The sequence below is a fragment of the Tamandua tetradactyla genome, chromosome 4 (assembly GCF_023851605.1).
Source record: "Tamandua tetradactyla isolate mTamTet1 chromosome 4, mTamTet1.pri, whole genome shotgun sequence".
Classification (NCBI taxonomy): domain Eukaryota; kingdom Metazoa; phylum Chordata; class Mammalia; order Pilosa; family Myrmecophagidae; genus Tamandua; species Tamandua tetradactyla.
In genome coordinates, this window is record NC_135330.1 from 18,908,485 (window position 1) to 19,180,832 (window position 272,348).

Consider the following 272,348-nt stretch of genomic DNA (forward strand, 5'->3'; position numbering starts at 1 on the left):
GCCCATGACAAACTCTGGGATCTGTCCTCTACTTCTTAGAGTGCTTTGAAAACTATTGCTTTCTTTCTTTGTTTTGTATATTTATACAATTAAAACAAAGTTTTAAAAAAAGAAGGATATAAAACCTGGAGGCCATAAAGTAAAAATATGGTAAATATGAATTCACAAAATTTTTTCTTTATGGAATAAAAGTCTATTTTATTCAGACTAAATACTAGTCTGAAGACCAGTGTTAAATAGGGGAAAGATATTTACAACAAATATGGTAGCAAAGGACTGATTTCCTTAATTTAGAAAAAGCTTATATAAGCTGATAGGAAAAAAGACAATCCAAATATGAAAATGGGCAAAAAATTAAAAAAATTAAAAACTGGCAGTTTTCAAAGAAAAAAAAGTTACAACTCACTGAATACAAATAGAGTCAAACTTACTAATCATTAGATAAGTGCAAATAAAAACAAAATTGAGGTAACGATGAGACTGGCAAACATTTTAAAGTTAGATGATAGCCAGTGTTAAAGATATGAAGAAACAGGTGTTTGCATAGTTCTGTGGGAATATAAACTGATGGAATCTTGGGAGAAAAATTGGGTAGAGCTATTAAGATTTACAGACATTTGACTCGGCATTCCCACTAACCAGGAGAAATACTGTAGACTAATTTACAAAAGCTCACCAAGGAATGGGCAGTGGTGGCACAGTGACAGTTCTCACTTACCATGCCAGAGACCTTTGTTCGATTCTCGGTGCCTGCCCATACCAAAAAAATAAAATAAAATAAAATAAGAGGACTTCCTGGAAGATGGCGGCTTAGTAAGACACGCGGATCTTAGTTTCTTCTCCAGGACAGCTACTAGGGGAGTAGAAACGATACAGAAAGCGCCCAAAGCCACAACAGAGATAAAAAAGACAGCGTACCCCATCCTGGAACGGCTGGCTGGCTGAGAGAAGCAGCTCGGGTGAGATCACCGAGGCGCGCGGGCCTTACTGGGCGGGGCGGCAAGCAGCTGGAGTCACTCCCTTCCCCCTTCCCGGGCCGGCTGGGAGAATTGGAGAGGCGGTCCCCTGAAACCAAGGCGGCTGGAGCCCACACCACGCGCGGCCCCCCGGACCAACTGAGAGAATTGGATCGGAAATCCCCAGGCTGCGGAGAACGGTGACGGGTGGGGGAGGCCCCTTCCAAACCCGTGACTCCCGGGGAACGTGCACTCTCCCGGGTGGGCCGCTGCCGCTGGCGCCCTACCGCCATGCTTGTCGCCCAGGGCCGACTAGGAAATTCGGACGGGCTCTTTCCCGGGCTGCAGCGGCCAGCAACCCGCCCTGCGTTTGGACCCCGGGCCGGCTCAAGCCGCTTCGGCTAGCGAACCTCCCGGACGGCGAGAGTTTTCCAAAGTTTAAGGTCCCACAGCACCTTTTACTGGTGGGACCCGCAGACAAACGTGTGCCACAAGCGCCACCTACTGGGCAGGATAAGAAAAACAGAACCCAGAGATTTCACAGAAAAATCTTCCAAACTTTTGGATCCAATACCCAGGGAAATCTGTCTAAATGCGCAGACGCCAACAGAAGATAACGGATCACACTCAAATAATTGAAAATATGGCCCAGTCAAAGGAACAAACCAATAGTTCAAATGAGATACAGGAGCTGAAACAACTAATGCTGAATATACGAACAGAAATGGAAAACCTCTTCAAAAACGAAATCGATAAATTGAGGGAGGACATGAAGAAGACATGGGCTGAACATGAAGAAATAGAAAAACTGAAAAAACAAATCACAGAACTTATGGAAGTGAAGGACAAAGTAGAAAAGATAGAAAAAACAATGGATACCTACAATGATAGATTCAAAGAGACAGAAGATAGAATTAGTGATTTGGAGGATGGAACATCTGAATTCCAAAAACAAACAGAAACTATCGGGAAAAGAATGGAAAAATTTTCACAGGGTATCAGGGAACTCAAGGACAATATGAACCACACAAATATACGTGTTGTGGGTGTCCCAGAAGGAGAAGAGAAGGGAAAAGGAGGAGAAAAACTAATGGAAGAAATTATCACTGAAAATTTCCCAACTCTTATGAAAGACCTAAAATTACAGATCCAAGAAGTGCAGCGCACCCCAAAGAGATTAGACCCAAATAGGCGATCTCCAAGACACTTACTAGTTAGAATGTCAGAGGTCAAAGAGAAAGAGAGGATCTTGAAAGCAGCAAGAGAAAAACAATCCATCACATACAAGGGGAAACCCAATAAGACTACGTGTAGATTTCTCAGCAGAAACCATGGAAGCTAGAAGACAGTGGGATGATATATTTAAATTACTAAAAGAGAAAAACTGCCAACCAAGACTCCTATATCCAGCAAAACTGTCCTTCAAAAATGAGGGAGAAATTAAAACATTCTCAGACAAAAAGTCACTGAGAGAATTTGTGACCAAGAGACCAGCTCTGCAAGAAATACTAAAGGGAGCACTAGAGTCAGAACCGAAAAGACAGAAGAGAGCGGTATGGAGAAGAGTGTAGAAAGAAGGAAAGTCAGATATGATATATATAATACAAAAGGCAAAATGGCAGAGGAAAATATTATCCAAACAGTAATAACACTAAATGTTAATGGACTGAATTCCCCAATCAAAAGACATAGATTGGCAGAATGGATTAAAAAACAGGATCCTTCTATATGCTGTCTACAGGAAACACATCTTAGACCCAAAAATAAACATAGGTTGAAAGTGAAAGGTTGGGAAAAGATATTTCATGCAAATAACAACCAGAAAAGAGCAGGAGTGGCTATACTAATATCCAACAAATTAGACTTCAAATGTAAAACAGTTAAAAGAGACAAAGAAGGACACTATATACTAATAAAAGGAACAATTGAACAAGAAGACATAACAATCATAAATATTTATGCACCGAACCAGAATGCCCCAAAATACATGAGGAATACAATGTAAACAGTGAAAAGGGAAATAGACACATATACCATAATACTTGGAGACTTCAATTCCCCACTCTCATCAATGGACAGAACATCTAGACAGAGGATCAATAAAGAAATAGAGAATCTGAATATTACTATAAATGAGCTAGACTTAACAGACATTTATAGGACATTACATCCACAACAGCAGGATACACCTTTTTCTCAAGTGCTCATGGATCATTCTCAAAGATAGACCATATGCTGGGTCACAAAGCAAGTCTTAACAAATTTAAAAAGATTGAAATCATACACAACACTTTCTCGGATTATAAAGGAATGAAGTTGGAAATCAACAATAGGTGGAGTGCCAGAAAATTCACAAATATGTGGAGGCTCAACAACACACTCTTAAACAACGAGTGGGTCAAAGAAGAAATTGCAAGAGAAATTAGTAAATACCTCGAGGCAAATGAAAATGAAAACACAACATATCAAAACTTATGGGATGCAGCAAAGGCAGTGCTAAGAGGGAAATTTATTGCCCTAAATGCCTATATCAGAAAAGAAGAAAAGGCAAAAATGCAGGAATTAACTGTCCACTTGGAAGAACTGGAGAAAGAACAGCAAACTAATCCCAAAGCAAGCAAAAGGAAAGAAATAACAAAGATCAGAGCAGAAATAAATGAAATTGAAAATAGGAAAACAGTAGAGAAAATCAATAAGACCAGAAGTTGGTTCTATGAGAAAATCAATAAGATTGATGGGCCCTTAGCAAGATTGACAAAAAGAAGAAGAGAGAGGATGCAAATAAATAAGATCAGAAATGGAAGAGGAGACATAACTACTGACGTCACAGAAATAAAGGAGGCAATAACAGGATACTATGAACAACTTTACGCTAATAAATACAACAATTTAGATGAAATGGACGGGTTCCTGGAAAGACATGAACAACCAACTTTGACTCAAGAAGACATAGATGACCTCAACAAACCAATCACAAGTAAAGAAATTGAATTAGTCATTCAAAATCTTCCTAAAAAGAAAAGTCCAGGACCAGATGGCTCACATGTGAATTCTACCAAACGTTCCAGAAAGAATTAGTACCAATTCTCCTCAAACTCTTCAAAAAAATCGAAGTGGAGGGAAAACTGCCTAATTCATTCTATGAAGCCAACATCACCCTCATACCAAAACCAGGCAAAGATATTACAAAAAAAGAAAACTACAGGCCAATCTCTCTAATGAATATAGATGCAGAAATCCTCAATAAAATTCTAGCAAATCGTATCCAACAACACATTAAAAGAATTATACATCATGACCAAGTAGGATTCATCCCAGGTATGCAAGGATGGTTCAACATAAGAAAATCAATTAATGTAATACACCATATCAACAAATCAAAGCAGAAAAATCACATGATCATCTCAATTGATGCAGAGAAGGCATTTGACAAGATTCAACATCCTTTCCTGTTGAAAACAGTTCAAAAGATAGGAATACAAGGGAACTTCCTTAAAATGATAGAGGGAATATATGAAAAACCCACAGCTAATATCATCCTCAATGGGGAAAAATTGAAAACTTTCCCCCTAAGATCAGGAACAAGACAAGGATGTCCACTATCACCACTATTATTCAACATTGTGTTGGAGGTTCTAGCCAGAGCAATTAGACAAGAAAAAGAAATACAAGGCATCAAAATTGGAAAGGAAGAAGTAAAACTATCACTGTTTGCAGACGATATGATACTATACGTCGAAAACCCGGAAAAATCCACAACAAAACTACTAGAGCTAATAAATGAGTACAGCAAAGTAGCAGGTTACAAGATCAACATTCAAAAATCTGTAGCATTTCTATACACTAGTAATGAACAAGCTGAGGGGGAAATCAAGAAACGAATCCCATTTACAATTGCAACTAAAACAATAAAATACCTAGGAATAAATTTAACTAAAGAGACAAAAAACCTATATAAAGAAAACTACAAAAAACTGCTAAAAGAAATCACAGAAGACCTAAATAGATGGAAGGGCATACCGTGTTCATGGATTGGAAGACTAAATATAGTTAAGATGTCAATCCTACCTAAATTGATCTACAGATTCAATGCAATACCAATCAAAATCCCAACAACTTATTTTTCAGAATTAGAAAAACCAATAAGCAAATTTATCTGGAAGGGCAGGGTGCCCCGAATTGCTAAAAACATCTTGAGGAAAAAAAACGAAGCTGGAGGTCTCGCGCTGCCTGACTTTAAGGCATATTATGAAGCCACAGTGGTCAAAACAGCATGGTATTGGCATAAAGATAGATATATCGACCAATGGAATCGAATAGAGTGCTCAGATATAGACCCTCTCATCTATGGACTTTGATCTTTGATAAGGCAGTCAAGCCAACTCACCTGGGACAGAACAGTCTCTTCAATAAATGGTGCCTAGAGAACTGGATATCCATATGCAAAAGAATGAAAGAAGACCCATCTCTCACACCCTATACAAAAGTTAACTCAAAATGGATCAAAGATCTAAACATTAGGTCTAAGACCATAAAACAGTTAGAGGAAAATGTTGGGAGATATCTTATGGATCTTACAACTGGAGGCGGTTTTATGGACCTTAAACCTAAAGCAAGAGCACTGAAGAAGGAAATAAATAAATGGGAACTCCTCAAAATTAAACACTTTTGTCCATCAAAGAACTTCATCAAGAAAGTAGAAAGACAGCCTTCACAATGGGAGACAATATTTGGAAGTGATATATCAGATAAAGGTCTAGTATCCAGAATTTATAAAGAGATTGTTCATCTCAACAACAAAAAGACAGCCAACCCAATTACAAAATGGGAAAAAGACTTGAACAGACACCTATCAGAAGAGGAAATACAAATGGCCAAAAGGCACATGAAGAGATGCTCAATGTCTCTGGCCATTAGAGAAATGCAAATCAAAACCACAATGAGATATCATCTCACACCCACCAGAATGGCCATTATCAACAAAACAGAAAATGACAAGTGCTGGAGAGGATGTGGAGAAAGAGGCACACTTATCCACTGTTGGTGGGAATGTCAAAGGGTGCAACCACTGTGGAAGGCAGTTTGGCGGTTCCTCAAAAAGCTGAATATAGAATTGCCATACGACCCAGCAATACCATTGCTAGGTATCTACTCAAAGGACTTAAGGGCAAAGACACAAACGGACATTTGCACACCAATGTTTATAGCAGCATTATTTACAATTGCAAAGAGATGGAAACAGCCAAAATCTCCATCAACAGAAGAGTGGCTAAACAAACTGTGGTATATACATACGATGGAATACTATGCAGCTTTAAGACAGGATAAACTTATGAAGCATGTAATAACATGGATGGACCTAGAGAACATTATGCTGAGTGAGTCTAGCCAAAAACTAAAGGACAAATACTGTATGGTCCCACTGATGTGAACAGACATTCGAGAATAAATTTGGAATATGTCCTTGATAACAGAGTCCAGCAGGAGGTAGAAACAGGGTAAGATAATGGCCAATTGGAGTTGAAGGGATACAGACGGTGTAACAGGACTAGATACAAAAACTCAAAAATGGACAGCACAATAATACCTAATTGTAAAGTAATCATGTTAAAACACTGAATGAAGCTGCATCTGAGCTATAGGTTTTTGTTTTGTTTTGTTTTGATTTTACTATTATTACTTTTATTTTTTTCTCTATATTAACATTCTATATCTTTTTCAGTTATGTTGCTAGTTCTTCTAAACCAATGCAAATGTACTAAGAAATGATGATCATGCATCTATGTGATGATGTTAAGAATTAATGATTGCATATGTAGAATGGTATGATCTCTAAATGTTGGGTTAATTTCTTTTTTTCCGTTAATTAAAAAAAAAAAAAAAGAGAAGGGATAATTGGAGATGAAGGGATACAGACTGTACAACGGGACTGGATATAAAAACTCAGAAATGGACAGCACAATACTACCCAATTGTAATGCAATTATGTTAAAACACTGAATGAAGCTGCATGTGAGGTATAGGTTTTTTGTTTTTGTTTTTGTTTTTGTTTTTTCTATTATTGTTTTAATTCTTATTCTGTTGTCTTTTTATTTCTTTTTCTAAATCGATGCAAATGTACTAAGAAATTATGAATATGCAACTATGTGATGTTATTAGGAATTACTGATTGTACATGTAGATTGGAATGATTTCTAATTGTTTTGTTAATTCTTTTTTTAATTAATAAAAAAAAAATTTAAAAAAAGCTCACCAAGATAAATCTGTGATATTGGGCTAACTACAGTTTTTGTGATAGCAAATAAACTTTTAAAAAGGTGAGAGGGAGACAACAAAATTGACTATCAGCAGGAAATTGGTAAAAAATAATCTAGTAGGGCGGGCCGCGGTGGCTCAGCCGGCAAAGTGCTTGCCTGCTATGCCGGAGGACCTCGGTTCGATTCCCGGCCCCAGCCCATGTAACAAAAACGGAGAAACAGAATACAATAAAACAAGAAAATGTTTAAAAATGTTTCCCTTTCTTCCTTCCTTCCTTCCTTCTATCCTTCCTTCCTTCTCTCTGTCTTTCCTTTAAAAAAAAAAAAAAAAAAAAAAAAATAATCTAGTAGTCTAACAATACAAGTGTGGCCAAAGTTGCAGAGAAATATGGAAGTCTCTTTCACTGCCTGTGAGAGAGCCAACGTATACTGAGACTCAGAAACAGTTTGGTGCTACATAGTGAAATGGACATAGCTATGACCTAGAAATTCCAGTCCTGGGAATATACCTTTAAAAAGTGGTACATGGAAAGCTCTTACAACAGTCACAATTATTCAGGAGGTGTAATCATTAATTCTAAATTCTGAGATCCTGAGCTCTTTGTATATAACCTGGTCTTTCAAAACTTCGGATATTTACGTGAAACCTGAGACTCAGAGTCAGAGCTCTGAAGATACGAAAGTCAGCAGTACTCTATACAGGAACTGCTTAAAAAGTTGAAAAAGTGATCAGATATCGAGTAGACATATGAATGAAGCTTATCTGGATAGGGCTAAGGTATATCAGAAGACTGCGTAAACAATGATATGTCCATCTCTTAAAACTTCAATTTTTGTGTGAGACTAAAGGGAGAGATGTTCATTTGGAGCAAAATTTATATTTTGGATAGTGCATTTCCTAATTTAACTTGTATGGTCAGTTTATTTGAACACCATAAGTATAGGGAATCTTGAATAGGGCATGAGATTTTATGGTTTGTCCAGGTTAGTGTGATGCCCTGATAAATCCCAGAGTGATTTGGACAGTGAATAAAGAAGCATTGCAGAGTCCCCTTAGGGAAAGGTGAGAAAAGGGGAAAGATTCAATTTCCCCAATTGGAGAATTTCTGAAACTCTCACAAGCAGTGGGGACAACCAAATCAACAGGCCAAGCCCCCAGTCTTGGGATTTGCCCCTGTGAAACTTATTCCTGTAAAGGATAGACTAAGCCTACTTAAAATTAGGCCTAAAAGTTACCCCTAGAGAATCTCTTCTGTTGCTCAGATGTGGCCTCTCTTTCTAAGCCGACATGGCAAGTGAACCCATTGCCCTCCCCGGCTAGGTGGAACATGACTCCCAAGGGTGTGTCTCCCTGGCAATGTGGGACAAAAATCCCAGGATGAGCTGGGATCTGGCATCAAGGGATTGAGAAAACCTTCCTGACCAAAAGGGGTGTATTAGTTAGGGTTTTCTTGAGAAACAGAATCAGCAGAAAATATCTGTAGATATAAAATTTTTAAAAGTGTCTTACATAACCTTGAGGAATGTAAAGTTCAAAATCCATAGGGCAGGCTGTGAAGCCAATGACTCCGATGAAAGGTCTGGACAAACTCCACAGGAGAGGCTCACTGGCCAAAGCAGGAAGACTTATTTTCTGAATCCTCCTTAAAAGTCTTCTAGTGATTAGATTAAGCATAACTCATTTCAGCAGACACTCCCCTTGGCTGATTACAAATGCAATCAGGTGTGGATCACATCACATGATCCGATGTGAACATGATTTTTTTCTATGAAATGTTCTCATAGTAACAGACAGGCCAGCACTTGCCCAGTCAGACAAACAGGCACCAACACCTGGCCAAGTTGATGCATGAACTTGACTGTGACAGTAACCCCTTGTCAATTTGGCAGCTATACACATCACCTTTAGCCATACTTAATCTCTAAACAGAAAACAATAAAAGACACATTTTTTCCCTCAACTAACAATACTCAACTGTCCCACGTAGAACCAGAAATGTATTAAATCTCCCCAGAATAAGGTGCAAGACCTTGAGTAATAATTATTCTTAAACTAAACTTGATATTTTACAACTTAAATATTATAACATGAACAAAACAGCATTACAGTCCTTGTTTCTGTAACTGATCACATGGTCATAGTCCATATTTCTACTACCTTCTTCAATACCCATTCCATGTCCCCTTTACCCTCAGCAACACTTCGGTTGGCCATGGTTCTTTGCCTGGTGGGGTGGCCCAAACCTTCATTCCTGAAGTTTCAGACCCATTGGTAGTCCTGCCTGGATTGGGTTGCTGCAGTTTTCCACTGATTTTAATCACAGGGCATGGTAGTAACAAAAGATGCCCTAAGGGATCCCCTATATTTCAGGAACATCCTTCTTTATCTCCATTGTGTAGTTGCAGTCCTATTTCCCCTTGATAGTCAGGGTCAATCACCCCAGCCAGTAAAGTAATCCCCTTCTTGGCTTGTTGATCCAAGGGCATGTGTAGCCCAAAGTGACCAGGTGGCAGCCTTAGATTCCAGTTCAATGGAATCATTGTTGTGTCTCCTGGTGGAAGCACTCCCCCTTTTGGAATTAAAACTTGTAGACCAGCAAAGCTCACGGTTTCAGGGACAGGAAGTAAAAAATTTTCTAGTGGATCACTAGGGATAATAGCGTGTGGTGTCATTCCCATTTCCACCCCTTGGTTCCTGGACCTATGGATCCTAGCTACCGGAGAAACAGCATGATACAGTGGATGCTGATTCATAGCATTCATACCTTCCTGGAGAAACATTACCCCAGCCCTGCAAGGTATTGCCACCTAGTTGGCATCGTAATTGAGTTTTCAAAAGGCCATTCCACCGTTCTATCAATCCAGCTGCTTCTGGATGATGGGGAACATGGTAAGACCAGAGAATTCCATGAGCATGTGACTATTCCCACACTTCATTTGCTGTGAAGTGTGTTTCTTGACCTGAAGCAATGCTGTGTGTAGTATCTTGACAATGGATAAGGCAGCCTAAAGCGTTGGAAAGTACTAAAGAATCAGACTCAGAATTCTATCTTTTCCTATTGTCCCTGTGTGACGGCAAACAAGTAGTTAACCATATCCCTCGATAATGCAGACTTTTCCGTTTGCTTCCTTTCAGTGTTCAATAAAAACAACTCCTCCACACCCAACATGCCGGCAACCCCAAAATATAAGGCCTTCATTTACCTAAAAAGGGAAGGAGAAAACTATTTTACCCTAGTGAAGATGGTTGGAAATTGTTGAACAACTATAAGATTTTATGAGTGTTCAAAATACTCGCGAATGTGTGACTCTGTCAACCCAATAAAAGGAACAAACACGCAGCCTACAACCCTCTTAAGATCTAAACTCCAGCCTTTCGACACCTGCCTTGGAATCACTGGCTTCCAGGCACACGCTGTCATAGAACGGAAAGTTCCCTACAGAGAACGTGCTAGGGGAGGGCTTAATGTAGATGTGGTGGGATGTGCAGTGTCGAGAGGACAGCGGTGGAGGACGCACTTAAAACATGTAAAAACCCGCAACCACTGTGCCTTCCGCTGGATATAAAGCACGTGGCGAATTTTACTTCTTCGATCCCCAACTGCCTACAGGCCTCACTCAAGAGGTCACCTCCACAAACCCGACCTCGAAGCCGGCCACGAAGGGACAACTGGAGAATGTATTCATTATCAAAGTTCTGTGAGGCCCAGAGACGGTATCGCCCTGGGGCCGCTGGGCCACGCGAGCCGGCCAGGGGGCGTGAGCGAGGAAGGGCGCGCGGCCCACGACGCGGGTAGGATCTCAGCCAAACTAACGACAACATTTATTAAACAGAAAAGATTGCAGGCCCAAACATCCCTAGATAGCCTTTCAATTAGTGAGTGTGGTAAACAGAGACACTGAACGCCTCCCGCACCCAGACACGTGCTATGGGAGCTCACCACGGCCGACTGCGCAAGGAGAAGCCGCCAGAGACGCCCTACTTCCGCGCACGCGCGGTCCAAGCCCGCGGGGCGCCTGGAACCAAGCTACGGTGGCTGTGCTGGAGATAAATTATTAACGCGCTCTGCCACCGCTGTTCTGCAAACGCATTCCGAGAAGTATTAACTGATAGGGAGAGTTTGGAAAGGCAACCACAAAGGCTCCTGGGGAAGGGAATGGACAGATGGATTTGGGAGTGGGAGGCGTAAATCTATGCACGAGCACGAAGAGGAAGAAAACCCTTTCCGCGCCTCAGCGAAGCTAGCAAATTCGAAAGTAGAGCTGGTCTCCGAGCAGCCCCGCTCGGGGAGCTCCGCCCTGGGGGGGCGTGGCAAAGCAGAACTCCGCCCTGCCCTGCGCTGCCCCAAGCCCTGGGCGCCGCACCCACACTTCGCTGAGTCGCTGCGGTCTGCACCACGAAAGCCGAAGGTGATCCAGGTGAGTGCTGGCACCTGCGGACAGCAAACAGCTTCGACCCTCGGGGACCATTTGCTCACCACTCTTGCACTGGGCGTCAACTATACCCCTGTCGCCTAGAGCTCACTCTTTCTCTCCCTTATCTGTAGTTTTGCTTTCTGCCTTTTCCTCCCTTTTGTCCTCCACTTGTTCAGCATCCTCCCCCCATCCGATCAGAGTGGGTTTGGAGGGTCTAAGCGGAGCCCGGCCTCGCTGGCAGTGGCCCAGGGAGATCCTCAAGGTCAACCCTCCCTTAGTTCCTTTCTTTCTTCTCCTCCTCTCCCCGGGCTTTGCAGTCAGGGAACTCTTTTTCCTGCCTCCCGGAGCTCACCACACCTTGCCAACTGCAAGTCTGGTGCAGAGGCCAGAGGAACTTGGGACTGCAGGGGCAGTAGGCTGTGCAGGCCTAATCGATAACATTGGTTTGTACGTGGCCTTGGAGCGCTGCGCCTGCTGCGATCGTCTGCGTGTTGCTAGGAACCCTCGAGGACAGCCTCAGAGAAAATTGTGTTTGTTTTCCTCCCATGGGTCATTTCCTGCCGCCGTCTTAGAGCGTGAAACGCCAAAGGGGGTGGGGGAGTCTTTACTTAAGGTCTTGCCTTGGTTTTTAGAAAAGCATTCCGCATCTTATCTGGTGTCGCTGCTGGGAGGCCCAGGGCCACAGCAGAGGGGCAGCTGCAGGGCGGTGGTAAAGACTGGAGGCGCGTTGGTGAGTCATTCCCTGAAGTTGTGGCTTTTGTAAATACTTTCCTTGGGAATCCCGAGTTTACTAGCTATGCTGTAGATTAGGGGACAAACAAATGTGGGAAAGGAGAAAAGGGAAGCAGAGTTGGGAAGGCAGAAAAGGAGCGGCAGGGGCTGGTGCTTTAATCCCTTAGTTGGGGGAAAGAAGAGTCCTGGAGGGGAGGGACGCTTTCTGCTGTGCGAATGTGTGGTTCCTTGTAGGGCCTAGGTGTGGTCATGCGGACTTGCTGCAGATTGTGGATGCCTCTGAGTGTGGCAGCTGAAACAAAGGCTTGTCATTGGAGATCACCTGGAGTCTGCAGTTTGGGGAAGCACCCAAGTTATTGGTCAAAGTTACAGGCTGTGTTTTATTTGTGTTTTATTTATTTATCATGAATTTAGTAGTGAGAGCATATTATCTGAGACACAAGAATGTTTATTCTCAAAGGAGTTAAATTCCAAACTAAATAAGATCTGAAGTCCAAACAAATACTTTCACTCCTGGGAAGACAGTGTGGTAGGCTTTTTCCTCTTGACACAATGTTACAGAAATAGAATACTTTGTCAAGCAATGTGTTTTTTTTTTTTAACCAATGTTACTATATATAAAATGGTGCCATAATGTGGTCAGCCATAGAAATGGCTCTCCAGGGGCTTCCTTAGTTTAAGAAACAGAAGTGAGGAAGGGCAATCTTCCCCTTGATTTAGACTTCCTAGAGTTCTGAGGAGGCACCATCCTGAAAGGGGAACCTCCTAACCTGGAGGTTTACAGGTGAAAGGAACATGATGTGAAAGAAGGTATTTATATATTAACCCAGAGAAATGCAGAAAAAGCCCCTAGGAGTGGCTGGAATGAGGTGGATGACAAACAGTCTGTCGAATACCTTAGGGGAGGGGAGAATGCAGCATCTGCTAAGAATTAACTGCAGTCTGCCTGTGTATCCTGTGATGGAAAACCCAAGCGGTGTCGAAGTGACTCATTTGAGATTTTTTTTTTCCTCTCTTCTGAGAGTCGTAGCTTAGTTTTCCTGTAGCCCTGTAGCCTGTGTAATAGCAGTCTAGGCACATCAGAATAGTAATAGTAATGTAAACTGTAATGGCATGCCAGTTGCTGTATTGCTTTGGTCCTTGCAAAGCTATATGTTCTGAAAGGTTGGAACACGTAGCCTCTACTCTTTTATCATACTGCAGTGCAGAAACTCATTAAAAAGAAAATGTTCCTTTTGGACCTTTACCAAATTTTTTTCTTCCAATTAGAAACATGTGAGGCTTTAATCAGTCTCAAACTCGGAGTTAATTATTAGCTCTGTATTCTTGTTAATGTGGTTTATGCTCAGGAGAGGATCTAGGGTTGGAAGCGGAGGGTGGCAGTGCTTCAAAAGAGGTGGGGTGTGGCCAGACATGCTCTCCAAACTCATTGAGAGGCAGTATAGCCAAAGGTTGAAGGCATAGACTCGAAGGAGCCAGACTGCCTGGGTGTATATGAATCCAGACTTTGCACTCTGATAGCTTTGTGACCTTGGGCAAGGTGCTTAACCTCTCTGATGCTCAGTTTCCTCATCTGTAACATGAGGATACTGTGAGGATTTAAATCATTTAATACTAATACTGGTAAAATGCTTAAAACAATATTTGACATGTAGTAAATGATATACTTGCCAATAATAATAAGTATTAACAAAAATAATTACTATCTCCTACCACGCTGCTTTTAGTCTGTGTCCCTACCCTTCAGACACACTGGTCTCCTTTCCTTATAGAAGAAAGAGACCTTTGCACTTGCTGTTTTCTCTACATCTCTCTCTCTCACATATCACTGTTTGTGTCATCAGAGCACTTATCCCAATCTGTTACTTGCCTGTTTTACGGTCGTCTTTTGTTGTCCCTCCAATCTGACTATATATTCTGGGGGTTCCAGACCTTCCTTCTCAGCCTTGATCACCATTGTAGCCCAGCACCTAGCATGACACACAGCAACTAGCAGGGGATAAAGAAGTGAAGAATTATCCAAAAGAAATACTGAAAGAGGTGTAGGAGTGGATTCGGGGCAGTTTCACTTAGGTAAAATTGTTTGTCCTGAGTTTATCCAATGGAGTTCATTTAATTAGTTGTTATGAGATATTAAGTCATCTGCAGGCTGTCCCTTAGGACCACATCTCCTGGGAGGTTCAGCTCCAGACTGTCCAGCCTGGCCCCCTTTGCCCTGGGCTTCTAGTTTAGGCATCACCATGTCAAGGACCTCTCACCCCTGGAGCCTTAGGCAACTAGGATCTGTTTGGGAGAGTTTGTCATTGTCATCACCCTGGCAAGGGAACTTAGGATTTGCTCTGTCTGGTTACAAGTCTAGTATTCTTAGATTCCTGAAGCTCAGAATTACTGGGTGAATTTCCGGCATGGGTGTTCACTGACTTTTCACACAGACGTCAGACTCTAGAGAAAAAGAGAACAGGTTGTTTGCTTACTTAGGCCTCAGCAGAGTTTGTGTCAGTTCAAAGTTGTCCCATATAACCGAGCATCTTTCATCTGGACTTGAGCAACATGCTGAGTCATCCCTCCCCCCAGTCCCAGCTAGTGTAGTAATGTATTAAACTGTTGTTTTCTGTACTGACCATTCACCAGAGTCTTGGAATCAAAATGGCATCATGTGGCTGTTTAATTGTAAAGCTGAATGTATTTGGATTATAGCACATTTCTCTCTTAAAGGGACAGATCCTAACTTATAGTTAGTTTCAGCTTCCCAAAGATTCTGCCAGCAACATTGATGAGGAATTGAAGACGATGAGGTACTAGAATTAAGGAGCTGCCTGCTGCTGTTCACCTCACTTGAGTTAATAATAAAGCCCTGGATAAATAATGCTATTCCTGTTCAACTAAGGTTTCATTTTTAGCCTTTGAAGATATAGCTACTGAGTATGCAGTGCAATTACCTGTGGGAGAATAGTTACTTTTTGTGGCCTGGGTTTTGATTCCTTCTCTTGAATATCCACATATTCTGTTTTAAATCTAGCTATCATTTGAAATGCTGACACTCAAACAGATTTATCCATCTGTTTAATGTAGAAGTAGCCAGAACGGGCATTTTGAAAATGTAAGTGGACCCATAGAAATCTGTGACTCTCCTTGTCCTTTTTCCCATTATGGATACAAAGAATTGCTTTTCTGTTACTTCCCTCTCAGGCTCTTGTATTTCTCCATTGAGCTTTATATGGGCTCAGGACGCTCAGCTGCTCTGTCTGAAGATAATGTTGAGGTCTGCCCTTTGTGAAAATCTCTGAAGGCGAAAGTGAGGATGGACAGCTTTCCCAGGGGCACTTTAAGCTGGCAAAGTAGACCCCAGAGCCACCCCCGAGGTTTCTGAATACCCACCTGGTATTTGGCACTCAGGGAACTCCATCTGGTCTGACCGGATATTATCTTTACATTATCTCCCATGTATTACTCTCTTATTAAAATCTTGATTTTTTTCGCTATATGTAAGTGAGATTGGATTAAAAGAACACAGCAACCAATAAACTAGAGATTTTAATGAAACATTGGGTGATGGCTTACTCTGAGCGCTTTATCATTGCTCTGTTTCTGGATGCAGGAAAAAAAAGGCAAGAACAGAGAAACCGCAGTACAGTTTGCAGAGAGCAGTATTGCAAATGGAAGTGAGGATTACCACTGTCCAACCTGGTTTTTATTTATTTTGGGGGGTGGGCAAAGGGAGAGCAGAAAAGCAGATTCCTTTCTGCCCCTCAGTTTCAGAGGCTGAGAGAGATTTCAGATAGAGTCGAGGGGTCATTCTGGAGATTATTCTTTTTTATTTTTATTATTTTAATATTTTTATTTAAGAAAATAATACTTAGAACCACCAAAAATGGTGATTTTTGAAGATGATTGTATAACTATATAGCTTTTACAGTGTGTGATTGTGAAAATCTTGACACTCCCTTTAACCAGTGTGTGATTGTGAAAACCTTGACACTCCCTTTAACTTACTTATGGACAGATAAGTAAGGACAAAAAGTAAATAATAGGGGTGGGTAAGGGTACAGGAGGTTTTGGGTGTCCTTTTTTATTTTTATTTTTATTCTTTTTTTTTGGAGTTATGAAGTTGTTCAAAAATTGATTGTGCTGATATATGCACAACTGTATGATGACACTGTGAACCACTGATTGTACACTTTGGATGTTTATATGTGAACGTATTGGCTAGTATGTGAATGTATTGCAATAAAGTTGCATTTAAAAATGTCAAATGTTATGGATTAAAAATAAATAAATAATTGGGGGAACAAACGTTAAAATAAATTTAGTAGCTTGAAATGCTAGTGATCAGTGAAAGGGAGGGGTAAGAGGTATGGTATGTATTAATTTTTTTTCTGTTTTCTTTTTGTTTCTTTTTCTGAATTGATGCAAATGTTCTAAGAAATGATCATGATGATGAATATACAACTCTGTGATGAAAAAAAGAAGAATGTTCATATTGTATGGTGATTGGTTTTATTAATAAAAATTTTTTAAAAAATCAAATGTTAAAAAATATATATATTCCATTAGGATAGGACAGTAGAGTAGGAGTTTAAAGAGGAATGATGCCAATTTCTGGAAAATGAGATCTCCTCAAATAATTATCTACCACTTTATTGTTCATTAAAAAAATATTTGATTAATTTTCATTTAGTAAAAGATAAGTCCTAGCAGTGTGGCTCAGAATTGATCAGTTAATTCAGGCAGGTGTCCAAATCCATAAAGGCCACCTTGTACTCTGTGCGTTGCTGGTTGTGCCCTGGGGAATTTCTTTGGTACAGCCGAGAGTGTCTAGGTACATAATGCAAGAGAGCGTTGTAGTAGGAGTGTCCAGTTGAATGTAATTAAGGAAGTTTTCTGGTTCAGCCTTGTTGTAACTGAAGGAACTCCTGCCCCAGTGAGATAAGGCGAGTGGTGACAAGCAGGAATTGGAGGAAGCTTTGTTACAGAAGTAGCATGTTCTCGGGAGAATCTGTCTGTAAAATTCTTAGAGGAGAGTACTTTAGTCAAATATTATGATTAAACTCATTGCCAACCCAGGCACTAGCACGGAGGATATCTTCTCTGAGTCCAACACAGCCTCACCTTAAACCCAAGTTTGACCACTACTAAAGTGAGACTTTAAAATGGTGCCTGATAGCCTTCTTCAAATCCACTGGGTGTCTACTGACCCTGGCTGCTTGAAGAGTTATTACGCCGGGTGCTGTTCCACCCCCTAAATCATCCTGTTGACCTCAGGTGCCCTTGAGGGCACTGGTATTCTCCCAGTCTCCGTGTAGAAAGATACCACGGCCTGGGCCTTTTCTGCTGCCCCTAGCCCCATGCCCCCCACCTGCCTCAAATTGTTGTTCCCAGTTTTCTTCCCCCAACCTGATATGTCCTCAAATGAATCATTATTTGTATAGTCATAAAGCTACAAATGGATGTGCTGCTGTTTTTAAAAAATAGTATAGAAATAATGAAGTTTCTAGAGTACTCCCAAAAAAGGACATTTATGTAAAACTTACAGCTAACATACTTAACAGTAAAAGATGACGGCTATCCCACTAAAATTGGGAACGAGCAAGGATGTCCACTCTCATCACTTCTATTTAACATTGTACTGGAAGTTGTAGCCAAAGCAGTCAGGCAAGAAAAAGATATAAAAGGTATCCACGCTGGAAACGAAGCAGTAAAACAGTCTTTATTTGCAGATGACATGATCCTGTATGTAAAGTATTCCAGAGGTCCTTGATTTAGCTGTCCCCTCAGCTGGGCGCTCTTGTGCCCTGACTCTGTCCCTCCCCCTTTGCTCCTGGGATGGAGGCCATGGTGCAGCTTCTGTACTGCCCCTAAATGGGACCTTTGTGGAGATGTTTCTTCTCGTTGCTCCCCATGCCGGAGGAAGGAGGTCCTCTGACTCCAGGGTAAGGAGCAACCTCAGAGCATGCTCACTGGTGCCCATCTGTCTGTATTCCGGGACCCGGCTCTGTACCTACTAGCTGTGTGACCTTAGGCAAGTTCCATCATTCCCCTTTGACTCAGTTCCCTCATCTGCAAAATGGGAATGATAATCATAACTACCACATAGGATTGTTGTGAATATCGAGTGTTAATTTATGTCAACTCTCTTACAGTACCTGACATATAGGAAGCATTTTATATGTACGCAATAGTGACATTATTTCCCATTTTGCTATTTTTACCAGATGGCATAAAAAATTCCATGAGGAGGGTGCATGGGTGGTTCAGTGGTAGAATGCTTGCCTTCCATGTGGAAGACCTGGGTTCAATTCCCAGACCATACACCTAAATAAAATTAAATTAAATTAAAATAAAAAATATTCCATGAGGAGTTAGTTGGAGGTTCCATTGGATCCTTGAATGGGCCTTTCATTTGAAGTTCCTTTTGCTGGCCATTCAGAATTTGGGGTGTCTCTGGCTATGGTATTGGAAGTGCTAGTCACCACAGTTTGGCTGTAGCCTGTGATCATCACTTTGAAAGATGAGGAGCCTTAAACTCTTACTTGTTTGGCTAGTGGAGTCTGGTGAGTGACTGTGACCGTGAAAGAAGGTCTGGGAATCCGGTGGCTGTTAGAGGTTAGACTCATTCTCAGAAGATACTTCATTCTCTTATCTACCTATGTTTGAGGCCCCTGTTAAAGCTGCAAGAAGAAACCAGTCTTCTAGCATGCATAACCGCCTGCATATAATTTTGAGGACTCAGCCACAGCTTGTTCTGCAAAACCTGCCTTAGGTCTCATCAGTCCCCTGGTGTTCTCAGGATGCTGCAGGAGAAAGGGCTCATCAGCAGCCTTTCAGGATTTCGGCTGAACATGAATGGCCAAGACAAGACTATGCCTATGGTTTTTGAATCGGACAAAATCACCTTCTGCAAACTTTCTCTCTTTTTTTGCCTAGAACAGCAGTTTTTAAAGTAGGGTCCCTGACCAGCATCACCTATGAACTTGGTAGAAATGCAAATTCTCACCCCCACCTAATATCTATTGTACTTTTTTTGGGGGGGGGATTGGAGTGTGGTTTAACAAGCCCTGCAGGTGATTTTGATACTGCTGAAGTTTGAGAATCACTAACCTAGAGCATAATCAGCAGCATTCTATTGAGTTTCTGTCTTCAGTAGCAAGTTACTCTTAAATGTAATAAGTAGTGTTTGCTAGCTGCTGGAATGCAATATACCAGAAACAGTGGCTTTTAAAAAGGGGAATTTAATAAGTTGCTAATTTACAGTTCTAAGGCTGAGAAAATTTCCCAATTACACAAGTCTATAGAAATAGCCAATCAGAGGCATCCAGGGAAAGATACCTTGGTTCAAGAAGGCCGATGAAGTTCAGGGTCTCTCTCTCAAGTGGAAGTGCACTTGGTGATCACAGTCAGAGTTTCTCTCTCAACTGGAAAGGCACATGGTGAACACGGTCAGGGCTTCTCTCTCATCTGGAAGGGCATATGGCAAGCACGACGTCATCATCTGCTAGCTTCTTCTCCTGGCTTCCTGTTTCATGAAGCTCCCGGGGAGGCATGTTCCTTCTTCATCTCCAAAGGTCACTGGCTGGTGGACTCTGCTTCTTGTGGCTATGTTCTGCTCTGCTCTCTCTGAATCGCCTTCATTCTCCAAAATGTTTCCTCTTTTATAGGACTCCAGAAACTAATCAAGATCCATCCAAAGGGGTCAAGACATATCATCACCTAATCCAGTTTAACAACCACTCTTGATTAAATCACATCTCCAGAGAGATGATCTGATTACAGTTTCAAACATACAGTATTGAATAGGGATTATTCTGCCTTTATGAAAAGGGATTTAGATTAAAACATGGCTTTTCAAGGGTACATACATCCTTTCAAACCAGCACAAGTAGTTAAGGAGGTTTAAATTTCCTATTTGGTGAGGGTGTGTTTATTGGTTTTCTTTCTCTTGGAAAGAATGAAATTATCTAAAATTGAGAATGTTGATGGACTAGACTTTGGGCCCAATACATGATCCCCTATGAATGCAGGAGGGTGAAGGATGCACTGAAGGAGAAGTAGGTTGGCGAACAGTGGTGTATTCTTATGAACAAAGGTTGTGCTGCACAAAAAGGAACAAAGTTGTGAGGTGTGCAATGATGTGAATGAACATGGGGGACTTTTGGTGAGACAAAATAAGCCAGAAACAAAAGCACACAATGGTATGGTCACCTTTAGAAAATGCTTATAAGAAAACAGGGGCCTAGATTGTAAGCTTTTAGAGCAGACACATTAAGTCCGGAGTGATGATTATTATTTCTGGACTTTGAGAGGCTGTTTTATAGATGTATCACCTCATCTTTAGAGATAAGAATGAAGCTGAACAGGTTGGGGTTGAAGTGATTCAGAACATAGGGATAAGGAAGACAGTGTCTATATTTTAGAACCACACATACTCTTTGAGACCAAGGGAGAAAGGTTTATTTTGTCTGGAACTGAAATGTTCTGTAGTGCATAATCTAATTTAACCTGTCTGCATAGCTCATTTGAACAACTGAAACACAGAGCCCAGAATAAGAAAGAGGTCCTTTAATCCTGTATAGATTATTGTAATGTCTGGATACATCCTAGAGTATATTAAGCAGATAATCAAAAAGTATTGACAAAGTCCCTTGAGGGATGGGAGAAAGAATATAGAACTCTTAAACCTTGCCATCAGGGAATCCACTGATACTGTGTCAAACTTTAGGGACACCCAAATTAATAGGCCATGCCCTCAATCATGAGGCTTACTCTTTTGAAGCTTATGTAAGTAGCATAGAAGCTCAGACTACCTATAGGCATGCCTAAGAGTTACTTCTGGAGGACCTCTGTTGTTGCTCAGATGTGGCCTCAGTCTCTCTAAGCCAAACTTTGCAAGTGAAATCATTGCCCTCCCCACTATATGGGACATGACATCCAGGGGTAACCGTTTCCCTGGTAATGTGGGAGAAGATTCCCAGGGATGAATCCAGACCTGGCCCTGTGGGATCAACAATTCCATCCTGACCAAAAGGGGGAAAAGAAGTATAACTAACAAAGTATCAGTGACAGAGAGAGTTCAAATAGAGTCGAGAAGCTACTCTGGAGGTTGCTCTCATATGAGCTTCAGTTAGATCTTGCTACCTATCATAACCTGCCAATCCCCAACCAGGATCATTCCAGCCAATCCTAAAGAACACCTAGAGTAATATATAAGATTCCACAAGGGTTTCAGGCACTAGAGTAACCTAGAGAAACCTACAACCTCCAGATGGGTCCCTGGTCCAGATAAATCCTGAAACCTAGCCCAGCCTCTCCAGAATATCAGATAGTTCCATCTCGCTACCCCATATTAGTGACAGACCCTTCCAATAGCAAAAATTAAGAACTGCCATAGCCCAAACACCCCTAAAGAGAGGGATGGAAATATCAAAGGTGATGGTGGAGTTTTACAGAGAAGATAAGATTTAAGAAATGAATATGAATGCTGAATCATTAAATTGCTATCTCTTTTAGTCTCCAGTATTTTAGAGCAGCTAGAAGTAAAAACCTAAAATTGTGAAATTGTAATCCATGTCACACTCTGAAATATGTTTTACAACTAATTGTGATGCTGTGCTTTGAAATTTATAGCTTTTTTGTATATGTGTTATTTTTCACAAAAAAAAGAAGGCAAAAAAGTTGATTGTCATGATAAAAAAAGTATTTAAGTCCTCTAGCCTCCTATATTCTGGAGCAGCTAGAAGGAAAAATATGAGAGGATGGTATGGTAGCCCATGACAGACTCTGGGATCTGTCCTGTAACTACTTGTTGAAGAGTACTTTGAAAACCATTGCTTTTTTATTTCTTTGCTTTGTATGTATGTTATACTATACAATAAAAAAGTTAAAAATAAAATGTGATAAGTTGGAAACATTCTCTATTCTCACAGAGCACACAGCCATTTGGAGATGTATATTGTTTTCATTGATCAAGTGCATTCATTGTTCAAGTGGTCTGTAATAGCTAATTTTATGAAACAAGTCTTCAAAAATTCAAAAGGAGCCTGGGGCCCTCAAGGGACAGGAGTAAAAGCTTCTTAGAGGAGGAAGTAGGACTTGTACTGTGATGGCAGGATGGAATTTCCTTAAGGAAGGAAATAGAACAATTTGAGTAAGTTTAGGAGTTAGGACTGCTCTAGTGGTATTGCCTCACAGTCCCTTGTTTCTTAACCCCAGTACATGAGACTCTACCTTCTACCTTTCCCCTAAAGCCCGGCCATTTTTTCATCTGTCTGTGCATTTGGGCAGAGGACCACCTCTTCTATTTTGGAACTCTTTCTTTGTTACTTTTGGGGTCTGTACTACTGTGTGTCTCTTTGTACCTTGAAATTTAGAGAGGAAGGAGGAAATGCTAACTGTTACACAGCTTATAAAGCCCCTCTTACAAGCTGTCCTCTCTGACCTCATCTACTACCTGCCCCACCATTCGCTATGGTCCAGCCACTCTGGCTTTCTTTGTATTTCTTTAATATGCCGGGCTTTTCCTCACCTAGGGCCTTGGCACTTGCTGTTCTGTTTCTTTCTCATCAAGTGTTGGTGCAAATATTGCTCCTGCAAAGAAGCCTTCTGGGATGATCCTGATAGAGTCATAAACCAGCACCACCCCCATTCTCTCTACACCATTGTCCTTCTATTGTCCATAGCAGTTATCACTCTCTGAAGGTACTTTTTAATTGCACATCGGTTCCCAGTGTCCCGTCATTGAGATGTCAGCACCTCCATCTCATTCCTCACTACTTCATTCCCTGCCCCTCAGCAGGGCCTGACATACAATAAAAGCTTTATATACTGTGGTTGAATAAATGAAGTAAGCATTCTTAGGCTCATTATGCTGTCCATGCCATGAGACTAACAGCATCTAAGTAGAACAGCTTTTTGCTGAATTTTTGAATCCATTTAAGATAGTATCAGAGCTAATTTCCAAGTAAGAAGACATTGTTGATTTGTAGAAAAATTGTCTCCTAATTTAGAAAGTGTTACATATGTGGACAGATGTGTACATTGGCCAGCATTTACAGTGTCTTAATATTTGTATCCACCTTTATTAAGTGATCATACTAGGTACTTATATAGTTTATCTCATTTAATTCCCCAAACCACCCTGTGAAGGTAGTATTCTATATTTTTATATACCTTTTTGTGCTAAGTATTTGCTTATTTCAGAAGTTACAGAAAAGTGTAAAGGAAAATCATCTATATTTCAGCCATCTAGAAATAACTATGCTTAGGATTTTGAAAAGTTTTTCCTGTAATTTTTTTCTGTGAATGACAGAACTGAGATTATGCTGCATATGCATCTTTTTTCCTACTGTTTTCCCACCTAACATCTTTAACTTTTTGCACAACATTTTCCATTGCGTAATATTCTATTTATCAATATATTTAACTGGGCCTCTATTCTTGGACATCTGTAACTTTTCTGTTTTTGCTATTATAAATAGTGCTGACATGAGTGCCTATGAATCAGTCTGTTCACATTTCTGATTATTACCTCAGGATAGATTACTAGTAGAATTAAAGAACCAAAAAGTATGTACGTGTAAAGAATGTTACTTATTGCCAAGCTGTCCTCCAGAAGATTCTATTTTACTCTTCCCTCCATAGTATGTAATAGTGCAAACTCTAGGTATTTTTAAATATCCTTATCATGTGATAGAGGATATCAGCTCATCAATTTTAATTTATAAATGTAAAAATTAACCTGGAAAACTGATATAAATGCAATTATATATCCAGGTGAATTGTAAAGTCATCGATCTACACCGTATTGAAAGGCCAACTCAGAAAGGACTTTTGGACTGTGGGCATCTAGTACGTGTAGAAGACAAAGCATAGGGCAGAGTTCCCACCTACAAGGACCTTATCTTGTAGGGTTGATAAAAGGTTTGCCGGTGTGTCTTGGGAGCAGCCCAGTTGAGTTGTTCACGCCAGTGAGGTTTTGTGCCAGTAGTTATCAGCTTCTCAAGCCTGGCCCCATGAAGCTATCTGCCACTGTGGGGCAGGCACAATCTAGGGTGTGAGTATCGCTGCATGGGGTGTGGCCACTGAACTGACCCACCTCCCTTCTCCAGGTGCACTTACCACACACACAAAGGCCAGTTTCTAAAGGGATGGATGCCACCATCACTTTGCCCTGGAGTCCTCGGAGAATGAGGATTCAGCAACTGATGGAGTTTTTTAAAACCCTGAATGAATTAATCTGATTCTTTCCCCAGAGGCCAAGCCTTTATACCATTTTTTCAGTGCCTCTGGGATTTATGTTTTCAGCAGCTGTTGATAACAAAGCCTTTGTCTGGGTTCTAAACTCCTCTTTCTCAACTAATCCATACGTCCACGTGCTTCCATCATTTCAAAAGATACTTCTGAGGGAAGTAAAGGAAACTTAGGTTGGTTAAGTGTATACTGTAAGCCTGGCACTGTGCCAGCTGAGAAACATTATCTCAGGTAGAGGCTGGTTGTTCCTGAGAGCCACCTGGAGCTGCAGTTCACTTCATTTATTTCACAAGCATCTGCTGAGCACACCTCTGGGCTTGGTTAGGAGGGTGCCAGATAAACATGGTACCTCCCTCATGGCAGCTTGAGGCTCTTGTAATTGGGTGTTCTTTCTGTTTTAGCACTGATCACACCAGTTGCGGAAGTACAGGTTGCTGTGGGCTAATGAAGCAGGATTCCTCTCTTGGTGGGAGTGGGAGATATCAGGGAGGGCACTCCCTGTAAAAAAGACACTGAATTAGGTTAAGTTGTAAATTTTGCAGCTCTGGACCCTTAGATATCAATCCAGTGGGAGGCTATTTTCCAGTGGCAATTTTCCAGGCTTTGCTTCTCCACCAATGCAGGTGTATCCGGCTGCTCCTGTGGAAAGAGTCTCAGAGAGCGTCCTTTTGCTGTTCCAAAGCTTTCGCCACGGCTAATCATGCAGTCCTTTGCAAACCACCTGCTCTAGCCTCAGATTCTGGGGCCCCCTTACTGTAAATTCTATGGCCTTAAAATGACTTATTTTTCCTGGTTCTGCTTCCCCTGGCCCACATCCAAATTCCTTTTCCCTCAATACAGATTGCACAGTGTGAGGAGTGTAACTTTGACTAGGGTGTGAATGTAGACTTTTTATTAGAGAAGTTGTGGGTTTAGAGAAAAATCATACTTAAAATACAGGGTTCCCATATACCACCCTAGTATTAACACCTTGCATTGATGAGGTGCATTTGTTACAATTGATGAAAGTACATTTTTCTAACAGTACTACTAGCCATAGCCCCAGGTTTAACCTAGGATTCACTGTTTCTGTCTTGTACAGTTCTGTGGATTTTTTAAAAATTTATATTCTAGTAACATATACACAACCAAAATTTCCCCTTTTAACTGCATTCAGATATCTAATTCAGTGCCGTTAATTGCATTTCCAATGTTCTACCATTAACCCCATCCATTACCAAAACTTTTCCACCATCCCAAATAGAAACTCTACATTTTAAGCCTTAACTCCCTATTCCTTCCTCCTATCCCATCCCCTGGTAACCTATAGTCTAGAGTCTGACTCTGTGAGTTTGCTTATTCTAATTATTTCATATCAGTGTGATCAAACAATATGTGTCCTTTTGTGTCTGGCCTATTTCACTCACCATGATGTCTTCAAGGCTAATCCATGCTGTTGCATGAACCAGAACTTTATTCCTTTTTAATGCTGAATAATATTCCATTATTGTATATACCACATTTTGTTTATCCATTCTTCAGTTAATGGGCACTTGGGATGCTCCATCATTTTGACAATTGTGAATAACGCCTCTGTGAACATTGGTGTGCAATTATCTGTTCGAGTCCCTGCCTTCAGTACTTTCGGGCATATACCTGATAGTGGAATTGCCACATCATATGTTAATTCTGTACTTCACTTTCTGAGGAACTGCCAAATGGTCTTCCACAGCAGCTGTACCATTTTACATACCTCTCCCCACCCAGCAATGAATGAGTGTTCCTGTTTTGCCACATTCCTCTCCAATACTTGTAATTTTCCATTTTTTTAATAGTAGCCATTCTAGTGGGGATGTATAGTTGTCCATTTTTGAACAGTTACTTTCCTGAAGGTTCCTTGCCTACTATAGAGACACATTACTCAAGAGGCACTTTTCTGTCTTGCTATCTAATTTCCTCTACCCCAAGCCCATAAAAATCAGAAAAACAGAGGTCAATGACTGAGCCCCCAAATTCAAATGTTTTGCCAGTAGCAGCTGGAGTGTTGTTGTTAGTTTTAGAACCTGCTCTGGTTCTAGCAGTGTCTTCACTAAGCTGTAAACCTAGCTGAACCTCCATTTCCTTCTCTCTAAAATAGAACTGTTGGGATTTTGGTGAAGATTAAAAGTAAAATTTTAGGGGCGGGCCGCGGTGGCTCAGCGGGCAAAGTGCTTGCCTGCTATGCCGGAGGACCTCGGTTCGATTCCCGGCCCCAGCCCATGTAACAAAGGACGGAAAAACAAAATACAATAAAACAAGAAAATGTTTAAAAAGATGTTTCCCTTTCTTCCTTCCTTCCTTCCTTCTCTCTGTCTTTCCTTTAAAAAAAAAAAAAAAAAAAAAAAGTAAAATTTTAAATGCCGCACAAATACCAGGAAACCCCTCATTGCCAGGGAGCCTGGCCTCCTGTTCCTAGGTCAGGGCCTGGAAGCAGATTCTTGACTTGCAAACTGAGACCTAAACCAAACATGCTTATTATTTATTTATTTATTTATTTATTTATTTATTGCATGGGCAGGATCCAGGAATTGAACCTGGGTCTCTGGCATGGCAGGCGAGAATTCTGCCACTGAGCCACTGTTGCACTGCCCATGCTTAATTTTATTATCCTTAATCAGGAGGCTTCTGAGTTAGAGGCAGTTTCATTCTAGATGGGCTACTAGGCTGAAATGTGTTGAATTCCAAGGATATCTGATGGATTGGAAGCCTCAGTCATTTTTATTTACTTTCAAAGAGGAGGTGTTCAGTATTGACAGTATATGTTTGTTTTACCTTCACCCTATAGCTGATTTTCTAAAGTTTGGAAGGTACTAATTTAGAAGAGAGTGACGGCAGGGAAGCTTGGAGCCAGTTGGAGACTCCTTGCCCTCTGCGGTCATACAGGACAGGTCTCGGGTAAGTTGACCCGGTGGTGGTTCTTGTGCTGAATCATGGAATCAGCCCTTCCCATGTGGCCCACCTGCTACCCTCCTTCCTTCCCCTTGGAGGGGCAGGTGGACGTGCCTCCATGGAGCAGCTTATGGTGCAGAATTTAGGAGGGTAAAAGCGATGAGCTTTACTGTGAAAAAAAAACCTTGCTGAATTTCACAAACATTTGTCTGAGATATGGAGAAGAGGAGGCAGACTTTTAGGACTTCAGCCCCAAATGTTACTTCTTAGAAACTTATGTATAAAAATTAAGCTGCTTGCCTGCCCTAAATTCCATTTGGCAAAATATGCTTTGACCTCATAGTCAGTTCAGCTTTAAATTTTCAAGTAGAACTGAAAGGGGATTCTGAAACCAAATGAATCTGAATTTGAATCCCAGCTCTGGTACTTTTCTGTTTTACATCTTGGGAACATTAGCCTCTGGCTATCTCTTTGGAAAACAGGGATAGTGCCATCTTGTTGAGTTGGTTTTGAGATGGCCAGAAACACTGTAGAGCAGGGGTAACCTTCCCAAATGTACAGAAGAGATCAAAACCAGACAGAATCATCAGGGATGGAAATAAGGGCCTGAAGGCTGAACACTGGCAGGTCACCTGCCTTGTGTGTGATGGGCAGTCAATTGAAATCTGTTGAAATACTGTAGCTGTTTCTTTTGTGTCCTGCCATGCTCTGGCCCTTCTTCCACCTGGTTATCAAAGCTCAAATAGGCTGGAGGAGCAGTGACCTTGAGTTCATGAGGGATTCCTCCTGCCTGCCAGATTTGTTCTCCTGATGCCCAGTCTGTTTCTTTCCTTCACTCCTCTTTCCTCCTGGGGCAGGACAAGAGTTAAAATAGATCATTCACAGTGGCTGACCTCTGGAAAATGAGCTGGGATTAGCTCTTTCCCCCAAATATTTTATGATGAGAATTATCAAGCAAGCAGAAAAGTTGAAAAAATTGTGCAGTGAATATCCATAGAGCCACCACCTGAATTCTCCACTGAACCTTTTGCTATATTGGTTTATTTATTCATTTTTTGATGCATTTCAAAAGAATTTGCAGATATCAGAAAACTGACAGGGCTGGTTTTGAAGTGATGGCTTCATGGCAACATGGGATCCCCAGGAGCTGCCCTCACCTGCGTATCTTGGTGGCAGGAACCATATTCGGCTTTCAGAGCCCTCAAACTGGGCCTTTTGCTGCCTGTGGGCCATGTCACTGCTGGAGCAGCCCACCCCCAGGACAGAAGGGAGGGCCCACAGTTCTAGCCCTCAGTGTCCCCCAGGCCAGCAAACCAACACACAAATAAAACTGGGGATTATTCTGTTTATCCTTTCTCCTGTTCCTTTTCTCATCTGTTTTGTTGTTGTTGTAGTTGTTGTTTAATATATTCTTTAGCATTTTGTCACGCTAAATATTTTTTTTTCCAAAATGTGATTTTCATGGCTAAATCATCCTATAGCAATAGCTATTACAGTGATATAGGTGAATTTCATGTATGTAATGTTGATCAAAGGAACCCAGGGACAGAAGAGAACATATAGCATGATTGTACGCATATTCTACTTGAATCTCTTTTAACAAAGGGGCTTTTTTTTTAATTGAAGAAGTTGTAGGTTTACAGAAAAATCATATATGAAATACAGAGTTCCCATATACTCTCCCCACCTCCATTATTAATAACGTGCATTAGTATGGACATTTGCTACAATTGATGAAAGAATATTGCTATAATTGTGCTATTAACTATAGTCTGCGGTTTTAAATTAGGGGTCACTGTGTTGTACAGTCCTGTGTTTTTATTTTACTTTTTTCTAGTAACATTTTTACAACTTAAAATTTCCCCCTTTTAACCACATTCGATGGTAACATAATACTGTGAATGTAATTGACAGCTCTGAATTACGCTTGAATCAGTTTTCATTCTGTTGTCTGATAGATAGTAGTATCTCTGACTACCTCTGAGAAACAGCACATTTACTCCTATCTCCTTTCATCTCTTAGTATACATGTGCTGTCAATAAAGCATGGCGTTCTTTAAGACCGCATGGTGTTTGGGTGCTAAATCCACGTGGCATTCTTTCTTCCAGAGCCAAGATGGCCGTCCTCTCTAAGGAATATGGCTTCGTGGTTCTCACTGGTGCTGCCAGCTTCATGATGGTAGCTCATCTAGCCATCAACGTTGCCAAGGCCCGCAAGAAGTACAAGGTGGAGGTGAGTGGGAGCATAAGCTGGTGCTTGTGTAGGTTTGTCCAGGGACCAAAAGTTTATCCAAGAACTGGTTTTCAGCCCTGGAGGGAGAGGTGAGGAGCTGGTGGTCAGTGGTGACCATTTCAGGACTGGGTCTATTAGAAATTCTGCCCCTTTCTGGTGGGAAGGAGACAAGACATGTTGGACTCTCTTGGGAGCTAGTTTCCACCTTACTGTGTCTCTTCTGTGGGAAGGCAAGGGGTGCTGGAGTTAGAACAGTGTGCTTTGGGGCAGGAGCTATTCGCTAGGAAGAATGGTATTTTCTGAAGAGAGTTAGGTAGCTGTGTTGTTTCCTGGTATGCCACTTAAAAGGTGGTTTTGGAAGGTGGTTTTCCTGTATTCCAAGTAGAAAAGAAATATGTGGTGCTCAGGTTAGTCTGAGCTTGGACGTTGGACATAGGGAGGGAGTCTATTAATTCTTCTTTTAGTTTGCAGCTGCTCTGAAAGGGATAATTACTGAAGTTGTCCCTGGTGAACAATTTTAAAGTCTGTTTTTGTTTAGCAACTTATAATTAGACTGCCTAACTAAAGACTCTTAAAGTTTTCCTATCTAGTGTGCTTGTTTTTTAATAGACACTTATATTCTTACGCATTCAATTTCTGCTCTCCCCTTGAGGGAAATCTTTAAAAGATGTGGTATTTGATGACTCTTGGGATGGAGCCATTTCCCTATTGAGTCTCTGTAATACATCTGTAATCCATCATGGATGGCACAACATCAATGAAAATCCCTGGGTTTGGCACAAGGTGCCTATATCCGTTGTGTAACTATGGTAGAGACATAATCTAATTACTGCATATTGAATAGGAGCTGATTAAATCTGCCTCTGTGTCACTATAAATATTTAAATAGAAATTGAATGATCGCCTGTCAAGGATACACTAGAAGATACCGTGAAATAGATTATCTTTAAGGTTGACTCTGACTCTCCACACTGAATGCTGCTCTTCGCCCTCGGGACTAACATCCTGTACTTCCTTTTAACAGTATCCTACCATGTACAGCAGCGATCCAGAAAACGGGCACCTCTTCAACTGCATTCAGCGAGCCCACCAGAACACGTGAGTGCCGCCCCTCCTCCCCACCGGGGTGTTTTCTCTCCAACACCTCCATACTCGGTGCTCTGTATGTGCTGAGGAATAGCCAGGATAACAGTCATGGGCACCTCGTTAAAAGTGTCATAAAGGCGGAATTCTGCATAATCTTTTCAAAAGTCTCTTTAATGTTGCACTGCCCCTCTGCAGTATTTGCAGCACATCCTCTCTACAAATGATGGTGAATCTCCCAACCCAGGGAGAGGAGAGGCTTTGAGCTCTTTAAGGAAACACTAATTTACCAAGACTTTCCTCATCAGTTTGTTAGATCTGAGATCCCTTTTACTGTGTTCTGAGTTACCGCTAACCTCTTACAACACAATAGAGGGTAGACTTTAATCAATGTTAATTTTACTCTTGGGCTCTGTGCAAGCATACTTAATAAGGTTTTTATTTAAGTTTCTTCCTGTCTGTTCCAGGTTGGAAGTGTATCCTCCCTTCTTATTTTTTCTAGCTGTTGGAGGTGTTTACCACCCGGTAAGTTCTTCCACTGGGTTTTCATATATTTGACTTTAATTCACTGAGCTATACTCAAGGAGGGAAGAAGGAAATGAACATTTAATCAATGTCTTCAGTGTCTAGGCACCATGTATTCAACAGGATTTCATGCAGTTACTTCTTACAAAGTTCTTTAAAGTAGGTAGAATTTTACCCATTTTTTAACAAATGTAACTTTCACAGGATCAAAGAGCTAGAAAATAGGAAAATCAGAGTTTGAACTCAGGGCTCTCTGATTTCAAGAAGTTCATATCTATAAGAGTTTTCACTTGCCGTATTCATTCATTCACACAACAACATTTAGTAATTACTAGGGGTTACAACACTGGTCAAAACAGGCAAAAGGAACCTGATTTCATGGAGCTTACCATTTAATTGAGGGCCACTGACAAAGAGCAACATAAGTAAATTATGTAGTATGTTAGAGGGTGAGAGGTGCCACCAAGAGACTCTAAGAAGGGAAGGGGCTGGGGTATAGTGGGGCAGAGGTAATTTTGAATAGGGTGATCAAGGAGGGGCTTGCTGAGAAGACAATGGCCATTAAGCAAAACTCCAAAGGGAAGGAAGTAGGTACTGCAGATGTCTCCAGCATCTTCCAGACAGAAGAGCAAGTGCAAAGGCCCTGAGACAGGAGCCTGCCCGGCAGGTCTGTTGAGCACAGGGAAGGACACGTGGCTTCTCTGGAATGAGGGGACAGCAAAGAGCAGGAGACAAGGGCAGTGCAGGAATGGGGCAGACATCGGAGCCATGTAGGCCACTGTAGCCCTTCTAGGCTGTAGACGTGGTACGTACTTGAACCTGTCTAAATAAAGCAAGTTTAGCCAAGACTGCCTGGTTGCTATTGGGATCTTGCTTTGGACAGTGTTCCCTTTTCAGGAACCAGTTACCCCTTAATTGAGTTCTGACAAGAATGCTGACATATACTTCTGGTCCTTAGCCTTTTGTAACCTCCCTGCCTGTACTGGAATGGCCTTGAGTTTTTTTAAGCTGCCAGGATGGCACATGGGTAGTTCATGACCTTGAAGTCCTGTATTTTTTCAAGGAAACATCAGCTGTTCTCCTATTTCTTTCTAGTGCCTCTAAAGAACCCAATTTTCTAGCGAGTGACTGGTGCTTCAGCTGGTCTAAGTAACCTGGCTCTCTCTGCATTGGGCAGCGTTATCACCTGATGTGTACTGCAAACCCCATAGCTGTCCCACTTCCCTAGATCCCATTCCTAGCTCAGTTCTTAAAACTAATCCAGGAATTTTAACAAATGATTGTGACTACTGAATCATTAATTGATATTTCTTGTTAGTCTCTAAAATTGTGGAACTGTAACCCATACCATACTCTGAAATTTGCTCTGTCACTACTTGTTAAACTGTACTTTGAAATTTACCACCTTTCTACATGTTACATTTCACAATAAAAAATATTTAATAAAAGAAAAAAAATAATCCAAGAACTACTCAGAGAACAGGCCCTTAAATTTGTTCCTAGGCTGATAGTAATTAAGCAACATTATTGTAAAGAACAGCCTGGGTGGAGACTTACAGAGTTTGTACATAGTTACTTACGCGACTGGGGTTTTTCTTTTTGGTATTTCATGCTCCTGCTGATATTTAACCTTGCCCAAAGTCAACTAAACAAACAAATCCTTAAGTGGTAGTGATTTTACCACCATAAATATCACTACTAAATTGTAAATTCATTTGGGAAATGTTTCATGTCCTCACTCACTCTCTCCCTTTCTTTTTTCCCCTTCCTGCTTTTGACAAAACGGGTCACCCCAGGATGATAGCCAAATGGGCTTTTTTTTTTCATCTTGCATAAGCTTCTGCTCTCTCTTCTCACAGCTGTGAGAGACAGGGAGACTTCTCCTGTCAAGATTACTTATTCTTGGGTTCACAACCCAACTCACCTTCCCCATTTTTTTCTAGTGGAGTCCCATATCTACATGCAGACTGCCGCACAGTCTGCTTAGAGCCCCGTCCTGGTGAGTAACTTCCATGGAAATAAGGTCACATACAGGAGCTGGAGTTTGCAGTAAATATCATGTTTGGGCTCCCTTTGGGACAGCAGACTTTTCCTCTAGTCCTGCTTTTTATCGATGTCCTCTTCTGGATTACCCTTAGATCCCAGGACTTGCCTCTCCTTCTCTTGAGCTCTAGCACTTTGGGCTCTCCAGGACAAATAAGTTCCCTCCATCCCACCTGTGTAGAAAACCAGTACTACTTTCCAAGGTTCATTAGCAGTTAAAAGAATCACAGAGCTTTGTTGCCCCCCCCCCCCCCCCCCACAGAACAAATAACTTAGTTCTCCCCTAACTTTGGTAGGGAGTATTTTGCCATATCCATGAAACTAGTATGTTTTTGGTAAACCATTGCTTTATCAACATTAGGTGTTAATAAATGTGTACCTATTTCTTAAATACACACACTAACGTAGCCCTTCTATTTTAGCGTATAGCTTCTGGTTTGGGCTTGGCTTGGATTGTTGGACGAGTTCTCTATGCTTATGGCTATTATACAGGAGGTAAGTAGATATTGACATTTGCCAAATAAATTTAAAATCTTATACTACTATATTTTCCTTAGCAGGGTTTTAAGTAAGGGTGGAAATAAAGTAGCTTCATAATTAGGTGAACCTAAGTTCTAATATTTTCTTTCTTTTACCAACCTTCGAGTAGTAACAAAAATTATTTTTATTGAGTATTTCCTATCTGCCAATTGCTGTTCTAAGAACTTTACGTATGCTGTTTAACCTCACAACAGTTTTATGATATAAATAATATATCCCATAATATAGATGAGGAAACTGAAACTCAGAAAAATGAAGGCTGAAGATCACAGAGCTACTAAATATAAACCTGAGAGCTTGGCTCTGGAGTAAAACCCAGGCAGCCTCACTCCAGCCTGTGCTCCTTACCCCAATATAAGAGAGAGGAGATGAAACTTTCTTGCTGCACTTACTTCTTTGTGAAAGAGGGAAATACTTGCTTCCTAAGGGTCCTAGAGCAAAAGCTGCTCTAATTGCTACTCCATAATTTTGTAAGATCCAGTAGTACTCTTTGTGATAACTTGCAGAATGTGACATATTGACAGCTTTAGGCTAAAGAGTTGATTAACCTCTTAAGACCAGAAATCTAACGTACAACCCCAGGTGCCTTGATGTAAGACTTGTAGATGTGGAAAGGATCTTAATTCTGGAGTATCCACAGTAAACTCTACTCTTTCTTCTTTTTCAGAACCCAGCAAACGGAGTCGAGGAGCCCTGGGATCCATTGCACTCTTTGGCTTGATGGGCACAACGGTGTGCTCTGCTTTCCAGCATCTTGGCTGGGTGAAAACTGGCTTAAATAGTGGGCTCAAATGCTGCCATTGAAGAATTGCAGAGTTTAAAAAAAACCCATTCCTTTTGAATGATTTACCTTAACTCCCTCGCCCCCCCTTTTTTTTAATGTAATAAAACCTACCTGGCATCAGCCTCATATCTAAACCTTTTGACTCCATCACTTCTTTTGAGTCTCCATCTAAATAAAATAAGTAGCCTGTTCCAGTAAGATGAGAGAGTAGCCATAGGTATCTCCTCACTCTGCCAGTGGGTACTCAGTATGTGAAGCTGGGAAAAAGTATAATTATGCTAATATAGTCATGTCATGCCACAATGATGAAAAGTCGGGGCTCAAGGAAGAAAAGTCCTTCCATTCTAGTTAGGATATAAGATTTTCTTATCACTTGCTGCTAATACTTAGGATAACAGTAAGGATTTTTTTAATTTTCTATAGACTAAAGCAATAAGATGAAACATAATAGAAATGAATGTAACAACCTGCATTTGGATACAAAGATCTAATTTTGTAGGTACCAATGGGAAAGGATGTGCTTAGCAACAAATGTGGAAAACTTAGACTTGGAGAACAATGTGAGTTTGCACGATGAGATAGCTGTCTATGAGACAGCTGTCAAAATCCGTGGCCGTAAACTACGTTAATGGAAATGTAGTGTCTAGACCTATGCTGTCCAGTGTGCTAGCCACTAGATACATGTGGCTATTTAAATTTAATTAAGACCAAAATGTCAGGTTTTCAGTCACACTAGTCACATTTAAAGTGCTTAAAGCCTATAAGGATGAAAGCTAGGATTTGAACCCAGATCTGACTTTAAAAACATTCATGTATTTTTCCTATCAGAGACTGTTGCTCAAGGGAGATGAGGTATTTAATGACAGAATGCCGTGCTCTGCCACTGAAGATGGGCATCAGATGACCCTAAGGCACTCATCCCTCAGGCATGTGATGAGGAAACTGGACTACATCAGTGTACATGGCAGTGTTAGTCCATGAGAAATTTTACCAGTGTAGAGCAAAATGAGGAAACGAGGCCTGTTTTTCTTGAAGACTTCTCTTTTTTATATTAAAATAACCTTTTATGAAATGGTGAAGATGGATAGGTATTTTTTGGTCCTGATTTGAAAAAATATAATTAGGAGTTTGTAATAATCTCGTTTTCTCTTTGTTTTTGGTTATTTTTGATCTGTTACAGAACAGGCTCAGATGAAGTCTAATGAGGGACCCCAATACCCTCACAATGAGGTGCTGTGGTTGAAGTAGGGGTCGGGGGTCCAGAGCTCTGCCTTTGGAGTTCCCTGGCTCCCCGACTTCAGCACCTCAGGGAGCCTTAAGGCTTGAAAGAATGCATCTTGCAAATTGCTGCTATAGAGAATAACCCTGTTGAGCAAGCTAGGGTTTCTCTTAAATTCCCCCGTCTAGTGGAGAAAAACTTAGCACCATTAACCACATATTGACATTAAGCATTCTAAAGAGACAGTTTATTGGGCGGGCCACAGTGGCTCAGCAGGCAAGAATGCTTGCCTGACATGCCCGAGGACCCGGGTTTGATTCCCGGTGCCTGCCCATGCAAAAAAAAATATATATATATATATAAAGAGACAGTTTATTTCCATAGGGATACACATTCTGAATTTGATTATAGATGGGAACTAGAAAGGCCTACCTGCCTGTAATAGTCTAATTTATCCATATTTACACCTAAAGGATCCCACCTGCAGGTAACTATGTGCCCTTGGGCAAGTTTACTATTCCTTCAAACCTCAGCTTGGCCTGTTGTAAATTGGGGGTAATGATAATGGTTGCTGTATAAAGTTTCTGAGGATCAAATGAGATGATGCAAGTACAGTGCCTAGTGTGGTACTCCTGTGGCCAGAGGCTGGACTCGTGGTCCAGCACAAGGCATGGTAGGAGAATCTGGAGCCACCTGGTAGTGTAACTTCAGAAGCAAATCTTCATCAAAAATCCACAACCAAAAAAACAAACAAAAAATCCACAACCAGGTTTACCCTTTACGTTCTTAGGAACCCAAGCTTGCCCTGCTTCCCTTTCCAAAGATTCCCTCCTAACTCTATCAAAAACTAAGCAGTCTAGTTTCTTATCTTTTAAGTGGCACCATCCAATAGAACTTTCTGACACGATGGAAATGCTCTATATCTGCATTTTCCAATAGAGTAAGTACAACCCACGTTTGTGAACTTGAGGCTAGAGTGACAAATGACCTATTTTTAATTTAATTTTAATTAAATAGCTGTGTGTAACTAGTGACCTCTGTATTTGGAGAGCATAGCCCTAAAGCAATGGTTCTCAACCTTGGCTGCCCATTAAATTCATCTGGTTTCTCAGTATTTTTAAAACTCTGGGTAGTTCTAACACACAGCCAAAATTGAGAACCATTTGGTAGAGCAGTGCGTGGCAAACTGTTGAGCATGTCTGTGTAAAATGCAGATTCTGATTCCTAGGCTGGCGGGGAACCTGGGATTCTGCAATTCTCACAAGCTGATGCTGGGCCATGCTTTGAGTAGCAGGGCCCCAAGCTGGCCCTTTGAGTCTATTAATTTATTAGAACATTGCGTATTTACTATGAGCCAAGTGATATGAACTACAATTAAAATCCATGGTAGAGTTTAAAGCAAGAATATGACATAATCTTATCTACATTAAAAAGATCACTCCCTGCTTATCTGATTGGTTATTAGTTTTCACATCAGTGAGAAAGTTTAACTGTTAAAGCTTTGTGTCCTCTGTCCCCTTTGTTGACTTTTCCTCTTCATACTCTGAAAAGGAACACACAAAAAAATAGGTCTTCAGGTGTAAAAGGAAAGCCAAATTCAGATCCAGACATTTCAGAGGAGCTAGAGTGGAGAGGCTAGCATTGCAAAAAGCAGGCAAGGATTCAGGGATGCTCCCATTGCTACAGAAGTCTGACAGGTGATGTTGATGAATGGTCCTGGTAAACTTTAACCACCTACTATCTGCCAGATTTTTGCCTTAGCAGGGTTCCTTAGGCAGCAGTAGGATCTCTGGTGGCAAGAAATAAAGGAACAACAAAGAGGAAAGAAGGGGTTCAGTGACCACCTTTTCTTTTAAAAGACCTGCCCAAGTTAAGAATAGGATCTAAATGGGATCACTAAAAAGCCAAAGTCAGAGATCAGGATTATAAACAATTGCAAAAAAGTGAACCAAAATGAGACCCCATTTCTCTTCTTTCTTGTGTTAATGTGATTCAAAGAAAAATCTATTGTTAATACAGGAATCAATCAAAGAAGCCTTAAAATCACATGAAAGGGATGTGGACTCATTCTTTGTAAGCCTAGCTCTGCAAGTGAAACCATTACCCTCCCCCCTACGTGGGACATGACATCAGTGGGAGATGACTCCCAGGGATGAATCCAGCCCTGGCACCTTGGGATCAACAATTCCATTCTGACCAAAAGAGGGAAAAGAAGTTTAACTAATAAAATATCAGTGGCTGGGAGAATTCAAATAGAGTCAAGAGGCTACTCTGGAGGTCACTCTTACGCAAGCTTCAGTTAGACATTGCTATGTATCATAACAAGCCAAACCCCAACCAAAACCATTCCAGCCAATCCTAAAGAACACCTAGGGCAATATATAAGAAAGGTTCCATGCACAAGGGTAACTTTCCAGAAACCTACAACCTCCAGATGGGTCCCTAGTCCAGATAAGTCCTGAAACCTAGAGGGCCCAGCCTCTCCAGAACATCAGATAGTTCCATCTCCCTACCGCATATTATTAAAAGCCCCTTCTAACACGAAAAAGTTAGAATAGCCATAGCCCAAATACTCCTAAAGATTGTGATAGAAAGAGCAAAGGTGATGTCGTGGAGTTACACAAAGAAAGTAGGATTAACAAATGAATATGACTGCTGAATCATTAAATTGATATTTCTTTTAGTCACCAGTATCTTAGAGCAGCTTGAAATAAAAACCTAAAATTATGGAATTGTAAACCATACTAAACTCTGAAATCTGTTCTACAACTAATTGTTGTGTTGTGCTTTGAAATTTATTGCCTTTTTGTATATATGCTATTTTTCACACACAAAAAAAGTCAATTATGATAATAAAAAAATATATTTATTCCTACTAGCCTCCTATATTCTGGAGCAGCTAGAAGGAAAAATATGAGAGGATCATATGGTAGCCCATGACAAACTCTGGGATCTTTCCTGTAACTACTTGTTGAAGAGTGCTTTGAAAACTATTGCTTTAATATAACATATATACAAAGCAAAGAAAGGAAAAAGCAAGTTTTCAAAGCACTCTTAATTGCCCTAGGTGTTCTTAAGGATTGGCTAGAATGGTCCTGGATGGGGGGTGGCAAGTTATGAGAGGTAGCAAGGTCTACCTGAAGCTCACATAAGAGCCACCTCCAGAGTAGTACACGCTGTACTATACAATAAGAAAAAAAGTTAAAAAAGAAAAAAAAAGAAGAAGAAGAATGCAGATTACTAGTTCAATACTAACATAATGAAAATGACTAGTCTATACTATGGGTTACTTTTGAAATGAAACTTGCCCTTCTCCCCTCAAAAGGAAATAGCTGAAATGGTATTGTTGAATGTAGTGGCACTTTATTAGTAATAAATACATTTTATTTGTATTAGGTATAAAGGAACTCTTGCTTTTACTGCAGAGACTCATGTTTTAGCTAAAACTTTGAAGTCATAAGATATGTAGTGTGGGTATTATAATTGTGCGTTTTACATTTCAAAATAGTAAAATACAAATGTTCAGTGATTGGCGATACTAAAATTGTTGAAATCCTTTAAAATGTAAACCTAAACTCATCAATTACAGCTTTTTGTTACATTAAAATATTTAACTTTTTCAGTTATATTAAATAAAAATAATTTAACAGCTAAAAAAAAAATCACATGAAAGGATATGAGCTGGACCTTTAAATTGGGCAGGTAGAGATAAAAGAACTGCCTAGGCCTTTTTACTAAGCCCCAATAAGCACTATGCTGACATATATATGCAGCCTCACCAAGATCCAGAATTAGTAAGCAGTAATTCCCTTTAAGAAAATCCTGTGAAACATGCACCCAAATCTTAGTAATAGTAAATTACCTCTGGAAGATAAAATTAGATGGGGGAAGGAAGGAGAAGGGTGCCTTTTGCTTCTTAATTCTCAAAAGTAAATCAAAATAGCAGTGGAGAAAAAAGAAACTTCTTGGGGGCAGATAGCTATGATAGAACCTCTTCCAAATCAAAGGAAGTTCTTGCCCTCTTGATTGTCAGAGTTTCCCAAAATGTGTTTTGTAGATATCACTGGAGAAGATGTTCCAAAAGAAATTGGTTCTTTGATCAGGTACCTCTGTGAAATACCCTAGCTAATAACATCCTGGAACATACTTTGGACCCTGTTGGGTTAAGTTCCAGGAACCAGGAAAGGGTAACAGAAAGCACAGGCTTCTGTTCAGAGCCCTACACAGCCTGCACAACTTACTGACTTTGCCCAAGACCAAGACTTTTCTAAATGTTAGTTTCTTCACCTGAAAAAGCAGGGATCCATATACTTTCCCTAGGCTTCCTGTGAGGATGTAATAAGAAGGGATGCAGCAGTAGGAACACAATGAGCACTCAAATGTTGGTTCCCTTTCCCAGCTGTTTTCTCTCCAGAAACCATCATCTTCCAGACAGCTCCTACTGGTTAAGTTGCAGAAAGATGAGTAATACTTTTGGCCTTGCTCAATATCACATAAATGCCCTCTGTGCAAATAAATACCAAGAAAAACTTATAAAATTTTCTCCTATTCTAAAACTGTGTACTAGCCAATCAAATTAGATAAAAGCACAGCAACAACAAACATCCCTTATTTCTGATACTAAATTAACAAATATATATAAACTATTCCCCTGAAAGGAAGAGAAGGGTTCACTACAATTGTCACAATGACCAGACAGCTTCAAGGACAGGCATGGCTCATCAGGGTGGGAAGAGCACAGTCTAAAAGCTTACAGGGGCCAGAAATTAAGCCAATTATAGCTGATGAAACCTGCCTCTTTGCCAATGAGCCACTGTTGCACTGCCCCCTCTGCCTTATACTTTTTACTTCATCTCTATACTTCGACTGCAATCTTAAACTAGGTGCATTTTATCCCTGGAGTTGCACCCATTTGCTTACTGGCCACCCAAAATCTGTTGAAACTATTCATCAAAACATGAAACTGAAATGATTTACAGTGTGGTTTATTTACATTTTAGTGTACTGTGTTAACATACAAATAATCTGTATATTTAAAAAGTAACTCTTCTGTCATAAGAGCAAGTTCAAGGACAGGAGACAGATTTCCTCTATCACAGCACTGAATGAAAGCAAAGTGTTTAAAATGGCAAGTGAATAATCATACAGAATTGGAACCCATCTATTCCCTAGTCATGTATTCTGAATGTTGATTTTCCAAATGGAACGACAAGAGGAAACACCTTAAAAAATTTCAATAAGCAGAAATCATCTCTACTGATTCCCCAAGAATTTTCAAAGGAACAAGTTTTTAAAATGAACTGGAGAATTAATTCTGACGGTGGATCAAATCTGTCCTGAAGACGTATAATCCTGATCCCTCTCCTCTTTTCCCAGAAGTGTGTTACTGGCTCATAAAGATTTCACAGAAATTTGCTTTGAGGAAAGTCACAACACAACTTTCTTGATTAGTACAGAAAGGCACTTATGCACATTTTCAACTAGGAAGCTGACTGAGAGATGAAAAATAATATTAAGCCATTAACTTCTCACATGGAAGGACCAAAATTCTGGATTTAAAACTATTCAACTGGATTGCCTCTGTCAAGACAGCCGATTCTCATTATTCCACAGCATGGCCATGTTGCCAGTTTTCAATGCAGCTGATTTTCAGAAAGCAGATTCCACATCGCCCATCTCCACACACACAGTCTTTAATTGTGAATAATATTCAATTGTCACACGACCATTTTCTCTGCCAAATCCTGAAAGGAAAAGGTAGTGTAAGGCATTTCAATAGTCTGAACAGTCACAATGACTGATGAATCTTCAAGGACAGGCACTTCACATCAGGGTGGGAATAATAAGCAGCCTAAAAATATTAGGATAGAACACAGAATCTAAAAATTGGGGGGGGGGGGGGGTAAAGTCTACAATCCATATATTAACTGTGGAGCTAGGAATGGGGAAAATAACCCCCTGACCTTTGGGGATAAGGGTAGGGAAATATACAGGTCTCATTTCCTTTCTTATCAATATGGATCTTAACTTCAGGTATCTACTATTCCGTTCTGAAGTCTGAAAAACATTCAGTCTTTCTTAGCAAAAAAAAAGCAGTTTCTACACCAATCAACCTTATGTCCTTGAAAGTAAGGGCTGATGGAAAACTTAACTCTATATAATAGGTTTACTAACTTTTTCATATATTCAGTCTGTAAGATTACCTGTTTCTTTATACCCTGTCCATTCAGTAGGGAAAAGGACTCTTTAGGTTAACCCAAGATACTGCCCAGCTGCCACTGGGTGAAAAGAGAGCAAACCATGCATCGCCTTTCTTGTGTACCCTGCCTCAGACACAGGCAGGCTGTGCCTCCTGTGAGCAAGGCAAAAATGCCGATCTCCAAGGGTGCCATTCAAAAGATTACACAAAAACCTGACTCAGCATCCGTTCCTTTCCAAATCCTCTGAGCACCCAGCTGATTAGGCATGTTAGTCTTTCTGTCTCTCTCTCATCCACTGTGGACACACCTATGGGTGCTGGTTCGAAGGCTTAGATTTGGTGAAGGGACAGATGGCTTAGGAGTCCCCACTAAGGCCTTGAGCCTAAGCTGCTTATTCCAAACTAATTTTTCCCTGCACTAAGGGTTATAAAGGAGTAAAATGGTCCCCTGGTACCTAGTCTGCATTTGTGCCTTGTATGCACAGGGACAGGGGACATTATTGGAGTATGATCAGGGCATGCCAGGATAATACCAAATTAACACTGTCAGAGGATTAACACCCACAACCTCATCAATGTAAATCAGGATTTATATGTTTGCCAACACTGTGACTGGAATAAATATTTGCCAAAGAAACTAAGAGTCAAATTCTTAGGACAGTGCCTCTAGAAAGCCCAAAACAATTTTCAATATAAATGAAAAAGGGTATGGGGACTTGATATATAGTTATAGGCAACAAACTTCAAAGAACCTAGAATATTGACTATAATCCTGATGCCTCAACCCTCCTTTTGTTATACTGTGATAATACAGTTGCCATGTAATGGTAACACATATCTGATTACTGAATAAATTAAACAAATGAACAGAGGCTTAGAGAAAACACTTCTATATGCCATCAAGTATAGGATGAATAGAATTGATTGTAAAAGGTTATGTTAGAGGATTAATTAATACAAGCATTCTGAGGTATCACTTTTGAGATATTTCACCTAAACAATCTAAAAACTGCACAGTGAATTATGATGTACATCCCTAGTAAGGAACCTTTATGCTGACAGTGACTACAGTCTGTGAAGAAAAAGTAACGCTGCCATAAAATAAGCCTTTTTGAGATGTATAATGGAAATTCATAAGACAGACTACAGATAAGAACCTTTGGAGAGCTTTTGGGGTAAAAAAGAAAAAAGCACAATGATGCTGGCTTTCACTCCCAGGAGACTGATATGGTGGGTCTGCAGAGAACCAGGAATCTCTATTTATTCCCCAAATGATTCTGATACACAGACAGGATTAGGAACACTAGTTTAACGACTGAATTATGACCTATATCACTAGAGACCTGAGTTTGTTTTTACACTCCCCATATTCTCTGGATCCTCACCTGACATCTTATATCCACCAAAGGGTAACTCCACTGGGCTGACATTATAGTTGTTAATGAAGCACATTCCAGCCTGGAGCTCAGCCACCACCCTATGGGCCCGCTGGATGTCCCTGTGAAGAAAACAATATGTTCGTTATTCATAGTTTCCTATGCCCTAAAATGCATTCACAAGAAAAGTTAGGCTGCCAGTACCATGAGTTCCAAAATCTTGCCAGATTCTTGGTCGTCAAAATTTTTAAAAAATTTTTTACCACCTGGGGAAAACAGACATGAATTTGGGTTTTATAGTCTCACCCAAAATGCTAATATAAAACAGAAACAGCAACAGAGATGCCAAAACAATTCAAATGGGGAAAGAACAGTCTTTTACTGGGATACCGGTACTGGGATAACTGGTTATCCACACACAGATCAATAACAGTATACTCCTTTCATATGCCATACTACTGAAGAATTAAATAGATCACAGACCCAAATGTAAAAGCAAAACTATAAAACTCTTAGAAGAAAGTAAAAGAGTAAATCTTTACTGAGTTGGGCATTTCCTTCTCAGATAAAACAACAAAAACACAACAGACAAAAAAAAAAAAAAACACCAGAATAATTGGACTTCATCAAATTAAAACATTTGTATTACAAGCATAACCATTAAGAAAATGAACAGACATCCCACAGAAATGCAAATCAAAAGCAGAATGAGATACCACTTCACACATACTAGGATGGCAAAAATCAAAGAGAAAGATGATAACGTGTTGGTGAAGATATAGACAAACTGCAAAACTCATACTGCTAATGAAATATAAATGGTGTAGCCATTTTGGAAAACACTCTGGCAGTTCCTCAAAAGGTTATACATTGAGTTACCACATAATACAGCAACTACATTCCAACATATATACTGAAGAGAAATAAGAACATATCTGCATGCAATAGTAAATTCTACTGTAAATAATGGACTCTAGTTAATAGTGATAAAAATATTTCTCCATGAATTATAACAATGTACAACTAATGCAAGGTGTTAATAATAGGGTGATATATCGGAACTCTACATTTTATGATTTTTCTGCAAACCTAAGACAGCTAAAAAAAAAAAATTAAAGAAAAAAACATGACCTTATAAAAACTTTCCACAGCAGCATTATTCATAAAGCCAAAACGTGAAAGCAGCCCAAATGTCTATTAACTGACATATGCATAAACAAATGCGGTATATTCATACATTGGAGGATTATTCAGCCATAAAATGGAATAAAGAGGGATGCACAAAGAATTCAGCGTTAGAGTCCTCTCCTGCCATTATACCATCTCAGTCTTTATCCTCTATCCTACCTTCTTATTTAATAGATGCCCCCAGCCCTTCTCCCTCTACCATACTCACATTCACCTTCACTCAGTGTACTTCCATTATTGTGCTAGAATCAGGAAGTATTGTGCTATCCATATCTGAATTTTTACAATCAGTCTTGTTGCACAATCTGTATTCCTTCAGCACCAACTGCCCAATCTTTACCCTATTTTTATCTCCTGATAACCTGTGTTCTTAATTTAAATTCTCCAAGTTCACTCATTATTGTTAGTTCATATCCGTGAGACCATACGGTATTCGTCTTTTTGTTTCTGGATAATCTCACTCAGCATAATGACCTCAAGGTCCATCCATATTGTTACACGCTTCATGACTTTATTCTGTCTTACAGATGCATAATATTCCATTGTATGTATATACCACAGCTTGTTTAGCCACTCATCTGTTGATGGTCACGTGGGCTGTTTCCATCTTTTGGCAATAGTAAATAATGCTGCTATAAACACTGGTGTGCAAATATCCGTTTGCGTCCTTGCTCTCATGTTCTCTGAATAGATACCTAGTAATGGGATTGCTGGATCATATGTCAATTCTATATTTAGCTTCCCGAGGAACCACAAACTGCCTTCCACAGCAGCTGTACCATTTTACATTCCCACCAACAGTGCATAAGAGTGCTTCTGTCTCCATCCCATCTCCAGCACTTGTCGTTTAATGGCCATTCTAATGGATGTCAGATGATAAATTATTGTGGTTTTAATTGCATGATATCTTATTGTGGTTTTGATTGCATGTCCCTCATAGCCAGTGAAGCTGAGCATCTTCTCATGTGCCTTTTAGCCATTTGTAGTTCCTCTTCTGAGAAGTATCTGTTCGTGTCTTTTGTCCATTTTTTAATTGGGTTGTTTGTCTTTCTGTTGCTCAGTTGGGCAATCTCTTTATATCTCTTTATATATTCTGGATACTAGAAGCTTATCTGATATGTGGTTACCAAATATTGTCTCCCATTGCATAGGCTGCCTTTTTACCTTCTTGACAAAGTTCTTTGATGCACAGAAGTGTTTAATTTTGAGGAGTTCCCATTTATCTATTTCTTTCTTCGATGCTCATGCCTCGGGTGTAAGACTAGAAAACCACCACATACTACAAGTTTTGTAAGATATTTCCCTACATTTTCTTCTAAAAGTTCTATGTTCTTAACTCTTAAAATTAAGGTCTTTGATCAATTTTAAGTTAATTTTTGGATAGCATGTGAGATATGGATCCCCTTTCATTCTTTTGCATATGGATATCCAGTTCTCCAAGTACCATTTACTGAAGAGGCTGCTCTGTCCCAGGTGAGTTAGCCTGACTGCCTTATCAAAGAGCAGTTGTCCAAAGATGAGAGGGTCTATATTTGAACACCCTATTCAATTCCATTGGTCAGTATATCTATCTTTATGCCAAACATGCTGTTTTGACCACTGAAGCTTCATAATATGCTTTAAAGTTAGGTAGTGTGAGACCTCCCCCTTCATTTTTCTTTCCCAAGGTATTTTTAGTTATTTGGGGCACGCTTTCCTGCCAAATAAATTTGGCTATTGGTTTTCTATTTTTGCAAATGAAAAAGTTTTGGGGATTTCAATTGTTACTGCATTGAACCTATGTATCAATTTGGATAGAACTGACATCTTCACTACATTTAGTCTTCCAATCCATGGACACAGTAAGCATTTCCATTTATTTAGGTCTTCTATGATTTCTTTTAGCAATTTCTTGTAGCTTTCTGTGTATAGGCCTTCTGTATCTTTGTTTAAATTTATTTCTAGATATTTTATTCTTTTGGTTGCTATTGTAAATGGAATTTTTTTCTTGACTGCCTCCTCAAATTGCTCATTACTAGTGTATAAAAACACTACTGATTTTGGGGTGTTAATCTTGTACCCTGCCCCTTTCCTGTACTCATTTATTGGCTTTAGGAGCTCTGTTATAGATTTTTCAGGATTTTCAACATATAGTATCAAATCATTTGTAAGTAGTGAGAGCTTTACTTCTTCCTTTCCAATTTGGATGCCTTTTATTACTTTTCCTTGTCTAACTGTTCTGGCTAGAACTTCCAGCACAATGCTGAATAACAACAGTAACAGTGGACAACCTTGTCTTGTTCCTGATCTTAGGGGAAAAGCTAAATTCCCATTGAGGATGATGTTAGCTGTGGGTTTTTCTATTACCTTTATCATGTTGAAGAAGTTCCCTTCTATCCCCATCCTTTGAAGTGTTTTCATCAAGAAATGATGCTGAATTTTGTCAAATGCCTTTTCTGCATCAAGATGATCATGTAGTTTTACTGCTTTGATTTGTTGACATGGTGTATTAACAGATTTTCTTATATTGAACCATCCTTGCATACCTGGAATAAATCCCACTTGGTCATGGTATATAATTCTTTAAATGGGCTGCTAGATTCGATTTATAAGTATTTTGTTGAGGATTTTTGCATCCATATTCATTAGAGAGACTGGTCTGTAATTTTCTTTTCTTGTGGTATCTCTGTCTGGCTTTGGTATTAAGGTGACGTTGGCTTCATAAAATGAGTTAGGTAGCTTTCCCTTCTCTTCAATTTTTTTGAACAGTTTGAGCAGCCTTGGTACTCATTCTTTCTTCAGTGCTTGGTAGAATTCCCATGTGAAGCCATCTGGTCCTAATTCACTAAAGGCTATACTTTTTCCAAGAGAAAGGTGGGGCCCAGCTCAAGTGAAATCCTCCCTCAAGGAATTCAGGCCCCATGTACTGGAAAACTGAAGCAATTAATGCCAGCCTCCAACCTAATTTCTGTCTCCCAGCCCCTGGCTGGAAGAGTCTGCTGAAGTTAAAGGCACCACACCACTTTATGCTAATGGGAAGCTGCAGGCAGACAAGTGCCACATACTGGGCAGGACAGGAAAAACACAGAGTTTAGAGACTTCACAGGAAAGTCTGTCAACATGATGGGTCTCATCCTCAGGGAAAACTGAAGCTGGTGACTCTTTCCTCCTGAGAGGAGGCCAGTCCAGTCTGGGAAGATTTGACTGGAGTCTATACCTGAGCAGACCCTCCTTAGGAAACAAACAAAAAAAGGGGGGTGGGGGGGTGGGGGTGGCTCCAAATAGGCAGGGCCAGAAACAGAAAAACAAAAACTGAAAAATTCTGATCAGTTAAACAGAACCTAGTTAAAATTTAAAACACAAAAATATTAATCACAGTATTTTAAAATACTGATATGCATTCATAAAATGCACAGTATTACTTGCAACAATACCTTCCAATATGCAAAGCTACTTACTAAAGGTCATATTTTTAAAGAATACTGCCCCCCATGTTCATAGGTCTCTAAATTCCTTAACATGTTAAGTTTTCAACAGTTACTTAACCCAACTCTTTACGTAGTTGAGAACCTAACATGTTTATTCAATAAATGAATGAAAAAGGACAGGATTTTTATCAACAAAGTTTAGAGTCCAATTGCAACTCAACATAGCAAGGTTTCTTTGGCTGTGCAGGGCAAACTATAAAATGCTGCTTTGACACTTTCTGACTTAAAGCAAACAGAAAATGATGATGGCAGTACAAACTCCAGTGAGGGAATACAGAAACGGAGTAAGAGCAATTTCACATCTAAGCAGATTCCACAGTCCCACTCCTCCAAAGCTGCCTTGGGCGTCCTTCCCCACATACCTGGTGAAGACACCAGCTGCTAGTCCAAAGGTGGTATTATTAGCTCTTTCCAGAACCTCAGCTTCAGTGTCAAATGATAAAATGGACATAACTGGTCCAAAGATCTCTTCTTTCACACAGGTCATGTCATCTCTGCAATTAGCTGCAAACATTTTAGTAAACACAAACTTCAGTGAAGGAATTATCATTCCTGGCACATGAAAATGCATCTTCTATGGTTCACAGTAAGCCATGAAATGTGCAGCTTTAAGAAATTTCAGTATGACCTGCCAGTTTGAGTACAGTTTGGAACATCTTCTTCATGCCAATTTAACAATATGTATTAAAGAGCAACAGCCTCTGATTCTATAGTCCTAAATCTATTTTTGTAAATTAATCATAAGAACATAGCTAATGAAGATTACAAAGATTAATCACAACATTCCACATAGTGGAAACTAGAAATTAAACATCCAAAATAAGGAAATAATCCCATAACCTGTGTAACACATCCTAATGATGAATGTCTATGAAACTTCTAAAAGTCTGCTTTTGAAGAATATTTAATGAGTAAATGCTCATGATAAAATGTTCACTGAAAAGGCTATAAAACTATGTACATCATCATCCCAATTTTCTTTTAAAATATTATGTATAATTAACGTCTTTTAAATACTCCTACATTTTTCAAATTTTCTTAATATCTGTGTTATGATTAAAACTAGAAACTGTTATAAAAAAGACAATCCAATTTAAAAACATAAACTTAAAAATAAATATCTGAGGGAGACGTTCACTTTAAAGGAAACTGTACCTCAGTTCCTTTTTTTTTTTTGTTTTTTTGTTTTCTTTGCACAGGCAGGCACCAGAGGAATCCAACCCGGGTCTCCAGCCTGGCAGCCTAAGTTCTTTTTAAATGGTTAATTCCTTAAAATGATTTAATTCAAATAAAAAACACATTCTTTATTGACTTTCCTGAGAAATGAAATTCATGCTTAATTTCTTATCAAGCATGCACTTTCACTTTTTTGAACTTCCTGCCACTAGAACAGAAGTTTTAACTCCAAAAACTCCAGGTAAACCAACACATGATCATCCAAGAGTTACACAGGAGGCTTCAAAGGTAACAGAGCACTTCTACTTCTTAAATCTGTGTGGTAGGGACACAGGGATCCCCGGTATTCTTCTTTACACAAGGGGTTGGTAAACTCTTTCAGTAAAGGCACCAGACAATAACTACTTTAGGCTTTGTGAGCTATATAGTCTGCATCACAATTACTCAGCTCTGCTGTGGTAGCACAAAAGGAGCCAGAGATGATACATAAATGAACAAGCATGGCTTCATTCCAATAAAACCTTATCTACAATAAACAGGTAATAGGCCAGATTTGGCCTACAGGCCATAGTTCGCCAACTCCTGCTTTACACATTTATATGTTTTACAAATACCTTTTGTATCTAGTTAATATTTCATTCAAACAACTTAAAAGCAAGTAAGAAAATGACATACTTAATACACAAGGTCTCATGAAATACCCATTCTTTAATTTGGGATCTTCAGGTACATATAAGTCTCCACCACATAGCACTTCAGCACCCTACCAAAAAAATGAAAAAGAATGCATACTTTATGCTAAAGATATAACCCTGATACACATTTTTAAAACACTGATATGCATTCATAAAATGCCAAGTATATTCTCAACAAATGCACATTTAGTCACCCCTTTGCAAGAACAAAGCAGCACACTGCTTGGCACAATAACAGTCAGACAGAGACTAACATATAATAAGGGCCAAGAGCAAATGATTTAGGAACAATATACTCCTTTCCCCTATCACCCCACCCCCACCTGTTTCTCACCTGCTCCTTTGCCTGTTTAACAAACCCAAGGACTTTCTCCAGGTGTGGTCGATTAATAAGGGGCCCCATCCTTGTATCTTCCAGAAGAGGATCTCCAATTTTTATCTTTTTGGTTTGTTTCACCACTTCCTCTGTAAATTTATCAAGAATTTCCTTCTGCACAAATACTCTTGTGCCATTACAGCAAACCTAAAGGACAGACATAAGACATAAATTTATATATGCGCAGTAGAAAAAAGGGACAGAGAAAAATAAAATACAAAAGATTCAAACTTAAAAAAGGCATTTTTTAAAAAAGGGATATTTCCCATTCCTCAGAATTGTCCCTATGCAGAATAGTATTCACACATGTAATTGTGGATGTATTACCCCATGAGCATGAACTATCTGCTCTTTCAGATAAAAATTACATCTTTTTTTATTTAGATTTTTTTAAGTCATTAACAGATTCATACGACCCACAGGACGTCTCATACTTCCTCAAGTCAGCTGCTTACTCTGGCTGTATATATATATATTTTCAAAGCTTAGCAGATTTATTGAGGTGAGGAAGCATAAATGGGAGAGTGAAAGGGAGAAAGGAGGTGGGAGCCTGAAAATGGCCCCTGCCTGGAGAGCCAGCAAAGAGAAAGAGAAAAAGGCTCCCTGGCTGTATATTTTTAGAATGGGAAGTGAGATTGTGAGGGGACTGAGGAACAGAAATGGATTAGTAGAAAACTGTGCATGTCACAGTCAATGCTTGTCTCTACAATTGCAAATGACTATTTAGACTGTGCCAGTTTGAATCTATTATGTACCCCAGAAAAGCCACGTCCTTTAATTCTCATTCAGTATTGCTGGGTGGTATCTTCCTGACTGTTTCCATGGAACTATGACCCAAGCAATTGTGGGTGGTAACTTTCAATCAGATGGTTTCCATGGAATTGTGTCTCCACCCATTCAAGGTGGGGTTGCTTACTAGAGCCCTTTAAGGGGGAACCATTTTGGAAAAAGGTTGAGAGCCCCTAAAGCCACCAGAACCAACAGAGCCAACAGAATGGACAGAGCCCACAGAACAGACAGAGCTCCAGGGAAGCCGTTAAAGATTCCTGGAGAGAAGCTAGCACATGGTTCCATGTGCCTTTCCAGCTGAGAGAGAAACCCTGAACATTACTGGCCTTCTTGAACCAAGGTATCTTTCCCTGGATGTGCTCAACTTGGACATTTTCATAGCATTGCCTTAATTTGGACATATTCACAGCCTTAGAACTATAAACGTGCAACTTAATAAACTCCCCCCCTTTTTTTTTTTACAGCCATTCCATTTCTGGTACATCACATTCCAGCAGTCTACAAATCAGAACATTGATCTTCTCAGAGAAATTAACATAAGTACTGTTCAAACGCTATCAGAACAGTAAAACAGAAAACAAAGTCCAAATATAGATCCAAGTAGTTATAGAAAATTCATTTATGATAAAGGTGGAATCTCAACCCATTGGCTCAAAACAGACTATAATGATGCTAGAACAACTGGTTAGCTATTTGGAAAAGATAAAATTAGACATCTATCTCAAAAATACACAAGAATAACTCCAAACGTATCAAGAACCTATATATAAAATATGAAAGCTTATTAATACTAGAAGAAAATATAGCTGAATTTCTCTACAATCTGAGAGTTGGAAAAAGTTTTTCTAACTATTACTAAAAATCTAGATGCAAGCATAAAAAGATGGATAAATTTGGCTACCCAAAAATTAAAATCTTTTACAAGGAAAAAAAATCATTCTAAAAAAAGCTAAGATAATTGACAAACCATTAAGAATATATGTGCAATACACATCACAAATAACGGGTTAATATCACTAATATTTAAGGAACTCTTAAAAATTAAGGTAACTATGGACTACAGTTAACAGTAATATTTTAACATACTTTCATCAAAGGTAACAAATGTACCATAGCAAGACTAAGGGTCAATCATAAGGGGGTATGGGATGTTTTGGGTTTTTTTGTTTTGTTTTGTTTTGAATAATGAAAATGTTCTAAAATTGATTGTGATGATGAATGGACAACTATGTGATGATATTGTGAAACACTGTACACTTTGGATGGATTGTATGATATGTGACTATATCTCAATAAAACTACTTAAAACTTAAGGTAAAATCTTTATGCATGACTGTTCTATAAACCCACATCTCTAATAAAAAATTAATTAAATAAGGAAAAATCAAAACTCATAATACTGTATACTAAAAGTGAACTGTACTATATGTCAATTTTTTTATCTGTTAAAAAATGGGGGCGGGCAAAAGCCCAACAGAAAAAATGAACAAAAGTTATGAATAGACAACACACACACACACTATATATATATATATATATTCATTCCTTAAAGCTAAAAAAGATGTTCAATGTCACTATTTATAATTAGAGAACTGAAACTAAAACGACATTGAAATACTATTCTCATCTATCTGGTAAAAATTAAAAATTAAGAGAACACATTCTGTTGGAGAGACTACAAGGAAATAGTAAAAACGTTGGTGGGATTCAAATTAGGACAATCGTCTTAGAGGGGAATTTAGCAATATCCTGAAATACTGCACATGCATTTCCCTTTTGATCTTGCAATCCCGAAGGATTACCCTGACACTATTATCTCCAACAATATGAAAAAACATATGCATAAGGTTATTCACTGGAGCATTCATCTGTAATCATCAGTGAAAAACCTACAGGTCCATATAAGGTAAAAGCTATGGTATCTGCATAATGAAGTACTATGCAGCCATAAAAAAAAAGAATGGAAGATGGCGGCTTAGTAAGGTACGTGCGTCTTAGTTCCTCCTCCAGAGCAACTACTAGGTGACCAGAACAGTGCAGAACAGCTCCCGGGGCCACGGCAGGGAACGGACACACAGCGTACCCCAGTCTGGACTGGCTAGACCGTCTGCGAGACTCCGCTGTGGTGAGCTCCCCGAGTGGAACGCGCTTCCCCGGGCCGCGGTGGCTGGCGGCCGGCGTCCCTCCCTCCCTCCTTCCCGGATCGGCTGAGAGTCTCGGAGAAGCAAGTTTCCCAAGCTGCGGTGGCCGGCGCCCCTCTTTCGCGGGCAGCTTCCCAGACCGGCTACGAATCTCGGATCAGCGGGCTCCCCAAGCCACGATGACTAGCGCCCCTCCCCCACAGGCGGCTGCCCAGAGGGAGAGGAGGGAGTTTCCAACAGTGGCAGGGACTGGGTCCAAGCAAACACCAATAGTGGCATTAATAAAGGAGCCACAACATCTTTTGCTGGTGGGACCCACAGACAGACAAGCGCCACCTACTGCGCAGGATAAAAAAAACAGAGTCCAGAGACTTCACAAGAAAATCTTTCAACCTGCTGAGTCTCACACTCAGGGAAATCTGATTAAATGTCCAGACGCCAGCAAAAAATAACAAATCACACCAGGAAAATTGAAGATATGGCCCAGTCAAAGGAACAAACCAATAGTTCAAATGAAATACAGGAGCTGAGACAACTAATTTTGAATATACGAACAGAAATGGAAAACCTCTTCAAAAACCAAATCAATAAATTGAGGGAGGACATGAAGAAGGCAAGGGATGAACAAAAAGAAGAAATGGAAAGTCTGAAAAAACAAATCACAGAACTTATGGGAATGAAAGATACAGCAGAAGAGATGAAAAAAACAATGGAAACCTACAATGGTAGATTTCAAGAAACAGAGGTTAGAATTAGTGAACTGGAGGATGGAACATCTGAAATCCAAAAAGAAACAGAAACTATAGGGAAAAGAATGGAAAAATTTGAGCAGGGGCTCAGGGAATTGAATGATAATATGAAGTGCACAAATATACGTGTTGTGGGTGTCCCAGAAGGAGAAGAGAAGGGAAAAGGAGAAAAACTAATGGAAGAAATAATCACTGAAAATTTCCCAATTCTTATGAAAGACCTAAAATTACAGATCCAAGAAGTGTAGCGCACCCCAAAGAGAACAGATCCAAATAGGCGTTCTCCAAGACACTTACTAGTTAGAATGTCAGAGGTCAAAGAGAAAGAGAGGATCTTGAAAGCAGCAAGAGAAAAACAATCCATCACATACAAGGGAAACCCAAGAAGTCTAGGTGTAGATTTCTCAGCAGAAACCATGGAGGCAAGAAGACAGTGAGATGATATATTTAAATTACTAAAAGAGAAAAGCTGCCAACCAAGAATTCTATATCCAGCAAAATTGTCCTTCAAAAATGAGGGAGAAATTAAAACGTTTTCAGACAAAAAGTCACTGAGAGAATTTGTGACCAAGAAACCAGCTCTGCAAGAAATACTAAAGGGAGCACTAGAGTCAGACATGAAAAGACAGAAGAGAGAGGTGTGGAGAAGAGTGTAGAAAGAAGGAAAATCAGACATGATATATATAATACAAAACGCAAAATGGTAGAGGAAAGTATTACCCAAACAGTAACAACACTAAATGTTAATGGACTGAATTCCCCAATCAAAAGACATAGACTGGCAGAATGGATTAAAAAACAGGATCCTTCTATATGCTGTCTACAGGAAACACATCTTAGACGCAAAGATAAACATAGGTTGAAAGTGAAAGGTTGGGAAAAGATATTTCATGCAAATAACAACCAGAAAAGAGCAGGAGTAGCTATACTAATATCCAACAAATTAGACTTCAAATGTAAAACAGTTAAAAGAGACAAAGAAGGATACTATCTACTAATAAAAGGAACAATTCAACAAGAAAACATAACAATCATAAATATTTACACACCGAATCAGAATGCCCCCAAATACGTGAGGAATACACTACAAATACTAAAAAGGGAAATAGACACATCTACCATAATAGTTGGAGACTTCAATTCCCCACTCTCATCAATGGACAGAACATCTAGATAGAGGATCAATAAAGAAACAGAGAATTTGAATATTACAATAAATGAGCTAGACTTAACAGACATTTATAGGACATTACACCCCACAACACCAGGATACACCTTTTTCTCAAGTGCTCATGGATCATTCTCAAAGACAGACCATATGCTGGGTCACAAAGCAAGTCTCAACAAATTTAAAAAGATTGAAATCATACACAACACTTTCTCAGATCATAAAGGAATGAAGTTGGAAATCAATAATAGGCGGAGTGCCAGAATGTCCCTGGCCATTAGAGAAATGCAAATCAAAACCACAATGAGATATCATCTCACACCCACCAGAATGGCCATTATCAACAAAACAGAAAATGACAAGTGCTGGAGAGGATATGGAGAAAGAGGCACACTTATCCACTGTTGGTGGGAATGTCAAATGGTGCAACCACTGTGGAAGGCAGTTTGGCGGTTCCTCAAAAAGCTGAATATAGAATTGCCATATGACCCAGCAATACCATTGCTAGGTATCTACTCAGAGGACTTAAGGGCAAAGACACAAACGGACATTTGCACACCAATGTTTATAGCAGCATTATTTACAATTGCAAAGAGATGGAAACAGCCAAAATGTCCATCAACAGACGAATGGCTAAACAACCTGTGGTATATACATATGATGGAATATTATGCAGCTTTAAGACAGAATACACTTAGGAAGCATGTAATAACATGGATGGACCTAGAGAACATTATGCTGAGTGAGACTAGCCAAAAACTAAAGGACAAATACTGTATGGTCCCACTGATGTGAACCGACATTCGAGAATAAACTTGGAATATGTCATTGGTAACAGAGACCATCAGGAGATAGAAATAGGGTAAGATATTGGGTAATTGGAGCTGAAGGGATACAGACTGTGCAACAAGACTGGATACAAAAACTCAGAAATGGACAGCACAATACTACCTAATTGTAATGTAATTAGGTTAAAACACTGAATGAAGCTGCATCTGAGGTATAGTTTTTTTTTCTTCTTTTTTTCTTCTTTTATTTTTTATTTTTGTTTTTTTCTATTATCATTTTATTTCTTTTTCTGTTGTCTTTCTCTTTCTAAATCGATGCAAATGTACGAAGAAACGATGAATATGCATCTATGTGATGATATTAAGAATTACTGATTGTATATGTAGAATGGAATGACACGGGAAAGTGGCTCTAATGGTGGTGTAGAGGGGGTGAGGGTGGGATAGAGGTGATAGCAGCAATAGGTCAAGTGGTCAGGAATGAGGGCTTATGTCATCTTGCTTCAAGGATGCCGAGACTCTCTCTCAACATCCCCTTCCCCCCAAGAGCAGGCCTTCCCTGTTGCCCATTCCAGGGCCTGTGCTTGGGCAAAAGGTCATTCTAGTGTTCTCCAGAGCCATGCTCCGACCTCAGTGGGATACCCTATATCCACCCTCATTCAATCCACTTGAGTGAGGAATCTCTAGCCTTGGAAATAAGTCTTTAAATAATAGTAGCCTAAAAAAATAAAAACCATAACAGCCATCACATACTGCAGAGCAAGAGAAACATTTTACAAGAATTACACGGATTATCCCATTTAATCCTTCAGTAACCCTAGGAGGCAGATACTGTTCCCATGTCTATTTCACAGATGGGAAAACTAAGTCTGAGTCATTAATATTTATGGATTGAGCTATGTCACCTAAAAAGATATGTTAAAGTCCTAAGCCATGGTCCCATGAGTGTGCTCACATTTGGAAATAGGATCTTTGAAGATGTTATTAAAGATGAAGCCAAACTAGATTGAGCAGATCCTAATCTACTATGACTGGTGCCTATCAATATCCCTTTCCAATATGAAAACGTTAAAATGGGCATAGCCTAAATACCCCTAAAGAGTGGAAGGAAAACCAAAGGAGAAGGTGGAGTTATAACAGAGAAGATAGGATTTAACAAATGAATATGACTGCTGAATCATTATATTGATATTTCTTTTAGTCTCCAGTGTCTTGAAGCAGCTAGAAGGAAAAACCCTAAAATTGAGGAACTGTCGCCCATACCAAACTCTGAAATCTGTCCTGTAACTGATTGTTGTGTGCTTTAAAATTTATTGCTTTTTTGGATTTGTTATTTTTCACAATAAACATTTAAATAAATAAATACTTTAAAAACAAAAAAACAAACAAACAAACAAAAAAAGAATGAAGAGCCCTGTGAAATGAAATGTAGTTATTTCCAGGATATAGTAAGTTCAAAACGCAAAGTGCAAAAGAGTATCTATAGTGTGCTAACTTTTCATGTAAAAAAAGAAGGGGAGGGGTGCACAGGTGGTTTAGTGGTAAAATTGTCGCCTGTCATATTGGAGACTCAGGTTTGATACCAGGTCCATGCACTTACCAAAAGACAAACAAACAAGCAAAACAAACAGAATACAAACAAAAATTTAACAAATGCTGCTGCAATAACAGGATACTCACATAGAAAAATAATGAGAAGTAACCCCACCATACAGCACACACACACACAAAAAAAGAAGGGGAAATAAGAAATATACAATGCCTATATGTAAATATAAAAATACATGAGTGGGACTTCTCTGAACGCATCTTTTTAAATAAAATTCTGACATTTAGAACCATATTAGTGCTTCATCTAGTCAAAATAAATAAATTTTTAAAATCAACAAGGATGGAGGAATAGAAACTGCATCTGAAATATAAACAGAAATGAATGAACCTATTATTAAAAATGAATAAGATAAGCATACTTAAGAGGAAAAAAAGAAAAGACTCACGTAACTTTTGAACAAAATATTCTGACTCTACCCTTAGAATTGTAAAAAATTTGTACTCTAGTTAGAAGGCTTATTGTTCATAGTGGTATGGAATCACAAACCTCAAGCTACTTTAAGTGTAATAAGGACTTAGCAATTAAATACATATATTGTAGATAATGTAAGCCAAATTTTTCACTGTTAAAAAAAGACACCAGAAATGGGATGGACATCATGTGCCACTGAGGACCCAATCTCACCCTTTTGATATTTTTTGCCAAAAATACATAACCTGAATCTAATCACCAGGAAACATCAGACAGATCAAAAATGAGGGAAATGTTAAAAAATAAATGGCCTCTTCAAAATGCCATGTTCCTACAAACGGACATTTGCACACCAATGTTTACAGCAGCATCATTTACAATTGCCAAGAGATGGAAACAGCCCAAATGTCCACCAACAGAGGAGTGGCTAAACAAGCTGCAGTATATACATAGGATGGAATATCATGCAGCTATAAGACAATAAAGTTATGAAGCATGTAACAACATGGATGGACCTTAAGGACATTATGCTGATTGACATTAGCCAGAAATAAAAGGACAAATACTGTATGGTCTCACTGCTATGAACTAACATTAATGAATGAACTTGGATAATTTCACTTAAGAACCGAGGTCATTAGGAGATAGAATAGGGTAGATATTGGATAACTGGAGCTGAAGGGATACAGACTGTGCAACAGGACTGATTGTAAAAATTCAGAAGTGGATAGCACAGTAATACCTGATTGTAGCACAACAATGTTTAAGTACAATGAATGAAGCTGATGAGAATGATAGAGGGAGGAGGGCTGGAGGCACATATGAAACCAGAAGGAAAGACAGACAATAAAGATTGTGCTGGTATAATCTAGGAATGCCTAGAGTATACAATGATAGTGACTAAATGCACAAATTAAAAAATATTTTTGCATGACAAAGAACAAAGGAATGTCAATATTGCAGGGTGTTGAAAATATAATATTCATTCATACTTTAAAACTTCAACTTCAGTTTGAGACTAAAGCAAAAAAAGTTTATTTGGTACAAAATTTGTATTTTGACTAGTGCATTTCCTAATATAACTTAATATGGACAGGTTAACTGAACATCATAAGTACACGGAACCTTGAACAAGGCATGAGATTTTGTAGGTTTGTCCAGTGTGATGCACTGATAAATTCCAGAGTGATTTGAACAGTGAATAAAGAAGTATTTGCAAAGTTCCCTTGGGGAGAAGGGCAAGAAAGGGGGAAAATTCAACTTCCCCATGGAGAATTCCTGATATTCTTGCAAGCAGTGGAGACAACCAAATCAATAGGTCGAGCCCTCGATCTTGGGGTTTGTTCATATGAAACTTATCCCCACAAAGGATAGGCTAAGCCTATTAAAAACTGGGCCTACTCTCTCTCTCAGCCAACACGAAAAGCAAACTCACTGCCCTCCCCCTCTCTACGTGGGACATGACTCCCAGGGGTATAAACCTTCCTAGCAACGTGGGACAGAAATCCTAGAATGAGCTGGGACTCAGTATCAAAGGATTGAGAAAACCTTCTCGACCAAAAGGGGGAAGAGAGAAATGAGACAAAATAAAGTGTCGGTGGCTGAGAGATTTCAAACAGAGTCAAGAGGTTATCCTGGAGGTTATTCTTACGCATTATATAGATATCCCCTTTTTAGTTTAAGGTATATTATATAAGAGGCTAGAGGGAAGTGCCTGAAACTGTAGAGCTGTGCTCCAGTAGCCATGTTTCTTGAAAATGTTTGTATAATGACACAGCTTTAGCAATGGGACTGTATGATTGTGAAAACCTTGTGTCTGATGCTCCTTTTATCTATGGAATGGGCAGGTGAGTAAAAAAATATGGATTAAAAATAAATAAATAATTGGGGGAACAAATGTTAAAATAAATCGAGTAGATTAAAATCTAGTGATCAATGAAAGGGAGTGAGTGGTAAGGGGTATAGAAAAAAATAGAGGGAACAAAGGTTAAAATACACTGTGTAGTGTAGATGGAAATACTAGAGGTCAATGAGAGGGAGGAGTAAAGGGTATGGTATGTATGAGCTTTTTCTTATTATTTCTTTTTCTGGAGTGAAGCAAATGCTCTAAAAAATGATCATGGTGATGAATATACAACTATGTGATGATACTGTGAGCCATTAATTATACACCAAGTATGGAATGTTCATATATTGAAAATATTTGTGTTTATATGTCGTTTTGTCAATTTAAAAAAAAGCCACAGTCCTGAAAAACAAGAATAATTTAAGAACTGCTACAGATTAAAGATTAAAGAGATATGACAACTGAATATGAATAAACGCATCATCTTGGACTGATTCCTGGACCAGAAAAAAGGATTGCTTTCTTTTGCTAAAAGGACATTAGTTGAACAAATGGTGAAATAAGGGCTGTAGATTGAACAACAGTATTATATCAATGTTAATAAATTGATTATACTAAATGTAGTGTGCTTAAGAGAATGCACTTGTTTCTAGGAAATGCAGCGTAGTACTCAGAGGTTAGGGGCCTTACATCTACAACTTACTCTCAAAACAGCTCAGAAAAAAATTAATAATATGCTTACATATGTATAGATAAACAGAGAATAAGTTAAATGTGGTGAAATGTTAACAATTGGGGAATCTGGTCAAGGGTACATGGCATTTCTTTGAACTATCTGTACAACTTTTCTCTAAATTTGGTATCATTTCAAAATAAGTTTTAAAGCATGGTGTTAGGTGGAAGGCATGGAGGTGCCTTTTCCAGACCCAGGTACTTACCTCGCCTTGGGTGAGGAAGTTGGCCATCAGTGCTCCTTTCACTGCATTCTCCATAACACAATCTGAGAAGATAATGAGTGGAGATTTGCCTCCAAGCTCCAGGGTAACAGGTTTAATTCTTTTAGCTGACATCTCCATGATCTTAGAAAACAAGAACAAAGGAATTCAAAAGTAATTTAATCTGAATTAGATCACAGGTTAGGTTAACTAGACCCTAAAGCTACAAAGTCATCTTGAAGTGTGTATGACCTGCAGCCTGAATGTTGTCCATAGAATCTGCTCTTCAAATTATCCTGTTACAGATAACTGAAGAAAACATGGAGAACTACACTGGCGTTCTAAAGTGGAAATTCAATCAAAAAATACTGTCGATCTATATGACTATCATCGAAACAAACTTTTTTGTATTGTACTTACTGTGCTTAAGGCTGAAAGAGCTCAAAGCACAAATTAAGGTCAAAATAATGAAACTGAAATAAACAGAGAAAATATCTTTCTTCTGAGGTAGCTGCTATACATGATTTAAATCACCAAATGATAAAGTGACAGTTCAGGCCCCTTGCCCTCTCAGACTCATAGGCAGGAGATGATGACTTCCATCTACTTTCATTTGGCCTAACACAAATCTACTGTTTTATTCACCTCCACTGTGCTCCCTTACCCCCTTTGTACTTTGAAAGTAAACTTTAGACCTTTGCCCAATAATACCTACTGCCCTCTTCCCAATATAAGCAAGTTAAAATCAGATGATAAGCCTCTCAAATATAATTCAGGAAGGACTGACTTAGCCATATTTAGATAGCTATCTGTATTAACCAATATTGGTTTTATCCTCACCTTTGTGCCAGTGGGCACACTTCCAGTGAAAGAGACTTTGGCCACATCACGATGCTGACACAGAAGCTGGCCTGTGGCAGCCCCTCCTTGCACCACATTGAAGAGCCCAGGTGGCACACCAGCCTCAGTGTAGATTTCAGCCAGCAGCAATGCAGAGACAGGCGTGAAGGGAGAAGGTTTAAAGACCATGGCGTTACCTGCATAAATCCAAGACACAAACATAAAAGACATTCTAAGACTCTCTGAGGACCAAACTAGAGGATAATTCACAAACAACTCCAACTCTTTCCTGCTCCACCATCAAATCCAAATCCTTGACCCAAACTGTTTAAGTAAGCATACCTTGTTCTTTCCACGTTGGTTTCTCTCATTAAACAAACTCCCAACCATGTACATGTCCAGTCATGAACAATAATACCTTACTCTTGCATATCTAGGCCTTTTCACATGTACTGTCTTATTTAAACCTTGCAACAGCGCTAGGAAGTATGTATGACTATCCCATTTTATAACAGATGAAACTGAAGACCAGAAAGGTTAATTTGATGAGGACCCCAAAAGTTGGGGACTTAATTCTATCCCTATTTTTTCTCCTCTATCACACCTTCCTCTCACACAAGAATATTCCAAAACAAGAATATGAAATGGCAACAGGAAAAAGCATTATTTCAATACAGTATCCTAAATGGTGATGTCTTTTTTAAAAATTTTTTAATTATTTTTTAAATATACCAAACACAAACATTATTAACATAAGATCATTCCGTTCTACATACATAATCAGTAATTCACATTATCATCACATAGTTGCATATTCATCATTATGATCATTTCTTAGAACATTCGCATCAATTCAGAAAAAGAAATAAAAAGAAAACAGAAAAAAATTCATACACACCATACCCCCTTACCCGTCCCTTTCATTGATCACTAGCATTTCAATCTACAAAATTTATTTTAACATTTGTTCCCCCTATTATTTATTTTTATTCCGTATGTTTTACTCATCTGTTAATAAGGTAGCTAAAAGGAGCGTCAGACTTAGTGTTTAACATGAGTTCTTAGTTAAGACTATCATACCATATTTTAGTCGTTGGGTTGTTTTGTGGGGTTTTTAAAAAAAAAACAAAGGAGCATCAGACACAAGGTTTTCACAATCACTCAGTCACATTGTGAAAGCTACATCATTATACAATCATCTTCAAGAAAGATGGCTATTGGAACACAGCTCTACATTTTCAGGCAGTTCCCTCCATCACTTCTTGACTAACAAGGTGATACCTATTTAATGTGTAAGAATAACCTCCAGGATAACGTCTCGACTCTGTTTGGAATCTCTCAGCCATTGATACTTTATTTTGTCTCATTTCTCTCTTCCCCCTTTTGGTCGAGAAGGTTTTCTCAATTCCTTGATGCTGGTGATGTCTTTTTAACATTACAGTTTTTTCTAAGATATTAACAGTCTACTTTTCCCACAGATTCTGCTTTCAAAAGTATAAGAAAACTGCATTAAGTCCATCAGCAAAAGACTCCCTGATGGAAGCCTCGTTTCTCTTAACACATAAATGAAAGGTGAAGTCTATTTTCTGCTTCCCAAATGAAGTGAAACTACTAAGTGCTTTCTCCTATATAGAAATTTTTGATGCAGGAAGGAAAAACAAACTTCAGAGTAGCATAAATCTAATTCAATTTGACAGTAAAAATAAGATCTCCAATTCCAAAATTAGCTTTTTCCATTTCCAAATACAAATATAAAATAAAATATTTATTTAAATAGACAGATAAAATACGGAATATTATGTAACCTAAACTGTAAGCAAATTTAAGAGGGACGTCAGAGCTGGAATAGAACTGTGTCCTCGTCCTCTGCATCTTTATATACCTGATTGTAGGTCCCTTCTGATTTGAAGTGTGTGTGTGTGTGTGTGTGTGTGTGTGTGTGTGTAGATGAGGGTTAGAGAATGGGGAGAGAACAGATGGCTCACAAAGAGGAATTCATTCTTACCACAAGCTAAAGCTGGAGCTGACTTCCAACAGGCAATCTGAAAGGGGTAGTTCCATGCTCCTATGCCCACACATACCCCAAGTGGTTCTCTTCTGGTATAACCAAAGGATCCACCTGAGAGCTGGATGTGTTCACCTAAAGGGAGAACAGAGGAGAAAAGAAAAATGCAGTTCTGTCTTACTCAGGATTTCACCAACACGTTCTTACATTGTACCCAGCCCCCTCTTCAGTGCAATGTGCGCCCCTCTGCCCCCATTCCTTTTCATTCAGTTATTCTTACGCCAGTCTGCACACAGGACTACACAGTGAATCTCATTTATCCTTCAAATTCATGTTCATCCAACTTACTTTAATCCTCTAAAGATGTACTAAGGCTCTACTGGATAAATTAGATGACATGGACAAATGAAATACACAAATTACCAAAACCAACTCTGGAAGAAATAAAATCTGACCCAGATAATATTAAGTGTCAACAAGAAAATGGAGAAATCAGAATCCCTTTACACTGCTGGTGGGAAAGTAAAATAATATGAAAAATTGTCTAGCCGTTCCTCAAAAGGTTAAACAAGAGTTACCATTTTACCCAGTAAATCCATTCATATACACCAAACACAAATGAAAACGTATGCCCACACAAAAACTTGTATGCAAATACTCACTCATAAGAGCCAAAAGTGGAAACAATCCAAATGTTTACCAATTGATAAATGGATAAACCAAATATGGTATATACTATATTTGGAATATACAACTGAATACTATTCAGCCATAAAAAGGAATAAAGTGCCGATACATGCTACGTGAACAAACCCTGCAACATTATACTAAAGAAAGCAGTCACAAAAGACCACATATTCTCCTCAGTGATGTCATTAACATGGCACCATAAACAGCTATATACTGCTGAAAACCTCTCTCCAGAGATTCAGTGAAAGAAAAGGACAATTTTCACTTGCCCAGAACTCTGAAGGAAGATATAAACTGGAGAAGGATCCCACAAATACTAAATCAAAGAAAAATATTAGGTAGGAAACTTCCATTCCAAACTGGCCTGCCCTCTCCCCTTGGTCACACACACCTTGGGAAGTGCACAGAGGCAGTAGCTGGGATCCCTGCCACCTCCCACCAGGGACACAGACTATAAAATCTCTCACAGCAGTAAGACAGATTCCAACCTATATCCAGACACAGACTCAAGCCCACAGGAATCCATGGCAGGACTTAAGCCATGGGAGTTGACAATACAAAAGGGCAGCTAGGAGGAATTTTCAGAGATGGAGGATCAGGGAGGAAATCGCAAAATCTTCCCTAATAGCACACAAAAGTCAGACAGAAACTACCCTAATCAACTGTTTGGAGAACAAGAGGACAGAGGAAGACATTTCAAGGCCCAGGTCACAGAGGGACAAAGAGTATGAGGACACATGAACAGAGACTGGGTATCCAGCCTTGGGTCCTGGTGCCCGTTTCCCACCCTTGAAGAAAACAGCAACAGGAGACCTGATTCTTGCCTGGGAGATGGCTGCAGACTGGGGCAGTGAAGAAATCCACCGCCACAATTACATTAGGAGGCACAGCCACATGCTGAGCCAGATTTTGGCCAACAAAGTGAGTGTACAGGAACCCTACAGTTTCAACCCGACCTGATCGGATGTTGCTGGAGCTCTAGAAAGTAAACAGCTTCTCATGACAATTAAGTCACCAAATAGTACCATCTACTGGGAAAGCCAGAAAGTACAGGGGAATTGCAGACCTTTTCAGAACCTCTCCAGATCCTATCTATCCCAGGCCCATCAGAGCTGGTTTACATTCCCTGCACAGGTACCCAGCCCTGTTTTAGTTGAGAAACACAGATAAACCAACTGTCAAAGCAGGGGCCTTGTACAAACCCAGATCTTGCTGGCCTGTAAAAAGCAGAGCACTCCTGGACCAGCTGTTGACTGGGAAATTTGAATTTCTCAGTCTCCTAGCCTGAGGTCTTTCCACCCAGAAGCTTGGGAATCACCTGACACACTGTGCCCACAGGCAGAGTCTCATCAAGGTGCACTGGGCTCTTCCCTCAGAGTCAGCAACTTCCAATACACATGGAGACCTGTGGCCTTGACTGGATCGTTGCTTGGCTGGTTCCCAGCCCAGTGGGATGCCACAGTTGGGGAGAGGTGGGCTTATGGGGAAGAGGCAGCCCAAAAGCACCACCCACTAGGAAAACAGAGAAAGTGTATTCTGGCAAACAGTGTTTCTGCCCAGACACTAATGGATTTCAGAAAAGGACTCCACCTCCTGTGTGAGGTCCTAGCCCTGGTTTGGCTGGGAATAACTGTCAAAACAAGTGCTAAGGGAAACTCAACACAAACTCGAGCAACTACAAAATCTTAGATGAGCAAGGGAAATCAACTTTCAAAATAATCATATCAAGATAATCAAATGCCAAGAAACGAAAAAAAGTCACAAAGCACACTAAGACTCAAGATTTCATGGCCAAGCCAAAAGATCAAATTAAAAAGCTGGAGGAGACAGAATCTGGAACTAATCAAAGATATTTCAATAAATCTCCTAAAAAACTTCAATGAGTTGGCTAAAGAGATGCAGGATATCAAGACGATACTAGAAGAGTATAAAGCAGAATTTGAAAGAATAAACTTAAAAATAGCAGATACCACAGATCAAATTTAAAATATGCTAGAAATACACAACATCACATTTGAAGAAACAAAAGAAAGAATCAGTGGACTAGAGGACAGAGAAACCAAATGTGAATGCATATAATAATAAATGGTGAAAAGTACAAAAATTTGAATTGGATTTCAGGGAAATTATTGACAACATGAACACACATACAAGAATCATAGGTGCCACAGAAGGAAAAGAGTAAAGAGCTAGGAAGATTATTTGAGGAGATAACTAGGGAAATTTTCCTAACCCTTACAAAAGACATAAATATGCAAATAAAGAAGCCCAATGTACTCCAAACAGAATAAATCCAAACAGACCTACTCCAAGACACATAGTAATTAGACCATCAAATGTGCAAGAGGAGAGATTCCTGAAAGCAGCAACAGAAAAGCAAATCACCACATACAAGGGAAGCCACATAAGACTAAGCGTTGACATCTAACTGGGCACCATGGAGGCACTGTGGTATGATATACTTAAGATTCTGAAAGAAAAACTGCAAGTCAAGAATTCTTTTTCCAGCAAAGCTGTCCTTCAAAAGTGAGGGAGAATTTAAAATATTAACAGATGAGCAAATGGTGACAGAATCTGTTAACAGGAGACTTGCCCTCCAAGAAATACTAAAGGGAGTTGTGTCAGCTGGGGGAAAAAAAAAAAAAGACAGTAGAGAGAGGTCTGGATGAAGACACAGAACTGAAGAGTTACTAAGGGAAACAAAAGATAAAAACAGAAAAAAATAGATCTGACAAATAAAAACCAAAGGATAAGATGACTGAATCAGGAAATGCCTTTACAATAGTAACTCTGATGTTAACAAATTAAATTCCCCAATTAAAAAACAAAGATTGGCAGAATGAATTTAAAAATATGATACATCTATATGCTGTTTACAAGAGACTCATCTTAGACCCAAAGATAGAAGTAGGCTGAAAGTTAAAGAATGGCAAAAGATACTTTACCCAAGTAACAACCAAAAGGAAGCAAGTGAAGCTATAATAATATCAAAAAAATTGGCTATAAATGTAAAGATGGCATAAGAGACAAGGAAGGACACTATATACTGATAAAAGGGGCAATTCAGTAAGAAGAACTAACAATCATTAATGTTTATGTACCCAGTAAAGGAGCTCCAGACTACATGAGCAAACACTGGAAAACTGAAGGAAGCAATAAATGTTTCTACAATAATAATAGGAGACCTCAACACACCTCTCTCTTCTATAGATAGAAAACCAGAGAGGATCAATAAGGAAAAAGAGAACCTAAATAATATGATAAATGAATTAGACCCAGTAAACATATATAGACCGTTGCACCCTAAAACAGTAAGTACCATATACATTCCTCTCAAGTACTCCTAGAACATTCTCCAGGACAGATCACATGTTGGGGCACAAAACTCATCTTAATAATCTTAAAAAGATTTAAATTGTTCAAAGCACTTTCTCTGATCATAATGGAATGATGCTGGAAATCAATAACCACTGAAGAACTGGAACTTTAACAGATAAATGGAGGTTAAACAACACATGCTTAAACAATCAGTGGGTCAAAGAAGAAAATGCAAGAGAAACCAGTTAATATCTTGAGACACATGAAAATGAGACTACAACATGCAAAACTTATGGGGCGTAGTGAAGGTAGCACTGAGAGGGGAATTTATAGCTCTAAATGCCCACATTAAAGGGGAAGAATGAGCTAAAACCAAAGCGCTAACTAAACAACTGAAGAAACTAAAGACAGAGCAGCAAACTAATCTCAAAGCATTAGAAGAGCAGAAATAACAAAGACTAAAATGGAAATAAATTAATTGGAGACCAAAAAATAATAGAGAAAACCAATGAAACCAAAAGTTGGCTCTTTGAGAGGATCAACAAGATGGAAAAAAAAAACCTTAGCTAGACTGACAAAATCAAAGAGAGAAGATGCAAATAAAAAATCAGAGCTCTGGAGCCCCAGCAGAACAGGTGAGCAAGATAACTGCGCATTTTGTGAACATTGGAGTTTCTCTGTTCGGCCAGCATTCTAGAGACTTTTGGCTCTTTAAGAAAGCCTCAAAGAGAGAAACCATTTCCAGATCCAAGCCCCAGGACCTCTGACTGGAACAGCTACTAGGGGAGTAGAAACGATACAGAACAGCTCCCGGAGCCAGGACAGAGATCAAGAAGACAGCGTACCACATTCTGGAACGGCTGACTGGCTGGGAGAACCCGCTCCAGTGAGATTGCCGAGGGGCGCGGGCTTCTCCGGGCGAGGCGGCAAGCGGCCAGAGTCCCTCCCCTCCTCCTTCCCGGGCCAGCTGGCAGAATTGGGTAGGTGGTCCACTCAAGCCACGGCGGCTGGCGCCCCCACCATGCGTGGCGCCCCGGACCAACTGAGAGAATTGGATCGGAAATCCCCAGGCCAGGGAGAACGGTGACCGGGGGGGTCCTTCCAAACACGTGACTCCCCGGTCCGGCTGGGAACGGTGCACTCTCCCGGGCCACCGCGGCTGGCGCCCTCCCGCCACACTTGGTGCCCCGGGCCGACTGGGAAATTCGGACGGGCGTTCTCCCGGGCTGCGGCGGCCGACGACCCTCCCCGCGTTCGGACCCCCGGGCCGGCTGGCACTCTTCCAAGCTGCTTCGGCTGGCGAACCTCCCCAACGGCGAGGGTTTTCCAAAGTTAAAGGACCCACAGCACCTTTTACGGGTGGGGCCCACAGACAAACGTGTGCCATGAGCGCCACCTACTGGGAAGGATAAGAAAAACAGAACCCAGAGATTTCACAGAAAAATCTTTCAACCTGTTGGGTCCAACACCCAGGGAAATCTGACTAAATGCCCAGACGCCAGCAGAAGATAACGGATCACGCTCAGAAAATTAAAAATATGGCCCAGTCAAAGGAACAAACCAATAGTTCAAATGAGATACAGCAGCTGAGACAACTAATGCTGAATATACAAACAGAAATGGAAAACCTCTTCAAAAACAAAATTGATAAATTGAGGGAGGACATGAAGAAGACATGGGCTGAACAAAAAGAAGAAATAGAAAAACTGAAAAAAATCACAGAGCTTATGGAAGTGAAGGATAAAGTAGAAAAGATGGAAAAAACAATGGATACCTACAATGATAGATTCAAAGAGACAGAAGATAGAATTAGTGATTTGGAGGATGGAACATCTGAATTCCAAAAAGAAAGAGAAACTATCGGCAAAAGAATGGAAAAATTTGAACAGGGTATCAGGGAACTCAAGGACAATATGAACCGCACAAATATACGTGTTGTGGGTGTCCCAGAAGGAGAAGAGAAGGGAAAAGGAGGAGAAAAACTAATGGAAGAAATTATCACTGAAAAATTCCCAACTCTTATGAAAGACCTAAAATTACAGATTCAAGAAGTGTAGCGCACCCCAAAGAGATTAGACCCAAATAGGCGTTCTCCAAGACACTTACTAGTTAGAATGTCAGAGGTCAAAGAGAAAGAGAGGATCTTGAAAGCAGCAAGAGAAAAACAATCCATCACATATAAGGGAAACCCAATAAGGCTGTGGAGATTTCTCAGCAGAAACCATGGAAGCTAGAAGACAGTGGGATGATATATTTAAATTACTAAAAGAGAAAAACTGCCAACCAAGACTCCTATATCCAGCAAAATTGTCCTTCAAAAATGAGGGAGAAATTAAAACATTCTCAGACAAAAATTCACTGAGAGAATTTGTGACCAAGAGACCAGCTCTACAAGAAATACTAAAGGGAGCACTAGAGTCAGATACGAAAAGAGAGAAGAGAGAGGTATGGAGAAGAGCGTAGAAAGAAGGAAAGTCAGATATGATATATATAATACAAAAGGCAAAATGGTAGAGGAAAATATTATCCAAACAGTAATAACACTTATATTAGTTAGGGTTCTCTAGAGAAACAGAATCAACAGGGAACACTTGCAAATATAAAATTTATGCAAGTGTCTCACGTGACCGTAGGAACGCAGAGTCCAAAATCCACAGGGCAGGCTGTGAAGCCGATGACTCCAATGGATGGCCTGGACGAACTCCACAGGAGAGGCTCACCAGCCAAAGCAGGAATGGAACCTGTCTCCTCTGAGTCCTCCTTAAAAGGCTTCCCATGATTGGATTTAGCATCACTAATTGCAGAAGACACTCCCCTTTGGCTGATTACAAATGGAATCAGCTGTGGATGTAGCTGACGTGATCATGACCTAATCCTATGAAATGTCCTCATTGCAACAGACAGGCCAGCGCTTGCCCAATCAGATGAACAGGTACCACAACTTGGCCAAGTTGACACCTGTCCCTAACCATGACAACACTAAATGTTAATGGACTGAATTCCCCAATCAAAAGACATAGACTGGCAGAATGGATTAAAAAACAGGATCCTTCTATATGCTGTCTACAGGAAACACATCTTAGACCCAAAGATAAACATAGGTTGAAAGTGAAAGGTTGGGAAAAGATATTTCAGGCAAATAACAACCAGAAAAGAGCAGGAGTGGCTATACTAATATCCAACAAATTAGACTTCAAATGTAAAACAGTTAAAAGAGACAAAGAAGGACACTATATACTAATAAAAGGAACAATTAAACAAGAAGACATAAAAATCATAAATATTTATGCACCGAACCAGAATGCCCCAAAATACGTGAGGAATACACTGCAAACACTGAAAAGGGAAATAGACACAAATACCATAATAGTTGGAGACTTCAATTCCCCACTCTCATCTATGGACAGAACATCTAGACAGAGGATCAATAAAGAAATAGAGAATCTGAATATTACTATAAATGAGCTAGACTTAACAGACATTTATAGGACATTACATTCCACAACAGCAGGATACACCTTTTTCTCAAGTGCTCATGGATCATTCTCAAAGATAGACCATATGCTGGGTCACAAAGCAAGTCTTAACAAATTTAAACAGATTGAAATCATACACAACACTTTCTCGGATCATAAAGGAATGAAGTTGGAAATCAATAATAGGCGGACTGCCAGAAAATTCACAAATACGTGGAGGCTCAACAACACACTCCTAAACAACAGGTGGGTCAAAGAAGACATTGCAAGAGAAATTAGTAAATACCTCGAGGCAAATGAAAATGAAAACACAACATATCAAAACTTATGGGACACAGCAAAGGCAGTGCTAAGAGGGAAATTTATTGCCCTAAATGCCTATATCAGAAAAGAAGAAAAGGCAAAAATGCAGGAATTAACTGTCCACTTGGAAGAACTGGAGAAAGAACAGCAAGCTAATCCCAAAGCAAGCAAAAGGAAAGAAATAACAAAGATTACAGCAGAAATAAATGAAATTGAAAACATGAAAACAATAGAGAAAATCAATGAGACCAGAAGTTGGTTCTATGAGAAAATCAATAAGATTGATGGGCCCTTAGCAAGATTGACAAAAAGAAGAAGAGAGAGGATACAAATAAATAAGATCAGTAATGGAAGAGGAGACATAACTACTGACCTCACAGAAATAAAGGAGGTAATAACAGGATACTATGAACAACTTTACGCTAATAAATACAACAATTTAGAGGAAATGGATGGGTTCCTGGAAAGACATGAACAACCAACTTTGACTCAAGAAGAAATAGATGACCTCAACAAACCAATCACAAGTAAAGAAATTGAATTAGTCATTCAAAAGCTTCCTAAAAAGAAAAGTCCAGGACCAGACGGCTTCACATGTGAATTCTATCAAACATTCCAGAAAGAATTAGTACCAACTCTGCTCAAACTCTTCAAAAAAATCGAAGTGGAGGGAAAACTACCTAATTCATTCTACAAAGTCAACATCACCCTCATACCAAAACCAGGCAAAGATATTACAAAAAAGAAAACTACAGACCAATCTCTCTAATGAATACAGATGCAAAAATCCTCAATAAAATTCTAGCAAATCGTATCCAACAACACATTAAAAGAATTATACATCATGACCAAGTAGGATTCATCCCAGGTATGCAAGGATGGTTCAACATAAGAAAATCAATTAATGTAATACACCATATCAACAAATCAAAGCAGAAAAATCACATGATCATCTCAATTGATGCAGAGAAGGCATTTGACAAGATTCAACATCCTTTCCTGTTGAAAACACTTCAAAAGATAGGAATACAAGGGAACGTTCTTAAAATGATAGAGGGAATATATGAAAAACCCACAGCTAATATCATCCTCAATGGGGAAAAATTGAAAACTTTCCCCCTAAGATCAGGAACAAGACAAGGATGTCCACTATCACCACTATTATTCAACATTGTGCTGGAGGTTGTAGCCAGAGCAATTAGACAAGAAAAAGAAATACAAGGCATCAAAATTGGAAAGGAAGAAGTAAAACTATCACTGTTTGCAGACGATATGATACTATACGTCGAAAACCCGGAAAAATCCACAACAAAACTACTAGAGCTAATAAATGAGTACAGCAAAGTAGCAGGTTACAAGATCAACATTCAAAAATCTGTAGCATTTCTATACACTAGCAATGAACAAGCGGAGGGGGAAATCAAGAAACGAATCCCATTTACAATTGCAACTAAAAGAATAAAATACCTAGGAATAAATTTAACTAAAGAGACAAAAAATCTATATAAAGAAAACTACAAAAAACTGCTAAAAGAAATCACAGAAGACCTAAATAGATGGAAGGGCATACCGTGTTCATGGATTGGAAGACTAAATATAGTTAAGATGTCAATCCTACCTAAATTGATTTACAGATTCAATGCAATACCAATCAAAATTCCAACAACTTATTTTTCAGAAATAGGAAAACCAATAAGCAAATTTATCTGGAAGGGCAGGGTGCCCCGAATTGCTAAAAACATCTTGAGGAAAAAAAACGAAGCTGGAGGTCTTGCACTGCCTGACTTTAAGGCATATTATGAAGCCACAGTGGTCAAAACAGCATGGTATTGGCATAAAGATCGATATATTGACCAATGGAATCGAATAGAGTGCTCAGATATAGACCCTCTCATCTATGGACATTTGATCTTTGATAAGGCAGTCAAGCCAACTCACCTGGGACAGAACAGTCTCTTCAATAAATGGTGCCTACAGAACTGGATGTCCATATGTAAAAGAATGAAAGAAGACCCGTATCTCACACCTTATACAAAAGTTAACTCAAAATGGATCAAAGATCTAAACATCAGGTCTAAGACCATAAAACAGTTAGAGGAAAATGTAGGGAGATATCTTATGAATCTTACAACTGGAGGCGGTTTTATGGACCTTAAACCTAAAGCAAGAGCACTGAAGAAAGAAAGAAATAAATGGGAGCTCCTCAAAATTAAACACTTTTGTGCATCAAAGAACTTCATCAAGAAAGTAGAAAGACAGCCTACACAATGGGAGACAATATTTGGAAATGACATATCAGATAAAGGTCTAGTATCCAGAATTTATAAAGAGATTGTTCATCTCAACAACAAAAAGACAGCCAACCCAATTACAAAATGGGAAAAAGACTTGAACAGACACCTACCAGAAGAGGAAATACGGATGGCCAAGAGGCACATGAAGAGATGCTCAATGTCTCTGGCCATTAGAGAAATGCAAATCAAAACCACAATGAGATATCATCTCACACCCACCAGAATGGCCATTATCAACAAAACAGAAAATGACAAGTGCTGGAGAGGATGTGGAGAAAGAGGCACACTTATCCACTGTTGGTGGGAATGTCAAATGGTGCAGCCACTGTGGAAGGCAGTTTGGCGGTTCCTCAAAAAGCTGAATATAGAATTGCCATACGACCCAGCAATACCATTGCTGGGTATCTACTCAAAGGACTTAAGGGCAAAGACACAAATGGACATTTGCACACCAATGTTTATAGCAGCGTTATTTACAATTGCAAAGAGATGGAAACAGCCAAAATGTCCATCAACAGAAGAATGGCTAAACAAACTGTGGTATATACATACGGTGGAATATTATGCAGCTTTAAGACAAGATAAACTTATGAAGCATGTAATAACATGGATGGACCTAGAGAGTATTATGCTGAGTGAGTCCAGCCAAAAACTAAAGGACAAATACTGTATGGTCCCACGGATGTGAACAGACATTCGAGAATAAACTTGAAATATGTCATTGGTAACAGAGTCCAGCCAGAGATAGAAACAGGGTAAGATAATGGGTAATTGGAGCTGAAGGGATACAGACTGTGCAACAGGACTAGATACAAAAACTCAAAAATGGATAGCACAATAATACCTAATTGTAAAGTAATCATGTTAAAACACTGAATGAAGCTGCATCTGAGCTATAGGGTTTTTTTTTTTCGTTTTTTTTTTAACTATTATTACTACTTTTATTTCTTTTCTCTATATTAACATTCTATATCTTTTTCTGTTGTGTTGCTAGTTCCTCTAAACCGATGCAAATGTACTAAGAAACGATGATCATGCATCTATGTGATGATGTTAAGAATTACTGATTGCATATGTAGAATGGTATGATTTCTAAATGTTGTGTTAATTTCTTTTTTTTTTTCCGTTAATAAAAAAAAAACACTGAATGAAGCTGCATCTGAACTACAGGTTTTTTTTTTTTTTACTATTATTATTACTTTTATTTTTTTTCTCTATATTAATATTCTATATCTTTGTCTGTTGTGTTGCTAGTTCTTCTAAACTGATGCAAATGTACTAAGAAACGATGATCATGCATCTATGTGATGATGTTAAGAATTACTGATTGCATATGTAGAATGGTATGATTTCTAAATGTTGGGTTAATTTCTTTTTTTCTGTTAATTAATAAAAAAAAAAGAAAGAAAGAAACATTAGAAACCCCCCCAAAAAAAATCTGAAATGTGAGGAGTCAATACCATGGACCACAAAGAAAATTCTGTTTAAATCATTAGAGGATACTATGAACAACTGTATGCCAACAAACTAGACTACTTAGATGAAATGGACAATTTCCTAGAAACACATGGATAATCTATACTGACTTGAGAAGAAATACAAGACGTATCTTGGGACTTCCAGGAAGATGGCCAACTAGAGTAGCTCGAGATTAGCCTTGCTCCACGGAAAAGTTAGAGAAGGGAAAGGAGGGAGACTGAGGCAGCAATTTGGGAGTGCAACTGACCTGGAAAAGCCTTCTGCACCACATGCAGCAGCCCTGGTTGCAGAGGGTGAGGAAATGAGAGGCAGAAAACTGGAGCCTGGTACAGAGGCACAGAGCTGCAGAGCCCATGGGAGTGCTTGGTCGGGAACATGGGACTAGGAAGTAAGCCAGGCTGCATTCCTTGGGTGTGCTACCCTCACCAGCATAGCCCCATGACTGGCAACTCACCCAGTACGCCTGAACCCCATCATCTGCTCCCATTCCCCACGCTGAAGGTGCCCCCACTCCACCAGCCCCCAGTGTACATATCTGCCTCACACCCTGACCCCAAGCGCAGCCCAACCCACCTCTCCTGCACCCATCCTGAGCACTACCTCCCGCCCCGCCCCATTCCTTGTAGGCTGTTGCCAGAGCATAAAGGTTGTAGGCATTAACCTCCATACCTAGGCTACCTCCGCCCCCTCTCATAGTATCACACAGCCTCACCCCGCCCTCCCTGAGCTCAGAGCATCCATTTACGGCACTCCCAGGCCCACACATACACATGGTCCCCCAATCACATCATTCAACTCTGGGAACCACACTTTACAGCAGTCCTAGAACCACGCAAGTGCACAGCTCTCAGCCATACTTCCCAGTTCTGAGAAAGTACCAACCTGCGCTACCAGATCACATCTGCCCCCAATCCACAAAGGCGCAATGCCGACCTGCTGCCGCAGCTCTACACATGCACACAGGGACCCATGCCTTAGACCAGTGCAAACCAGTGTTACACCCCCCCCAGACTGGTGCACCATACAGCTACATCCTCCTTGGCTGCTGGGCACCCACACTCACAAGCATCAGTGTAACATCCCCAACCTGCACCTATACCTGTCTTGAAGCAAACCACCGTACTGAGTGCTCCACCCGTGCCCTGCTCCCTGATGTACAACCATCCTGAAAACACAAAGCCTTAGACTACTGAAAGAAATCAACACCCAAAGTAAATCAATCAAGATATTTACATGCCGGGCGGGCCACGGTGGCTCAGGAGGCAGAGTTCTTGCCTGCCATGCCAGAGACCCAGGTTCAATTCCCGATGCCTGCCCATGCAAGTAAAAAAAAGAAAGATATTTACATGCCACGAAGACAGCAGAAGATAACTAAGCACATCACAATGCAGACAAATATTGCCCTGCCTAATGACCAAATTAAAACACCCAAGGAGACACAGATGTTGGAACAACTAATCAAAGATGTTCATACAACTCTACTTTATGAAATAAGTGGGCTACCAAATGGCATAAAGGAGATCAAGAAGACAGTAGAACAGCACAAAGAGGAATTTGAAAGAATAAGCAGAAAAAACAGCAGAAATCACAGAGATTAAATACTCTGTTGATCAAATAAAAAACATACTAGAGACACATAACACCAGATTTGAAGAGACAGAAGAAAGAATAAGTGATATAGAGTACAGGACAGGATAACTGACTTCGAAGACTCAAACAGCAAATGGCAAAAAAGATGGAAAAACCTGAATGGGAACTCAGGGAAATGATAAAGAAAACAAAGTGCACAAATATAAGAATCACTGGTGTCCCAGAAAGAGAAGAGGAGTAAAGGGCTACGAAGAGTAGTTGAGGATATAATGGGAGAAAACTTTCCAACCCTCATAAAGGACATAAATATACAAGTCAAAGAAGCCCAAAGAACTCCAAACAGAATAAATCCAAACAGGCCTGCCCTGAGGCACATACTAATCAATCTGTCAAATGTTGAAGAGAAGCAGGGCACAGATTTGAAGAGTACCACTAAGGGTAATTTAAATAATACAAAGAGAAAGAGGGAAAAGAACATATAGATCTGACAAACAAATAAAAAAGATAGTGGAATAAAGAAACGCCTTTTCAGTAATAACTTTGAACATTAACGGACTAAATTTACCATATAAAAGATACAGAGTGGCAGAATGGATTAAGAAACATAATCCAGTTATATGCTGCTTGCAAGAGACCCATCTTAGACACAAGGATACAAATAAATTAAAAGTCAAAGGATAAAAAAAGATTTCCCACGCAAGTCGTACCAAAAGAAAGCTGGAGTAGCTATACTAATATTGGACAAAATAGACTTTAAATGTAAAGATACTGTAAGACACAAAGAAGGCTGCTACCAAAAGGAACAATGTCGTGAAGAATGGAATGATGTGAATGAACATACGGGACATTTGGTGGGACATTTGATGAGACAAAATAAGCCAGAAACAAAAAAACAACAGTGGTATGGTCATCTTTAGAAAATGCTTATAAAAAAACAGGGGCCTAAATTTTAAGTGTTTAGAGCAGACACATTAAGTCTGGAGTGGTGATTATTATTCCTGGATTTTGAAAGGCTGTTTTACATATATAACCTGATAGAGTTAAGAACAAAGCCGAACAGGTTGGAGTTAAAGTAATTCAGAACATAGGAGTAAAGAAAACAGTGTCTATACTGTAGAACAACACCTACTCTTTGAGACCAATGGAAGAAAGGTTTATTTGGTCTGGAACCGAAATTTTCTGTCGTGCATGATCTAATTCACCCTATCTGCATAGCTCATTTGAACAACTGAAATACAGGAAGCACAGATAAGAAGGAAGTCCTTTAATTCTGTATGGATTATCGTAAGGCCTGGAAACATCCTAGTGTATATTAACCAGATAATCAAAAGTATATGCAAAGTCTCCTAAGGGAGGACAGAAAGACTGTAGAACTATTAAACCTTACCATCAGGGAATCCCCTGATACTGTGCAAACTTTATGGACACGCAAATCAATAGGCCATGCCCCAGATCACGAGGCTACTCTTGTGAAGCTTATGTAGGTAGTGGAGAAGTTTAGACTCCCTATAGGTATGCCTAAGAGTTACTTCTGGAGGACCTCTTTTGTTGCTCAGATGTGGCCTAAGTCTCTTTAAGCCCAACTCTGCAACTGAAATCATTGTCCTCCCCCCCTACACGGTACATGACACCCAGGGGTGAAAGTCTCCCTGACACCCAGGGGTGAAAGTCTCCCTGGCAATGTGGGAGAGGACTCCCAGGGATGAATCCAGACCCGGCACCATGGGATCAAAAATGCCATCCTGATCAACAGGGGGAAAAGAAATGTAATTAATAAAGTATCAGTGGCAAAGAGAGTTCAAATAGAGTCAAGAGGCTACTCTGGAGGTTGCTCTTAGGCAAGCTTTAGGCAGACCTTGCTACCTATCACAACCTGCCAACCCCCAACCAGGACCATTCCAGCCAATCCTAAAGAACACCTAGGGCAAAATATAAGACTCCACAAGGGTTTCGGGCACTAGAGTAATTTTCAAGAGAAACCTACAACCTCCAGATGGGTCCCTGGTCCAGGTAAGTCCCGAAACCTAGCCCAGCCTCTCCAGAACATCAGATAGTTCCATCTCCCTACCCCATATTAGTGACAGACTCTTCCAATATCAAAAATTTATAACTGCCATAGCCCAAACAACCCCAAAGAGAGGTATGGAAAGATCAAAGGTGATGGTGGAGTTCGACAGAAAAGACAGGACTTAACAAATGAATATGCTGAATCATTAAATTGCTATCTCTTTTAGTCTCCAGTATTTTAGAGCAGCCAGAAGTAAAAACCTAAAATTGTGAAATTGTAACCCATGTCAGAGTCTGAAATATGTTCTACAACTAATTGTGATGCTGTGCCTTCAAATTTATAGCTTTTTTTTTTTTTTTTTTTTAAAGAAAGACAGAGAAGGAAGGAAGGATGGAAGGAAGGAAGGGAGGAAGAAAGGGAAACATTTTCTTATTTTATTATATTTTGTTTGTTTGTTTGTTTTTTACATGGGCTGGGGCCGGGAATCGAACCGGGGTCCTCCGGCACGGCAGGCAAGCACTCCTGCCCGCTGAGCCACCGCGGCCCGCCCTTTATAGCTTTTTTGTATATATGTTATTGTTCACAAAAAAATAAGGGAAAAAAGTCGATTGTCATAGTAAAAAGGTATTTAAGCCCTCTAGCCTCCTATATCTGGAGCAGCTAGAAGGAAAAATATGAAAGGATCATATGGTAGCCCATGACAAACTCTGGGAGCCACCCTGTAACCACTTACAAACCACTTCTTTTGAAAGTGCTTTGAAAACTATTGCTTATTTATTTCTTTGCTTTGTATAAATGTTATACTATACAATAAAAAAAGTTAAGAAAAAAAAAGGTAGAATGGGCAGAGCCCAAATACCCCTACAGAGTGTGAGAAAGATCAAAGGTGATGGTGGAGTTATACAGAGGAAGTTGGGTTTAACAAATGAGTGAATCATTTTACTGATATTTCTTTTAGCCTCTAGTACCTTTGAGCAGCTAGGAATAAAAACCTAATATTGTGGAATTGTACACTCACACCAAACTGTGAAATTTGTTCTTCAACTATTTGTTGTGATGTACTTTGAAATGTATTGCTTTTAGGTATATATGTAATTTAAAGAAGAGTATAATAGAGAAGATAGGCTTTAACAAATGAGTATAACTGCTAAATCAATATATTGACATTTCTGTCGGTCTCCGGTGTCTTTGACGTGCTAGAAAGAAAAACCTGAAATTGTGGAAATGTAAACCACACCAAACTGTGAAATCTGTTCCAAAAGTACTTGTTAAAAGGTATGTTGAAATTTATTGTTTTTTTGTATATATTTCACAATAAAAAAAGTTAAAAAAAAAAAAAAAGAATAGAAGAAATCAAAAATCCAATCACAAGTAGAGATTCAATCAGTCATCAAAAACCACTACACAAAGAAAAGCCCAGGGCCAGACGGCTTCACAGGGGAATTTTACCAAGCATTCCAAGAAGAACTAACACCATTCCTGCTCATAGTCTTCAAAAAAAAAATGAAGAAAAGGGAACACTACCAAACTCATTCTATGAAGCAAACAACACTCTAATACCAAAACTTCATAAAGATATTACAAAAGGAAAACTGCAGATCAATCTCTCTAATGAATAATATATATAGAAGGAAAAATCCCAAGAAAATACTTGCAAATCCAATCCAATCACAGATTAAAATAATTATACAACACGACCAAGTAGTGTTTACTCTAGGCATGCAAGGGTGATTCAACACAAAAAGAAATACAAAAGATTAACAGATTGAAAGGGAAAAATCACTTGATCATCTTACCTGACACAGAAAAGGCATTTGACAAAATTCAACAACCTTTTTTTTTTGCATGGGCAGGCACCAGGAATCAAACCTGGGTCTCCAACATGGCAGGCATAACTCTGCCTGCTAAGCCACCGTGACCCGCCCTCAGCAACCTTTCTTGATAAAAACACTCCAAAAGGTAAGAATCAAAGGAAACTTTCTCAATATGATAAAGAGCATATATAAAAATAAAAAAACAAAGAAGAAAAAAAACACAGCCAGCATCATATTCAACAGTGAGTCTGAAAGCCTTCCTCCTAAGATTGGAAATAAGATATGGATGCCCAATGTCACTACTGTTATTCAACATTGTGCTAGAAGTTCTATGAGGCAAGAAAAATAAGTAAAAAGCATCCAAATCGGAAAGGAAAAAGTAACTCTCATTATTTGCAGGCATGATCCTTTATTTGAAAAGTCCTGAGAAATCCACAAAAAACTATGTGAGCTAATAAACAAATTCAGCAAAGTGGCAGTGTTTCTGTATACTTGTATTGACCTAACCAAGGAGGTAATTAAGAAAAAACTAAACTCACAAGAGCATCTAAAACAATCAAATATCTAGGAATAAACTTAACTAAGATTTAAAGGACCTATACATAGAAAACTACAAAACACTGTAAAAAGAAATCAAAGAAGACCTAAATAGGTAGAAGACATTCCATGTTCATGGATAGGAAGGCTAAATGTTAAGATGTCAATTCTACCTAACTGATGTACAGATTCAACACAATACCTATCGAAATTCCAATAACCTACTTTGCAGGCTTGGGAAAGTCAGTCATTAAATTTTATTTGGAAGGGAAAGGGGCCTCAAATAGCCAAAAGCATTCTAAAATAGAAGAATGAAGTGGGAGGGGTAACACTTCTTGACTTTAAAGCTTATTATAAACCACAGCAGTGAAAACAGCATAGTACTGGCACAAAGACAGACATATTGATCAGTTTAACTGAATTGAGAGTTCAGAAATAGACCCTCAGAGGGGCAACTGATCTTTCTCAAGGCCCCCACATCTACTGAACTGGGACAGAATAGTCTCTTCAATAAATGGGACTGGGAGAATTGGATACTGATATCCAAAGGAATAAAAAAAGGACCTCACACCCTATACAAATTAAAAGTAGATAAAATGCCTAAATATAAGAGGTAGTATTAAAAAAAAACCCCTAAAAGAAAATACAAGGAAACATATTCAGGACCTAGTGATAGGTGGTAGCTTCTTAGACCTTATACCCAAAGCAAAGGCAACAAAGGAAAAACAGATAAATGGGAATGCCTCATTTGTGTACTTCAAAGGACTTCATGAAAAAAATAAAGAGGCAGCCAATTCAATGGGACAGAGTATTTGGCAATCATATATCTGGATAAGTGTTTGATATCCAGTATACATATAAAAAAATCTTACAATTCAACAATAAAAAGACAAACAACCCACTTATAACATGGGGAAAAGATATGAACAGACAAATGGCTAAAAAGCACATGAAAAAATGTTGTTATATCTTCATTAGCTATTAGGGAAATGCAATCAAAACCACATGAGATATCTCATACCTATAAGAATGGCCACTATTAAACAAAAAGGAAACTACAAATGTTAGAGAGGATGTGGAGAAATAAGAACACTTATTCACTGCTCTTGGGAATCTAAAATGGTACAGCTACTATGGAAGACGGTTTGGTCATTCCTCAGAAAACTAAATATCAAGTAGCCCTACAACCTAGCAATTCCAGAAGATCTGTATATATCCAAAAGATCTGAAAGCAAGGACACAAAGAGACATTTGCACACTGATGTCCATAGCAACATTATTAACAATTTCTAAAAGATGGAAATAATCCAAGAGTCCATCAACAGATGAGTGGATAAACAAAATGTGCTATGTACATATGATGGAATATAATGCAGCAATAAGAAGGAATGAGGTCTTGAAGAATGTGACAACATTTATATGTATAATGGATATAATGCTGAATGAAATAAGCTACAAAAGGACAGATATTATATGACTTCACTAATATGAACTAACTAGAACATGTAAACTCAGAATCTTAAAATGTAGTATATAGGGGACCTAGAGATAGAAGCTAAAGGGAGAGCGGTTACCTAGTATGTATAAAACTGTCAATGAGTTTCAACTTAATTGTCTGCCGGATTGCAATGCCAACAAGGCAGAGAGGCAACCTCTGTACCAGCTCCTAAGCATGCCATCATCAAATGCTAAATGGAATGGGTCAAAGTGAATTCTTCCCTGGGTTGGCATCCTGAAACTTCAGAGAAGATTTTACTCAAGGATGAGACCAAATTTCCACTGCTGAAGAAGCAGCAGTGTAGAAAAAGAAAGACTATGACTCCAGAGCCAGAGAGAACTCAATTCAAATCTAAGCTCTACCATTTCCCAGTTAGATAGCTTTGGGCACATCACTGTAATAGAAAAGCTCTATTTTCTCCTTTTTACATAATATAAAGAATACAGAATCCAAAAGGTTGTTAAAAATATTAAATTGACCAGTGAAAGATACCAAATATACCTGAAATGCCATTATTTCACATCAAATTGGAAAAAAAAAGATAATACCCAGTGCTGACAAAAGAATAGGAATATGAAAACTGGTATAATAATAGTGTACATCTCTTATGATGGTGTTACAAGGATTAATATATTAATATATGTAAAGTACTTGGAAGAGGACAAGGCACTGAATATTGGCTATGCAAGTGCTGGCCATTATGGTTATTTTTGTCACTGGTGAGAGACAAGTTTTCTGGAAACCAGTTTGGGGAGTACATTTCAAAGCCTTCAAGAATGTATAAACTTTGATCCAACCATTCTCCATGTAGAGATTTAATTACCAAGAAAGGACACAGAATGTGGGTGACGACTTGGATGCAGAATGTTGCTTGTAGTGCTGTTAGAACAGTGAAAAATTAGAAATGTCAAACATTAGCTGACTGGTTGAAAAAATGCATTATGCTATAACATGAAATAAGAGGTAGTCAACTAAACATTGCATAGTAGAATAATATAATTTTGCTGTGGAAACATACTCACAAAATCCTGTTGAGTGGGAAAAGAAGCATATTACAAATAATGTATTCAGTATGATCCTGGTTTTGAAAAAAAAAAAGTATGCATACCCATGTATATGTTAAAAAAATCTGGAAGTACATCTCATGAACTCTTAATAAGAGTTATCTCTTGTTGGTAGAATTACTAGTGATTTTTAAATTTGGCCTTTTTTACTTTATATACTGTCTAATTTTTACTACAATAAATATATTACATAATGAATAAAATCACAAAACACCTTTTTCTTTCACATTTGAATTTAATGCATGCACCACCACCCATCCATTTATGTAAGCCATTCTTGAGCCTGCTCAGTTTCTCTCAATTCTCCTCCCCCATAACCAAGTTTTGTCAATTGCACCTCTGAAATATCTTTCACTTTGCCCATTGCTCCCTATCACAATGAAAAGCCTAGCCATGCAGCTGTTATTCCCTGACTCAATCAGTGCAACAGCCTCAGTCCTATACATCTCCTTCACTAGTCTTGGTCCGATAGTCATGCCACAGTGTGAAGTGATTGAGAAAAAAATCTGACAATTTTGATTAAGGCTTTCCATGACTTAAAACCATGTCAAAGGCAGTCCACTGCTCTTAGGGTAAAGACCAAACACATTAGCAGGGCCCCCAAGGTTCCCTGACAGATATGGCCTCTGCCCACTTCCCCAGAATGCCTCTTCACTGTACCCCCTTGCATTCATGATCCCACTAGTCATTTTTCAGCTCCTCAAACATACCAAGTTTGAGGTTTTCCACATGCTGTTCCATCTGCCTAGAAAGTTCAACTCTCCTCCCTCAGACTTCAGCAAAAACGTGTCTTCCCTCTGAAAGCTTCCCAGACTTTACAGCTGTGACTCGGGTTTCCATATCACAAATTCTCTTAGCCTACAGTATTTTTCCATGTAGGGAAATTTATTAGTTTGTATATGGATAACTTGTTGATCTGTATGGATCTCTACCACTATAGCTGGCACTAGGAATAATATATATATATGTATGTGTGTGTGTGTGTGCACATGTAGGAATAATATATGTGTGTGTGTGCATATATATATATAGCTGACACTAGGAAAATATATATATGTATATGTGTGTATATATAAATGTATGTGTGTGTGTATATATATATATACATACATATATATTTTTTAGTATCTTTCTCACCTTTTTATCCTAAGCATCTAGTTCAGTGCTTAATGAGTAATTCAAATGAATGAAACTGTGAGCAATGATTCTGGCTATAAATCCCTTCCAGCACCCACCCACAATCTTGGCTTTTTTCCCTCTCTGAGCCTAGTTTCCTCACCTGTTAAATGAGGCTGGATTCAGCAGATACCGGTGTCTTAATCTCAACATTTTAATTTTAAGTTGTATAAAAACTTAAAAGGTTTTATAACAAGATAATAACTAGATCAAACAGCTTCCTCTTAGCAGCTCTATAAACATATGTTATAAATAAACAGATCTGGAAAGATGTGAGTGAAATCCATGCCTAAAAACAGGGAAATGAGCCAGTTAACTAGTTGAGAGCAGCATCCTAGACCTGTGATTTGGGCTTAAATTTGTCTAACAGACAAACTGGAGCCAGGTGTGGCTAATCAATCAGCAATCACCAAAGTAATAAAGAAGATTCCTGTCCAAGAGAAGTAAAACTGTCTTTAAAAAAGAAACTGGCTTCAGTGTGAAAAACTAGTTTCCTAAACCTGGGGGTCAATCAAAATTCAACATCCCATGACCAAGGTGGCAAAGTCACAGCTGATAGCAGGTCAGACTAGCTGCCCTCTCTCATTTACTCATATTCATTTCTTAAAGTCCTTTTGTTAACTGTGAAGTTAGGAATTAAGAAATGATTATGATTATTAAATCAGTATATAGATATTTCCTTTTACTTTCTAAGTATATTAAAATAGACAGAGGGAACTATTGAAAACTCTGAATTCCAGCTGCCTTGATCTCTGATGATTGTATACCCTTTATCTTGCGCCCTTTTGATTGAAAAAACCTTGTGACTAACCCTCATTTGTACCCATTTTATCCACTATAATCTAGTTGTCCTGATTGTTAATGATTGCACAACATTTACCTTGGGTCCCTGTGATTCTAAAACCTTGTGAATAACCTACACTTGTACCTATTTACCCAGTTTTCCATCTTAGAGTCTTACAATCAGTAAAGGCAAGCCCCTAATGTTTATTAATGAAGGGTCTTCAGTCAGCCCAGAACTAACCCACCCCAAGTCCAAAGTTATCTTGATAACCGAGATTGGATCTAACCAAAATGGGCCCAAATGACTGCACTGTAACTTAGACTTTAACCTACAAGTCAACTCTAAATCACTATAATATTAAAAAATCACAACCATCATATTAAGGCCATCAATTTCTTACAGACATTCTGTGACAAAGAATGTAATCAATTTACACACACTCAATGATTAGGTCATCTCAATTACATCTTCTGAGCTCACTTTGTTCATTAACCTAAAACCTACCCATCTTTTACTTCTATAAAACTATCAGAATTACTGCATTTGGGAACAGAGATTTGGACTTCTAGGCCATCTGCTCTCCTACTATGCACCCAGTAATAAACATTTTCTCCGTTTGAAATCCCGGTGTGTCAGGAACTGGTGGTCATCTGAGCATATCAGGCAAAAGAATCCACCATTTTTGTCTAGTAATACTTTGGTACCAGGGTGTACTTGTCCCTGGAAATAGGGAGAGGAATAAAATAGGGTTCTGGCTGTCAAAAGCTGGGTCATATGTGTATGAGTATGCTGGGGGGAGGGTGTGTGTGGTCCTTTTCTGCCATGTACTCAGAGTAGTTTATATATTATGTGGGCCCATCACCGTATCTAGAGGGCATACAGCATGACGGAAGGATCTGAATCTCAGCTTTGTGGTCATGGGCAAGTCCTTTACTTCACCAAGCCTCAGTTTTTTCATATCTAAAATGGGAAGGATCCCTTCCTCATAGGGATATGAAGACAACTGTAGCAACTGGCAGCATATCTGGGAGGTGGCAGGCTCTTAATGCTTTAGCCATTTCCCCAGGTAAATGGGCTTAAGATTCCCAATCTAATGTCTACATTATATGGTACTCAATCACAAGCATGGTTCCCTCAGGGTGGGGTCTTCCTTGGAGCGGACAGGATAATAGTACTGGAGTAGCCAAGGGTGGTGAGAAAGGGGGCTTGCCAGGGGAAAAAAATTCACCAGGAAAGAGAGAAGAGGAGAGAATTAAGAGTTTCAAACATTATGATGCTATCCGAGAACCTAGATCCTACCATTCCAGAAGATTTAACCTTGTCATTTTCAGCAGTATAAGTCACTAAATTATTTTTGTTGTTTAGGTCTGTTGGCGATAAGTTTTCTATCACTTGAACCAATCACGAGATCTCTGCTCAGTATCATCATCATCATCCCCCCATCTTAGACATCAGAAAACAGGCTCAGCAAGAAATGACTTAGCCAGTGTGAGGGTGACCTGGGCATTAACAAGTCTTATTGACACTAAAGTCCATGCACAATTTATTGTTAGCAGTAATTAATATTTGACTTGAATTTTTGAAATTACTCTGGGTATATATTAGGATAACAAGCACATAAATACACTGTTACTAGGAAGGAAGATTTCCAGTGAAAGAGAAAAGAGAAACAAATATAAAATAAAAGGTTAAGGTTTTGAATCATCCTTTCAAATTTTCTGTGTCTGAACATTTTCATAAGAAGTTTGAGAAAAAATATAAAGTTTAGCATGCTCCCTTCTCTATTTTCCCCTCCCTCTTCTTTTCTGAGGAATGGAGAAACTGAGGCACTGAACACTTCAAAGATTTAATAGAAAGAAGACTGCAGATCAAGGGCCTTTATCAAGTCCACATAAGGCAACCATTCATTAAAATGTAAGGTGGTCATTTAAAAAGAAGCTTGTACTTGAGTGCACAGGTGGTTCAGTGGTAGAATACTCTCCTTTCATGCAGGAGACCTGGGTTTGATTCCTGGACCATGCACCCACCCCTCCACACCCCCCAAAAAAGACACATGTACTTAAAAGTTAAGAGTTGCCAGTTTCCTTTGCTTCTTCCTGCATTTCCATGGGCAGCCTAAATAAATATCAGCCAGTATCTTTCTATTTTCAACATTTAAAAAAAAAAGTTTAGGTTAAATAAATATGGGAATGATTTGTATTTCCGAATCTCTGGAGAAAAAAATCCCAAACTTGCAAGATTATTCAAGTATGCATAAGGATTTAGATTTCACTTTCATTATATTAAAAAAAGGTGCCATTTAGAGAAGGTCTATTATGTGTACATACCAGAAATGGGCTTACATCAATGAGAACTTCTTAGTGTACAAGCTTAACAGTTCTGTGGCCATCAAAATGTCCAAATCAAGACATCAGTAAGAGGATACTTCCACCTGAAGACAGGCTACTGGTGATCCTGACTCCTTTGTCAGAGGTAGTGTCTACTGGTCTCTCCATTTTCTTCCAAGTTTCATTGCTTTCAGGATCTGGCTACAGTGGCTTCTTCTCTGCTTCTGTGGCTTTCTTTCTCAGCTTCTGTGTCTCTGTCTCTTTGAATTTCATTCTCATATAAAGGACTCCAGTAAGAGTTAAGACCACCCTAAACAAGGTATTGCATCTTAAGATAAAATCCTACTCACCAGAAGACTCTTCTCACAATCGGTCCACACCCACAGGAATGGATTAGCTTTAAGAACATATTTTCTGGGGTCCATGCACAGCTTCAATCATCACACTCCACTCTCTAGACCCCTAAAAGACATGTTCTTTCCATATGTAAAATACATTCATCCCATTAACTAAAAGAAAAATGTTTCTGTTGTACACTCAGATGGACTGAGTACTTCACAAAGACAGACACATTTCCTTTAGCAGAGATTCCAGCAAAGGACAAGTTTATCTTCATCAAATTAATAATCTACATAAAAAGCAATGAAAAAAAAAGTAATGAGACTTTATAGAAAGTCCCAAAAAATCTACAACAAAACTACCAAAGCTTAATAAACAAATCAGCAAAATCGCAAAGAATAAAATCAATGTGCAAAAATCAGTAGCATTTCTCTATACCAGTAATGAATAACCTGAGGCAGAAATCAAGAAGAAAATTCCATTTACAATAGCAACTAAAAGAATCAAATATGTAGGAATAACGATAACCAGGGATGTGAAGGACTTATACACATAAAACTACAAAGCTCTGCTAAAAGAAATAAAAAATCTAAATAAATGGAAGGATATTCTATGCTCATGGACTGGAAAACTAGAATGTTGTCAAGATGTCGATACTTCCCAAAATGATTTACAGATTCAACATAATTCCAATCAAAATCCCAGCAACCTTTGCTTATAATGGTGAGCTGAAAGCACAGGATTTGCTCAAGTTGAGGAGCACTGGGAACACACCTATTTGGCAGGGGATGCCGACGATGTCCTAGATGGAGTGACAGTCCTCCCGAACAAAATGATCCAACAGATTCTGGTGAAGCAGCTAAGGCTTGTGGTTCTCTTGATCAAGTACCTTTCTTTACCTTTGGGTACATTTTACTCTCACATCTATTATTTAAGGCTGAGCTTTCTCTACTACTTAGGGATTGAAATCCTTACGCAACATTTTATTGAATTTGGTCATCTAAGTTTGTATGGGATGAAAATGAGGATTTTAACTTGGGGCGTATGGGTAGAAAAAATCATCATCCTCTAAAATAACTGTCATAAAAAAATAGAAATAGTATGGAAAGGTAACAGTTGTGCAGTCTTTAGGAAAAATGGAGCAGAGAAGAGCTGTGAACAAAGTTCATTTATTTCAAATAAATGTATTTTTAAAAGTGGTGTGACATCTGACATTACTTTTCATTCTAACAAATTACCTAACAACTATAGTTTTTGATTCCTATGTAGGTTGTTATAATTATTGGATGTGAAGATAGTAAGTATTCTGGCTTAGATTTTTGAAACAGTTTGTAAATTGTGAGCAGTTTCAATAAAACATACCTGGAGGCAAAAAAAAAAAAAAATCCCAGTAGCATGCTTTACAAAAATGGAAAAGCCAACCATCAAATTTATTTGGAAGGGAAAGGTAGCCAAAACTACCTTAAAGAACAGAACTAAGTTGGAGGACTTATATTTCCTGACTTTAAAGCAAATTACAAAGCTATAGTGACTTAAGCAATATGGTATTGACACAAGGATAGATATACAGACTAATGGAATCAAACTGAGAGTTCACACATCTATGGCTAATTGAGTTTTGACAAAGCTGACAAGTTCACTCAATTGGGAGAGAATAACCTCTTCAGCAAATGGTGCTAGGTATTCATATGCAAAAGAATGAAGGAAGACTCCCTTCTCATATCATATATAAAAATTAATTCAAAATGGATTAAAGACCAAAATATAAGAACCAGAACTATAAAACTGCTGGAAGAAAATATACAGACACCTCTTCAGGATCTGATTTTTTTAGGCTTTATACTGAAAGCACAAGCAACCAATGAAAAAAATAGATAAATGGGATCTCATCAATATTAAAAATGTTTGTGCATCAAAAGACTTTATCATAAAATTGAAAAGACAACTTACTCAGCAAAAGAAAATATTTGGAAGTCAAATATCCAATAAGGATTTAATATCCATAATATATAAAGAAACCTACAACTCAACAATAAAAAGACAAACAAAACAATGAACAAATGGGCAAAAGACTTGAACAAACATTTCTCAAAAGAGGATATGAAAATGGCTAAAAAGCACATGAAAAGATGTTCAACATCATTAGCCATTAGAGAAATACAAATGAAAACTACAGTGAGATACCACTTCATACCACTAGGATGGCTACTACTTAAAAAAAAAAAAAAAAAAAAAACAGAAAATTACAAGTATTGAAGAGGATGTGAAGAAATAGGAACATTTATTCAGTGCTGGTGGGAATGTAAAATGGTGCAGCCACTGTGGAAGACAGTTACTCAAAAAGTTAAGTACAGAATTACCATATGACCTATCAATCCCACTACTAGGTAAATGACCAAAAGAACTGAAAGCAGGGACTTAAATAGATATTTGCACACCAATGTTCATAGCAGCTGTGCTGGTTTGAAAGGAAGTATGCCCCCTAAGAAAAGCCATGTTTTAATATAAATCCCATTTCTTAAAGGTAGAATAATCCCTAGTCAATACTGTATGTTTGAAACTGTAATGAGATCATCTCCCTGGTTGATGTGATTTAGTTAAGAATGGTTGTTAAACTGGATTAGGGGATGACATGTCTCCACCCATTTGAGTGGGTTTTGATTAGTTTCTTTTATGTCCTATAAAAGAGGAAACATTTTGGAGAATGAGAGATTCAGAGAGAGCAGCACCACAAAGCAGAGAGTCCACCAGCCAGTGACCTTTGAAGAAGGAAAACGTCTCCCGGGGAGCTTCATGAAACCAGAAGCCAGGAAAGAAAGCTAGCAGATGACGGCGCCATGTTCGCCATGTGCCCTTCCAGCTGAGAGCGAAGCCCTGACTGTGTTCGCCATGTGCCTTCTCATTTGAGAGAGAGTCCCTGAACTTCATTGGCCTTCTTGAACCAAGTTATCTTTCCCTGGATGCCTTTGATTGGACATTTCCATAGACTTGTTTTAATTGGGACATTTTCTCGGCCTTGGAACTGTAAACTAGCAACTCATTATATTCCCCCTTTAAAAGCCATTCCATTTCTGGTATATTGCATTCTAGCAGCTAGCAAACTAGAACAGCAGCTTTACTTAAGAATTGCCAAAAGATGGAAGGAACTGATGAATGGACAAACAAAATGTGGTATATCCATACATTCTAGTTTGCTAGCTGCTGGAATGTGATATACCAGAAACAGATGGCTTCTAAAAAGGGGAACTTATTAAGTTGCAAGTTTACAATTCTAAAGCCGTGAAAATGTCCAAATTAAAGCAAGGATATAGAAATGTCCAATCTAAGGCATCCAGGGAAAGGTACCTTGGTTCAAGAAGGCCAGTGACATTCAAAATTTCTCTCTCAAATGGAGAGGCACAGGGCAAATGTGGTGACATCTGCTAGCTTTCTCTCTAGGTTTCTTGTTTCATGAAGCTCCCCCAGGGGCATTTTCTTTCTTCATCTCCAAAGGTTTCTGGCTGTGTGGGCCCTCGTGGTTCTTGTTGCTCTGCTGCTGTCTCCAAAACGTTTCCTCTTTTAAAGGATTCCAGTAAACTAATCAAGACCCACCTAGAATGGGTGGAGTCATAGCTCCCTCTAATCACACGTTAACATGCACAAGTGGGTGTGTCACATCTTTGTGGAGATAATCTGATCGAGTTTACAACCTACATTGCTGAACAGACATTAAAAGAAATGGCTGTCTTCACAAGACAGGTCAGGATTAAAACATGGCTTTTCTAGGGTTTTAATCATGGCTTTCTAGAGTATTTAACCCTTTCTAGGGTTTTAATCTATTCCATTGTATGGTGTACGCACCATACAAACTTAAATAATTCTGCACATATCAGATAACCATTCCCCTTCTTTAGCTTTGTCTAGCTCTAGGTACCCTAATAACTCTTTTTTAAAAAGTAAAAGGAAATAAAAAGCTATAAATTCGACTGGAAATCTGTTAAGGAATTCAAAGGGCATCCAAGACAAGATTACCAGATAGCTAGAAATCTGAGCCCTGCTCAGAATAAAAAGAAAGCATTGCTACAGCAGTAATCTATTTACAATACAACCAAGCAAAGTGCCAACAAAACAGTAACAGTCAACCATGCTTACATCAATTCCATTAGTTCTATAGTTTTGTTTGGATTCAATTTTCCATTAATTGTGGTTTTGTTTTCAGAGAGCTATAACCTTAAGCAGTTTCTACCTAGGTCTATGCTTATAACTATTAAATAGAATTATAAATAAAATAATTTAAGTCAACACTAATGAACCATGAGATGTTTTCCTTTTAAAAGGCGCCTGGTACATTATAGAATTTCAGACGCACAGATCTTTGACAATACTGTCCTATACAATTAGATTCCCGGCACTTAAATGCATGTCACATAATAGATACTCAAATATACTTGCTAAATTGATTCATTTAATCTTAATAAAATTATTAATATTAATGTAAACAAAACCCAATTTCAAAAATTAGTAACACCCTTCATACTATCTTGGGGAAACTGATGCATAAAAGAAAAAACACCTGCCAAAACGTAGTAACATCAGATTCAGACCTACCAAAAAAAGAGCTTAACATCACTAAATATTAGTCCTCTCAAGACCACCTGATCTTACTGAAAAAGGAAAAAACTACTTTAAATTCCATAAAATTCTATGTTAAAAAGAAAATACCATTCTGATCAAACTGGCATACAGTTAATCAAAAAGCATATATAGACCAAAATATACTATATTAGGTTCCTACATCAAAAAAAGTTATATACTTCTTTTATATAAAACTTGAGGGTCAAAGGCTAAATTTCTACACTGATTTCAAGTATGCCTTCCTAGTTCTGCATGCTCAGGCAGCAGTGCACAGAGTAAGGCTTTCTTACAAATGGTGGAACCCCAATAAAACATGGTTAAGAGATAATCTCTTAAATGCCGTGCTATTACTAACAGAAACAGCTGCAATTCCTTGCCTTGGCGATACTAAAATCTCTCAGAGGAATAACCAGCCCAATGGGGCAACCAAAGCCATAGCCTAATCAATCAAGCCCCTTCTAAGCCTCATCCCTGTATCCCTTAACTTGCAACATGTACCATCTTACTCCCCAGTTGAGCAGGAATGAGCTGCCCAGCTAAGATTCACCTTTGGACATGAAAGATAGTCATTCCCTTCCCTGTTCCCCATTCTCTCTTGGCTAATACCTCCCCTAGACCCACTCACTTCTGTCTTCCTCTTGGTATTGATTGGTCCCTGTATTTTTAAGCTTCTCACCAAGTTTATTTCATCCAGACTAGAAGACTTTCCACACCAAACTCGTGACAACGCAAGGATTTTCAGCCATTCTAACTGCCCCCAGGGCTCACTCAAGCTAAATGAGATAGCCAGAAAGTTCTTCAACCCATCAGATAGGGCCTATGCTCCCTGACAAACAGGAAACAACTACACAAGACAGACCCTCAACCCTCGGCAACCCTTAAAATTAAGGGGTAGAGCTCTCGGAGGGAGAAGTTGAAACAGACTAGATCAGAAACCTGAGAGGGGAGAGAAGATACCATGAAGAAGCCCTTGAGCAAAGATGATTAATTAAGGTCAGAAGAGCCTCTCCTGGGGCTACCCACCTATGCAAAACACTAGGCAGCAGCCGACCCACCCAAATGCACTACTGCGGGGCACCACCCTAAAGAGAAGGGAGGGTAGGAGGAAAAGCCCTGAACAAAGGAGTAAGTAAAGCCAAGCAATAAATAGCACCTGGGACCAACTGACCTCACGGGAGTGAGTGAGCTATGATCAAGCATCAACAAAGGAGGAAGAAGGGGAGTGTAGTAAAATAGTTAATAAAATTACAAAAGGAATAAAAATCTTTTAAAGCAAACCCTTCCCGCAGTATTGTATACCTCTTACTTCTTTCCTCTTTTGAGAGTGCCCATGTGCTCTTTCTCTGCATTTGTACTTAATAAATATTCTACTGTTAGCTCAAAAAAATATATATATATATGAGGGTCAGAGAAGAAAACCTTGAGAGGCAGAGGGCAATGGAGTCTGACAGGCAGAGCAGTGGAAAGTGAAAGGCAGAGAGAGTCTGAAAATGAAGAACAGGAGTTGGGGGAGAGAATCAGAGGGAAGAAAGAAAAAAAAAGCAAAGGATAAAGAGAAAGGGAAACTGAGGGGCAGAGAAAGGAGGAAAGGCAGGGAAAGAGAAAGGGGAGAATAAGGAAGGGAAGGAGGAAGAGGGAGGGGAACACAGTGTTTCAGCAGCAGGGGATGAGTTTGAGGACCCCAAAGCCTCAGAATACTTCCCCCTGGGACCTACCAAACCATCCAATATGAATTTCTGTGAACTGCATAAGTAATCAAAGAAAATTTGGGGCCAAATCAATAAAATATGCTCTTGAGAGCAGTGGCTTTTTAGTAACTTGGTCTAAAGATCAGGTGCCATGCTAAGTGCTTCACATATATTATCTCACTTAATCTTTATAAATCCTGGAAGTTATCTTTTCCTTATCTACGCCGGTGCTAATAACCCCAAGCAGGTAGGGAAGACAAAGTAACTTCCAGGGTTACCAGGTAGAAAGCAATAAACCCAGTACTATTTAAATTCCAAAATTTGTACCCTTCACCACTAAGTTCTGCTCTTCTGCCTCCTTGTCAGTCAGATCAAAGAGGGCCAGGGGAGACCTTACCAGCCATGGATCCAGCCAAGCCTGCATAATACTCCAGGCACTGCCAGGAAGTATCAATGTCCAACTGGGCCTCAAAGATGGACTTGCCATTGTTGATGGTCTCCAGAGTAGCGATTTCATTCTGCCGTTTCTTTGGGTAAAATAGAAGATTAAATTTAGGACATATGACCTTACACTTCAACATAAGCAGAATACACTGCTCAATTTTTAAAAACAGAAACACCTTGCACATTAAATGAAAGTAAAAGTAATAGATGTGTTACATTTGGACGCAAGATAAAAACTTACTGTCAAACAGCAATCCCGTTCTTCCCCTCAAATTGACAGATAAGACCAAAACATCATTTCAAGATAAGAAAATTTTTGATAAGTGAATATTACTTATGCACAGGCATATAAATTTATACGCATGTATGTATGTGTATATACATATATACATATATATATATGCACACATATATGCCTGTATGTCTACAGTAAGAGCAGCCATTCCTTAGGGAAATTTTACAAAACAGCCTAACACAGTTGACATTTAAAAAGCTATACACATTCATCAATTAAATTCACCCAAAGAAATGTACAATATTAAACAAAAAGGCAATTCTTTTGAAATGCTCAACACTCATCAATGCTATTTTCTAATACTGTTTCCACTTGTGGCCTTCACTATTTACCAAGGAAAAAGAGACTCTGGGGAGTCCAGAAATGAGCTTCAGAGTTTAGGAAATAAGATCTGTAAAGAAAAAGCTAAATAACACATTTTTCTGGCTTAAAGAAGATAAAAGAATTGAATATGTAAAAAACAGACAGCTGCTATTAGGGGCCCAATTTAAAATGAACATTAGGGTAACTCTAAACATACATAAAAGAGGAATCAAGTAATTGACAAGAAGCATCCTCTTACTAAAACTGACAAGCAGAAAGGCTAACCAGAAGTAAAATGGAATGACAACAGAAATTAGTAACACAAGCATTCTATCTACATTACAAACCTCAAAGAAAGTGGAAGTAAAAATACAAAAATCCATATGGAATACAGGAAAGGACAGTTTGTTAAACATGGAATGTATTTCTATGAAGACCATGGGTATAAAATGCTTTAATTCATTCCACACATATTACTAAGGAAAAAGTATAGACCCAGTCTGTGCCTTCAAGGAACTACTTCTAAAAGGAGAAATTAATAAATTCTACATAAATACTGCATTTACTGAATGGACATGTTCCTTGAGGAAAGATCATTTGTCCAAGTTTGGACATGGTCTAAATTAAATTATCTTTTAAAGCTTCTCTTTGCCTGATTCCACACTCAACAAAACAACTTTTTAACAATTAATTTGTTTCCCAGTAATACTAATACTAGAATAGGGTACTTTAAGACAGATATAAATTATTCCCCATTCTTAAATTAGTATGATTAATATTAAAGTTTTTCAGAGTTAGATCAACTATATGTGCTGTAGTTATACTTCTTTTATAGAATGCAAGAGGAGAGGAAGGTTCTAGAGAGGAAGTACTGACTCACTAATCAGCACGAATAAACTGATAAATCAGTATGTAACATTTCATGCACATGAAAAAATACTGCACTGGCAATACGAAAATACTATTCTGCTTCCACTTAAAGTATAACAGTGAACAAACAGGAAGAAATCTGTGACTATCACTGCTGAACTCTGGAATATTTACCGAAAGAATAGGAAGTTTTATTCTCATGAGACTTTTGTTTTTTTTTCAATAATGGATAGGTAGCTATTTGGCAGACTGTTTCAAGGCTAGAATTCTCCAAGAAAATAAAATGTAATAGCTGGCCTCATGTAATTTCTCCTCTGAGTCTAACATTCTCCACTCTCACAAAAAGATTATTTAGACAAAATCATCATAAGTTGCTTTTTTTTTTTAAGTATTTTTATTGACAAATCTTCACACACAAACATTCCATTTATGGTGTACAATCAATGGCTCACAATATCATCACATAGTTGTGTATTCATTGCCATGATCATTTTTTAGAACATTTGCATCACTCCAGAAAAAGAAATAAAAAGAAAAAAGAAAAAACTCATAAATTCCATACCCCTTACCCCTCCCTCTCACTGGCCACTAGTATTTCCATCTACCCAATTTATTTTACCCCTATCCCCCCCTATTATTTATTTTTTAAGATTTTTTTTTTTTACTCATCTGTCCATACTCTGGATAAAAGGAGTATCAGACACAAGGTTTTCACAATCACACAGTCAAATTGTAAAAGTTTTATTTTTATATAATTGTCTTCAAGAATCAAGGCTATTGAAACACAATTCAACAGTTTCAGGTACTTCCCTCCAGCCACTCCAATACACCATAAACTAAAAAGGGATATCTATATAATGAATACGAATAACCTCCAGTATCATCACTTAGTTGCATAGTCATCATTTCTTAGAACATTTGCATTAATTCAGAAAAAGAAATAAAAAGACAATAGAAAAAGAAATAAAACAATCCAGGATCCCTTTTGATTCTGTTTGAAATCTCTCAGCCACTGGAACTCTATTTTGTTTCATTTATCTCTTACCCTTTTTGGTTAAGGTTCTCTCAATCCCTTGATGCCAGGTCCTGGCTCATTTTGGGATTTCTGTCCCACATTGCCAGGGAGATTTACACCCCTGGGAGTCATGTCCCAAGTAGGGGGGAAGGTAGTGAGTTCACCTGCTGAGTTGGCTTAGAGAGGCCACATCTGAGCAACAAAAGAGGTTCTCTGGGGGTGACTCTTAGTCCTAATTTTAAGTAGGCTTAGCCTATTCTATGCAAAAGTAAGTTTCATAGGGGCGATCCCCAAGATCAAGGACTCAGTCTATTGATTTGGTTGTCCACACTGCTTGTAAGAATATCAGAAATTCTCAAATGGGGAGGCTGAATATTTCCTCCTTTCTCCCCAGCACCCTAAGGGGACTTTGCAAATGTTTCTTTATTCACTGCCCAAATTACTCTGAGATATTATCAGATATCACACTAACCTGGAGAAACCAAAAAATTCTCATGCCCTATTGAAGATTCCATGTACTTAAGGTGTTCAACTAAACTAATCATACAAGTTAAATTAGGAAACACACTACCCAAAATGTAAATTTTGCACCAAATAAACATCTTTCCTTTTGGTCTCACACAGAAGTTGAAGTTTTGAAATATAGACAACATCATCCTTTACCCTGTATTCTGATTTATCTTAGTCCTATCCAGACCAGTTTCATTCATATCATCATGAGATCTTTTGATATTTCACAACAGAATCATTAAAAAAAAAAATGTCCCTGACAATAGCTGCCAAGGAGTCCAAGTGGATTTCTACTGATTACTAATATTGCTTTAGGGGAACACAGAGTTCCTTTGTCCACCCTGAATTACGGAGGCAAGGGTAGAAGGGAAACACAACATAAGTTTTTGGCCCCCTGCTATTGCAGGAGCAGCCACAAGATAAAACTATGTGCCATCACAACATACCACTGCAAGTATTTCTTGGGAAACAGGTGCTTTGTTTCTAACCGTTATTCCTCTACACTGCCTTGCTTCACAACACTACTTGAACAGATATCCACTGGGATAAAAGAAAAGAAGTAAAGAGCAGATTCTTTGCCTCTCCCTTTCTCTTAAAAACCCTCAGCAGGTCCCAGTGTCTAGCCTTTGTAAGGTAACCATATGAGCGAAGACAAACCCATTGAAATCCTGACAAGCCTGGAGCTCTTACGTGGTTCACAAGGCAGGGCTGACTGAAAACATCACAGGTGTTAAAGTTCAACAGACTAGTCACATATTTACTAGTTATATGACTCTAAACCAGTTTTTTAATTTTTCTAAGTTTGCTTCCTCATTTGTAAATTAGGTAAAACAACAGCTATATTTCAAGATGTTTTGATAATTAAATACAATTATGCATGAAAAGCACTTTACATAACATGAAAATTTTTTTTAAAAAAAGGCAACATTTTTATTCATTTCTTAACTGAATAAAGTCTCACACCTGCTTACAAACAAGAGCTAAACAAAGCTTTTGTTTCACCTTTAATAACTTCATGACCAATTTTAATACCCTTCACTCTGGTCTCTGAACTACCATGGACCGTATGTTACACATTTACTTATATCTAAGTCATATTCCCTTCTCCCTCTGAGGAGAAAGTGCCATGCAAGAGGAGTATGAGAAATAATTGTTTAGGAAGTAATGCTAAAATTTCTAAATTTATTTAAATGCCAAAACAAAGATGAAAGATTACAATTTATGGTCCAAGCATTAGAGAGACTTCAAAAAGAAAGGAAAAAGAAACCACACGTCACCCCTCACATGTCCCACCAACCTGCTCCATCCTGTGCTACACTGCTGAAGCCACTGTGGAACCACGGCTGTGCCCGTGTTCTGTCCTTGCTGGTGAGAAGCATTCTAGGGAATCAGTTTAATATATTAAGTTCAACAGGTTCTAACTGTTGTTTTCCAAGATGGAAACTGGCCTATACTGGGAGCATGAAACCCAGATGTGGCTGCATTCTCTGGGGCTTCTCTGTGAAAGACTTTCTTGGCCAGGACTTGCAGTTGGTAACCCATTCCATCGTCTTAGAGCTACTGCTATGGTGATGGTGCAGGAAGTGGACAAACTGGCTCTACTTCCACATAGTGATCTCATGTCCTCTGGAGAACACACTTCCTTTAAGTCTTGACAGTGCTGCAAATTCCATTCATTCCTTATTTTCTGAAAAAAAAAACTCCTGTAACTTTGCAGTTGGCTCCCAGTGAAGAAACAGTTGTATACAGTAAGGATGGTAAACTCAGTTTCAGAACACCTTTCAGAAATGTTCAGGCTCCATAATAACCTGTTCAAGAACTCCATTCTCAGTTCACATTTCCTCAATTCTCTGAATAGGAACAATGAAGTTGATCGATTCTCTCTTTCTGAACTGCAAGTGCTACATATTTCAAGTTTACTGTCTCAACATAAACATATTCCCAAGGATTTTTTCCTGATTTATAGTCACTGGAGCTGGGAGATTTGGATGAAATTGGGAAATGTTACGTGGAAGACTAAACAATTGAGAGATGCTTCTAAGATTCTTGTTGATATTCTGCAAGTTTGCAGATGCTGTGTACACTCTTTATGATAGGATGGTAGACTATTGAGTCATTTGACACAACCTTGTCCACAGTCAAGGACTACTCTGAGGCAAAACCAATGAGCAACCCAGCAAGTTCCTATAAGCTTGCATATAAATATAATTTTGAGTATCCCTTGGTTTTCAGCTTGGTACTTTGGATAATGATCACCTTGACCTTGGCTGTGATTATTGTATTTCAGAATATCTGGAACATGGATCCCAGATATGACAGCACCATTTATAGGATGACAAACCAGATGATTTGAACAGATCAAACTTTCCTTATGCCAGACTTAGAAAAGGGATTTGGAAATTGGCCATTTTGTTAAAGTAAATCTTTTAGAGTGGTTTAAAGTAGATGATATACTTTTTTGTATGTACCTGTGACTGTTTTTTAAGAGTGAATTATAGTACTGATGTGAATTGAATTGTGTGATAAAGATTCCACAATATGCTCAAATATAATATAACCATTAATAATATAATTTCATTCCTTTAGTATTTGGTCATTAAATATTGAAATTAATGTAAACCGAATAGAATAGCTTATGTTATTTATGTTGGAAAAATGCACTGAATTTACTAGAGAAGCTTATGAATGCTTCACTTCCTTACAAGGAATAAATGAAAATCATATTTGGGCTGTGGTATACTATGAACCCTTTGTAAATGTCTTTATTTGACGTAAATATCTCTCAAACAAGAGGAAAGGTTCTATAACCTAGAGCAGTCCTAAAATATTGTTGTGCATACACAATTGCTTAGTTTTGAAATTGTATTCTGACAGAAGATACCAGGCCACATAGTCTGGTTATTAAAAATACTACACTCGGGTAGGCCACAGTGGCTCAGCAGGCAGAGTTCTCGCCTGCCATGCTGGAGACCCAGGTTTGATTCCCAGTGCCTGCCCATGCAAAAAATATATATACATTAATCTAATAAAAATTAGTTTTATGGATTTATACACACAAAAACAAATCTCTGGAGGACATTTTGGGGGCACGAATATAAAATATTTTTAATTCAGCATCTTTTCTCTGCCTACGTAAGTTTCAACAGTTTGGATACAACTTCATTCTTTAGAATATTAAGTTGACATGGATGTTTCCTATTTTGTCTATAAAGAGTGACAAAGTTAATAGTGATTCTAAAAAGAAAAGGAAGGGAGGAAGGAAAAAGGAAGGAAGGAAGGAAGGCCAGCCATGGAAGGCCAGCCATTTGACTTACAGAAATTAAAAGCCTCAAATGGAAAGAAAGCAATATTTAAATTGGTAATTATAATCATAGAGCAGTGCATTAAGTGGTATAGATATAAGTCCAAGGGGACTTTAATTTAAGGGATATTTAATTTAAATAGGAATGGCATCAAACTCAGCAAAAGCATGTGAAGGAATGCTTACTAGGAGTACAACAGGAGAGGATGTACAGAAGTAGGGGATGTGAGAGAGCATGCATGGCCTAGGACGAAGGGCCAGTAGTGCAGGACAGCTGGGGCCCACAATGCGTGAGGATGAAAGGAAGTGAGACTAGAGAAAAAAGGTGGGTTTGGGAAGGACCTGGTAGGCCATGTTAAGATAGGGAAGGCCATCGGAAGTTTTACCCAGGAGCATGCCATGACCAAATGAACACTGACAGCCAGCAATTCACTCTGTAGTATAAAAGACAACTGACCTGAAGTAGGGCTGGAAGTAGATAAACAGACTACATACATAATGGTTCTTTATTTAAATAGTATTGCAATAGTTCTACATGTTTCCCTTCTCCTGTGAAGTGAAACAATGGCTACTTTCATAATACTCCAACCAAAAAATAATTGTCCCCCACTTATAAAGTAAGATCTTTATAATCTGATATAAAAGTATCAAAAGATTTAAAGTAAGAACAGAACATATGAACATAAGTTAAACATAGAATTACCATATGGTAATTAACATATGGTCCAGTGTGGTAGTTAGATTCAGCTATCAACTTGGCCAGGTGAAGGCACCTAGTTCTGTTGCTGCAGACTTGAGCCAATGGTACCTGAACCTCATCTGTTGCTAATTACATCTGCAGTCGGTTAGGAGGCAGGCCTGCTGCAATGAATGATGTTTGACTTAATTGGCTGGTGCTTAAATGAGAGAGCTCAAGGTAGCACAGCCTAAGCAGCTCTGCATTCCTCATCTCAGCAGCCGCAGCTCAGCTCAGGCCTTTGGAGATGCAGAAAGAAGTCACCCCGGGGAAAGTTGTTAGAACCCAGGGGCCTGGAGAAAAGGCTGGCAGAGATCACCGTGTGCCTTCCCATGTAAGAAAGAACCTCAGTGGAAAGTTAGCTGCCTTTCCTCTGAAGAACTAACAAAATAAATCCCCTTTTATTAAAAGCCAATCTGTTTCTGGTGTGTTGCATTCCAGCAGCTAGCAAACTAGTAACACCCAACAATCCCACTTTTAGGTATTTAGCCAAAAGAACTGAAAGCAGGACTGAACAGATATTTGTACATCATTGTACACAGCAACACTATTAATAACAGCCAAGAAGTGGTAGCAATCCATGTGTCTACCAACAGATGAATGGATAAAGAAAATGTGGTATATACATATATAATGGAACATCATTCACATAAAAAGGAATGACATTCGGACACAAGCTACAACATGGATGATCCCTGATGACATCATGTTGAGCGAAATTGGCCAGACACAAAAGGACAAATATTGCATGACTTCATATATATGGAATACCTAAAATATGCATATTGATAAGGATAAAAGGTAGATTACAGTTACCTTGGGCTGGAAGGTGGGAGGATGGGCTTAAAGGGTACAGAGTTTCTGTTTGGGGTGATGAAAAAGTTTTGGTAATGAATAGTGGTAGTGATGACATAATATTGGGAATGTAACTGTTATCACTGAAAAACAAAAAAGAAAGATATAACGCTCAGAGCAATGCAAGAGGGGCTTTCTGGAAAGAAATAAATTAAAACATACCCTTATTATACTGGCAGCTTCCAAAAGGATTCTGGAACGCTCCATGCCAGATTTTTTACTCCATATTTTAAAGGCTGCCTTTGCATTTTCAACAGCCAAATTTACTTCCTTTTCTCCTGAACATGTGAAAGTAGCTATCACTCGGCCTATGAAGAGAGGAAAATTTAGTGTTATCTCAAACTGTTGCTACACATTTAAATAAAGTATTATGTATCCACATTTCCTTTTAGTAATCCCCTTCTTTTTGAAATATGGTTTAATGGCCGCCCCTATGCCAGCAGTTCTTAACTATATTTTGTGTCACTGACCCCTTTAAGAATCTGATACAAGTTGCAAACCTTTCTCCAGAAAAGATTCTTAGCCACATCACAGAACTAGAGCAAGTTTGTATCCCCTGCCCTAAGCTTACCACAGTCTTAGCATTAAGAACTTCTGTCCTCCACTGTTAATACTTGGGTTTATTAACATTAATTTCCTATAAATCATTCTTCAACACTCCTTAACACTGTTTGACAATCTCGAAATCAAAGTTGAAAGTAATCCAGCTCCTGTGTTATAAACTCAGGTTTTAAAGCCCTCGTCTATGCTCTATGTAAGTTATATTATACCACTGCTACTTCATGAACATGGTTAATAAACAGCAGTACCAGGAAAAGAGGACCCTAACAGCAAGAAAATGTTTTTCTCAAATATAAAAAACCCAGTCTCTCCTTTTGTTACTTCAGTCTTACCCTCCCCTATCTCTATTCTGAAGCAATGTTTGGTGTCTAGGCCCAATATCCAAAGTAATTAATGACTGACTCTTCACTCCAGAAATTCTTGACTAGATTCAAGAGTTCCTTTTCTTCTCCATAAGAACTCTTGGGACTCTGCTTTTTCCAGAGAGATTTAGTAAATCTGAAATTCCTACTACAAGTCTGAATAGGCAGTTTGTAAAGGCAGTGTTCTAGTTTGCTAGCTGCTGGAATGCAACACACCAGAGACGGACTGGCTTTTAATAAAAGGGGATTTATTTTGTTAGTTCTTCAGAGGAAAGGTAGCTAACTTTCCACTGAAGTTCTTTCTTAGATGGGAAGGCACAGGATGGCCTCTGCTGGCCTTCTCTCCAGGCCCCTGGGTTCCAACAACTTTCCCCGGGGTTACTTCTTTCTGCATCTCCAAAGGCCTGGGCTGAGCTGTGAGTGCTGAGATGAAGTATGCTGAGCTGCTTGGGCTGTGCTACCTTGAGCTCTCTCATTTAAGCACCAGCCAATTAAGTCAAACATCATTTATTGCAGCAGGCCCGCCTCTTTACCGACTGCAGATGTAATTAGCAACAGATGAGGTTCAGGTACCATTGGCTCATGCCCACAGCAACAGAACTAGTTGCCTTCACCTGGCCAAGTTGACAACTGAATCTAACTACCACAGGCAGTGACTGAGGGTCACACATAGGTGCAAGAAGTTTAAGATAAAGGGAAATTTTTGTTTCTTTTGAATCATTTTGAGCAGTGAGGCCAGGCTGTTTACTCATATATGTAGGGGAGAGGGGTTACTGATCTCTGAGGTCCTGCCTTGCTCTGACAATTTTACTGTGAGTGATCAATCCCAAATTTCACAATTCCTTGTAATCCTGTGTGGTAGTTAGATTCAGTTGTCAACTTGGCCAGGTGAAGGCAACTAGTTCTGTTGCTGTGGACATGAGCCAATGGTACCTGAACCTCATCTGTTGCTAATTACATCTGCAGTCGGTTAAGAGGCGGGCCTGCTGCAATGAATGATGTTTGACTTAATTGGCTGGTGCTTAAATGAGAGAGTGCAACATAGTACACAGTCCAAGCAACTCAGCATACCTCATCTCAGCACTCACAGCTCAGCCCAGGCCTTTGGAGGTGCAGAAAGAAGTCAACTCGGGGAAAGTTGTTGGAACCCAGAGACCTGGAGAGAAGGCCAGCAGAGGCCATCCTGTGCCTTTCCACGTAAGAAAGAACCTCAGCGGAAAGCTAGCTACCTTTCCTCTGAAGAATTAACAAAATAAATCCCCTTTTAGTAAAAGCCAATCTGTCTCTGGTGTGTTGCAATCCCGCAGCTAGCAAACTAGAACATCCTGATACTCTGGCTTCCTGCCATTAGAGTTTGCACACATTTTTCTCCCCACAAACACTGCATAAAAGCTAACGAAACCAACATAAAAACAAGACTTAAAAAAACAAACAAAAACTGTTCCTATCTTGGAGATCTTCAGAGTTCCCAGAGTAAATTCAGCGCCTGCATGGATCCAGTGCCACCAAATGGCACACATTAAGCTCTGGGTTAAGGTGGGTTTTTTAAATTTCCTTTTCCAATTCTGACTTATGTACATAAACATTTTAACACTACTTCATGCTCGTTGGATACTTTCCGCACAAATGTTTATTTCCCCCCCAGTCCTCCTGGAAATCGTTAACACAGTTGAAGACATTACAGCCCCAGCTCTGCAAAAATTAATAATTAACAGAAACACAACCGCACGCATCGTGACCTTATGAACTCTGTTCAGGCGGACTTTAAATTACCCGTGATCCCATCGCGCAACTGACCAGCTATTCCACTGTCCTACGGCCCCCTTCATGTCCTCGTCTAGAAACATTTTCGTTTCCTCAGATGTATAAGCTGCCTGTCCATAGAACGTTATACTCTTCATTTGCACTTATCTGTGTTCTAGAAATGTTCGCTGAACACAGTAAATGAAGGCTCAGGGCAGTAAACTACGTGCACCCCTGGGGGCGGGGGAGAGCTGACCCCGCCCGGCCTCTTGGCGCCCGCGCCGCCGCGTCTGCCCCCGCGTCTCTCCCCCGGGTTACCCGTAGCGGGCTCGAACGCCTTTTCGGTGCCGGAGGAGTCCGCCGGCTCCACGCGGGCGCCGCCGCGGTAATTGAGCGGGTGCGACACGACGAAGGTGCCAGTGTTCATGGCGGCAACGAGAGCAGGCGGAACTGCGCGAAGGAGCGGGGCGACCACTGTCAGGCGTGCACTGACCAACATGGGACGACGCGGAGCCGCGTGGCCGAGGCGAACGGGCTCTGGGGCGGGGCCTCCAGGAGCTGCGCAGCCGCGGGTAAAACCGGAAGGACTGCGGGGGCGGAGTCGGGGCGGGGGCGGAGCCAGCGGCGGGGGCGAGGCCAGAAACGGGTTGCTAAAGGGGCAGGGGCGGGGCTCCGCGGTACCTACTTTAGGAGCCGCGGGGCGGGGCAAGTTGGGAGGCGTGGCGATGGGGGCTGTCATTGAAGGGTGTTTAAATAAGGGCGGGGCTTCCTGGGCGGGGTCTGAGAAAAGGTCGTTTCTCATGACTCCACCCCTAGTCGAAATGGGACGCGCACACGCTGTTCGCCAGGAATATCCAAGGGGCCTGGCCGGGGACGGGGGACGAGGGACGGGGAAATGGAGCTTCCTCCTGATTGATACGCCTAATGTTCCACATTTTGCCACGTGTTTTCCGGTGTGCTGCTTGTAATTCCAGTATTCCACTCTTGATCCTGCGCCTAGAGAAAGCAGAAGGCTGGAGTTCTTCGTGTGCCAGGAATATGACTTTGGGGGTTATTCACTCTTAAGCCACCGCTTCTTTATCTGCATAAGTAATACATTAAAAGTGTTACCCTAAAGACTAAGGGGAGATATTGTGATGTGAAACTGCTTTTTAAATTATAAAAGAACAATGATAAATGTTTTTAATGTCAGTGACATGAGCAGAAGCCCAACATACAGGATACAAACAACGAAGGCCACAGGAAAAGGTGGAAAGTAAAAAAGGCTTCTGTTCTAGTTTGCTAGCTGCTGGAATGCAATGTACCAGAAATGGAATGGCTTTTAAAAGGGGGAATTTAATGGGTTGCTAGTTTACAGTTCCAAGGCCGAGAAAATGTCCCAATTACAAGTCTATAGAAATCTCCAATCAAAGGCATCTGGAAAAAGACACCTCTCCTCAAGAAGGCCAACGACGTTCAATGTTTGTCTCTCAGCTGGAAGGGCACATGGCGAATGTGGCGGCATCTGCTGGCTTTCTTGTGGCTCTACCAAAAGAGACTCTCTCCAAAATGTTTCCTCTTTTACAGGATTCCAGCAAGCAACTCCACCTTCAGTGGGTGGAGACACACCTCCATGGAAATCATCTAATCAAAAGTTACCACCCACAATTGGGTGGGTCACATCTTCATGGAAACAATCAAAATGCTCCCACCCAGCAATACTGAATGAGGATCAAAGGGCATGGCTTTTCTGGGGTCCACCACAGATTCAAACCAGCTCAGCCTCTGTACTACAAACCTCTCACTTGGAGGCACTCACAAGGTCTCAGTCAACTAATGGATCTTACACAAATGCAACATTGGTTCATTCTTACTAAAATTCCATGCATCTGCAACAGAGAAATTTATGAACAGAAAATTAATTGGCAATTTGGATATTCCATTATTTCTTCAGGCTTGTTTCTCTTCTGAGGGATGGGGACCCTCTCAATGTGTCTTCCTTTACCTACTAGCTCAATACTATGGACTGTAATTTTCAGGTTTAGAACAGAAATAAACTATTCTGGACAACTTTTCCAACATTTCTATATCAGTTTGTTAACCCTTTGAACATTACTGAGATTTGCTGGTCTTGGTCCTCAAGTGGAAACAGTAGTGCCAAAACTCAGGATACCTTGGGTCAAATTCACATCTATTGCCTTTATTATTTATTGACCATCAAGACCAGAATTAAAGCATAAAGAAGTTAATAATGACCACTGTAGATCTCCAAGATCATAGATGGCCATTTATGTGTACAAAGACGTTATATCTCAAGTTTTATGAAACAATCCCTATTTAAAATATTTTTAAAAATATTTTATTCTGTTACCATATACATAGTCCAATATTTCCCCCTTTTAATCTTATTCAGACATATGCTTTAGTTCTGTTAATTAATTAAGTAAATAAATAAATAATAGGGGCGATAAGGGATAACAAAAATGGTAGTTTGAAATACTAGTGGTCAATGAGAGGGAGGAGCAGGGAATAAGGAATGCATGAGTTTTTTTCTTTTTTCTTTTTATTTCTTTCTCTGGAGTGATGCAAATGTTCTAAAAAATGATTGTGGTGATAAATGCAACAACTATCTGATGATATTGTGAGCATTGATTGTATACTGTGGATGGACTGTGTGTGTGTGTGTGAAGATTTCTCAATAAAAAAATTTGTTTAAATGATAGGGAGTATATAACTACTGACCTTACAGAAATAATAGATTACAGAAGACATCTATAAATAATCATATGGAAATAAATTAGATAGCCTTTATGAAATATTCTTCAAGAAGAAATAGATCTCAACAGTCCTATAACTAATAAAGAGATTGAATCAATAGTTAAAAATTTCCCCAAAAGAAAAGCCAAGTACCAGATAGTATCATTGGTGATTTTTACCAGACATTCAAAGATAATTAAGGAGGCAGGGCAAGATGGTGGTGTAGGGAGGTGTGGAATTAATTAATCCTCTAGAGCAGCTAGTAAATAGCCATGAGCTGTCTGGAAAACTGTTTGGGGGACATCAGTGACATACATCTTACATCAGTCTGTGATGGGTAGAAGAGCCAAGACCACTGCACAGAACTGTAAGTAAAACTTCTAAACTGCAGAGGCTGTTGGCCATCCCTCATTGGCATGGCAGGCCGATTAGAGTCTCTCCCCCATGGGAAACAGAGATCCTCTCTACTTGAAGCACTGAAGGGTAGCTCAACTAAGCTCCAATTGTGGTTTTAATTAATAAATGTGGACAGCTAGATACAAGCTCCAAGCCCAGATAAACCCAGAGAAAGTAGGAAAGTAATCCTGAGGTAATTCCTGGTAGAGAGGAGACAGGGCTGACAAAGAAAATAACAAAACAAGATGGAGGCTTCTGGAGTCGGCTGAGCTCAAAGTACTGGAAAACAGCTTTGCCCAAGGATAGGGACACAAAGAGCCAGGTACCAATTCCAGCTCTTGACTGCTGAGCAGGATAGGAAAGGCACAGAATCTAAAGGCTCCACAGGAAAGTCAGACAACCTGCTAGATCTCATCCTCTGGGAAACTTGATATGGATTATCAAGTAATCCTCCTAAGACCTGGGCCTGACTTGCCTGGAAAATCTGACTGAAGTCAATCATATTTGGGGAGACCCTCCTCAAAAGAAGTTCATATAGGCAGGGCAAGAAAGAGAAAAACAAAAGCTGAAAAATTCTGATCAGTTAAATAGAAGCTGTGCTAGAGGTTTAGAATATATTTAACTGAAAGTCAAAGAAAAGATACAGAGCAAAGCCAATCAACAAGAAAACCCTAAGTAAAACAGTGAAAATGACTTCCAGAAGAAACTGATCAAAGAAATAAGATGCCTAGACACCAGCAAAAAAATTATGAGTCATACTAGGAAAAATGAAGATATGGCCCAATCAAAGGAACAAACTAACAATTAAACAAGATACAGGAGTTGAAACAACTAATTGAAGATGTTCAAACAAGCATGCTAAATCAATTCAAAAATCAAGTCAGTGAGTTGAGGAAAGATACTGCAAAAGAGATGACGGATATAAAGAAGACAATGGGCAACCATAAAGAAGAACTCAAAAGCTTGGGGGGAAAAAAAGCAGAACTTATAGGAATGAAAGGCACAACAGAAGAGATGAAAGCTACTATGGGGAATTACAACAGCAGATTTGAAGAGGCAAATGAAAGGCTTAATGAACTAGAGGACAGATGTCTGAAATCCTACACACAAAAGAACAGCTGGGGAAAGAATGGAAAAATGTGAGCAGGATGTCAGGGAACTGAATGACAACATGAAGCAAGCAAATATAAATGTTATTGGTGTCCCAGAAGAAGAAGTGGGTGGGAAAGGAGCAGAAAGAATAATGAAAGAAATAATCACTGAAAATTTCCCACCTCTTATGAAAAATATTAAATTACAGATCCAAGATGTGTAGTGTACCCCAAACAGAATAGATCTAAATAGACATGCTCCCAGACACTGACGAATCAGATGGTCAAATGTCAAAGACAAAGAATTCGGAAAGCCACAAAGAAAAGTGATCACATACAAGGGAAGCACTGTAAAACAATATGCAGACTTCTTAGCAGAAACCATGGAGGCAAGAAGGCAATGGAATGATATATGTAGGATACTGAAAGATTAGAAGTGCCAACCAAGAATTATATATATAGCAAAACTCCCCTTCAAAAGTGAGGGAGAAAATGGGGGGCAAGATGGTGCCCTAGTGAAGTGTGGAATTTAGTTCATCCTCCAGAGCAGCTAGTAAATAGCCAGGAACAGTACAGAACAACTGCTGGGGCTACATCAGTAATCAGACACACAGTGTACACCGGTCTGGACAAGCTGGGCCAGCTGAGACTCCACACAGAACTGAAAGTGCCCCAAGTCACAGAGGCTGGCACCCCTTCTCCACAGCACAGCAGCCTAGTTCACCAAAGGGAAACAAAACAGACTTTGCTAGTAGCAAGGGCTTAGCTCAAACAAGCTCCAACTGCAGACTTAATTAACAAATTGTGACTACTGAAAATAGGTCCCCAGCACAGATAAACCTGGAATAAGTGCTAAAGGTACTAGGACTTTTTGCCCCAGCAGAGAAGGTGTGGGGCTGACGGGAAAACAAAAAAAGAGGCTTTTTGAGTCAGACAGCACAAAATACTTGTAAAGGTCTGGACTCTAGAAAAGGGGGCACATAGAGTCTGAGGATAAATAGAGCCACGTAACAACTTAAGTTCTTCATTGATAAACCCAAGGCGGGTGGGAGGGGGGTGGTCCTGCTCTGAAGAGGTTTTTTTTTTTTTTGCTTTTTTTTGCTTTTTTTCTACCAATTAACAGCTATTACAGCTATTAGATAGAACTAGAAGCCTCCTCAGGCTCCAGCACTTCCCAAAGCAAGGGCAGAATTAGGCTTGTCTGAGACACAAAGTAACTAGTCAGATGAAAGGAGCTAATTCACTGAAGGCTGTACCTTCCCCAAAAGAAAGGTGGGGCACAGCTCAAGTAGAATCCCTCTCTCAAGGAATTCAAGCCCCAGGGACTGGAAAACTGAAGCAATTAATGTCAACCTAAAACCTCAGGTCTGTCTCAACCATGCCCCCAGCAGGGAGAGTTTGCTGAAATTAAAGGCACCACATGACTTTATGCTGGTGGGAAGCCACAGGTAGACAAATGCCACATGCTGGGTAGGACAGGAAAAGCATAAAATCTAGAGGCTTCATAGGAAAGTCTGACAACCTGCTGGGTCTCACCCACAGGGAACACTGACACAGATGACACTTTCCTCCTGAGAGGAGGCCAGTCTGGTCTGGGAAAATCTGACTGGGGCTATAATATCTGAGGAGACCCTCCTCATAAAAGAAAAAAACAATGGTTCCATATAGGCAGGGCAAGAAACAGAAAAACAAGAACTGAAAAATTCTGATCAATTAAACAGGGCCTATGTTAGAGGACTAGAATAAGTTGAACTGAATGTCCAAAAAACAGAAAGAGAACAAAGCCATCCAGCAAGAAAATCTTAGGTAAAAGAGTGAGAACAACCTCCAGAATAAACAAATTAAGGAAATCAAATGCCTACACACCAGAAAAAAAAAAAATCAGTCATATTAGGAAAATTGAAGATATGGCCCAGTCAAAGGAACAAATAAACAATTCAAATGAGATACAGGAATTGAAACAACTAATTCAGGATGGTCGAAAAGACATGGAAAAGCTCATCAAAAATCAAATCAACGAGTGGAGGAGGATATAAAGAAGGCATTGGGTGAACAAAAAGAAGAAATTGAAAGTTTGAAAAAACAAATCATAGAACTTATGGGAATGAAAGACACAATAGAAGAGATGAAAAATAAATGGAAACCTACAATAGGTTTGCAGAGGTAGAAGAAAGAAATGATGTATTAGAGGACTGGATATCTGAAATTCAACACACAAAAGAAAATATAGGGAAAAGAGTGGGAAAATATGAGCAGGGAACCAGGGAATTGAACGACAACATGAAGCACATGAATATACATGTTGTGGGTATCTCGAAGGAGAAGAGAAGGGAAAAGGAGGAGAAATACTAATGAAACAAATAATCACTGAATATTTCCCATCTCTTGGCAAGGCATAAAACTCAGAACCAAGAAGTGCAGGGTACTCCAAACAGAATAGATCCAAATAGACATACTCCAGGATACTTACCAATCAAACTGTCAGATGTCAAAGAGAAAGAGAGGGGACTTCCGGGAAGATTGCCCACTAGAGTAGCTCGAGGTCAGCCCTGCTCCACAGAAAAGTTAGAGAACGGACAGAAGGGCAACTGAGGTGGCAATTCAGGAGTGTGGCTGACCTGGGAGAGCCTTCTGCACCTCATGCAGCAGCCCTGGTTGCAGAGGCCGAGGAACTGAGAGGCAGAAAGCTGGAGCCTAGTGCAGAGGCACGAGGCACAGAGAGGTGGAGCCCATGGGAGTGCACAAACGGGAATGCAGCACTAGGAAGTAAGCCGGGCTGCGTTCCTTGGGCGTGCTACCCTCACCGGCACAGTCCCATGACCGGTGACTCACTCCACACCCCACACACCTGTCACCCACCCCCATTCCCCATGTTCCAGGCGCCCCCACCCCACCAGCTCCCAGTGCACGTACCTGCCCCAAGTGCAGTCCAACCCACCTCTCCTGCAACCCTCCTGAGCACTAACTCCCCCTCCCTGTTCCCTGCAGTCTGTTTCCAGCACATAAAGACTGTGGGCACTAACCTCCATACCTAGGCTACCTCCGCTCCTGCCCATAGTATCGCACAGCCTCACCCCACCCTCCCTGAGCTCAGTGCATCCACTTACGGCACTCCCAGGCCTACCCAAGCACATGGGTCCCGAATCACATCATTCAGCTCTGGGAACTGCATGTTACAGCAGTCCTAGAACCACGTACGCACACAGCCCTCAGCCTCACTTCCCAGCTCTGAGAAAGTGCCTGACCTGTGCAGCCAGGTCACATCTGCCCCCAATCCACGAAGGCATAACACCGACCTGTGGCCGCAGCATTAAGCAGGCACACAAAGAGACCCATGCCTTAGACCAGCGCACACCAGGTTTACATCCCCCAGACCAGTGCACCCGCACAGCTACATCCTCCCTGGCCGCTGGGTGCCCACATTCACAAGCATCAGCAGAACATTCCCAACCTGCGCCCATATCTGCCCTGAAACGAATCACCACACTGAGTGCTCCACCCTGTGCCCTGCCCCCTGCTGTACAACCATCCCACAAACACAAGGCCTTAGACTACTCAAAGAAATCAACTCCCACAGTAAATCAATCAAGATATTTACATCCACGAAGACAGTAGAAGATCATTAAGCATATCACGATGCAGACAGATATAGCCCTGCCTAATGACCAAATTAAAACACCTGAGGAGACACAGACATTGAAACAGCTAATCGAAGATGTTCATACAACTCTACTTAATAAAATAAGTGGGCTAGCAAGTGACATAAAGGAGATCAAGAAGAGAGCAGAAGAGCACAAAGAGGAATTTGAAAGAATAAGCAGAAATCACAAAGATTAAAGACTCTGTTGATCAAATGAGAAACATACTAGAGGCACAAACATCAGATTTGAAGGAACAGAAAAAAGAATAAAGACATAGAGGACAGGATAATTGACTTCAAAGACTCAAAACAGCAAATGGCAAAAAAGATGGAAAAATTTGAATTGGAACTCAGGGAAATGATAGACAAAACAAAGCATATAAATATAAAAATCATTGGTGTCCCAGAGGAAGAAGAGAGGAATAAAGGGCTAGAAAGAATAGTTGAGGATATAATGGGAGGAACCTCCCAACCTTCATAAAGGACATAACTATACAAGTCAAAGAAGCCCCGTGAACTCCAAACAGAATAAATCCAAATAGGCCTGCCCCAAGGCACATACTAATCAGTCTGTCAAATGTTGACGAGAAGCAGAAAATCCTGAAAGTGGCAAGAGAAAAACATTCTACTACATACAAGGGAAACCAAATAAGACTAAGTTCAGACTACTCAACTAGCACCCTGGAGGCGAGAAGGTAGTGGTATGATATATTCAAGATCCTGTAAGAGAAAGACTTCCAGCCAAATTGTCCTTCAAAACTGAGGGAGAGATAACAGCTTTCCCAGACAAAGTCCTGAAAGAATTTGTCAACAAGAGACTGGCCCTGTAAGAAATACTAAAAGGAGTTCTGCCAGCTGAGAAAAAAAGACAGGAGAGGGAGGTCTGGAGGAGGGCACAGAATTGAAGAGTACCAGTAAGGGTAATTTAAAGAATACAAAGAGAAAGAGGGAAAAGAATAAATTGATCTGACAAATAAAATTAAAAAGATAAGACGGTGGATTCAGAAAATGCCTTTTCAATAATAACTTTGAATGTTAACAGACTAAACTTACCAATTAAAAGATACAGATTGGGACTTCCTGGAAGATGGCGGCTTAGTAAGACGCGCGGATCTTAGTTTCTTCTCCAGGACACCTACTAGGGGAGTAGAAACGATACAGAAAGCGCCCAAAGCCACAACAGAGATAAAAAAAAGACAGCGTACCCCATCCTGGAACGGCTGGCTGGCTGAGAGAAGCAGCTCGGGTGAGATCGCCGAGGCGCGCGGGCCTTACCGGGCGGGGTGGCAAGCGGCCGGAGTTACTCCCTTCCCCCTTCCCGGGCCGGCTGGGAGAATTGGAGAGGCGGTCCCCTGAAACCAAGGCGACTGGCGCCCACACCACGCGCAGCCCCCGGACCAACTGAGAGAATTGGATCGGAAATCCCCAGCCCGCGGAGAACGGTGACGGGTGGGGGAGGCCCCTTCCAAACCCGTGACTCCCGGGGAACGTGCACTCTCTTGGGTGGGCCGCTGCCGCTGGCGCCCTCCCGCCACGCTTGTTGCCCAGGGCCGACTAGGAAATTCGGACGGGCTCTTTCCCTGGCTGCGGCGACCAGCAACCCTCCTTGCGTTCGGACCGAGGGCCGGCTCAAGCCGCTTCGGCTAGCGAACCCCCAGGACGGCGAGAATTTTCCAAAGGTTAAGGTTCCACAGCACCTTTTACTGGTGGGACCCGCAGACAAACGTGTGCCACGAGCGCCACCTACTGGGCAGGATAAGAAAAACAGAACCCAGAGATTTCACAGAAAAATATTACAACCTTGCTGGGTCCAACACCAAGAGAAATCTGAATAAATGCCCAGACGCCAGCAGCAGAAGATAACTGTCCACGCTCAAAAGATTGAGAATATGGCCCAGTCAAAGGAACAAACCAATAGCTCAAATGAGACACAAGAGCTGAGACAACTAATCCTGAATATACGAACAGAAATGGAAAACCTCTTCAAAAATGAAATCGATAAATTGAGGGAGGACATGAAGAGGACATGGGCTGAACATAAAGAAGAAATAGAAAAACTGAAAAAACAAATCGCAGAACTTATGGAAGTGAAGGATAAAGTAGCAAACATAGAAAAAATAATGGATAGCTACAATGATAGATTTAAAGAGACAGAAGATAGAATTAGTGATTTGGAGGATGGAACATCTGAATTCCAAAAAGAAACAGAAACTATCGGGAAAAGAATGGAAAAATTTGAACAGGGTATCAGGGAACTCAAGGACAATATGAACCGCACAAATATACGTGTTGTGGGTGTCCCAGAAGGAGAAGAGAAGGGAAAAGGAGGAGAAAAACTAATGGAAGAAATTTTCACTGAAAATTTCCCAACTCTTATGAAAGACCTAAAATTACAGATCCAAGAAGTGCAGCGCACCCCAAAGAGATTAGACCCAAATAGGCGTTCTCCAAGACACTTACTAGTTAGAATGTCAGAGGTCAAAGAGAAAGAGAAGATCTTGAAAGCAGCAAGAGAAAAACAATCCATTACATACAAGGGAAACCCAATAAGACTTTGTGTAGATTTCTCAGCAGAAACCATGGAAGCTAGAAGACAGTGGGATGATATATTTAAAATACTAAAAGAGAAAAACTGCCAACCAAGACTCCTATATCCAGCAAAATTATCCTTCAAAAATGAGGGAGAAATTAAAACATTCTCAGACAAAAAGTCACTGAAAGAATTTGTGACCAAGAGACCAGCTCTGCAAGAAATACTAAAGGGAGCACTAGAGTCAGATACAAAAAGACAGAAGAGAGAGATATGGAAAAGAGTGTAGAAAGAACGAAAATCAGATATGATATATATAATACAAAAGGCAAAATGTTAGAGGAAAATATTATCCAAACAGTAATAACACTAAATGTCAATGGACTGAATTCCCCAATCAAAAGACATAGATTGGCAGAATGGATTAAACAACAGGATCCTTCGATATGCTGTCTACAGGAAACACATCTTAGACCCAAAGATAAACATAGGTTGAAAGTGAAAGGTTGGGAAAAGATATTTCATGCAAATAACAACCAGAAAAGAGCAGGAGTGGCTATACTAATATCCAACAAATTAGACTTCAAATGTAAAACAGTTAAAAGAGACAAAGAAGGACACTATATACTAATAAAAGGAACAATTAAACAAGAAGACATAACAATCATAAATATTTACGCACCGAATCAGAATGCCCCAAAATACGTGAGGAATATACTGCAAACACTGAAAAGGGAAATAGACTCATATACCATAATAGTTGGAGACTTCAACTCACCACTCTCATCAAGGGACAGAACATCTAGACAGAGGATCAACAAAGAAATAGAGAATCTGAATATTACTATAAATGAACTAGACTTAATAGACATTTATAGGACATTACATCCCACAACAGCAGGATACACCTTTTTCTCAAGTGCTCATGGATCATTCTCAAAGATAGACCATATGCTGGGTCACAAAGCAAGTCTTAACAAATTTAAAAAGATTGAAATGTTACACAACACTTTCTCGGACCATAAAGGAATGATGTTGGAAATCAATAATAGGCAGAATGCCAGAAAATTCACAAATACGTGGAGGCTCAACAACACACTCCTAAACAACGACTGGGTCAAAGAAGAAATTGCAAGAGAAATTAGCAAATACCTCGAGGCGAATGAAAATGAAAACACAACATATCAAAACTTATGGGACGCAGCAAAGGCAGTGCTAAGAGGGAAATTTATTGCTCTAAATGCCTATATCAGAAAAGAAGAAAAGGCAAAAATTCAGGAATTAACTATCCATTTGGAAGAACTGGAGAAAGAACAGCAAGCTAACCCCAAAGCAAGCAAAAGGAAAGAAATAACAAAGATTAGAGCACAAATAAATGAAATTGAAAACATGAAAACAATAGAGAAAATCAATAAGGCCAGAAACTGGTTCTATGAGAAAATCAATAAGATTGATGGGCCCTTAGCAAGATTGACAAAAAGAAGAAGAGAGAGGATGCAAATAAATAAGATCAGAAATGGAAGAGGAGACATAACTACTGACCTCACAGAAATAAAGGAGGTAATAACAGGATACTATGAACAACTTTACGCTAATAAATACAACAATTTAGAGGAAATGGACGGGTTCCTGGAAAGACATGAACAACCAACTTTGACTCAAGAAGACATAGATGACCTCAACAAACCAATCACAAGTAAAGAAATTGAATTAGTCATTCAAAAGCTTCCTAAAAAGAAAAGTCCAGGACCAGATGGCTTCACATGTGAATTCTACCAAACGTTCCAGAAAGAATTAGTACCAATTCTCTTCAAACTCTTCAAAAAAATCGAAGTGGAGGGAAAACTACCTAATTCATTCTATGAAGCCAACATCACCCTCATACCAAAACCAGGCAAAGATATTACAAAAAAAGAAAACTACAGACCAATCTCTCTAATGAATACAGATGCAAAAATCCTCAATAAAATTCTAGCAAATCGTATCCAACAACACATTAAAAGAATTATACATCATGACCAAGTAGGATTCATCCCAGGTATGCAAGGATGGTTCAACATAAGAAAATCAATTAATGTAATACACCATATCAACAAATCAAAGCAGAAAAATCACATGATCATCTCAATTGATGCAGAGAAGGCATTCGACAAGATTCAACATCCTTTCCTGTTGAAAACACTTCAAAAGATAGGAATACAAGGGAACTTCCTTAAAATGATAGAGGGAATATATGAAAAACCCACAGCTAATATCATCCTCAATGGGGAAAAATTGAAAACTTTCCCCCTAAGATCAGGAACAAGACAAGGATGTCCACTATCACCACTATTATTCAACATTGTGTTGGAGGTTCTAGCCAGAGCAATTAGACAAGAAAAAGAAATACAAGGCATCAAAATTGGAAAGGAAGAAGTAAAACTATCACTGTTTGCAGACGATATGATACTATACGTCGAAAACCCGGAAAAATCCACAACAAAACTACTGGAGCTAATAAATGAGTACAGCAAAGTAGCAGGTTACAAGATCAACATTCAAAAATCTGTAGCATTTCTATACACTAGTAAGGAACAAGCTGAGGGGGAAATCAAGAAACGAATCCCATTCACAATTGCAACTAAAAGAATAAAATACCTAGGAATAAATTTAACTAAAGAGACAAAAAACCTATATAAAGAAAACTACAAAAAACTGCTAAAAGAAATCACAGAAGACCTAAATAGATGGAAGGGCATACCGTGTTCATGGATTGGAAGACTAAATATAGTTAAGATGTCAATCCTACCTAAATTGATCTACAGATTCAATGCAATACCAATCAAAATCCCAACAACTTATTTTTCAGAAATAGAAAAACCAATAAGCAAATTTATCTGGAAGGGCAGGGTGCCCCGAATTGCTAAAAACATCTTGAGGAAAAAAAACGAAGCTGGAGGTCTCGTGCTGCCTGACTTTAAGGCATATTATGAAGCCACAGTGGTCAAAACAGCATGGTATTGGCATAAAGATAGATATATCGACCAATGGAATCGAATAGAGTGCTCAGATATAGACCCTCTCATCTATGGACATTTGATCTTTGATAAGGCAGTCAAGCCAACTCACCTGGGACAGAGCAGTCTCTTCAATAAATGGTGCCTAGAGAACTGGATATTCATATGCAAAAGAATGAAAGAAGACCCATCTCTCACACCCTATACAAAAGTTAACTCAAAATGGATCAAAGATCTAAACATTAGGTCTAAGACCATAAAACAGTTAGAGGAAAATGTTGGGAGATATCTTATGGATCTTACAACTGGAGGCGGTTTTATGGACCTTAAACCTAAAGCAAGAGCACTGAAGAAGGAAATAAATAAATGGGAACTCCTCAAAATTAAACACTTTTGTGCATCAAAGAACTTCATCAAGAAAGTAGAAAGACAGCCTTCACAATGGGAGACAATATTTGGAAATGATATATCAGATAAAGGTCTAGTATCCAGAATTTATAAAGAGATTGTTCATCTCAACAACAAAAAGACAACCAACCCAATTACAAAATGGGAAAAAGACTTGAACAGACACCTCTCAGAAGAGGAAATACGGATGGCCAAGAGGCACATGAAGAGATGCTCAATGTCCCTGGCCATTAGAGAAATGCAAATCAAAACCACAATGAGATATCATCTCACACCCACCAGAATGGCCATTATCAACAAAACAGAAAATGACAAGTGCTGGAGAGGATGTGGAGAAAGAGGCACACTTATCCACTGTTGGTGGGAATGTCAAAGGGTGCAACCACTGTGGAAGGCAGTTTGGCGGTTCCTCAAAAAGCTGAATATAGAATTGCCATACGACCCAGCAATACCATTGCTAGGTATCTACTCAAAGGACTTAAGAGCAAAGACACAAACGGACATTTGCACACCAATGTTTATAGCAGCATTATTTACAATTGCAAAGAGATGGAAACAGCCAAAATCTCCATCAACAGAAGAGTGGCTAAACAAACTGTGGTATATACATACGATGGAATATTATGCAGCTTTAAGACAAGATAAACTTATGAACCATGTAATAACATGGATGGACCTAGAGAATATTATGCTGAGTGAATCCAGCCAAAAACTAAAGGACAAATACTGTATGGTCCCACTGATGTGAACGGACATTCGAGAATAAACTTGAAATATGTCATTGGTAACAGAGTTCAGCAGGAGTTAGAAACAGGGTAAGACAATGGGTAATTGAAGCTGAAGGGATACAGACTGTGCAACAGGACTAGATACAAAAACTCAAAAATGGACAGCACAATAATACCTAATTGTAAAGTAATCATGTTAAAACACTGAATGAAGCTGCATCTGAGCTATAGGTTTTTGTTTTGTTTTGTGTTGTTTTGTTTTGATTTTACTATTATTACTTTTATTTTTTTCTCTATATTAACATTCTATATCTTTTTCGGTTATGTTGCTAGTTCTTCTAAACCAATGCAAATGTACTAAGAAATGATGATCATGCAGCTATGTGATGATGTTAAGAATTAATGATTGCATGTGTAGAATGGTATGATCTCTAAATGTTGGGTTAATTTCTTTTTTTCCGTTAATTAAAAAAAAAAAAAAAAAGAGAAGGGATAATTGGAGATGAAGGGATACAGACTGTACAACGGGACTGGATATAAAAACTCAGAAATGTACAGCACAATACTACCCAATTGTAATGCAATTATGTTAAAACAGTGAATGAAGCTGCATGTGAGGTATAGGTTTTTTGTTTTTGTTTTTTTTGTTTTTTTTTCTTTCTATTATTGTTTTAATTCTTATTCTGTTGTCTTTTTATTTCTTCTTCTAAATCGATGCAAATGTACTAAGAAATGATGAATATGCAACTATGTGATGTTATTAAGAATTACTGATTGTACATGTAGATTGAAATGATTTCTAATTGTTTTGTTAATTCTTTTTTTAATTAATAAAAAAAAAAGATACAGATTGGCAGAATGGATTAAGAAACATAATCCATGCTTATGCTGCTTACAAGAGACTAATCTTAGACACAAGGATACAAATAGATTGAAAATAAAAAAGGATGGAGAAAGATTTTCCACACAAGTTGTAACCAAAAGAAAGCAGAAGTAGCTATATTAATTTCAGAGAAAACAGACTTTAAATGTAAAGGCATCATAAGAGACAAAGAAGGACCCTATAAACTAATTAAAGGGTCAATCCACCAAGAAGATATAGTGATCATAAATGTTTATGCTCCCAATTAAGGAGCTCCAAAGTACATGAGACAAAAATTGGCAAAACTGAAGGGAGTGATAGATATTTCAATAATAATCGTAGGAGACTTCAATATACCACTCTCCTCTATAGATAGAATAACCAGACAGAAGATCAGCAAGGAAATAGAGAAGTTAAATAACTTGATAAATGAGTTAGACTTAATAGACATATATAGGCCATTGCACCCCAGAGCACAAGGATATGCATTCTTCTCTAGTGCTCATGGAACTTTCTCCAGGATAGGTCATATGCTGGGGCACAAAACAGGTCTTTATAAATTTAAAAACATCGAAATTATTCAAAGTACTTTCTCTAATCACAATGGGATGAAGCTGGATCTCAATATCCACCAAAGAATGAGAAAATTCACAAATACATGGAGATTAATAACATAATCTTAAACAACCAATGGGTGAGAGGAGAAATTGCTAGAGAAATCAGTAGCTATCTGGAGATGAATGAAAATAAGAATAATCCCTTTTATCAGTATGTTTAGAGCAGCTGGAAGTAAAAACCTAAAATTGTGAAATTGTAACCCATGTCAAACTCTGAAATATATTCTACAACTAATTGTGGTGCTGTGCTTCAAGATTTATAGCTTTTTTGTATGTATGTTATGTTTCGCAAAAAAAAAAAAAAAGAAGGAAAGAAAGTCGATTGTGATGATAAAAAAATATTGAAGCCTTCCAGCCTCCTACATTCTGGAGCAGCTAGAAGGAGAAATATGAGAGATGTTATGGTAGCCCAAGACAAACCCTGGGATCTGTCCTGTAACTACTTGTTAAAGAGTGCTTTGAAAACTACTGCTTTTTTATTTCTTTGCTTTGTATACATGTTATACTATACAATAAAAAAAGTTAAAAAAAATTAACACATAGAAAACTAACAGTGGATTAACATGAACTGATCAGTGAATTCACGTTTGTGAAGAACTCAACCTTGCGATCCAGTTAAATCAAAGAACATCCTACTATTCTGCAGCATGCTGTTGGATGAAGAAATATAAATTATTACTATTTGCAAATACCTATCTGCATGAGTCAGAATATTCTCCCCACTGTGTAACCAAAACAAATTACAAAAACGAATTTATACAACTGCAATTTAACTCCTGCCTTCAAATGTTTGTGTTTATCAAAACAGTTTTATATTTTTAATGTTTCTTTATGATAAATAAATGTTCTGGTTTATTGCAGTTATATTTATAAGTGAAAATAAATAAACAATAGGGGGAACAAATGTTTAAAAAATAATCTATTGATATATGGGGGAAAAGTGTACCTATTGCAAACTATGGACTATGGTTGACAGTAATATTTTAATATTCTTTCATTAACAGTTAAATGTTCCACACCAACACTGTGGGTCAATGGGTGGGGGGGGGCAGGGATAAGTGGTATAGGAGGATTTTGGTTTTTTTATTTTTATTTCCTTTCTGGAGTAATGAAAATGTTTCAAAATTGATCATGGGGATGAATGCACAACTACATGATGATACTGTGAGCCAGTGAGCATATACTTCAGACGGTTTGTATGTAGTGTGAGTATATCTCAATAAAACTGTATTTTTAAAAAAGCTAATAAAAAAAGTCTTCCTATAAAAAAAACCATCAGAAAAAAATTGGCAAAACTGAAGAAGTGATAGACATTTCAACAGTAATAATAGGAGACTTCAGGCAGCACGGGAGATGACTTCCAGTGATCAGCCTAGCCCTGGCACCATGGGATCAACAATGCCATCCTGACCAGAAGGAGGAAAAGAAGTGTAACAAATAAGGTATCAGTGGATGAGAGAGTTCAAATAGAGTCAAGAGGATACTCTGGAGGTCAATTTCATGCATGCTTCATAGATATTGCTACCTATCATAGCTTTCCAAACCCCAACCAAAACCATTCCTGCCAAATCCTAAAGATCATTTAGGGTGTTATATACGAGCCTATAAAGTTTCCATGCACTAGGGTAACTTTGCAGAAACCTACAATCTCCAAATAGGTCCCTGCACCAGATAAATCCTAAATTGCAGAGGGGCCAGCCTTTCCAGAACATCATCTAGTTCCATTCCCCATCCCATAATATTGCCAGCCCTTCCAATATGAAAAAGCTAGAATGGACATAGTCCAAAAAGGCTTAAAGAGTGGGAGAATGATCAAAGGTGATGGAGTGACACAGAGAAGGTAGGGTTTAACAAATGAGTATGATTGCTGAATCAGTATATTGATATTTCTTTTAGTCTCCAGTATCTTAGAGCAGCTAGAAGTAGAAACCTAAAATTGTGGAATTGTAACCCATACAAAACTCTGAATCTGTTCTACAGCTAATTGTCATTATGGGCTTTGAAATTTATTGCTGTTTTGTATATGTTCCATTTTCATACACACACAAAAAGAAAAGTTGATTGTGATGATAAGCTAGCTATATGATGATATTGTAAATCATTGATTGTATACTTTGGATGATTATGTAGTATGTGAATATATAATATATATCAATAAAAAATAAAAATAAATAAAAGAAAGTATTTATGAAGTCTTCTCGAGTGACTGGGGGAAACTGTGGAAATATTCATCTTTCCCACCTGGGGAAGACCTGATATTCTCCCAAGCATTGGGGACTGCCAATTTAATAGGCCAAGCCCTTGATCTTGAGGTTTGCCCTTATGAAACTTATTCCTGCAAAGGAGAAGCTAAAACTACCTATGATTATGCCTAAGAATCACCCCGGCTAGAACCTCTTTTGTTGCTCAGATGTAGCCTCTCTGTAAGCCAACTCTGCAGGTGAACTCACTGTCCTCTCCCCTATGTGGGACATGGACTTCCAGGGTTGTAAATCTCACTGGCATTGTGGGACATGAGCCCCAGGGATGAGGATAGCCCTGGAATTGCGGGCTTGAGAAAGACTTCTTGACCAAAAGGGGGAAAAGAAATGAAAGAAAATAAAGTTTCAGAGGCTGAGAGATTTCAAATCGAGTTGAGAGTTAGTACTAGAAGTTATTCTTATACATTATATAGATATCCCTTTTCGGTTTTTGGTGTATTGGAGTAGGCTGAAACTGATTAAATGTAATCTAGTAGCTTTTATTGAAGATAACTGTATAACTATGTAGCTTTTGCAGTGACCATATGATTGTGAAATCTTTGTAACTGACACTCACTTTATGTGGTATATGGACAGATGAGTAAGAAAATAAAGATAAAAGAATAAATAAATAATAGGGTGGCTAGGGTACTGGGATGTTTTGGGTGCTCTTTTTTACTTTTATTTTTATTGTTTATGGAGTAATGAAAATGTTCAAAAATCCATTGTGATGATGAATGCACAACTATATCATGATACTGTGAACCACTGATTATATACTGTGAGTGATCATTTTTTATGTGAATATATCTCTACAAAATTACATTTTAAAAAAAGGAAAAGAAGAATGGTTAATGCCAATCCTTCTCAAACTCTTCCAAATAACTGAAGAATAAAGAACACTTCTCATTCTGTAAGACCAGCATTATCTTATTTTCAAAGTCAGATAAAAATATCACAATAAAATTATAGACCAATATCCCTTATGAACATAAATGCAAAAATCCTCAACATTATACGAACAAACAAAACACAACAGCATATTGAAAGGATTATACACAATGACCTCCTGGGATTTATTCCAGGATGCAAGGGTGGGTCAACATCAGAAAATAAAATTAAATAAGAAAATAAGGATAAAATATCTATGAATAAGTTTAACCACATGTGTAAAGGACTTGTACATGAAACACTAATATCATTTCAAGAGTAATTAAAGAAGAACTAAAATAATGGAGACATTCTGTGCTCATAGACAATATCATAAAGGTGTCAGTATGACCCAAACCTATTTTTTGGGGGGGAGGAGGTGCCTGGTCTGGGAATTGAACCTGGGTCTCCTGTATGAAAGGCGAGCATTTTACCACTGAACCACCCCTCCACCCCCTATTCTTAATTTAATACATTTGCATACAAAAGTGCATTATCCTAGGGAGAGCTCCAGATAGGTCCCTGAACCAGATAAGTCCTGAAATGCAGTGGGGCCAGCCTTTCCAGAACATCAACTAGTTCATTCCACTATCACATATTATCAATACCCCTTTCAACATGCGAAAGTTAGAATGGACATAAGCCCACATACCCCTAAAAAGTGGGAGAACGATCAAAGGTGATGGTGGAGTCATACAGAGAAGGTAGGGTTTAACAAATGAGTATGATTGCTGAATCATTATACTGATATTTCTTTTAGTCTCTAGTACCTTAGAGAAGCTAGAAATAAAAACCTAAAATTGTAGAACTTTAACATACCAAAATCTGAAATCTGTTCTACAACTAATTGTTGTGAGGTACTTTGAAATTTATTGGGTTTTGTATATGTATAATTTTTCATAAATAGAAAAACAGAAGGAAGAGTATAACAGAGAAGATAGGATTTACCAAATGAGTATGACTGCTGAATCAGTATATTAATATTTTCTTTGGTCTCTAGTGTCTTGGAGCATCTAGAAGAAAAAATGAAAAATTGTGGAACTGTAACCCATACAAAACTTTAAAATCTGTTCCATAACTGCTTGTTAAAATGTACTTGTGGGTGCAATGGTGGCTCAGTGGCAGAATTCTCACCTGCCAAACCGGATACCCAGGTTCGATTCCTGTAGCCTCACCATGCTAAAAAAAAAAAAAAGAGTACTTGGAAATGTATTGCTTTTTTTTACATTATATTTCACAATTAAAAAAAAAAAGATTCTGCAAAGGTTCTCTGCACTAGGTTAACTTTCCATAAATTACAATCCCCAGATAGGTCCCTGGACCAGATAAGTCCTGAAGTGCAGAGGGGCCAGCCTTTCTAGAACATCAAATAGTTCCATCCCCCTATCCCATATTATCAACAGCCCCTTCCAACATGGAAAAGCTAGAACGGACATAGCCCAAATACCCCTAAAGAGTGGGAGAAAGATCAAAAGTGATGATGGGGTTATACAGAAAGGCTTAACAAATGGGTATGATTGCTGAATCATTACACTGATACTTCTTTTAGTCTCTAGTGTCTGGGAGCAGCTAGAAGTAAAAACTTAGAATTGTGGACTTGTAATCCATATCAAACTCTGAAATCTCTTCTATGACTAATTGTTGTGATGTGCTTTGAAATTTATTGCTCTTTTCAATATATGTTATTTTTCACTAAAAAGAAAGAAATGTTACTTGTGATGATAAAAGCACAGTTATAAGATGATATTGTGTACCATTGATTGTACGCTTTTGATGATTTTATGGTGTGCCGGTTTGAATCTGTGGTGGACCCCAGAAAAGCCATGTTGTTTAATCCTCATTCAATATTGCTGTCTGATAGCTTTTTTATTGTTCCCATGGAGATGTGACCCACCCAATTGTGGATGTGGTAACTTTTGTTTAGATGGCTTCCATGGAGTTGTGACTCCACCCATTCCAAGTGGGTCTTGATTAGTTTTATGGAATCCTTTTAAAGAGAAAAAATTTTGGAGAGACTCCCTTTTACAGCCACGAGGCTGAGAGCCCATGCAGCCAGAGACCTCTGGAGATAAAGAAGAAAACGCTCCTGGGAGAACTTCATGAAACAAGAAGCCTGAAGAGAAAGCTAGTAGATGTCGCCACGTTAGCCACATGCCTTTTCCAGTTGCAAGAGAAACCCTGAACTTCATCAGCCTTTCTTGAGTGAAGGCAACCTCTTATTGGTGCCTTAATTTGGACATTTTCACAGTCTAGAACTGTAAACTTGCAACTTAATAAAATCCCCCTTTAAAAAGCCAAAAAAAGTACATTATCCTTCTTTGCAGAAATGGAAAAGATAATCATCAAATTTATATGAATAGCCAAAAATCTTGAAAAAGAACAAAGTTGAGGACTCACATTTTCTAGTTTTAAAACTTATTACAAATATACTGTGATCAAAGTAGTGTGGTACTGGCACAAGGGCAGGCATATAGACCAATGGAATAGAATTGAGAGTTCAGAAATATACCCTCACACCTGTGGCCAACTGAGTTTCAACTAACCTGCCAAATCCATTCAATCGGGAAAGAATAGCCTCTTCAACAAATGGTGCTGGGAGAATCCATACGCAAAAGAATGAAAGTGGGCCCTTACCTCATACCGTATATGAAAGTTAACTCAAAATGGATCAATGACCTAAATATAAGAGGTAAAACTCTAAAGCTGTTAGAAGAAAATATAGGGATATCTTCAGAACCTTGTAGGCAATAGACTTTAAAGTATGAGCAACAAAAGAAAAATAAATGACTTGGATTTTGGCAAAATTAAAACATTTTTTTCAAGGAACATTTTTAAGAGAGTGAAAAGACAACTGACAGAATGGAAAAAATATATATAGAAACCATATATCTGATAAGGGTTTAATATCCAGAATATATAAAGAACTGCTACAACTCAACAACAAGGAAAGAAGAAACAACCCAATTTAAAAAGCAGGGTCAATATAATGCACCCCCTTTCATTTCTGATTTTATTTATTTGTGTCCTCTCTCTTTTTTTCTCTGTGAGTCTAGGTAAAAGTTTATTGATTTTATTGCTCTTTTCAAAGAACCAACTTTTGGTTTTATTCTTTCTCTCCATTTTTAAAAATTCTATTTTATACTTCTGCACTCTAATCTTTATTTACTTCTTTCTGCTCATTTTGGTTTTACTTTGCTCTTCTTTTTCTAGATCCACCAGTTGTGAGATAGTTCTCTGATTTGAGAGCTTTCCTCTATAATGTAAGTATTTGGAGCTTTAATTTGCCTCTCAGAACTGCTCTTTGCTGCATCCCATAGGTTTTGTTATTTTGTGTTGTCATTTTCATTTACCTCAAGATACTTATAATCTCCCTTATGATTTCTTCTTTGACCCTGTTCTAGTTTGTCAGCTGCCGGAATGCAATATACCAGAAATGGAATAGCTTTTAAAAAGAGGATTTTAATAAGTTGCAAGTTAACAGTTTTTAGGCCATGGAAATGTTCCAATTAAAGCAAGTCTATAGAAAAATCCAATCTAAGGCATCCAAGGAAAGATACCTCCATTCAAGAAGGCTGATGAGGTTCAGAGTTTCTCTCTCAAGTGAGAAGGCACATGGCAAACACAGTCAGGGCTTCTCTTTTGGCTGGAAGGACATGTGGCAAACACGACGTGATCTGCTAGCTTTCTCTCCTGGCTTCCAGTTTCATGAAGCTTTGCGGGAGGTATTTTCCTTCTTCATCTTCAAAGGTCACTGGCTTGTGAATGCTCTGCTTCTCATGGCTACATTTTTCTGCTCTCTCAGAATCTCCCACATTCTCCAAAATGTTTCCTCTCTTTTAAGATTCTAGTAAACTAATCAAGACCCACCCGAATGGGTGGACACACATCTCCAACTAATCCAGTTTCACAACCACTCTTGATTAAGTCATATCTCCAGAAGGATGATCTAATTACAGTTTCAAACATACAATACTGAATAGGGATTAGAAGAAACAGCTGCATTTACAAAGTGGAATTAGGACTAAAACATGGCTTTTCTAGGGTACATACATCCTTTCAAACTGGCACAGACCCATTGTTTAAGACTGTATTGTCTAATTTCCACGTATTTGTTTATTTTCCAATTGTCCCTCTGTTACTGATTTCTAGTGTAATTCCACTGTGGTGAGAGAAAATACATTGTATGATTTCAGTATTTTTGTGTTTACTGAGGCTTGTTTATTGACCTACCATATGGCCGTATTCTAGAGAATGATCCATGTACACTAAAGGAGAACGTGTATTCTACTATGTTTGGTGAAGTGTTCTATACATGTTTTATAAATCTAGTTGGTTTACAGTATAATTCAAGTCCTCTATTTCCTTATTAATCTTCTGTCTCGATGTTTATCCATTATTGAAAGTGGTGTATTGAAGTCTCCTACTATTAATGTAGAACCTTCTATTTCTCTCTTCCTATCTGCTAATGTTTGCTTCATGTATTTGGAGGCTGTGCCATTACATATATATATATATATATATATATATATATATATATATATATATATATTACATCTTCTTGTTGAATTGAGTTCTTTATCACATATAATGATATTCTTTGTCCCTCATAACATGTTTTGACTTGAAGTTATATTATCTGATATTAGTATAGCTACCTCAGCTCTCTTTTTGTTACTGTTTGCATGGTGTTTTTTTTCCATCCTTTCACTTCCAATCTACTTGTGTATTTGAACATAAAGTGAGTCTCTCATAAACAGCATATAGTGTGTCTTACATTTTTATCCATTCTGCCAATCTCTCTGATTTTTAACTGGAGAGCTTAATCCATTTAAATTTGAAGTAGCCACTGAGAATACGGGATTTTTCCTGCTATTTTGTCAACAAAGACTCTTTTAGGCCAGGGTTCCTGTCGTTCAGTCAGCAATATTCTCACTTCAAAAACTTAGAAGATAATATATTTGCTTCTATCCAGTTCCCTGTGCCTGTCCACACCCAGAGGTCTTTTTAGACAGAGTTTTTGAGCTGTTTTCATTTCTTAGAATCCTTATCTACTAGCCTCTCTCTCTCAATATAGTGGCAATTGCCTGAAGCCCTTGTTTTGATTTGTTAAATGCTGCTGGAAATGCAATATACAAGAAATGGAATGGCTTTTAAAAAGGGAATTTACTAATTATGTATTTATAGTTCTAAGGCCATAAAAATGTCCAAACTAAGGTGTGCCAGTTTGAATCTGTTGTGTACCCTAGAAAAGCCATGTCCTCTAATCCTCATTCAATATTGGTGGGTGGGATCTTTTCTGTTGTTTCCATGGAGATGTGACTCATCCAATTGTGGGTAGTAACTTTTGATTAGATGGTTTTCATGGGGATGCGTCTCCACTCATTCAAGGTGGGATTGCTTACTGGAGGGAACAAAAATAGCCACAAGAGCATATGCAGCCAGAGACCTTTGGAGATGAAAAAGGAAAATGCCCCTGGGGATGCTTCATGAAACAAAAGCAGGGAGAGAAAGCTAGCAGACATAGCCATATTCACCAGGTGCCTTTCTAGTTGAGAGGTAACTCTGAACTCCTTGGCCTTTTTTTGTTTGTTTGTTTTTTAACTTTGATTTGCATTTATTTTAAACTGAATTTATTCCCAGGCCATACGTTTTTGTTTCTTCAGTTTCTTCTAGGTTATCTTTTTCTTCTGTGCAACCTCCTCTTCTGGCTTAGGAACAATTTGGGTTTTTTCAGTAAGGATCAATCTCAATGTGGCAAGGGGAGCTCATGTATGAGTTAATCTGACCATGAGCTCTGTAAATCCTGCGGTACATTTTAGGGACTTTGTTCAGCTGGATGTGCCCAATGACCAGATAATCTACATCTAAGCCCTTAAGTTCAGCATTACTCTCTGCATTTTTAAGCATGTACAACAAAAATTCAGCACTCTTTTTGGGTCACTGACTCTGCATCTGCCTGACTGTTTGGCCTGGGGCACCTACCAGCACCACCACTGTAAGGACAGAATGGAACGCATTGTTTCTGTAAAGTGACAACTTTCAGATAGTTGGTGGCTTTTCGAATATGCATACCCTTAATAGCCTTGCCTCAGGTGTTTCTTAAAGTGAACGCGAAGATTTGAACCTCTTGATTTGCATGATTTTGTAGAGTTTTCTGAGTCAAGTGACTAGTGAACCATTTTTAGCAATCACCTTGGGTGCTTATGGGAAGAGAGAGAGTGGTGGCTGCTCTCAGCAGCCTTTTTGAACCAAGGTATCTTTTCCTGGATGTCTTAGATTGGACAGTTCTATAACCTTGCTTTAATTTGGACATTTTCACAGCCTTAGCATGTGTAAACTCTCAACTTAATAAATTCCCCTTTTAAAAAGCTGTTCTGTTTCTGGTATATCACATTCAGCAGCTTTCAAACTAGAACATAAGGCATCCAGAGAAAGATATTTTGACTCAAGAAAGGCCGATGTCTGTCACATAGGATGGCTGGCATCTGCTGGTCGTTGTTACCAGTACCATTGCTTCCAGCATCTGAAGCCAGCGGTTTCCTCTCTAAGCATCTGTAGGCCTTCACTTAGCTCCTCCAAGTTACAACCCTGGGTTTGGCTTGCTTAGCATCTCATGGAAATGTACATGGCAATATCTGCTGGGCTCTGCATCTCCAAACATCCACGTCTAGGTGTCTATTCTCTTTGTCAGCACTCCAAGTGTCTCCAAATGTCTGTGTGTCTGTCTCTATTGGTTCTGAGCTTTCTCCAAAATGTTACCTCTTCTAAATGACTCCAGTAAATTAATCAAAACCCATCTTGAATGGGCAAAGTCACATCTCCATCTAATCAAAAGGTCACTCCCACAATTGGGTGTATCACATCTCCATGGATACAATTGAATCAACAGGTTTCCACATTACAATACTGAATCAGCATTAAAAGAAATGGCTGCCCCCATAATACTGGATCACGAAAAAGACCTGGCTTTTCTGGGGTACATAACAGCTTCAAATCAGCACACCACCTGAAAACAGCAGGCATAGATCAGATAAGATCTTTGCCTGGCTGAGATGTCTTAATAGAGACTTCTGAGCTACAAATCTTTCTCTATTTATGGTATTGAAGCAGTTGCATTTTCCATATTTACAAGGTCCCGAATTTCTGAACTACTTTTTCCTTCCTCTGCTTGCCTAAACTCAAGAGATGGCGTGTCCTCTATCTCTAAGCCGACTGCACAGGTAAACTCACTGCCCTTCTCTTCAGCATGGGACATAATTCCAAGTGGTATAAATCTCCCTGGTAACGTGGAACAGGACTCCTGGGGATGAGCCTGGCCCTAGCATCGTGGGATTGAGAAAGGCTTCTTAACCAAAAGGAGGAAGAGAAATGAAACAAAATGAAGTGGCTGAGAGATTTCAAATTGAATTAAAAGGTCTTTCTGGAGGTTATTCTTACACATCATATAGATATCCCTTTTCAGTTTTTGGTATATTAGAGTAGCTACAGGGAAATGCTTGAACCCATTGAAGTGTAATCCATAGCCTTGATTCTTGAAGATGAATGTATAACCAAGTACAATTTGACCATGTGATTGTGAAAATCTTGTGACTGACACTCCCTTTAGCCAATGTATAGACAGATGAGTAAGAAACTAAAGACGGAAAATGAATAAATAATAGGGGGTTTGTGGGGCATGGGATGTTTTGGGTGTTCATTTTTACTTTTATTTTCATTATTTTTTTTCATTGTTTTGGGGGTAATGGAAATGTTCCAAAATTGATTGTGATGATGAATGGACAACTATAGGATAATACTGTAAACCACTGATTGTATAATTTGGATGATACATGGTATGTGAATATATCTAATAAAAATGCATTTAAAAAAAAGAGAGAGAAGACCTGTGCTTATTTCTTTCTTATAATACTTAGCTACAAACTATAAACAGGAGCCAACTCACACTTACATTCTGGCTCATTCCAATTACCACAGAAGTAACAGCGCAGTAAGGCTGGTGCATGCCTTTCAAGTTACCACATCAGCAGTTTTACCTAATGTTTTGCCATGGTGTAAGAGGAGACTATCTTTTTGGCCAATTATATATCAGTTCCTAATCTTTGACTGTACATTTACGAAGCAAATGCCCTATATTCTAGGTGTTTATTGTTTTGTTTCGTTTTTTAACAGTAGCACTCCACTTCAAGATACCAATTTCTATGTTAGTTAAGGTATGTTAAATTAGTTTATTTAACAGATCCAAAATGTAATGATTTGAACACAACAGAAATTTATTTACAATTTATCTAACAGAACAGGAACATCTAGGTAGGCTGTACAAGATTTGTGGGAGTTGGGGCAGGGAGGAGGGGACTCTATGTCACATAGTTACCAAAGGACCCGGATGCTGTCTCCAACTCACACTTTCTCTCAGTCTCTCCTGCCAGCCAGGAAAATGTAAAGAGCAAGAAAGTTTAACCGGCCAGGCCTGGAAGTGGCTCATGTCACTTCTCTTTTCATATCAGTGAAAAGAACATGGTTACATGGCCACAAGCAGCTGCAAAAATAAGCAAACTATGTGTTCCAGCCCAGCACCACCCTGAGACCAAAGAACACACTAGACAGATGACCCATGAATTTAATTAGGGGGTTAGGACAGGAGGACGCTCTCCCCCAATGTCGACCCGTTGGGAGATGCAAGTCTGCGCTCTGCCAAAGCCAAGAGAGAAAGAGGTGTGCCCTGGGAACAGCTTATAAACTTTAACAAGAGATTTGGTTACGCTGGGGTTTCGGCAGAAACTCCTGAGATTTGGTTGTTAGGGGAGGGGGGGTTACATTCTTTGGCCTGTAACTGCTGTCCCGCGCGTGTAGACGGCTCGTGACTCGCTCTCAAACTGGAGGAGGGTCAGGGCTGGACCCGGGTCTTCACACTACGGGAGTGAAAATAAACTTGGGGAGACGGGTATCCACCTCCACGACAGATAGCCAAGTACTGGCAGTAAGTACCTTTTGGCATAGGAACCAAACAACGGGGCAGTAGGGCAGTGTGGGAGAAATAAGCATAGATTTTTTTGTTTTGTTTTGTTTTCATTGTATAGTTTTCTGAATACTTGTTTTTTGTCATGTATATAGAATACTTTCTTTTCTTTAATTGTTGTGATGACATACATCTGGAAAGAAGAAAGGTTTTTTGAAAAATAGAGGAAGTGGCAATGGGTAGCTAAGACAACATCAACCCTGACTCTTGGTTCTAAAGTAGGGGGCCTGGAAACAGCATTCACTGCAAAAAGAAGTTCTGAATTATCATGCATTATCAGATATGTTGATGGAGTTATATTTCTTTCATGGTAAAGCTAGGTTTTTAGTTAAAGTGGCAGGAATATTCTATGGTAAGATTGAGGATATAGGTAAAAAAAAAAAAAAAGTCTCTGCAAAGAAGAGGCTGCAGAGGACTCAATGGAGAAAAAACGAATGACTGGGGAAAGGTGAGCCAGGCAGAAGGAAGGGCTAGACTAAACGAAGATGTCCAATCAGAGGAAAGAAAATCACGGCAGGACAAGTAGTATAAAACCATAAGAGGGTTGAAAGATACCCCAGAGAGACCCTTTGCTCTGAGTCCACCATCTCTCTTTCTCTCCTATCTTAAAGTTTTGTGGGTTTTTTTTTTTTTTTGCCATGCCAAGCAAGAGAGAAGCAAACCTCTTTTATTATTTATTTGTTGTTTGAGTGTTTTTGTTTTTAATCAATGAAGGATGTTGAGAAGTTTGAGGAGTAGCAGGAGAGTCTAGGAATGGAAAAATTGTCATTCCTGCCCTGCATTGAGGAGGTCTGTGTCTTCATGCTCAATTACAGGAAGTCTCCTGATGGTCACATTAGGGTTTCCATTCTAAAATCTTTTCAGTGTGTGATCCATTATATCCGTCTCCCTTCCCCTGTATAAGTGGACAGATAGTTTCAATGGTTAAGTACTTCATTCCCCTAAAGAGCAGTGAGAGCCAGTTATCACCGCTAGGTGGCACACTCACATAAGCAGCAGGTTGAGTGGGAGAAAACAAACCCACACAACAAAGAGGTTTTGAGAATGAGGTGCACATTTTCCAATCTCTATTACATTTCTGAGATCTTTACTACTAAGTTGCTTTCTTTGGTGCCCAAAACTTGAGGCTGGGTACTTGATCATGATGGTAGAAATATCCCTGCACCAGGAGGTAGCAAATAGCAAGATAAAGAATAAGAGAAGCTGCCAAACCACAAACAAGTGGGGCCTAATTGCCTTCTCAGGTAGCCTTTTTCTATCTTTAATGCTTCTCTAAATCATTGTCCACACTACTTAATATCTGTAAACGAACCAAAAGCCATATCTCCCTTTTCTCAGGCTTGCCGAATCCCGGTTTTGCTTTGGTGTGTAACCCACCCCCAAATGACTCAGGTAATCATGGGGAGACTAAGCCAGTTGGGGTTGTCTTATTCCCCTCAGCACTGATGAGTTTAGGGCTGAGAATGTGGCCCAGTTCTAGCCAATAAGTAGTGAAGAGGCTGGGCATCTTCTGGGAAGAAATTTCTTATCCCTTAGAAAAAGCCCATATAAAACAACTAGAGGCCGCATTCTTTTTCCTATCATAGGAGGAATAGGTTTACTTAAGCAAGGAAAAAGCCCTTCAGAGAGTTAGAGAAAGGGGAAGAAGAGTTCATTTTTCTCAATTGCAGGGGCAGGCAGGGGAAAATAGAGAAACAATGTGTATGCCCCCTGCTGTGTACAAGCTGTTGGAAGGTCCCAGGCAGTTTCAGGACAGAGTCTAAGCACAGCTGTGGCCCTCTTCATTTTCCCATTCTCTCCTAAGGGGAAAAAGAATGCTGCAAGGGCTCCAGGCAGCTTCAGAACCAACCCAATGGAGGCTGAGCAGGGGCTGTGGCCCCACAGTGTGCTTCCTGCTTCTCTCCCTTCCCAGCCTCTTCAAAGGTGCACAGTAAGGAAAGGAACAGCAGGGAACTTACTGCTGTTTCTCCTTTGGCTGGCAGCCTCTTATCCCAGCTGCGTGGCCCCAGGTAGCACTTGGGTCTAGATGTTACATAGCACAATGACTTCAAAAGCTAGCTTCTTTATTTAGAGCTACTACTTCAGCTTTTAAATAAATCAAAGTTCCTCTCATCTAAAATTAACAGTCCCCTTCAATCCCTCCATATCTCCCTCTAGCTGCACACCTATATCACCTCTTCCCTTCACAACTGGGCCATTAGGAAAATAGTATATCTTCTGTCTACACATGCTGTCTTTACGTCTTCAACAAACATGTGGTCCTTAATGGCACCTTTTTTGCTACTCTAATGAAATTGCTTTGGGTAAGGTTATTAATAAGTTCCATATTGTCAAATCCAATGGATGCGCTTCTAACTCTATTGTATTGACTTCTTTGTGGCATTTGACACTGCTAAATTATTCTTTTATTTGCTCAACGAAACTTTTTTTTTCTTTTTTAAAAAATATGGAATGCTTCACGAATTTGCGTGTCATCCTTGCACAGGGGCCATGCTAATCTTCTCTGTATCGTTCCAATTTTAGTATATGTGCTGCCGAAGCGAGCACAACAAAACTTATTAAACCCCTACTAGGCACCAAACATTGTTCTAGATGCTGAAAATGCATTATGAATAATACAATCCCAAATCCTGTCTTGATGAAACTTACATTCCAGTGGAAAGAGACAGAAAACAAAGTAAATAAGGAAATTATATGGCACATCAGGTGTTAAACTTTGTGGAGAAAAGTAAAGCAAAAAAATTGAAAGAGTATTAGAATGATCTGAGAATTGAATATAGCTCTTTTAAATAAGGTGCTCAGAGAAGGCCTTACTAAGATACCCCTTGAGCCAAGACTTGAAGAGATAAGGGAGCTATCCTTACAGAAATCTAGGGGGAAGAGCTTTTCAGGCAGAGAGAACAATAACTGCAAAGAACCTGAGGCAGAAAGTGTTTGGTGTGCTAAAAGAACAGCCAGGAAGTACCCAAATCAGGAGAAGAGGGTAAGAGAAAGAATAGAAGGGAAGGTAGTTAGAGAGGAATGAAGGGTTCTAGTGAGAGAGATGTGCACACCTTATAAAGTCTTGTAAAAGTCTTTGAAAAGATTGAGTTTTACTCTGCGTTGGAAGTCAGTGGAAGGTGTTGAGCAGTTATGTGGTTGGGCTTACTTTTCAAAGGAAGGACACATGGCTGCTGTTAAGAACAGAACTAGAGAGGAATCAAGGAAACCAGTTAAGATACAAGTGCAATAACGAAGTTGATACTGCAGGCAGCCCCTGTTTGTTAAAGCCACCTCCTGTTGCAGCAGGCACGCCCCTGTTTACTCGGGCCATTCCCTGTTTGAAAAATCTCCCAGGCCCGAGGACAGTCGACAGGCAGGATAAGAGAAGACCTTGTGAAGCCCCCTCCCCCCAACCCCTCATTCCTTCTGTAAACCCAGCCTCGAGCCCTTCCCAATTTAAACCAGTCAATTGTTTACCTTGTCTTTAAAGTGTCATCCTGTCTACAAAAACTGATGTTAACCTTTTGTTGGGGCTCAGACTTTCAGAGGCTACTCGACTGAGCCCTATGGCCATGGACAATAAAACCCACTTCCTGAAACTTCGGAGCCTTGGCCCTGGTTTGTTGTTTCCGCTTAACGTTCCAGGAAGCTTGCAACCTTGTCCCTGGTTTCACATGTTAGGGAGAGGTGCTATTAATCAAGCTGGCAGTTTAGGTAGAAGTGATAAGAAAAGTACAGACAAGAAATATGCTGATGGATTGGGTGTGCAGGTTAAGAGAAAAAAATCAAGGGTGCCCACTTCTTGAAAATTTTATCTTCAATTCATATAGCCTCCTTATCTTCTGGATTTTCCATTTATTTTTCTATGTAGGAGTCTTTGCCTTTCTTCGTCCTTTAAATGAGAATGTTTACCAGGATATGATCATCCTTCGTAATCCATATATTCTCTTGTTGGATCACAGTCAAGCCAATGATTTCAACATTCACTTGTATCCTGATGATTCCCAAATACATAACTCCATCTCTGATTTGCCTTCTGAGCCACATAAACATATATCCATATTGGACATTTTAACCTACCTATTCCACAATCTTCTTACATTCATTTTGTCTAAAATTGGACTCATTGTCTTTTCTCCAAAGCATGTCCCTCCTCCTGTATTTCCTTCAGTATAACTGGGAAGTCCAAAAGTGGCTTCTTCTGTAGGCATAGTGTGATGGTTACTGGTGATAACTTGGCCAGGTGTCCAGTTGTCTGGTCAGTCAAGCACTGGCCTAACTTACTGCAAAGATATTTCATGGCTAGTTAATAAACCAGAAGACTGGGTTATTAAATCATAGATCAGTTGATTGCAGATGTGACTGATTACATCCATGATCAAATAAAGGTGTGTTTCCCACAAATGATATAATCCAATCAGCTGGATTTGATCCAATCGAATGAAGACTTTTATGGGAGAAGAGAGAATTTCCACTGCTTCTTCAGCCACTGAGACTCCCCTGTGGAGTTCAAGACCCTTTATCAGAGTTGCCAGTCCTACAGATTTTGGACTCTTGCATTCCCACGGTTGCATGAGACACTTTTATAAATCTCATATTTACAGATATCTCCTGTTGCTCCTGTTTATCTATAGAACCCTGACTAATACAGCTTGTTATCAAGAGTGGGGTGGTTCTTGAGAAATAGAATCTTAAAAACGAGTTTTTACAATGATTTTCTACTCTGATTATACCCCAAAGCACTAATGACTGTTTCCAATAATCAACATGGCACTGACGGTCCATGTTGTGAGTTGGCAACAGAGATACAGAAAATATCACTATGTTTCTGTAAATTGTATGCTTATATGAGGCAAGGCTCTGGGTCAGAGTTTTTGACAACTTAATGGAGTTTTGTGGAGTTAAGAGGTATAATGATGTTGAATGACTGTTAGATATCCTGGATACAGTTATGAGAGAAGGAGATGAGGTGAAGGCTTCAAATTTGCAACTTAAGTGCCCTATGAAAGATGTAAAAGTTTCCATGTGTGCCCTGAAATAAAATCTTATTTCCTGTGGACATAGACTTGACATCTCTGAAAACCAGACACAGAGCCTCATTGTTGGAATAGCAGATTTATAATGTAAACTAAAATCTCAACCTTGCAGGGTATCTGCTGTTAAAGTAAGGGCTTTGATTGGGAAAGGAGGGGATCCTGAAATTTAGGATGGGGACATACAGCTTGATAATGATGGCAATGGGGACACAGAAACCCTGGATTCTGCTGAGTCTTTGCTAGATAGATCTGTAATGGTCTGTCCTGAGGAAACAGCAGCCCTACCTCCAGCCTGCACTAAGGAAAGAGCTTCCCAACCTCCAGCCTGCCTTGAGGAAAGAGCTTCCCAGACTCCAGTCCATCCAGAGGAGTCTGCCACCCAACCTCCACCTAAAGAGAATAACCCTTCAATGCCTGCTAAACCGGTAACCACCTCCCCTGGGAAAATAGCCCTCACTCCTCTGTCTGGAGCGACTAATCCTATTTCACCAGAGCGCTCTTCTGACCAATCTCTTTTAAGCCTTTGGCTAATAAAGTTAAACATCACTCATTGCAGAGGGCACTACCCTTAGCTGACTGCACATGTAATCTGCCATAGATGAGTTTCACATGCTAATGATTCAAGTCCAGAGCAACAGAACTAGGCACCATCACCTGGCCAAGTTAACACCTGAACCTAACTACCACAGAACCATTTTGGAAAAAGCATAGAACCAACAGAGCCTATGCAGCCAGAGAACTTTGGAGCAGATGGAAAATGCCCCCCTGGGAAGCCTTAGGAAATGAGGAGAGAAAGCTAGCAGATGTTGCCATGTGCCCTCGCAGCTGAGAAAGTAATCACGAATTTCATTGGCCCTTTCTTTGGAGTTAAGGTATCTTTCCCTCAATACCTTAATTTGGACATTTTCATGGCCTTAGAACTATAAAGTTGCAACTTAGTACATTCCTTTCTAAAAAGCTGTCTTATTTCTGGTATATTGCATTCTAACAGCTTACAAACTAAAACAGATTGTTATGCATGATATGCAGGTAGCATCTGAAAATGGACAGCTGCAGCATTACAGCCCTTTGTGGGAAATCCTTGAAGGATAGTGGTGAGGGGAAATCCTGCAAGTGGGTGGAATTCAAGCATTGCACCTGGTTATTTTGCTTGGAAGCAGAACTGTCCAAAGGTGTTTTTGTATACTGACTCATGGACTATTGCTAATGGTTTGGCTGGATAGTCAGGGACTTGGAAGGAGCATGATTGGAAAATTGGTGATAAAGAGGTCTGAGGAAAAGGCATATGGATAGAACTTTTTGAGTGGGCAAAACCCATGAAGATATTTATGGCCCATATGAATGTTCATCAGAAGGTGACTTCAGCAGAGGAAGGTTTTAATAATCAAATGAATAAGATGACCTGTTCTGTGGATACAAGTCACCCTCTTTCCCCAGCCAGTCCTGCCATTTCCCAATGGGCTCCTGAACAAAGTGGGCATGGTAATAGGGATGGAGGTTATGCATGGGCTCAGCAACATGGACTTCCACTCACCAAGGCTGAACTGGCTACAGCCACTGCTGAGTGCCCAATCTGCCAGCAGAAGAGACCCACACTCAGTCCCTATATAGGACCATTCCCGGCGAGGTGATCACCCTGCTACCTGGTTGTAGGTTGATTACATTGGACCACTTCCATCATGGAATAGGCAGCAATTTGTTCTAACTGACATATACTCCAGATATGGGTTTGTCTTCCCTACATGCAATGCTTCTGCCAAAACTATCATCTGTGGACTTACAGAATGCCTTATGCATAGTCATGGTATTCTATGCTGATTAATGAACCTACTTCACAGCAAATGAAGTGCAGAAATGGGCACATGCTCATGGAATTCTCTGGTCTTACCACATTCCCCATCATCCAGAGGCTCCTGGGTTGCTATAACGTTGGAATGGCCTTCTGAAGACTCAATTACAGCACCAACTAAGTGGCAATACCTTGTAGGGCTGGGTAAATGTTATCTAGGAGGCTGTGTATGCTCGGAGTCAGTGTCCACTGTAAGGTGCTGTTTCTCCCACAGCCAGGATTCACAGGTCCAGGAATTAAGGGGGTGGAAGTGACAGAGTCACTGCTCACTATCACCCCTAGTGATTCACTAGGAAAAATTTTTGCTTCCTGCCCCTGCAACCTTAAGCTCTACTGGTCTACAGGTCTTACTTCCAAAAGGAGGATTGTGGCAGCTGCCCCAAACATAGTTGCCATGGGCCACCCATGCTTGAGACATGACACTGGAAATGACAGCTCAGATTATTCCTGTGACATGGAAATGGAAGAATTTAGGAGGAAGGTGTGCTGGTTTGAATCTGTTGTGTACCCCAAAAAAGCCAAGTTCTTTAATTCTCATTCAATATGGCTGGGTGGGTTCCATTTTATTGTTCCCATGGAGATGTGACCCACCCAATTGTGGGTGGTAGCTTTTGATTGGATGGTTTCAGTGGAGATATGTCTCCACCCATTCAGGTGGTGCTGCTTACAGGAGTCCTTTATGAGGGAACCATTGTGGAAAAAGCTAGAGAGCCAACAAGCCCACACAGTCAGAGACATTTGGAGGTGGAGAAAGAAAATGCCCCCAGGGAAGATGATTGAAACAAGAAGCCAGAGACCTCAGCAGATGCCAGCCACATGTCTTCCCAGCTAACAGAGGCATTCCTGATCCTCAGCCTTTCTTGAACCAAGGTATCTTTATCTGGATGCCTTAGTTTGTACATTTTTATAGGTTTAGAACTGTAAACTTGCAACTTAATAAATTCTCTTGTTAAAAGCCATTTCAGATATCCTGAGGAACAGGGGCCAAGATGGCAGCTTAGTAGTGTGCACGTTTTAGTTCGTCCTCCAGAACAACTACTAAATAACCAGAAACAGTACAGAACAGCTCCCGGGGCCACGATAGTGACCGGACACACAGCGTACCCCAGTCTGGACCAGCTGGACCAGCAGCGAGCCTCCCCAAAACAGTGAGTTCCCCAAGCCGTGGCAGCCGGCGCCCCTCCCCCACAGGCGGCTTCCCAGAGGGAAAGGAAAGAGACTCTAAACCTGGTCAAGGCGGAGGTCGCTCACTGGGCTCACGGAAAAAGAGGAAAGGGGAGGAAACGGAGGTTTTAGTGGCTGTGTTTCTATGGAGACTTGGCAGCCTCTGGATTCAGCGGTGGGACTTCTCGGGCTGCAACTGCCCCAGGCAGACACGGGCTGCTTTCAGGGCTGTCTCCCACCTGTGCCTTCCCCAGGGAGGGGTGAAGCCCAACTCAGGTGGAATCCCTCCCTCAAGGAATGCAGATCCCAGGGCTTGGTAATTTGAAGCCATTAAAACCAGCCTACAACCTCTGCTTCATCTCCGCCACACCCCCAGCAGGGAGAGTCTTCCAAAGTTAAAAGTGCCGTAACATCTTTTGCTGGTGCAACCCGCAGGTAGACATGCCACATACTGGGCAGGATAAGAAAAACAGAGCCCAGAGACTTCACAGGAAAGTCTTTTAACCTGATGGGTCTCACCCTCAGGGAAAACTGATGCAGGTGACACCTTCCCCCTGATAGGAGGCCAGTTTAGTCTGGAAAACCCAGCTGGAGTCTATAATACCTACGTAGACCCTCCTAAGGGTGGGGAGGGAAAAGGCACCATATAAGCAGGGCAAGAAACAAGAAAACAAGAATGGAAAAATTATCCTCTGTTAAACAAAACCTAAGCTAGAGGACCGGAAAAAGATGAACTGAAGATCAAAGAACAGATAGACAACAAATTCATCTAGCAAGAAAACCCTAGGTAAAAGAAGTGAAAGATATCTCCAGAATAAACTAATTAAGGTAATTAAATGTCTAGACGCCAGCAAAAAATAACAAATCACACCAGGAAAATTGAAGATATGGCCCAGTCAAAGGAACAAACTAATAGTTCAAATGAGATACAAGAGCTGAAACAATTAATTCAGAATATACGAACAAACATGGAAAACCTCATCAAAACCCAAATCAATAAATTGAGGGAGGATATGAAGAAGGCAAGGAACGAACAAAAGGAAGAAATGGGAAGTCTGAAAAAACAAATCACGGAACTTATGGGGATGAAAGGTACAGAAGAAGAGATGAAAAAAACAATGGAAACCTACAGTGGTAGATTTCAATAGACAGAGGTTAGGATTAGTGAACTGGAGGATGAAACATCTGAAATCCGACAAGAAACAGAAATTATGGGGAAAAAATGGAAAAATATGAGCAGGGACTCAGGGAACTGAATGATAATATGAAGCGCACAAATATACGTATTGTGGGTGTCCCGGAAGGAGAAGAGAAGGGAAAAGGAAGAGAAAAACTAATGGAAGAAATTATCACTGAAAATTTCCCAACTCTTATGAAAGACCTAAAATTACAGATCCAAGAAGTGCAGCGTACCCCAAAGAGAATAGATCCAAATAGACGTTCTCCAAGACACTTACTAGTCAGAATGTCAGAGGTCAAAGAGAAAGAGAGGATCTTGAAAGCAGCAAGAGAAAAGCAATCCATCACATACAAGGGAAACCCTGTAGATTTCTCAGCAGAAACCATGGAGGCGAGAAGACAGTGGGATGATATATTTAAATTACTAAAAGAGAAAAACTGCCAAACAAGAATTCTATACCCAGCAAAATTGTCCTTCAAAAATGAGGGAGAGACTTCCTGGAAGATGGCGGCTTAGTAAGATGCGCGGATCTTAGTTTCTTCTCCAGGACACCTACTAGGGGAGTAGAAACGATACAGAAAGCGCCCAAAGCCACAACAGAGATAAAAAAGACAGCGTACCCCATCCTGGAACGGCTGGCTGGCTGAGAGAAGCAGCTCGGGTGAGATCGCCCAGGCGCGCGGGCCTTACCAGGCGGGGTGGCAAGCGGCCGGAGTTACTCCCTTCCCCCTTCCCGGGCCGGCTGGGAGAATTGGAGAGGCGGTCCCCTGAAACCAAGGCGGCTGGCGCCCACACCACGCGCAGCCCCCGGACCAACTGAGAGAATTGGATCGGAAACCCCCAGGCCGCGGAGAACGGTGACGGGTGGGGGAGGCCCCTTCCAAACCCGTGACTCCCGGGGAACGTGCACTCTCTCGGGCGGGCCGCTGCCGCTGGCGCCCTCCCGCCACGCTTGTTGCCCTGGGCCGACTAGGAAATTCGGACGGGCTCTTTCCCTGGCTGCGGCGACCAGCAACCCTCCCTGCGTTTGGACCCCGGGCTGGCTCAAGCCGCTTCGGCTAGCGAACCCCCAGGACGGCGAGAGTTTTCCAAAGTTTAAGGTCCCACAGCACCTTTTACTGGTGGGACCCGCAGACAAACGTGTGCCACAAGCGCCACCTACTGGGCAGGATAAGAAAAGCAGAACCCAGAGATTTCACAGAAAAATCTTCCAAACTTTTGGATCCAATACCCAGGGAAATCTGTCTAAATGCGCAGACGCCAACAGAAGATAACGGATCATGCTCAAATAATTGAAAATATGGCCCAGTCAAAGGAACAAACCAATAGTTCAAATGAGATACAGGAGCTGAGACAACTAATGCTAAATATACGAACAGAAATGGAAAACCTCTTCAAAAACGAAATCGATAAATTGAGGGAGGACATGAAGAAGACATGGGCTGAACATAAAGAAGAAATAGAAAAACTGAAAAAGCAAATCACAGAACTTATGGAAGTGAAGGACAAAGTAGAAAAGATAGAAAAAACAATGGATACCTACAATGATAGATTCAAAGAGACAGAAGATAGAATTAGTGATTTGGAGGATGGAACATCTGAATTCCAAAAAGAAACAGAAACTATCGGGAAAAGAATGGAAAAATTTGAACAGGGTATCAGGGAACTCAAGGACAATATGAACCGCACAAATATACGTGTTGTGGGTGTCCCAGAAGAAGAGAAGGGAAAAGGAGGAGAAAAACTAATGGAAGAAATTTTCACTGAAAATTTCCCAACTCTTATGAAAGACCTAAAATTACAGATCCAAGAAGTGCAGCGCACCCCAAAGAGATTAGACCCAAATAGGCGTTCTCCAAGACACTTACTAGTTAGAATGTCAGAGGTCAAAGAGAAAGAGAGGATCTTGAAAGCAGCAAGAGAAAAACAATCCATCACATACAAGGGAAACCCAATAAGACTATGTGTAGATTTCTCAGCAGAAACCATGGAGGCTAGAAGACAGTGGGATGATATATTTAAATTACTAAAAGAGAAAAACTGCCAACCAAGACTCCTATATCCAGCAAAATTGTCCTTCAAAAATGAGGGAGAAATTAAAACATTCTCAGACAAAAAGTCACTGAGAGAATTTGTGACCAAGAGACCAGCTCTGCAAGAAATACTAAAGGGAGCACTAGAGTCAGAACCAAAAAGACAGAAGAGAGAGGTATGGAGAAGAGTGTAGAAAGAAGGAAAGTCAGATATGATATATATATAATACAAAAGGCAAAATGGCAGAGGAAAATATTATCCAAACAGTAATAACACTAAATGTTAATGGACTGAATTCCCCAATCAAAAGACATAGATTGGCAGAATGGATTAAAAAACAGGATCCTTCTATATGCTGTCTACAGGAAACACATCTTAGACCCAAAGATAAACATAGGTTGAAAGTGAAAGGTTGGGAAAAGATATTTCATGCAAATAACAACCAGAAAATAGCAGGAGTGGCTATACTAATATCCAACAAGTTAGACTTCAAATGTAAAACAGTTAAAAGAGACAAAGAAGGACACTATATACTAATAAAAGGAACAATTAAACAAGAAGACATAACAATCATAAATATTTATGCACCGAACCAGAATGCCCCAAAATACGTGAGGAATACACTGCAAACACTGAAAAGGGAAATAGACACAAATACCATAATAGTTGGAGACTTCAATTCCCCACTCTCATCAATGGACAGAACATCTAGACAGAGGATCAATAAAGAAATAGAGAATCTGAATATTACTATAAATGAGCTAGACTTAACAGACATTTATAGGACATTACATCCCACAACAGCAGGATACACCTTTTTCTCAAGTGCTCATGGATCATTCTCAAAGATAGACCATATGCTGGGTCACAAAGCAAGTCTTAACAAATTTAAAAAGATTGAAATCATACACAACACTTTCTCGGATCATAAAGGAATGAAGTTGGAAATCAATAATAGGCGGAATGCCAGAAAATTCACAAATACGTGGAGGCTCAACAACACACTCTTAAACAACGAGTGGGTCAAAGAAGAAATTGCAAGAGAAATTAGTAAATACCTCGAGGCAAATGAAAATGAAAACACAACATATCAAAACTTATGGGATGCAGCAAAGGCAGTGCTAAGAGGGAAATTTATTTCCCTAAATGCCTATATCAGAAAAGAAGAAAAGGCAAAAATGCAGGAATTAACGGTTCAATTGGAAGAACTGGAGAAAGAACAGCAAACTAATCCCAAAGCAAGCAAAAGGAAAGAAATAACAAAGATCAGAGCAGAAATAAATGAAATTGAAAATATGAAAACAGTAGAGAAAATCAATAAGACCAGAAGTTGGTTCTATGAGAAAATCAATAAGATTGATGGGCCCCTATCAAGATTGACAAAAAGAAGAAGAGAGAGGATGCAAATAAATAAGATCAGAAATGGAAGAGGAGACATAACTACTGACCTCACAGAAATAAAGGAGGTAATAACAGGATACTATGAACAACTTTACGCTAATAAATACAACAATTTAGAGGAAATGGACGGGTTCCTGGAAAGACATGAACAACCAACTTTGACTCAAGAAGACATAGATGACCTCAACAAACCAATCACAAGTAAAGAAATTGAATTAGTCATTCAAAAGCTTCCTAAAAAGAAAAGTCCAGGACCAGATGGCTTCACATGTGAATTCTACCAAACGTTTCAGAAAGAATTAGTACCAATTCTCTTCAAACTCTTCAAAAAAATCGAAGTGGAGGGAAAACTACATAATTCATTCTATGAAGCCAACATCACCCTCATACCAAAACCAGGCAAAGATATTACAAAAAAAGAAAACTACAGACCAATCTCTCTAATGAATACAGATGCAAAAATCCTCAATAAAATTCTAGCAAATCGTATCCAACAACACATTAAAAGAATTATACATCATGACCAAGTAGGATTCATCCCAGGTATGCAAGGATGGTTCAACATAAGAAAATCAATTAATGTAATACACCATATCAACAAATCAAAGCAGAAAAATCACATGATCATCTCAATTGATGCAGAGAAGGCATTCGACAAGATTCAACATCCTTTCCTGTTGAAAACACTTCAAAAGATAGGAATACAAGGGAACTTCCTTAAAATGATAGAGGGAATATATGAAAAACACACAGCTAATATCATCCTCAATGGGGAAAAATTGAAAACTTTCCCCCTAAGATCAGGAACAAGACAAGGATGTCCACTATCACCACTATTATTCAACATTGTGTTGGAGGTTCTAGCCAGAGCAATTAGACAAGAAAAAGAAATACAAGGCATCAAAATTGGAAAGGAAGAAGTAAAACTATCACTGTTTGCAGACGATATGATACTATACGTCGAAAACCCGGAAAAATCCACAACAAAACTACTAGAGCTAATAAATGAGTACAGCAAAGTAGCAGGTTACAAGATCAACATTCAAAAATCTGTAGCATTTCTATACACTAGTAATGAACAAGCTGAGGGGGAAATCAAGAAACGAATCCCATTTACAATTGCAACTAAAAGAATAAAATACCTAGGAATAAATTTAACTAAAGAGACAAAAAAACTATATAAAGAAAACTACAAAAAACTGCTAAAAGAAATCACAGAAGACCTAAATAGATGGAAGGGCATACCGTGTTCATGGATTGGAAGACTAAATATAGTTAAGATGTCAATCCTACCTAAATTGATTTACAGATTCAATGCAATACCAATCAAAATCCCAACAACTTATTTTTCAGAAATAGAAAAACCAATAAGCAAATTTATCTGGAAGGGCAGGGTGCCCCGAATTGCTAAAAACATCTTGAGGAAAAAAAACGAAGCTGGAGGTCTCGCGCTGCCTGACTTTAAGGCATATTATGAAGCCACAGTGGTCAAAACAGCATGGTATTGGCATAAAGATAGATATATCGACCAATGGAATCGAATAGAGTGCTCAGATATAGACCCTCTCATCTATGGACATTTGATCTTTGATAAGGCAGTCAAGCCAACTCACCTGGGACAGAGCAGTCTCTTCAATAAATGGTGCCTAGAGAACTGGATATCCATATGCAAAAGAATGAAAGAAGACCCATCTCTCACACCCTATACAAAAGTTAACTCAAAATGGATCAAAGATCTAAACATTAGGTCTAAGACCATAAAACAGTTAGAGGAAAATGTAGGGAGATATCTTATGGATCTTACAACTGGAGGCGGTTTTATGGACCTTAAACCTAAAGCAAGAGCACTGAAGAAGGAAATAAATAAATGGGAACTCCTCAAAATTAAACACTTTTGTGGATCAAAGAACTTCATCAAGAAAGTAGAAAGACAGCCTACACAATGGGAGACAATATTTGGAAATGGCATATCAGATAAAGGTCTAGTATCCAGAATTTATAAAGAGATTGTTCATCTCAACAACAAAAAGACAGCCAACCCAATTACAAAATGGGAAAAAGACTTGAACAGACACCTCTCAGAAGAGGAAATACGGATGGCCAAGAAGCACATGAAGAGATGCTCAATGTCCCTGGCCATTAGAGAAATGCAAATCAAAACCACAATGAGATATCATCTCACACCCACCAGAATGGCCATTATCAACAAAACAGAAAATGACAAGTGCTGGAGAGGATGCGGAGAAAGAGGCACACTTATCCACTGTTGGTGGGAATGTCAAAGGGTGCAGCCACTGTGGAAGGCAGTTTGGCGGTTCCTCAAAAAGCTGAATATAGAATTGCCATACGACCCAGCAATACCATTGCTAGGTATCTACTCAAAGGACTTAAGGGCAAAGACACAAACGGACATTTGCACACCAATGTTTATAGCAGCATTATTTACAATTGCAAAGAGATGGAAACAGCCAAAATCTCCATCAACAGAAGAGTGGCTAAACAAACTGTGGTATATACATACGATGGAATATTATGCAGCTTTAAGACAAGATAAACTTATGAACCATGTAATAACATGGATGGACCTAGAGAATATTATGCTGAGTGAATCCAGCCAAAAACTAAAGGACAAATATTGTATGGTCCCACTGATGTGAACGGACATTCGAGAATAAACTTGAAATATGTCATTGGTAACAGAGTTCAGCAGGAGTTAGAAACAGGGTAAGACAATGGGTAATTGAAGCTGAAGGGATACAGACTGTGCAACAGGACTAGATACAAAAACTCAAAACTGGACAGCACAATAATACCTAATTGTAAAGTAATCATGTTAAAACACTGAATGAAGCTGCATCTGAGCTATAGGTTTTTGTTTTGTTTTGTTTTGTTTTGTTTTGATTTTACTATTATTACTTTTATTTTTTTCTCTATATTAACATTCTATATCTTTTTCGGTTATGTTGCTAGTTCTTCTAAACCAATGCAAATGTACTAAGAAATGATGATCATGCATCTATGTGATGATGTTAAGAATTAATGATTGCATATGTAGAATGGTATGATCTCTAAATGTTGGGTTAATTTCTTTTTTTCCGTTAATTAAAAAAAAAAAAAGAGAGAGAAGGGATAATTGGAGCTGAAGGGATACAGACTGTACAACGGGACTGGATATAAAAACTCAGAAATGGACAGCACAATACTACCCAATTGTAATGCAATTATGTTAAAACACTGAATGAAGCTGCATGTGAGGTATAGGTTTTTTGCTTTTGTTTTTTTTGTTTTTTTTTCTTTCTATTATTGTTTTAATTCTTATTCTGTTGTCTTTTTATTTCTTTTTCTAAATTGATGCAAATGTACTAAGAAATGATGAATATGCAACTATGTGATGTTATTAAGAATTACTGATTGTACATGTAGATTGGAATGATTTCTAATTGTTTTGTTAATTCTTTTTTTAATTAATAAAAAAAAAAAAAGAATTACTGATTGTACATGTAAAGGATTGGAATGATTTCTAATTGTTTTGTTAATTCTTTTTTTAATTAATAAAAAAAAAAGAAAGGAAAAAAAAATGAGGGAGAAATTAAAACATTTTCAGACAAAAAATCCCTGAGAGAATTCATGACCAAGAGACCAGCTCTGCAAGAAATACTAAAGGGAGCACTAGAGATAGATACAAAAAGACAGAAGAGAGAGGTGTGGAGAAGACTGTAGGAAGAAGGAAAATTAGATATGACATATAAAATACAAAAGGCAAAATGATAGAGGAAAGTACTACCCGAACTGTAATAACACTAAATGTTAATGGATTGAACTCCCCAATCAAATGACATAGACTGGCAGAATGGATTAAAAAATAGGATCCTTCTATATGCCGTCTACAAGAAACACATCTTAGACCCAAAGATAAACATAGGTTGAAAGTGAAAGGTTGGGAAAAGATATTTCATGCAAATAACAACCAGAAAAGAGCTATACTAATATCCAACAAATTAGACTTCAAATGTAAAACAGTTAAAAGACAAAGAAGGATACTATGTACTAATAAAAGGAACAATTAAACATGAAGACATAACAATCATAAATATTTACGCACTGAGCCAGAATGCCCCAAAATACATGAGGCAAACACTGCAAACATTGAAAGGGGAAATAGACATATCTACCGTAATAGTTGGACACTTCAATTCCCCACTCTCATCAATGGACAGAACATCCAGACAGAGGATCAATAAAGAAACAGAGAATTTGAATATTACAATAAACAAGCTAGACTTAATGGACATTACATCCCACAACAGCAGGATACACCTTTTTCTCAAGTGCTCATGGATCATTCTCAAAGATACACCATATGCTGGGTCACAAAGCAAGTCTCAACAAATTTAAAAAGATTGAAATCACACAAAACACTTTCTCAGATCATAAGGGAATGAAGTTGGAAATCAGTAATAGGCAGAGTGCCAGAAAATTCACAAATACGTGGAGACTCAACAACACACTCTTAAACAACCAGTGGGTTAAGGAAGAAATTACAAGAGAAATTAGTAAATATCTCGAGGCGAATGAAAATGAAAACACAATATATCAAAACCTATGGGACGCAGCAAAGGCAGTGCTAAGAGGGAAATTTATTGCCCTAAATGCCTATATCAGAAAAGAAGAAAGGGCAAAAATTCAGGAATTAACTGTCCACTTGGAAGAACTGGAGAAAGAACAGCAAACTAACTCCAAAGCAAGCAAAAGGAAAGAAATAACAAAGATTAGAGCAGAAATAAATGAAATTGAGAACATGAAAACAATTGAGAAAATCAATAAAACCAGAAGCTGGTTCTAAGAAAATCAATAAGATTGATGGGCCCTTAACAAGATTGACAAAAAGAAGAAGAGAGAGGATGCAAATAAATAAGATCATAAATGGAAGCGGAGACATAACCATTGACCCCACAGAAATAAAGGAGGTAATAACAGGATACTATGAACAACTTTATGCAAATAAATACAACAATGTAGATGAAATGGACAACTTCCTAGAAAGGCATGAACAACCAACTTTAACTCAGGAAGGAATAGATGACCTCAACAAACCAATCACAAGTAAAGAAATTGAATCAGTCATTAAAAAGCTTCCCAAAAAGAAAAGTCCAGGACCAGACAGCTTCACATGTGAATTCTACCAAACATTCCAGAAAGAATTAGGACCAATCCTGCTCAAACTCTTCAAAAAAATTGTGTGGAGGAAAAGCTACATAATTCATTCTATGAAGCCAAAATCACCCTCATACCAAAACCAGACAAAGATATTACAAAAAAAGAAAACTACAGACCAATTTCTCTAATGAATATAGATGCAAAAATCCTCAACAAAATTCTAGCAAATCGAATCCAGCAACACATTAAAAGAATTATACATCATGACCAAGTAGGATTCAGCCCAGGTATGCAAGGATGGTTCAACATAAGAAAATCAATTAATGTAATACACCATATCAACAAATCAAAGCAGAAAAATCACATGATCATCTCGATGCAGAGAAGGAATTTGACAAAATTCAACATCCTTTTCTGCTGAAAACACTTCAAAGGATAGGAATACAAGGGAACTCCTTAAAATGATAAAGGGAATATATGAAAAACACACAGCTAATATCATCCTCAATGGGGAAAAACTGAAAACTTTCCCCCTAAGATCAGGAACAAGACAAGGATGTCCACTATTACCACTGTTATTCAACATTGTGTTGGAAGTTCTAGCCAGAGCAATTAGACAAGAAAAAGAAATACAAGGCATCAAAATTGGAAAGGAAGAAGTAAAACTCTCACTGTTTGCAGATGATATGATACTATACGTCGAAAACCCTGAAAAATCCACAGCAAAACTACTGGAGCTAATGAATGAGTATAGCAAAGTGGCACGTTACAAGATCAACACTCAAAAATCTGTAGTGTTTCTATACAGTAGTAATGAACAATCTGAGGGGGGAATCAAGAAATGAATTCCATTTACAATTGCAACTAAAAGAATAAAATACTTAGAAATAAATTTAACTAAAGAGACAAAAGACCTATACAAAGAAAACTACAAAAAACTGTTAAAAGAAATCACAGAAGACCTAAACAGATGGAAGGGCATACTGTGTTCATGGATTGGAAGACTAAATATAGTTAAGATGTCAATTCTGCCTAAATTGATTTACAGATTCAACACAATACCAATCAAAATCCCAAGAACTTACTTTTCAGAAATAGAAAAACCAATAAGCAAATTTATCTGGAAAGGGAGGGTGCCCCGAATTGCTAAACGTATCTTAAGGAAAAAAAACGAAGCTGGAGGTCTCACGCTGCCTGATTTTAAGGCATACTATGAAGCCACAGTGGTCAAAACAGCATGGTTCTGGCATAAAGATAGATATATTGACCAATGGAATCGAATAGAGTGTTCAGATATAGACCCTCAGATCTATGGACATTTGATCTTTGATAAGGCAGTCAAGCCAACTCACCTGGGACAGAGCAGTCTCTTCAATAAATGGTGCCTAGAGAACTGGATATCCATATGCAAAAGAATGAAGGAGGACCCGTATCTCACACCCTATACAAAAGTTAACTCAAAATGGATCAAAGATCTAAACATTAGGTCTAAGACCATAAAACAGTTAGAGGAAAATGTAGGGAAATGTCTTATAAATCTTATAATTGGAGGTGGTTTTATAGACCTTACACCCAAAGCAAGAGAACTGAAGAAAGAAAGAAAGAAATGGGAACTTCTCAAAATTAAACACTTTTGTGCATCAAAGAACTTCATCAAGAAAGTAAATAGACAGCTTACACAATGGGAGACAGTATTTGGAAATGACATCAGATAAAGGTTTAGTATCCAGAATTTATAAAGAGATTGTTCAATTCAACAACAAAAAGCCAATCCAATTACAAAATGGGAAAAAGACTTGAACAGACACCTCTCAGAAGAGGAAATACGGATGGCCAAGAGGCACATGAAGAGATGCTCAATGTCCCTGGCCATTAGAGAAATGCAAATCAAAACCACAATGAGATATCATCTCACACCCACCAGAATGGCCATTATCAACAAAACAGAAAATGACAAGTGCTGGAGAGGATGTGGAGAAAGAGGCACACTTATTCACTATTGGTGGGAATGTCAAATGGTGCAACCACTGTGGAAGGCAGTTTGGCGGTTCCTCAAAAAGCTGAATATAGAATTGCCATATGACCCAGCAATACCATTGCTAGGTATCTACTCAGAAGACATAAGGGAAAAGACACAAATAGACATTTGCACAACAATGTTCATAGCAGCATTATTTACAATTACCAAGAGATGGAAACAGCCAAAATGTCCATCAACAGACGACTGGGTAAACAAACTGTGGTATATACATATGATGGAATATTATGCAGCTTTAAGACAGAATAAACTTATGAAGTATGTAACAACATGGATGGACCTTGAGAACATTATGCTGAGTGAGACTAGCCAAAAACTAAAGGACAAATACTGTATGGTCTCATTGATATGAACTGACATTAGTGAAAAAACTTGGAATGTTTCAGTGGTAACAGAGACCATCAGGAGATAGAAATAGGGTAAGACAATGGATAATTGGACCTGAAGGGATACAGACTGTGCAACAGGACTAGATACAAAAACTCAGAAATGGACAGCACAATACTACCTAACTGTAATACAATTATGTTAAAACACTGAATGAAACTGCATGTGAGAATGATAGAGGGAGGAGGGTTGGGGACATAAATGAAATCAGAAAGAAAGATAGATGTTAAAGACTGAGATGGTATAATCTAGGAATGCCTAGAGTGTATAATAATAGTGAAATGTACAAGGTACCAATTTTAAAAATGCTTTTGCATGAGGAAGAACAAAGGAATGTCATTATTGCAGGGTGCTAAAAATAGATGGTAATTAATATTTTAAAATGTCACCTACCTTATGTGTGAGACTAAAGCAAAAATGTTTGTTTCAAAATTTATATTTTGAATAGTGCATTTCCTAATATAACTTATGTAGATAGTTTGATTGAACGCCATAAGTACTTGGAATCTCAGGTAGGACATAAGATTTTGCTGGTTTGTCGAGTGATGCCCCGATGAATCCCAGAGTGATTCGATCAGTGAGTGGAAAAGTATTTGCAAAGCCCCCTTCGGGGAGTGGTAAGAACAGGGAGAAATTCAACTTCCCCAAGTTGAATTCTTGATATTCTCACAAGCAGTGTGGACAACCAAAGCTATAGGCTGAGCCCCCAGTCTTGGGGTTTGTTCATATGAAACTTAACCCCACAAAGGATAGGTCAAGTCTACTTAAAATTTAGGCCTAAGAGTCACCCCCAAGAGAGCCTCTTTTGTTGCTCAGATGTGGCCTCTCTCTCCAGTCAACATGACGAGCAGTCTCACCATCCTCCCCCTCTCTGCATTGGACATGACTCCCAGGGGTGTGGATCTTCCTGGCAACATGGGACAGAGAGCCTGGAATGAGCTAAGACTCAGCATCAAGGGATTGAGAAAAACCCTAGAATGAGCTGAGACTTAACATCAAGGGATTGAGAGAACCTTCTCAACCAAAAGGGGGAAGAGTGAAATGAGAATAAGTGTCAATGGCTGACAGATTCCAAACAGAGTCGAGAGGTTATCCTGGAGGTTATTCTTACGCATTAAGTAGCTATCACCTTGTTGTTCAAGATGTAGTGGAGAGGCTGGAGGGAACTGCCTGAAAATGTAGAGCTGTGTTCCAGTAGCCATGTTTCTTGATGATGATTGAACAATGATATAGCTTTCACAATGTGACTCTGTGATTGTGAAAACCTTGTGTCTGATGCTCCTTTTATCTACCTTGTCAACAGAAGAGTAGAACATATGGAATAAAAATAATAGGGGGAACAAATGTTAAATTTAGTTTGAAATGCTAGTGATATAGCAAGGGGTAAGGGGTATGGTATGTATAATCGTTTTTTTTTTCTGTTGTCTTATTTCTTTTTCTGTTGTCTTTTTATTTCTTTTTCTAAATCGATGTAAATGTTCTAAGAAATGATGAATATGCAACTATGTGATGATATTAAGAATTACTGATTATATATGTAGAATGGAACGATATGTTAATGTTTTTGTTAATTTTTTAATTAATAAATTAAAAAAATAAATAATAGGGGGAACAAATGTTAAAATAGGTTTGGTAGACTGAAATGCTAGTGATCAATGAAAGGGAGGGGTAAGGGGTATTGTATGTATGAATTTTTTTGTTTTCTTTTTATTTCTTTTTCTGAATTGATGCAAATGTTCTGAGAAATGATCATGATGATGAATATACAACTATGTGATGATATTGTAACTGATCATATATGTAGAATGGAATGATCAAATGGTAAGAATGTTTGTGTGTTGGCATGCTGGTATGTTTAATAAATAAAATAAAGAAAAAATATATATATATAAAGCACACGTAAGGAGTTTAGATACAAAAAAAAAAAAAGAAAAGAAAAAACCTCATTCAAAGTGCTTACGTGCTTACCTCATCAGGTACCAGAGGATTCATACCAGTGAGAAGCCGTATGGTTGCAACCAATGTCAGAAACTTTTCAGAAATAGTGCTGGCCTTAACTGATCAGAGGACTCATTCTGGTGAGAAGCCCTATGAATGTAATCAGTGTGGCAAAACTTCCAGTGATAGCTCCTGCCTGAGTAAAGAGACAATGTTCAGAATGTGGAAAGTCCTTCCAGCCGAACTGACACCTGGGTACACCAAAAGACTCTATAGCAGTCCCAGTACCACAGTGTGAGAAAATGTTGAGGAGGAACTTGTCCCTCATCTGACATCAACTTGCCCATCTTCTCTGACTCTGGAGAGAAACCTGTGGAAATCTAATGAACAATGGCCATACTATCCTGACTTGTTAGAAACCTATGCGAAGGAGGCATGCCTTCAGATTTAACTCCTCTCTGGTCAACAGAAAAGAAATCCTTCAGCTGTTTGGTGAATTGATGAATGTGAGACTTGCTTAGACCTGTTATTAAATTTATGTATTAGGGAAGCCCTTGGGAGAATATAGGGTAGTAATAAATGTGGGAAAGGCTTCAAGGATGATGTAGCCTATACAAACATGATAGTGCATACACTGGAATAAATCCTGAGAACATGAGGAAGATACTTCCTTGGAGATACCCACCTACTTCTGCATCCAAGTGATTAAACTGGGAGAAAAAAAAAACACAAAACATGAATGTCTTTGATAAGTAATTGATATGGAGAATCTTTTAACGGAGTTTTCAACTCATTTGTACATAAGCAAAATCTTTCTAGAAGCTAAACTTGTAAGTGTATTCAGATGAGAGAAGCTTTTGGCAAGAGCTCTTTCACGTCTTTTCTGTATCAGTGAAAGCATACCAGTGAGAGATCCTACACCAATCACAGAAACACAGATTTTGATGTTTGAATGTATTTCTGGACAAAGTGTCTTCCTGTGTTAAATGAGAACTCATTTCAAAACGGGCAAGTAGACAAGGAAGTTGCTTGTTAATAACCAGTGAAGTTATCCTTCTTAAGAAAGACTAATAACAAGTTTGTACTAAGATAGAAAGGACTGCTGTTGAGAAAGTAACATGTTACTTCTGTTGTTGAAAGAAAAATCAAATCATTATGTTTACATTGTCATCTCCCATTTGTTGCTCACTTAGGGTACTTCCAATTTTTTTGGTACACCTACACTGAGCCAGTTATAAACATTGTGTTGCCACAATGAAAATACTTTATATAATATGGCAGGCAACAAAAAGAAGGCACAAAATAAAAGGTTTGCTATCATTCCAGGCGTGTAAAGATGTATGCACATATGCACACAGATCCAAAAGTGGGTGAGGGAGAAATGAACATGGTGGCTTTCTTAAGTGTGCCAGTTTGGAAGTGCCCCAAAAAGCCATATTTTAATCCTGATACAATCTTCTCTAGGCAGCCATTTCTTTTAACAATAATTCAATATTGTAGGGTGGAAACTTTTGATTACATTATCTTCATAGAGATGTGGTACACCCAATTATGGGTGTGACTTTTTTTTAATGTTGGAAAATGTTTTAATTTTTTAAAATACTTTTATTGATAAACCAACATACAAACACAAACTTTCTTAACATACAAACTTCCCATACATGGTGTACAATCAATGGTTCACAATATCATCACAGAGTTGTATATTCATCGCCATGATCATGTTTTAGAACATTTGCATCACTCCAGAAAAAGAAATAAAAAGAAAAAAGAAAAAACTCGTATACCCCTCCCTTTCACTGACGACTACTATTTCCATCTTAGGTGTGATTTTAATTAGATGAGATGTGACTCCACCCATTCAAGACGGGTCTTGATTTACTAGAATCCTTTAAAGAGGAAACATTTTGGAGAAAGATCAGAGGAGATGCAGATGCTTGGAGGGCACTTGCTTCAGAGCTGGCAGAGCCAACATGAGACCCAGATGTTTGGAGATGTGGAACCCAGCAGACGTTGCCATGTGCCTTCCCATGAGATGCTGAGCAGGTCAGAGCCCAGGGTTGTGTCCCAGAGGAGATAAGCGAAGGCCCGCAGATACAAAGTGAGGAACCCTCACAGGAAACAGAGGCTGCAAGCAATGGAGCCCAGGAGCAAGGGACCAGCATATGCCAGCCATGTGCCTTCCCAGCTAAAAGAGATGTTCCAGATGGCATCAGCCTTTCTTGAATTAAGGTATCTTTCCCTGGATACTTTTGGACATTTTCTTGGCACTAGGACTGTAAACTTATAATGAATTCCCTTTATAAAAGCCATACCATTTCTGGTATATTGCATTCTGGCAGCTGTAACAAACACATTAGACATCTGGAACTGAGAGTGATTTTTTTCCTCTTTTGGAATTCAGACATTATTGCCACAATAATTTGATAATGAATAAAAAGTAAAGCCTCCCCACATCCAAAATGAGTGCTCCTAGCAGTAGACACAGCACTTCCATAGAACTAGAAATTAAAACTGCCACATGGCCACTTTGAGCTTCTCATGCCTCCGAGTTAAGAGGCAAGGAAGGGGATTACTGTTCTGTCTGGGGTGACTGATTATGACTATCAAGAGGAAATGGGACTGCAAAATACACAATGGAGGTAAAGAGTTTTCCATGAATACAGGAGATCCCTTAGGGCATCTCTTAATATGCTCTGTGATTAATGTCAATGAAAAATTACAACAACCCAATCCAGGAGGACTACCAATGACCCAGAAACTTCAGGAATGAAGGTGTGATGGTCAGGTTCATGTGTCAAGTTGGCCAAGTTGTGGTGCCCGGTTGTCTGGTGAGGCAAGTACTGGCCTGTCTGTTGCTGTGAGGACATTTCATGGACTTTAATCATGACCATGTTGGCAGCATCCACAAAGGGGAAGGTTTTCTGCAATGAGCAACGCTTAATCTAATCACTTTAATTTAATCCAAAGGCTTTTAAGGAGGATTCAGAAGAGAAAATCCCTCTTCCTGCTTCAGCCAGCCAGTCTCTCCTGAGAGCTTGTTGAGGATGCTCATTGGAGCTGCCAGCTCACGACCTGCCCTACAGATCTTGGACTCTTACATCCTCATGGTTGCATGAGACACTTTTATATAAATTTTTTATTTACAGACATTTCCTGCTGATTCTGTTTCTCTAGAGAACCCTAGCTAATACAGAAAGTCTGGGACATCCCACCTGGCAAAGAACCATGGCCAGCTGAGTTGCCTGCTGAGAGTAAAGGAAACATGGAATGTGAAGTAGGAGGTAGTGATAAATCTGCACTATGAGCACATGAGCAGTTATAGAAATGAGGACTGTCATTGTATGAATATTTCCTCCCTGTTTTGTTATGAGTGTGTTTGCATTTGTACATAAGCAAATACCTTGTTTTCTCATCATATGACATAAGTTTTATTTTCATATTATAGTATTTACAGGATATTAAGTTTAAGAGTAAATGTTACTTAAGGATTTGCACGTTATTCTGGACAGATTTATGCATTTCTAGTTGTATGCAGGACAGTTGAGTTTTATTAGACAAAATATATGTCTGTTAACATGTTCTATTTAGAAATTAAGCAGGTTTCAAGGTGATGCTTATAGCTGCCAAGTTGACAAGTGGTGGGCTGTGTGATGGTTAGGTTCTGGTGTCAACTTGGCCAGGTGCCCAGCTGTCTGGCCAGGCAAGCACTGGCCTAAACATTGTTGAGAGGAATTTTGTGGCTTGTTGATAAACCAGAAGGCTGGTTTATTAAATCATCAGTCAGTTGACTGCAGCAGTGGCTGATTACATCTATGATCAACTAAGGACATACTTCTCACAAACAAGGTTATTCAGTTAGGCTTGATCCAATCACCTGAAGACTTTCAAGGGAGAAGAGACAATTTTCACTGCTTCTTAAGCCAGCAAGCTCCTCTTGAAGTTCATTTAGACCATTCATCGGAGTTGCTAGCTTCACAGCATGCTCTATGGACTTTGGACTCTTACGTTCCCATGTTGCATGAAACGCCTTTATAAATCTCACATTTACAGCTATCTCCTATTGGTTCTGTTTCTCTAGAGAACCCCAATACACATGGTTAGATTCAGGGGCTCAAATAATGCTGTCTAGCTGCCTTTCTTCCACCTCTGCTCTACTTCCATATATTTATTGGATTCATTCTAAGGTTCTGCCATTTATCAGGAAATGTGGCTAGTGGTTCAAGTATCCATGCTTATAGCTCTTTATCCAAAAAGATGAGAGGCCCCTTCTTTCCAAGCATCCACATATCAAATGTCATTGTAGTTCCTGATTGGTTTTATTTGGTTCATGAGCTGATCATGGTACCCAATCACTGGGGTGCAGGTCAAAACACTAACTGGTTTGTTAAATACAGAACTTTTGGGAAGAAGGGACAAAGTGACCGACAGCCTTTTAGGTCCACATGAGTAGGGGAGGTATGGTTCCCTAAAGGAAAAGCAGGGTGCTGTTATCAAAAAAGAAAGAAGGAATGTTGGTGTTTTGGTTCCCTAAGCTGCTCAAAACAGAAATGGGCTGCCTTAAACAATGCAAATTTATTAGTTTATAGTTTGAGGTCAGGAAAAGATCCAGATCAAGGCACCATCAAAGTGATACTATCTTCCCAAAGACTCTGGCAATCCTTCCCTGCTCTGCAACATGGCAAGGCACATGGTGGCATCTGCTCGTTCTCCCTTGCCTTTTGGGTATTTTTTTTTTTTTTTGCAAAATTATTTGCCTTTTGCTATCAGTGTCTTGCTTCCTTGCCAAAAATATATAATTAAAAATATATGTTAAAATATATAATTTAACTATTTTAGTTTTTGAATGTCTGAAAATACTTTTATTTTGCCCCCAAACTTCTGGTTTAGCTGCATAAAATTCTAGATTGATACTTGTTTTCCCATACCACTTTGAAGATATTAATTCATATCTTCTTAACTGTTGCTATGAGAAGTTTTGATATTCCTTTAACAGTTGTTCCATTGCAAATAATGTCTTTTTTTCATGGTAGAATGCACACCTCTAAAGAGACTATCAATGAATGTATATATTTATTGCTAGACTTACTGTTCCACATTGGACTTCTAATTCCATGGACTATAGAGAAGGATCATAGTATAACTGTGCTTCTTCCTTACAAAGGAGAACGGGAGAAACTGAAAGCCATTTTAGTGAAAGGAAGCTCTACAAGTTAAACCACATATCAATACAAGCTTGCCTCCAGGAGAGATCTAAGAATGCTCTTATAAAAATGCAATCATCTACCACTGGAGGTGGAAGGAAGTGCTAAGGACTCTCATTTTTATATTCTCCTGAGTCACGACTTTCCTTTCCACTCTTGGCTTCCAATTCCTACATTAGGACACTTTCATATTTTGAGCAAAAGGCAAATATCAGTACATTAAAAACTTTATTTTAGCCTTTCTTGGACAATGCTTTCCCTTTTGTTCAGATTATTAAAAACGTGTCTATAAATATGATAAAGCAAAACTAAACAAAACAGACCTTTCCTTGTAGATGATGTAGCTAAAATTTTGCCTCTTTATTGATTTCTGGTCATATATTTGGCTTGGAGGTAAAAACACTCACTCACACTCACACACACACACACACACACACACACACACAACAAACAGCTCTGATTAAGATTACATGAACTTAATTTTTCTTCCAGATTTTCTGAAAATACTAATGGATGGCCGAGTTTCATGGTACATAGCATATAGTACAATTTTGAGAGTCGGTCCCACAGAAAATATTTGTGTAAGCAAAACAAAAAAGATGCCATTTGTTTCTCATTACATAAACATCACTTGTACTTATCTAATCAACATACTCATCATGTTTTTTGGGGAGTCATTTTCATTCTAATCATATTCAAAAGCCTAGAAAGAACTCAAAACTATAAAGTGGCCCTAGTGCTAAGGCTGCCTATAACTCTTGCTACAAAATAGTTGCCAGTCTGATTTGAGTGTCTGAAGAGAATGACAAGAATTAAAGACTTCTCCTTGATTTCAAGAGAACTTCCCAGAAGGAGGTGGAGGGCCAAGAAATCCACCTGCCTGCTTGGTGGCAGCTCGTGAAGGGGCAAGGCCGAGAATCTTCTGAATATTCTGTGAATAAAATAAGAATTGGATCTTAATATGACATACACAGAAGAAGTGTTTTACATACAGCTCATACAAAGAAAACACATACAAATTATAAGTACCATTATGACCTAAAATAGGATGACTGCTACTATCCTACTGTGTTGTTTTCAAAAAGACTTACAATGTTATGGTCATAGAACAGTAAAAGCCCTCTTATCTGTTAGGGCTTTGGTCTAACTAACCAAAGAACCTGATTTATTTTTAAGTGAAGAATTATAAAAAATAAGAGGTAATCTTTTATTTTAACATGAAGTATATAAAGCACACATTTTACCATTTTTCATAGCCCAGTTTTTTGCTTTCGGTATAGATCTTCTGACTGCAATTAGTCATTATTGCACTGCCTACAATTTTCAGTCCACAATCTTCCAACACTTTGATCATCTTCCTTGCCTCTTTTCCAGTTGTCTATTGAATTACAATTTAATTCAGTAGTATTTCTTTTTAGAAACTAATAGTAAGTCTTTCCAAACTTAAGTTCTCATAAAACAACTATTGTTTTACTCAGATTTCATCAGTGAATATAACAGTTAATTAAATATACAAACACAATAACAGGTAAAACCAGCATGAACAACATAAACAGGCTTGAGATAAACACAATTGACCCTTGAAAGGCGATGACTCAACTGGTGGGAGCAGATATACAGAAGTGCAATCATGAGGATGGTGTGATATGGTGAACAATCGACATGCTTTCAAAACAGAAAGAAAGAAGGTTTATGAACGTGGAGAGGTTAAACAGAGATCAGTGGTTAAGAGTTTATACAGTATTTTCAAAAGGAGCATCTGATTCTTCTTGCTCAATTCCTTCATTTTACATTTGAGGAACCTAAACCTTGGAAAAGTGAAATGTTTTGTTCAAAGTAACAAAGCAAAATTAAGAGAAGAGTTAGGATTAAAACCCATGCGCTCTGATTCTTAATCTAGTGGCTTCTCTTATACACAATTTTCTATGTTAAATTTTTGGTCTACAGAACAAACTCCGCTTTGTTATAGGCGAATTAACATGCATGAATTCATTTATTTAATAGTTATTCAGTACCCACTGTACATAAGGCAATGTGTGACTACCCAATACCCAGGCTTCTTTGGCTGTATATATCCCCCAGCCTCAGGAATCCTTCATCTTTAAGAATGATGATTGCTACAGATATGAATGTGTTATTTCTGAGATAACACTGTCAGAGTATAACAGAATGTTTAATTACAAAGAATACAATCTTGGGTGGGCCACTGTGGCTCAGCAGGCAGGAATGCTTGCCTGTGATGCCAGAGGACCTGGGTTCGATTCTCGGTGCCTGCCCGTGTAAAAAAAAAAAAAAAAGAATACAATCTTAATAACTCATTTAAGTTATATTTATCATAAAATATTTCATATATATGTAATCCTCAATACCATACTTCATGCTTTACTTTAAAGGAAATCTGAAATCAGGTTAAGGAGAAGAAGTAATCAGATCAGGATATCTCTTCTTAGTAAAGTTGGAGAATAGCCTGAATATGTATTATTTACATAATAAAAATAGCTCCCTCAGGTTCACCTCTAAAATACCCATTGCACAAAGCAATAAGGAGCCCAAATGATATCATGCCACTAGCTGCCAATTTCTCTGATTTAATCAGTGCATATTTACTGAGCACTTAGAATGTACCCTACAATAAAGATAGGCATTACAGGAAATTAAAGATAATATTTGAAATAATAAGACATACAGAATTGGCTGCTGATAAATACACTGATCCAGTTAACAAATACAGTAATATAGTCTAGACAAAAGATACAAGGGATTCTTGCTCAGCTATTCTGAAGAGACAGGGGTTAAAAATCAGTCTTTATGCATCCGAGCTATAGGTTTTTGTTTTGTTTTGTTTTGTTTGTTTTGTTCTTATTATTATTACTTTTATTTTTTTTTCTCTATATTAACATTCTATATCTTTTTCTGTTATACTGCTAGTTCTTCTAAACCGATGCAAATATACTAAGAAACGATGATCATGCATCTATGTGATGATGTTAAGAATTACTGATTGCATATGTAGAATGGTATGATGTCTAAAAAAAAAAAATGGTCAGCACAATACTGCCTAATTGTAATGTAATTATGTTGGAACGCTGAATGAAGCTGCATCTGATCTATAGTTTTTTTTTTGTTTGTTTTGTTTTTTTTTCTCTTATATATTTTTGTACTTTTTATTTTTATTTGTGTTTTCTCTCTGTGTTATCACTTTATTTCTTTTTCTGTTGTCGTGCTATTTCTTTCTCTAAATCGATGCATATGTACTGAGAAATGATGACCATACACCTATGTGATGATATTAAGAATTACTGATTGCATATGTAGAATGGATTGATTTCTAATGTTGTGTTAGTTAATTTTTTTAATTAATAAAAAAAAAATCAGTCTTTATCATTTTAGAGATAACAACACCAAAATAAAAACCTCTGATGACCATTAAAATACAAGTTTATGGTGATTTAAAGAAGACAAGTTAACAGAATATTAAAAAACAGAACATACTTTGAAGAAATAAGACACTGAAAAGGTAGACTGTTGACAATTTTAGTCACTAATTCAAAACATAGTAAATGATTAATGAGTGAAAGTCACTGCTCTAGATGAGAACAGCTTGAACAGCAACAACAACAACAAAAAGTGTTAAAACTGAGGCATTTTGGTAGCTTTGTGGCTGAAGTTCATGGAAATCCAGGTAGTACTATACTTTGTTTGCTTACGGTTCTTGTCACAGCCTCCCATTGGTGACATTTAATTAAATTTATCAGTGTTGTATTCCTCTAATATCTGTATTTTAATATAAATGTTAGGCATTTATTGCATGCAATTTTATCCTGTAGTGAAATTCTAAACAATATGTTTAAATTCCTATAATCTAATAAATGAAATCCAGTTTTATGCCTACTTTTCTTGGATGCAATTGTACCTGGTTCTCTGTCACTGAAATCTTTTCCTCCAAAACACAGTCGGAGATAACTGGTGGTCCCAAGATGCAAGAGGACTAGGTAAAAGACTAGAGGCTACTATTCTGTGTACAGTAGAAATAACATCCTACATTTCAATGCACCTCAAAGTGTGCAAATAGTTGTAAGGACTAGATAATAGTCTCAGTTATCCTTCCTCTAGAGATGAGAAAGCTGAGGCAAAAAGAGATTATAAATCAGAATTTGAACTGATATAACTCAAAGTACAATTTTTCTTTATTAAATTAACTCTTTGTAACATCTTTATCTTAAATGTAAAAAATCTTGTAGCAGGCCTATAAAAACATCATAATTATAAAGGCTATGCATGAGCATACCACAGAATAATACATTTGTTATACTGTAAAGTGAATAAATGCACATGCACTCTCCTTCTCTATATACAGACTATGCTATAAATACTGATAAAGGGCAAATGCCATAATTATACAAAAATGCATATAAAGACTATAACAATATAGCAAAATAAGAGCTATATTAATAGCAGTATACCCTTTTCTAATTCCCTGCCTTCCATAACTCTGAAATGTTGCTAAATAAGATAATTTAAAATAAAGACCTATTTCTGGGAGTGCTATCTCAAAGTGAAGGTCATAACGTGAGCTGAAGAATAACAACAACAATAATGGTTAACAGCTGCTGAGTACTTACTCTGTGCTAGGCAGTATTCTCAGCATTTTAAATGTATGTTCTCATTTAAATCCTCACAATAACTCAGTGATCAGCAGGCATTATTATTATTATCCTTATGTGCAGATAAGTAAAAGAAACACTAAACTGTCAAGCTATAATTCAATACTCACTGAGCACCCCATATGTAGAAGGTACTTTTGTATATATTATCTCTTCTATATCTTTCAACAATCTCATCCTTTAAATCTGACCTGACTGCTTTTCTGTAGTCTCTCAATTCTCCTCCTTGAGGTCAATTTTTCAGGCCTTCTTAATTAGCAAGATTTTGTTCAGAAAGATGCGTTTTGCTAAAAGACAGGAGTTTTAACATATTATGAAGATGACATGGAAGAAAACATAAACACAAATGCAAAATATAGTAAAATGTGGTAAGATTTTTGAAAATATAAAACAATTATTCTGAATTTCTATTCAACCTTGTATAATAGAGTAACAAATTGAAGAGTGTATGTCAGAAGGGAAAAAACAAGGGAAAATCATTTTCCTGTAACCATGCCTTCAATTGGCAGGAAACCCAGAAAAATAATCACTACAGGATTTGTGTTCCTTCCTCTTTTGCAAGGGTAAGAACTGGTGATCAAGAAAAGGAAGTTGTTGGTGGCTAATGAGATATTTTGGGAAGACCCACATCACTGGCAATAAACAACACATTCTGCTACATTTTAATGCTTAATCATTTAGCTAAAATAACTCAATTATGGCAACCCTCAGTTTGTTCTCAGTTTATCCAGCATCTGATAAATAGCATCCTCATATCCAATTAACTATAATTTCTCAAGTTCCCATAATATAATATTTACTATATGCACAAAACCGGATATAAAATCCAACCACCTCAAATCACCCCAAAAGGAACCTCAAGGGTAGGCCAAAGCGGCTCAGCAGGCAGAGTTCTTGCCTGCCATAACGGAGACCCGGGTTCAATTTCCAGTGCCTGCCCATGCTAAAAAAATAAAAGGAACTTCAAATGCTTTCTTTCAACATTCCCAGGGCTATCACATTATATCTGAATAGACTGTTGGGCAGAATGACTTAAAGATGAAATATTTACTGGAAAAAAAAATGGCAGTGCAACAATAGTATGACTGAAATATTACTGTCATAAGGTTTGGACTCCAGTACTGGCAAAGCAGGGAAGAAACAACAAGTATTATCTTTTCAATTTTCTTTCCCTTGAAAAAAGAGCTGACTTGATCAATAGTCTTCAGACATTTTAAGCCACAGAATTCTTTCTTCAAACAAAATCTTATGTGAAAACCCAATACAGTAAACAGATCAAACAGGATTGAGGACCTGAAGTCCCCTACTAAGTCCTTATGTTTTTCCCTTCACTCCCCAAGCACTCCCCAACACCGTTACCTGTGGCACATCCTAGGATGTGTCCACGTTGTTAGAAATTATATTCCATACCTTACAAAGTACAAAGCAAAATTCTGATGGGAAGATGTGCACATTAAATCTATACTAGAGTAATGCCACTTCCTTTGTAATGCTTAATGCTTAATGAATATTTTCTGTCTTAGCTGGTCCAAAAGCCTCCTTTGAAATGAAGGTCTTTTTGGCTGGGGACAGAGAGTCAAGTGACAATTTCTCTTTTCTTCTTTAAATCACATTTCCAATGAAAATTTTCCTACATCTCTTATTTAGCTACTCCTTTGAGAATTAGTCAAAGAGAATTTCAGGTTAGTACCGGAGAACGTTTTTTGTTTTTTTTTTTTAATTTGTAATTTGGCAGGTCCCAGTGAGCACCATGTGGAATGTCTAAAATTTAGAATGAAATTGCAGTCTTACTGGCTTGAAGAATCAACGGAAAGGATTCAAGACAACCACAGCCACTTAAAATTGAGAGAAAGAACAGAGATTTCAAATGCTGCCTACCACAAAGGAGACAGAGTTCAGAGTCTGAAGCCCAGCCAATTAATTGCCTGCTTAAACAAAACAAAACAAAAATCAACACTTTCCCAAAGAATAACAGAATCTAGAATCTCTATAATCTGTCATCCACAATATCTACAATATAATCCAAAATTACTAGATATACTGAGAAACAAAAAAACATGACCCATACTTGAAGGAATAGGCAACAGATAAAGACTGGTCCTGAGATGGCCCAAATGTTGTAATTAGCAAACTAGATTTTTAAAGCAAATAAATAACTGTGCCTAAGGACACAAAATAAGATATGCTCATAATAAATGAAAAAGAAATCTCAGCATGAAAATGATACCCCAAAAAGAAAGTGTGAATGTGTGTATGAGTGTATGTGCATGAGATAGACAGACTGACACAGAGAGAAAACAAATGAAAATTCTGGAACTGAAAAATATTTCTGAAAACTGAAAATCCATTGGATGGACTTAGAGTTAACACAAATTAGAGAAGGCAGAAGAGTCAGTGAACTTGGAGATAGGTGAACAGAAACAATCCTATATAAAAAAAAAAGAGAAAAAGATATTAAAGAAAAAGAAAAAGAACAGAATTAGTGTCCTGTTGGACAATACCAAAAAGACTAATATAGATACCCAGAAGAAAAAAGAATGGAGCAGAAAAAATTTTTTGACGAAATAATGCAGATTTAAATTATTCAGCAGTTAATTCAATGAAAATAAAATCGAAACAGAATAAATTTTTTAAACAGTTTCATTCACACATCATACAATCTATCCAAAGTGTACGATCAATGGCTTTTAGTGTAATCACAGTTATATATTCATCATCACAATCAATTTGAGAACATTCTCATTGTTTAAAAAAAAAAAAAAAACAAAAAAATCCTATACCTTTTCCCCTCTAATATTGATGCTTCCTTTGGTATAGTACCTTTGTTACAACTGATGAAAGATATTACAATATTACTGTTAAGTATAATCCACAGTTTGCATTAATTGCATTTTCCCTATATTACTCTATTATTAACACCTTGTAATAGTGATGTATCTTTGTTCTAGTTCATATAAGAACTTTCTTATATTTGTACAATTAACCACAATCATCTACAACAGGTTTCTCTATGTTATACAGTCCCATGTTGTATCCTCTAGCTAGATGAGCCTAGATTTCCCCTTTCAACCATACCTGGGCCTAGCCTAGACTTTCCCTTTCAACCATACACTCAGCACTGTTAATTACACTTACAGTATTGTGCTACCATCATCTCTATCCATTTCCCACCATTAGAATTAAACATTAAAAATTATGTACACTTTAAGCATTATCTTAGCAGGATAAATTTCAAAAAACAAAAACAAAAAATCTTGGTACATCATAGCTAAATTGCTAAAAACCAAACTTAAAGTGAAAATCTGAAAGCAGAGAACAGTGATACATTACCTAAAGGGTACAAAGATATGAATGACTTGCCATCAGAAACAATGGAGGCCAAATATAGGGGAAAGGTATTTTAAATTGATGAAAGGATTAAAAAAAATTCAGTCAACCCAGAATTCTATATCTAGTAAAAATATCCTTCAAAAATGAAGGTGAAATGAAGACATTTTCTGATAAATGGTTATTAAAGGAATTCACAACCAGCAGATCTGTACTACTAGAAATGCCAAAATAAACAAATGACTTAATGTTGTACTATGATGTAGACATTAAGGCAATCCTCTTCAGTGACATGCTTTGCTTTCTGTTACTTTCCACCAAACTCAATCAGACTCTACTATTACCTGTGGGTCCACTTTCCCATCTAAAATGTGAGCTCCATATGGGTAGCCTATGACTTCTTCACCTTCGTATTTTCTGCATCAGGGAAGAGTTCCCAGCACAGTATATAAACTGGAATCAATCTACAGCAATGAGAGACAACATTCTAAATAATACCTTGAACTCAGGAACTGAAACAATTCACAAAGAGAGCAGATTAAGATGGTGTCTGAATAATCTGTTCTCAGTTGGCTACCATTTTCTGAACCACACGTACTCTCTAATGGATTTGAAATAAAATACTAGAAATGAAAATATTCATCCTGTGGAACAGCTATATTGGCACTAATGAATTGAGCTCTAATCCTTAAATAAAATGACAAATTAATAATGAGATACAGGAAATGGCTGACATCTGGTCCTATCATTTTGATGACTTCAAGATATGATGACACAAGCATAATCAGAAACTCCTTTAATACATACAAATGGCATAACAAAAGTCTTTGCCCAATATGGAACTATTAAACTTTCCAGTAAAAATATCAGGAAACCCCTGATATTATCTCAAACATTAGGGAATCCCAATGCTCTCTTTGTGAATTGTTTCAGTTCCTGAGTTCAAGGTATTATTTAGATGTTGTCTCTCATTGCTGTAGATTGATTCCAGTTTATATACTGTGCTGGGAACTCTTCCCTGATGCTGAGAATACCCTTAATCTTGAGGTGTGCACTAATGAAACTTATTTTATAGCGGAGAAGGTAAGCCTATTTATAGTTATGCCAACAGTTACTTCCAGAAAACTTATTTGGTTGCTCAGATGTGGCATCTCTCTCTCTCTCTAAGTCCAACTCTGCAAGGAAAATCATTACCTTCCCCCTTATGTGGGACATGACATCCAGGGGTGAAAGTCTCCCTGACAATGTGGGACATGACTCCCAGGGATGAGCCTGGCCCTGGCACCATGGAATTGACAATGCCTTCCAGACCAAAGAGGGGAAAAGAAATGTAACAAAATAACATATCAATGCCTAAGAGACTTCAAATAGAGTCAAGAGGCTATTCTGGAGGCTACTCTTACTCAAACTTCAGCTAGATATTGCTAACTGCCATGGTTTGCTAAATCCCAGATAACACCATTCCCATTAACCCTAAAGAACATCTAGGACCCTATCTGAGATCTTATAGAAGTTTCACACACTAAGATTACTTTCCAGAAACCTACAACCTCCAGATGATTTCTAGGTCAGATAAGTCCTGAAACCCAGAGGGGTCAGCTGCTCCAAGAACATTAACTAGTTCTGTCCCCCGATCCCATACTGTCAACACCCCTTTCCAACATGAAAAATTAGAATGGGCACAGCCCAAATACCCCTAAAGATTGGGAGAGGATCAAAGAAGAAGGAGGAGTTATAGCAGAGAAGTTAGGATTTAACAAATGAGTATGACTGCTGCATCATTATACTGCTGTTTCTTTCAGCAGTGTCTTGGAGCAGCTAGAAGGAAAACTTGAAATTGCGGAACTGTAGCTGTGTCAGTTTGAAAGGATCGTGTACCCTAGAAAAACCATGTTTTAATCCTGATCCATCTGGTGCAGCCTTTTCTTTTAATCCCTATTCAGCACTGTAGGTTGGAGCTTGATTATCTCTATAGATATCTGATACACCCAACTGTGGGTCTAACCTTCGATTAGAGGGAGATGTGACTTCACCCATTCCAGGCGAGTCTTGATTAGTTTACTGGAATCCTTTAAAAGAGGAAACATTTTTGGAGAAAGCTTGAGAACCATGAGAGTCAACACAGCCAGAGAACTTGGCGATGAAGAAGGAAAACGCCCCTGGGGGAGCTTCATGAAACATGAAGCCTGGAGAGAAAGTGGGCAGACATCACCATGTTATAACATGTACTTTTCTAATTGAGAGAGAAACCCTGAACTTCATAGCCTTCTTGAACCAAAGGTATATTTCCCTGGATGCCACTGATTGGACATTTCTATAGCCTTGCTTTAATTTGGACATTATCATAGGCCTAGAATATGTAAACTTGCAACTTAATAAATTCCCCCTTCATTACGTTTCTGGTATATCACATTTCCATAGCTTGCAAACGAGAACAGTAACCCATACCAAATTTTGAAATCTGTTCTATAACTACTTGTTACAATGTACTTTTAATTTGTTTTTTTGTATATATGCTGTATTTCACAATAAAAAATGTTAAAAAAAATTTTGCCCTAGGAAAGCCAAAAGTCTGAAAAAAGAGTAAAATTTACTTTAGTCACTGTCCTGAAGAGACATACTTGTTAAAGGAGACAATGGCAAAACTCTCCTTGAAGTGATGTAAATGTTCTGAGAAATGATCATGGTGATGAATATACAACTATGTGATGATACTGTGAGCCACTGATTATACACCAAGTATGGAATGTTCATACGTTAAGAATGTTCGCATTGTATGTTGATCAATTTTATTATTAAAATAAAAAAAACTCTCCTTGACCCTTTTCAGATTATAAGCATAAAAACAAAGTTATTCAGTAAGATATGCATGACAAAAGAAAAAAAGATAAACTTTTTCCCACTTTTCTCAGGAACCACTAATCCTTTTTGCTTTCAAAGAAAAGAGAATTCTATTTATAGCATTTACATTTATATAAATTTATAAGAATAAAACACTTTTCCCTTAATAGAATGCCCCTTACTGTTTACTATGTAAACTTGCTCAGATTTTTGCTAAAGTTTAATGTTTCTATAGTGGAGATAATTATTTACTCAATCCACTATTAGACTAACTCATAATAAGAAAAAACAAAAAAGGAAGTCCTTTCATTTTAGAAATTAAAGGATTTTTTTATTCTTGAAATGTATCACTATCATGGACTAACAGCACCTTTTGTGGAAGCTGGCAAACCTACCATTTCGACTGCTATAAATTCACACAAAGGAAACATTTGTGATATGAAGGTCAAGGTAGTTTATCATTAAACTTAAAGGAAGTAAACAGAATTTAAGGCAAAAGAAAAAATGAGAACACATAATTAGATTTATTTTTTTATTTTCGGTTGACATAACATATCACCGTGTTTTAATGTGTGGGAAAAAAAAAAACTCTGTCCCATCTCAACAGGGGAACAAAAAACATGCTAAAAGTGTGTGTATATGTGTGTGTGGGGGGAAGGGGGGAAATTAATTTTTTTAAAGTGTGATTTTAAAGAACAACTACTAACTTTTCTATATCATCTCATTATCATAACACAATGAAGCTGTATACTAAACTCCATTTACCTTTGTGAAAACAGACTTGAAAGGTTGTATATGACTTTCCCAGGGACACTCAGTAAGTGGCAACAAAACTCAACCCTAGATATTTTACCTTCAAAATACTTTATTGACTTCCAGAGAAGATGGCGGCTTAGTAAGACGCGCGGGTCTTAGTTCCTCCTCCAGAACAGCTACTAAAGAAATAGAAACGGTACAGAACAGCTCCCGGAGCCACGACAGAGACCAAAAAGACAGCGTACCCCATTCTGGAAAGGCTGAACCGACAGGGAGAATCCGCTGCAGTGAGATACCCGAGGGGCGCGTGCTTCCCCGGGCCGGCTGGGAGAATTGGACAGGCAGTCCCCCAAGCCGTGGAGGCCGGCGACCGGGGTCCCTTCCACACACGTGGCTTCCCGGTCCAGCTGGGAATGTTGGACCAGCACTTCCCCAAGCCGTGGAGGTCGGCGCCCCCCCCACGCGCAGACTCCCAGGCTGGCTGGGAGATTTGAATCGGAACTTCCCCAAGTCGCTTCAGCTGGCGACCCTCCCCCACAGCGAGAGTTTTCCGAAGTTAAAAGAGCCACAGCATCTTTTACTGGTGGGACCCGCAGACAGACGAGCACCATGAGCGCCACATACTGGGCAGGATAAGAAAAACAGAGCCCAGAGATTTCACAGGAAAATCTTTCAACCTGCTGGGTCCCACACCCAGGGAAATCTGATTAAATGCCCAGACGCCAGCAGAAAATAACGGATCACGCTAGGAAAATTGAAGATATGGCCCAGTCAAAGGAACAAACAAATAGTTCAAATGAGATACAGGAGCTGAGTCAAAATACTTTATTTTCACAACCTTACAATGCTTTCTTCCTCATTCCCCATCATTTTACATTTCTGAATTAAGTATATGTCTTAAAATCTATTATATAATCAGTATAGTATGATTTCCTCATTTCTTTAAAATCTCTCAAGCCAATGGTGAATATAATTAGTAACACATCCTAGAATTGGAAAAAATACATAATAGATAAAAAACAGCCTCACAAATACTTACGTCAATTAGTACTGTCAAAACTGCTTTAGTCTTGATTTAAGGTTTAAATCTTTGCTTAATTTGCCCCTACTCGAATTGTTCCAGTTTGCTAATGCTGCTGGAACGCAATTTACTAGAAATGGATTGGCTTTTACAAAAGGAACTTATTAGGTTACAAATCTACAGTTCTAAGTCCATGAAAATGTCCAAATTAATCCATCAACAAGAGGATACTATCACTCAAGAAAGGCCGATTGTATCTGGGGTTTCTCTGTCACATGGGAAGGCACATGGTGACATTTGCTGGTTCTTCTCTGTTGGGTTGGTTTCACAACAGCTCTCTCAGCTCCTGTGGGTTCTTCTGGTTTCTCCTGGGGTGTTTTCCTCTGTGTGTCCTTTACTTGGTTTCATCTCTGTGCTTTCTATAGCACCTTCGAGCTTTCTTTCTGTTTACTTTTACATTCTTCATAGAGGACTCCAGTAAAAGGATTAAGACCCACCTTGAATTGGGGGGGGGGTCACATCTCCATGGAAACAATTTAATGAAAAGGTCCCTCCCACAATGGGTCTGTCCCCATAAGACTGGATTAAAAGAACATGGCTTTTCTGGGGTACCTTATAGATTCAAACAAGCATAACCACTGTAATAGAAATAACTTCAAATGTACTTCTACACCTCCAGTTTTTAATGATTTTAAGAAAGCGTAGCGATAGTTGGGACAATTAACCTTTTTATTTCAAAAGAATCCTAAGTTCCATGAAAGCAAGAACCATTATACATCAGTTTCGATTACAACTATATATCAAGTACCCAGCCCAGGGCTTGACATATATATGGACTTGATTTTGTTGAATTAATGAACAGTCAAGTCTATCAAAGAATAATTTCTAATGAGACAGTATATTTTGCTCTTAAGGATGGGGAAAAAAATCTAATGGGATCAGATGGACAACTTTGATTCCATCTAATATGATAACTCTATCACTATAAGGAGGATATTATTGTCATGAAGGGACTAGCAATGGCTGGTTTAATTACACCATCACTCACACTTAGTAAAAGAAGTGGATTCTGGTTGATACTATAGAGGTGTTAGTATTCACATATGTAAATGCAGTCACAATCTTTTACAAATAAAAGATTTGAAAAACATAAGTCCTCTCCTCAAGAAATTCAGCAATAAAAATATTTAATTACTTCAGCAACAAAATTGTTTCACTTTATAGATATGATAACAGAAATGCTTCTCATTCTCCTAGTGCTATATGCTAATTCACCATTAGAAGGAATTAAAACTCTCATTGTTGGAAGTAACTTGCATAACATGTACACTGTTTTTACTTGTTCAGTAAAAACTGTAATCTTGAGTGAATGAAATTATGGTTTTCAGTTACTGAAACAATAACATGAAAATTTAAATTTCACAGAATAAGGTTCAGCACTGCAAAGTACCTTGTAACCATTAAAGAACAATCTAAAGCTGGTGATAAACTGAAGGCTTACGCTTAATAACACTAGAATTATTAAATCTAGGAAACCAGAAAGTGGCTTCTGGGCATAAGAGAAGATTGGCTGTGAAATCCTCAAGAAAACAGCTACCATAGGCTGTCATACTAACAAGTTTAAACACTTGAGACTCTGTAGGTATGACATATTTACCTACTCCTCTATATTCTTTTACTCCAGAAACTCAGATTGCACAGGATTTAGCCCATCTCATGACTCTGGAAAATGCAAAAAAACCAGATATCTAAACAAAGTGTGAAGGAAGATGGGGCACCACCAATCAAGCACACGTCACTGGGATCTGAATAGATTTTATAAATCCAAAGAACAATTTGTATAGGAACTCCAGGGAAAATACTAGATGCTACTGAAAGGGACTCATAGTATTCAAATAAATGTACATCAGATTTAATAACAATCACTACATTAGATTCTCTGGCTTTTTAAATCTTTGGAAAAAAAAAGGAATAGGCAACTTGTATTCTCAAATGAATCTGATGTTTCTTCTAAAAGTCACATATGATATGGGAAAGGGCAAAGAAAGAATAACTGAGGTACATCAGCATAAACTCCAAATGGAGCCATGATTTAAATATAATAAGCAAAACTGCAAAAATACTAGGAGAAAACACAGTTGAATTCCTTTACAACTTTGGAATGAAGAAAATCTTTGTAATGATGACATAAAATCCCAAATCCATAAAAGACAGATAAATTTGACCAAAAAAAATTTTGCGTAGCAAAAACCTCCTAAGTAAAACTGAAACACAAATGAGAAAATTACTTACAACTGTGGGTTTAAAAGTATTATGTACCCTAGAAAAGCCATGTTTTAATCCTGATCCAAACTTGTAGGAGCAACTGTTTCTTTTAATTCTGACTCAATACTGTAAATCGGAGTCTTTGGATTAGATTGTTTTCACAGTGATGTGGAGATTATCACACATAATTGAGTATGGCTTTTGATTTGATGGAGATGTGACTCCACCTATTCCAGGTGGGTCTTGAAGTTTACTGGAATCCTTTAAAAGAGGAAACATTTTGGAGAGTACCAGAAATGACAGAAACCTCAGAGCGGACAGAAACTTCACAGCAGAGCTGATACAGATGTGGACACATGGAGAACAGAGACGCGAATGTTTGGAGATGCTTGAAGACCAGTACCCGTTGCCATGAGATGTTAAGCAAGTCAGAATCTGGACAGAGCCAAGGGAAGCCAAGAGTTAAAAGCTACACCTGGAGAAGTAAAGTGAAGAACCCCTACAGGAACAGAGGCTGAAAGCAACGGAGCCCAGGAACAAGCGACCAGCAGATGCCAAACACTTGACTATCCAGTGGAAAGAGGTGTTCCTGACCCATCGGCCTTTCTTAAGTGAAGGCAGCCTCTTGTTGGTGCCTTAATTTGGACACTTTCACTTCCTTAGAAATGTAAACTTGTAACTTATTAAAATTCCCTTTTTAAAGGCTGTTCTAGTTCTGGTATATCACATTCTAGCATCTTTCAAACTAACCCAACAATTTATAGCACAAACAGAGAGAACTAATCACCCTTAAAAAGTAAAGAACTAAAAATTAGTAGAAAGATCAACAACCCAATAGAAAAACAGGCAAAAAATATATAAACTGTTCTTAAAAATAAAAATGAAAGAAAAAACATATAAATGCTCTTAGACAAATAAGATGCTCAATCCAAATGCAAATTAAAACTACAATGAGTTAGCAATTCTTACATACCAGATTGGCAAAAACCCAAAAGTTTTACACTCTCCACTAATGAGGATGGAGGAAATACGCACTTTCATACATTGCTCTTAATAGTAATAAATAGTATAGCCACAATTCACCAAGTTTATAAGTTTATATTTCAGTGTTGCATCTATTATGTGTTTAAAATATGCATTTTAGGCACTTACTATATACTATACATAGGTACTTTAAGGTAAATAAAGACAATTAAGAAATCACTACCTTAAAAGAGCTAAGGAGGAAAGAAGATTAATACAGACAAAAGTAACATAACAAATAGACAAAACCAAACGTATAAGCAAAAACCATATTATAAGACAGAATAGAGTCAATCATTATGGAAACTTGCATTCTATTCTAGTCTCCCCATCACACATTCAGCTTTAAAACTCAGAGAAAAAAAAATACAATTTTTTTTTTCTTAAAATTACTTTATGCTACTATGTGTGTCTGAAACCAAATGGCCGATTTCTTTGCCTCATGAAGGTCTCAATGGGTAAATCTATCAGTCTACAATTTAAGTTTCTGAAAGCTCCTTTTTTATAACTGCTCATTTCATAGGAACATACATAGTCACCCACCATGTAACCTAAGATCATAAAAAGCCAAGACAACAACAAAATCAACAACATGAAATAGCAGGGCTAACAAAGCATTTTAGTTGAAAGAAAGAAGTATTTCTACTCTATAATATACTTCAACTGCTAAGACACTTTAGACTGAATCTGTTTATGAACATCTAGTACATAAGCTAACAACTGCAGGAATTTTGAAAACAAATACAGAAACCAGCTGTACCTAGTAAAATAAAATTATAAAAGCAGATCATTTCAGTGATTTTTCTAAGATTCTAAGTATCTCATTTGGAATTTTGGCAAACAATTAACTGTCTAATTGACCATGACTCAGGCTGATAGAATAAGAGAGAACTCAACCTTGATCTTGGGAAAGATAACTGTATACCAAAATGATAAATCCTTCAACAACAATATGTGGTAGCCCAAGGCCTGGGCCTCTTCCTAAATAGCCCATGACAAACTTGCTTTAGCCAAGGGTAAAGGTCAAAAAAGTAAACAATCTGTCTGGAAATGGAAGAATGTAACTGCAAATGTAAAGATGGCATTGAGTGTATTTTAGTCTTAAACACTAATTTTAGTGAAACATCAGGTCTTAGGACCCTTTAGCAATTATACTAGAGTTTATACTAGACACCAGATGTCCTCATATTATATGGAATGTCTTTGTTCTAAAATCATATATTACTTCTTGCACTACCCCTGCTTTTTGTGGAGCACTAATCCTCTGAATCAGCTGCCACTGGAGAACCTCTCCTGCTCGTAAGTCCCAGTCTATCTATGCCTGCTTCTGTACCTGGCAGGTTTTTCAGGCTCTGCATGAACTCAGTCTGGGCCCAAACACAATAGCTATACAATACAATAGCTCATATATTTTCCTGTTATTAATACCAGTGCATAGCACCAGACAACTGGAAATCAAAACAATTTGTATATATCCTCCTCGGCTAAACCCCAAACACTGAACTATCTTGAGTTTTTTCCTGCCCATTCTCCCACTTTAATTATCATTTATTTTATTAAGCTGTACCAATATAGGATCAATGGATTTTCCTATTTTAACTTGATAGTACGTATTGCATATTTCAGTTCTCAGGGGTTAGCAAACCATGGCCCACAGGCCAAATCTGGACCACTGCCGATTTTTTAAATGAAGTTTTCCTGGAACACAGCCATGTTCATTCATTTACATACTGTCCATGGCTGCTTTCATTCCACAAAAGCAGAGTTGAATAGTTGCAACAGTGACTGCACAACTTTAAAGCCTAAAATACTACTATCTAGACCTTTACAGCAAAAGTTTGCTGACCTCCACTGTAAATGAGGATTACATTCCTTAGAAAATTGTCAGACATACACCTCATCATATTTTCTGAAATAACTGAAAGGAGTTTAAAAACCAGTTTGAATGGTGCTTCCTAAATGGAAATTCTTAAAATTTACTTCATTTTCAAACCTCTACATTTCAAATGGTGATTCCCAGGTAACAATATCCAGGTAGCAATGCAAATGGTGTGCTTAAATTACTATTATCAGCATCATAAATAAAGTTGTGAAATCTGCAAGCAATTAAAATAGAACTAATTTACTGCTTAAAATGAAATATGCAAGATATTGTGTTTTATTAACATTTCAACCCAAGCCATAATTTTAAAATTTCAGATTTAAATACTCAAAGAACAACATTCTATAAAGATCAAAGGACCTCTACCAAACAAAGAGATCTGTTTTTCACTTTTAGTTAAACCAAAATGCTCTATTATGGATATATTTTCAAAAGGTGTATGGTTACTATACACCTCTGCTACAACAAACTACAAATTCTTGTTGGGCATACTCACTTAGCTGCTCCACAAATACCCCAAAGTCAGTATATCTTTTAACCAACCTATTCTTTCCTCTTTTCCCAATTTCTTAATGAAACTACCATTAATTTGGTCACCAAAGCCAGAAACCTGGGAATCATCTGAATTTCACCTTTCTCCCTCACATTAAATCAGCCACTTAAATTCTGCTAATTTAACCTTCTATATATCCCAATTTTGTCCCCTTCTCTTCATTGCTCTCATCACTGTTACTAGTTCAGACTATAATAATTTTTTGCTAGACTACTGTAATAGTCCTTTTTTTAAACTTCATTTTGAAATTTTTACATCCTCTCATGCCTCTTTTATAGCCATCCTTCACAATACAAGTGTCAGAAAATTCTAGAAGCCTTAAAATTTGGATGCATTTAATAGGCAGAAAGGGAAGTAGAAAGCATTCAAGATAGAAGGATAAACAAACAAAAACTACATGTAATATGGAAACTGCTGGGCATTTAAGAATGGCTGGAGTGCTGTGTTTGTGGGGAATATGAGGAAAGAAGAGGTGGGAAAAATATTAAGCAGTAAGATCATGAAGATCTTTGTGAGCCTCAGACTATAATTTCATTTTCCTACTAAATTTCACAAGTCAAGTCAACCAAAAATCTGCTGCCATAGACAGCATTCAGGAGAAGAAAAAATAAGGTAACTCTGAATCACTTATGTAACAAATATCAGAGGAATCATGTTCATATTCAGAGCATATAGCAACTTCCCCACTGCAATGCTCGCTGAATGGCAGTATGTTCAGAAACTGAATTAACGCCCTGAAATATAAAGAACTCTTGAGTCAGAGACTTTAATTCTATTTTTTAAAAATCCCATCTCAAGGGCGGGCCACAGTGGCTCAGCAGGTAAGAGTGCTTGCCTGCCATGCCTGAGGACCCGGGTTCGATTTCCGGTGCCTGCCCATGTAAAGAAAAAAAAAAAAATCCCATCTCAAAAAGCCACTTCATTCTTTAAACTTTCCTGCATGAACCTTCCTCTGCTAACTGAAAGTTACCTGTCTCTCTTCTAGGTCCTCATAAACTTTTTATACTTTCTCTTAGCTGCCACTGATTTTTCACTGTGAATGTCTGATCACTGTTTTGGTCATGTGTAAATTCTATAACCCAGGCCTTATCTCAACTGTAAATAATTTTAAATCACCAATAATTATTCTTACTTGTACTCCTAAATTAAAAGGGTACGGGTCTATAATAAAGAAGAAATGATACTGAAAAGACCAAACTCACTCTTAATTTTTGTAGCTTTATAGTTGTAATGAAGAAGGAACCTGAGCACTCTAAGAATAGGAAACAGAAAACATGTTTGGTTGTATCACTATTTCCCATTGCTAAGGATCAGTCATCTTGTCCTATACATATTTTAAGCAGTTTTAGAATGATACACAGGAACTCTAGAACAAGAAACAGAAAGTTCCCAGTCACATCAGGTAATCACTCCCAGTATTACAGAAGTAAAAGCTAATTTAAGGCATGAGAGCAAGGAAGGATATATTAAATGGTGGATGAAGTCACCTACCTGTCTAATTGACATGGTACAAAGAATATACAGGAAGATGAAGGAACAGTCTGTAGTATCATCCCCCAGCAGGTTTCGATGAGACAGTCCTTGGATGTAGGAAAGGGGGGTGAAGGGCAGCTTTGCCACTACTCTACCATCAAATCTAAAAAGGAAAAAACAGGGAATTGTTATTTTTGGAAGACTGACAAGCTTCTTAGTTTCAGAGTAAAATCTGGAACAGAAATAGATCTTGTCTCCTGATCTTTGGAAAAAACACAAACAAAAAGGGTAACAAGCTAAAGAGACCTGAAGAACAAAAGGATGTAAGGAAGAGCCTAAATTATTCCCATCAGTCTTTTGCTAAACTTGTGACTCTCAATATTTTTAGCATCAGGACTCCTTTATACTCTGAAAAATTATTGAGACCCCTAAAGAGCTTTTGTTTTTCCACCAATATTTATTGTATTAGAAGTTAAAACTGAGAAATGTAAAAAAACTAATTCATTAAAAAAGAGCAACAAACCTACTAAATATTAACATAAATATTTTGTGAAAAATAATTACATTTTCAAAAACAAAGCAAAAATTTAGTGAAAAGAGAGGCACTGTTCTACCTTTTTACAAATCTCTTTAATATTTGGCTTAATAGAAAACTTCTGGCTTATCACAGCTATTTCTGTATTTCAATCTGTTACAATATCATACATCATGTGGCTTCTGGAAAACTCTACCGTACATTCATGACAAAATGTGAGAAAGGTAAAGAACTCCTTAGAATTATTATAAAAATAGTTTTGTCCTCAAGGACTCCCGAAAGGGTGTCAGAGACGTACAGGGATTCCCAGACCAGACCTTGAGAACTACTATTCTAAACCACGATACCAGTAAAATTTTAAGATCCCTCTTTTCCAAACCTCAAAGAGCCCTAAAACACACATTAAACAGAATAAACATTTCTGAATAGGAATCCATTGAAAGTATTGGGGTGAATGCAAAAAGCAGATTACTAAATTGTACATATACTATGTTCTAAATTTTTTTAAAAGAGAAAAGCTTAGGAAAAAGCTGAAAAAAAATCTATTAGGAAAAAGATACATATCAGTGTTTATGCTGGGGATATAAGCTTCTTTTACACTTTTCTTTGAAGAAGATGTGTAATCAGACAATAATGAAAATTATAAAACTGTGTGATTAAGGATAAGGATACTTATTTAAACTATAACATTACAGTGAAATATGACAGCATCAGCTGACTTACTCAAAGTCTTTAATAGCAATGGAAACACCTAGAAAATTTTCTCTTAGAAAAACACTTGCCACTTAGAATATTTCTGTGGGGCTAAGGGAAAAGGGAGGCAGCATTATACCTTTTTGGGGGAATAAAATCTAAATATCCAGACCAACTATTGTGGTTCTAAAAAGCTTCTTATACTCCTGTTCTCCAAAGAATATAAAATAGACTAAATGTGACATCTTCTATATGTATGACTATCGACTTAATATTTCCAACTTCCTTCCTAGTGCAGGCATACATTGTTTTATTGTGCTCAACAGTATTGTGTTTTTACAAACTGGAGGTCTGTGGCAACTACTGCTTCAAGCAAGTCTATGGGCATCATTTTTCCAATATATAATGCTACTGCATTTTTTAAAAAGATTACATTACGGTGTAAACATAACTTTTATATGTTCTGGGAAACCAAAAAATTGGTGTGACTCACTTTATTGAGACATTTGCTTTATTGTAGCAGTCTAGAACTGGACCCATAGAATCTCCTGTATATATTTATATAGGGAAAGGTGTCAAGCATGCGGTGACTTTGCTTATAATTTACAAAAAATATTTAAAGATCTGCTTTAGGTCACTATTGTCACTCTTGTCTACTAACCTCACAAAAGCCAAAAAAAAAAAAAAAGCAATTTTTACAAGAGAAAATATTCTCATTCACTCACAAAAACTATTAAATATAACTGTCCCAATATTTTATGACCATGGCCTATATACAGCATGCTCTTCTAAGTATGCCACTCTGACTATTCTTCTGTAAGTTAAACTGTGAGATGAAGGATCAAACAAATATAGTCAGATGTTTATCCTCCCTATCTCTAACATACACACCCAATAAATTCATCTTATATAGTCATTTAATTCTTTATTTCCAACTTAAAAACTTTTATGTCCTGTAAGTTATTCAATCATGTGAAACTGACATATTACATATGAGATCTTAAACCAGCAACAATTATGGAAAACTTCAAGACTTTACACTGCTAATGAATTATTTTTTTCCAAGTGACTAAAAACTTATCATATAAGTGGTATTTCACCTAATAATGAAGAGAATTGGGGAAAGAAAGGCAAGGGGCAAAGACAGAGATGGGCTAAGGTAGCAAGATGATTTATTTAAGTGCCATTGGGTGCACTTACTCTTCCCGCCTCCAGAGAACAGTACCACTACTCCTGGGCAGAGGTACAGTCCCAGTAAAATAAAGTACTTTCAAACCCTAACAGCTATTTTTTGATAAAAGTGTGAGTTTCCAAAACTATCAAGCTTCCTCATCACTGGAAATTATTAAATACAGGATGGAAAATTATCTGCTAGAAATATTGCTGGAGTAATTTCTGTATTGGGAGAGAAGTTACATGTAATATAACTTTAAAGATCTCTAAGCTTTTATAAATGATCCAGGAAGAGAAGCCCAAGAGAAATAAACAGCACATCTAATGCTTCTCACTGCTCCTCTAGCACCTGGGAGCTCAAGTCCTTCCTTTCATTTTTTTAAAAAAATTTTTTAAATTAATTCTTAATTTTTAAAAAAAATATTACAAGAAAGAAACACAAACATCCCCAACATATGATCATTCTGTTCTACATATATACTCAGCAATTCACAATATCATATAGTTGCATATTCATCATCATGATCATTTCTTAGAACATTTGCATCAATTCAGAAAAAGAAATAGAAAGACAACAGAAAAATAAAACAAAAACAGAAAAAAAAATCAAATATACCATATCCCTTACCCCTCCCTTTCATTGATCACTAGCATTTCAAACTAAATTTATTTTAACATTTGTTCCCCCTAATTATTTATTTTTATTCCATATGTTCTACTCATCTGTTGACACGGTAGATAAAGGGAGCATCAGACGCAAGGTTTTCACATTCACACAGTCACACTGTGAAAGCTATCTCATTATTCAATCATCCTCAAGAAACACGGCTACTGGAACACAGCTCTACATTTTCAGTCAGTTCCCTCCAGCCTCTCCATTACATCTTGGATAACAAGGTAAAGGTATTTAATGCTTAAGAATAACCTCCAGGATAACCTCTTGACTCTGTTTGGAATCTCTCAGCCATTGACACTTTGTCTCATTTCACTCTTTCCCATTTTGGTCGAGAAGGTTTTCTCAATCCTTTGATGCTGGGTCTCAGCTCATTCTAGGATTTCTGTCCCACATTGCCAGGAAGATCCACACCCCTGAGAGTCATGTCCCATGTAGACAGGGGGAGGGTGGTGAGTTTGCTTGCTGTGTTGGCTGGAGAGAGAGGCCATATCTGAGCAACAAAAGAGGTTCTCTTGGGGGTGACTCTTAGGCCTAATTTTAAGTAGGTTTAGCCTATTCTTTCTGGGGTTAAGTTTCATATGAACAAACCCCAAGACTGGGGGCTCAGCCTACAGCTTTGGTTGTCCACACCGCTTGTAAGAATATCAAGAATTCAACTTGGGGAGGCTGAATTTTCCCCCGTTCTCAGCATTCCCCAAAGGGGACTTTGCAAATACTTTTCCACTCACTGATCAAATCACTCTGGGCTTCACTGGGGCATCACTCTGGCCAAACCAACAAAATCTCATGTCCTACCCAAGGCTCCATGTACTTATATTGTTCAACCAAGCTATCTACATAAGTTATATGAGGAAATGCACTACTCAAAATATAAATTTTGTACCAAATAAACATTTTTTGCTTTAGTCTCACACATAAGTTGAAATTTTAAAATATCAATTACCATCTAATTTCAGCACCCTGCAGTAATGACATTCCTTTGTTCTTCCTCATGTAAAAACATTTTCTAAATTTGTACATTTAGTCACTATCATTATACACTCTAGGCATTCCTAGATTATACCATTTCAATCTTTAACATCTTTCTTTCTGATTTCATTTATGCCCCCAGCCCTCCTCCCACTATCATTCTCACATTCAGCTTCATTCAGTATTTTAACATAATTGCATTACAGTTAGTATTGTGCTGTCCATTTCGAAGTTTTTATATTCAGTTCTGTTGCACAATCTGTATCCCTTCAACTCCAATTACCCAATATCTTACCCTATTTCTATCTCCTGACGGTCTCTGTTACCAACGAAATATTTCAAATTTATTCACTAATGTCAGTTCATATCAGTGAGACCATAGAGTATTTGCCCTTTTGTTTTTGGCTAATCTCACTCAGTATAATGTCCTTAAGGTCCATCCATGTTGTCACATACTTCATAACTTTATTCTGTCTTACAGATGCATAATATTCCATCTTATGTATATACCACAGTTTCTTTAGCCACCGTCTGTTGATGGACATTTTGGCTGTTTTCATCTCTTGGTAATTGTAAATAATGCCACTATAAACATTGGTGTGCAAATGTCCGTTTGTGTCCTTGCCCTCATGTCCTTTGAGTAGAGACAACACATATATGGGTACTGTTTTTTAATCCATTCTGCCAGTCTATGTCTTTTGATTGGGGAGTTTAATCCATTAACATTTAGTGTTATTACTGCGTGGGTAGTACTTTCTTTTACCATTTTGCCTTTTGGATTTTATATGTCATATCTAATTTTCCTTCTTTTTACCTTTACTCATAGTCTTCCTTTCTACACTCTTCTCCACACCTCTCTCTTCTGTCTTTTTGTATCTGTCTCTAGTGTTCCCTTTAGTATTTCTTGCAGAGCTGGTCTCTTGGTCACAAATTCTCTCAGTGATTTTTTGTCTGAAAATGTTTTAATTTCTCCTTCATTTTTGAAGGACAATTTTGCTGGATATAGAATTCTTGGTTGGCAGTTTTTATCTTTTAATAATTTAAATATATTATCCCACTGTCTTCTTGCCTCCATGGTTTCTGCTGAGAGATCTACGCATAGCCTTATTGGGCTTCCCTTGTATGTGATGGATTGCTTTTTCTCTTGCTGCTTTCAAGATCCTCTCTTTCTCTTTGACCTCTGACATTCTGATTAGTAAATGTCTTGGAGAATGTCTATTTGGATCTGTTCTGTTTGGGGTATGCTGCACTTCTTGGATCTGTAATTTTAAGTCTTTTCATGGGAAATTTTCAGTGATAATTTCCTCCATTAGTTTTTCTCCTCCTTTTCCCTTCTCTTCTCCTTCTGGGACACCCACAACACGTATATTCATGTGCTTTATTTTGTCATTCAATTCCCTGAGTCCCTGCTCATATTTTTCTCTATATTTTCTTTTCCTTGTCAGATTTCAGATGTTCCATCCTCCAATTCACTAATCCTTTCTTCTGCCTCTTGAAATCTACCATTGTAGGTTTCCATTGTTTTTTTCATCTCTTCTACTGTGCCTTTCATTCCCATAAGTTCTGTGATTTGTTTTTTCAGACTTTCGATTTCTTCTTTTTGTTTATTCCTTGCCTTCTTTATATCCTCCCTGAATTCACTGATTTGGTTTTTGATGAGGATTTCCATGTCTGTTTGTACATTCTAAATTGTTTCAGCTCCTATATCTCATTTGAATCATTGGTTTATTCTTTTGACTGGGCCATATCTTCAATTTTCCTAGTGTGATTTGTTATGTTTTGCTGGCGTCTAGGCATTTTTACCATAATCAGTTTATTCTGGAGATTGCTTTCACTTCTTTTACCTAGGGTTTTCTTGCTGGATGAATTTGTTGTTTATCTGTTCTTTGACATTCAGTTCAGCTTTTTCTGGACCTCTAGCTTAGGTTTTGTTTAACAGAGGAGAATTTTTCAGTTCTTGTTTTCTTGTTTCTTGCCCTGCCTGTATAGTGCCTTTTACCCTCACCCTTAGGAGGGTCTATTTAGGTATTACAGACCCCAGTCAGATTTTCCCAGTTCAAACTGGCCTCCTGTCAGGAGGAAAGAGTCATCTGCATCGGTTTTCCCTGAAGGTGAAATCTAGCAGGTTGAAAGACTTTCCTGTCAAGTCTTGGCACCCTGTTTTTCTCATTCTGCCCAGTATGTGGTGCCTGTCTGCCTGCCGGTCCCACCAGCATAAGATGATGCGGTACCTTTAACTTTGGCAGACTCTCCCTGCTGGGGATGTGGTAGAGACAGAGGAGAGATTATAGGCTGGTTTTAATGGCTTCAAATTACCGAGCCCTTGTGTCTGAATTCCTTGAGGGAGGGATTCCACTTGAGTTGGGCTTCACTCCTCCCCTGGGGAAGGCACAAGCTCCAAAAATGAGCTTGTTTCTGCATTTGCCTCGGGCAGTTGCAGCCTAAAAAGCCCTGCCACTGTGTCCAAAGGCAGTCAAGCCTTTGTAGAAACACAGCCACAAAAACCTCTGCTTCCTTTTTTTTTTCTTTTTCCATCAGTGCTGCCCCCTTGGTGCCGGAGCCAAAATGATCGACCTCTGCTTTGACCAGGTTTATCTGAGCTGGGGGCCTATTTTTAGTAGTCAGAATTTGTAATTTATTCCACAATTGACATTTGGTTGTGCTCAGCCCCCGCTGCTGGTAAAGTCTCCTTCCTTTCCCTTCTGGGAAGGAGACTATGGGGGAGGGGCGCCGGCCACCACACCTTGAGGAACTCACGGTTCTGAGGGAGCTTGCAGCCAGTCCAACTGGTCCAGACTGGGGTACGCTGTGTGTCCAGTCACTGATATGGCCCCAGGAGCTGTTCTGTACTGTTTCTGGTTATTTAGTAGTTGTTCTGGAGGATGAACTAAAATGCGCACGTTGCTAAGCCACCGTCTTGGCCCGGACCCTATTCCATATCAAGTCCTTCCCTTCTTAATCTAACTTTAGGCTTTTATTTTAAATTATTGCTAGCTGTCAATAAATTTTAAGAATAAAATGGATATTAGAGACTCTGTATTTCAATCCACAATAAATAGATGATCAGAGTGAAGCAAGAGAAATTATGGTAAAGACAGACTAATTTTTTGTTCAATATAGTAAAAACATATGTTGATTGTTAAGTTCATATGCCCCTTCATAAAAATAAAGATGTAGCCTTTTAGTTCTAGGTGCTAACAATCTAAGGCACAATAACACTATTAAAGAAAAATGTACAGGGAACAAAGATCAAACAAAAAATGAATACAGCTCTTGAATTTCCATCATTATTGGAAAACAAAACAAGCAAATGAAAAGCTACCACTTGTCAGTGTTCTGAATGAGGAAGCTGACAAAGGAAAATAAATACTTTAAAAACATCTAACCTAGCTGAAGATCATCTATTTAAAAATACCAAACATAATCTAGAGTATCTGGAATATGGTAATACATATATCTCTCTCTCCTTCTGTATTTAACAGTTTTCTATTGCTAACCCTTCTCTATTCATGATATTTAAATAAATCTCTATTTGCTGTTACTTATAAACAGTGCATTCAGAAGCCAGATGCCTTGACAGATATCCTCTTTCTGAGTTCTTTGATGTGAATGTCATGCTCTCCTCCTATAGCGTGTCCAAGTAAGCACATTCAATAACAAACTAGCTACCTTTGAACTGCAGTATAGAACATAAAAATAAAGATATATTCCTTTTAAATCACTTGAAAAGAAACATGTCTGCTAGAAACAAAGCATTTACATTGTGTTTTAAAAAAAAAAGAGATTTCCTTACTACCAGTAGCAGTCTTTTATACGAAGCTCATCATAATTAAGCTTTTCATATAATTCTCCTCCTGAAGATACTTATTTGACTTCTTTGACTTTCAAAGTATGGAAGGTATATACCATAAAAAAGCACCTAATGTATTTTGTACCTATAAACTGCTTACATTATCAAGTGGTTCAACACTGGTCCAAAACTTACCAAATAATTCAATCAAAAAATATTTGTTGAGTGTTTATTAAAGGATTAAGTCTGTTAAGAATCATGTAAGATGAACAGGGCATGAGATTTTGTAGATTTGTTCAGGTTAGCATGATAACCCAATAAATCACAGAGTGATGTGAACAGTGAATAAAGAAGTATTTGCAAAGTCCCCTTGGGAATGGTGAGAAAGGGGGAAAATTCAACTTTCCCATTTGGAGAAGTCCTGATATTCTCCCAAGCAGTGGGGACTTCAGTATTTAACAGTTTTCTATTTATAACCCTTCTCTACTTATGATATGCTATGCTTTGAAATTCATTGCTTTTTTGTATATGTTATTTTTCACAAAAATGAAAAAAATCAGCCTTTTTCTTTTCTTTTTTGCCAGTTAACCATATTCATTTTAATGTCTATTCAGATCTTAAAAAGTTTCCCCACAACATTTAGTTTTGAGATATTAATTAAAACTGTACAAATACACCATAGCTATAAGATTAAACTTGTAGCACATTACTATCAGAATAAACCACTCTTTAGATTTTAGCATTTCCAACAAAGTAAACTGGAACTTCTGTTGCAAAAATACCACAGAATTATTATTTTATAATGTGCCCATGGATAACGCTCTCTATGATACCAGTTATATTAGCATTATGACAGTCATAAAATACATAAAAATATCTATCAACAGTTGATAAGATTATTTTTTAAAAAGAACATACAGCACTAATGTCCATAAAATGGAAGTATAAACAGAATAGTCCTAAATTTAAAATGTCTATTTTAAATATCAATTTGGAAATAAAATCAAGAAAAAAAATATATGCACTCAGTGAAATAAATCACTGCTGTGGCAACTGGATACATTTGAGAACAATTGTAAACATCAGAGAAGAGTCAGTGATCAGTAGCAAAAGTTTGCTTCGGGGGACCAGCTTGCATACCTTAGCTTTGTGTTTAGCAGGAACAGGGAACCAAAGTGTTTTTGAAAGTCTGATGAACCAACATTCAACACAGTTTCAAGAGCTTTCTTAATGAAGTGACAATGAGAGAACTTTTACTTGGTTAAACTGGAAGTTGTGAAGCCAGGAATTAATAGCATTTGTTCTTGTCAAGAGTTTTTAAGTTTATGGGAACACACTGGGGAAAGCAGAAATTCATAAAGGATGCAAGCTGGTACCCTCTGGCCAGTCACTCTTTTTGGGAATCCCTATAATTGACAAATTTTAAAGATTTCATCAATCTCACTCTTTCCTGGGAAAAGCAGTCTTAATGTGTAAAGTTGAGCCATTATACTGCCAACAGCCAACACATCAATGGAGGAGCTATAAACTGAAGTTCGTAATAAAACTTCAGGACCACGACACCATCTGGTAGATATATAATCGGTATAAGGTGGCTGTGACCTTAATTCTTTTGCAAGTCCAAAATCAGCAATTTTCACAAGTTCTGGACCCATACAAAGCAAATTTTCTGGCTTCATGTCTCTATGGAAAAAACATGTTTATGAATGAAAGCCAACCCTTGCAATATTTGATACTTAATATTTCTGATGACCGATTCAGGGAATAACTTGTTTCTTCGCTTCTTCCAAGTTCATACACTGATCTCAAGAACAGAACTTCCTCTTCATCCTTTTGATGGCCACCAGCTCCCAGGACTTGCTGCTCTTGCCCATAAGCATGTTCCTGTAGGTTCCATCCCCCCAACTGTCTCAAAGTTGTATATTAGTTCATCGTGGAAAAATAAGGCAGCAGAAATGGTTGACCAAAGCGACTTCCTTCTTGAATAGAAACTTAACTGTTTCTTTATATTTACTCCGTTTTGCCCTCAGACTGTGGTTGTTAGACTGGTGACAGGTTTTATCGTTATTAAAAACCGACTCTTTTCTGAGATTACGTAGGTTCATGAGATATAGCAATTAGGGATCTGGCAAGGAAACAGTGCTTCCATTCTTATGAATACCCCCGTTTGCTCCCTTGTGAAGCTCTGGTGTCCTATCAGCCTTTTTCTTCCTATAAAATTTTGACACTACTGAGGGCAGAGGCCATATTCTCTCTGTTGTATTTTGATACCTACCACAGTACATGGCACATGGTGGGCACTAAGAAGTGGGGAGAGATGTAAACACATGGGGGACAAAGCAGGAGGGACAGACAGACAGATAGAAGAGAGGAGGAGAAGGAGGACAGAAAGGAAGCAGTGAAATTGTGATATGCATAGGATGGTTCAGGTTAGCTCTGGAAAGGTAATAAATGGCTGGTTTGCCATGGATATTTTTGCAACTTCTGTTAAATCAGTTCACAACTACTCCATTTAAATGTTAATATTTTTTTATTCATACAAGGGGTAATTGGAAACAATATAGTTACCCAAAGATAAGAGAATCAATAAGTAAACAGTGGTACATATACTCGATGAACTATTAACTTTAAATTTGATAATAGATTTTAATGAATGGGAAAATGATTACTTTATAAGGGTAAATGTAAAAAGCATAGTTTAATATCATTTATCCAGTTGACAATTAGATAAGAAAAACATATACATAGAAACTTTTGAAAGAAATTCATTACAGCAAAACTTTACTTTAGGTGATCAAAAAAAAAATCAATTAAATAAATGTTAGTTTAAACAACAGTAACTTACCTTATCATTTAACAAGATTAAAGTTGTTAAGACTATTTAAGATCAAATCATCTTTATATAACTACCTTTGTTTTGAAGCAAGATGCTAGTAAGCAACTTAAATGAATAAAGAGAAATATTAAACTCTTTTTAGAAGCCCCATATGCCTAACCTTTGTCTTGTACATGAAACGTCTTCAATATTAAGAAGGTGAAAATGTTTTTATTTACTTATACTCATCAAAATTAAATTTCCTTGGTGCTGATAATTGTACTCAAGTCAGGAAGAGAATATATTTGTTCCTGGGAAATACACACTGAAGTAGTTATAAGTAGAGGAGCATGATGCCTATAACATACTCTCAAATGATTCACAAAAAATACATGAAAAACGTATTAATATATACCTATGATATATAGAGAACAGAAAAAGAGAGAAAATGTGTAAATGAAAGAGAAAGCAAATGGGACAAAGTGTTAAGAACTGTGTATGTGAATGACAGATACCAATACTATTCCTGCAACTTTTCCGTAAGTTTGAAACTATATAAAAATAAAATATTAACAAAAAAGTTAACTACATACTTCATGCCCTTTCCTCCATTCCCCAACACACACACACAGAGTAATACGTAAAACCATATAAGAGAATACTCACATGGAATTGAACATTCCCATTAGGGCAGTAAAACAAAAACCAATTGCAAACATGGATTTCATTCGAACCTGTAAGAAAACCAACAAACTGTCATTTCACACTAAAGAAAACTACTACTAAAGCATATCTCAAAAGTTTTGGGTTTATGTTGTTTTTTTAAAAGACACTCCTTAATAAAAAGTTATTTGTTGGTTAACCCTCCCTTCATCTCTGATTTTTCTTCTCCTTGCCACCTTCTGATAAACAGAATTAGGTGGCCATATGACTCAATTCTGGCCAATGAGTTATAAGTACCAGTACTGGATGGGGCTTTTTAAAGGGACAAACATGGAAGGCATCCTCTTAGACTTTTTTGACCATTCTTCTTGACTGGAACGAAGATCAAAATGGCTAGAGATGAAGCAGCCTTCACACAACCAAGCTAAGGATGAAAAAGCCTAGATTCTTAATGGCATTTCTGAGATGCTACACCAGCCCAGGACGGCTAATCTGGACTTCTCTTCTTGCACAAGAAAAAGAAACTTTTATATGTTTAAACCATTATTAGTAAGATATTCTGTCATGTGCAACTAGTTCCTTCCTGAATTAGATACAACATAAATGTATAAATAAACAAAAGATTACAAAGATATAAAATTAGCAGCTATATCTGAAGGGTTAGTTTATGGGCAATGTTCATCTCTTCTTCCTTCTGTAGTTTCCAAATTTACAATGTATTAATTTTATCAACAGAAAACTTACTTTTTAAAATATGCACTCTTAAATTATAACATTTCATAATTAATAAGAATTTCAAAACTGAAAAGATAAAGAAATATAGCAGGGTCTCTCAGTAAGTGAAAGAGAACTGTTGCACAGTTCATGTCCTGTATTAAATTCAAAGAAGTTAAATAAGTTAAGCCACATAATTAGTCTCTTTCTAGCCTAGAAAGATATGCTTGACCAAATCCTACTCTTTATAAATAAGCAAAGAATAATGAAATAATCTTTCTTTGCTTTTTTTTTTGAAAGTGGAATTCTTTACTTCTCCGTTCTTAAGGAAAGATTTTCTTGAAATACAACTTTCTCTCCCTGACTGTAGAATCACTGTGACATTTTAGTGTATTGTTCTGAAGGGTTAATGTGATGTTTTTGTTTCTTTTTTTTTTTAATTTTTTTATTTATTTTTTATTAATTAAAGAAAAAAGAAATTAACACAACATTTAGAAATCATTCCATTCATGTTTTTGTTTCTTAATGGGATTTAACTTCCTTACACTTTGAAAGGCCTTTTAAAAAAACAAACAAAAAAAAAGATAAAAGGCATCCATGATATTCCAACTCCTTAACTGGATTATGAGGTCAACATATAGCCAAAGATTTAGCATTAAATAAGGAAGAAGAAGACAATAAAGTACTTTGTTAGAAAACGCAAAAAGGAAATTAAGCAAGACCTGTGAAAGGGGAGAAATTATAACCTTGAAACAGCCTAAAAACCTTCTCTGTATTATTAAAATGAAGCTTAACTAGAGGATAAAAACAGGGACTTACAAAACAGCATGGTACGAGCATAAAGTCAGATATACTAAACAATGGAATTGAATAGAGTGTTCAGATATAGACCCTCTCATCTATGGACAATTGATCTTTGATAAGGCAGTCAAGCCAACTCACCTGGGACAGAACAGTCTCTTCAATAAATGGTGCCTAGAGAACTAGATATCCAATGCAAAAGAATGAAAGAGGATCCATAGCTCACACCCTATACAAAAATTAACTCAAAATGGATCAAAGACCTAAACATTAGATCTAAGACCATAAAACTGTTAGAAGAAAATGTAGGGAAATATCTTATAAATCTTATAATAGGAGGTGGTTTCCTAGAGCTTACACCCAAAGCATAAGCATTGAAGAAAGAAATAAATAAATGGGAACTCCTCAAAATTAAACACTTTTGCGCATCAAAGAACTTTGTCAAGAAAGTAAAAAGACAGCCTATACAATGGGAGACAATATTTGGAAATGATATATTAGATAAACGTCTAGTATCCAGAATATACAAAAAGATTGTTCAACTGAACAGCAAAAATACAGACAACCCAAATACAAAAGTGGACAAAAGACTTGAACAGATACTTCTCAGAGGAGGCCAAAAGGCACATGAAAAGATGATCAATTTCCCTGGCTATTAGGGAAATACAAATCAAAACCACAATGAGATATCATCTCATACCCACCAGAATGGCCATTATCAATAAAACAGAAAATGACAAGTGCTGGAGAGGACGTGGAGAAAGAGGCACACTTATCCACTGTTGGTGGGAACATCAAATGGTACAACCACTGTGGAAAGCAGTTTGGTGGTTCCTCAGGAGGCTAAGTATAGAATTGCCATATGACCCGGCAATACCATTGCTAGATATCTACTCAGAGGACATGAGGGCAAGGACACAAATGGACATTTACACACCAATGTTTATAGCAGCATTGTTTACAGTTGCCAAGAGATGGAAACAGCCAAAATGTACATCAACAGACAAGTGGCTACACAAGCTGTGGTATATACATACGATGAAATATTATGTAGCAGAAAGACAAAATAAAGTTATGAAGTATGTAACAACATGGATGGACCTTAAGGGCATTATGCTGAGTGAGATTAGCCAGAAACAAAAGGACAAATGCTGTATGGTCTCACTGATATGAACTAACATTAATGAATGAACTTGGATAATTTCAGTTAAGAACAGAGGTCATCAGGAGATAGAAATACATCGGGTAATTGGAGCTGAAGGGATGCAGATTGTGCAACAGGACTGATTGTAAAAACTCGGAAATGGATAGACAGCACAATACTACCTGATTGTAGCACAGTAATATTAGAACACCGAATGAAGCTGAATGTGAGAATGATAAAGGGTGGAGGTCTGGGGGCACAAATGAAACCAGAAGGAAAGACAGACAATAAAGACTGAGACAGCATTATCTAGCAATGTCTAGAGTGTATAATGATAGTGACTAAATATACAAATTTAAAAAATGTTTTTGCATGAGGAAGAACAAAGGAATGTCAATATGGCAGGGTGTTGAAAATAGGTGGTAATTAATACGCTAAAACTTTAACTTATGTGTGAGACTAAAGCAAAAAATGTTTATTTGGTACAAAATCTATATTTTGACTAGTGCATTTCCTAATATAATTTATGTGGACAGCTTAATAGAACACTATAAATGTATGGAACCTTGAGTAGGGCATGAGATTTTACAGGTTTATCCAGAGTGATGCCTTGATAAATCCCAGAGTGATCTGAACAGTGAATAAACAAGTATTTGCAAAGCCCCCTAGGGAGAATGGCGAGAAAGGGGGAAAACTCAACTTCCACAAGTGGAGAATTCCTGATAGTCTCATAAGCATATGAAACTTAACCCTGCAAAGGATACGCTAAGCCTATTTAAAATTAGGCCTAAGAGTCACCCCCAGAGAACCTCTTTTGTTGCTCATATGTGGCCCCTCTCTCTCAGTCAACACAAGCGAACTCACTGCCCTCCCCCTCTCTAGGTGGGACATGACTCCCAGGGGTGTGAACCTTCCTGGCAAAGTGGGCCAGAAATCCTAGAATGAGCTTGGACTCAGCATCAAGGGATTGAGAAAACCTTTTTGGCCAAAAAGGGGATGAGAGAAATGAGTCAAAATAGTGTCAATGGCTGAGAGATTCCAAACTGAGTCGAGAAGTTATCCTGGAAGTTATTCTTACACATTATATAGATATCACCTTTTTAAGTTAAGGCGTAATGGAGAGGCTGAAGGGAACAGCCTGAAAATGTAGAGCTGTGTTCTAGCAGCCATGTTTCCTGAAGATGATTGTATGATATAGCTTTTGCAGTGTGACTGTGTGATTGTGAAAACTTTGTGTTTGATGCTCCTTTTATCTACCTTATTGACAGATAAGAAAACATATGGATTAAAAATAAATAAATAATAGGGGGAAGAAATGTAAAAGTTTAGTATACTGAAATACTAGTGATCAGTGAAAGGGAGGGGTAAGGGGTATGGCATATATGAATTTTTTTCTGTTTTCCTTTTATTTCTTTTTCTGAATTGATGCAAATGTTCTAAGAAATGATCATGATGATGAATATACAAGTATGTGATAAAAAAACTACATGAAGGGGTGGTGCGAAAAAAAGAATGTTTGTGTTTGCAAGTTGAATAAAAAAATAAATTAAAAACAAAAACTGGGACTTATAACTTAGCAAAACCTACAGTGAATGATGACAGTGGTTAATTGAACAAATATAACCAAGTTCTTACATGAACTAGATCAAACGTACGTCACTATTACAAGGCATTAATAATAGGGTGTATAGGGGGAAAATACAATTAATGCAAACTAAGGTTTACAATTAACAGTAATAGTCCTCCATTAATTGTGGCAAAGGCACTATACCAAAGCTAAATATCAATAACGGGGATATAAAGGTTATGGGTTTTTCTGGTTTTAATTTTTTTTTTCTAAAAGAAATGAGAATGTTCTCACATTGACTGTGGTGATGAATGCAACTATATGATTAAACCAAGAGCCACTGACCATACACTCAGAATGGATATTATGGTGTGGAAATAAAACCATTTAAAGAAAAAAAGTTTAAGTAACAGCATATTTTTACTTCCATTTGGTCCAGAAACACCCATCATAATATTTACAACCTGGTATTATTAATTTCTGAAAAGGTAAAAGGTACTTGATGCAAATTAGAGTCTTAAACTAAAAACATTATGTGATCTACCATAAAATTGTATTTAGGATTCTTACCATTGACAGATCTCTGTTGTTATTCTTCAGTTTCTCTTCTTGCCTTTCTGAAAAGAATTAATTAAGTGGTTAATATAAATGGTACTGAGAACAAAGTTGGTGCTAAATAAATCACCACTCATTGGTGATAACAAAAGTATTTATGTCTCAATATCATTTAATTAGATGAAGTGAATACCTAGAATATTGTACACAGAAACTTCAAATACAGCGAAGCACCAAATTATTTCAATTTAAACAAAAATATTCAAAGTTTCAATGTTAAAAAAAAAGGTGTCTCTGGTATTAAATATCTTAACTCTATTCATTAAGATGCACTCATATTACATTGATAGGAACTGCCAAATCAGTTGATTCATAGGTATAAGCATAATGATTATACATTAGGTATCTCTTTTCTCCTCTTTTTCAGTTTTTCTAGAAAAGCATATGATCTAAAAATTACAAGACAGTTGATGAGAAAAATTTACTCTTCAGGTTATTTCCTATTATAGTTTAATCAATCTAAAAGTAAGTATAATCTTATGGTTAAGTCACATATAAAGCTAAGAAAATTGCCTATATTTCAAGAAAATTGTTACACACACAGAAACTACTCAAGAAGCCTCAAACTGCTAAAGAAGCCTCAGCTGTATATTAAACCTCTATTTACTGTATTTTGTCAATGTAAGAAACCTCACTGTTATACCTATGAAGAAACTGGAGCCCAGCAAAGAGGAATGGCAAAGAGGAAGTGTCTTGACAGAGACCACGTAGGTGTTTATGGTAGGACTAGAATCCAAGTTTCCTAACTCCCAATGATCACTATATGTATGCTACTGCTTTCTTTGATCATGTACTTTATCACCAGAATTAATATAGTCAACAAATATTTATTGACTCCTGTCACTGAAACATGGCCAGTGCAAGTGAGCAACTACATTTTTTACATTACTTGATTTTAGTAACCTTAATTTATATTTAAATAGCCACAGGAAGTTAGTGGACAATGTAGTCTGAGACCCTGGTCAGAAGTTCTTTCTTTATGTTCTCAGAATAGTCTAAGCACATATCTATGATTATACTCATTGAGTTTGTATATTCTGTTATAACTATCTGTTTATGTATCCATTCATCCAACTAGACGGCAGACTCCTAGAAGGAGTAATTGGCATGTAGCCAGTTGTTCAATGTTAAGAGTAGGCGCTCAATTTTGTCCCATTGACAAAACTGAAAATTGAGTGAATAAACAAGTTTATAAAAGCTGATGTGAAGACACTCTGTACCAAAATCCCTTCCCAGGGAAAACAGTCTTTTTATAAAGCTGAAAGTCTGAAGATTAACAGAAGAGCCACTGAAAACCTAGGAGGCGGAGGGCAAACATGAGTGACATCGCAATTTTTTTGAAGTCCCAGAAACTGTAACCATAAGTATTGTCAAGGTAGATGATTAGTATACACGGCTTAACAATATAGTAGTACAGGTTTATGATACATACTATAATGGTTAAATTCATGTATCAACTTGGATAGATAATAGTGTCTAGATGTTTAGTCAAACAAGCACTGGGTAGATTGTTATTGCGAGGCTACTTTGTGGAAAAGTATTAGTCAAATGATTGTATTGATGGCTGTTTTTATCTACATTCCATTAAGGAGATTGCCTTCAGCAATGAGAGAAGTCTTATATAATCAGTTTGAAGGGAAGGAGAAATGATGATTTCAGTAATCCAAAAAAAGAATGTCTCTACTTCAGCCAGCTAGCTTCTCCTGGGGAATTAATTAAAACTTTCATCAAAGTTTCCAACTTGAGTCCTGCCCTATGGAATTCAGAATTGCCAATACCCATATTCACATGAACCAATTCCTATAATAAATTCAAATGTGTGTTGTGTTGGTTTGAATCTGTGGAGGACCCCAGAAAAGCCATGTCCTTTAATCCTCATTCAATATCGCTGGGTGGGAGCATTTTGATTGTTCCCATGGAGATGCTGACCCACCCAATTGTGGGTGGTAACTTTTGATTAGATGATTTCCATAGAGGTGTATCTCCACCCATTGAAGGTGGAATTGCTTGCTGGAATCCTTTAAAAGAGAAAACATTTTGGAGAGAGTCCTTTTTGTAGAGCCATGAGAAAGCCAGCAGATCCTGCCATATTCGCCATGTGCCCTTCCCAGCTCGGAGAGAAACACTGAACATTATTGGCCTTCATGAACCAAGGTATCTTTCCCTGGATGTCTTAAATTGGACATTTCTATAGACTTGCTTTAATTGGGACATTTTCTCAGCCTTGGAACTATAAATTTATAACTTCGTAAATTCCCCTTTTTAAAAGTCATTCCATTTCTGGTATATTGCATTCCGGCAGCTAGCAAACTAGAACATGTGTGTAAATAAGAGACACACACATACACACCCTGTCAGTTCTGTTTCCCTGGAAAATTCTGACTAATATACATATCAGCACTATTGTGTATGATTCTTGAAGATTTTTCAACTCAAATTGTTAAGTGCCTATCATGTACAAATAAAGTAGGTGTAGTTGGTTTCAAATAATTCAGAAATAAAAGACCATTTTTATTTGGTTTTAGAGGGAGCGAAAGAAACAGAGTCGAGTTCATTAGATGTTTGTCTTCACTTCTGCCTAGCTCCGATAAACTCATGGCACAGCACTGTCAACCACACAAGATCTAGCTAGAGGTACAAAAGAAGTTAAGATAGTTCTCAACTCTGGTACTTTACTACGGTTAACTAACAGTTCAATATGTGTCTGAGAATATCTAAAAACTGTTATGTGATTTCAGTTTCCACAGGGACCTTAATATAACAGAACAAAAAAAGGCAATTTCTGAAAAGGTTAAAGTTGGTTAAAAAAAAATCCTTCTGGAAAGACGAGAAAAAAAGAATGGAACAGAGAGAGGAACAAACTAAATGCATATATTTAACAGGGAAACATACACACAAAGCTTCATTTGAAATGAACTTGAGCTGTTTAGTTTTGCAGGGAATGCTGTGCTATCTCAGGAAGTATAAACACTATAAAAACAAAGAACTTAATATTAAAAGCCCTAGATGATATGGAACCATGAATAGGGAATGAAATTTTGTAAGTTTGGCCAGTGTGTTGCCCTGATAAATTCCAGAATGATTTGAACAGTGAATAAAGAAGTATTCGCAAAGTCCCCTTGGGGTAATGGTGAGAAGGGGAAAATTCAGCTTTCCCATTTGGAGAATTCCTGATACTCTCACAAGCAGTGGGGACAACCAAATCAATAGGCCAAGCCCTCAATCTTGGGGTTTGTTTATATGAAACTTATATTCGCAAAAGACAGGCTAAGCCTACTTAAAATTAGGCCTAAGAGTCACCCCCAGGGAACCTCTTGTTGCTCAGATGTGGCCTATCTCTCTCAGCCAACACAGCAAGCAAACTCATCGCCCTTCCCCTCTCTACATGGGACATGACTCCCAGGGGTGTAAACCTCCCTGGCAACATGGGACAGAAATCCTAGAAAGAGCTGGGACTCAGTATCAAGGGATTGGGAAAACCACGACCAAAAGGGGGAAGAAAGAAATGAGACAAAATAAAGTGTCAGTGGCTGACAGATTTCAGAGTCAAGAGGTTATCCTGAAGGTGATTCTTATGCATTATATAGAGATCCCCTTTTTAGTTTAAGGTGTATTAGAGAGGTTAGAGGGAAGTGCCTGAAACTGTAGAGCTGTGTTCCAGTAGCCATGTTTCTTGAAGATGACTATATAATGATAAAGCTTTCACATTGCGACTATGTGATTGTGAAAACCTTGCGTCTGATGCTCCTTTTATCTATGGTATAGACAGATGAGTAAAACATGGATTAAAAACAAGTAAATAATAGGGGGAAGAAAGGTTAAAATAAATTGAGTTGACTGAAACACTAGTGATCAATGAAAGGGAGTGGTAAGGGGTATAGAAAAAATAAGGAAAACAAAGATGAAAATATATTGGGTAGATAGAAATACTAGCAGTCAATGAGAGGGAGGGTTTAGGGGTATGGTACGTACAAGTTTTTCTTTTTATTTATTTTTCTGCAGTGATGCAAATGTTCTAAGAAATAATCATGGTGATGAATATACAACTATGTGATGATACTGTGAGTCAATGATTATATACCAAGAATGGAATTGTCATACATTAAGAATGTTCGTGTCTGTATGTTGTTATGTTCTGTCAATAAAAAAAGAAAAAAAAAAACCCTAGATGATATAAGTCTTCAGAAATCCCAAACTGTCCATTTGGGAAAGAACAGTTCATCTAATGGATCAGGTACCCCCAAGTTTTGAACAATGAAATACAACGATTTCCACTTAGCTACAGTTAGCTTCATATACCTCTGCTTGTCTTGACTAGCCCTCCCTCAATTATTTTCATTTCAGATGCTCACATTTTCACTCTTTCAATAGCCACTTTCTCTTTTACCACTTTTTTTTCAACTTTTAAAAAGTTATTAAACAGTTGGTCTCCAGTGTCTTAGAGCAGCTAGAAGAAAAAATGAAAAATCATGGAACTTTAACCCATATCAAATTTTAAAATCTGTTCTATAACTACTTGTTAAAATGTGCTTGGAAATATATTGCTTTTCTGCATATATGTTATATTTCACAACAAAAAAAATGTTTAAAGAGAATTATTAAACTCCAGTTTCCTGTTGTCCAGGTTTGTCAGAGCCTTTGGCTGGGTCCCACTGCTAACTGGACAGTCACCACAGAGTTGGTGGTGGAGCGTATGTTCCTCAAGGTGCAGAGAAGACTGCAGGGCGAGCTGCTGATCCTAGGGTTTTCAATGTAGAGGAACTGCACATTTTTCATTAGATTTCTAGGGAGCCAAAAGAAGGAGGTATGCTCATGGGGATTTCCATAATGCCATCCTCACCCCAGATGAAAACCCCTACAGGCTGCACAGAGATCCGGCTTCCAGAAGGGGTCAGACATGTGCCTTCCTCTGTTGTGGGCTGCAGTGCATGCCTGCAGATGGATTACACCTGCTACTGCAGGCGACGGGAGAATTAAGCACAAAACTGATCAATGTTTAATCAAAGCTCACGAGCCCAAGACTGTTGTAACTTTCATTGCCAATCCTGTGGTGAAGTCGTAACAAGAGACAGGAAGCTTCTGAGGGTGCTTCTACTGCCAAATGAGAACTGGGGAGCTCTAGTTGGAGAATGGTGTTGCCATCCTGACCCTTTTGATAATAAGCCATTGTATCTATGAGAAAATGGCTGTTTTACTGGACACTCTTACCTCTTGGTGAATTTAAGAGATTCACAGCCAAAACATGAATTAGCTCAAATGGAGATGAACAGTCTTTCTTTTGAAAACTTCTGAATTGAAACCAAAGGCAAATAGCAAAGTAATTTGTAAGTGTTGCAAGGTAATGTTGGGACAGACTGTCATCAGAAACCACAAAGTTTTATATGACAGAGAAAGTTATCCAGCCATCTGAGAGAAATTTTCCCATCATACCAAGGTCTCAGTTTGTACAGAGCATTATTGCTCAGTGCCTGGTGGAACTCTCATCTGCTAGAAGCACTTTTAGATTTACTATTCAAGGTCATGATAGGAAAGCATACACCTCGTTATGGCTTTTAAACACAGTTTGGTGATTGGATCTTTTGAAAATTCTAAAAGTATCAAAAAATTCCCCCTTTTGAAAAACACATTGAAGGCTGATTCCAGCTCTGCCTAGAATGCTGTCAAGGTCCTCCACCAGCCCTGCGTCAAAAGCCGTAATGAAAAGCTTGCCAGTTCATGGAAAAGTGACATCAGTTTCCACTCTCTAACTCTACCCTCCACAACCTCTTTTGGAGGTGCTCTTGATCTTAGGAGGAATAATGTCAGGCTGTCTCTGTCCCTTTGCTAATGTATTCTTATCAGGTGGCCCTTTAGAAGATGTAACTGTTGAGCCAAGATTATTCCTCTCCCCCACAGACAAATCTACAGTACAGAGCACACCAAAAAAAAAAAAACAACCCAGTAGTCTGCTCAGTGGGCAGCTATTACAGAGACAAGTACCAGCACTGCAGCCTGAGAGCATTACAATGAATTTTTAGTTTACCTGTTTGCATATATTCTCTAAGAGAAAAGTTAACTTTAGATATCTGAAAAACCAGGGCTGTGAAGGAAATCATAGTAGCAAGCTGTCAGCAGGTTGAGATACATACAGAAGTTGTATCTCTATTTCCCACAGAAAGGAATATGCAAATATGTGCTATGTCAGCACCACCTGGAAGGACATAAGCCAATGGAAACCCTGTGTGGGATACAGTGAGGAACTTCACTGGCATTGATGGAATTGAGTGTCTGCTGCTGTAAATCCTAGGAACTAAACTTTTTAAAGAGTTTCTCAGGTTTCTTTAAAATACATATTTAAAAAGAAAAAATAATTTTTATATTTCTACCTTATTCAGAGTAGATGCTCAGTGAATGAGTGATTAACAAATTAAAGTCTTCCCACTTATGCAAACCTGCATGTGTTCCTTTTGTTCTTTATTTCCTTTACCAAATATAATAGCAAATAATAAATGTATCTCATTGACACCCTATTACTGAGTTGTTTTAATCCATGTGTGCCAGGGCAGGTGGTGAGGAAACCACTGAATGAGAATGTTAGAGTCCTAAGGGAATTACAGAGCACAGGCTAGCTCCTAATTTTACAGAGAAGATATAAGACTTGCCTGTGATCACACAGCTAGCCTCAAAGCTGAAAATGGAGCCAGGCGGCCACCTCCTCTGCCTGAGCCCTGATCCATATCTCTCTGATCATCATCCCTTTTCATGCTTCATATCCAAGAGGTCAGATGCAACTATTGGCAAACAAACATATGGTAAACATTCAATAAACATTTAATGAATACCTACCACATGCCAATCATAGTTATGGGCACTGCAGATAAGTCAAACTCCCTTCCCTCATGGAATTTCCATTCTCATGGGTACAGCAGACATAAAATAACTATTTTAAGTATAAAATACTATATTTTAAAATAATAAAATAAAAAAATAGCACAATGATGATAGCTAAGTAAAGGGAGCATAAAAGGGAGGTGTGCTATTCCGGACAGGGAAGTCTAAGTTGAATTTAAAGTGTATGTGTGCTTTGAGTACCAAACATGATCAAAATAATTCAGTCCATCTGAGTGACTATGCAGATACATCATTAAATGTGAAAAAAGTGATGAAAAGCTGCAGTCATACCATTTTGTCAAAAGAAGCTTGAATAAACAAGGATCCACTAATATTAGCAAAGCTTGTTTGATTCCACTGATTACAAAAAAATGAATCAGACTAAAACCAGGGACTGTGATGTAACTAGCCTTGCTCTGACTACTTTAATAATTAAACCCACTCAGTACCACTGTAGTAATAAAGTACTGATAGGGTTCAATGGTTTTGCATGATAGATAAAACCAACTTAGTTGTTCCACATACATGTGCTTTTGTGCTTACTGTACAAGATTGAGACCCAATGTTTCACTGTAATTCAGGAATGTAGGGATGACTGCTGTATCTTAGAAATGTATTAACATTTATCTTACACATCAAAGTAAGGCAAGCAGTTCCCACTAACTGCTTATCCAAAAATTCTACATGTTCTTAATCTTAAATACTCAAGACCACTCAGGATAGCTGGGTGTAAAGATTTTCCTTCATTTGTATCATGAAATACTTCAAGATTTCATCTGATACTGAAATAGAGATCATTATCATTGCTTAATCTGGGGGGAAAGCTAGAGGGAGATACATGAAAATAGTGATTTTAAGAGATCCCTTCTCTAGTTTTAAGACAACAGCCAAATACTTCCTCAAAACATTTCAAAAAGCATCCAACCCACACCACTATTCTTTCAAAATTGCGGCTCCATTTTCATTCAGGAACAGACTAGACTAAACAATATTTCATTTGTTCTCAGTCCTGTTACAGACAAATTAAGCAACCCATTTTCATCTACAAATTTATTCTAAGCTCTTTGGATACAAGGTGCAATAACCAGAGTGCAGAGTTTGGATCCCAGTTCAGCCTCTCAGTAGACCCACGTGTGACTTTGGAGCCACTGACGAGATGACTATATTTTTCACCTTTCTTCCCCTAATATAAATAGACTGATTAGTTTCTCTCTGATAAATCTTTTCATACTTTTATTTGATCTCTTTTTTTTTTTTTTTTAAAGGAAAGACAGAGAGAAGGAAGGAAGGATAGAAGGAAGGAAGGAAGGAAGAAAGGGAAACATTTTTAAACATTTTCTTGTTTTATTGTATTCTGTTTCTCCGTTTTTGTTACATGGGCTGGGGCCGGGAATCGAACCGAGGTCCTCCGGCATAGCAGGCAAGCACTTTGCCCGCTGAGCCACCGCGGCCCGCCCCTATTTGATCTCTTTTAACATTTCATGAGTTAAAAACTTTTTCCTCAATACTAGTGGTCAATGAGAGGAAGGGGTAAGAGATATGGTATGCATTTGTTTTTCCTTTTTCTGGAGTGATGTAAATGTTATAAAAACGATCATGGTGATGAATACATAACTATGTGATGATACTGTGAGCAACTGATTGTATACCGTGTATGGACTGTGTGTGTGTGAAGACTTCTCAATAAAAATATTTTTTAAAAAAAAGTTATTAAATTCCTTCTCCATCACTCTTCCATTACAATCACCAAACACTGAGTCTAATAATTGTTAGGCAAAGATCCATTCTAATTACTTATCCTCATTATCTAAAATTATATGATTTAAGTTTTACAGGGTTATTCTTTCAGATATAAAAAGAAGTGAAACTAAAAGTCTGTAAAAATACTTAAAACTCCCTTTAGAGTTTCCACCTCTCATTTTCTGAACAAATCTACTTCTCCTAAAGCCTTAATGATTGAAATACATTTTTAAATATTATTTCATATCTAATTTTGTTTTTAATTACCAGTACTACAAAAAAAGAACAATTTTTTTTCCCAATATTTTCAGGACACTATAAAAAGAGAAACTCATCCCAACCAGTCAGACTTCAGAATGCCCTGTCCTTCCTCTCCCAGCCATCTTCTGAGGAATATTTGTCTGTGATAGTTAATTTCATGTGTCACTTGGCTAGGTTATGATGACCAGTTGTTAGGTCAAGCACTGGCCACAAATTAATGCAAAGGTATCTAATGACAGGATTGTATCTGTAATCAGTTGATGGCATCTAGGATCAACAAAGGAGATTGCCCTCAACAACAAGGGAAGTGTTCTCTTCTAATTAGTTGGGGGATTTAAAAGTCAGAACCAATGATTTCAGGAATAAGAGGTATCTGGACTCAACTTCAGCACTGGTTCTTGAAGAATTTTCAGTCAGCTAGCTTCCTCTGGGGAATTCAGACTAAGGACTTTGGCATCACATTTACTGAAGTTTGACAGTTTGCAGCCTGCCAGCCTCCATGGTTACTGAATCAATTCCCTACAATAAACATCTTTTTATAAATAAATTTAATTTTTTTAATCTGTTGGTTCTGTGTCTCTGGAGAACTCTGATTAATATACTGCCTCTTACCATAGTGTTTGTTGAAGAGTAAGTTATATACAGATTCATAATACCCCCTGTCCTGCCACTGCTGACTTAAGAGACAGTCAATCCATTGGTTCTCCTGTGATCTATGGTGTAAAAAGATGAGCTGAGCCAACCAGATTTCTTCTTTTAGGAATTTAAACAAGAAAATTTCAGGAAAATAAAGCAATTAACTGTGGGAGCAGAAATTTAAAAATTACAATTTGATATTGGCTCTCATGCCTTTGTCAGTTGTCTTGGGTAGCTTGTTGAAAAAGCAAATTCCTGGGTCCCACATCCAAAAAAGTCTGGGAGTAAAACTCAGCAGCCTCTTTTTTAACAAGTAACTCCAGCAACAATGATTAGATGATCTACAGTATATATTATGAGTCACTGATAGAGAAAGAATCTCAGATTGCAAGTCAAAATTAGACAGATGCAGAAACTAAATGCCAGAAAAACACTTATAGAGAAAATGGGGAGAGAAGTAGATAGTAATAGAGCATTAATGTAAAAATTCCACTGTCAGGGTGTGCTCTGCTTGCAGAACTTGCTTTACCACTGTTCCTACTTCCTATAAAAGTTAGTTCAGCTTTTTCTGAGTTTCTGATCACATACATCCTTAAAATAAATCCCTCATTATATGATGTAATTTAAATGCAGCTAAAACATAAATACAATTCATATAACAAAAGTGAATCTGTTTTTTTTCTATGGGAGAGAAAATGTAAAGTGGTGAAAACAACGGCTCCAAAAATTAAGAAAAAACTTCAGTTTAAATGTAAAAGACACCTCAATTTCAATTAATGGTTATATTAAAGATTGTAACAAAGAACTTCATCTAATGAAATACAATGACACTTTGCTTCTCTGAAATACTGAATATTGCTGACTATACCCTTCTTAATGAAAACTCCCTTTCAGTGCAGCAGCATCACTCTTTATTGATCACCCCCAACACTATTTTGTAAATAATCTCAAATGGGGAATCTGAACAAAGGAAAAGTAAGAGTTGGATAATAACAAAACAGGAGTCATGATTAATATACAGAAATACATTTACTTGGTCCTATAAAGTTGTTGCAGAAGAATAGCAAGTCTGTATCTAGGATCATTAGAAGCCAACAAAGGAAAAAAAAAACAATCAGTTCAAGCACAGTAATCCATAAAATGAAAATAAACCAATTATTTATGAGAATCCCTGCTTTTTCTAGGATTAAAAACTAACAGAAATCTTGGCTAACGATGATGTATATATATATATATATGATCGAATACTGTGCTGCTACAAAAAGGAACAAAGTTGTGATGCATGCAACCATTGTGAATGAACCTATGGGACATTTGGTGAGGTAAAATAAGCCAGAAACAAAAGAGCAATTATTGTATGGTCTCACTTAGAAAATACTTCTAAGAAAACAGAGGCCTAGCTCCTACAGCAGTCACATATAGTCCAGAATAGTAATTATTTGTTTCTGGATTTTGAGAGACTATTTTATATATAGAGAATCTGGTATTTAGAGACAGGAGCAAAGCAGATTAGGTCAAGATTAAGGTAATTCAGAATACAGGGGTAAGGAAGCCAGTGTGCATATTTTAGAACCTTATCTATTCTTTGAGACCAAAGAAAGAAAGGTTATTTAGTCCAGAACCTAAATTTTCTGTAACACATACTCTAACTCAACCCGTCTGGACAGATCATTTAAACAATCCAAACACAGGGAACACAGAATAAGAATGAGGGCCTTTAATCCTGTATAGCTTAATGTAATGTCTGGATACATACCAGAGTATATCAAGCAGATAATCAAAAAGTATTGGCAAAGTCTCTTGAGGGATGGGAGAAAAAATATGGAACTATTAAACTTTACCATCAGGGAATCCCCCGATACTGTGTCAAACATTAGGGACACCTATATCAATAGGCCAAGCCCTTGATCTTAAGGCTTGCTTTTGTGACACTCATGTATGTAGAGGAGAAGCTTAGGTTACCTAAGAGTTATTCCAGAAGACCTCTTTTGTTGCTCAGATGCGGTCTCTCTCTCTCTAAGCCCAACTAAAATCGTTGCCTACCCCCACTATGTGGGACATGACATCCAGGGATGAAAGTCTCCTGGTGATATGGAAGACGACTCCCAGGGATAAGTCTGGCCCTGGCACCATGGGATCAATAATGCCATCTTGACCAAAAAGGGGAAAAGAAGAATAACAAATAAGGTATCAGTGACTGAGAGAGTTCAAATAGAATCGAGAGGCTACTGTGGAGGTCACTCTCACGCAAGTTTCAATTACACATTGCTACCTACCATAACTACCAAACCCCAAACAAAATCACTTCAGCGAATCCTAAAGGACACTTAGGACATTATATAAGATTCTACAAAGGTTCCACGCACTAGGATAACTTTCCAGAAACCCACAACCTCTAGATAAGTCCCTGAACCAGATAAGTCCTGAAATGCAGAAAGGACAGCCTCTCCAGAACACCAACTAATTCCATCCCACTATCCCATGTTATCGACAGCACTTTCCAACTTCAAAAAGTTATAATGAGCTTAGCCCAAATACCCCTAAAGAGTGGGAGAAAGACCAAAGATGAGGAATTATACAGAGAAGGTAGGATTTAACAAACTAGTATAATTGCAGAATCATTATACTGATATTTCTTTTAGTCTCCAGTATCTTAGAGCAGCGAGAAGTAAAAACTTATAATTGTGGAACCGTAACCCATATCAAACTCTGAAATCTGTTCTACAACTGATGCTGCAATGTGCTTTGAAATGTATTGCTTTTTTGTATATATCTTATTTTTCACAAAATAGAAAAAAAAAGTTCTTCTAGCCTCCAGCATTTTGGGGGCAGCTAGAAGGGAAAATCCGAAATAGTGGAACGGTAACCCATAACAAATTCTGAAATCTGATTTGTAACTACCTCTTGAAGTATACTATGAAATCATCCTTTTTCCTTCTTTTCTTTGTATATATGCTATAGGTACCAATAAAAAAAAGTTAAAAAAGAAAAAAAACTAACAGAAATTGGCTCAGCAGCAGAGGCAGCGGTGGCAGCTGCCCCTGCCTCCGCCTACTCGGCCCGGCTAGCTTCCCTGCCAGTGGTGTTGGCAGGGAAGGGGACAGTATTTTGTAGATACCCACCCCTGCCTCAGAGAAGACTGAACTTTTTACAGATGTCTTGTGAGGTATGTTGAATAGTACTACAGATTGTGTCACAAAGAATTTCATATGCAGTAAATGGAAGTGGAGTATTGGATAAAAATAGATTTTGTAATTTCTGCATCATGGTTTTTGGCTCCCTGGATGTGGCACAGTCTTACTATGTGGAGAAAGTTCATGCTAAAAAACTGAAACACTTAATGGGCAAATATGATCAGATTACTCCACCAAGTTCTCAGAGTGATAAAAAGAATCCCTTGTTGTCAACCTAATGAAGCATTCAAAGAAAACATATGACTCTTTTCAAGATAAAGTTGAAGATTTTATCAAACTGCAGAAAGCCAGAGGCTTAGAGCCAAAAACTTGTTTCAGAAAGATGAGAGAAGACTATTTAGAAACCTATGCATGCAGCACATAATGTAGCTCAACCTGTCTGTATAGCTCATTAACAACTGAAATGCAGGGAGCCCAGAGTAAGAAAGAGGTCCTTTAATTCTGTATAGCTTAATGTAATGCCTGGATACATCCTACAGTATATTAAGAAGATAAGTAAGAAGTATTGGCAAAGTTCCTTGAGGGATGGGAAAAAAAATATGGAACTATTAAACTTTACCATTAGAAAATCCCGATACTATGTCAAACTTTAGGGACACCCAAACCAATAGGTCATGCCCTTGATCTCGAGGCTTATTCTTGTGACGTTTATGTAGGTAGAAGCTTAGCCTACCTACAGGTATGCCTAAGAGTTACTTCTGGAGAACCTCTTTTGTTGCTCAGATGTGGCCTCACTCTCTCTAAACCCAACTCTGCAAGTGAAATCATTGCCCTCCCCCCCTACATGGGCTATGACATCCAGGGGTGAAAGTCTCCCTGGCAACATGGGAGACAACTCTCAGGGATGAATCCGGCCCTGGCACCATAGGGTCAACAATTCCATCCTGACCAAAAGGGGAAAAAGAAGTGTAACTAATAAAGTATCAGTGGCAGAGAGAGTTCAAATAGAGTCGAGAGGCTACTCTGGAGGCTGTCCTTATGCAAGCTTCAGTTAGACACTGCTACCTATCATAACTTGCCAAATCCCAATCAGGACCATTCCAGCCAATCCTAAAGAACACTCAGGGGAATATATAAGATTCCACAAGGGTTCCATGCACTAATGTAATTTTCCAGAAATCTATGACCTGCAGACGAGTCCCTGGACTAGATAAGTCCTGAAACCTAGAGGGCCCAGCCTCTCCAGAACATCAGCTAATTCCATCTCCCTACCCCATATTATTGACAGCCCCTTTCAACATGAAAAAGTTAAAATGGCTATAGCCTACCCCTAAAGAGAGGGATAGAAGATCAAAGGTGATGGTAGAGTTATAGAGAAAAGACAGGATTTAACAAATGAATATGATTGCTGAATCATTAAATTGGTATCTCTTTTAGTTGTCAGTATCTTAGAGCAGCTAGAAGTAAAAGCCTAAAATTGTGGAATTGTAACCCATGTCAAACTCTGAAATCTGTTCAACTAATTGTGGGGCTGTTCTTTGAAATGTATTGCTTTTTTTGTATATGCTATTTTTCACCAAAAAAGGAAAAAAAAGTCAATTGTGATGATAAAAAAACATTTATACCTTCTTGCTGCCTATATTCTGGAGCAGCTAGAAGGAAAAATCTGAGAGGATGGTATGGCAGCCCATGACAAACTCTGGGATCTGTCCTTGTTCTAGTTTGCTAGCTGCTAGAATACAATACACCAGAGATGGATTGGCTTTTAATAAGAGGGGATTTATTTCGTTAGTTCTTCAAAGGAAAGGCAATTAACTTTCAACTGAGGTTCTTTCTTACGTGGGAAGGCATAGGCTGGTCTCTGCTGGCCTTCTCTCCAGGCCTCTGGGTTCCAACAACTTTCCCTGGGGTGATTCCTTTCTGCGTCTCCAAAGGCCTGGGCTGAGCTGTGAATGCTGAGATGAGGTATGCTGAGCTACTTGGGCTGTGCTATGTTGAGCTCTCTCATTTAAGCTTCCAGCCAATTAAATCAAACATCATTCATTGCAGCAGAAACACCTCCTAGCCAACTGAAGATGTAATCAACAACAGAAGAGGTTCACACATGCCACTGGCTCATGTCCACAGCAACAGAACTAGGCACCTTCACCGGGCCAAGATGACACCTGAACCTAACTACCACAGTCCTGTATCTACCAGTTGAAGAGTGCTTTGAAAACTACTGCTTTTTTATTTCTTTGCTTTGTATATGTTATATTATACAATAAAAAAGTTAAAAAAAAAAAAACCTATGAGAACAAAGAAGTGGTTAACTCCAGACCCAGATACAGCATGTTTGAGCAAAGACTCCCATCTGAAACTGTCCAGACTTAATGACAATCATACAATGTTTCACAAACAGTGGAAAACGGGTTATCTCAGTGGCTCCCTGCCTATGACAGCAGACTGAGACCAGCCTCTCTGAGCTACTATCAGCTCCCCAGGGACTACTCAGAAAAGCTAGTACCCCTGAATATTAGTCAGCAAGAATACTGTGGCTCCTACAATATAGATTCTGGAGTATACCAAGCACCTCTCCTTAGCAAACAGTACAAAACTCCCATTAAGCCAGTCATAAACAGACACACCAGAAGAGAGAAATGCACCAGGAAGAACAGAGAAAAACTAGAGGAGGAGCAGCCCAAGCATAAGAGGAAAATAAAAGTTATAAGGAAATGGATTTAGACAAGCACAAGAGCATACATTGAAAGAAAGCAGAGATGGAAACAGTGTCAGTACAGAAAAGCTTAAGAACTGAAAGGAGAAAAAAGCCCCATGATGTAGCCTCAAAGAAAGAGGAACATAAGCGTAGAAAAGAGAAAAAGAAACAAGGCCAAAAAAGGGCAAAGGAGGAAATGCTTTGATCAGTCTATCCTCAGATTTTGAAGCTATTTACTTGGTTCTCCCAAAGGTGAATTGAAAAAAGAAATTGAGGGATTTGGTTTCCTGAAGTTTGTGTTCATATCACTTTTCTTACATGACAAGGTACTTGAACCTCTAACAAAGGCTGAGTTAACAGAGAGAAATTACTTTTCCTTGCTCTCTAAAAGTATTATTACATTTTTCTTAAATATAATGTCATTTCCCTTAATGAGAATGACTCTTCTTTTATTTATCAGATTATTATGACAGTGGAATTGTTTTCCCTTGGGAGGTCATTTATTATAAACTGAAGGATTAACAGGCTTTGTAGAATCTATTTCTTGATTTAGTTTTAGTCTTGGTGGGGTATTTTTACGTTTGTTGGTTTTCTCTATGAAGCAATTGCAATTTTTTTTTCCTTTGTTAGATCTAACTTGCAGTATATTTTCTAGGTTGAAAAGTGGAAGATGAGATACATTATAACATTAAGCTTAGATTACATATAGTTTTAAGAGTTATCAGAGTCCTTAAATGTACAAATTTAAAAATGTTTTGCATGAGGAAGAACAGGAATGCCAATAATGCAGGGTGTTGAAAATAAATGGTAATTAATATTTTAAAACTTTAACTTATGGTGAGACTAAAGCAAAAAATATCTACTTGGTACAAAATTTATATTTCAACTAGTGCATTTCCTAATATAACTTATGTGAACAGCTTAATTGAACACCATAAGTACATGGAATCTTGAGTAGGACATGAGATTTTGTAGGTTTGTCCAGAGTGGTGCCTCAATAAATCCCGGAAGGATTTGAACAGTGAATAAAAAAGTATTTGCAAAGTCCCCTTGGGGAAATGGTGAGAAAGGGGGAAAATTCAACTTCCCCAAGTGGAGAATTCTTGATATTTTCACAAGCAGTGGGGAAAACCAAAGCAATAGGCTGAGCCCCCAATCTTGGGATTTATTCATATGAAACTTAACCCCACAAAGAACAGGCTGAGCCTACTTAAAATTAGGCCTGAGAGTCACCCCCAAGAGAACCTCTTTTGTTGCTCAGATGTGGCCTCTCTCTCTCTCTGCCAACACGACAAGCAAACTCACTGCCCTCCCCCTCTCTACATGGGACATGACTCCCAGGGGTGTAAACCTCCCTGGCAACGTGGGACAGAAATCCTAGAATGAGCTGGGACTCAGCACCAAGGGATTGAGAAAAACTTCTCGACTGAAAGGAGGAAAAGAGAAATGAGACAAAATAAAGTGTCAATGGCTGAGAGATTCCAAACAGAGTCAAGAGGTTATTCTTACGCATTAAATAGATAACACTTTTTTAGTTAAGGTGTAACAAAGAGGCTGGAGGGAACCGCCTGCAAATGTAGAGCTGTGTTCCAGTAGCCATGTTTCTGGAAGATGACTGTATAATGATATAGCTTTCACAATGTGACCGTGCGATTGTGAAAAAAAAAAAAGTTATCAGAGTCTTGATACAAAATCAGGTTATATTCTAGAAACCTTTATGATAAAGTTCTAATTTCTAAAAATGAAAACCAAAACATTCTCAAAAGCATTCCATAATAGTACTACAACAAATTGTACCGAGCTGTATTTTTCATAATATGACAAATGGTACAAATGTTAATTTTTATAACACTTGGAATATATCTCTATAAAAGTTCTTATCAGGGGTATTCTCACCTACCATGTGGGAGACCCAGGTTCCATTCCCAGCCTATGCACTTCCAAAAGGTGAAACAGAGTAAGCAATTTTATGAAGTCCAAAATAATTGCAGTTTAAATTTACAGATTTCTAATAGCCTGGAATAATCTAACAGTAAAATTTACAATATCTACAGAATTAGGTTGTGGGTCTCTCAAGCAACTCTTCATCAATATTATAACTGTAACTTCTGATGAAATTTTTCTGGTGAACAAACAAGTCAAGGTTGCATTCCTACGGTTTATCCTAAAATAAACTGAGTCATTTTGTGCTGTCAATTTAAGGGTAATGCGTAATCTACCTTCCATTTTTATATTTCTACTATCCTTTATAGAAAGCTACTTGAAAATCTACTCACTGCATTATTTCCTTAATCCATACAATCTGGCTTCTTCTCCCATCATGCAACAAAACAGTTCTTGCAAAATTCACTAATAACCTCCATTTGCCTTTTAGGCAATTAACACCCACCCTGGGAATCTTTGCTCCCCACTGAAACTCATCTCTCAACTTCGATAACACAACTACTTTCCAACTTCTCTGATAATACTTTTTTAGAGTCCCACTTATCCTACCCCTGAAATTTCTGTGTTCCCCTAGGTCTCTCTTCTTCAACCCTCTGTTCTTCTCACCCTAAATAGTTAGTCTCCCTGTGGCATCTCATATCCCATGTGAACTCTAGATATTCTAGAATTTATCTGTAACCCTTATCTTTCTTCTAGCTCTAAAGCTGTACCTCCAACTGTGTGCCAAATGTTTCTAACCTATTGTCAAAGACACTTCAAATCCAAAATGTTCAAAAATAAATCATCTTCCCTCTTTCTCCCCCATCCCAATCTGCTACACCTTTAATATTTCTTCTCCAAATCAGAAATGTGGGTATCTTGCTATCCTCATTACTCTCTCCATACACTACACCTATACAATCTTCAAGTCCTGTTACTTCTACTTCCTTTATACCTTTTGAATCTGTACCTTCTAATTCATTCCCACAGCCATTGCATAAATTCAGATTCAGAATTACCATTTTTATGTCTGAGATACTTGATGATCCTCCTGACTTTCCTGCCTCCAAAATAATTCCCCCCTCCAATTTGTCTTCTAAATTACTGCCAGAATTGATTTCCTTAAACAAAATTTGATGTAAGTCCTCTGCCTAAATCCTTTAATATTGTCTGAAGACTTCTGAATACATACCAAACTCCTTAGTTTAATTTATAAATACCTTTAAGAACTAGGCCCTGCTTATTTCTCTAGTCTCATCTGCCTATACATTTAGACATATCTTATATTTGTCATATACTTAAGCTTTTATATTTCCAGGTATGCATCTTACTATTTTACCCCTACATGCTTCTGGATATACCTATCCCTGTGCCTGTTATATACAGCGCTTAAAAAATGTAGAACTTGACCAGGTTCACATTCATCTCTACCACTGACTAGCTGATTTAACCTAAGCCTCAGTTTTCGCATCTACGGAAATGAGAAAACAATGTTCCCTACCACATATGGCTGTGAGATTTAAAAAATAAATAAACTGGTTAGTAGAGTGTGTTGAACATAGTGAGGGCTCAATATATTTTTATTTAGCTAGCTCACCCTTTAAGTTTCAGCTAAGGCACTACCTCTTCAAGGAAACTTCATCCCTTAAGTTGATTCAAATATCCTTTCTTTTAATTTTTATAACACTTGGAATATATCTCTATAAAAGTTCTTATCAGCAGAATTTTCACCTACCATGTGGGAGACCCAGGTTCAATTCCCAGCCTATGCACTTACAAAAGAAAAATCAACAAATGGTGCTTCAATAACAGGATAGTCACATGGAAAAGGGATGAAATGTGACCCCATATCCGGCACACACACACAAAAAGTTCTTATCACACAGCAAAGTACTTATTTTCTGTTCAGCATTCCCTCTCTAGATAAAGCTCCTAAAAGACATTCCCTCTCTAGACAAAGATCTTAAAATGAGCAGGTCATTTAGAAAATGCCTGTTACCTCTGCAATAAATTGAAAAGTTTTAATCAGAATAGGACATTGGCACAGTTCATTCTGGTGGAATTTTCCCTGGGCTACAACAGCAATGATGTGGGTATAAAGGCATAGTTTTTAAACTAAATCACAATTTAACAACAATTTTTTTTTCTGATTTCAAAATTACAAAGTATCAGACTTTATGATACTTTGTAGATCTAATTAGATAGCTTATGATCATATATAATGATTTCTGAATTGTCTTTTTGGAAAAAAATTACCTAAATTCTAAATTACACAGGGAAAGCAAACATATGGTCATTATTTCTCAGACTTGATAAAAATTATTCAGAAAAAAACTTCCTACTCCTTGGTGGATTTCCATCTATAGTCAGTGCTCACTAAGGAAGCCAAGACAATAATACAAGTAGCTAAGACTTGACAGCAATTTATTATATCACATATGAAAAAATACATATGCTTTTACAAACTAAGTGAAGAACTCTCAGTCAAGTTCAAAAGTCACAACTATCAACATCATTTTACTAAAAGTGACAATTCAAAGCCAAGAACAAAAGAAACTACATTAATTTGTCCTTTATACTTCACAAAGTGGTTGTGAGAATCATGTGAGATAACATTTGCAAGTGCTTTGTAAACCATAAAATTATACAAACATGAATATCACTATTGACAACTTTTTTATTTTCATACTAAGAATTTTTTTTTCAAGAAAACTTATATTGTGTTCACATCAACATCTCATCTTACCTATTTTCTTTTTCTGTTGCCGACCAGCTGACTCTGTTATTGTTTCCTTCTTCTTTTCCACTGCAAACAACATAGTAACACAGTAAAAATTAATTATGCATTATGAAAAAAAAAAGGACAACTTATTGTGGCTGAACCAATAAAAGAAGCTTACAAGAAAGTTACACATCGACTTTGATCATGACTGTGATTAAGTTAACTGGGCTGCTCCCACACCCCTAAAAGTAAAAGGTAGACACTACAATATTCAAAGAATAAAACAAACAGTAGTGCAGGCATCATTAATTGAATACCCACAAAGGATGATATTAAGTCACAATGTAATCAAAATTAAGATGCTTTTCAGACTATCAGTTGAGGATCATTGTCTTAGGTAAACTGTAAGCACAATTTTCAAATTCTGCTTTCTTGGATAACTGTGGTTAATTGTAGTCCATTTGCATATTTACTATGGAAGGTAGAAATTTATTCATTCAGTTATTGGGTACCTGAGTAACAGGCAACGTTATGAGTGGATACAAAGACAATACATGATTCTTGGTTGTTAACGAGAAATCTAGTAAAGCCAAATAATCAAATACCAATTATAGTATAGGAAAGTGGCAAGATAGGCATATGCATAGGATAGGAGCATGAAGAAAGCCAGAAAAGTCAGAGCCAATTTTTTTTAATGCATTTTAATGAATATGATAAACACTGGGCTTTTGAAAAAGAGTAGTGGAATATATTTATATTTTATACTTAATGTCTTTAATCATCTGTGAATGGACTAGGAATAGATATGTGAAAAATCACCTTTACTTAAGTTTGTTTACGTTGTCTGTTCCCCATATTATCTCAGCATACTTATCTGGCAAGCAAACATTACTGCAAACATATTAGTTCTAAAAGCTCCATAAAGAGAATTGGTAGGTAGAATTCTTTCCCTTAGTAATCATGTATGCTGTGAAATCTTAAAGAGTTGACTAAACTATCTATTTCTGTGTTTATGTGTGTGTGTGCATATATAAAGATAGTTTTAATATTAAACTGCCAGAGATCATAAAGAGATTAAGTCAAATTCCCCAAGACCATTACAAAAATAATATTTTTGAACGCAAAATGAACAGAAAACATTGATTGTTTTACCCTTTATTATTATTAGCCAAAGAAACAAAAATATTTCTTTCTCATTCCAAAAAGACTATAATACAACTCCCTGGCATTTAACCATGACTGCATATGACACAACCGCAAAAAAAAAAAAGAAGGCTAAAGAATAGAAGCATAAGATGAAACTATACATATGTACCTAGTCTTCTAGCAGATTAGATTTTTGAGACTAAATGAATATTTTCAAGGAATAAGATAAAGTAATCTAATATTTAACTCAATGAGATTGTAAAGAAACTCTTTTGTGCTGATATTTATTCACTATAACTTTAACCCCATAACAGGAATTGGAAATGTAAGAGTTGACAAAAATAAAAGGTACAGCCCACAAAATACATTTTTATCCACAACCTGCTATTGCTGCACTCTGAATTTCAGAGTTCTGTCAAACAGTTACAAATTAATCTAAAAACTTTACTCTGTCTCACTATGAACTACAGAAATACCTTATACAGTATTCAGAGTAACTTATAGTTAATAAATGCTCTCAAATAAGTCATCTTTTTAACAAAAGTCAATTTAGGTACACTTTTTCCCATTCACTGTTTTTTTCACCAGTCTATTTTACAACAGTATCACAATGAAAGAAGTACTACCAACATTTAGTGTGTACCCTTAAGCCTAAACACCACACGAAGCAACCAACTTGGTACCTTCTGAGAAAGCATATCTTTTGTTAAAGGCTGCACCTCAACTTAGTCGCTTTTTAATATTGTTCGGATAAAACTCCAAAAAATGCCAAGGATTAGATCAGCACAAGAAAAGAAAGTTACATCCTGATACAATTCTGATTCAAACATACTTATTTTTTTCGTATTCCTCAAAGACCTTATAAACTTTTTGCTTAGATGCAAAACAAATTCTGAATATAGATTGTCAGAAGGAATTATATGTTTGGAATTAGGACATTTATTCAAAGAGGGAATTTATCTTATATTCTTCCTTTTAAATATCCTCCATGCTAATAGTTGTCCACTTGATCATAAATTCCTGGAAGACAGTATCTGTGCCTATTCATTTTGTAATGCATTCATCATGTAAACTCTACATACAGAAAGGAATCAAATACGTCAATTGATCATATAAATAAAATAACACGTTTATCGAGTTTTGCTAGATTACACAAAGTAGAGGACCTAAGAGTGTAAGAAATGCCCTGAGTCATTCCAATCATCGGCAACCTATGAAATACTTATCTTCGTAGCACAAGCACACTATAAATAGTTATATTAAAAATCACAATTATGGAAACTTTGCCTGTCAACTAGATCACTGTGAATTTAGGTATAAAGCAAAGGAGATTTTTTTATTAGTAAATACCATACAGATAACTAAAGATAAGGCAAGTATCATGGCCCAAGATCGACCTGGCAAAACAATAGTTACATAACAAACATTTCAGTTATGAGAATATTCCTTCAAACAAATTTTTAGCTAAATTTGTTTTATATTTCATGAAACAAGTGAATGAGATATGTGACATGAAGAAATTTGTATTTGTATGTCACTACATGCTGACTAACTAGTTTTCGGGTAATAGAACAATTTTTCACAAAGTATATATGATGTCATGCTATAGAAATAACTTATTCTTCAATCTATTCAATAAACTTTTACCAAGTATCTAATCTACGCAAGGCACTATACTAGATGCTAGACCTTTACCTACATAGAAATTAGTTTAGTTAGAGAGACATTATTCTAATAAACATAATCATACCTAAGTAAAATTGACATATGCTCTAAGGAGTGGTATATGGATAAATCAGAGCCTATGAGAGGAAGATTTGACCCTACCTGGAATGTAAAATAAGGCTTCAAAATGTGAAGAACAAGTGGAGGTTTATCAAACAAAATTAGAGGGGAAAATTATTCCAGCTACAGCAAGACTAGTACAGGGGACTGAAAGAAGACCTGAGTGGTTAGAGACTAGAGAGTAAGGGAGAACTTGACCTATCAATTCAAGTTCAAGATGTGGCTAGAGAAGGAGGAAGGGAGAAAGGTGCTAGACCTTGTAGGTCACATCTTTATCATAAAAGCAATGGGATGAAATGGAAGTATTTTAAGAAGGTCAAGTAATATAATCAGATCTGTGTTTTGAAAAATTACTCTAAATGTACTATTAAGAACAAAGTAGAATGGATGCAGGTAGAGCAGTGAGGAGGCTACTACAGCAGATAGATTAAACAGAAGTTTAGACTAGATAGTGGTAAGATGGAGAAATGTAGAAAGACTTGAAAACTATTCAGGAGGCCAACAGTAACAAGGTTTGATAATGGACTATATATATGGTATAAGAATACAAAGTTTTCAAATTAACAAATTAACAAATATTAAACATCTACTATGTGACAGTTGAAACATCTACTATGTGAAAGGCACTAGTATAAGTGTATGCGCTACATCAGTGAACAACAAAAGAACCCTACCCGAGTAGAGCTCTCATTCTAGTAGGTGGAGATAAAAAAAATAGGCAATAACATAGTAAATAACTAAATCATATAGTATAGTAGAAGTTATTAAGTACCATGGGGGGAAAATAGAGAAGGTAAGAAAGATTAGTAGTAGTAGTGGTAGGGGTGGTGTGCAGTTTTATTTTGTTTTAAATACAGTAGTCAAGTTAAGCCTCACTGTCAGGAGCTTGGAACAAAAACTTGAAGAAGGTAAGATAACTAATCAAGCACATATCAGAGGGAAGAACATTACAGGCAGAAGGAACAGCCATTAGAAAGGTTCCAGCACAGGAATATGGGTAGTGTGTGGTAACAGGGAAGCTCTGTAAGCCACTGTAAGGACTTTAGCTTTTTTTCTGAGTGAAAGAGGGACACCATTATAGGGTTTTGAGGAGAGGAGGGACAAAATCTGAGAGGTTAATAACAGCCAGAGGATTATTCTGGCTGTTATGTTGAGAACAGACTGTAGGGAGATAGGAATACATGTTGGAGGCTACTGCAAAAATTCAGGCAAAAGATAATGGTGGCTTGGACTATGGTGACTAAAATGGAGGTGATAAAAAGTGGTCAGATTCTGCATATATTTTGAAGGTAGCCCAACAGTATTTGCTGACAGGTTGGATGTGGGCTATGAGGGAAGAGACAATGATGACTAACCAAGAACTACAATCTGAGCAACTGAAAGGATAGAACTGCCATCAATCAAAATGGAAAAGGTGGTTTGAAATGAAGCAGGTTGGAAATTAGGAACAAATGTTCAATTTTGGACATGTTTGTATATTAGACATTCAAGTGGAAAGGGCAAACTGACAGTTGGACATACGAATCTTGCTTTCAGGAAAGATGGTGAAGATATAAATGTGTGGGTGATTGGCAAATAGAACCCATAATGAGTCCAAGGGAGTACAGAATAAAAAACTAAATTTTGGATCACCCCAACAACAGGTCAAGAAAAAGGAACCAACAAGAAATTGCAAAAGAAAGATCTGTAAGAAAAGAGGAAAACCAAGAGAGCACGGTATCCTGGAAGTCAAATGAAGAAAGCATGTCAAGGTTTCCAGAGTGTACTACTACTGTAATCCTGGAGATACCATTCACCAAGCTAGGGAAATCCTGGAAGTAGTTCAAGTTTGCAGAGGTAAAGATCATGAGTTTGGTTTTAAATATGTTGAAATGCATTATCAACATTGAATGAATAAAAGAATGGCAAACTGTAATTTAAAAAACCTGAGTTTTGTCTCTAAGTCTTTGTTCTGTAGGCATGCCATTTAACCTCTGTAAACCTCAATCTTCCTTTCTATAATATGAAAATATTATTTGGGCAATCAACCACAAATGATTGCTATCTAGAGCCCACTGAGGGAAGAAAACTTCAAATTCTTATGAATTCACACAGAAAAATAAGAGAATACAGACAGTGAAGGAATTCTAATATGCAAAAGTTAGATTTAATTCTTGTCAGGAAAAGAACATTGAAAGCGAAATCAGGCCAAGTGGAACCATTCACATTACACCCTAAAAAAGCCACCCTTTTATCAGCCCTTTGGCTGTGTCCTGTGAAATTCTTGTTTTATTTCAAAGACAACAAATTCCACTTGTTCTTAACCTATTCCTCAAACACCTCTTCAATCCTTAAGTGAAATGTGGCATTTCCCTGGAGACGTTACTTACCTTGACACCAGTCATACTAAATTACCATTCTCCAAACATACCTTACACATTAAAATTTCCATATTTTTGCTCATATGCTATTTCCTTTGTTCCTTCCCCTACCTCACCCTTTCCCCAAAGTCTAACAATGCATGAAAGGCTGCAAGGCCATCTGTATCATAAAGGTTTTCATGGTCTCTCACAATTGATTGGGGTCTCTTCTTCAGAACCATGGCAGCACATAACTCGTATCTCTCATGTCCCTTACTCCTTTCTGGTTTGTATTATACTTTTATACATACAAGTCTTATATTTCTAAATAAGCTCAAATCAAGTTCACCTTAGTATTTGCATAAATTTTTTTATCAGACTGTGCTCACAAAACATTTACTATGAATGTGTACTTAACAAGCTTAACGTGTTGAAATTATTTTTAAAGTATGTGGCCATACTCACGTTTTTTACTCTGTTTTTCCACTTCAGCTTTCAATCTCTTGTATTTGTCTGTCCTGTAAACCAGGACCCAAGTAATGCCTAAAACATTAAAAGTAACATGCTAATGGAGAAATGTTTCGAAGTGTCACAAAAAGCTGTTAGTAATAGTTACTGTTGGAGAAGGATCTCAACTTTTTATATTTACTCTAGCTAACTTTTGTCAAATGTTAAAGACAACTGACTCTCCAAACAAAACAACCATAATATGATGTGAAAGCTTCTTCAAAAATACTCATATGAAAAGTACTTTATACAAAAAAAAAAAAAAAAAGGAAAGAAATTAGGCGATCGATTCTACACTACTCCCGCTCCCGTTCAGAAGTTCTCGTCAAGCCTCCTGGAGTACAATACATAAGCCTCCCTCCTCCCGTTGCAAGCAAGTGATGCTCGCGACCTTTCCCCGGTTGGCATTAGGGACCCCCCTCGGCCTAGGATCCTTCCCCCTGGAGACTGAGCAAACGTCCCAGAAGTAGCAGCTCTCACCCTCGGCGAGCAGAGCCGTGCACACGGAGATAAAGACGATGAGCAAAGTGTCCGCGAACATGGTGCTCATCTTGCACCTCAGTTCCCCCACTTCCACTCGCCAGGGTGGGAAGCGCCTGAGAGTCACGGAAAGAAAGCAAAAACGATTTCCCTAGATTCCGTGACCACCAAATGATAACCCGACTCTGACAGGCAGAAAAGTCGCACTTCCGCTTCCGGGCTCCAAAACCGGAAGAGCTCGTTCACCAGCGTTGTGCGTCGCAACGAAGCTAGTGGAAACCAATCCGCAATCCTCTGGGGTTGAAGGCCAGGCGTTCAGTCGGAATGTCGCGAGAGCTAGAACCCGCCGGTGAGAGAATTGTATTGTAATGGCGGTGGAGGCCCGGCCTAGAGGCCTTTCTTCTCGGATGTAGTAGAATACACATCTTTGTCTGCCACTCCAGTTATCTGGGCTCATCTGGGCTTCTGCCTCAGCCCACCTCTGTGACCAGTTAGATATTTCAGCCGTTTGCCGTAAGGTAGAAAGATCGGCTTCTGCAGACACATAGTGAATGCCTGTGTTCAAGTGCCAGGGCCCGGATTTGGAGCAGGTGAAACAAAAATGAGTTAGTCCGCGGACGCTGGCGTCAGGGAGCCCACGGTGAGATTAGGGGTTTGACAGAGCTATGAACGGAATGCGGCAGAGGCATAGTTGAGGGGTTGGTCGAGAAAGTGAAAGGTATTGAAGCAGTATCTTAGCGAGTAGGGGAGAAAAAGACTTTCTAGGCAAAGGGAAAGGCAAAGACACTGATGCTTGAAAATATATGGTGTGTACTTGAGTAATGGGTGGTGTGGCTAGAGAAGGGGTCATACGCCCACATCCTTGCAGTAATCTGGTGATGTCAACGAGTGAAACACGATGAGCATAAAAAAAAAATCTCCTTCTAACAGACATTAATTGAGCTTTTTTCTGTTTCAAGTACAGTGGTAAACATTATAGGGTCTAACAAGGTGATAAAGATGTAATTCTAGACTTCTTAAAGATATAATTCTAGACTTCTAAGGTTCCCCATGGACATTGCACATTATAATAGGAGACTATTCATAATTTATATTTCTCCTTCAGTCGGTTTTGGTAAGTGTTCTTTTTCTAGTTTGTCTAAGTTTTCACATTTATTGGTATATAAATGTTGAGTGTGTCATGTGTTAGGCCTGTTTTAACTAGTTCTGTCTACTTTGTCCACTCATGGTATTATTTGTGTGTATTTTACTGACAAATCTTCACACACATACAGTCCATACATGGTGTACAATCAGTGGCTCACAGTGTCATCACATAGTTATGTAGTTATCACCATGGTCGTTTTTAGAACATATGCATCACTCCAGAAAAGGACATAAAAAGAAAAGCTCATACATGCTATGCCCCTTAACCCCTCTCTCTCATTGACCACTAGTATTTCAATCTACCCCATTTATTTTATCCCTTATCCCCCCCTATGATTTATTTATATACTTGTTTACTCATCCGTCTATACCCTGGATAAAAGGAGCATCAGATGCAAGATTTTAACAATCACACAGTCACATTGTAAAACCTATATTGTTAACAATCATCTTCAAGAATCAAGGTTACTGAAAAACACTCCATGTTTTTACTTCCCTCTAGCCACTTCAATACACCATAAACTTTTGAGTATATCTATGTAATGCACGAGAACAAGCTCCAGGATAACCGCTCATCGCTGTTTGAAATCTCTCAACCACTGAAAAGTTTTTTTTTTTCATTTCTCTCTTCCCCTTTTTGGTCAAGAAGGCTTTCTTAATCCCTTGATGCCAGGTGCTGGCGAATACCTGGCATTCTGTCCCATGTTGCCAGGGAGATTTACACCTCTGGAAGTCATGTTCCATGTAGCGGAAGGGCAGTGAGTTCACCTGCCTAGTTGGTTTAGAGAAGCCACATCTGAGCAACAAAAGAGGTTTTCTGGGGGTGACTCTTAGGCCTAATTATAAGATGGCTTAGCTTCTCTATTGCATGAAAAAGTTTCATAGGGTCAAACTCCAAGATGGAGGGCTCAACCTGTTGATTTGGTTGTCCCCAGTGCTTGGTAGAGTATCATGAATTCTCCAAATGGGGAAATTGACTATTTCCTCCTTTATCCCCAGTCCACCAAGGGGACTTTGTGAATACTTTTTTATTCACTACCCAAATTACTATGGGATATATCATGGTGTTATTTTTACCTTCCCTTTTTTTCTTTATCAGTCTGGTGAAAGATTTATGTGTTCAGTTAGTTTTGTTTTGTTTTTGTTTGGGGGGGGGGGGGGACAGGATGTGTGGGCCAGGAATTGAACCTGGGTCATGGCAGGCAAACATTCTACCAGTGAGCCACCTCTGCACCCCTAGTTTGTTTGGTTTTTTTAATCCAACTTTTAAATTTATTGACCTTCTCTAGTGTATGCTTGTTTTCTTTTTCTTTGATTTCTCCTTGTATTTTTGTGTCTCCTTCTTTGGATTTATTTTGATTTTTTTCCCCCTAACTTCTTAATATTAGTATTTAGCTCATTGATTTTTAGTCTTTCTAATACTATTTATGACATTTTATCTCACATTTTAACAGTTCTAAAACAGGAAGATTGTTAAAATTAGTAGCCTTACAATTAAAATTTTCTTTTTTAGTGGCACATAGAATATGCCACATCTTACAGTCTATGATGCCTTGTGTTTAAGTGAAATATATTCAACTATTTAAGACTGCGTATTTTCTTTATGTACGGTTTAGGAGGCGAAAGAGAGAAGAGGCAGACTAAAAAACCTTAGAGTGAGCGAGTTTATTCTTGAGCTCCTGGGCAGAGCTCACAGAACTCCAGGTAGGGAGTTGCGAGCTCGCCGCTGGGTCCTGGTGCAGGTGGTTTTTAAGCAAGGGAGTCAGGTGACATCTAGAAGGGGCGGCACATGTTACACAACTTGAGTCATGGTGATCTTCCCTGTTCCCCCGACCTAACACTTTAAGCATTATTTTTGTTGCATTCCAATGAGGCAAGATTGCCTACTCTCAACTGTCTCCACTTAGCTTTATATTGAAGTTTCTACCCAAACAATAAGAGAGGAAAAATAAAAGGCAGAAGGATTGGAAACCAGCAAATAAAAATGGTCATGACCAGTAGACATTATCTACATAGGAAGCATGAAAATATTACAGACAAATTATGAGAAATAATGAAAACAAAAGTCAATTGTATTTCTATTCACCAGCAACAAATAAAAAGGAAATATAATTGAAAAGAAAATATCATTTATAATAGCATTCAAAAATATTTTCCGAGAGTATTTAGGTCAAATACAAAAAATGATTAATAAGACCTCTTGAGGAACTTACATGATCTTTCTGAGAGACGTTAAAGAACCACATAAACAGACTTACTATGTCATAGATAGAAGACTTAATAGCATAAAATTGTCATTTCTCCCCAAATTGATCTGTAGAGTTAATACAATTCCAAATCAAAACTGCAATAGAATTTTTCATGGAACTTAATAAATTGATTCTAAAAATTAATATAGAAAAATAAAAGTCCAAGAATAGCCAAGATACCTCTGAAGAAGAGTAAGGAGGCAGACTAGCCTTACCAGATGTCAAGACTTATTTTTAAAATATGGTAATTAAGACTGGGTAATGAAACAGGGATGGAAAAATTGACCAATAGGAAAGAACAGAGAGCCTATATTTACACAACATTCCACATTAATGTACTACAGTTATATGCCACAATATGGATAAATCCTGGCAATATAATAGAGTGAAAAAATAAGTCCTTAAGCATTACATATAACATGATAGGCTTTAAAGTCATAACATCTGAAACCCCCAGATTTACATGTGATATTGAAAGGAAAAGCAAGGAAATGATGATTTAGAGACTGATACCTTGAATGGGAAGATGCTGGGTAATGTGCTGGAGAACCAAAGAGGTGAATTAAATTATTTATGTCCTATTTTTTCATGTTGATGGTGATTTCATGGGTATTTGTTATGTTATTTTAAATGTATAAAAGAAATGCTTTGGTCTTGAATGCACCAATAACAAGAAATGTATAATTAACAAATAATGATGAATTCAACACCCTGCACCTAAGCTCAAAATTTTTTTTCTTCTTTTTACATTCAAGTGTATGACTTATTTGTTTAATGTGAAAAACAGGAGAGAGGTAAAAGGTAATGTTTTAAGTTACTTCCCATCAAGGTAAAGTGATATTCTGGGAAATTGTGCCACATTTTTCTGTGGCTTCTAGTGCTCCCAGATTGTCACTTTCACTTGGGCATTTAAGCATCCTAATTTTAGCAGATACGTAATAGTGAAAAGTCACTAAAATAGATTGAGCTTAGATGGGAGTTTTTCAAAATATGAAGATTTCTTTAAGATATATATTTTAAATAAATACATATATGTGTGTACACACACACGTATATTTATTTAGGCTGGCAAATCTATATAGATAGATTCATTTGGTAGAGAGATTGCAGTCAGGAAAACCTACTACCAAGCTATCACCAAGATAGTTTTCAGGTGAAGAAGTCACTAAGTAAGTAGTATCAACAGAAATTGAGAAGAGTGAGCAAATTCAAGAGCATTTTGAAGGCTGAAATAGTGGATTTTAGAATTAATAAAACTTCTGAGTAAAAAGAATATATAATCCCACAATTTTGGATTATTCTTTTACTCCTAGCTGCTCTTAATACTGGAGACTAAAAGAAATATCAATATAATGATTCATCAATCATACCAATAATCCACTTTTACTCTTCATTTATACTTACACTTCACCTTAGTAATTCACTGGCCTGCCAAAAAGGTATTGATTTTATTCATAGAGAAACATAAATACTGTTAGCAATACTGTTTAATTTCCGTAACTTCGTATTCCTGATCCTAGGCCTTTTCAAATGCGCAGTCTTAAACTGACACATTCCTCAAGCACAGGGTGTATTCTTTAGTCAGTGCACAAAAATATTTGTGCAAGTGTTGAAATATACATTCTGTACACAAAAACACTCCACCGGGAAAGGAAATTTTTTACTCTCCTTTAGTGTTAATAGGGATCATTTACCTTATTCCCTGGCAGAGGGAACTTGATCTCTACAAGTCTAGCCAGTCCTCTCTCATTCATTTTACTATGATTTTTCATATTTCTTGAGAGTCTCTCCTAAACCCTAAGTAAAAAGTTCATTACATGGGTTTTGAATATGGAGAGGCCAGCTGGTTATTTCAGGTAAAGCCACCTGGATTTATGGTACCATGGAGATTTTAACTGCATTTGAGAACTGATCTCCCAAGTTTGAAAGTACACAAACTTGATTATATTGATTCACCTGAAGGTAATCAACCTTCCTAAAATTTGATTAATAGAGAGTGGCTTTATTCCTGGCTTCTACATTAATGCTTGCAACATACTAAGTGCTCAGTTAATATTTTTTAAGATAATGACTAAAGTAAGAGGCAATAAAATGAAGGTAAATGTGCTAGCTGCTGGAATGCAATATACCAGAAATGGAATGGCTCTTAAAAAGAAGAATTTAATGAGTTGCTAGTTTACAGTTCTAAGGCTGAGAAAATGTCCCAGTTAAAATGAGTCTATAGAAATGTCCAATCAAAGGCATCCAGGGAAAGACACCTTTGTTCAAGGAGGCTGATGAAGTTCAGGGTTTCTCTCTCAAGTGAAAAGGCACATGTGAACACAGTCACAGTTTCTCTCTTGGCTGGAAGGGCACATGGTGAGCATGGCGTCATCTCCTAGCTTTCTCTCCTGGTTTTCTGTTTCATGAAGCTCCCCGGGAGGTGTTTTCCTTCTTCATCTACAGACCATTGGCTGATGGACTTTGCTTCTCGTGGCTATGTCATTCTTCTCTGCTCTCTCTGAATCTCCCATTCTCCAAACTGTTTCCTCTTTTATAGAACTTCGGAAACTAATCAAGACCCACCCAAATGGGTGGAGACATATCATCACCTAATCCAGTTTAACAACCACTCTTGATTGAATCACATCTCCAAGGAGATGATCTGATTACAGTTTTAAACATACAGTATTGAATAAGGATTATTCTGCCTTTATGAAATGGGATTTTGACTAAAACATGGCTTTTCTAAGGTCCATACATCCTTTCAAACCAGCACAGTAAATAAAATGGAAATTTGGCAGTGACAAATTTAGGATAGCTGTAAGACTTTTTTTATATAGAAAAATAGATAGAACTTTGATTTGCAGATCAATCACAAATCCAAACTAATTAGAAGACAGTGAGAATGGGGGCCTTTGAAAATTTTAGAGAAAAAAAGTGACTTGATTGAAGTGTTGCCTTACAAAAATAAATTTCATGGCACAATTCAGGATAGATAGCAGATTAGTTAGAATATTATTGAAGTCTAGACATAAAGAAAGAAGAGCTGTGATGAAATAGCCATAACTAGGATGTTGTCAGTGGAAAGAAAGATGAAAACTAGAGAAACCAGGAAAGTGATTCATAGAACTAATTTATTATGGCTTGGAGAATAGAAAAATGGTGAAAATTATTCTGGTGTTTCAAGCATGGTTGGTAGGAGAATGAATCCATAATAAAAATCATATTATACCAACTCACCTTGTAAATTGTATCCTCTTTGCCATACTTTTTATTTGTCCCCTTAGTTAGATTTCAATCCCTTTCCTTTTTCAGAAAGGGATTCCCACTTTTCTAACATCCTTTATCCTATCAGAACTCATGTCATTCTTATTCAGCAATCTTACTTCTCAGAAATTTAAGGTAATGTGTGCTAAATTTCCATTCTTCCTCTGTTTCATTTTGGATGGTTTCTATCACTTTGTCTTCAAATTCACTAGTCATTTATATCTATAACTTCTAATGTATTGTTTCTGTAGTGTGTATTTTTTCATTTCTAATATTGTAGTTTTAATTTTGTTTCTGGATGCCAATGATGAACCTAGGAGTTTAGCTTGGGAATTTTTATATCTTCCATGTCTCTATTAAACATATTGTCTTTCCTATAGCTTAAAACAGTTATAATATTGTTTTAATGTACTTGCCTACTAATTATACCATCTGTGTCATTTCAGGGTGGGTTTCAATGAATTGATTTTTCTACTTGTTATGCATCATATTTTCCTTCTTTGCATACTCAGGAATTTTTTATTATTGCCAGGTGTGAATTTTACCTTATTGGATGTCAGATATTTTTGTATTTTTGTATTTCCGTGAGTATCCTTGAGCTTGTACTGTTTCATGAAGCTCCCCGGGAGGTGTTTTCCTTCTTCATCTACAGACCATTGGCTGATGGACTCTGCTTCTGGTGGCTATATCATTCTTCTCTGCTCTCAAGTTTTCCTTGAGCTTGTACTAGGTTGGATTAAATTACTTGGAAACAGTTTAATCCTTTCAGATGCTGCTTCTAAGTCCTGTTAGGTGGTTACCACAGCTAAGTTATGGATAACTTTTTACACTACTAACCCAAAAGATTTCTGATTACCCAGTGCCCCCTTGAATTGGCTGGTGGAAACAATTACTATTCCCAGGCCCATGTGAGTTTCAGGAGAATTAAGAGTTTTCACTCTTAATTCCTTCAGGGGTTCTTTCCCGAGCTTTAGATATTTTCCTCACATACATGCTTTGATCAATACTCAGTTAATACTTGAGGGAAAACTCTGCAAATCTCTAGAATTCTCTCCCTGTGCAGATCTCTCCTATCTAACATTCTGCCCAGTAATCTTTAATCACTTTTGCCTCCTCTGACTCCCAGCGCCATCTCTTTAATTCAGGCAGACTGTTAGTCTCCAGCTTGGGTTACTCTTCCCTCATAGAAGCCTGGAATTTTTTTCCAAGCTGTAGATGGGGCAGTCATAGGTTTATCTCATTTGTTTCTCATCTGTCAGGGATGATCACTGTACTTCATTACCTAATGTCCAATGTTTTAAAAGTGTTGTTTCATATGTTTTAACCAGTTTTCGTATTGTTTCATGCAGAAGGATAAATCCCATTCTTATTACATCATTTTGCTCATAAAAAGTTTTCCATCTTCTTATCCTCTGTGGTTTCTTCATACTTTCTTTTATCTCTTTATTTTTCATCCAATCCTTTTTTGGGGGGATGGGGGAAGGGGTTGCATGATCCAGGAATCAAACCCGGGTCTCCCGCATGGAAGACGGGCATTCTAACCACTGAACTACCTCTGCACGTACCCATCCAATCTGTTTTTAAAAATCAAAGGATCCAACTATATCTGCTAAAGATACTCCCGTTAAAATTTTTGTCTCTATTACAGATATGGGTATATAAACAATCAAGCATAAAAAACAGGATTCACATATACCACCCTGTTATTAATATCTTGCATTGTTGTGGCACATTTGTTACAGTTGATGAAGGCACTTTTTAATAATTATGCTACTAACTGTAGTCCATGGTTCAACATAGGATTCATTGTATAGTGTAGTTCCATGGATTTTTATTTGAATTTTTGTTCTGTTACCATATATACAATCTAAGATTTCTCATTTTAACCACATTCATATATATATAAATAATCAGGTCTGCCAATTGCATTCACAATGTTGTGCTACCATCACTACTATCCACTAACACATATCCATCATGCCAAATACAAACCCTGTACATTTTAAGCTTTAACTTCTCATTCCGCACCCCCAGACCATCCGCCAGTAACCCATATTCTACATTCTGACTTTCTGGGTCTGCTTATTCTAATTATTTCACATCAGTGGGATCGTATAATATTTGTCCTTTTGTGTCTATTTATTTCATTCGACATGATGTCGTCAAGGTTCATCCATGGTGTCATATGTATCAGGACTTCATTTCTTTTTACAGGTGAATAATTCTACCATATGTTTATACCACGTTTTATTTATCCATTCATTAGTTGATGGAAACTTGGGTTGTTTCCATCTTGTGGCAATTGTGAATAATGCCACTAAGAATATCAGTATGCAAATATCTGTTCAAGTTCCTGCTTTCAGTTTTTTTGGGTATATACCTAGACATGGGGTTGCTTGGTCATATTTTAGTTTTATACTCAGCTTTCTGAGGAACTGTCAAGCTATCTTCCACAGTGGCTGCACCATTTTACATTGTCACCAGCAATGTATTTCTTTTTGGAAGGTTTAACCTGAAAGCCATCTGGTCATGGGCATTTCTTTGTTGGGAGGTTTTTGATTACTGATTCAACCTCTTTACTAGTAATTGGTGTGTTGAAATCTTCTATGTATTCTTGAGTCAGGGTAGGTAGTTTATGTGTTTCTAAGAATTTGTCCATTTCTTCTGTTATCTAATTTATTGACATATAGTTCATGTATCCTCTTATTGTCATTTATGGCCCCCTTTCCATTTCTGATTTTTATTTGTATCCTCTCTCTTTTTTTCTATCAGTCTAACTAAAGGTTTGTCAATTTTATCGATCTTTTCAATGAACCAACTTCTGGTTTCGATTATTCTCTCTGTTGTTTTGTTTTGTTTTCTATTTCACTTATCTTTGCTATAACCTTTATTTCTTCCTTCCTTCTGCTTGCTTTGGGTTTAGTTTGCTCTTTTTGTAGTTAATTCAAGTTTTGAGGTTAGGTAGGTCTCTGTTTTGAAGTCTTTGTTCTTCTTTTTGTTCATTTTTATTTTCATATTCATTTATTTAAATTATCTTCCTAGTAATAAAGTTTGAAAATATGCTGAATAGGTTAACTGGAAACCAATTTCAACTCATCTGACTTTTTTTATATAATGTAAATATTATGAGATTTATTGTAAAAATTGGTCCAGCAAACATGGGGATTGGCAAATCCAAATTCTGTAGGGCAGGCCACAAGCTGGGAATACCAATGAAGGTTTTGATGAATTCCCTAGGAAAGGTGGTTGGTTAAAGTAGAGATAAATATCTTTCTTCCTGACTGCTGAGATCATCGGTTCTCCCTTTAAAAGGCCTTTGATTGGATAAGACTTTTCTTCATGCTGAAGGTAATTCCCTTAGTTTAACATAGACATAATCAGCCATTGGTGTAATCAACTGACTGATTAAGTCTATGAAATCATTATTTCACAGTAACATTCAGGCTAGTGCTTGACCAAAAACTGGACAACATAAACTAGCCAACTTGACACATGAAGTTAACCATTACAGTCTACCCCGATCAACTTGGCACCCATACACATCTCCTTAGACCATCCTTAATCTCTTAATAAAAACAATAGCAATGATTTTCAACAAACAAACAGGAAATTTCTCTTGTACATTTCTTTTGGTACTTTTTGATGAACAGAGTTTTATTTCAGAATAATAAATCAATATAAATTGGATATAAGAAACTTTAAAACAGCAGTGCAGAAAAAATAAACTTGGAAACTATGAAATCTACAAACCATATTTCAATTTATTTGAAATACACATTTTTTGGAGGTATGTAAAATAGTCTTTTGAAATATACCTGTTGTCAAAATCTTTTTATTAAGAGTTGTACTAATTTTAACTTTCTTAATGTCTACAGTGCTGAAGTTATTTTCAGGTTTATCTAAAATTTTTTAATTAGAGAAGTTATAGTTCTATCTTCTTTTTTAATATAAGTATTTAGAGCTATAAATTTCCCCTCTCAGCTATGCCTTTGCTGAATCCCATAAGTTTTGCTTTCTTGTATTTTCATTTTCATTTGTGTCATGGTCAGGTTCATGTTTCAACTTGGCCAAGTGGTGGTACCTGTTTGTCTGGTTGGGTAACTTCTGGCCTGTCTGTTGCAATGAGGACATTTCATAGAATTAAATCATGATCATGTCAGCACATCCACAGCTGATTCCATTTGCAATCAGCCAAGGGGAGTGTCTTCTGCAATGAGTGATGCTTAATCTAATCACTGGAAGCCTTTTAAGGAGGATTCAGAAGAGACAAGCTCTCTTCCTGCTTTGGCCAATGAGCCTCTCTTGTGGAGTTCGTCCAGAGCTTCTATCGGAGTCGTTGGCTTCAGTCTACTCTGCGGATTTTGTACTCTTCATTCCCATGGTTACATGAGATACTTTTATAAATTTTATGTTTGCGAGTGTTTCCTGTTGATTCTGTTTCTCTAGAGAACCCTAAACTAATACAAGTTGGAATCAGGAGTGGTTCTTAAGAAACAGAATCTTAAAAATGGGTTTTTATGAATAGTTTTCTACTCTGACTGGACTCAAAGGCACTAAGGACTCTGATTCCCATAATCAAAATGATACTCCCAATCCATGGAGTGAGTTGGCAAAAGAGATAGTCAAAATATCACCATTAGATTCTTCTAAATGTTTTGCTTGTACAAAGCCAGGCTCTGGGAGATAATGTTTTTGACACCTTTATGGAATTTTGTGGAAATAAGAGGTACAGAGATGTTGGCTGGTTGTTGTTAGGTACACTGGATACATTAAAGAGTGAAAGGGATGGGCTTAAGGCTTCAAACGAGAAACTTAAGTGCTGTCTGACAGATGTAGAAGTTTCTATGAGTATCCTGAAGGAAAGTCTTATTTCCTATAGCCATAGACTTGAAATCTCTGAAAATCAGACTCAGAATCTCATTGTTAGAGTAGCAACTTTACAACTGAAATCTCAATATAAACTGAAATCTCAGTGTTGCATGATGTCTGCCATTAAAGTAAGGGCATTGATTGGAATGGAGTGGGACCCTGAAAAATGGATGGTGACATATGGATTAATAATGATGTCAGGGGTGAGGTTGACACCCTAGGTCATGCTGCGTCTTCTCTAGATAACCCTGTAATAGTCTTCCCTGAGGACATAGCCACCCCACCTCCAGTCTGCCTTGAGGAGTTGGCCACCCAATCTCCTCCTGAAGGGATTAGTCCTAGAGTGATTAATCCTGTTTCACCAGATGAAATTGCAAATGAATGCCCTGAAGCAAATGGCTTGGAAGATATTTCTAATTCTTTTCATCACCTACCCCCACTACCCCTCATTTCCTCCAGACCTATAACTAGACTAAAGTCCCAACAGGCTCCTAAAGGTGAGGTACAAAGTATCACACATGAGTTTTGTTATACTCCAAAAGAAATGTGTGAGTTTTCCAGTTTATATAGACAGAAATCAGAGGAATATGTGTGGCAATGGATTTTAAGGGTGTGCGATAATGGTGGGAGAAATATAAGGCTGGATCAGGCTGGATTTATTGATATGGGCCCACTAAGCAGAGATTCTGCATTCAGTGTTATAGCTAGAGGGATTAGAAAAGGTATTAACAGTTTGTTTGGATGGTTGGTTGAAACATGGATCAAAAGGTGGCCAACATTACCTGAGGTTGAAATGCCAGAACTGCCCTGGTATAATGTATATGAGGGGATCCAGAGGCTTAGAGCGATTGGAATGTTAGAGTGGATTTATCATGCAAAGTCTGATCTTACACCCCAGGAATATACAGAGGATGCACCTTTTACCAGACTGTGAGAAATAAATTTGTGACTCTAGCGTCATCATCCCTGTAGAGCTCTGTAGTTGCACTTCTCTGTAGGTCAGATATTACTGTAGGAACTGCTGTCACTGAGCTGGAATCCTTATACACAATGGGGATGACTGGACCCCGAGTTGCCAGAAGCCAGATGGCAGCACTTAATCACCAAAGACAGGGTAGACGTGGCTATTATAATAGACAGCAAACTTAAAGCAGGAGTCAAAATTATTTGACTTGCAGAGATTTGTGGCATTAACTAGTAAATCATGGGGTACCTAGAAATACAATAGAAGGGCAGTCTACTAAATTCTTATTTGAGCTGTATAAACAAGAGTTCTAGGTCAAGTGAACAGAAGTCTAACCTGAATTACAAAAACACAGTCACATCCCCTTAATCAATTTCCAGACTTGAGACAGTTTACAGACCCAGAGCCCCTTGAATGAAGGGGAGGCCAGGTGCCTTTAGGGGAGAACCCTGTTACACTGCCACAAATTTATACAGTTACTCTTCCTCCAAGCCTTCCCCAAGGAGACCGATGGCCTTTTACCAGGGTAACTGTGCACTGGGGAAAAGGAAATGATCAGATATTTCGGGGATTATTAGACACTGGTTCAGAAAATTCCAGGGGACCCAAAACGTCCATCTAGCCCGCCAGTCAGAGTGGGGGCTTATAGAGACCAGGTTATCAATGGAGTTTTAGCTCAGGTCCATCTCACAGTGGGTTCAGTGGGCCCCCAGACCCATTCTGTAGTCATTTCCCCGGTTCTAGAATGTGTAATTGGAATAGATATACTGAGCAACTAGCAGAATCCCCACACTGGCTCTCTTAACTCATGCAGTGGGGGCTATTATGGTGGGAAAAGCCAAGTGGAAGCCACTAGAACTGCCCCTACCTAGCAAAATAATAAATCAGAAGCAATACCAGGTTCCTGGAGGGATTGCAGAGATTGCTGCCACTCTTAAGGACTTGAAGGATGCAGGGGTGGTGATCCCCACCACATCCCCATTCAGCTCTCCTATTTGGCCTGTGCAGAAAACAGATGGATCTTGGAGGATGACAGTGGATTATCATAAGCTCAACCAGGTGGTAACTCCCATTGCAACTGCTGTTCCAGATGTGACATCATTGCTTGAGCAAACCAGTACATCCCCTGGTACCTGCTATGCAGCTATTGATCTGGCAAATGCCTTTTTCTCAATAGCTGTTAATAAGAACCACCAGAAACAGTTTGCTTTCAGCTAACAAGGTCAGCAATATACTTTCACTGTCCTACCTCAGGGGTATATCTACTCTCCAGCCCTATGTCATAATCTTGTCCTCAGGGATCTTGATCATTTCTCCCTCCCACGAGACATCACACTGGTCCATTATATTGATGATATCATGTTGATTGGAACTAGTGAGCAAGAAGTAGCAACTACTCGAGACTTACTGCATTTGCGTGTCAGAGGATGGGAGTTAAATCCAACAAAATTACAGGGGCCTTCCACCTCAGTGAAATTTCTAGGTGTCCAGTGGTGTTGGGCATGTTGAGATATCCCTTCTAAGGTGAAGGATAAGTTGTTACATCTGGCCCCTTCTACCACCAAAAAAGAGGCACAATGCCTAGTTGGTCTCTTTGGATTTGGGTGACAACATATTCCTCATTTGGGTATGCTACTCCAGCCCATTTATCGAGTGACCAGAAAAGCTACTAATTTCGATTGGGGACCTAAAGAAGAAAAGGCTCTGAGACAGGTCCAGGCTGCTGTACAAGCTGCTCTGCCACTTGGGCCATATGATCCATCAGATCCAATGGTGGTGGAAGTGTCAGTGGCAAATAGAGATGCTGTTTGCAGCCTTTGGCAGGCCCCTATAGTACAATCACAATGCAGACCCTTAGGATTTTGGAGCAAAGCCTTACCATCTGCTGCAGATAACTACTCTCTTTTTGAGAAACAGCTTTTGTCTTTCTACTGGGCCTTAGTAGACACTGAACGCTCAACCATGGGCCACCAAGTTACCATGAGACCTGAGTTGCTTATCATGAGCTGAGTATTGTCTGACCCACCATGCCATAAAGTTGGGCCTGCGCAGCAGCACTCTATTTTATAAAACGGAAATGGTATATACGAGATCGGGCCAGAGCAGGCCCTGAAGGCAAAATAAGTTACATGAGGAAGTGGCCCAAATGCCCATGGTCTCTACTCCTGCCACATTACCTTCTCTTTCCCAGACCAGAGCTATGGCCTCTTGGGGAGTTCCTTACAGTGAATTGACTGAGGAAGAGAAAACTCGGGCCTGGTTTACAGATGGTTCAGCACGATATGCAGGTACCACCTGAAAGTGGATAGCTGCATTACTACAACTCCTTTCTGGGGTGTCCTTGAAGGACAATGGTGAGGGGGAATCCTCCCAGTGGGCAGGACTTCAAGCAGTGCACCTGGTTGCTCATTTTGTTTGGAAGGAGAACTGGCCAGAGGTGCATTTGTATACTGACTCATGGGCTATTGCTTATGGTTTGGCTGGATGGTCAGGGACTTGGAAAGACCATGATTGGGAAATTGGTGACTAAGAAGTCTGGGGAAGAAGTATGTGGATAGACCTTTCTGAGTGGGATAAAAACATGAAGATATTTGTGTCCCATGTGAATGCGCACCAGAGGGTGACTTCAACAGAGGAAGGTTTTAATAATCAAGTGGATAAGATGACTGGAGGGATTGCAGAGATTACTGCCACTCTTAAGGACTTGAAGGATGCAGGGGTGGTGATCCCCACCACATCCCCATTCAACTCTCCTATTTAGCCTGTGCAGAAAACAGATGAGACTTGGAAAACAGTCAGCCTCATTCCTCAGCAACTCCTGTCATTGCCCAAAGTGCTCATGAACAAAGTGGTCAAGGTGGTAGGGATGGAGGTTATACATGGGCTCAGCAACATGGATTTCCACTCACCAAGGCTGACTTGGCTACAGCCATGGCTGAGTCCCCATTCTGCCTGCAGCAGAGACTCACACTCAACCCCAATATGGCACCATTCCCCGAGGTGACTAGCCAGCTACAGGGTGGCAGGTTGATTACATTGGACCACTCCCTTGATGGAAGGGGCAGTGATTTGTTCTAACTGAAATAGACACATGCTCCGGATATGGGTTTGCTTTCCCTGCATGCAATGCTTCTGCCAAAACTACCATCCGTAGGCTTACAGAATGCCTTATTCATCATCATGTTATTCCACACAGCACTGCTTCTGATCAAGGAACACACTTCACAGCAAATGAAGTGTGGGAATGGGCACATGCTCATGGAGTTCTCTGGTCTTACCATGTTCCCCATCATCCAGAAGCATCTGGATTGATAGAACAGTGGAATGGCCTTTTGAAAACTCAATTATGGTGCCAGCTAGGTGGGAATACCTTGAAGGGCTGGGGTAATGTTCTCCAGGAAGCTGTATATGCTCTGAATCAGCGCCCACTGTATGATGCTGTTTCTCCCATAGCCAGAATCCATGATGGGTCCAGGAACCAAGAGGTCGAAATGGAAGTGGTACCACTCACTATTACCCCTAGTGATCCACTAGGAAAATTTTTGCTCCCTGTCCCTGCGACCCTGAGCTCTGCTGGTCTACAGGTTTTAGTTCCAAAAGGGGGATTACTTCCACCAGGAGAAACAACAGTGATTCTATTGAATTAGAATCTAAGACTGCCACCTGGTCATTTTGGGCTACTCATGCCCCTGGATCAACAAGCCAAGAAGGGGATTACATTATTGTCTGGGGTGATTGACCCTGACTATCAGGGGGAAATAGAACTACAGCTACACAATGGAGGTAAAGAAGAGTTTTCTTGAAATATAGGAGATCCCCTAGGGCATCTTTTAGTACCATCATGCCCTTTGATTAAAATCAATGGAAAACCCAATCCAGGCAGGACTACCAATGGGTCTGAAACTTCAGGAATGAAGGTTTGGGTCACCCCACCAGGCAAAGAACCATGGCCAGCTGAAGTGCTTATTGAGGGTAAAGGGAACATGGAATGGGTAGTGGAAGAAGGTAGCGATAAATATGAACTACAACCACATGATCAGTTACAGAAATGAGGACTTTAATATTGTTTTGTTCCTGTTATACTATTTAAGTTGTAAGATATCAAGTTTAAGAATGAATATTACCCAAGGACTTGCACCCTATTCTGGAGAGATTTAATGTGTGTCCAGGTATATGCAGGACAGTTGAGTATTGTTAGGTAAAAGACAAAAATGTGTTTTATTTAGAAATTAGGTATGGTTTAAGGTGATATGTATAGCTGCCAGGTTGACAAGCAGCGGACTGTCATGGTCAGGTTCATGTGTCAACTTGGCCAACTGGTGGTACCTGTTTGAACGGGCAAGTGCTAGCCTGTCTGTTGCAATGAGGACATTTCATAGAATTAAATCATGAGCATGTCAGATACATCCACAGCTGATTCTGTTTGTAATCAGCCAAGGGAAGTGTCTTCTGCAGTGAGTGATGCTTAATCTAATCACTGGAAGCCTTTTAAGGAGGATTCAGAAAAGACAGGCTCTTCCTGCTTTGGCTGGCGAGCCTCTCCTGTAGAGTTCATCCAGATCCTCCATTAGAATTGCTGGTTTCACAGCCTACCCTGCAGATTTTGGACTCTGCATTCCCATGGTTATGTGAGACACCTTTATAAATTTTATATTTGTGAATGTTTTCTGTTAATTCTATTTCTCTAGAGAACCCTAACTAATACAGTTTGCCTCAAGATATTTCCTAATTTTGCTCATGATTTCCCATTGGTTGCTTAAGAGCATGTAGTTTAATATCCATATATTTGTAATTCTCCATTTCACCATCTGTTGTTGGTTTTGAGCTTCATTCCTTGTGGTCAGAGAATATACATTGTATGATTTCAGTATTTTTAAATTTGTTGAGACTTGTTTTGTGACCTAACATATGGTATATCCTGGAGAATGATTCATGTGAACTTGAGACAAATGTGTATACTTTTGTTGTTGGGTGAAGTGTTCTATATATGTCTGTTAGGTCTAGTTGTTTTATAGTCATTCAAATTTTATATTTCCTTGTTGATCTTCTGACTAGATGTTCTATCCGTTATTGAAAGGGGTATATTAAAGTCTCCTACTGTTTATGCAGAACTATCATTTTCTCCCTTCAAATCTGTCACTATTTGCTTCATATGTTTTGGGGATCTGCTTTTAGAAGCATATATATTTATCATTGTTATACTTTGTTACATATATTTATTGAATTTACCACTTTATTAATATATAATGGCTTGTCTTTGTCTCTCATAACAGTTTTCTACTTTAAGTCAGTTTTGTCCAATATTAGTTTAGATACTTCAGTTCTCTTTTTGTAACTACTTAATGGTATATTTGTTACCTTCCTTTCACTTTCAACCTATTTGTATCATTGAATTTAAGGTTAGTCTCTTACAAACAGCATATAGTTGGGTCATGCTTTTTTATCCATTCTGCCAATTTCTGACATTTGACTGGAGAATTTAATCCATTTACATTAAAAGTCCCAAATACTAATGCACAGTTTTATTTCTGTGCTCTCAGTTCTATTCCATTTGTGTATATGTCTGATCTTGTGCCAGTGCCTTGCCATTTTTTTCCACAAAAAAAGATATATTAGGTTACAAAGTAATATTCAGTAAATTCTGTAAAGATAAAATAAATTACAAGCATTATTCTCTCAGCACAATGTGAAGAAATGAGAAATTACTAACAAAAACAAAAGACAAAAACACCCTTCTATCTGGAAATTTAAAACACCTTCTAGAAAACAATTCTTGGGTGAAAGTGAAAATGCAACCTGAAATCATTACAAAATGATTACAAAATATCATTACAAAAATAATGATAAAATACTATTTATCAGAATCTGTAGGCTACCTTTAAAACAGTGATCAGAGGAATATTCATGTTCATAATAGTTGCTTAACTTTTAACTAGGTTGAATTTAAATGCTTGGAGATGGATAGGGGTGATGGTAGCACCTTATTGTGAGTTATAATTAACAGTGCTGAATTGTTTGTGTATGTGGTTCATATGGGAAATTTAGTCATGTGTGTTACCAGAAGGGAAGCTAGAGACTAAAACCTGGGACTGAATAATGCGGTGAATCTTGTGGTAGATTGACATTACAAATATGAAAAAGTCTTTTCACAAACCAGAACAAATGTATAACACTATTACAAGGAGTTAATAATAGAGTGGTATCTCGGGGAAAATGCACCTATTGCAAACTATGGACTATAGTTAGCAATAATGTCTTAATATTCTTTCACCAATAGTAACAAATATACCCCACCAGTGCTAGGAGTCAATGATGGAGGGGAGAAAGGGGTATGGGATTGTGCTGGATTGAAAGGATGTATGTCCCCTAGAAAAGCCATGTTTTAATCAAAATCCCATTTTGTAAAGACAGAATAATCCCTATTCAATACTGTATGTTTGAATCTGTAATTAGATCAGCTCCCTGGAGATGTAACCCAATCAAGAGTGGTTGTTAAGCTGGATTAGGTGACGACATGTCTCCACCCATTTGGGTAGGTCTTTATTAGTTTCTGAAATCCTATAAAAGAAGAAACATTTTGGAGAATGAAGGAGATTCATAGAGAACAGAGAATGCTGCCACACCATGAAGCAGAATCCACGAATCAGTGACTTTTAGGGATGAAGAAGGAGAACCCCTCCCGGGGAGCTTCATGAAACCAGAAGCCAGGAGAGAAAGTTAGCAGATGATGCCGTGTTTGCCATGCACCCTTCCAGCTGAGAGAGAAGCCCTGACTGTGTTCGCCATGTGCCTTCTCACTTGAGAGAGAAACCCTGAACTTCACCGGCCTTCTTGAACCAAGGTATCTTTCCCTGGATGGATGCCTTTGATTGGACATTTCTATGGACTTGTTTTAATTGGGACATTTTCTCAGCCTAATCACTGTAAACTAGCAACTTATTAAATTCCCCTTTTTAAAAGCCATTCTGTTTCTGGTATTTTGCATTCCAGCAGCTAGCAAACTAGAACAGGGATGTTTTGCTTTGTTTTTTGTTTGTTTGTTTGTTTATATGTATGTGTATGTATGTGTCGAGGGCTGACTTTCAATAGATTGCAGCGAGGGAGCTGCTCTGCTAGGTATGAAATCCCAACATGCTTTGTTTTTAATATTTTATTGAGATATCTTCACAGACATACAGTCTATCCGGAGTATACAGTCAGTGGCTCACAATATCTTCATATAGTTGTGTATTCATTGCCATGGTCATTTTTAGAACATTTGCATCACTCCTAATTATTCATTTATTTTTTATCCTTTTTTTTTTTTTTTACTCATCTGTCCATACCCTAGTTAAAAGGAGCATCAGACACAAGGTTTTCAGAACCACACCATCACATTGTAAAAACTATGTAGTTAAACAATCATCTTCAAGAATCAAGGCTACTGGAACACAGTTCAACAGTTTCAGGTACTTCCCTCTAGCCACTCCAATACACCATAAACTAAAAGGGGATATCTATATAATGCATAAGAATAACCTCCATAATAACCTCTCAGCTCTGTTTAATTTCTCTCTTCCCCCTTTTGGTCAAGAAGGCTTTCTCAATCATATGATGCTGGGTCCCAGCGAATCCCAGCAGTCCTGTCCCATGTTGCCAGGGAAGTTTACACCCCTGCAAGTCATGTCCCATGTAGGGGTGAGGACAGTGAATGTACCTGCTTAGTTGGCTCTGGGAGAGAGGCCACATCTGAGCACCTATTGCTCAGATGTTCTCCCGCGGTGACTCTTAGGCATAATTGGAAGTAAGCTTAGCTTCTCCTTTGCAGCAATAAGTTTCATAGCAGCAAACTCCAAGATCAAGGGATCAGCCTTGATCCCTTGGTTGTCTCCCCTGCTTAGCAAGAATATCAGGAATTCCCCAGATGGGAAAGTCTAATATTTCCCCCTTTCTCTCCAGTCCCCAAAGGGGACTTTGCAAATTCTTTCTTATTCACTACCTGTTCTGGTTTGCTAGCCCAAGGGGACTTTACAAATGCTTTTTTTATTCTCTGCCCAAATTACTCTGGGATATCTTGGGGCATTTCACTAACCTGGGCAAACCAACAAGATCTTACACCCTACTCAAGAGTCTATATTATTATGGTGTTCAGCTAAACTGACCATACAAGTTAAATTAGATAATGTGGCGATATAAATTTTACACCAAATAAACATCTCTGTTGGTCTCACAGAAGTTGAAGTTTAAAATAATGCCATAATGTCCTTTACCCTGTATTCTGATGTACCTTAGTCCTATCCATATCAGCTTCATTCATATCTCTAGTCAAAGCCTAATCTCTTTTTGAACTTTTTAAAACAGTTGCTATAAGGGGTAATAGTGACATTCATAACTTCAGTGCTCTAATTCTGAGTCTCAGGTGTCACATAAATATCCAAAGTCTTAGGGAAAAGACCAGGTTATACACTAATAGCTCAGTATCTCAGAACTTAGAAATAACAGTTACAATTCCTGAATATATGTGACTGATGTAAGAGCTTACAATCTAGGACCCTGTACAAAATGCCCCAACCTAATAGCCCATGCTTTCGAGTTCAGCTCTCTGAGTTTGTATATTTTAGTTAGTCTGTATGAGTGAGGTATGATAATATTTGTCTTTTTGTATGAGATTTTGTTCAACAAAACTGTCCTCAAGGTTCATTCACCTAGTTGCATGCCCCACAATTTCATTATTTCTTACAGCTGTTTAGTAGTCCCTTGTATATAAACACTACAGTTCCCCCTTCTATTCCTCAGTCACGTACCTTTAGACCACCTCATTCATTGTGAATCATGAACACTGTCGCCATAACACCAGTGTGCAAATGTCCATTCAAGTCCCACTCTCAGTTCCTCTAGGTACATACCTAGCAATGGAGTCGCCAGATCATATGGCAACCCCACCCCTAGCCTCCTGTGGAAACACCACACCGCCCTCTAGAGGGGCTGCACCTCTGTTTCTCTACCAAAGATGTACCAGGTACATCTTTTTCTCCACATTTTCTCTAGTACTTGTTTCTCTCTGTTCATTTTTAGTTTTATTCACACATACAATCCAACCTAAGTAAATAGACATGCCTTCATCACCATAATCTACATGAAGACATTTTTTTTTTCTTCTGCAAAGAATCTATACCCCTCCCCACTGTGTCCCCTGCCTGTTGACATTTAGTTTTGGCATAATGCTTTTATATTCAGTGGAAGCATATTACAATGTTCCTGTTGACTATAGACCCTAGCTTGCATTGATTGTACTTTTTCCCCCGCATACCATCCATTTTCAGTCCCTTGCAATGTTGGCATTCATTTGTTCTCCCTCACACACAAAAAATGGTTTTTTTATTTGTACATTTAATCACCATCATTGTCCATTCTAGGTATCCCTAAATTGAACCATCTCAGACTTTATCCTCTATCTTTCCTTCTAGTTTCATATGTGCCCCCAGCCCTTCTTCCTCAACCATACTCACATTCAGCTTCATCTCGTTTACTTATATTATTGTGCTACTGTCAGATAGTATTGTGTTTCCCATTTCTGAATTTTTAAAAGTAGTCCTGTTGCACATTTGTATTCCTTCAGCACCAAATGCCAAATCTCTACCCTCTTTCTATCTCCTGATAACCTGTGTTCTTAACTTAACTCTCAAATTTCACTCATTAATGTTAGTTTGTATTAGTGAGACCATATAGTATTTGTCCTTTTGTTTCTGGCTAATTTCACTCAACATAATGTTCTCACGTTTCAGCCATGTTGTTGCATGCTTCATGACCTTATTCTGTATTATAACTGCATAATATTCCATCATATATATACACCACAGCTTGTTTAGACAGTTCTCATTTGATGGACATTTGGGCTGTTTCCATCTCTTGGCAATTGTAAATAATACTGCAATAAACATTGGTGTGCAAATGTCTGTTTGTGTCCTTGCTCTCATGTCCTCTGAATAGATACCTAGTAATGGGGTTACTGGATAATATGGCAGTTCTATATTTAGCATCCTGAGGGACTGCCAAACTGCCTTCCAGAGCAGTTGCACCATTTTACATTCCCACCAACAGTGGATAAGTGTGACTCTTTCTCCACATCCTCTCTAGCACTTGTCTTTTTCTGTTTTCTTGATAATGGCCATTCTAGTGGGTGTGAGATGATATCTCATTGTGGTTTTGATTTGCATTTCCCTAATAGCCTGTGAAGTTGTGCATCTTTTCATGTGCCTTTTAGCCATTTGTATTTCCTCTTCTGAGAAGTGTCGGTTCATGTCTTTTGCCCATTCTTTCATTGGATTGTTTGTGTTTTTGTTGTTGAATTGTAGAATTTCTATATATTCTGGATATTAAACCCTTATCTGATATGTGGTTTCCAAATATTGTTTCCCATTGCATAGGGTGCCTTTTTACTTTCCTAACAATGTTCTTTGATGCACAAAAGTGTTTAATTTTGAGGAGATCCCATTTATCTATTTCTTTTTTCATTGCTTTTGCTTTGGGTTTTCTTTTTCTTTTTTTGAAGTAATAAAAATGTTCTAAAATTGATTGTGGTAATGCACAATTATTTGATGATACTGTGAAATACACTGATTGTATACTTTGGATGGATTATTTGGGGTGTGTGAATGTATCTCAATAAAATTGCATTAAAAGAAAGTGCTTAGTGCTTGCTATTTTGATTACTATAGCTTTGTAGTAGGTTTTGAAATCTGGAAATGTTAGTTCTCCAACTTTGTTCTTTTTCAGAATGCATTGAGCTATTTGGGGTCTTTTTGCCTTCCTTATGAATTTGATTATCACTTTTTAACCTCTATTAAGAAAGGTGTTGGAATTTTTATTTGGATCGCATTAAAATTGTAAATATGTTTGAATAGGTTGGTGTATTTTAAATCTGTTCATGTAATTAGACCATACCTTCCTGTTTCTAATTATGGCTTGTAATTTTTTGCAGATATATGGGTAGCTGATTATCTTGATGAGATTATTCTGAATTTTCTGTTACCTAGGATTTTGTTATTGGTTGTGTTTGTGCTAAGGCTCTTCATTGAGCCTTGGTTCATCAGTATCTCAGGTAAAACAGGGCCAGGGACCCATGCTGGGGGCACAGACCAGTTCCAGAAGGCACTGGGGAGAGAGTCAGGAAAGAGAACAGAAAGCCTTTATTTCAGTTCCCCAAGGGTATGTTTTCCTGGCTTGCTCAGCAAATGGTGTTCTCCAAGAAGCCATTATGATGGCTTCCCAAAAGTGCGCTTTCCTAGGCTTCCCAGCAGGTGGTGCTTTTCAGCATCCTTTTCCCTGCTGGCCTAAGAAAGCAGGGTATTTTTAGCCCTCTGGTGGCTCTGCCTCTAATGGTGCAAGCATCACCTGACCAGGACAGACTAAGGTAGTGGTACCCAGCAGTCTAAATTCGCCAGCTAATAGTTCTCTCAGTACTGGTCTGTGTCTCCTTCTGTTCTTCAGGAGAAAGGCTCTGTGTCCCTCCAGTTTGCAGCAGCCCACTACTGCAGGAACCTGGCCAATCCAAATGTTCTTGCTTGAAGGTGAGAGATGGACACCAGGAGCCTTGGCCATTCGAGTTACTTACAGTTTTTAAATTCAGTTTCTCAGTCTCTTAGTCCTGCTTTTTCCTAGATGCTGTGCCATGCTCCCCTGGTCTCCGGATCCCCAGAATAGTTGTTTCAAACAGTTCTGCCTGTCCATTAGCTATATTGGGGAGAGGTATAAGCCCGGAAACTCCCTATTTTGCCATCTTCCTGAAAGTTCAACTGATTTTTGACAAGACTGTCAAGTCCACTCAACTGGGACAGAACAGTTTCTTCAACAAATAGTGCTGGGAGAACTGGATATCAATATCTAGAAGGATGAAAGAAGGCCCCTATCTCATACCTTACATAAAAACTAACTTAAAAGGATCAAAGAGGTAAATATAAAAGCCAGGACCATAAAGCTCCTAGAAGAAAATGTAGGAAAGCATCTTCTAAGATTTTGTGATAAGTGATGGTTTCATAGACCTAATACCCAAGGTATAAGCAACAAAAGAAAAAAAATAAATTGGATCTCCTCAAAACTGAAGACTTTTGTGTTTCAAAGAACCTTGTCAAAAGGGTGAAAAGGCAGCCTACCTTTTCAATGGGAGAAAATATTTGGAAACCACATATCCAGTAAGGACATAATATCTGGAACATATAAAGAAATCCTACAACTCAACAATAAATAGACAAACAACTCCATTAAAAAATGGGGAAAAACTTGGAAAGACATTTTTTCCAAACAGGAAATACAAATAGCTAAAAAGCATATGAAAAGATGCTCAACATCACTAGTTGTTAGGGAAATGCAAATCAAAACTACAATGATATATCATTTCACCCTACTAGAATGATCATTATTAAATAAGCAGAAAACTACAAGTGTAGAGAGGATGTGGATGTGAAGAAAAGGGAGCATTTATTTACTGCTGGTAGAAATGTAAAATGGTACAGTGCTGTGGAAGACAGTGTGGTGGTTTGTCAGGAAGCTAAGTATTAAACTGCCATATAATCTGACAATGCTGCTACTAGGTGTTTATTTAGAAGAACTGAAAGCAGAGATGTGAACAGACCTTTGTACACCAATGTTCATAGCATTGATATTTGCAATTGCCAAAAGATGGAAACAACCAAGGTGTCCATCAACTGATGAATGGATAAACAAAATGTGTTATATACATATGATGAAATATTAATCAGCTGTAAGAAGAAATGAAATCTTGATGCATATGATGGCGAGGGTGAAACTTGAGACATTATGTTGAGTTAAATAAGCCAGACACGAAAGGACAGATATGGTATGATCTCACTAATTTGAATTCAGTTCATATTAGTGAGAGCTGAGCAAACTCAAGAGCACACTACTGAGCAAACTCATGTAGTTAATATATAGAGTATAGGTTACCAGAAGATAGAATGAAGGTAGAGAATGGGGATCTAATATTAATTTGTGCAGAATTTTTAATAAGGTTGAATGTAAGTGTTTGGAAATGGATAGAATTGATGGTAGCACATTATTGTGAATGTATTTCATAATGCTGAATTACGAATGTGATTATAGTTGAAAGGGGAAGTTTAGGGTCTTCTGTGTCACTAGAAGGAAAGTTAGAGGATGAAATATGGGCCTGTAAAACCCAGTGAATCCTGTTATGGACAACGAAGGTGGTTAATAAAAAAATGTAAGACTATTCTTCCATAAATTAAAACAAATGTATGTTACTACTATAAGGTGTTAATAAAAGAGTGGTATATGGGGACAAATACAGCTAATGCAAACCATGGACTATAGTTAACAGTTGTATTATAATATTCTTCCATCATTCTTAACAAAGGTCCCAGACCAGTGCTAAGTATCAATAAAAGGAGATATTAGGAGTCTGGAGTTTTTCTTTATGGAGCAATGAAAATGTTTAAAAATGATTGTGGTGATGAAAGAACAACTTATAATTTTACTGAGAGCCATTGATTGTACATATTGGATTGAATGATGTGTGAATTAAACTGCTTTAAACAATAAAATAATGTATGCTTTAGGGAAATATGGGTTTTCTAATTAGTGCCCTAAGGGATATTTGTCACCAAGCAAGTTTGAGAAACATAGTGACCCTTTGAGATGAGGTACTTTTATGAGTATTCTATTGAGAAGGAAACTGATTCCCAAGGAAATTAAATGACTGGTCCAAGATCACTCAGCCAGGAATCTGGGATCCAACCAAGTACTCGAACTCCAGATTTTGAATTTTGTACAGTTTTTAAAACTATTTAAATGTTAGGCAAAACTAGTATATGACATTAGGAATCAGAATAGTAGTTGCTCTTTGAGGTCAAGAAGTACCTGAAAGGAGAAGCAAGGTGGTTTCTTAGTACTGATAATAATGGTCTGTGTCTTGACCTAAGTGCTGGTTCACAGGTATATCAGCTTTTCACAGGTGTGGAAATTCATTGTGCAGTATACTTATAATTTTTGCATTTTTTGTATTTATATATTAAACTTCAATAAAATTTTACTTAAGAAAATCAATTGACCATAAATGTGCAGGTCTATTTCTGAACTCTTAATTCCTTTGATCAATATGTCTTATTTTTATACCTGTATCATGCTGTTTGGACCACTGTAGCTTTTTGATAGGCTTTAATGTTAGGAAGTGTGAGTCTTCTAACTTCGTTCTTCTTTTTCAAGTTGTTTTTTGCTATTTGAGGCCTGTTACTCTTTCAAATAAACTTGATGATTGGCTTTTTCATTTCTTAAAAGTAAGCTGTTGAAATTTAGATTGGGATTCTGTTGAACCTGTAAATCAAATTGGGTAGGATTGATATCTTAATGATATTTAATCTTCCAACCCATGAACACAAATTGTCCTTCCGTTTATTTAGGTCTTCTTTGATATCTTTAGCAATGTTTTGTAGTTTTCTATGCATAGGTCCTTATATTCTTGGTTAACTTTATTCCTAGATATTTTATTCTTTTAGTTACTATTGTAAATGGGATATTTTTCTTGATTTCCAATACTAGTGTATTGAAATACTATTGAATTTGTGTCTTGATCTTGCACCCCACCTCTTTGCTGAACTTATTTATTAAGCTCTAGTAGCTTTGTGGTAGATTTTTTTAGGATTTCTAACTATGGATCATGTCCTCTGCCAATAGTAAAAATTTTACTTCTTTCTTTCTGATTTGGATACCATTTATTTCTTCTTCTTGTCTAATTGATCAGCAAGACTTCTAGCATAATAAATAGCAGTGGTGACAGTGGGCATCCTTGTCTTATTCTTCATCTTGAAAAGCTTTCAACCTTTCACCATTGAATACAAAGATAGCTGTGGATTTTTCCCTTTATATATACCTATGGATATATGCCCTTTACCATGTTGAGAAAATTTCCTTCTATTCCTAATGTTCTAAGTGTTCTTATCAAGAAGGAGTACTGGATTTTGACAATTTTTTTTTCCCATGGGCAGGTACCAGAAATCGAACTCGGGTGTCTAGAGTGGCAGGTGAGAACTCTGCCACTGAGCCACCATTGCCCGCCCAAGATGACAAATGCCTTTTTTTTTTTTAATTTTTTATTATTATTATTTTTTTTTACATGGGTAGGCACCAGGAATCGAACCCGGGTCCTCGGGCATGGCAGGCAAACACTCTTACCTGCTGAGCCACCATGGCCCCAAATGCCTTTTTGCATCAATCAAGATGATCCTGTGATTTTTCCCTTCACTGTGTGTGGTGGTTTGAAAAGATGTATGTCCCCTAGAAAAGCCATGTTTTAATCTAAATCCCATTTCATAATGGCAGAATAATCCCTATTCAATACTGTATGTTTGAAACTGTAATCAGATCATCTACCTGGAGATGTGATTTAATCAAGAATAGTTGTTAAGTTGGATTAGGTGATGACATGTCTCCACCTATTTAGGTGAGTCTTGATAAGTTTCTGGAGTCCTATAAAAGAGTAAACATTTTGGAGAATGAAAGAGATTCAGAGAGAGCAGAGCAGAGTGACATAGCCACAAGAAGCAGAGTCCACCAGCCAGCGGCCTTTGGAGATGAAGAAGAAAAATGCCTCTCAGGGAGCTTCATGAAGCAGGAGGCCAGGAGAAGAAGCTAGCTGATGATGCCGTGTTCACCGTGTGCCGTTCCAGATGAGAGAGAAACTCTCACTGTGTTTGCCATGTGCCCTTCCACTTGAGAAAGAAACCCTGAACTTCATCGGCTTTCTTGAACCAAGGTATCTTTCCCTGGATGGATGCTTTTGATTGGACATTTCTATAGACTCATTTTAATTGGGACATTTTCTCAGCCTTAGAACTGTAAACTAGCAACTTATTAAATTCCCCCTTTTAAAAGCCACTCTGTTTCTGGTATTTTGCATTCTGGCAGCTAGCAAACTAGGACACTGTATTGCTGTGATATATTACATTAATTGATTTTCTTGTGTTGAACCCCCTTGCATACCTGGGAAAAAATCCACTTGATTGTGGTGTAGAATTCTTTTAATGTGGCACTAGGTTAGATTTGCAAGTATTTAGTTGAGGATTTTTGCATTTATATTCATTAGAGAAACTGGTCTGTAATTCTCTTTTTTTGAGTATTTTTATTTGGCTCTGGTATTAGTGTGATGTTGGCTTTATGGAATGAGTTGTGTAGTGCTCCCTTCTCTTCAATTTTTTGGAAGGGTTTGAGCAGAACTAATTTTAATTCTTAGAATGATTGGTAGAATTCACCTGTGGTGCCTTCTGGTTCTGGCTGTTCTTTTTTGGGAATTTTTGATGGCTGATTCAATCTCCTTACTTGTATTTGTTCTTTTGAAGTCTTCCATTTCTTCTGGAGTCAGGGTAGGTTGTGTGTTTCTAGTTATTTGTCCACTTCATCTACAAAGTCTAATTTGTTCTCATACAGTTGTTCATAGTATCCTCTTATCCTTTTTTATTTCTGTGGAGTCAGTAGTAATGTTCCCCTCTCATTTCTCATTTTATTTATTTGCACCTTTTCTCTTTTTTCTTTATCAGTTTAGCTAAAAGCTTGTCAATTTTACTTGTCTTCTCAAAGAACCAATTTTGGTTTTGTTAATTAGCTCTTATTTTTTAAGTCTCAATTTCATTTATTTCTGCTCTTATCTCTTATTTCTTTCCTTCTGTTTGCTTTAGGATTAGTTTGCTGTTCTTTTTCTAGTTCCTCTAGGTATGTAGTTAGCTCTTTCTTCTTTTTTTTTTGTATGATGTATGGCGGAGGCTCACATTTCATTCTTTTTCCATGTAAGTATCCTGTTGTTCTGGCACCGTTTGTTGAATTTGTTTGTTTGGTTGGTTGGTTTTTATTTGTTTGGTTTGGGAAGTGCATGGGCTGGGAACTGAACCCAGGTCCCCTGCATGGCAGGTGAGAATTTTACCACTGAACTACCCTTGCACCCCCTTCTTCTTTTTTTGATGTAGACATTTTAGGCTATAAATTTCCTTTTCAGCACTGTCTTTGCTGCATCCCATAAGATTTGATATGTTGTAATCTTGTTTTCATTTGTCTTAAAATATTTCTGATTTCCCTTGCAGTTTCTTCTTTGACCCAGTAATTATTAAAATGTGTATATATTTTAACAATTCCATATATTTGTGAATTTTCCAGTTCTCCAACTGTTACTGATCTCCAGCTTCATTTTACTATGGTCTGAAGAAGTGCTTTGTATAATTTCAGTCATTTTAATTTTCTTGAGACTTGTTTTATAACAAGTACATGTATAAGAGAATGATCCATGAGCACTTGAGAAGAATGTATTTTCTGCTGTTTTGGGGTAAAATTTTCTGTATATGTCTGTTAGAGATAATTCATTTATGATGTGATTTGAGTTCTTTCTTTCCATAATGGTGCTCTGTCTAAATGGTCTATTGATGAGAGTGGTATATTGAAGACTCCAGCTATTATTTTTCAAATATCTGTCACTCCCTTCAGTTTTGCCAGCCTTCGTCTCATGTTTTTTTGGGACACCATGGTTAGTTACGTAAATATTTATGATTATTATTTCTTCTTGGTGGGGTCTCCCTTTTCTTAATATATAGTATCCTTCTTTCTCTCTTATAACAGTTTCTCATTTAAAGCCTGTTTTTTTTTTCTATATTAGTGCAGCTACTCCAGCTTTTTTTTTGGTTACTCTGTGTAGAATGCCTTTTAGCAATCTTTCACTGTCAACCTATTTGTGTCCTGGGGTCTATGGTGAGTCTCTTATAGACAGCATATAGTTAGATCATACTTTTACAATTCATTCTGTCAGTCTGTGTCTTTTAATTGGGGAGTTTCATCCATTCACATTCAATGTTATTTCTGTACTATAAAGGCAGTACTTACAGTGACTATTTTATCCTTTGGCTTTAATATGTCATGTCCTTAAATTGTCTCTCTTTTTGGCCTTTTAGTTACCCTTACTGATAATTTCCTCACACTACTCCAAATCTTTCTCTTCTGTCTTTTTTTTTCAACCTGCAGAACTCCCTTTACTATTCCTGGTAAGGCATATCTGGTTTTGTTTTTGTTTTTGTTTTGTTTTTTTTTTTGGTATGGTATATCGCAGGGGTCACATTTCATTCTTTTTCCCGATGTGAGTATCCCGTTATTGCAGCATCATTTGTTGAATTTTTTGTTTGTTTGGTGTTTTGTTTGTTTGTTTGCTTGTTTGTTTTTGGAAAGTGCATCGACCGGGAATTGAACCAGGTCTCCTGCATGTCAGACAAGAATTCTACCACTGAGCTACCCTTGTACCCCTAGCATGTCTTTTTATTTTTATTTTTATTTTTTAAATACCAAAAAACGCCAAACAAATGCAAACATTCTTAACTTTTGATCGTTCAATTCTATATATATAATCGGTAATTCACAATATCATCACATAGTTGCATATTCATCATCATGATAATTTCTTGGAACGTTTGTATCTATTCAGAAAAAGAAATAAAAAGAAAACAAAAAAGTTCATACATACCATACCCCTTGCCCCTCCCCTTCATTGATCACTAGCATTTCAATCTAAATTTATTTTAACATTTTTCCCCCTATTATTTATTTTTATTCCATATGTTTTACTCATCTGTTGATAAAGTAGATAAAAGGAGCATCAGATACAAGGTTTTCACAATCACACAGTCATATTGTGAAAGCTATATCATTATACAATCATCTTCAAGAAACATGGCTACTGGAACACAACTCTACATTTTCAGTAAGTTCCCTCCAGCCTCTCCATTACATCTTGGGCATGTCTGTTTTTGATGAACTCTCTCAGTTTCTGCTTACCTTGAATTATTTAAACTCTCCCTCAGTTTTGAAGGACTTTTTAAAAAAATTTTTTATTAATTTTAAATTTAAAAATATGACAACAAAGAAACACAAACATTCTTAATATATAATCATTTCATTCTACATATATAATCAGTAATTCACAATATCATCAGAGTTGCATATTCATCATCATGATCATTCTTAGAACATTTGCATCAATTCAGAAAAAGAAATAAAAGATAACATAAAAAGAAATAAAATGAAAACAGAAAAAAAATTATGCATACCATATCCCTTACCCCTCCCTTTCATTGATCACTAGCATTTCAAACTAAATTTATTTTAACATTTGTTCCCCTTATTATTTAATTTTATTCCATATGTTCTACTCATCTGTTGGCAAGGTAGATAAAAGGAGCATCAGACACAAGATTTTCACAATCACACTGTCATATTGTGAAAGCTATATCATTATTTAATCATCATCAAGAAATATGGCTACTGGAACACAGCACCACACTTTCAGGCAGTTCCCTCCAGCCTCTCCATTACATCTTGAATAACAAGGTGATATCTACTTAAAGCATAAGAATAACCTCCAGGATAGCCTCTCCACTCTGTTTGGAATCTCTCAACCATTGACACTTTATCTCCTTTCACTCTTCCCCCTTTTGGTTGAGAAAGTTTTCTCAATCCCTTGATGCTGAGCCCCAGCTCATTCCAGGGTTTTTCTCAATCCCTTCATACTGAGTCTCTGCTCATTCTAGGATTTCTGTCCCACATTACCAGGAAGGTCCACACTCCTGGGAGTCATGTCCCCCGTAGACAGGGGGAGGGTGGTGAGTTTGCTTGTTGTGTTGGCTGGAGAGAGAGACCACATCTGAGCAACAAAAGAGATTCTCTTGGGGGTGACTCTTAGGCCTAATTTTAAGTAGGCGTGACCTATCCTTGAAGGACATTTTGAAGGACATTCCTAGTTAAATAATTCTTGGCTGGCAGTTTTTCTCTTTCAGGACCTTAAATCTATCATACCACTACCTTCTCTCCTCTGTGGTTTCTGATGAGAAATTTGCACTTTATCTTATTGCAGTTCCTGGTCTTATTGCAATTCCCCTGTGTTCTGGTTTGCAAGCTGCCAGAATGCAATATACCAGAAACAGAATGGCTTTTAAAAAGAGGAATTTATTAAGTTGTTAGTTTACAGTTCTAAGGCCATGAAAATGTCCAAATTAAAGGAAGGCTATACATGTCCAATCTGTGGCATCCAGGGAAAAACACCTTGCTCTAAGAAAGCCAATAACATTCAGGGTTTCTCTCTCATGGCGAACACAGTGACATTTACTAGCTTTCACTCCAGGCTTATTTCATGAAACTCACCTGGGAGCATTTTCCATCTTCATCTGTAAAGGTCTCTGGCTGCATGGGCTCTAAAGCTTTTTCCAAAATGGTTCCCTCTTAAAGGGTTCCAATAAGCAACCCCACCTTGAATGGGTTTAAATATACTTCCATGGAAACCACCTAATCAAAAGTTAGCACCCCCAATTGGGTGGGTCACATCTCCATGGAAACAATCAAAAAGCTCCCATCCAGCAGTACTGAATGAGGATTAAAGAATTTAGCTTTTCTTGGGTACACAACAGATTGAAACCAGCACACTATGTATGTGATAAATTACTTTTCTCTTGCTGCTTTCAGGATTTCTTCTTTATCTTTGGCATTTGACATTCTGATTAATATGTGTCTTAGTGAAAGTGTATTCAGATTTATTCTTTTTGGAGTACATTGTGCTTCTTGGACATGTGTGTCTTTCATAATTGTTGGGAAATTTTCACTCAATTTCCTCAAATATTCTTTCTGCCCTTTCTCCTTCTGGGACACCTGTAACAATTATGTTTGTGTTTCCTGCTGTCATTCAATTTGCTGAAACCCTGCTCAATTTTTTCCATTCTTTTCTCTAATTTTCTGTTTGTAAGATTTCAATTGTCCTATCTCCTAGTTCAACAATTCTTTCTTCTACCTGTTCAAATCTGCTGTTGTATGCTTCTGTTGTATTTTTAATATCTTCTATTGTACCTTTCATTCCTGTAAGTTCTGTTAGTTTCTTTTTTTTTTTAATGTTTCCCTACATATATATATGTTCTAGTTTGCTAGCTGCCAGGATGCAACACACCAGAGATGGATTGGCTTTCAATAAAAGGGGATTTATTTAGTTAACGTGTAGTTCTTCAGAGGAAAGACAGTTAATTTCAACTGAGGCTCTTTCTTATGTAGAAAGGCACCGGGCGATCTCTGCTGGCCTTCTCTCCAGGCCTCTGGGCTCCAACAACTTTCCCCGGGGTGATTCCCTTTCTGCATCTCCAAAGGCTAAGGCTGAGCTGCAAGTGCTGAGATGAGGTATGCTGAGCTGCTTTGGCTGTGCTACGTTGAGCTCTTATTTAAGCACCAGCCAATTAAATCAAACATCATTCATTACAGCAGGCATGCCTCTTAGCTGTAATGAACAACAGATGAGGTTCACGTACCATTGACTCATGGCCACAGCAACAGAACCAGGTACCTTCACCTGGCCAAGTTGACAGCTGAACCTAACTACCACAATATATGTGTTCCTATAGCTATCCATATGCACACACAGAGGAAGATATGTATTTATATCATAGGGAATTTTGTACACAGTACTGGTTTTCTTTTGAGGGGGGCTTGCATGGGCTGGGAATCAAATATGGATCTTCCACATGGCAGGTGAGAATTCTACCACTGAACTACCAATGTATTCCTTTGTTATGTTTCTTTTTATATTTTCAAATTATTCTTTATGCTCACTCAGTGCCTTTCTAATATCCATTATCTCTTTTGCCATATTTTCCTTCATCTCCTTGAATTGATTTTGGAAATTTGTTTGAACATCTTTGATTAGTTGTACCAAATTCTGAACTGAATTTTTAATTAGTTCCTTTGGCTGTGCCATATCTTCCTGTTTCTTGTGAGGCTAGTAACTTTTTGCTGATATCTAGGAATCAGATTATCTCAATGAGTTTACTCTGAAGACCAGTTTCTCCCTTTTGCCTCAGGTTTTATTGCTGATTGGCCTCGTGTTGAAGTCTCTTTTTTGATACTTAATTCAACTAATTCTAGACCTTTAGAATTACCTGTTATTTAACTAATCAAATTATTCAGCTCTTCTTCACATGATTCTTGCCCGAGGTATGCAGTATTATTTTTAAGATTCCACTATTTGTGCAATTATTTCACTCCCAGGAGAAAGCTTCCTTTCCTCTGTTCCTTCTCTAGGAATGTTGAGCTGTCTTGTTTTTGTTTTTCCTATATATATGTATATTACCTCTGATATATGTATTACCTCTCCTTCCATTGCCCCTAGCTGCTTTTGCCTGGAAGGAAAATTCTGGGAGAAGGTGTGCCCTGAGAGAACTTTTCCAAATCAGTCTTTCTCAGCCAAATCAGGGCCCCAGAATCACGAAGGGAGCACAGATACATTCAAAAGAGCCCTAAGGAGAGGATCAGGAAAGATTCTAAAAAGCCTTTGTGACATCTCCTGTAATCTGTTTTATCCTGCCCTGCTCAGCAGATGCTGCTCTTCAGAAAACGGTTCCCTGCAGACTTGAGGAGACCCTGCACCTTTAAACCTCCACAGCCTTTTGGGGATGGGGTTGGAACATGGTAGTCCCTGTCTGAGGCAGGCTGAAACAGTTTCAGAGCCAGGATCCGGTTATCTAAATTTGCCAGTAAAAAGCCTTGGTTAGTACTTGTGCTGGTTTGAAAGGAAGCATGCCCCCTAAGAAAAGCCATGTTTTAATATAAATCCCATTTATTAAAGGTAGAATAATCTCTATTCAATACTGTATATTTGAAACTGTAATGAGATCATTTCCCTGGTTGATGTGATTTAGTTAAGAATGGTTGTTAAACTGGATTAGGGGATGACATGTCTCTACCCATTTGAGTGGGTCTTGATTAGTTTCTGAAGTCCTATAAAAGAGGAAACATTTTGGAGAATGAGAGATTCAGAGAGAGCAGAATGGCATAGCCATGAGAAGCAGAGTCTACCAACCAGCGACCTTTGGAGATGAAGAAGGAAAATGCCTCCCGGGGAGCTTCACGAAACAGGAAGCCAGGAGAAGATGCTAGCAGATGATGCTGTATTCGCCATGTGCCCTTCCAGATGAAAGAGAAACCCTGACCGTGTTCACCGTGTGCCTTTCCAGAAGAGAGAGAAACCCTGAACTTCATCGGCCTTCTTGAACCAAGGTATCTTTCCCTGGATACCTTAGATTGGACATTTCTGTAGACTTGTTTTAACTGGGACATTTTCTCAGACTTAGAACTGTAATCTAGCAATTCATTAAATTCCCCTTTTAAAAGCCATTCCATTTCTGGTATATTGCATTCCGGCAGCTAGCAAACTAGAACAGTACTCAACCATGCCCACCCTCACCCCACCCGCATTCCTGGGGAAGAGGACTTCCATGCACCTCTTTGTCCATAGGAGCCAGACAGGGATGATACTCGAGAATGAGGGATGGGTACCAGTAGCCACCATAGAATGAGTTATTCATAGTTTTTAAGTCTCTTTGTCCCCCTCTTCCCTGAATAACTACAGTGCTCCCCTGGTCTCTGGAGCCCCAGGGCATTTGTTTCATATGGTTTCTGCCTGTTCACTAGCTTTTTTTGGAGAAGTGAGTCCTGGAGCTCCCTATTCTGTATTTTCCCTGCCTGATTCTGTGATGAATTATGTTGATTGATTTTTCTATTATAAATTAATCCTCCATTTTTTTCTAATAAGCAAAACTTGGTTATGATATATCCTTTTTATGTATTGCTAGATTTGGCTTGTTAATGTTATGTTCAGGATTTTTACATATGTACTCATAAGTGACATTTGGCTCTAATTTCCTATTCCTATAATATGTTGTCATATTTTGGTATTAAAGTTATATTGATCTCATAATGAGTTGTGAAGTGTCCCATCTTTTTCTTAAGAATTTGTGTAACTTTGGTATTAACTTCTTTGAATGTTTGACATAATTCACTGGTGAAGGTGCCAGGGCCTGGAATTCTATTTTGTGGTATTTTATTTCACTGGAAAGTTTTCAATTTTGGATTTTACTTCTGTGAGGATAGTCAGACTCCATTTACTGTGGGGAGCAAAACCCCACAACTTTGACAGCTACAAATAAGGGAGATTGTGCAGCTCTGCTACCTCTAGGATGAGATTACTTTTTTTGCAGTAAGTGGTGAAACAGCCAAAAGTTAACAAGTTAATCCTGAAAATGAAAGTAGAGATAAAGGCTAAGTTTCTTGCACATCCATGGCTGACTGAAAGAGCCCTATGAAAAGTAAAAGACAAAGAAGACTTGAGAACTTGCTGAAATTTTGAATGTGTTGCCCAATCCATATACATACCAATTAGTGGAGTGTGGAATGCTAAGAGTCTCAATATGTTTGAGCACAACCTCTCTCCAAATCATTGAATAATTACTAAATTATGTGTTCTAGTTTGCTAGCTGCCAGAATGCAATATACAAGAAACAGAATGGCTTTTAAAAAGGGGAATTTAATAAGTTGCTAATTTACAGTTTTAAGGCCGAGAAAATGTCCCAATTAAAACAAGTCTATAGAAATGTCCAATCTAAGGCATCCAAGGAGAGATACCTTGGTTCAAGAAGGCCGTTGAAGTTCAAGGTTTCTTTCTCAAGTGGAAGGGCACATGGTGAACACAGCATCATCTGCTAGCTTCTTCTGCTGGCTTTCTGTTTCATGAAGCTCCCCGGGAGGCATTTTCTTTCTTCATCTCCAAAAGTTGCTGGCTGGTGGACTCTGCTTCTCGTGGCTATGTCGTTCTGCTCTGTTCTCTCTGAATTGCTCATTCTCCAAAATGTTTCTCCTTTTATAGGACTTCAGAAACTAATCAATACCCATCCAAAAGGGTGGAGACATGCCTCTCCCTAATCCAGCTAACAACCACTCTTGATTAAATCACATCTCCGGGGAGATGATCTAATTACAGTTTCAAAGATACAGTATTGAATAGGGATTAGAAGAAATTTCTTCTAATCCCTATTCAATAAAAATGGGATTAGGATTAAAACATGGCTTTTTTAGGGTACATACATCATTTCAAACCAGCACACTATGCAAACACAGAGATAATCCCTAGGGAGCCAGGCTAAATAAACACAAAAACTAACAAAATGAAAACAGCAGAGACCTCAGAGGCTACATAACAGGAAGATGGGTTCTACTCTTTAAATCCAGGGATATTATTTTTAAAAAATCAACAACCATCAACAATATAAAACAGAATTCATAGTTGCTACAATATATATTTTTTAATTTGTTTTATTTTTAACCAGAAATTACGAGACATGCATGAAACAGAAAAGTACGACCTACACACAAGGCAAAAAGCATTTTATAGAAACTGACTTTGAATGGGCCTAGATTTAAGCTTTAGAGTCAGTCTTCAAAGCAGCTATTCTAAATATGTTCAAAGAATTTAAAAATAAATGCTAACAATGAGCCAACAAAAAAAGGGAGCCTGATTTCTTATTGTTATTGAGTTGTTAAAGTGCTTTATATATTCTAAATACAAGCTCCTTGTCAGATATATATGTTGTGAATTTTACATCCTACTTTTGAAGCTTGTCTATGTTTATGTAAATGAAATTAAGTTAAAAAAAATAAAGGAGCCTCAATAGAGAATTAGAAAGTATAAAAGAGAACCAAGTGAAAATTCTAGAGTTGAGCAATACAATATAAAAATAAAAAATTAACTGGATGGGTTCAAAAGCAGATTGAAATGGCAGAAGAAATAATCAGTGAACTTGACATAGATGAATAGAAATTATCCAATTCAGAGAACAGAGAAAAAAGATGAAAGAAAAATGAAGAGTGCCTCATTGACCTGAAGAGAAAATGTCAAGCATTCCACCTTATGTTTAATGGGAATCCCAGAAGGAAAAAAGAAAGAAAAGGGCAGAAAAATATTTGAAGAAACACTGGCTAAAAACTTCCTCAATTTAATAAAAAACCTTAACTTACAGATCCAAAAGAAAACTCAGTCAAACCTCAGTATACTAAACAAAAGGGGAATCACATTTAGGCATATTATACTCAAATTTCTGAAAGCCAGAGGCAAAGAGAAAAATCTTGAAAGTATTAAGAGAAAATGACTCATCATATATAGGAGAACAGTAATACAAGTAACAACTAATTTCTTGTGATAAACAATGGAGGCCAGAAAGACACTGGGATGACATTCAAAGTGCTGAAAAAAAGAAAAGTCAACCAAGAATTCTATATCCATATCCAGGAAAGCCATTCTTTTAAAAGGAAATTGAAACAAAGTCATTAACAAATAAATAAATCTGAACTTGTTGCTAGCATTATCAGACTTTAAGAAAGTACAGTTCAACTATATTATGCCCCCAAAGAGACACACTCTGGATTCAAATGCACAAATAGATTAAAAATAAAAGATGCAAAAATAAATACTATGCAAACAATAATCCTAAGAGAGCTGGAGAGGCAGTATTAATGTCAGACAAAATATTTCAAAATATGGAATATTACTTAAGACAAATAGGGGGATTTCATAAGGATAAAAGTCAATATATCGAAAGCTATAATAATTATAAATGTGTATGCACCTAACCAATGTGCCCTAAAATATATAAAGCAAAATATTGACATAATTGAAAGGTGAAATATACATTTTACGTCACTCTCAGTACATAATGGCCAGAAAAAGCACCTCAAAGATGTCTATGTACAAGAAATGTAATTTACCAAGGGACCCAGCTAATGTGTTCTAAAATCAGTTACTTAATTTGTTTTATATGCTCCTTGGCCATGCTTCCCAGTGGCTACTCCCAGTCAGTGATTCAGTGTAGTCAGGATATTAAGGCATATCTCCATTCCTGGGAGATATGCGGCTCTTCAAATAGTCAAGGACTTTGACGGGAGAATTCTCAACAGCTTTGCTGAACCTTTCTTTTTTTAATATATATATATTGTATTGGAGAAGTTGTAGGTTTATCGAAAATTCATGCAGAAAATACAGGGTTCCCATATACTCCCCATTATTAACACCCTGCATTAGTGTGGTACATTTATTACAATTGATGAAATAATATTATTATAATTGTACAATTAACTGTAGTCCATAGATTATATTAGAGTGGACTGTGTTGTACAGTCCTATTTAAAAAAAAACATTTATTCTAGTAACATATTGTTCTAGTTTGCTAGCTGCTGGAATGCAATATACCAGAAATGGAATGGCTTTTAAAAGGGGGAATTTAATGAGTTGCTAGTTTACAGTTCTAAGGCCGAGAAAATGTCCCAATTAAAACAAGTCTAAAGAAATGTCCAATCAAAGGCATCTAGGGGAAGATACCTTGGTTCAAGAAGGCCGATGAAGTTCAGGGTTTCTCTCTCAGGTGAAAAGGCACATGGCGAACACAGGGCTTCTCTCTCAGCTGGAAGGGCACATGGCGAACACGGCGTCATCTGCTAGCTTTCTCTCCTGGCTTCCTATTTCATGAAGCTCCCCGGGAGGTGTCTTCCTTCTTCATCTCCAAAGGTCGCTGGCTGGTGGACTCTGCTTTGTAGTGTTGCTCTCTCTGAATCTCTCTGAATCTCTCATTCTCCAAAATGTTTCCTCTTTTATAGGACTTCAGAAACTAATCAAGACCCACTCAAATGGGTAGAGACATGTCATCCCCTAATCCAGTTTAACAACCATTCTTAACTAAATCACATCAACCAGGGAAATGATCTCATTACAGTTTCGAATATACAGTACTGAATAGGGATTATTCTACCTTTAAGAAATGGGATTTATATTAAAACATGGCTTTTCTTAGGGGGCATATTTCCTTTCAAACCAGCACATTCCACCCTCTGGCCCCTAAAAAAGACATGTTTTTCCCATATACAGAATACATTAATTTCATAACAATATCAGAAATCCTTAAACCTATCAGTAGCAATACAATGAAGTACAAAATTAGAGACAGTATAAAATCTCATCAAGTCAGTTACAGGCATGGTCTGTCCTAAGGCAAAATTCTCTCCATTTGCTCTGGACCTTTGAAAACTTATAACAGGTTTTTGCTGCCAACATACAAAGGAGGCACATTCATAGGATACATATACACATTTCCATAGGGAGGAAGGAACACAGGGGTCACTGGACCCATACAGTTTCGAAAACCCGCAGGGCAAAGTCCATTAGATTTCAAAGTCTGAGGCTCATTTATCCTCAGGGCTTTAGAAAGTGGCAGTCCCACCCTTTCCAAATGCCTACGCCTGCCTCTCTCTGAATGCAACCTTGGGGGATATTGGGGAGACCACCTTTCTCTCGGCTCCACCCTTTCCAAGCATTGGGGCCGCACCCGGGCTCTCTGCCATTTCCGGGGCACACGCTCAACCCCTCCATGTGGTGGCAGCCAGGCTCTCCCCAAACCCCAAGGAATGTGCTTCACCTTCTCCAAGGCCTGAGGTGGCATGACTCTTCCACTGCAACGAGGTGGAAGGCCCATTCTCTGCCTTTGGGGCCAACTCACCCTCTCCACGGGCTTGGGTGGGTCCGCTCTCCTGGCCCGAGTCTTCTTGACTTCAGACTCCAGCCTCCATGATTCTGCCTCTGAAGTTATTTTTCCTCCAATGTGTCCCTTCTCTGAACCCCTCAGTCCAGACTGGCAGTGGCTCTGTTTATACAGGTCCCACAGCACTCTCATTGGCTTTCTATGCAGATCATGCCCATCAGACATAAGGAGTTTCCACAAATCCTTCCTGGATAACTCCATGTCCAATCCTGGCTTTCTCTGAGATGGCTGACTGGTTCCACATCTGGTCAAATCCTCACGTGGAGCACTATTCTCTGGGGTCTCCATTTCTGGAGGCCCAGAATTTTCCAGAACTTCAATATCTGGTTTCTTTGTACCCAAGAGTTCAGTTTTCAGCTTATCTCTTTCCTGTCGCATTTCACTATAAGCTGTGAGGAGAAACCAGGCTGCACTTTCCACATTTAACTTGGAGATCTCTTCTGCTAAGTATCCGAGTTCATGGCTTTTAAAATCAGCCTTCCAGCCAAAGCTACTAGTCAATTTTGCCAGATTATCTGCTGTTTTAAAACAAGGATAGCCTTCCTTCCAGTTTGCAATAACGCGTGCCTCATTTCTGTCTAGGGCCTCATCAGAGGTATCTTTAGAGTCCACATTCCTACCAACAGTCTCTCCAAAGCATTCTAGGCCTTCTCTATCAAGCTTTTCACAACTCTTCCAGAATCTTCCCCGTATCAATTTAAAAAGCCATTCCAACATGTTTGGTATCTACAAACCACAGCACATATATAACCTAAAATTTCCCATTTAACCCTCTTCCAATATATAATCCAGGGCTGTTATTTATGTTCCTGATGTTGTGCTACCTTCAGCATCATCTATTATCAAAACTTTCTATTACCCGAAATTGAAATTCTATACCATGTCATCATTAACTCCCCATTCTCTACCTGCACCTGGCCCCTGATAATCTGAATTCTAGTTTCTAAATTTCCTTATTCTAATTATTTCTTATCAGTGAGACGATACAATATGTATCTTTTAGATCTGGCTTATTTCTCTCAACATGATGCCCTCAAGGTTGCTGAACCTTTCTGAATCTGCACAGTAGCCTAGGGCGTTTCTATCCAACCTTCCTTGCTTCTCTTCTTCACTTGAGGTCAGGCCTATATTGCAGTCTGATGGCTCTCCCAGATTTCCCCAGCTCCCCCTATTTCCTCTTACCATCATTTCACCTAATAAAGTCTTTGTATGTTTAATTTCATCTTGAAGTTGCGTCTTGGAGGACCCAGACTAATACTAGTGATACCAGGAGTGGTCCAAGAAAACAGGCAGTAAGGTCAGGATTTGAAACTAGCTGACTTACTGCCCAGCCTATGAAGAGGATGTTGTCCTCGTTGAGAAGTAGGGTATGAACAAGGTTGCAGCTCAATTGCTAAAAATTTCCTTCATGGTAACATGGGAGACTGTCCTTTTTGGAGGATAATGTTGTGGCAGGTACAATGTTTCTGGCTTTTCAAAATGCCTGCAAAGGCAGTGGAGTTGGTTGGTTGCTGCTAAGTTGTGATAATACTCCACAAAAGGATATTGACAAACTGAGGGCTGTTAACAAGCAGTTAATGGCTAAATATGAGAACTGGAAATCCTCTGTAGTAGATCTCTTGAAGTAGAAGAGTAGCACATTTGAGTACAAGGCTGAAAATCTAATTGTTAGAGTAGCAGAGTGCCATAGATATTTGTATGCTCTGCGAAGGTAGGATTGTTATATGAAGATTAGGGTCTTGGTAGTGGAAGCCTGGGATCCTGAAATATGGGTAGAGACATCTGGATGGATACTTTTTTTTTAAATTGACAAACTAAAACAACATACAAACATGAACATTCTTTTTTTAAAAATTATTTTATTTTATTTTTTTAAATACTAAAAGACACAAAGCAAATGCAAACATTCCTGTTTTGATCATTCCGTTCTACATATATAATCAATAATTCACAATATCATCAAATAGTTGCATATTCATCATCATAATAATTTCTTGGAACATTTGCATCTATTCAGAAAAAAAATAAAGCAAAAACAGAAAAAAAATTTGTATATACCATACCCCTTACCCCTCCCTTTCATTGATCACTAGCATTTCAAACTAAATTTATTTTAACATTTCTTCCCCTTATTATTTAATTTTATTCCATATGTTCTACTCATCTGTTGACAAGGTAGATAAAAGGAGCATCAGGTGCAAGTTTTTCACAATCACACAGTCACATTGTGAAAGCTATATCATTATTCAGTCATCATTAAGAAACATGGCTACTGGAACACAGCTAACATTCTTAACATGAACATTCTTAACATACAGACATTCCATACGTGGTGTACAATCAATGGCTCACAATATTATCACATAGTATTATATTCATCACCATGATCTTTTTTTTTTTTTGTATGGGCAAGCATTGGGAATCGAACCCAGGTCTCCGGTATGGCAGCCAAGAACTCTGCCACTGAGCCACTGTTGCCTGCTGTGGTTTAGATTCAGTTGTCAACTTAGTCAGGTGAAGGTACCTAGTTCTGTTGCTGTGGTCATGAGCCAATGATATGTGAACCTCATCTGTTGCTCATTACATCTACTGTCAGCTAAGAGGCGTGCCTGCTGTAATGAATGATGTTTGATTTAATTTGCTGGTGCTTAAATGAGAGAGTTCAACGTAGCACAGCCCAAGTAGCTCAGCATACCTCATCTCAGAACTTGCAGCTCAGCCCAGGCCTTTGGAGATGCAGAAAGAAATCGCCCCAGGGAAAGTTGTTGGAACCCAGAGGCCTGGAGAGAAGGCCAGCAGAGATCGACCTGTGCCTTTCCACGTAAGAACCTCAGTCGAAAGTTAGCTGCCTTTCCTCTGAAGAACTAATGAAATAAATCCCCTTTTATTGAAAGCCAATCCATCTCTGGTGTGTTGCATTCTGGCAGCTAGCAAACTAGAACACACGCCCACCATGATCATTTTTTTAGAACATTTGCATCACTCCAGAAAAAGAAATAAAAATGAAAATAAAAAACTCATACATACCATACCCCTTACCCTTGCCTCTCATTGACCACTAGTATTTCCATCTGCCCAATATATTTTAACCTTTGCCTGGATGGATACCTTTTAAAGATACTGCCTCTACCACCACTACTACGTTGGATGCTCTGGGCTTGCAGAGGTAGCCCACTCTTCCCTAATAAGAGTTAACAGTTCTGCTGTGCTGGTTGATGCCAGAGAAGACTCTTCCTCAAAAGGCAATAGGTGCCCTTTTTTGAAGCCACCCCTACCCCTACCTTCTCTCCTAGTGCCAGGAGCATAACTAGGAATGTGCTAGGCATGATAAGAGAGAAAAGAAATTATGCACATAAAGAATTGCAAGACTAAGAAGCAGTCAGTGGCGTATTCCTGAGACTAGCATTTGAGGGTGCTTAATCAAGGGAGCCAGAATGGAAGATTGGATAAGCAATAATTTATTGACTTGGGGACACATTCTTGGGACAAAGGATTTGACACCCTACCATGGACTCGAGGGGATTGGGCAAACTTGCTGCTAGGTTCTTAGAAGCCTGGAAAAAGTAAAGGCCAAATCTCACGTAAGTGGAAATGCTTGAGTTGCCCTGGCAGAGACAGCAGAGGAAAGAATAAAGAGACTGAGGAAGGTGGGCGTGCTGAAATTCATTTATTATATAAGGTAAGATGACCCACCAGAGAATTATGTTCTATAGGGAGGCCTAAAGTATATACCATTGACAAAGGCCATCAGAATTTATCCCTTAGAAAGGCTCCAGCATCCCTAACAAATTTGCAGGTATGGGCTGATGGTAAGTTAAAGAGCTGGGCTTATTATCATCCATGGAAACGATGGGGCCCCAAAGTAATAGAGGTGTATGCATTTGTGCTGGTTTGAAAGGATGTACCCTAGAAAAGCCATGTTTTAATCAAAATCCCATTTCATAGAGGTAGAATAATCCCTATTCAATACTGTATGTTTAAAACTGTAATCAGATCATCTCCTGGAGATGTGATTTAATTAAGAGTGGTTGTTAAACTGGATTAGGTGATGACATGTCTCCACCCATTTGGGTGGGTCTTGAATAGTTTCTGAAGTCCTATAAAAGAGGAAACATTTTGGAAAATGAGAGAAATTCTGAAAGAGCAGAACGACACAGCCACGAGAAGCAGAGTCCACCAGCCAGAGACCTTTGGAGATGAAGAAGGAAATTACCTCCCAGGGAGCTTCATGAAATAGGAAGCCAGGAGAAGGAGCTAGCAGATGACGCCGTGTTCGCCATGTGCCCTTCCAGATGAGAGAGGAAGCCTGACCGTGTTTATCATGTGCCTTTCCAGATGGGAGAGAAACTGACTGTGATCGCCATGTGCCTTCTCACTTGAGAAAGAGACCCTGAACTTCATTGGCCTTCTTGAACCAAGGTGTCTTTCTTTAGATGCCTTAGATTGGACATTTCTATAGACTTGCTTTAATGGGGACATTTTCTCAGCCTTAGAACTGGAAACTAGCAACTTATTAAACTTCCGTCTTTAAAAGCCATTCTGTTTCTGGTATATTGCATTCCAGCAGCTAGCAAACTAGAACAGTACTTTAAGGAATGGGGCACTCTTTATTTTATTTTTTGCTTATTATTAGATCAGGTAATTTGTTACATATTCAGAAGGTTGAATAGAAAAAGGTAATCAGGAGAAGAGAAAATAGTAATAGTTTCTCTAAGAAGTATTTAACTTGGACTATAGCTAATCTTGTATTTTTTAAAAATGGAAGGATTCTTCTATTCTATTGTAACCTTATCGTAATTCAATGTCATCTTAAATTCATTCTCTCTTATATTCTACTTTATGAATTTCCAGTGTGGGACTAGCAAAAATGCTGTTGAATGATATCCTAGAACTTTTAGTTAGACATGTAACTGAGGCTAATCATGCTCTTTCAGCTACAATAGTTTGACATTTGTAATACATGCTCTCTCTTAAGATATCTATATCTATCTATATCTTTATGACTATAAATCTATATATATAAGTAAAAGTTTTTGTATCTCATTTTTTCTAATTCTGACAACCTAACCAACTGAAGATCTTGCATCTCTCTCAGGAGAGCTGGACAGGGATCAAGCCAGTCTCTTCCATCATCACAAGAGGAGGACTTGCTCAACTCAACTCTCAGCCTTATTTTCATGGAATTACATTAGAAAGTACATTCTGGTATGGGGAGGGAAGAAGAACTCAGAACAGTTTCTGTAGAACTAAAGTCTTTATGTTATCTTTTTCAAAGTCTGGATTTCTGAAGTTGGGTCAACTAAAATTTAATGGCCTTTGTATGACTATTATCTTTTTTGGGAGGAGATACAAAAACCAATATATTGAATTCAATAAAAATATAAACTTGCAGTTGTATAATGATTTATAGGTTATGTCCTCTGACTGTCTTTTAAATTCCCAGTATTTTTTCTGTCTTTGCCCATTTCTGTCCTCAATTCCTAAAAACGCTTTCTCTTCCTAGGCTGCTGGTTGACACATATTTTTCATTGAGATACAATTCACATACTATACAATTCACCAATTTAAATTGTTCAATTCAGTGTTTTTTAGTATATTCAAAGAATTACACAACCCTCACCATAATCAATTTTAGAACATTCTCCTAATTTCCAAAAGAAACCTAATATCCATTAGCAGTCACTTCCCATTCTCCCCCTAACCCTCCTATCCATAGGAAACCACTAATAATTTACCTTTTCCGGACCTTATCTTTTCATTTTTCCTTGAAAATGCCCATGGGAATTAAGACTTTAAAACTATTAATACCTAAATGGTGGGCTTCTGTGATAAATTAAAAATAGGAGGGGAAGGGAATTGGTATTTACTTAACAACTATGATGTGCAATTATGTATTCATTATTTTAATTTTTTAATTTTTTGTATTCATTATTTTCACAACCATCCTATGAGGCAGGTATCATTTAACAATTGAAGAAAGGGAACTTGTCAATGGTTACAAAGTAACAAGTCAAGGAGGTTTTTCTGGCTTTTCTGACTAGAGTTCATCCATGTTCTTTCTCCTAGATCAGGGCTTCTCCAGACTTCAGCCAGCACCAGAATCGCCCGGAGGGCTTGTGAAACAGATTGCTGGGTCCCGCCCACAGAATTTCTGATTCATTATTTCTGGGGTGGGACCCAATAATTTGTATTCCCAGATGCTGTTGCTGCTAGTCTGGGGACTGCCTTATATTGTGCTGCTCACCAGTATCTGAGAATGTGATTGATTAAGAGAACAGAGCTAGCTGTTAAAGTACCTTTTATATTATCTGGTCATCTTTTGAAAATAATACTTCATGATCTGTCAAAACGACAGCTGATTGATAAAAGGGGGAAAGTAAAGGCAGCAATACAGGGAGCTACAATGCTTCAGAGACGAGCTAAAGTATTATAACATCTATTTTTTTTTCCAATTGGAAAATGAGATGAACAAATAAAGAATATACCAGGTGCATTAAACACCTAGAAGTAAAACATTTCAGTTGAAAGCAAAATGTAATGTTCCTTGTCTAGTTAAGAATCATTCCTAAGCTACTTAGGAGAGAAGACAAACAAAAGACTGTTAACAGCAATGTTTCTTGTTTGGGGACAGCTGCAGTTGCATACTCATGCTGACTTCATCCCTAAATGTTAACTGGGCCAGAATTTGATCAGACTGAAATCTGTGTAAAATGATCCATATACCACAGAAGAAAGAAAATTATTACAGATACCAAGAAAATTAAATTCCTTGATTCTATCCCAACACTGAATTTTATTGAACACATTTTATTTGTTTCTTAGTGGGGGGAGGAGGACAGCTCAAAATCACAATTCAGAATCTGCAGTGTAATTGAACATGGCTAGCCGTGGGATTTAGTGACCAGGTTCCCATGAGAGAATGACACAGCATAGGGAATAGCACCGGTCGCTTGCCTTGCTTTGTAGAGAGCAGAGATGCAAAAGTCCTTGTTGAGGTCACCAGTGCTGACAATACTTTTTTTTTTTTTTTTTTTTTTTTTTTTTTTTTTTTTTTTTTTTTTTTTTTTTTTTAAAGGAAAGACAGAGAGAAGGAAGGAAGGATAGAAGGAAGGAAGGAAGGAAGAAAGGGAAACATCTTTAAACATTTTCTTGTTTTATTGTATTCTGTTTCTCCGTTTTTGTTACATGGGCTGGGGCCGGGAATCGAACCGAGACTGACAATACTTTTAATAATTTAAATTAACATGGGTAACTTTATGTATTGGTGAGCCACGTCTGGAGATAGAAAGGAGTAAGAAAAGGAGCAAAGTGAAAACAAGGAGAGCAGATACCCTCTGCTAATTAGGCCTTAACTTCACATAGAGGGTTTTAATTTTTTTCAGAGCATTTTTATGTATATTAACAGGAGTTAAATATTATTCTTTTTTTAAAGCGGGCAGGTTTATTTCTGCGCTCCCGGGCTAATATTATTCTTAAACAAGGCATAGATAATTTTAATAAGTTAGCTTATTTAATGAGTTAGCTTATCTGGTTACGAGATGCTCTAGAACTCAATGTAGACAATTACTCTGGAGGGACAGTAAAGTAAAACATTCAGAAATAAGAGACATGACTCCCTCAATACAATCAAGGAACTACTACTACCTTTCCATCTGAGATGGTGGAAGTGAAGTCTACTTGTTGGCGCCTGCTTATCTCTTCCATATTTGTTTGTTCATTCATTCATTCATTCAACAGACATATTGAATCCTCCCTACTTGTCAGTGGTTTCTCTTCATTCATTCAACAAATATTTATTGAGGGCCTATTATATTCCAGAAGCTGTACTAGGTGCTGGAGATATAGTAATTAAAAATAAAAAACAGAAACTATATAATCCAGTTTGGAGTAAACCACTTAAAACTAGCAAAGCGAAGGGAAAGAAGTACTTTAATGAAAACATTCTGAGGGATAGAGAGATGGGTAGAAGAAAAGATGTGGGATATAGCAA

General features: G+C 38.2%; 3 protein-coding genes, 1 long non-coding RNA gene, 1 other non-coding gene and 3 pseudogenes across 10 annotated transcripts; 5 read left to right on the top strand and 3 right to left on the bottom strand.

Moving 5' to 3' along the window:
- The first annotated feature begins 11,479 nt into the window (after positions 1–11,479).
- MGST3 (microsomal glutathione S-transferase 3) lies at positions 11,480–34,853 on the top strand. 2 transcript variants are annotated; one of them, XM_077156823.1, is made up of 7 exons: positions 11,542–11,632; positions 12,262–12,359; positions 29,621–29,744; positions 30,769–30,842; positions 31,295–31,352; positions 33,818–33,890; positions 34,603–34,853. In XM_077156823.1, the coding sequence occupies exons 3-7, from the start codon at positions 29,628–29,630 to the stop codon at positions 34,737–34,739; spliced, it is 459 nt and encodes a 152-aa protein (XP_077012938.1). In that variant the 5' UTR covers positions 11,542–11,632; positions 12,262–12,359; positions 29,621–29,627; the 3' UTR covers positions 34,740–34,853. The 2 variants fall into 2 exon arrangements, with proteins under 2 accessions (XP_077012937.1, XP_077012938.1); XM_077156822.1 differs by lacking the exon at positions 12,262–12,359 and having other exon boundaries at positions 11,480–11,632.
- Positions 34,854–39,103: 4,250 nt separating this feature from the next.
- ALDH9A1 (aldehyde dehydrogenase 9 family member A1) lies at positions 39,104–106,235 on the bottom strand. Of its 2 annotated transcripts, none has more exons than XM_077156811.1 (11): positions 106,012–106,235; positions 103,190–103,335; positions 95,096–95,225; positions 63,700–63,834; positions 61,695–61,891; positions 60,858–60,998; positions 50,374–50,562; positions 50,020–50,107; positions 48,531–48,672; positions 43,523–43,635; positions 39,104–41,682 (listed from the first exon to the last, which is right to left on the bottom strand). In XM_077156811.1, exons 1-11 carry the CDS (start codon positions 106,190–106,192, stop codon positions 41,588–41,590), a joined length of 1,557 nt encoding a protein of 518 aa, XP_077012926.1. In that variant the 5' UTR covers positions 106,193–106,235; the 3' UTR covers positions 39,104–41,587. The 2 variants fall into 2 exon arrangements, with proteins under 2 accessions (XP_077012926.1, XP_077012927.1); XM_077156812.1 differs by lacking the exon at positions 106,012–106,235 and adding an exon at positions 105,748–105,911.
- On the top strand, positions 99,420–100,488 carry LOC143678885 (renin receptor pseudogene; annotated as a pseudogene).
- Positions 106,236–136,323: 30,088 nt separating the features above from the next.
- Positions 136,324–136,430, bottom strand: LOC143681762 (U6 spliceosomal RNA). Its single transcript, XR_013174823.1, has one exon. It is a non-coding gene; the product is annotated as a U6 spliceosomal RNA (small nuclear RNA).
- Positions 136,431–160,768: 24,338 nt separating this feature from the next.
- TMCO1 (transmembrane and coiled-coil domains 1) lies at positions 160,769–223,695 on the bottom strand. 3 transcript variants are annotated; one of them, XM_077156819.1, is made up of 8 exons: positions 223,455–223,695; positions 222,933–223,010; positions 217,222–217,281; positions 197,169–197,215; positions 192,376–192,443; positions 181,077–181,221; positions 163,488–163,524; positions 160,769–162,184 (listed from the first exon to the last, which is right to left on the bottom strand). In XM_077156819.1, exons 1-8 carry the CDS (start codon positions 223,522–223,524, stop codon positions 162,066–162,068), a joined length of 624 nt encoding a protein of 207 aa, XP_077012934.1. In that variant the 5' UTR covers positions 223,525–223,695; the 3' UTR covers positions 160,769–162,065. The 3 variants fall into 3 exon arrangements, with proteins under 3 accessions (XP_077012934.1, XP_077012935.1, XP_077012936.1); XM_077156820.1 differs by lacking the exon at positions 163,488–163,524; XM_077156821.1 differs by lacking the exons at positions 160,769–162,184; positions 163,488–163,524 and adding an exon at positions 165,500–166,204.
- Positions 202,020–203,040, top strand: LOC143678886 (E3 ubiquitin-protein ligase E3D pseudogene; annotated as a pseudogene).
- On the top strand, positions 210,132–212,757 carry LOC143680291 (lysine-rich coiled-coil protein 1-like; annotated as a pseudogene).
- On the top strand, positions 223,683–269,742 carry LOC143680314 (uncharacterized). Of its 2 annotated transcripts, none has more exons than XR_013174053.1 (3): positions 223,683–223,803; positions 226,217–226,304; positions 269,436–269,742. It is a non-coding gene; the product is annotated as an uncharacterized LOC143680314 (long non-coding RNA). The 2 variants fall into 2 exon arrangements; XR_013174054.1 differs by having other exon boundaries at positions 269,454–269,742.
- Positions 269,743–272,348: the final 2,606 nt, after the last annotated feature.

What these genes read in the sequence shown, in the direction of transcription:
- MGST3 (XM_077156822.1), top strand. Translation starts at nt 29,628, where the DNA reads ATGGCCGTCCTCTCTAAGGAATATGGCTTCGTGGTTCTCACTGGTGCT. An exon ending in GCAAGAAGTACAAGGTGGAG is followed by an intron (nt 29,745 to 30,768) that starts GTGAGTGGGAGC and finishes TCCTTTTAACAG; the next exon opens with TATCCTACCATGTACAGCAG. An exon ending in CAGCGAGCCCACCAGAACAC is followed by an intron (nt 30,843 to 31,294) that starts GTGAGTGCCGCC and finishes TGTCTGTTCCAG; the next exon opens with GTTGGAAGTGTATCCTCCCT.
- TMCO1 (XM_077156819.1), bottom strand. Translation starts at nt 223,524, where the DNA reads ATGAGCACCATGTTCGCGGACACTTTGCTCATCGTCTTTATCTCCGTG. An exon ending in CACGGCTCTGCTCGCCGAGG is followed by an intron (nt 223,011 to 223,454) that starts GTGAGAGCTGCT and finishes TTAATGTTTTAG; the next exon opens with GCATTACTTGGGTCCTGGTT. An exon ending in GCAACAGAAAAAGAAAATAG is followed by an intron (nt 197,216 to 217,221) that starts GTAAGATGAGAT and finishes AATTCTTTTCAG; the next exon opens with AAAGGCAAGAAGAGAAACTG.
- ALDH9A1 (XM_077156811.1), bottom strand. Translation starts at nt 106,192, where the DNA reads ATGTTGGTCAGTGCACGCCTGACAGTGGTCGCCCCGCTCCTTCGCGCA. An exon ending in AAGCTGCCAGTATAATAAGG is followed by an intron (nt 95,226 to 103,189) that starts GTATGTTTTAAT and finishes TTTTACCCAAAG; the next exon opens with AAACGGCAGAATGAAATCGC. An exon ending in CTTGGCTGGATCCATGGCTG is followed by an intron (nt 63,835 to 95,095) that starts GTAAGGTCTCCC and finishes TTCTCCCTTTAG; the next exon opens with GTGAACACATCCAGCTCTCA.